The 233,747-nt window shown below is 40.8% G+C and overlaps 2 long non-coding RNA genes and 1 pseudogene across 6 annotated transcripts; 1 reads left to right on the top strand and 2 right to left on the bottom strand.

The window, feature by feature from the left end:
• The first annotated feature begins 9,949 nt into the window (after nt 1-9,949).
• LOC309638849 lies at nt 9,950-103,557 on the top strand. Of its 4 annotated transcripts, XR_014251329.1 has the most exons (5): nt 9,950-11,415; nt 12,502-12,546; nt 17,679-18,242; nt 97,457-97,612; nt 98,792-103,557. It is a non-coding gene; the product is annotated as an uncharacterized lncRNA (long non-coding RNA). The 4 variants fall into 4 exon arrangements; XR_014251330.1 differs by having other exon boundaries at nt 9,954-12,546; XR_014251331.1 differs by having other exon boundaries at nt 9,955-12,550; nt 17,695-18,242; nt 97,457-97,572.
• Nucleotides 27,468-137,302, bottom strand: LOC309638861. The gene is made up of 4 exons (XR_014251363.1): nt 133,456-137,302; nt 86,623-86,750; nt 51,842-52,002; nt 27,468-29,553 (listed from the first exon to the last, which is right to left on the bottom strand). It is a non-coding gene; the product is annotated as an uncharacterized lncRNA (long non-coding RNA).
• Nucleotides 111,314-121,773, bottom strand: LOC309638129 (large ribosomal subunit protein uL18 pseudogene; annotated as a pseudogene). Its single transcript has 2 exons — nt 121,700-121,773; nt 111,314-116,576 (listed from the first exon to the last, which is right to left on the bottom strand). The product of its transcript is annotated as a large ribosomal subunit protein uL18 pseudogene (transcript).
• Nucleotides 137,303-233,747: the final 96,445 nt, after the last annotated feature.

Below are 233,747 nucleotides of genomic sequence, written 5' to 3'. Positions count from 1 at the left end.
TAGGAGAATGGAAGAAAAAAATGAATCTAACATGCAAAATTCAGTAGAGTTAAAGTCTTACCCCTGAGTCTAAAAGAATCAACTGTATACAGATAGAATGGGAAAATGTTTCTTAACAGCACCCTATAAAAACTCTATTAATTTAAATTTACCACAAGTAGTAACAGCAATCAAAATAATATTTTACATTTCTTGAATGTTTACTATTAGTTATCTCATTTAATTCTCATAGTAATCCTCTGAGGTAGATTTATTATTATTACAATCCCTATTTTATTCTTGAGAAAACAGAGAATTACAAGGAACTTGACTAAAGTCCTATAGCTAGTAAGTGGCTAAGCCAGGATTTGAACCTAAGGCCAGGGCTCTTATGAATTACCTCTATAGTATACTGTTTCGTAAGGAAAAGTGATCTACTGTCTAAAGTTAATTCGGTTGTGGACTACAGTCATAGTTTCACAATATCTATGTCTAGGAAGTTAATAGTCTGTCTTTTCTGATCAGAACGTGTTTGCAGTGTTGCTCGTAATTCTGGAAACCACAGTCAGACAGACAGTAGCTCCCTCGTATACCCATACCATCTTCGCTTCGGTGTCAGAGGATAAGAAGGATGCTGAAGGCCAGCTTCTCCTCCAAGGATGTACTCGGCCTCATCCTGTGTCTCTCTGGAACTCCATCATTTAACCCTTCTATCTTCCATATCTCCAATTTACCACTTTTTACTAATTATTTTTCCTCAGCCAATAACTTTATTTTTAAAGTTTCTATCCTAAATAAATACCCCCCCAAATCTCATGTGTAGAAATATGTACCTTTTTTTTTTTTTAATTAATTAATTAATTTATGGCTGTGTTGGGTCTTTGTTTCTGTGCGAGGGCTTTCTCTAGTTGCGGCAAGCGGGGGCCACTCTTCATCGCGGTGCGCGGGCCTTTCACTGTCGCAGCCTCTCTTGTTGCGGAGCACAGGCTCCAGACGCGCAGGCTCAGTGATTGTGGCTCACGGGCATAGTTGCTCTGCGGCATGTGGGATCTTCCCAGACCAGGGCTCAAACCAGTGTCCCCTGCATTAGCAGGCAGATTCTCAACCACTGCGCCACCAGGGAAGCCCAAATACGTACCTTTTTAACTACTCCTTCTAATGAGTCTTTGTTAACCATAGTTCTTAAAAGAATATTTCACATATGCTGTCTCTACCTCTTTGCCTCCCATTCACACCTTCCTCAATTTCCAGCTACGTTGAACGTCACCAGCCATTGCACATACAACTGGCAGCCGTCTTTATAAGTCAAAGGAGTTGAAAAACCGGATGCTTGTTGGATGCTTGTGCGTTAAGGGCTGCTCATGTATCTGATTTGCATCCAGAAAGCATTCATAAATCTGTTACGAAGTCTAGTTTTCACAAATGTGTTCTCCTACTAAATCAGGATGACTTTTAATTCACTTTGAAACTGAACCTAAACACTGCATGATTTTATTGGCTCATTATTGGTTTTCTTATTATATTATTCTTAACATAACAAGGCTGACTACTTCAGCTCTTTCATACCTAGGAAATAATTTTTATGGCTGTAACACTAACGTATTATGGAAATGGTGGTATGTTGAGTGATACAGTAAATGAAAACTGGCTGGTTCCATTTTGAATTATCAGTGCAATAAGCATTAGTGACATGAAGGATCTGAGAAAAGAAAATGTTCTCTCTGCATCTACCCTGGGATTGGCACTGCCCAGCACCACGTCCTCTGAGAAGGGAAGAGACATGAGTCCCTTTGGCAAAATGCTTTGTAAGCAGATAATTTCACGATGGCATAGAAAACCTTAGGTTTTAATTGCAAGCATAATAGAATCATATTTCTAAACTTCCACCATCTAGAATATATCAGGAATACTGGTGGTGTTCAGAAGTTCTACTTCTTACCAATTTTAACTCTTAGACTCTTTCTGTATTCAGTGGATTGTAGCAAGCAATATCCTTCAAGGGAAAATCCTAAAATTTCCTAAAGGTAGAAGGAAAATAGTAATTAACTTAATATCCTGCTAAGATACAAAGAACAAGTTTTCTACAAGATTTGGCTTTTTGCAGCTTTTTGTTTTTGACCATTTGCAAAGCATGATTAGAACAAGAAATTGCCAAAGACAGGATGGAATGAGAGGCAGGGTCTAGGAGCAGTGCGGGGGTGGGGGTGGGGGGGCGTGGAGAGTGAGCAGTGGTATACAACCAGATCAGATTACTAGAATTTACTCAAAAATTTAAAGAATACTGTTACATTAGTGCCTGTATTTTAAAGTAGCACTTCCAACTTTTTAAAGCACATTCACGTGCGTTATGCATTTGTGTGCATTACTCACAAAGTGTATTCATTCTCAGCTTAAAATTAATAAGCCTGAGATGGAGAAGGTAAGTGATTTGCCCAATGTCTTCTATCTCCTAGCTCAAAAACCTCTCTCCCCCATGCCACAGGCAAGCACTTATTTACTTTTATCTCATCTCTTTTAGCTTCCATTCCCGAAATGAGAAAGGAGACAGAGGGAGAAAGAAATACAGCCAGACTTGTTATTAGAATAAAATGGAATAAGAAGGCAGTGATACTTGGGGAGCATTCTGCAAGCACATCTAGATGCTAGAAAGACCCCTACATTAATAAACAAACAAGAAGCTTGCACAGCTATGTATTTTTCCAAAATAGACTGCATTTACGATCAACTTTTAAAAGCTAATAACCTTTACTCTACATAATGCAGGAAAAAGAAATCATTTCGTATTGAGTTCTAACCTATACTTAGAGCCTACACTCTAGTATATTTTACCAGACAACATTGTTCAAAAGGGTTATGGCTTAGCATTAAACAGAACCAAGGCAAAAAAAGAATAACTTTAAAGTGTTCCACAGGTACAAGAAACAGTTTAGGGGAATCTTCTATTAAACCTGTTTTCATCTTCTATTAAACCATGTTTTCAAATAGCATGCAGTTATTTAGTAACTACCTGTCAGCCCCTTGCTGTAGCCCCTTGCTCATTTGCTTATATGTGCTTTACAAATTAGTGCCCCCAAAGATCTAAAAAAATATTACACAGAACATGGTGATTATCCTTAGAGTTACTTGGTTTCTCAAAGGGTAATTGCAATTTAATTTGCTAGGTCTGAATTCCTATCATGACCTCATGGTATTCATGTACTTACAGAGTGACTTTGCGTGGCTGTTGGAGCCTCAAAGTATTGTGCACTGGCTAAAGTATGGGAAAGCGCTTGGGAACAGGTGCGAATCCAAAATGGTGAGTGCAGTGTGTTTGTACATGCTCCTGGCTCTACAGGGCTTGCAATAAATATTATTGAATGCACGTGTGAGGGGGAGCAAGTGCAAACATACACCTGCAGGCTCCTTTGTTCTTGCAAAGGCTGACCAATTCCTGGAGTGAGCAACCTTTTACCCAGTCAAGGGTCACTCCCACTTAATAAGCTACATGCATTTGTTACGTTTATTAGATAGTCAAGGGAAGAGAAATACAAATGTCTCACCTTCCTTTAAAATCAAGAATAACAAAAGTAAAAACATCTTTCATTAAATACAAGAAGTACAGGCACACAGTTTGGGAGGGAGAACAAGAAAGATACAGGAGACTATCTAAGACCTTGAAGCAGCAGAGAGCTGGAGTTTAATCAGAGAGGTGAAGACTGTCCTAAAGTAGAGGCATTATAAAATGATATGGCTTTTGGAGGCTTCAAGGGAACCCGCTGCTTGAGCCCAAACTGTGGTGCGCTGAGGGCTACTCCTATAAGCTTGCTAGCACCAACTGTTAAATATTCAGGAATCTTGGGAACAGGTTGTTACTGTTGGAATCTTGAAACTGGCCACAGTGGGAGTATTTACACCATGAAAATTGGCAAACACTGCAAGCCAGGGCTCCCAGCCCCAACCCAAGCCAATTTATCAGCATGCCACTGAGTTCAAGTATCGTTAAAGGAACACTATAATGAGAAGCCCAGTTTTCTAATAATTTGTGTGGGACAGGGTCTCCCTACTCATCAACTCTCAGACTTTAAGCCTTCCCCTGAGTGACTCCAAGTCTCGCTTCCCTTCCTTCCTTCTCTCTCTAGCTCTTCCAACCCTCAAGAGACTATCACCACTGAACACTAATTTGTAAGAAGCCTGTATCTGAATATGAACAGGTAAGAGCATAGATTTGAATTTGAACCCAGGTCCGATAACCTGGGTTGGAATCCACAAGCCTGTATTTACCAGATGTGTGATTTGAATAACACCTCGTCAAGCTTTGGGTTGTAAAAGGGGCATAATAGCTCCCCACCTAATGGAGTGGTTGTACGAATACTAATATCTTCCTTAAAGTGCTGCTGGAGGTATTAAATGAGTTGTTATATGTAAAACATTTGGAACTCTGGCCATAGCAGGCCCCACATGTGTCTCTATTATTGTACTTACGATTGGGAAGACGATCATGTGCACAGGGGACACTGTAGACACTCACTAAATGGGAATTGCTTTTCTTCTTCTTTTTGCAGTTCCATTATTAGACAGAATTGGCATTTGGGTTAAAACACCTTTTTCTTTAGCAGCTGGCAGGCTGATGTCTCTTGGGCCACAGCCTGGCTATTTGGACAGTCTCTGTTGTCACACCGGATGCCGTTTTCTGGGAGTGGACCTTCAGCTTTAAAAATGAACAAGCACCAAGTGGGTGGGCTAAGAGACCCACAACCCGTGGAAGCAGGCAGAGCAGGGAGAGCCTGGTGACCGTCCTTTCTTTGAATTGACAGAACTTACTACCTGTAATAGTCTGTAAGAACTGCACGCATTTGTTCTGTATTCCCTTGGGATTTTATTAGCGCTTAGGGTACCATGGTGATAACTTTATCCCCTTTTTGCTCTTTTGTGGTTGGGCTGGGATGGGTGGAGGTAAGCAGGGTTCTGCCCCCACCTCTTCTCAACTGCCTCTCCATCCTCTCCCTATAATAGTGGTCCTGTGTTCAGTGACACTGACTGCAGAGAGGCCCAAGGATGGGACAGACCTGTGAGACCCATTCCAAGGACATGCCAGTGCCAACAGAAAATGGGGAGAGGAGTGTCTCCCTGGCTTGTAACGCTCTGAATAGAGCTGACTTGATGTTCCAACTCCTGGGCCTCTGAGAACTAAGTCTTCCCTGGCCTCCAGGCAAAGGGTCTTCCCTCAAAGCTCAATCTCGTTAACAGAGGAGTTCTTAATTCTGAAAAATACGGTATGTTTCAGCAGGTGTGCAAATTGGCCATTAGACTCTACAAGTGAAAACGCATTCATGAGGCTGTAGGACTATAGGTGCAAGAGGCCTGATTGATTGCATGTGTTGTGTACAGTGATCCCTAATACAGTGTATAGTTTTAATTAGGCTTCCCTAAAATCTCTAAATCATGCTGAAACTACATCCATCAATAATTTCTCTGTTGAATTGTGGTACTTTCTTAGCTTCTACAATTTATGCAAAAATAACACCAGCCCTTCAAATCTCTATTATCCACAAGAGTCAGGAACCTCAGGGGAACCCTCCATTCTCCAGAATCCTAAATTGGTTGTATATGGTTTTTTTGGTTTTGTTTTCTGCCTGTAATCCCTTAAAAATATCGTCAGTTATTTCAGGGCAAACAATGTCAATCTGCCATGATAATCAATTGAATAAGAAAAAGAAGGAGGAGGAAGAAGGGGAAAATAATCATGGCTAACAGCCACTGGGAGCTTAGCCTGTGTGAGAATCCATGCTAAGCAGCTTATATGCACCACTCTATGAATATACAAAACAACCTGTGAGGCACACAATATTATGAGCCCTGTTTTATAGAAGAGGAAGTTGAGTCTCAGGGGAGTGAACTTACCCAAGGTCCCACAGATAATAAGTGGTACAGGATTCAAAGGTAGGCCCTCTAACCTGAGAGTTTCATGCTTAACCATTGTGGTTTATATCCTTAAGCATTTTGGATTCTGGGGTTGAAATAAAGGAACATATGATTACAAGTTGGCATTATTAAATATATTGCAGCATGTCAACCAGCTCTCCAGAAAAAAGCAACAACCCTAAATTTTTAGTATTTGTCCGTTTCCATGGTGTAAATATTCCCAGTGTGGCTAAGTTCAAGTACCCAGTTTTTAAAATCCCTGCACATCACTGACTAAATATCAGTACGAAATGGGAGAGGGTTTGCTGTAGGTTTAGGAGAGTTGGGTCCTGGGCTGTCTTCCCTCTTTACTTACATGCTGCTGTAGCAAGACTCAATCTTTTTTGAACTTCAGTGCCCTCCCTCATCTATAAAACAAAAAATAGAATCCACTGCCTTTGGGGCTTCCCTGGTGGCACAGTGGTTGAGAATCTGCCTGCTAATGCAGGGGACACGGGTTCGAGCCCTGGTCTGGGAAGATCCCACATGCCGCGGAGCAACTAGGCCCGTGAGCCACAACTACTGAGCCTGCGCGTCTGGAGCCTGTGCTCCGCAACAAGAGAGGCCGCGACGGTGAAAGGCCCGCACCGCGATGAAGAGTGGCCCCGCTTGCCGCAACTAGAGAAAGCCCTCGCGCAGAAACGAAGACCCAACACAGCCATAAATAAATAAATAAATAAAATGCTGGCTTAACTCCTAGAGAGTTTCATTATTAAGAAAAAAAAAAAAAGAATCCACTACCTTCACTTTTTTTTAAGCCTCAGGAAGGGTCTCTATAATGTGACTTGACAGTTTGGAAAGTATAGTTTTTTTAATGTGAAAATGAGGAATCTGCTAGGCACTAAAAAGGTCACTTTTGAGAAGAAACATTAAGTTTCAAGTTTAATGAAGTTCAATAAATACAGTCATCTATTTCCCTCCCTCCACCTTTATCTTGTCTAGGCTCTTTTTTTTTTGGCTGCACTGAACAGCTTGAGGGATCTTAGTTCCCCGACCAGGGATCAAACCCGTGCCCCCTGCAAAGGAAGCACAGAGTACTAACCACTGGACCACTAAGGAATTCCCATTGTCTAGGCTCTTCTTGAACTTTGCTTTCTCATTGGGTGATTGTTGGAGGAAAGACAATCAAAGTCACTTTGCAATTTTGCCTTGGAAGTATTTTGATTTTCTAAGGCACAAGTTCTTCAGCTAGGATATTTAGGACAATTAGTTTTCTTTGTAATCCCATTTATTATATTGTATATGCATATAAAAGCATCCTTGGGAAATGATCCATAAACTTTACAAGACTACCGGAGAGTGCATGGCAAAAAAAAAAAAAAAAAAAGCACATATCCAAATGGAGAGTTCCAGAGGGCTTAGGAACAGAATTTTTTTTTCCTCATCTGTGCTGGAAGAGGGCAGATTTCTAGCAAAGGCATGAGGAGCCACCATTTCATTGGCCTCACTCTCCAAAATGAAAAGGAAAATAAAACATGTGCCTTACTTTTCTGAATATCTAAATTTAACTGAAATTTATTAGCCATTAAATACTAATGGGATTTTGATTGACTTTCATAAAGCATGTCGTCCATTTTTCCACCACCACCCCCCTTTTTTAATCTTTCCTCAAAGCCAACTATAAATACTGGCTTTGAGTCAATATTTATAGTTGAGAATGAACATTCTTTCAGTCATTGGGAAGCATGTTCTTTCAGGATAATCTACAGTGAAGGAAAAGCTTGATCTTCTTGTGTTGGAAACTTGGGTATCGCTGAACTGTCTTCTCTAACAGGAAGACATCCTTTAGCATTCCCTCATTCCTTTCACAAATACTGAGGACATACCACTTGCCAGGCAGAGTGAAGGCACTGGGGCCATTCAGACAAATGTCCCCTGCCCCTGCCCTTGAAGAGCTAAGTCCACGGAGGAAGACACTAGGTGAGCAAAAAGTCATAATGCAAGGTGCTGAAATAGAAGAAGGAACAAGTTGCTGTGGGAGGGTGTGACCTCCACAGGTGGCCAGACAATTACAGAGGACATATGGGTATATTGCAGCTGCGTAGATGTCCTCGATTGAAGTTAGTTTTTATTGATTTGTACAGAATTTTAACAGTAAAGATAGACACATTTAGGGACTCATTTTTATTGCTTAATTCTCATATTCAACTAAAATATATATTGTGTATTTGAATTTCCAAACAAAATTCACATGTGCATAAAGGAACACATTGCATTATTTAATCAGTAGTTCTCCATGTTGGATACACCGTAGAATTAATGACCTGATGGCAGGGGTGGCGGGGAGCTTTTTAAAAATACAAGTGCGTGGGCCACTTTTCCTTGGCGGGCAAGGACCTGAGAGAAATCACGAGGAAAGATGGGATGCCCTTGAGGGGGGCGAGATGTTGCCAGAGTGTCTCCTACCCCCATGACCCACACTGACCATACATATTGAGGGCACATGCTGGCTTTAGTGGGCTCCAGACCAAGCCTTACCTGCTCCACTGGCAGGTTAGCACCACGGGCACAGACCTGCCATATGATGGAGATGCAGACTCCCTGGCAGGCCTCCTTGCCCCACAGAAATGATTTCCCACCTGGAGCGTTGGTGCTTGAAATCCCCCCATTAGATAGCCGTGGCTTTTCTGGAAGTCTCGTGTTCTTCAAAGACATAAGTGCCTCTGAGGAATTACACGAAAACTTATTGGTTATTTGTACCATCCGGGGGCTCATTTCCTGAGAGCAGGTTTTGAAAGAAGGCAGCAAGGTGAATTTATGAGATTTGGATTCTTGACTGAGAGCTGAAAAAGGGTACAGGAAGAGAAAGTGTCTGTTTGGTTCTCTCCAGGTGGCATCCCTCAGCATGGACCTGCACCCATTGACCACCTCAAAGTAGAATCACTGCTTTGTTTAAATGTCACTTACGACTCTTCGTAGTTCCCTAATGACAGGAAGATGCTCTTCCATCCAGTTTTGACCTCTCTGTTTGCTATGGAAAAACTTCCTCTTTCAAGTGGGATTCATGTCAAGAGAACCAAATAAGAAGCAAATAGAAAAATAAAATTCATAAGGCACAAATGGGGAGAAAAATCACTGAATCCTTACAAAACAACTGGCATTGGTCAAGGTGGTGCTCCTCTATATGCTACCTGCATGATATCTCGATATGTGTGTCCTTCTGGCTCAGAACAATAAGCGCCTCTCCTCAGAGAGGCTGGGCGTGGATTGCTCTGTAGAGCACTTAGCACATTCTGAGTGCTCTGTAAATGTCGGGGATATGAGATCATCTTCAGGGGATGGCGCCTCAGAGGAAGGTGCCATGCGGATACTAGTATTGTTATTCTTTTAGCACAAATTTATAATTGACTTTCTGTTAAACATTGCAACAAAAATTAATTCTGTATGATTACAGTCATTAAACAAATGCCTGGTAATGAATGCTTTCTTATTAGCATTCCTCAAATCACTGGGGTAATACCATATAAGACTGTTGCTCCATTGTCAGATTAATTGGGATGCACAACCTGCCTTTTGCAGTAGAGCCTGCACACAGCTTTATAGCAGCCGGACCATGATTTAAGGCTACTGCTGCACTAATTTATCTTCGAGTTTTTTCCTATTGCTCTTGCCATTCCGTTAGGTACAATTTACAAGTTAATTACAGCATACAAGTAGCTTAAGGCAATTTCTACCTGCTAAAAAAAAGCAGTGTGTTTTTTAAAACCAAAATGCAGGCGAGAGCTCTCCCACCATTCTTCTTTTGATGCCGAAACTAACCCAAATAATAAGGACTGTGAAGGTTTTCACCTGTTTTTGCACTGGGACGGTCACCCCAAGAATCACCTGCCTTCTTAGCAAGCAGGACAGAAATAGTTAAGTCCTGAAGGCTGTGAGTTAAAAACTCTGCCTGAGAGACACTCAATGTGAGGTGTGCCTGCCAGGTGTGGGGTAGCACTGCCAGGTGTGGACGGAGAAAGGCTGCCCTCCTGCAACTCTGCTTCACAGTCAAGGTCGTCTGACTGGTGCCACCTTAGAAACTGGCCCGGTTCTGTAGAGGACATTGAACGATCACACCCTGCAAGTCAGCTGACTGCCGTGTCATCGCTGCTGCTTTCTGCATCATCGCACTGCCCCAGCCCTGGTTCCTGCCGTTTCCTCATCACAAAGCATACAACTAGGCAAAAAGCGACAGTTGGAAAGTGTTCTTTTCCTGCTGCTACCTAGCATTTCTTCCGTGAGGAGTATTTACCTTTGTTTAGCCAGGAGCAGAGAAGCAGTCTGAATGCACACAATGGCTTCACACTTGGCAGCGTGCATTTCCAGCAGAGCAGGTACTGCTTGGAGCCTGGTGGTCAGACTGCCCCTGGTGGAGCGCGGCTGGGTCCCCAGCACTTGTGGGAATAGTGTGCGGGCTTCTCACGCCGCGCCGCTCTACCTGCAGGAATAAAGGCTAGGACAAAGGAGATGCTGATGCCGTTTGTCTGGCTGGGGCCTGGCCAGGCAGACTCCACCGAACTGATGCTGTGTGACTCTCCCAGCTCCCAGTTCGGGCTGGTCACGGGGGCTGGAGCAGATCCCCGCTCCTCAGTTAGAACACGGTTTAAAGGAGAAACCAGACTCACTGACCTAAATGCATCCCAGTCCTCTCTGGATGCGGGGACAGCTGTCGACTAGCAGTGACACAGCCAGCCATCAAGTGGAGAATCGTGGCGACTGCAGTCTGGGTGCAGGTGGAGCCTGGGAGATTGACAGTTTAATTGCGGTCCTCCGATGGCTTCTCATTTTCCTAAATAATTGTGCTCGCTAAGTGTACAGTTGCCTGGATTAGTCTGCCTTCCACACAGTCTTCATCTGCGCTGGTGGGAAATCAGGGTGCCAGGCAACACTGTTTAGTGCTGGCTCCTTCCTGCGTGATGTGATTCAACTAGGATGGGTCACACTGACAACAAAGAAGGAAGCAGAAAGCATCACTTTATCTTCTCTTGTGATGTTAGCGGAACATAACTGTTCTTCTTCGCAATGATGCCCTCCTCTGTGTGTGTGTGCGTGTGTTTGTGTGTTTGTGTGTGTGTTTTAATTCATCTAATCGAAGAGCCTAACAGATATCATCATGGATGTGTGCCTTTTTAAAAATGATTTGGAAAAAAAGGCAGCCTGTGGAGACAGCGATTTGAGACAGCTGCACATTTAGGTTATTGCCAATTTGAAATACTTTGGTTTGTGAAGCCGAGCCCTGAGAGACAAGCTGGGTAACTGAGAAAGAGATCGTAGATAAAGAAATAAAAATGACAAGCGTAATGGAGGCTCTGTGGAAGGACTGTCAGAGCATCAGTTCCTGGATGGCAATTTCGCCAGGCTGAGATTGAATAATTCATAGATTGAAATTACCCTGCTTTCACCTTTCCATTTAAACCGGCATGATCTGAATCTCTAATAAATTTTCCAGATAAAGTAAAATGCCAGTTTGAATCTGAAGAGCTTTTAAAACCAGATGCTGCATCCCTGAATCTTTCGGTATCTTTCACAATTATCCTCTGAGGACTGCACTTCGTCACGAAGCAGCGTTACCAGTGAAAATTACTGTCATTACAATAGCAACAGTAGAATACCGTCAAATGATCGCTAATTTACCTAATTTGCTAAGACTGTGTGCTTTTAACGCCCATTGTATGTCACCCTGCCGGGCACCGGGATCTCTCTTGCACCGAAACAAAAGTGAGGCAGTGTGTGTGATACCTTAACTCCCAAAGCAAAGAACATTCTCCTAGGTTACAACGTCTCTTTCGTTGGGTTTGCATTTGTGTGTGTGTGTGTGTGTGTGTGTGTGTTTCCATTGCCTATACCCCAAATGTCCATTTGGGGAATTGGTGAACGTGTTGTGTATTTGGGGTTGATTCTTGGATACAGGAGAGCACAGACTTCTTAATTTATACACCCTTTTAATTTTAATGTATACAAGCATGTGTTTACCAGAAGGGAGGGAAGATTCTGTTCTAGGAGGAGTTTAAAAATGCAGCCAAGATGAAGTGTTCATCTTTGTTTCTTTTTTGAAACCCCTCTCTGCTTTCAGGTTAGAGAGCCTTTCAGGGAATTATAATCCTGGTGTGATGTGTTTAAAAAAAAACAAAAACAAAAACGTTTCAGATTGAGAAGAAGCTCAAGAGATATCCAGTAATAACTCTGTGCAGCCCTTATTGAGAGCATGTGTGCCTGAGTGAGTACAGGAAGCTTTGGTCCTAGACTTTGGTTGTGTTTGTGTCTGCTCGCTCTCCAAGTAGAAGTCTTACCCAAATAAGTGCTGCAGGTTTTGTCTCAGGGGTCACTGTGCCACCTGAGAGAGTGGCATGGTTCTTCAAGCCTCCGTGGAGAACAGACTGTGATCATTTGATAGGCACAGGCACTTGTGGAATTTCACCCTCAGTAGCAGACAGTATGTGGGCTTCTGCTAGTCAAGTGATTTAAGTTTGACTCTCTAGGTAGGGTTTCCGAGGGATGACAATCTCTGCGGAAGAAGGTAGGGTTGAAACATACCTGTCTAATATTGCGAGTTGTTTGCTGAAGACCCTGAGCTCTGGTATATTTCTTAATCCATTATCCCAGCTTTACCTCTTCCTGCACCCCTGCAAACACCTTTGGCAGAAGGAGGTAAGTTGTATTTCTCATCATTTCTATAGTCGATGATGTTCCTTGTTGTCTGGTTTCAGTGGGTATATGTTTTTTATGTTATACTTTCTTTCCACTTATTGTTATTCTCACTAACCTTGGGATAATAAACAACTTTTTTTCCTGTGTTTTTTCTAAATACAAATGAAACATGGTACTTTTAAAAAGTGATTTAAATATAGTTTTTTTTTTCCCCTTTGTCTGAATACATACAAAGTTTTAAGGCTTTCCAAAGGAAAGGGGGAAACAGTTTTACATTGTAAATAATTTGTTTAAAAATAGCAGCAATTCACTAGAGATCAGTTCTGTTACCATATTGTTTTGTGAGATAGCTCACATTTCTAATACTGAACCTATTATTCTTATCTTTGGAGGAAGAAGCTTGGCTCTTAGTGACAAAGGGCTTTTCACAAACCCACACTGCCTAGGTGCCAAAGTGTTTTCTTTTGTAGCGGGGTGTGGGGGGGAAGAAAGAAACATAGTCTTGATATTCTGCACAAGGTTTTAAATTCCTGGCATTTTAAAGCTCGCCAATAGTCAAAATTGGAGCAGGGTAATTAATCATTGATTGAGCAAACTGGTTTACTAGTCTGATATTTAAGTAGTAACAGGTATCATAAAATTCTCTAAGAATAATTGGAAATCAGATTTTTGTTACTTTTTTGGGAATGAGAAACTAATTGTATTCACTTGATAAAATAGCAAATTTGAAACTGATAGTTTTATGATTCAAGTATTTGTAGTTCATATTCTTGGAAAATGAGAGGTTTGTTTTATTTTGTTAGGATGCAGGTGCCACTAGTGCTATCGTGTGTTAGTGCTTGATGATATTGATGATATTGAAATTCCCTTGTTTTGCCACAAAAAAGAAAAGATTCAACATTTAGAGCTGCTAACTTAAAAATCTTGAACTCCAGTATTTCTCTAAAATTAAATTTTCTTTTCAAACTATATTTAAGTCATTGAATGTAAATGATCATGGTATTATAAAATAAGTTCTTTAGATAATTTCTAATCCATTGTTGACAACTTTTTTCACTATGGATATGTCTTACTTATAATGCTCTAGATAAGCATAACAGTTGAAAAAGACTACCAGGATAACTTTACAATTGCAAGTAATTTGAAAAAATTAAAGAATCAACTGTAAAGTAGGGATTAATTTGGGTGAATCTCAGATACTGTCATGGCTTAACACTATTTTGTACCTTTTTTTTTCTTTGATGGGCATGAGAAAGATAGGTATGGGCATGAGAAAGATAGGTAAAAAGTTATCCCCTCCCTCCTAACTCCTAACCCCCAATCACTACAGAGCATCAGCTACAGTTAGCAGGAATGATTTAAAATGTAAACACCAGAACCACACTTATAGAATCCACAAGAATGCCTCATATTTTAAGATAGGATGTGCAAACTTTATCACTTAGTAATTGCAGTCTTTTCTGCAATACAGATACTTTGGTGAACAGATGCATTTCACATATAGTCAAATAGAATATTCCTAGTTGATATGAGATGTCTCTAATTAACATATGCTACAAGGACAATGGCAGAGTATAGTTTTCCCTAAGTTTTAGGAGTGTAGTAATGAAACATGCTTTTACCAAGTACAAATATTTGTGCTATCCTAGGCTGCCAAAGAGAAAAAGGCAGGTGAGACAAAAGAAACAGGTGAAGATCAAAGAAAAGCACTCACATTATTCAGTGAGGCTTTTTTTTTTAAAAAAATAGCATGATCAAAAAGATTGAAAATCTTGTGTCTGTGTACTGTGTCTGTCTTTTTAAAGAACCTCTTCTCTCTAGTAAGAGAATCTTTCCAATATTTTACTATGAAAAATTTCAAACATACAGAAAAGCTGAAAAGTTGTAAACAGCCAGATACCAACCCTCTAGACTCTGTAAATACCATTTTCCTGTACTGGCTTCATCACAAGTATATCCAACTATCTACCCTTCTGTTTATCCATCAATCCATCTTATTGTTTTGATGCATTTCAAAGTAAGTTGCAGGCATCAGTATACTTTACCCCTAAGGAGATGCCTGCTGAAGTGTTTAACTAGAATTCAACATTTGTTTATAGTGTTTTCCTAAGTAAAATTTATATATGATGAAGATAGAATTTTGAAAACAACATACTGTTTTTTCTTACGTGGCATTAATTATTTCTTTAATGTGATGAGTGACTGCCTGCAAACCCTTATGATCCGATGTTTTAAAGGTACAAATCCCCCATTAATGGTGGAGCAAAAGAAGCCCTTCCCAATCTCAATCCCCATCGCCCAGGTGAGCCTTCATCCGCTGAGCCCAGGGACCACTAGTAACTCAGCATCAGTATTGGGATGGAGCAGGTTTCAGGGCATACATAATTAATTCCCAGGGTCTATCCCCATTCTTGGACCAGCTTTCCCTTCTTTTATCTGCAGGCCCTTGAAAAGTAACCCCTTTGCCTCTTGAACAATTACTAGCTGTTCTTTTACTTGGGTTCTTCTCTGCCTCTTCCCTTTCCTCCCCTACTTTTCCCAATTGGTTTTTCCCTTTTCCACTTCCTTCTGACTCCCAATTTTTCTTTTTCTCAGAACAAAAAATGAAATCTCTTCATTTTTCAAGTCATTCTTCTGCATGCAATTTCAGGGAAATGATTATGGGAAGCAAAGGTAGGGAGTTAAAGAATCACAAGAACGCTTAAAGGGATTGGTCATTTATGTTATAAAAACATAAATGAGTTAAGGATTGCCCTCTCAAGACCTCTTCATGAATCCATCTCTTGAATACAGTCTTGTGGGTGAGATTTATCCAATCCTTTCTTAACTGAACCCTAGACCAAGCTTCTTTATAATCTGTACTGGTGTAGTTCCTAAGAATAAGGACATTCTCTCTGCTTCCCAAATCTGCTAAGTTTCATAGACTCAGCTTCTGGTCACCAGCTCTGGTCCATAACATTTCCATCAGTAGCAGCACAAGGCCTGCCTCTTAAATTATGCTTGGCCTTGACCCCCCAGGATGAGGAAATTCTCAAATCTTTGGTCCATGTACACATGGCACTTTCTAGGTGGCTTCTCCCTCGGGCCATCTTTCTTCATTCAGTTCAGCATGCCTAAAGCTTTCATTAGATATTAGATAAAAAGATCATTAGATCGTTGTGGCTGGGTCTATCTTTGGCTGGATTGCCACCAATTCGCCTATTTTTATAAAGTACTAGTTGGTTATAACAGACCAGTTAAAAGTTTAGGTTTTGTAATTAGAGAAACCTGGATTGTAATCTGTATTGCCACTTAACTAGCAACATTACTCTAAGCCAAGTTACTCAACCATTTTGAGCTTCACTTCTTCAAAGGTTGCTGTGAATATTAAATTACATTTATATATTATATAACATATACATATTATCTATATATAAATAATATATAAATTATAATTTATATGTTTATAAATTTTTATTTATATTATAATTATATATTATTTATATATAAATGAAATGTATATATTATATAATATATATAATTATATGACATTTTATTAAGTATATATAATGTATTCAGCACAATGCTTGGCACCCACTTGGTACTCAGTATATATTAATGTCCTTATCATCATCATCACCATCACCACCATCATCATCACCATCACCACCATCATCATCATATTAACCGAAGGTGCCATCCTCCTAGAACTCAACTGGCCCTCCATCAATCTGGGTTCTCTAATACAGCAGTCCCTAACCTTTTTGGCACCAGGGACTGGTTTCGTGGAAGACAGTTTTTCCACGGACTGGGGTGGGGTGGGGGGATGGTTTCTGGATGATTCAAGCACATTACATTTATTGTGCACTTTATTTCTATTATTATTACATTGTAATATATAAGGAAATAATTATACAAAGCAATTGATTTATTATGGTCTCTGTGCAGTCAGATCTGTCTGCTGATGACAATCTGTATTTGCAGTCGTTCCCCAGCACTAGCATCACCGCCTCAGCTCCACCTCAGATCACCAGGCATTAGATTCTCATAAGGAGCGTGCAACGTAGATCCCTCACACGGTCAGTTCACAGTAGGGTTTGTGCTCCTATGAGAATCTCATGCCGCCTCTGATCTGACAGGAGGCGGAGCTCAGGCAGTAATGAGAGCGATGGGGAGCAGCTGTAAATACAGATGAAGCTTCTCTCGCTTGCCCGCCACTCCCCTCCTGCTGTGCGGCCCGGTTCCTAACAGGCAACAGACTGGTACTGGTCCGTGGCCCGGGGGTTGGGGACCCCTGCTCTAATAGATCCTAGCAGACTGCCCTCTCTCACCAGGTCCAAATTTGCTTATTTTAATGGACCTCACATTAAATTTCCCCCTTTTTTTAAGGTCTAAGAAGGCCCCTCCCCCCAGCTTTCAGTTTGGTGTGGAGCAAAAACAACCAATAGAACTCGCTGAATGATCAAGCTCTTCCAGGTGAGGGCTCCAGGTTTTCCTCAGCTGTTCCCCATGAGACTGCCCTCCTTCTTTCAGAATTCTACATTACAAAGTCGAATTGTGGAATATGTGCAAGCATAGGTTTAATTTAATTTTAACAAAAGGGGGAGACACAGGGTCTTTCCGTCTAGGAGGGTCAAAGGTAGAATTGTGGAAGATTAATTTCCTACCACATCACTGCAAAACATAGCAGATGACTGAGGACGTACCAGAGAAACACAGCCTTTAGGCTCAGCAAGAGGGGCCTCTGCCCTGGGCACCATGCTTTTGAGAGCTGCACTTCAGAGGGCCCTGCTCTGCCCCTCTGCTGTCATACCCTGTCACAGCACCCCCTACAGGGCAAAGTCAGTGGGTCAAGGGGACTCGTCCATCCAGAGCCTGCGCTTCCCCTCCCTCCTAGAGCACGCTTCCTGGAATCCTGAATTCCTGCATAAGCATCCCTGTGTAAACATCCGCGGCTGAGGATGAAGGATGCTGCCACTGTCTGTACTCCTAGGCCTGAGAGGCGGGCAGAGGAGGCCGCTGGGGAGCAGCCTCAGGTTGTAACCGAGCAGGACCCTGTGGGGCCTTCCCGGGAGAGACCCCTCCCCCATATCCTCTGCTGAAGCTCCTCTCTCAAGTGCCCAGGTAACAGTATCTGATGCACGTTTCTTGAGTTGTTTTACAGATGAGAAAAACCCCCACCACGTGGAAGACATTAACTGCTTGATGACCATCAGCACGTAGCCCTCACGCCTACTGGGGCCTAAGGATTGATCACGTTAACCCCTGTGACACCTGTTACCTCACCATCAACCAATCAGAGAATTGTGCACGAGCTGATCACGTACCCTGGGACGCCTCTCCCTCACCTGGCCTTTAAAGATACTTTGCTGAAACTCTTGGAGGAGTTGCGTGTTTTGAGCACTAGCTGTCTTGGACTCCTTGCTTGGTGTCCTGCAGTAAACGCTGCACATTCCTTCACCGCAACCAGGCGTCAGTAACTTGGTTTTACTGCGCGTGGGTGAGAGGACCCAAGTTTGGTTGGGTAACAAGGTGGGCTGAAGCGTCCACACATGTGGGAGACGCCTTTCCTAACGCAAGAAAGCACTGGGAGTGAGCAGAGGTGCTGGTCAGGCCAGAGGCTGCTGCCTGTACCGCCGCCACATTCTGGCCTAGAAACCCGGAGCAGGGAAGACCCCCACGTTCCGTTCTGGTCTTGGGAAGGAGGATTTGTCAAGGTAAGAGAGTCGAATTTATTTTCTTTAACAACATGTTGGCTTTATTTGTACCTTTTAAGTATTTAGAGATGGTGTGGAGGCCTCTGTCTGTACTCTTGCCCAGACCCTGCTCATGGTGGTCAAGCCTGAACCTGAGCTCGCTTTTGGAGGCTCAGTCCCCCCGAAACCTGATTGGTTGGCCGTTATTGTGTTCATGGACAAGTCAGTCTTTATTGTTAGTACAAAGGGAAAAAGGCTGTTTGCTCACTCAAATCTAGGAAGCTCATTCTCTAATTGAGGTTTTTAATCCCCAAGTTTTTGAAAGTTAGTAAATTCAGAAAGTATGAAAGTTCCATTTTGTATTTATGTATAGAACATTCTGTGGGTAAAAAAAAAAAAAAGTGAAAATGATTCATGATTCTCTCTACTGACATATTAAAGAGGTAAACGGGTTTTTTGTACTTGACCTAGCCAGAAAGCCAGCAGCTAACTGAATTAGATAGGGGGCTGGGCAGGATTGGTACATTAGAGGCTATGGACCCAAAGTCGCCATTTTATTGAGCTACTTAAAGACATGATCTCTCTTTCACTGCACTGACTACGATATTCGGTACTGAAGATGTGAGTTGAAAACAGATAAGTTAAAAATTAATACCTGGCAGTAGGAGAGTCCCTGTTTCATAAAATAAATCCTACAGTATGTATGATTTTTTAAAAATTGGACTTCCAAAAGAAAATTCAGGGGTCAAAAAGAGATTTGGGAAGCATGGAGAGGGAATATGCCCAGGGCTGTGGGTGTTTTACACACAGTAAATGATAGACGTGTTAAACGTCATTTAGTCCAGCATAAAACACAGGGGCTAACATAGCCGAATCTGGAGCCAGTCAGCCGGGATTTGAATCCTGATTTTGTTGCTTTACCATCTGTGTGAACTTTGAGTTTTTAACCCCTCTGGTTTTCAGTTTCCTCATATGTAAAGTAGGGATAATAGTGCCCTCCTTGGGCTTCCCTGGTGGCGCGGTGGTTAAGAATCCACCTGCCAATGCAGGGAACACGGGTTCGAGCCCTGGTCCAGGAAGATCCCACATGCCGCAGAGCAACTAAGCCCATGAGCCACAACTACTGAGCCCGTGCACCTAGAGCCTGTGCTCTGCAACAAGAGAAGCCACCGCAATGAGAAGCCCGTGCACCGCAACAAAGAGTAGCCCCCGCTGACCACAGCTAGAGAAAGCCCGCACACAGCAACAAAGACCTAACGCAGCCAAAAATAAATAAAATAAAATAAATAATTTTTTAAAAAGTGCCCTCCTTGGAAGGTAGGAACGAGGATTAACTTAGTTAATATTTGCAGAACTCTTAGGAGAGTGCTGGCACAGAGTAGATGCTGTAGAAGCATTTGTTAAATAACAGAGTAAAAATGGAAGATGAAGAAATTCAAGTCAAGAGAAGTTATTAACTTGTTCCCCATCACACAGTGAATTAATAAAAGATCCACCGTCCAACACAGATATTCAAATATCAGGCCTGATTCTGAGAGTGGCACATTGCCCAAGAGCTGATTTTGGCCAAAATAAAAATATCTATTTGTGTCACTTATTAGATGTCTAAAGGAGAAGGAAAAGGAACTTTAAAAAATACTGTAGTACATTATCCTGATATATTTTTAAAGTTTTTGTCCTACCCTTTCTGTATTTAAACGTTGTTTTTTAAATTGTTATTCCCTTTTCAAGTTAACTCTTATTCCTAGCCAATAATCTATCAAGAGAGCTTACTACCTCACTCCAGTGCGTTAAGTACTCCAGAAAAAGGGCCGTTGCCACACACACATACACATCCCATCATTGTATGGTGCAGTGAGTCTCGTTACAAAAATAATGCAAATATATGAAAGAAATTGGGAAAATGCACAGAAGCGTAAGAAGCAAAATAAACCTCAACAATAATCCCACTCCTCTTAAGACAAGCATTGATTGTCTATATGATACAATTGTGTGTGTGTAAATAAATTATAAAGATTGGACTTAAATTGCATATCCTGCTTTGTAACCTTTTAAAAAATGAGTATATCAAGAACAGACCCCTTTAATTGCTGTATATTATTCCAATATACAATCCTTTTAGTGGGACATTTAAATTTTTCCAGATTTCTACTATTATAGATGTAATTGGAAACATTAAAAGTTTAACGTGGCAGAATACATTCAGAAGCAACCAAGGTCTTTCTTTCCTCCTCTTCCCAAGGACCTGCATAGGCCTTTGAGTCGTGGTTATCTATACTTTCCTTGGTCCCTAGGGGCAAGTCAGTAGGCCCTTGTGTTTTCAAAAGTGTGTGTTCAGGGAGATGAGTCAACTGAGAGTCCTACATAGGAAAGCGTTGGAGGCTTTGTACTTCTAGAGTCAAGAGGGAAAAGGGCCAGACCGGAAGCAAAAGGTGGACTATTCCAAGATTCACAATGAGGGGTGGGTTCCTCAGGAGGAGGCAACCGTCAGGAGGCTGTGGTGGCATCAAGCTGGTGGTGGCATCCTGGAGGTGCAGAACTTTGAATGGGGGACTGTGGGATTGCCTGGGGAATACTCTACATTCCTGTGGCTGAGGTGGGTCCAGAGGGTTGTGGTGTCATTAGCAGAGGCTCTGGCCATGACAAAATGCATGCAAGCCTAGAGAGTAAAACTTCTTGGAACTGCCTTCCCTAGATTCTTCAACTGCTTAAGCCCAAGGATTCTCCACAACCCCAAGGGCTGCAAGAGGAAAACTAGAACTCGGAAAATAATTAAGCATCCCACCAACTCTAGCTGGTGGTGATATACTAGCCTTAATATTGTTTGGAAAGATGATATGGTACCCAAGTCTCAGGGGTACACTTCTTGTATGTATAACTTAGTATGCCTGATGATCTGCTTAGTATAAATTCCTAGAAATGCAATGACTAAAAAAAAGGGTCCAGTTGAAGGCTTTTTGTATATCCTGTGTCTTATAAGTTTCTGTATTTTTCAAGTCCACTGATTCTTCTATTTATCTCTCACAAAGGGTTGTTAGGGAAAGGGGGACAAGCAAAATTAGCCAAGCTAATTGATCATTAAGTATAAATTTCCATTTATAATCTTCCCCATCTCAGAAGACTTCAATTACTGGATTACTTTATTGATAAGCCCAAGTGATAGTTAATCATTAAGTATTTAAGCAAACAACATAAATTCCCACATGAGCAAGTGACATGCACTTTATCAGTTATGCAGACTGTCAAGAAATTAAAAAACCCAACTCCTTGGCACCCTTGCCAGTTGTATGACCTTGAGCAAGTTACTTAACTTCTCCGAGCTTCAATTTCCTCTTCTCTAAGCAATGGGTAATAATAGGACTGACTTCTTGGGGTGATTGGGAGAATTAAAAGTGGTGGTACATGAGATACACTAGAAGAGTACCTGGCACCTGGTGAGTACTCTATAATGTCATCATCAGAGCATGCAGCATGCCCTCCAAGGCGGACCTCCTTCCTGAATCCCCAGTGTCACCTCTCCTGCTCCCCTCACCTCAGGCGCCAGCTCTACTGAAATACTTGCTATACTCTAACCTTGCCCTGCTCTCATTTGTCTTGCCTACAATTGTACATGCTGCTTTTCCGCCTGGAATGACCTTGACTCCCTTCTTTTCCTAGCGAATTCTCTTATCATCCTTCGAGATTTAGCTCCTGTGTTATCCCTCTCCCTGCAAAGCCCTTCAGCTTGAGCTGGGCACCCCTCTGCTGTCCACTTATGAGATGTGGCAGAGTGTATTTTAATTGCTTGTTTACGCTGCTGTACCCCACCCCCAGGTAAGCTCCCCAAGGTCAGGGAACATGCTAGATTTTCTGTTGTATCTCCAGGGCCCAGCCCAGTGTGGCCCATCATAAATCCTCAATAATCATGTGCTGAATGACGCATTTGTCACAAGATCACCAGGGGAAGAACGGGACCATTTATATTCGTAGTGTTTTCGAGCATTTCCACAAACATCTCATTTGATTTCTATGGACCAAACAAGCAGGGATAATTCCCCCTCTTATAGATGTGGAAACGGAGACTCAGGGAAGTTAAAGCTCTTACCCAAGGAGACCTAGCCTGCAAGAACCGAAGCCCAGTGCCTCTTCTTCTGGCCAGGTTTTGTTTTGTTTTGTTTTGTTTTTGCATTACACAGCTCCATCTTTCTAGAGCAGTCTCTATAAGACACTGTCTGTGCTTTTGACTAAGGGCTGATCTCTCCAAGTAGGAGTTAAAAGAAGGTTAGAAACAGCAACGTAAATCCTGGAGACAGGTGAGCTGGTTGGAAAACTGGAGTAGCTGATGAAGGAACGGAAGACAGAAGAGGCGGGTTTTTTGTTTTTTTTTTCTCTTTATTGGAGTATAATTGCTTTACAATGTTGTGTTAGTTTCTGCTGTATAACAAAGTGAATCAGCTATATGCATACATATATCCCCATATCTCCTCCCTCTTGAGCCTCCCTGCCACCCTCCCTATCCCACCCCTCTAGGGGGTCACGAAGCACGGAGCTGATCTCCCTGTGCTATGCAGCAGCTCCCCACTAGCTGTCTATTTTACATTTGGTAGTGTATGTATGTCAATGCTACTCTCTCACTTCGTCCCAGCTTCCCCTTCCCGCTCCGTGTCTTCAAGTCCATTCTCTACATCTGTGTCTTTATTCCTGCCCTGCCACTAGGTTCATCAGTACTGTTTTTTTTGTTTTTTTTTTAGATTCCATATATGTACGTTAGCACACGGTATTTGTTTTTCTCTTTCTGACTTACTTCACTCTGTATGACAGACTCTAGGTCCATCCACCTTGTTACAAATAACTCAATTTCGTTCCTTTGTATGGGTGAGTAATATTCCATTGTATATATGTGCCACATCTTCTTTATCCATTCATCTGTCGACAGGAGGACCCGGGTTCTGTGGAGGTGCTTTGGGAAGGTGGGAGAATGGACCCCAGGGTGATGTGCCCACCTCTGAGTTTGAAAAGTGGATCAGAATACTTACCATCCACTTTTCCAGAGGGCTTTAGGCCAACACAAATCATTTTGATTCTCTTTCCTTCTTGAGGCCTCAGGACATTTTAAATTTATTTATTTATTTAGGCTGTGTTGGGTCTTCGTTTCTGTGCGAGGGCTTTCTCCAGTTGTGGCGAGCGGGGGCCACTCTTCATCGCGGTGCTCAGGACATTTTAAAACCTGCCTCTGTGATTCTCACCCATGGGCACGTGGAGCTGATTCGGGGTCCATCAACCAAATGGAAATCAGCTGCCTGCTTTCCTCTGCTATACTCTGAACTTTCCATTCAGAAGCTGTAATTGATACCCCACTAGTTACCTTTCTTGGTTTTTAGAAGATTGGTGAGGCAGGAAGGAGCCACTCTTGACCACCGTTGCATTTATGTTCAAGAAGAACGAATGCTCTTCAGAATTTCATGCCCCAGATACCAGTAACAAAGGAGCTGTGATGGACAACGTTTAATTTCATTATCCCTCCTTGGAGGCTGATAATTAAATGATGCTTTATTAGAAGCGTTGTAGAGTTAAGCTGATGTGCTCTTCCGTGCTGCCTTTAATTTTCAGTCCCTTCTGCTTTGTGAGTTAGGATAATGGCCATTCTTTATATATTACTTTCCAATTTTCAAACCACTCTCAGCTGTGTTATCTCATTTGTTTCTTATGACCCTGAACTTGGAGCATAGAGAATTGAAACAACTTAAAGTCATCCAGATGGTGAGCAAGCAGATCCAAAACTCAACTCCTGACTGCAGACTCGGGCTCTCTGCTCACCTCTCTGAGGATATCCTGACCAGGATTCACCTGATGCCCAGTCTAAGGCTAGCCTGCCAGGACAATTCCTGGAAGCGTGAATTAGCATTCCATACAACTTCAAGGCTTCTGAAATCAAATTTTGAAGATGAGTGGTTTGGGGAGGAAAGAACTGAGTGAAAACTTTCAGACCCAATTCAAAGGCAGAGTCCCCCTTTCCATTCTCATACCATGAACGTTAACTCTTTTGGCAGAATAATTGTAGATGTTCAGGAATTGTAGTCGCAAAAAAGATTTCATGCATTTCTAATGACGGGTCTTTTATGATAAGGCCAGTTGATAGCAGGAAGGCAGCAAGATACTGGGTGAAAAGCATGGAATAGGGAGTGAAACGGACTCGCCTTTCAAGCCAGCTTTGCCATGGACTGGCTGTGTGACCTTGAGAAGTTATTTACTCTCTCTGGGCCCTTAGTTTCTTAATTTTTACAATGTAAATAATAACTACCTTGTAATGTTGTGAGGGTTCACGGAGTAGCATGTCCCTCCAACACTTAGAACACCAGTTCATTAGTAGATGCTTGATAAAAAATCTGTTGAATTGGGTGAAATGAATTTGAGATACATATGGTGCACCTACGTGGAGTCTGGAGCCTGGTGAAAACAACAAGGGCTTTCAGCTATCGAAGCTCTACAGAAGCACCAGAGGCGAATAAGTTACCTTAAATTAATCTAGCAATGGCATAAAAATAAATGTGTATGAAAGAGATGATTTGTTTGGTTATTGTGAAATCAATACCAACTCTCGTTCTGGTCGTTTAAGAGACTGGAGGGGAAGAAAGTGCTTTTATTTTTTTATTTTTTATTTTTTTTTAACATCTTTATTGGAGTATAATTGCTTTACAATATTGTGTTAGTTTCTGCTGTATAACAAAGTGAATCAGCTATATGTATACAACTGACAAAGGATTAATCTCCAAAATGTACAAGCAGCTCATGCAGCTCAATATCAGAAAGTGTCTTTTAGATCATCTTGAAACATGGTTAAGAAAAGGGACTTTGCCCCAGTCTTCTTCATGCTTTCCGGCTGACAAGTATAGACTTGCTGGAATCTTCAGTGGGTTTGTGAACTTCAGGCCACTGGTACACCAAAATTGCACCATATTTGCAAATCTTGTGTAAGTTCACAATGGGGCATTGTCTTCTCTGCTCCAGGGTATGAGGATTGTCTGGAAAAAAAGGTTAGTTGTTGCCATGACCGAACTTGGTATAGCCAAGACTACAGTGTAGTATTGAAGCAGAAATAAACCATGGGCTCTTGACATGTTTGCCAAGCGATTTACAAATGTGTTTACTTAAAAAGTAAGCATAACACATAATCTTATATGATATTATGTCGAGGGAAGTTTTATGACTCTAAAGTGCCCACATCATATTCAAGTAATGGCTTCACATCTCTCTAATACGATCTCAGATCAATTTTTAGTTTTATCCAAATATCTTGATTTCCTGATCTTTTACTTATGCCTCATTTATCCAGTTCTCTGGATAAATATGTCAGTTCCTTGACATATCTGAAACTAGTTTTGAATAAGAGGAACTGTATTAACCTTAGAACCTCTAAAAGCAAAGTGTTGTTGGAAGTTTTCCAGTGAAGTAGATGGAGGGGGAGAAGGGTGTCCTTGTATTTTTTTTTGGTATTTCACAGCGCTTTGAGAGGTAGGGAATGTACAGCTTTGAAATAGTGAATCAAATCATCATAGACCTAATGAGATCACCTGATCCAATCTCCAGGCTTCAGGCAACAGAATGTCTAAATCTTCTAAGATAAGTAGTAATGAATATCTCTCAACTTCAAGATCTTGAAGGATAGAGACATTGCTGTCTGCCTTAATAACCTGACTAAGGGCTAAAAACTTTTTTCTGCATCCAACTGAAACTTCTTTTGTCATCTAAATGATAAAAATAACTGATCAGACTTCTTGTGGAAGACACATAGATTGATAGACCCAACACCCATTCCTATCACTTTTTCCCTTTCTGTCTCCACTGTAGAATCTTGGAAAGTTAACCAGTCACTTTCCCAACTTCCTTTGTAGATAGAAATAATGCTGCAAAATTTCAGGTTAATATTCAGCAAATGAATATCTGCTGCGGGTGGTGATGAAGCAAGGCTCTGGATAAACTTTTGTTGTCCTGATAAAACATGACAAATATGTCTTGTGATACCCTTTTCCTTTCTTCCTGTCTTAAATGCAGATGTGATGCCTGGTGCTACAGTAGCCATCTTGAAACCATGAGGGAAAGGCCAAGAGAATCACACAGACATTGGTCCTACCTTTTTGAGCAATTGAACCACTTCCAGCTACCACTAACCTCCAAACTTCTGATAAGAAAAATCCACCCCTATTCCTTTAAGCCACTATTGCTGGGTTTTCTACTATTTGCAGTTGACCTCAATGCTATCTGAAATTCATTATCTAAAAGATTTCATGTGGCCAAAGAGTCAAATCCATTCAGCTTCTCAAGGCAGACTCTGTTCTCCCACTGCACTTTTATAAGTTCCTTCCTTCCCCAATCAATGCACGCTCATGAAGGCACTGGTTCCTTGGTTACTTTTCTGTGTTTATTCTTTTTTAAAAAAGTTTTATTGGAGTGTAGTTGCTTTACAATGTTGTGTTAGTTTCTGCTGTACAGCAAAGTGAATCAGCTATATGTATACGTATATCACCTCCTTTTTGGGTTTCCTTCCCATTTAGGTCACCACAGAGCACTGAGTAGAGTTTCCTCTGCTATACAGTAGGTTCTCATTAGTTATCTATCTTATACATAGTAGTGTATATATGTCAATCCCAATCTCCCAATTCATTCCACCCCCCCCCTTTTCCCCCCTTGGTGTCCGTATGTTTGTTCTCTATGTCTGTGTCTCTATTTCTGCTTTGCAGATAGGTTCATCTGTACCATTTTTCTAGATTCCACGTGTATGTGTTAATATATGACATTTTTCTCTTTCTGACTTATTTCATTCTGTATGACCATCTCTAGGTCCATCCATGTCTCTGCAAATGGCACAATTTCGTTCCTTCTTATAGCTGAGTAATATTCCATTGTATACATGTTCCACATCTTCTTTATCCATTCCTCTGTTGATGGACATTTAGGTTGCTTCCATGTCCTGGCTATTGTAAATAGTGCTGCAGTGAACATTGGGGTGCATGTATCTTTTGGAATTACGGTTTTCTCTGGGTATAAGCCCAGGAGTGGGATTGCTGGATCATATGGTAGTTCTATTTTTAGTTTTTTAAGGACCCTCCTTACTGTTCTCCATAGTGGCTGTATCCATTTACATTCCCACCAACAGTGCAAGAGGGTTCCCTTTTCTCCATACCCTCTCCAGCATTTATTTTTTGCAGATTTTTTGATGATGGCCATTCTGCCTGGTGGGAGGTGATACCTCATAGTGGTTTGGATTTGCATTTCTATAATAATTAGTGATGTTGAGCATCTTTTCATGTGCCTCTTGGCTATCTGTATGTCTTCTTTGGATAAATGTCTATTTAGGTCTTCTGCCCTTTTCTTTCTTTTTTTTGGCTGCATTGGGTCTTAGTTGCAGTACGCAGGATCCTTGTTGGGACATGCGGGATCTTTCGTTGTGGTGCGCAGGTTTCTCTCTAGTTGTGGCTTGTGGGTTTTCTCTCTCTAGTTGTGGCGCGTGGACTTCAGGGCGTGTGGGCTCCAGAGCATGTAGGCTCTGTAGTTTGCAGCACTTGGGCTCTCTAGTTGAGGTGCAGAAGCTCAGGAGTTGTGGCTCATGGGCATAGTTGCCCCACAGCATGTGGGATCTTAGTTCCCTGACCAGGAATCGAACCCGCATCTCCTGCATTGGAATGCGGATTCTTTACCACTGGACCACCAGGGAAGTCCCTTCTGCCCATTTTTTGATTGGGTTGGTTGTTTTTTTGTTATTGAGCTGCATGCGTTGCTTGTATATTTTGGAGATTAATCCCTTGTTAGTTGCTTCGCTCGCAAATATTTTCTCCCATTCTGAGGGTTGTCTTTTGGTCTTGCTTATGGTTTCCTTTGCTGTGCAAAAGCTTTTAAGTTTAATTAGTTCCCATTTGTTTATTTTTATTTTTATTTTCATTACGAGGCGGGTCAAAAAAGATCTTGCTGCAATTTATGTCAAAGAGTGTTCTGCCTATGTTTTCCTCCAAGAGTTTTACATTGTCTGGCCTTACATTTAGGTCTTTAATCCATTTTGAGTTTATTTTTTGTGTATGGTGTTAGGGAGTGTTCTAATTTCATTCTTTTACATGTAGCTCTCCAGTTTTCCCAGCACCATTTATCGAAGAGACTTTCTTTTCTCCATTGTATATTCTTGCCTCTTTTGTCATAGATTTATTGACCAAAGGTGCATGGGTTTATCTCTGGGCTTTCTATCCTGTTCCATTGACCTATATTTCTGTTTTTGTGCCAGTACCATACTGTCTTGATTATCTCTATTTACTCTTGGTTTACTTCCCACTCTGCCCTCATCCCTAAATCAGCTCCGTTTTTAAAGGCACATAATTGTCTGTAATCTCTGTTATAGACTGAGCCCTACATAATTCCCCAGTAAAACACTTATGTGTGATCACTGTGTTACCTAGACTTTCCTGCTAAGTCTCAATTGTTCATCTGCTTCTCCAAGTCCCTCTACTGGAAATGCAAAGGAGAGGCAGGATAAATACTTTGAATGACATGAAGAAATGACATTAATAGCCATGGATTACTTCGAAAATGTTATATAGCATTAGTTCTTCCATCATTCCGGGTAACCATGGAGCTTCTATAAATAAAAAGGAGGTTCTTTAAAGCAGTGGTTTTGACACCAGAAGCATTTTTATAATCATAGTTTCATTAATGCAAAAGTTTTCCTTTATAAGACTTAATTTCTCATTAGTCAGAATAAGAAAAATTATCCCTAGAAATTAGTTACTAAATGAAATCAGGTGGTTGAGTTAGATTATCTTTACGTTTCCTTCTAGCTTCGAATTTATGATTATAATGAACTTTTCAGACTTGTGCTTGATAAAAACACATCTCTCCAAATAATCAAGTGAGATCTTGGGGAACTAAACAAAATCATTTCCTTCTCTTCCTGTGTAACTCAGTCCCAAAGCCATTAGATGAAGTAGAGGAAAGTTAGAAGTTCATGGTGTGGGGAGAGAGGGAGACAGGATGGCCCAGAATGGGAAATTGGAGCCCAAGTGGGGTGTCCCCATAGAGGAAAGGGTAGCCAAGTGTGGAAAGTCGGATCCCAAATGAAGGAGATTGATCAAATAAGTGTATTAAGAGTGACGGAAACCACGTGTATTAGTCTGCTCAGGCGGCCATAACAAAATATGTTAGACTGAGTGGCTTACACAACAGAACTTTATTTTCTTATGGTTCTGGAGGCTGAACATCTGAGGTCAGGATGCTAGAATGGTCCAGTTCTGGTGCAGGTTTCTTCCTGGCTCTCATATAGCTGGCTTCTGTGTCCTCACATGGCAGAGGGCTCTGGCGTCTCTTCCTCTTCCTATAAAAGGAAGAAATCCATCACAAGGGTCCTGCCTTCATGAACTCATCTAAGCCAATTACCTCCCAAAGGCATTATCTTCAAATACCATCATATTTGGGATTAGAGCTTCAATGTATAAATTTGGGGGGGATATAGTTCCATCCATAGTATCATGTTCCTCACTACCAGAGAAGGGAAGTATAATGGGAGGAAACTAGAATTAACCTGTGGGGTTGGATTGGGAGTGGAGAAATTAGCATGAACTCAGGATTTCCAATATATAGATAGATATAGAAATATAGACTTAAATGTATGTGTAAACACGTATCTGTATATATATTCCCTAGCTCTGTCCACTGAGAGTGTCTGGGAAATAAACACAATTAGGGTCCAGATCTTGGCCTCTCCACTAAATGGAACCAGAGCTCCTTGGAGAAATGGTCAATTCCATGGTCAGGTCAGATGAAGTACAACATGAGCCTGAAACACATTTTTTGTGCCAGAAACTAAGGAAGTGCTCAAAAAATGATGATGTCATGTAAAAAAGCACAGAAGTCAGCTTGAACAGACTCCTATTGCGGCCGGCCAAATGTGGGATAAGTTGAGCATTAAGTTAAATAATTATGTAAATAGATTTAACAGATCAACTAAAATAGGAAATAATGAATCCTTACATTATTAATAAATAAAGTAAAACTCAAATGAGGAATGGTATATTTACATGGTTACAAAATATCACCCCACAAAATACTTACTAAGAAGGGAAAAAAGAGTAACTGCAGTGGAAAAGCTTGGCAAACATCACCTTAAGCAATCAAACTGAGCAATGCCTGTAAGGGGACAAGGTGTAATCATACACCATCATACCAGGATGCAAAGAGAACAGAGTGCTGCCTCTGTGTTATTCCTGCCAAAGTTGCATAACCTGAATCTAATCATGAGACAGTAGCTGATAAATCCACGTGGAGGGATATTCTGCAAAGTAAACTGTCCTGTACACTTCAGAAGCCCGTCAGGCTCATGAAAACCAGAGAAAGATTGAGGAACTGTTTCTGACAGAAGAAAAGTGAAGATGGGTGGTCACTAAAGGCACCGTGTGACTCTAGATCTTTTAGCTATAAAGTTGGACATTGATAAGACGATGGAAGAACCTTGAATAGGCTCTGAGGATTAGAGGGAAGCCGTGTATCAATGTTAATTTCCTGACTTTGATGGTTGTATTGTGTCAGGTAGGGGAATGTCCAAAATAGTATGAAAAAATCCACACTAGAATATTCAGGGTGATGGGGCATCTGAGCAGCATTTACCCTCAAATGGTTCATAAAAGAAAAGTTCTTTGTACTGTTGCTCTAATTCTTCTGTAAATTTATGATTATTTTGAAATTTAAAAAATTCTAATGGGACTTTTAAAATCAATTTTTTTTTTAATTACACTATACTAGGTGTGCTTTATTTATTTATTAATGGCTGTGTTGGATCTTCGTTTCTGTGCGAGGGCTCTCGCCAGTTGCGGCAAGCGGGGGCCACTCCTCATCACGGTGCGCGGGCCTCTCACTATCGCGGTCTCTCCTGTTGCAGAGCACAGGCTCCAGAGACGCGCAGGCTCAGTAGTTGTGGCTCACGGGCCCATCTGCTCCGCGGCGTGTGGGATCCTCCCAGACCAGGGCTCGAAACCGTGTCTCCTGCATTGGCAGGCGGATTCTCAACCACTGCGCCACCAGGGAAGCCCAGGACTTTTAAAATGAGTCTAAAACCAAACTAAATTAATCTTAAATGAAAACTTTTGATTTTGCTTTTATGAAAAAGTTGACAGCCCGAACCCATAGAGTGTACAACACCGAGAGTGAACCCTAAAGTAAACTATGGACCTTGAGGGGTTATGATGTATCAATGTAGGTTCATCAGTTGGAACAAATGAACCTCTCTGGCAGGGGATGTTGATAATGGGGGAGGCTATGCACCTGTGGAGGTATACGGAAAATTGCTGTACTCTTCTCTCAGTTTTGCTGTGAACCTAACACTGCTCTAAAAAAAAAAATGAAGTCTTTAATAAGAATAATAAAGTGTGAACAGCAACTTATGTGTTGTGGAGTTTGCACAAATATAAACTTAGCCTTATTACGGGATACAAGTACAGATGGTCCGCAACTTACAATGGTTAGACTGATGATTTACAACTTTATGGTGGTATGAATGTTACTGAGTCCAAGCCCATACTGCTCACTGTACTACAGGCCAACAAATTGAGAGACGAGTTATTGGGGCAAGGAATAGTGACTTTATTCGGAAAGCCAGCAGACTGAGAAGATGGCAGACTAGTGTCCCAAAGAACCATCTAACCAAGTTAGATTTAAGGCTGCTTTTATACCAAAAGGGAAGAGGGTGTGGCTGATCGTTGCAAACTTCTGGATATAAGAATCCTTTGTTCTTGCATCTATCCCCACTAGGTCAGGTCATGAAGTTCCTGTAAACCTCCAACAAGACAAATGTTATTCTCTGTTCTGCCACTTTTTATCTTTATATGAACAGAAAAGTTTTATACCTTTAAAGGTCAGAGACTTGAGAATGAGCTCTCTTGTATATTTCAGGTTATAGGGAACATTCTTAACTTGTAGCAAAAGCAACAGAATACAAAAGTGAAAGTAAAAGAAACAGATCCAATATGGAGTCAGATTTGTTCTTGCCTACTACATGAAAGTGGTATGCATTCAGTAGCACTGTACTTTGAATTTTGATCATTTCCCCAGGCTGGCAGCATGTGGCACAATACTCTCGTGACGGTGGGCAGCAGCAGCAAGCCACAGCTCGTGGTCAGCCTCACGATCATGAAGGTGAACAACTGATAAGACATACAATTATTCTGTACCCAGACAACTGTTCTGTTTACCACCTTCAATACAGTATTCCATACATTACATGAGCTATTCAACACTAGCATAAAATAGGCTTTGTGTTAGATGACTTTGTCCAGCTGTAGGCTAATGGGTTCTGAGCACATTTAAGGATAAGCTATGATGTTCTGTAGGTTAGGAGTATTCAATACATTTTTGACATATGATGTTTTCAACTTACAACTGATTTATCTGGATGTAACCTCATAATAATCTGAGGAAGATCTGTATATACTGGGCTTGCTTGACAGACATTTGCTAGACACCAATGTAATGCCAGGCCAAGTGCTGTAAGGATTTTTTAAAACTACAGTTGACCCTTGAACAACATGGGTTTGAACTGTGTGGGTCCACTTATAAGCTGATTTGTTTTTTCAATAAATAGAGCACCTGTATGTTCATTTTACAGATTTTTAAATGAACTAAGTGTGGGGAAAAGTTTGTGTTTGATGAGAGATCCCAGTATGTGGCATCAAAAGAACTGGGGTTTGAGTCCTGATTCTATCCAAACAGTTTCAGCTTCTTGCCCGTGGGTGAATCATTTTATCAATTCCTTTGTTTTGAGGCAGAGATAGCAGTATGTGGATTTTTGACTGGTGGGTAGTGGGGTATGGGGGGTCAACACTTCTAACGCACCACATTGTTCAAGGGTCAAGTGTAGTCATATGTGGACTCTGCCTGCAAGGAACTCATGAGCTGGTTACACATGCGTGTCGCTTAACCACAATCCCATTCTGTATGATTCTAGTGGACAAAGCATTTATTTAAACCTCTCCTTAAAACTACGTGTTAATGAATAACTGCAGAGAGGAAAGGAAATTGAGCTATGGGTTCAGAGTTGACTTAACGCAAAAGAAAGCCAGCATATTCACAGCAAGCTGTAGATTCCTGGAGCTGGATGCTCATGGCATGCATTTGTATGTGTATGCTCTATCTTGTATCTTTGTAATATCTACTACATGGGTCTATTTATACTTGGCAAAAATCTCTCTGGAGACTTTTATCTTTTACCTTCACTATGGAATGATGACACCTACACTGAAATTAGACTTACCAAATAAGGAACTGTTTGTTTTTTTAAAGCCATGGATACTTCTAACAGTCCAGTGGCCCAGTGGGTTATGTTGAGCCAGCAGATGATTACACTTAAAAGAGGAATGTGCACTTCTTCAAACAGCCTCTTGCTACTTTGGCACCTTGCTTTGCAGGGTATGTCCACTAATTACTCAATTGAGCATTTGTTTCCACTTGTAAAAGCCAAGTCTAGATGCTAGCACATCCCCAATCAAACTTCTCAAAAGCCCCCACTTCTTAAAAAAACTTTTAGTTTTCATTGGAGTATAGTTGATTAACAATATTGAGTTAGTTTCAGGTGTACAGCAAAGGGATTCAGTTATGCATATACATGTATCTATTCTTTTTCAAATTCTTTTCCCATTTAGGTTATTACAGAATATTGAGCAGAGTTCCTTGTGCTATACGGTAGGTCCTTGTTGGTTATCTATTTTAAATATAGCATTGTGTACATGTCCCAAACTCCCAGTCTACCCCTCCCTCCCACCCTTCTCCACCTGGTAACCATAACTTCATTCACTAAGTCTGTGAGTGTGTTTCTGTTTTGTAAATAAGTCCATTTGTATCATTTTTTTAGATAGTGCATATAAGCAAAATCACATGATATTTGTCTTCTCTGTCTGACTTATTTCACTTGGTATGATAATCTCCAGGTCCATCTATGTTGCCAGAAACGACATTATTTCATTCTTTTTAATGGCTGAATAATATTCCATTGTATATATACCACATCTTCTTTATCCTTTCATCTGTTGATGGACATTTAGGTGGCTTCCATGTCTTGGCTATTGTAAACAGCACTGCAATGAACATTGGGGTGCATGTATCCTTTTGAACCATGTTTTTCTCCAGATATATGCCCAGCAGTAGGATTGCTGGATCATATGGTAGCTCTACTTTTAGTTTTTTAAGGAACCTCAGTACTGTTGTCCATAGTGGCTGTACCAATTTACATTCCCACCAACAGTGCAGGAGGGTTCCCTTTCCTCCACACCCTCTCCAGCATTTACTGCTTGTAGACTTTTTGATGATGGCCATTCTGACTGGTATGAGGTGATAACCTCATTGTAGGTTGATTTGCATTTCTCTAATAATCATCGGTGTTGAGCATCTTTTCACGTGCCTCTTGGCCATCGGTATGTCTTCTTTGAAGAAATGTCTATTAGATTTTTGCCCGTTTTTTTATTGGGTAGTTTGTTTTTTTGATATTGAGCTGCATGAACTGTTTGTAAATTTTGGAGATTAATCCCTTGCAGGTCACATCGTTTGCAAATATTTTTTCCCATTATGTGGGTTATCTTTTCATTTTATTTATGGCTACCTTTGCTATGCAAAAATTTTGAGTTTAATTAGGTTCCACTTATTTATTTTTGTTTTTATTTCTATTACTCTAGGAGACAGATCAAAAAAGATATTGCTGTGACTTATGTCAAAGAGTGTTCTGCCTATGTTTTCCTCTAAGAGTTTTATAGTATCCAGTCTTACATTTAGGTCTTTAATCCATTTTGAGTTTATTTTTGTGTATGGTGTTAAAGAGTGTTCTAATTTCATTTTTTTACATGTAGCTGTCCAGTTTTCCCAGCACCATTTATTGAAGAGACTGTCTTTTCTGCATTGTATATTCTTGCCTCTTTTGTCATAGATTTATTGACCGTAGGTGCATGGGTTTATTTCTGGGCTTTCTATCCTGTTCCATTGATCTATGTGTCTGTTTTTGTGCCAGTAGCATACTGTTTTGATGACTGTAGCTTTGTAGTATAGTCTGAAGTCAGGGAGCCTGATTGCTCCAGCTCCATTTTTCTTTCTCAACATTGCTTTGTCTATTCGGGGTCTTTTGTGTCTCCCTACAAATTTTAAGATTTTAAAATTCTAGTTCTGTGAAAAATGCCATTGGTATTTTGACAGGGATTGCATTGAATCTGTAGATTGCCTCGGGTAATATAGTCATTTTAACAGTATTGATTCTTCCAATCCAAGAACGTGGTATATCTTTCCATCTGTTTGTGTCATCTTTGATTTCTTTCATCAGTGTCTTATAGTTTTCAGAGTACAGGTCTTTTGCCTCCTTAGGTAGGTTCATTCCTAGGTATTTTATTCTTTTTGATGCGATGGTAAATGAGGTTGTTTCTTTAATTTCTCCTTCTCATCTTTCATTGTTAGTGTATACAAATGCAACAGATTTCTGTGTATTAAGTTTGTATACTGTCACTTTACCAAATTCATTGATGAGCTCCAGTAGTTTTCTGGTAGCATCTTTAGGATTTTCCATGTATAGTATCATGTTGTCTGCAAACAATGACAGTTTTACTTCTTTTCCAATTTGGATTCCTTTTGTTTCTTTTTCTTCTCTGCCATGGCTAGGACTTTCAAAACTATGTTGAATAAAAGTGGTGAGAGTGGACATCCTTGTCTTGTTCCTGATCTTAGAGGAAATGCTTTCAGCTTTGCATCTGTGAGTATGATGTTAGCTGTAGGTTTTTCATATATGGCCTTTATTATGTTGAGCTATGTTCTTTCTATGGCAACTTTCTGGAGAGTTTTTTTTTTTTTTTAAACATCTTTATTGGAGTATAATTGCTTTACAATGGTGTGTTAGTTTCTGCTTTATAACAAAGTGAATCAGTTTTGCATATACATATGTTCCCATATCTCTTCCCTCTTGCATCTCCCTCCCTCCCAACCTCCCTATCCCACCCCTCTAGGTGGTCACAAAGCACCGAGCTGATCTCCCTGTGCTATGCGGCTGCTTCCCACTAGCTATCTATTTTACATTTGTTAGTGTATATATGTCCATGACACTCTCTCACCCTGTCACATCTCACCCTTCCCCCTCCCCATATCCTCAAGTCCATTCTCTAGTAGGTCTGTGTCTTTCTTCCCGTCTTGCCACTAGGTTCTTCATGACCTTTTTTTTTTTTCCTTAGATTCCATATATATGTGTTAGCATACTGTATTTGTTTTTCTCTTTCTGACTTACTTCACTCTGTATGACAGGCTCTAACTCCATCCACCTCATTACAAATACCTCCATTTCATTTCTTTTTATGGCTGAGTAATATTCCATTGTATATATGTGCCACATCTTCTTTATCCATTCATCCGATGATGGACACTTAGGTTGCTTCCATGTCCTGGATACTGTAAACAGAGCTGCAATGAACATTTTGGTACATGACTCTTTTTGACCTATGGTTTTCTCAGGGTATATGCCCAGTAGTGGGATTGCTGGGTTGTATGGTAGTTCTATTTTTAGTTTTTTAAGGAACCTCCATACTGTTCTCCATAGTGGCTGTATCAATTTACATTCCCACCAACAGTGCAAGAGGGTTCCCTTTTCTCCACACCCTCTCCAGCATTTATTGTTTCTAGATTTTTTGATGATGGCCATTCTGACTGGTGTGAGATGATACCTCATTGTAGTTTTGATTTGCATTTCTCTAATGATTAATGATGTTGAGCATTCTTTCAGGTGTCTGTTGGCCATCGGTATATCTTCTTTGGAGAAATGTCTATTTAGGTCTTCTGCCCATTTTTGGATTGGGTTGTTCGTTTTTTTGTTATTGAGCTGCATGAGCTGCTTGTAAATCTTGGAGATTAATCCTTTGTCAGTTGCTTCATTTGCAAATATTTTCTCCCATTCTGAGGGTTGTCTTTTGGTCTTGTTTATGGTTTCCTTTGCTGTGCAAAAGCTTTTAAGTTTCATTAGGTCCCATTTGTTTATTCGTATTTTTATTTCCATTTCTCTAGGGGCTGGGTCAAAAAGGATCTTGCTGTGATTTATGTCATAGAGTGTTCTGCCTATGTTTTCCTCTAAGAGTTTGATAGTGTCTGGCCTTACACTTAGGTCTTTAATCCATTTTGAGTTTATTTTTGTGTATGGTGTCAGGGAGTGTTCTAATTTCATACTTTTACATGTAGCTGTCCAGTTTTGCCAGCACCACTTATTGAAGAGGCTGTCTTTTCTCCACTGTATATGCTTGCCTCCTTTATCGAAGATAAGGTGACCATATGTGCGTGGGTTTATCTCTGGGCTTTCTATCCTGTTCCATTGATCTATATTTCTGTTTTTGTGCCAGTACCATACTGTCTTGATTACTGTAGCTTTGTAATATAGTCTGAAGTCAGGGAGCCTGATTCCTCCAGCTCCATTTTTTGTTCTCAAGATTGCTTTGGCTATTCGGGGTCTTTTGTGTCTCCACACAAATTGTGAAATTTTTTGTTCTAGTTCTGTGAAAAATGTCAGTGGTAGTTTGATAGGGATTGCATTGAATCTGTAGATTGCTTTGGGTAGTAGAGTCATTTTCACAATGTTGATTCTTCCAATCCAAGAACATGGTATATCTCTCCATCTGTTTGTATCATCTTTAATTTCTTTCATCAGTGTCCTATAATTTTCTGCATACAGGTCTTTTGTCTCCTTAGGTAGATTTATTCGTAGATATTTTATTTTTTTGTTGCAATGGTAAATGGGAGTGTTTTCTTAATTTCACTTTCAGATTTTTCATCATTAGTATATAGGAATGCAACAGATTTCTGTGCATTAATTTTGTATCCTGCTACTTTACCAAATTCATTGGTTAGCTCTAGTAGTTTTCTGGTAGCATCTTTAGGATTCTCTATGTATAGTATCATGTCATCTGCAAACAGTGACAACTTTACTTCTTCTTTTCCGATTTGGATTCCTTTTATTTCTTTGTCTTCTCTGATTGCTGTGGCTAACACTTCCAAAACTATGTTGAATAATAGTGGTGAGAGTGGGCAACCTTGTCTTTTTCTTGATCTTAGTGGAAATGGTTTCAGTTTTTCACCATTGAGGACAATGTTGGCTGTGGGTTTGTCATATATGGCCTTTATTATGTTGAGGAAAGTTCCCTCTATGCCTACTTTCTGCAGGGCTTTTATCATAAATGGGTGTTGAATTTTGTCGAAAGCTTTCTCTGCATCTATTGAGATGATCATATGGTTTTTCTCCTTCAAGTTGTTAATATGATGTATCATGTTGATTGATTTGCGTATATTGAAGAATCCTTGCATTCCTGGAATAAACCCCACTTGATAATGGTGTATGATCCTTTTAATGTGCTGTTGGATTCTGTTTGCTAGTATTTTGTTGAGGATTTTTGCATCTATGTTCATCAGTGATATTGGCCTGTAGTTTTCTTTCTTTGTGACATCTTTGTCTGGTTTTGGTATCAGGGTGATGGTGGCCTCGTAGAATGAGTTGGGGAGTGGTCCTCCCTCTGCAATATTTTGGAAGAGTTTGAGAAGGATAGGTGTTAGCTCTTCTCTAAATGTTTGATAGAATTCGCCTGTGAAGCCATCTGGTCCTGGACTTTTGTTTGTTGGAAGATTTTTAATCACAGTTTCAATTTCAGTGCTTGTGATTGGTCTGTTCATATTTTCTATTTCTTCCTGGTTCAGTCTCGGCAGGTTGTGCATTTCTAAGAATCTGTCCATTTCTTCCAGGTTGTCCACTTTATTGGCATAGAGTTGCCTGTAGTAATCTCTCACGATTGTTTGTATTTCTGCAGTGTCAGTGGTTACTTCTCCTTTTTCATTTCTAATTCTATTGATTTGAGTCGTCTCCCTTTTTCTCTTGATGAGTCTGGCTAATGGTTTATCAATTTTGTTTATCTTCTCAAAGAACCAGATTTTAGTTGTATTGATTTTTGCTATTGTTTCCTTCATTTCTTTTTCATTTATTTCTGATCTGATCTTTATGATTTCTTTCCTTCTGCTAGCTTTGGGGTTTTTTTGCTCCTCTTTCTCTAATTGCTTTAGGTGCAAGGTTAGGTTGTTTATTTGAGATGTTTCCTGTTTCTTGATGTAGGCTTGTATTGCTATAAACTTCCCTCTTAGAACTGCTTTTGCTGCATCCCATAGGTTTTGGGTCGTCATGTCTCCATTGTCATTTGTTTTTAGGTATTTTTTTATTTCCCCTTTGATTTCTTCAGTGATCACTTCGTTATTAAGTAGTGTATTGTGTAGCCTCCATGTGTTTGTATTTTTTACAGATCTTTTCCTGTAATTGATATCTAGTCTCATAGCGTTGTGGTCAGAAAAGATACTTGATACGATTTCAATTTTCTTAAATTTACCAAGGCATGATTTGTGACCCAAGATATGATCTATCCTGGAGAATGTTCCATGAGCACTTGAGAAAAATGTGTATTCTGTTGTTTTTGGGTGGAATGTCCTATAAATATCAATTAAGTCCATCTTGTTTAATGTATCATTTAAAGCTTGTGTTTCCTTATTTATTTTCATTTTGGATGATCTGTCCATTGATGAAAGTGGGGTGTTAAAGTCCTCTACTATGATTGTGTTACTGTTGATTTCCCCTTTTATGGCTGTTAGTATTTGCCTTATGTATTGAGGTGCTCCTATGTTGGGTGCATAAATATTTACAATTGTTATACCTTCCTCTTGGATCTATCCCTTGATCATTATATAGTGTCCTTCTTTGTCTCTTGTAATAGTCTTTATTTTAAAGTCTATTTTGTCTGATATGAGAATTGCTACTCCAGCTTTCTTTTGATTTCCATTTGCATGGAACATCTTTTTCCATCCCCTCACTTTCAGTCTGTATGTGTCTCTAGGTCTGAAGTGGGTCTCTTGTAGACAGCATATATATGGGTCTTGTTTTTGTATCCATTCAGCCAGTCTGTGTCTTTTGGTGGGAGCATTTAATCCATTTACATTTAAGGTAATTATCGATATGTATGTTCCTATTCCCATTTTCTTAAATATTTTGGGTTTGTTATTGTAGGTGTTTTCCTTCTCTTGTGTTTCTTGCTTAGAGAAGTTCCTTTAGCATTTGTTGTAAAGCTGGTTTGGTGGTGCTGAACTCTCTCAGCTTTTGCTTGTCTGTAAAGGTTTTAATTTCTCCATCAAATCTGAATGAGATCCTTGCTGGGTAGAGTAACCTTGGTTGTAGGTTTTTCTCCTTCATCACTTTAAGTATATCCTGCCACTCCCTTCTGGCTTGCAGAGTTTCTGCTGAAAGATCAGCTGTTAACCTTATGGGGATTCCCTTGTGTGTTATTTGTTGTTTTTCCCTTGCTGCTTTTAATATGTTTTCTTTATATTTAATTTTTGATAGTTTGATTAATATGTGTCTTGGCATGTTTCTCCTTGGATTTATCCTGTATGGGACTCTGTGCTTCCAGGACTTGATTAACTATTTCCTTTCCCGTATTAGGGAAGTTTTCAACTATAATCTCTTCAACTATTTTCTCAGTCCCTTTCTTTTTCTCTTCTTCTTCTGGGACCCCTATAATTCGAATGTTGGTGCGTTTAATGTTGTCCAAGAGGTCTCTGAGACTGTCCTCAGTTCTTTTCATTCTTTTTTCTTTATTCTGCTCTGCAGTAGTTATTTCCACTATTTTATCTTCCAGGTCACTTATCCGTTCTTCTGCCTCAGTTATTCTGCTATTGATCCCGTCTAGAGTATTTTTAATTTCATTTATTGTGTTTTTCATCATTGCTTGGTTCCTCTTTAGTTCTTCTACGTCCTTGTTAAATGTTTCTTGCATTTTGTCTATTCTATTTCCAAGATTTTGGATCATCCTTACTATCATTATTCTGAATTCTTTTTCAGGTAGACTACCTATTTCCTCTTCATTTGTTAGGTCTGGTGTGTTTTGACCCTGCTCCTTCACCTGCTGTGTGTTTTTTGTCTTCCCATTTTGCTTATCTTACTGTGGTTGGGGTCTCCTTTTCACAGCCTGCAGGTTCGTAGTTCCCGTTGTTTTTGGTATCTGTCCCCAGTGGCTAAGGTTCGTTCAGTGCGTTGTGTAGGCTTCCTGGTGGAGGGGAGTAGTGCCTGTGTTCTGCTGGATGAGGTTGGATCTTGTCTTTCTGGTGGGCACGTCCACGTCTGGTGGTGTGTTTTGGGGTGTCTGTGGCCTTATTATGATTTTAGGCAGCCTCTCTGCTAATGGATGGGGCTGTGTTCCTGTCTTGCTAGTTGTTTGGCATAGGGTGTCCAGCGCTGTAGCTTGCTGGTCATTGAATGAAGCTGGGTCTTGATGTTGAGATGGAGATCTCTGAGAGATTTTCGCCATTTGGTATTACGTGGAGCTGGGAGGTCTCTTGTGGACCGGTGTCCTGAAGTTGGCTCTCCCACCTCAGAGGCACAGCCCTGATGCCTGGCTGGAGCACCAAGAGCCTTTCCTCCACACGGCTCTGAATAAAAGGGAGAAAAAAATAGAAAGAAAGAAAGAAAGAGGATAAAATAAAATAAAATAAAGCTATTATAATAAAAAATAAGAAAAAAATTATTAAGAATAAATTTATTAAGAAAAAAAATTTTTAATTTTTAAAAATAGATTTATTAATTTTTTATAATAAAAAATAAGAAAAAAATTAAGAAAAAATTTATTAAGAAAAAAAATTTTAATTTTTTTAAAATAAAAAATATGAAAAAACTTATTAAAAATTTTTTTAATTTCTAAAAATAGAAAATAAGGAAAAAATTATTAAGAATGCATTTATTAGGGAAAAAAAATTTTTTTCAAGTGAAAAAAAAAAAAAAGGACGGATCTAACCCTAGGACTAATGGTGAAAACAAAGCTGTACAGACAAAATCTCACCCAGAAGCATACACATATACACTCACAAAAAAAGGAAAAGGGGAAAAATTAATATATCCTGCTCCCAAAGTGCACCTCCTGAATTTGGGATGATTCTTTGTCTATTCAGGTATTCAACAGATGCAGGCACATCAAGTTGTTTGTGGAGCTTTAATCCGCTGCTTCTGAGGCTGCTGGGAGAGATTTCCCTTTCTCTTCTTTGTTCATACAGCTCCCAGGGTTCAGCTTTGGATTTGGACCCGCCTCTGCATGTAGGTCACCTGAGGGCATCTGTTCCCCACCCAGACAGAACAGGGTTAAAGGAGCAGCTGCTTCGGGGGCTCTGGCTCACTCAGGCCAGGTGGAGGGAGGGGCACGGATGCTGGGCGAGCCTGCGGCGGCAGAGGCCGGCGTGACGTTGCACCAGCCTGAGGCGCGCCGTGCGTTCTCCCGGGGAAGTTGTCCCCGGATCACGGGAGCCTGGCAGTGGTGGGCTGCACCGGCTCCCGGGAGGGGCAGTGTGGAGAGTGACCTGTGCTCGCACACAGGCTTCTTGGTGGCGGCAGCAGCCTTAGCATCTCCTGCCCGTCTCTGGGGTCTGCGCTGATAGCCGTGGCTCACGCCAGTCTCTGGAGCTCGTTTAGGCGGCGCTCTGAATTCCCTCTCCTTGCGCGACATGAAACAAAGAGGCAAGAAAAAGTCTCTTGCCTCTTCGGCAGCTGCAGACTTTTTCCCAGACTCCCTCCCAGCTAGCACTGAAGCCCGAGCCTCAGCTCCCAGCCCCCGCCCGCCCCGGCGGCTGAGCAGACAAGCCTCTCGGGCTGGTGAGCACTGCTCGGCGCTGAGCCTCTGTGTGGGAATCTCTCCGTTTTTCCCTCTGCGCCCCTGTGACTGCGCTCTCCTCCGTGGCCCTGAAGCTTCCCCCCTCTGCCACCCGCAGTCTCTGCCCACGAAGGGGCTCCTAGTGTGTGGACACCTTTCCTCCTTCACGGCTCCCTCCCACTGGTGCAGGTCCCGTCCCTATTCTTTTGTCTCTGTTATTTATTTTTTCTTTTGCCCTACCCAAGTACGTGGGGATTTTCTTGCCTTTTGGGAGGTCTGACGTCTTCTGCCAGCGTTCAGTGGGTGTTCTGTAGGAGCAGTTCCACGTGTAGATGTATTTCTACTGTATCTGTGGGAAGGAAGGTGATCTCCGTGTCTTATTCTTCCGCCATCTTGCCCAGACCCCCCTGGAGAGTTTTTATTATAAATGGGTGTTGAATTTTATCAAAGGCTTTTTCTGCATCTACTGAGATGATCATATGGTTTTTACTCTTCAATTTGTTGATGTGGTGTATCACACCACATCAGCAAATTGATATGTGGATATTGAAAAATCCTTGCATCCCTGGTATAAATCCCACTTGATGCTGCTGTATGATCCTTTTAATGTATTGTTGAATTCAGATTGCTAGTATTCTGTTGAGGATTTTGGGGTCTGTGTTCATCAATGATATTGGCCTGTAATTTTCTATTTTTGTGCTATTTTTTGTCTGGCTTTGGTATCAGGGTGATGGTGGCCTTATAGACTGAGTTTGGGAGTATTCCTTCCTCTGCAATTTTTTGGAATAGTTTCAGAAGGATAGGTATTAACTCTTCTCTAAATGTTTGATAGAATTCACCTATGAAGCCATCTAGTCCTGGACTTTCATTTGCAGGAAGATTTTTAATCACAGTTTCAATTTCAGTACTGGTGATTGGTCTGTCCATATTTTCTATTTCTTCCTGGTTTGGTCTTGGGAGATTGCACCTTTGTAAGAATTTGTCCATTTCTTCCAGATTGTCCATTTTATTGCCATATAGTTGCCAGTATTAGTCTCTTATGATTCTTTGTATTTCTGTGAAGTCCACTGTAACTTCTCCTTTTTTGTTTCTAATTTTATTGATTTGAGCGCTTTCCCTTTGTTTCTTGATGAGTCTGGCTGAAGGTTTATCAAATTTGTTTATCTTTTCAGAGAACCAGCTTTCAGTTTCATTGATCTTTTCTATTGTTTTCTTTGTTTCTATTTCATTTATTTCTGCTCTGATCTTTATGATTTCTTTCCTTCTGCCAACTTTGGGTTTTGTTTGTTCTTCTTTCTATAGTTGCTTTATGTGTAAGGTTAGGTTGTTTATTTTTGAGTTTTCTTGTTTCCTCATGTAAGATTGTATTGCTGTACACTTCCCTCTTAGAACTGCTTTTGCCACTTCCCATATGTTTTAGACCATTGTGCTCTCGTTTTCATTTGTCTCTAGGTATTTTTTTATCTCCTCTTTGATTTCTTCAGTGATCAATTGGTTATTTAGTAGCATATTGTTTAGCCTCCACCTGTTTGTGTTTTTTAGAGTTTTTTTTCTTGCATTTGATTTCTAATCTCATAGCATTGTGGTTGGAAAAGATGCTTGATATGATTTCAATTTTCTTAAATTTACCGAGGCTTGTTTTGTGGCCCAATATGTGGTCAATCCTGGAGAATGTTCCATGTGCACATGAAAAGAATGTGTATCCTGCTGCCTTTGTATGGGAATGCTTTATAAATATCAGTTAAGTCCATCTGGTGTAATGTGTCATTTAAGCCCTGTGTTTCCTTACAGATTTTCCATCTGGATGATATATACATTGATGAAAGTGGGGTGTTAAAGTCCCCCACTATTATTGTGTTACTGTTGATTTCTCCCTTTCTGGCTATTAGTGTTTGCCTTATATATTGAGTTGCTCCTATGTTGGGTGCATATATAGTTTCAATGGTTATATCTTCTTCTTTGATTGATCACTTGATCATTATATAGTGTCCTTCTTTGTTTCTTGTAACAGTCTTTATTTTAAAGTCTATTTTGTCTGATATGAGTATTGGTACTCCAGCTTTCTTTTGATTTCCATTTGCATGGAATACCTTTTGCCATCCTCTCACTTTCAGTCTGTATGTGTCCCTAGGTCTGAACTGGGTCAGCATATACATGGGTCTTGTCTTTGTATCCATTCAGCCAGTCTTTGTCTTCTGGTTGGAGCATTTAATCTGTTTATGTTTAAGGTAATTATTGAAATGTATGTTCTTATTGCCATTTAAAAAAAATTGTTTTGAATTTGTTTTTGTAGGTACTTTTTCTTCCCTTACTCTTTTGTTCTCTTTTCTGATTTGATGACTAAATTTAGTGTTGTGTTTGGATCCCTTTTTGTTTTTTGTGTGTATCTATTGTAGATTTTCAACTTGTGGTTAACATGAGGTTTTGGTACAGCAGTCTGTATATAAAAAAGTTTGTTTTAAGTTGCTGGCCTTTTAATTTCAAATGCATTTCCAATATCCTGCATTTATGCCCTCCTCACAGTTGCTGGTTTTGATATCATATTTGTGTGAGGATGATTTCCAACCTTTACTGTATGTTTGCCTTTACCACTGAGCTTTTCCATTTGTAATTTTCTTCTTTCTAGTTGTGGCCTTTTCTTTTCCATCTAGAGAATTTCCTTTAGCATTTGTTGTAACACTGGTCTGGTGGTGCTGAATTCTCTTAGCTTTTGCTTGTCTGTAAAGCTTTTGAGTTCTCCATCAAATCTGAATGAGAGCCTTGCTATGTAGAGTATTCTTGGTTGCAGATTTTTCCCTTTCACTGCTTAAATATATCGTGCCACTCCCTTCTGGCTTGCAGAGTTTCTGCTGCAAAATCAGCTGATAACCTTTTGGGAATTCCCTTATTTGTTATCTGTTGCTTTTCCCTTGTGGCTTTTAATGTTTTTTCTTTGCCTTTAATTTTTGTCAGTTTGATTACTGTGTGTTTCGGCACGTTCCTCCTTGGGTTTATCCTGACTGGGACTCTCTGTACTTCCTGGACTTGGCTGAGTATTTCCTTTCCCATGTTAGGGAAGTTTTCAGCTATTATCTCTTCAAATATTTTCTCAGGTCCTTTCTTTCTCTCTTCTCCTCCTGGGACCTCTATAATGCAAATGTTGGTACATTTAGAGTTGTCCCAGAGGTCTCTTAGACTGTCCTCATTTCTTTTCATTCTTTATTCTGTTCCGCACCAGTGATTTCCACCATTCTGTCTTCCACCTCACTTATCCGTTCCGCCTCAATCTGCTATTGATTCCTTCTAGTGTATTTTTCATTTCAGTTATTGTATTGTTCATCTCTGTTGGTTTGTTCTTTTGTTCTTTTAGGTCTTTGTTAAACATTTTTTGTATCTTCTCGATCTGTGCCTCCACTGTTTTTCTGAGATCTTGGGTCATCTTTACTGTCATTACTCTGAATTCTTTTTTGGGTAGATTGCCTATCTCCACTCCATTTAGTTGTTCTTCTGGGGTTTTATCTTGTTCTTTCATCTGGGAAATATTCCTCTGCCGTCTCATTTTGTCTAACTTTCTGTGATTGCTATTTCCGTTCCGCAGGCTGCAGGGTTGTAGTTCTTCTGGCTTCTGCTGTCTGCCCCCTGGTGAATGAGGCTGTCTAAGGGGCTTGTGAAGGCTTCCTGGTAGGAGGGACTAGTTCCTGCCCACTGGTGAGTGGAGCTGTGTCTTGCCCCTCTGGTTGGCGGGGCCGTGTCAAGCAGTGTGTTTAGTGGGCAGCTGTGTGTTCAGAAAGACTTTAAGCATCCTGTCTGCTGATGGGTGGGGCTGTGTTCCCACTCTTTTGGTTGTTTGGCCTGACGTGTCCCAGCACTGGAGCCTGCAGGCTGTAGGGTGGGGCCAGGTCTTGGGGATAAAATGGTGGCCTCCAAGAGGGCTTATGCCAGTGAGTACTCCCCAGAGCTACCACCGCCAGTGACTTTGTCCCTGCAGTGGGCAAAAGCTGCCCCCACCCCCACCTCCACAGGAGACACTCCAAAACTAGCAGGTAGGTCTGGCCCAGGCTCTTACGAGGCCACTGCTTCTGCCCTGGGTTCTGGTGCGCACGAGACCTTGTGTGTGCCCTCCTGGAGTGGAGTTACTTTTTCCCCCAGACCTGTGGAATTCCTGCAATCAAACCCCACGGGCCGTCAAAGCCAGACTCTCTGGGGGTCTCCTCCTCCCATTGCCACACCCCCAGGCTGGGTAGCCCGATGTGGGGCTCAGAATTTTCACTCCTGTGGGAGAACTTCTGTGATATAATTATTTTCCAGTTTGTGGGTTGCCCACCCAGCGGGTATGGGATTTGAGTTTATTGCAGTTGCAGCCCTCCTGCTGTCTCATTGTGGTTTCTTTTTTGTCTTTGGATGTAGGGTATCTTTTTTGGTAGGTTCCAGCATCTTTTTGTTGATGGTTGTTCAGCAGTTAGTTGTGATTCTGTTGTTTTTGTAAGAAGAGGTGAGGCCACGTCCTTCTACTCCACCATCTTGTCTCCGTCTCCCAAGATTGGATTTTTCCCAGGATCTTTTATATACACTGAAAGCTCATGGAAAAGTGTCCTTATGAAACAAATTATGATGGCTTTATCCCAGCTGAAGAAGAGAAAATTGTGGAATGAGCACTTGCTTTATCTGCAGCCAGGCATCCACTTCTCACCGCTTCTGCACGGTCCACCCCACGGCCCCTCGCAGATTCTGCTGACTCCTTCTTGTCTGTCAGACCTGCACACTGGCTGCTCTGGGGTCACCAGAAGTGCACCCCAAGAACTCAAAAGCCCCCAGTTTAAATTTCATCCTTTACCAAAGGAATATGTTCAGAATAGTAATAGAATTCTTATTAATATTAAATTAATATGCATGAAATAGAAAAATCTGAGGTTTTCAGCTTAAATGTACAGGGAGGTATCATTTTCCATTTCTGAATTTAGACCTCAAATAAACCCATGCAACTTAGTTATGGTCGCACAAGCAGATCTTAGGCGACAGTCTTTCATGTCACTGGCTAAAGCAAAACTTTCTTTCATTTTGGTAAAACCACATTCTAATTTCTGTATTTATTTTGTCATCTTCGTCAGTGGTCATGGGTTGTTTAACTTCATCTATTTGTTTACCCAATGTCTCTAATGGCTTACTGCCTGCTGGGTATCAAACTAGGCACTGAGATCTACCAGTTAATGGGTTCATCTTGGTCCCTGCCCTCATAGAGCCTCACTCTGTCCTGTGTACAACCCGATGCTGGACTGCAAGCCATATGGAAATATGGGGAAACTGGGGAGCTTACCCATAGTCAGGGGTATTAGCAAAACAAATTACTACACGAAATTGTGAAAACTTTATTGGAGATCACTGACAGTGGAGGAGTGTTTACACATGCCTTGGTTGGGTTATGGTCACCTTTTCTGGAAAAACAGAGTGGACAACCTTTTTAGAGCTTTAAAATTTTTGTTTGTTTCATCTGTGTATTACATAAAAATCTGTCTTGTTTTCAAACATAATAATGACTTCATTGGCCAATTGTCTGGTTTGCTTTTTTCCAGAAGTTGGGATAGATTACTCCATTCTGTCCACATTCTCCTCTCTGGTTTCTTTGACAACTGACATCATCAGACACTTGATTCAGAATTCAAGAGAGATTTAGGGTAGAGACCATTAAAAAGAGGGAAGCTAATCACCTGGTCCATGTGGACTTCAGATTTATGTGAATATGGATAAAATAATACAATCAGGAGGGAATGATCTAGATAAGCAACCTGAGAGGTGGCAAGGATAAAGGAAAGAACTTGGGCATCACATTGACCACTTTTATGTGATCTTGGCTAAGTTACTTGAACTCTGTGATTCTTGGTCCTCTCACCTGTGCAATGTGGGTAGTAATATCTATCACATAGTGCTATTGTAAGGATTAAAGTGAGATCATTTATGTGATGTGCTGCAGGTCTGTATATAAACGGTCTTAACATACAGAGAAATACCTTGAGGTGACTCCTGTGTGTCAATCCTACCTAGGGTGTGTGTGGTCTAATCTGCTCCAATCTCTTACATGTTAACACAGTTAATAATAGTTAATCATTGTCTCATAAGTTAGGAGAGGCTAGGTTATGCTGCAAATACCAAGCCATCCCTAAGTCTCAGTGGCTTTCAAAAAGAAACTACATTTTTTTTTTCCACTTAAGCAAAGGCCACTGCAGGTCTCTGTGACTCTTCAGGGAAGCTATCCTCCTTTGATGGCTCAGCAAGATGCCTCCTTATGGAAGTAGGTTTCCATGACACTGAGGAAGGAGAAGAGGGTCCTGTAACTGAGGACTGGTGGTTAGATGATTTGACTCAGATATGAAATGCCATGTCCGCTCACTTTCCATTGGTAAAACCAAGATATATGGCCATGCCTACACTCAAGGAGCTAAAGAAATGCAACCTTCTGTGTTCCCAAAAAGAGGACCAGCTGATGCCTGTCAGTCTACCGTGGTGAATGATCTCTAACCGAGGGAGCACTGGGGTGGCGGCTAAAAGTTACTAGAAAACTTAGTAGAATTCTAAACCTCGCAAACTATATAAAACCTTTAGTGGCCACTACAGTGGTTTCTGAGAATGATGTTCTGTTTCAGAATAGCAAGGCTGTTTCTTTACTTATATTGCCACTAGCATGCTTTCTCTTCCCCATTTTTCATCTTTTCTGCACTTTTGTGACTAAGAGAAGTGGCAATGAATAGTACCAAGCACATAGTGAGTGCTTACAACTCATCTGTTGATTAATTCAAACCATCGTAAAGAAATCACATTTGTAAGGGCAATGAATTGATATGTTTCCTGCCCAAAGTCACGAGGCAGTGAGGGAGCCAGAAAGAGACGTTCATGCTGACTTGTCATTGGCCACAAGGGTACATTTATTACTTCCTCGAGAAAAGCTGGCCCCAGAAAAGTTATTCATGTTTGTTGGCAGTTTCCAAAGGTGAGTGCCACTTTTAGCCTTGGACTGTAGTCATGCCCAGAACGTTAGGAGCAATAATGGTATGAAACAATGTCAGACACAATTAAAAGATCCTGACGGTAGGTCACTCCCCAGTGTCTACGCGAAGAAAGTACAAAACTACCACCCATCTTTCAAAAGTCAGCTCAAATGTCACTTCCTCTGTAAAGCCATTGCCTGTCCCCAGTCGGAATTGATAGTTTCTATAGCTTCTAACACTTCTAGTGCTAGATAGTCACATTTATATTTATAGCATTTCCATACCCTTTACTGGATTTTGACCTCCACGAGGACACAGATCTGAGATTATACAGATTTATTGCCCCCAGCACCCAAGAGACTTCTTAGACAAAAGAAAGACAAAATGACTCTTTGCTGAATTGAAGCCCTGCATCCACTTCAACAACCCAAACTGTAGTACTTGCCTCACCCCTTGCTGTGTTTTAAAATTGCAAACCAACATCTATAGGCAAAGAAGGAAGATGGGGACAGTGTGTTGTTTGTAATCTTGGTCCAAAACACACATCATGCCAAAGAGAGAATTTGATTCCATTTTAGAGCCGAGGTCTCAGGTCCAATTTAATTAGATCCCCAAATGACCAAGCTGATTAACTGTCAGCTCCGGCCTTTCTTCACTGTAAACCTTAATCCCTCCTAATTTGCCATGAAATTAGTGGGAGCTGACTGTTCTAGGCATGAAAAACCTAGGTCTTGTTCAGACCTCCCCAGGCCTTACTGAGGCAAGGAGGGGATGGGTCTCGAAGCCCTGGAGAGGAGCAGGTGTCGTGAGGATTAGGTCACATGGGGGAAAGGGGGCTGCAGTAGGTAGGCAGCTGGTGCGGTCCCAGGTGTGTGCGAGTTGGCAGGGATACAAAGAGAGGAGAGCTGCAAACAGCTCAAAGTCCCTGGGCTGTGCAGCTGCTCGTTTGGCACTTGCACGGGACCCACCTGTAGTGTTGATGGGCACAACCCACTCACAGGAGCAGGGAAACATGAAAGGTCCCCAGTGAGCTGTGGCAGCCCTGCCCGTCCCAGGCAGAAGGCTGGAGGAAGCAAGCCTGCCTGAGGACTTCTGGGTAAAGCATCTCTCTTGCACTTTGCAGTCTCCCCCAGGCTTAAGAAGAGGCAGCTCTGGCTTTCCTTTTTCAAACGATGGCCCTGAGAGGACTAAAATAAAGATAATAATTTTTTTTTTTTCCAATCAGGGGGCTTGTTCCCAAGTACACCTAGAAAGTAAGTGAAAAACTCCCCAAGCTGGAGAGTAAGTCAACAGGCAGAGATACTCAAGGAAAAAAACAGGCTCAAGGCCGAGAAGCAAAAATAAGTGATCATCCCCTCTCCTGGGCTGCAGGGAGCTCATGTAAACAAACTCATCATAACAAGCCTTTCTTAATCTGTTTCTGTCCCGCTGCTAATCGCTTGTGTAGTTTTTGCAGGACAGAATGCATTCTTGGTGCTGAGGCTAGGGTTTCAGATTTAGTTACTGTGAATTATGGAACGTCTCTTGATCTCTGAGGACAAGAGGGGACTGATGGCCACAAACCCAAATGACTGTTGTTCATTCAAGGTGAAATAGCAATCTCTCTCCAGTGTACCAGCTTGTAGAGGGTGGTGACCTCTTCTCCCATATTAAGCCAGCCTCCAGAACGATTATGACACAGGTTAAGGCCATCTTGACCACTTACTGCTCTACTTTGGTGTCTCCCATCTCTGCTTTTAAGTGCCAATAGCAGAACCTGCCAGTTTCCCTGCACACAGCATCCATCCCCCCTGTTCCTCTTATTAACAGAATCCCAGCTTCGGGGCAAGGGGACAACGGCAGTGTACACAGTTAACACACACTTACAGCAAGACTCTGTAGCATCCGGGCATGGCTGTGTGTCATTTATTGTCAAGGAGATACCAGCAGAGGATGTCTGGGAAAGATAGAGGCCCCACCCATTCTGGATTCACCCATTTTTCCCTACCTGGCATGCAGATGTGGCATTTAGAGTACATCTTGCTCCCAGGAAGATGGAAGTCACATGCTGAAGATGCTGAAGATGTCAGAGCAGGGGGAGAGAAGTAGTCGGCCTCCTCTGCATTGCTGAGCCAGGGTACCAGCCCCACCTGCTCAACCCCGGGCTTCCTGTAAGAGAGGATAACGCCTGTGGTTCCCATACTCCAGTGGGCATCTTAATCATCTGGAGGGCTCAATAAAACGCAGGTTTCTGGGCCCCTCCCCCAGAGTATCTGATTCAGAAGGTCTGGGATGGGGCCTGAAACAAGTTCCCAGGTGCTGCTGATTCCACGGGTCAAGAGACCAGCCTTTGAGAACCACTTGGATAACTGAACTCCTATCTGTTGAGGCCACTGTCTTTATATATTCACAGCTGAATACAGTCCCAACTGATACACTGCCCTCTAACCCCTCAAGAGCCAAACAGCTACCTAGTCCTTTACCTCTGAAAAGGGGCTGAAAACTTAGTGAATCACAAGGCCTAAATAACCAATGAGGTTTACAATCTATTAAGATTCTCATCAGAGACATATCATTAGGTCAAAGAAAGGAATCTCTGCTTTTAACTTTGAGGCATCATTGGAGCTAATTGGAAGAGAGATTTTGGAGCAGAAAGGCTTACCTGGAATCTCTGAAATTACACCAGACACTTACCTTTTATACTTACAAGTGGATTTTCTCTGGCACTCTTTCTAGAGACCATTAGCCTAAGGCTGTAGGGTACATTAGCTATGGGACTTGGGGCAATTATTTTTTAATTAAAAATTTTTTCATTCTTTTTTCATATTCTTTTCCACTATGGTTTATTACAGGATATTGAATATAGTTCCATGTGCTATACCAGCAGGACCTTGTTGTTTATCCATCCTATATTTAATAGTTTACATCTGCTAACCCCAAACTCCCACTGATCCCTCCTACACCCTCCCTCCCGCTTGGCAACCACAAGTCTGTTCTCTATGTCTGTGAGTCTGTTTCTGTTTTGTAGGTAAGTTCATTTGTGTCATATTTTAGATTCCACATATAAGTGATATCATACAGTGTTTGTCTCTTTCTGACTTACTTCACTTAGTATGATAATCTCTAGGTCCATCCATGTTGCTGCAAATAGGAAAATTTTGTTCTTTTTTATGGCTGAGTGGTATTCCATTATGTGTGTGTATGTGTGTATACATACATATACATACAGAAACCACACTCTCTTTATCCATTCATCTGTCGATGGACATTTAGGTTGTTTCCATGTTTTGGCTATTGTAACTAGTGCTGCTATGAACATAGAGGTGCATGTATCTTTTCAAATTATAGTTTTGTCTGGATATATGCCCAGGAGTGGGATTGCTGGATCATATGGCAACTCTATTTTTAGTTTTTTGAGGAACCTACATACTGTTCTCCATAGTGGCTGCACCAGTTTACATTCCTACCAACAGTGTGGGAGGGTTCCCTTTTCTCCACACCCTCTCCAGCATTTGTTATTTGTAGACTTCTTAATGATGGCCATCCTGACCGGTGTGAGGTGGTACCTCATTGTAGTTTTGATTTGCATTTCTCTAATAATTAGTGATGTTGAGCATCTTTTCATGTGCCTATTGGCCATCTGTATGTCTTCTTTGGAGAAATGTCTATTTGGGTCTTCTGCCCATTTTTTGATTTTTTTTTTTTTTTTTTTTATATTGAGCTGTATGAACTGTTTGTATATTTTGGAAGTTAAGTTCTTGTTGGCTGCATCATTTGCAAATATTTTCCCCCAGTCCATAGGCTGTCTTTTCATTTTGCTTATGGTTTCCTTGGCTGTGCAAAAGCTTGTAAGTTTGATTGGGTCCCGTTTGTTTATTTTTGCTCTTATTTCTATTGCCTTGGGAGACTTACCTAAGAAAACATTGGTACGATTTATGTCAGAGAATGTTTTGCCTATGTTCTTTTCTAGGAGTTTTATGGTGTCATGTCTTATATTTAAGTGCTTAAGCCATTTTGAGTTTATTTTTGTGTAGGGTGTGAGGGAGTGTTCTAACTTCACTGGTTTACATGCGGCTGTCCAACTTTCCCAACACCACTTGCTGAAGACACTCTCTTTTCCTCATTGTATATTCTTGCCTGCTTTGTCAAAGATTAATTGACCATAGGTGTGTGGGTTTATTTCTAGGCTCTCTATTCTGTTCCATTGATCTATATGACAGTTTTTGTGGACTTGGGGCAAATCTTTTTTTAAACTGAGGAGAAAACTTTATTTTTTTGGGGGGGAGGGTTAAGAACATTTTAATTTGGAAACATTTTCAAACTTACAAAAATGTTGGGAAAATAGTAGAAAGAACTCTTATGTACTCTTTACCCAGATTCTCCAATTATTAACGTTTTGCCTCATTTGCTTTATCATTCTCTCTCTCTATGCATATTTTTCTGAGTCACTTCAGGTTAAGCTGTTGGCATTATGCCCCCTTACACCTAAATCTTTCAATGTATATTTCCTAAGTATACAAACATCTCTTATATTATCCCAATACAATGATCAGCTTCAGGAAAATTAACCTAACATATAAGACTTTAATCTACCACTCATAATTTTGGGGGCAAATTTTTTTAACTTCCTTGAACCTCAGTTTTCTCATCTGTAAAACTGGAATGATAATACTCGTCACACAGGCTTGCTGTGAGGCATAAGTGATGTTGGGGAATTAGAGACAACCTGAGTGTCCATCAATGAGAGGATGGACGAGTAAGATGTGTGGGTGAAAATCACAGAATATCATGTAGCAGTCCGAGCAATAGAATAGCTGCACACATAGCAAGACCTTGAAAACACAGTGCTTAGTGGAAAAAGGCATATAATGCAAACATTTTATGAACTAAAGAATTAAAAGTAGATACATACCAAATGCTACCCATCCTGCAGAATATGAACAGATATATATTAAATATATTAGATCGGTTGTCTGGGAGGGGGAGGGAATGGCAGTATGATATGGGTATAAAAGTTTTTTTTAAAATAAACGAGTACCTATCAGATTAACAAAAATCAGTGTCTGACAATACCAAATTTTAATGAAAACATGTAAGAAAAGGAACTCTCATACCCTGATGATAGGTGTGTAAATTGGTACAAGACATTGGTATAGTCTACTAGTTATCCCAATATCCATTTCCCCTTCTTCTGTTACCGACCAGGGTTCCTGGCCTCCTTAATCAATAGAAATTGATCAGAGGCCAGACAAGAAATTCAGGCAAGGCTTTACTGGGGACCCTGCTGCAGCAGGGGGTAGTGAGAACAAACCACAGGTTCCCTTGCTTGCTCGCTTGCTGAGGGGGGTGGCGAGCTGGTTCCTTATATGGGGTGAGGGTAGGGGTGTGTCCAGGGGTCAGGCTGGAGCCGTGGCTTAGGTGGTTTGCCCACCCCTTTGGTGGTGGTGTGTGCAGGGCACATGCACAGTACCCTGCTTTTGCTCCCAACCCTCTGCTTTTGTTGCCAGCTTTTCAGAAGTGGCAGTTGGGCTTTTGGGGTTTTTTTGTATCTTGTTGTCCAGAATTTGCCCCAACTGCACATGTATACAGTTATTTTTAGTACTCAAGGAGACATCTGTCCAGGTGCAAGCATTGCAGCACTGCAGCAAAGGGTCCCAGGTCCCAGCCTGTTTCACTTCTACAGAGTTGAACCCTGATTCTTTAACTTGGCCCATGGCCACTCAGAATAACTCTCCATTTCCCAGACTCCTTTGAAGCTAAGTGTGGACATGTGAATAAGTTCTGGCCAATGGTATGTGATTGGAAGCATCATTTGACATTTCTGGGAAGTGTCATTAAATGAAAGGGGGGGGGTCTCAATATATGACTTGGGACAAAAGAGGCGGGCAGAGAGACATGGAAATAATCTGTAATGGCTAAAGTCTCCCCCTTAGCTGACCCAGCCCCAAACTGAGCAGCAAGTAATCCAGAATGCTCATTTTATTCTTAAAGGAAGAGGGAAATAGGCCTGCAATACACAAAATGATCATACAGTATGTAACTTAGCACTGGTATTGCAACGCCCTAAGAGGATGAAACTGTTAGAAAGGGGCAGCTATAAACAAATTTAGATTGAAGTGATCTGAAGCACAGTGGTAAAGGAATCTTTATAATTACTTTCTAAACCGCTGCCTCAGCCTGGAGATATGTTAACAAAAACAGTCCTCCCATTTGTTGTACACTGTTCAACATATGCATAAATAAATATCTTAGAGTTTGTTTTTGATGGTTAGGTGACCCCTTGAAGAAAAAGATGATGAATTCAATTTGTTAATATTTCTCTGTCCTAAAAAAGAAGATATTATGGTTCTTAGCTGCTTGTTTCAATAACAGTTTGTCTACCACTCAAAACCATAGCCCTACATCTGTTCCTAATAAAAATCTATAATCAGCAATGCCCATTGCCTTTCAAAACTTATTTTCATCATCCCCAAACTATGCACAGACCTGGCCAAAGCTTATTTCTGTTGTCACCAAGACATAATGGCATTGCATTTATTCCAGGATAAATAGATCAACAGTGATTCCAAGTAGAATCAGTGTCAGCCACTTAGGCGATTGAAAATTTGAGCCTTAATTACAAATTGACATTTTCACTTATTAAAATGCTGGCGTAGGCAGGTTTTTTTGTTTTTAAGTTTATGACATTCAAACCTTTGTGATACTTTGTTTCAGGTCACAGGGCTAAAAGACATTTGATAATAAAAACAGTTCACATTTTCTGGAAAAACAGACTCTCAAAGCAGCAACCTTAAAACACCCTTTCCACAAGAAACCTTTATTTATAAGAATTGTGGACTTTTGAATTGAGCCCGAAAGACAGGAGACCAGGCCGCTATCTAGCAAAGAACTTCACCTGGAACTGGCCTGAGGCCTGCAGGTTCCTGGAGAAGAGATTGAGAAGCTGCCCACGACCCCATTTGGGCGGACTGTCTTGTTGCTATGTGAGAACCAGCCGGGGTGTTTAAAAACAGCCTTTGGGAAAGGATAGTATATAATTCCGGGTGAAAGTTTAGTGCCGCTTTTCCTGGCAGTGACACACCCTCCATATTTTCTTCTTCCTCGGAGAACGGTTGTTCCTCAGTGTTTTTTTCAGCTTTGAGCCATTTTTAAAGACAAGCATGAGCTGGGAGCTTAAGCAAACTCCTGTTTGTCCTAAAGTGATAGCAAAGTAGGGTGAGTGTGCAAAGCCACGGTGCAGAGTAACAGGAGACTCAGCAAGACCAAGGCACGGAGACAGTGGCAGAGTGAGGTGGGGTCTGGGAGCGGCCTTAAGGCCTCATGGTCTCGGGAGCAGCCATGCGAAGCTCACGTGAGGATTTCTTTATAACTCTAGGACCATCGTCCTTCATGATTCAGAGGTGGGCACCAAACTTTGGTTACTTTAGACAATAGTATTTTCCACTGGTGACATCTAACAGGCGTCTTTTAGCTACAACCAGATCATTAAAAGATGCTGAAAACAGCATATTCCCTTTTGAAGGATGTACATTAGTTTGTTAAAAATCCATATTTTTCAAACCCAAAGTCTGTAGTGTCACAAATTGATCAAGGCTTTGTGTGGAGCAAGGGAGAGGTTTAAAAGCATGGAAAAGATATGAAAAGGGCATAATTTTGAATTATGAGGATGACTTCAGGATGATATTTTTTCTCTACCAGGGAACTCTTACTTGTGATGTGCAAGAATACTAATTTTTGAATTTAGGGCAAGCGGCCCTAAATCCATTAGGGCTGTGCTGGTTTGTGCTTCGTTCAACGAGCAGCATGTGTATAAAGAAAGAAAGATGTGGTTTGTGCACAGAAACCTGCAGCAGATTTTCCCAGAAACCCTCAAGATAACTGGGATTGTGTTCCCAGCAGGGGAGAGTAAGAACTGTCTCCTGAGCCACAGCATGTGAACTTGAGTCAGAAACAGAGGGTGGGCTGGCACCCTAGGGGACCCTCTAAATAGAATGAGGATGAGCTACAGGGGGTCCTGTTAGGACAGAGGCTGGAAACTTCTGGCCCGTGGGTGACGACTCCAGCTGCCCAATCCCTAGAATCCGTTTGCAGAGACATCTGTGTTGGGTGCGGGAGTCGAGGGGTGTTGATTTTACGTGAGCACCTGGAAGGAGAAGAAAAGGGAGCAAGTTCCCAACTCTCCGACCAGCCTGGAAGTTGCCCATAAAACCCGCAGACCCAGACCCCAAACCAGCTGTCGTCACTGAAGACTCGAGACAGACGCAGAGTTGCTTGCCCTCCTCCCCTCACTCCCCCAGAGCCCACAGAGCAGCTCCAGGCCTGAGGAGAGGAGACCCCCAAGTGGTTCAGGTGGTTGGCATCCTGAGGACCTTTCTCAAGAGGGCACCGGCAGCAGAGATGGTGTGCAGGTGCCTTGGCCAAGTTGGTGTGGAAGAACATGGCAGAAATAGAGGGAGGTGTGTCGAGGGCCTGCAATTACAGGGGGTGGGAGCTGAGAGCGCTTAGATATATATTTCAATGTAAATATAATCTCCTTTGTCTCCACAGAAGGATGAGGCTTGAGATACTCATTTTACGCCTACAAAGAGCCCCCTCACTATTCACCCTTTACCAGGTCATTGACCAATGAAAAAGGGGATCCATCAGATTTCAGGCTTTCAGGGGCACAACCAGAGTCTGTGGGGCACCTGTGATCAACTGTAGAGGTGCCATCACTGAGAACCATGTGGCCCCTGAGAAAGGATGAGCTGGGTTTCCTTGGCTGGGGGTAGTCAGGATGGCAGTAAATGGCCCTGGGTCTGCCCTCAGTCTGTTCCTTCTTCACATTTACTCAACAAATGTCCACCGAGCAAAAAGTATGTACCATGCACTATTCTAGGTGCCAGAGATACAGGAACGAACAAAAAGGATGGAAGATTTGACATCATGGGGTTTATGTTTTAAAAAGCAGACAGATAATAAGATATATTTTCCAACTACATAGTACATCAGGCAGTCATGAGTGTGCTAAGGTTAAAAATAAAGCAGAGAAGGAGGATGGGAAGAGCGTACGAAATTACATGAAACCATGGAAAGGTATGAAGCAGAAGCCTGAAAGATCTGATCTCAGGAGGCCTTTCTTCTTGGGAGGAAGAGAACTTGCAGTTCAAGTCAGAGCTATTCTCTCCCTTGGCATGTTTGCGAGGAGAGGCTCTTTAGGGAAAAAGTCATGGGGTGACAAAAGCTTTGGAGTTTGGGGTACTTGAATTTTTAGAGCATCAAAGCACTTATCTCACCTTCACCCTCAGTAGAAAACCATCTGAAATGAAAGTTCCTCAAGATAGAGCAGTTTCCAAATTGTGTTGAAAATGGAGGCCTGGACACAGAGAGGAGTGAGGCTGAGCCAGTGCAACAAAGCCCAGAGAGAAGCAGTGGGGACTTGGAGTCACCAAGCCACCCTGCGGCTCTTCTCTCCAACCCTCAAACGTGAGCTGCACAGAGGGTCCCCCAGGAGGAAAGAGGTAATGACTCCTGCTGAGAATCTGACCAATGGCTGGAGGCCAAGAGCTGCCATCTGAGGAGACTATCATGAGAATGATCAAGAGGGCATTTGAGCCAGCGCTGTCCTGGCTCCGACTCTGAAGGTGCACTGAGCCTGTTTCCTTTAAAGGTGGGGTGATATCTCTGGACTTACTCTTTTTTCCCCACTTTAAAAAATAGTGGTAAAATACACATAACATAAAATTTACCACCTTAAGTAATTTTAAGGATACGCTCAGTGGTATTAAACATATTCATAATGTTGTGCAACCATCTTCACCATCCAGAACTCTTTTCACCTTATAACACTGAAACTCTGTACCCATTAAACAATGACTCCCCATTCTCTCTCCCCCCACTCCCTGGCAATCACTGTTCTACTTTCTCTCTGGACCTATTCTTAATCGCCCTATATAAGGTCAGGGAAAACCTCTCATAAATCAACGGATTCATTGGAGAATGGGCCCAAATCAGGGTTCTCCTGTGGAGTTCTGCAGGGCCTATGCCTTGACCTAAGGCTGCCTGTTCCACTGCAGCAGGAAAGCAGGGAAGAGGCCGAGAGTCCTCCCACTCTGCTTTTCCTCCATGGAGGCTGGCTGAGGCCCAGCAAACTACAAGGGACCCTCTGTAAAGACCTCTGGACTCTGGCCACAAAATAAGAGCTCATTACCATATGGGATGTTTCCTTTTTTTTTTTTTTAATTGCTTTTGACTAGAAAAGCAAACAATTTGGGGAATTTGTATGGCTGATAAAAAGGCAAAAGGAGATTGGACTGTTAGAATTGAACAAATATCTACTACCAAGCAGGACGCAACTCGTCTTTATTGAAGAAGTGGAAGGTTAAAAGGTACTGTTTGCTACAGGTTGAGATTTGCACACAGAATTTGCAGAGTGCTGAATTTCAGCAGGATGCCTGTGGAGAAGTTGGGACGCATCTCCTGCGAACTTCTCAGGTGAAGGGGGACTTGACAACTGAGACTTCACTAACAAGTGACAAAAATTATGTGGGTAATAATTGGACATTTTTAGTGTGAAAGTCTCTATTGAAGTAGAATGCGTAAATTAATACTCTTAGGAGACCTGCTTACAGGAAAAACAGAATGGAGATCGTGAACCCGATTAACTCACGTCTCAAGCCTCTAATGAAAAATTCCTGAGGGAATGGGAATGAGTAGGATGCTCTGGGTATGTAAGAACTTTAAGACACAAGCATGTGGTTTGTTTTGTTTGCTTGCTTTTGGTTTTTTAATTGATTAATTAATTTATTATTTATTTATTTATTTGGCTTCGCAGGGTCTTAGTTGTGGCACGCGGGATCTCCATTGTGGCATGCGGGACCTTTTTTAGTTGCGGCATGCAGACTACTTAGTTGTGGCCTGTGGATTCTTAGTTGCGGCGTGTGGACTCTTAGTTGTGGCATGCAAGTGGGATCTAGTTCCCCGACCAGGGATCGAACCCGGGTCCCCTGTATTGGGAGTGCAGAGTTTTACCCACTGGACCACCAGGGAAGTCCTGTCACAAGCATGTGTTTTATAAAGTTGCACAGCAGAGTCCTCAACTGATTTTATAACTGAGATTTATGTCTCTAGCAAAATAAGATACATAGCAAGAGAATCACTCTGCTAGCCTTTTCTGGAGAGGGAATGATAAGTTCTCTAAAGATATTGTTTACTCTGCCGAGTTATCTATTTTTTCTGTAAATTTTCCACATTGCCCCAGGTTGGAACTCCAAATCTGTTGTTCCCATCAAATCAATTTCCCCAGAGAGTGAAGAGTGCGGTAAACACCATGCTTAAAATTCATTGTTATCTGTTAAGAACCCAACTCAACAAGAATCACTGAGATTAAGAGGGTCTATGTAGTGCAGGTGGAGAGAATGTAGGAAAAAAGAGATCCACACGCTGATTATTTTCTAATAAAACTTGTCATTCTATCAGTAAGTGGAGAGAATTAAATATAAACAGATTTGTTTAAACCCAATTTCACTACTATTCTGTAGGCTGCCTTAACCGTATTCTGACATGTTATTAAATAAATGGTGATATTTTCACAGATAGGAAACAACTGAGCTGAAGCTACCCAGGATTAGTGTGTATTTAAATTTAATGTACACAGGTTGAAAAAATTACATGGCTGTAGAACATATTCGCAGATTTCACGAGCTTGGAATTCCATCCAACAAAATGACTATTTGTCAGGAAGTATAACAGTTTTTAAAAATTAAAATAGAAAATAACAGTAATAGCAACAACTTACTCAGTGCCTACTATTTGACAGAGACTTTATATATATACATAGTTTATACCTCTCATCCTTCCAACAACCCTGCAAAATAGTATTAATATTCTGATGTCACGGAGGAGAACACTGAAACTTACAGAAATTATCTAAGGTTAAAAAAAGTCTAATCCATGGTTAACTAAAGCATAGAACCAAGATTTTACCTGAATTTGTCTAACTCGTAAGTCCTGTGTACTTTCCGTCACTGTGCTCTGTCCAATACTACAATTAGGTAGTTGTCAACTGGAAATTTAAAAACCCTAGTTTTCATAAATAAAATTCCAAATCCACAGTTAAGGGACGTAAATCGATTGCAAATGTATTTGTGTGCATGCTTCCCTAATCAACTTCCTTGATTGAAATAAAATTTAATGGACTTTAAAATGAAAATAGAAAACCTGGTTTTATTTCCTTCTTATTTATTAGGTACCTGCTAGGGCCCAGGCACTATGTCAGACATTGGGGATATAGAGGTACAGAGGTTTCAGTCTCCGTCATTCATACTTTAATGACTGCCGTTGTGAGCGCTACAGCAAGTTTTCAAACATATTGACTTGAAAGGACTGATATTATAAAAGGAGAAAAGGGCTGTACAGTCTTATTAGGTGTTTCAACTTACCTCTACTAAACCCACATGACAAGCAATAAAGCAGAAAAGCGTTTCATACTGCATTTTTCTTTTTTTTTAATTGGACTATAGTTGATTTACAATGTTAGTTTCTGCTGTACAGCAAAGTGAGTCAGTTATACATACACATATGTCCACTCTTTTTTAGATTCTGTTCCCATATAGGTCATTACGGAGTACTGAAGAGAGCTCCGTGTGCTATTCAGTAGGTTCTTAGTTGTTATCCTATATATAGTAGTGTGTATATGTCAATCCCAATCTCTCCATTTATCCCTCCCCCCTTCTCCCTTGGTAACCACAAGTCTGTTTTCTACATCTGTGACTCAACTTCTGTTTTGTAAATAGGTTCATTTGTACCATTTCTTTAGATTCCACATATAAGCAATATCATATGATATTTGTCTTTCTCGGTCTGACTTACTTCACTCATATGACCATCTCTAGGTCCATCCATGTCACTGCAAATGGCATTATTTTGTTCTTTTCTATGGCTGAGTAATATTCCAATATATATATGTACCACATCTTTATCCATTCCTCTGTTGATGGACATTTAGGTTGCTTCCATGTCCTGGCTATTGTAAATAGTGCTGCAATGAACATTGGGGTGCATGTATCCTTTCGAATTACAGTTTTCTCCAGATATATGCCCAGGAGTGGGATTGCTGGATCATATGGTAGCTCTGTTTTTAGTTTTTTTAGGAATCTCCATGCTGTTCTCCATAGTGGCTGTACCAATTTACATTCCCACAAACAGTGTAGGAGGGTTCCCTTTTCTCCATACCCTGTCTAGCATTTATTGTTTGTAGATTTTTTTTTTTAAACAATTTCTTTTTTTTTTTTTTTTAAGAACTTCACGTTCTTTTATTTATTTACTTATTTATTTATGGCTGTGTTGGATCTTCGTTTCTGTGCGAGGGCTTTCTCTAGTTGTGGCAAGTGGGGACCACTCTTCATCGCAGTGCGCGGGCCTCTCACCATCGCGGCCTCTCTTGTTGCGGAGCATAGGCTCCAGACGCGCAGGCTCAGTAATTGTGGCTCACGGGCCCAGTTGCTCCGTGGCATGTGGGATCTTCCCAGACCAGGGCTCAAACCCGTGTCCCCTGCATTGGCAGGCAGATTCTCAACCACTGCGCCACCAGGGAAGCCCTGTTTGTAGATTTTTTGATGGTGGCCATTCTAACTGGTGTGAGGTGACACCTCATTGTAGTTTTGATTTGCATTTCTCTAATAATTAGTGATGTTGAGCATCTTTTCATGTGCCACTTGGTCATTTGTATGTCTTCTTTGGATAAATGTCTATTTAGATCTTCCACCCATTTTTTGATTGGGTGGTTTGTTTTTTTGATATTGAGCTGCATGAGCTGTTTGTATATTTTGGAGATTAATCCCTCGTCGGTTGCTTTGTTTGCAAATATTTTCTCCCATTCTGTGGGTTTTCTTTTCATTTTGTTTATGGTTTCCTTTGCTGTGCAAAAGCTTTTAAGTTTAATTAGTTCTCATTTGTTTATTTTTGTTTTTATTTTCATGAATCTAGGAGGTGGTGCATTTTTCTTTTTATATGGCTAAGAGTTATAAATGAAAAGTGAAAAGAACGTTAGCTTGGAAGCCAGTTCTGGTCTATACCAACCTTGTGACCAGGCTTCTCTGAGTATAAAAATGGGGATGGTAATATGGTTTTACAGGGCTTTTTGCTCAGACTCAGCACAGTTTCCAAGAACTGTTAATAGTCTCCTTTCCAGGCCAGTCTACAGCTCTTTCTATCACTCTGAGTACCCTGAGATCCTGTCTCTTTGAATGACTGGCTTTCTGTGACAGACCAAATACTTTCTGCACTTCCACGGCTCTGCTTGGTTCCTCATCTATGACTGCCTGGCACTTCCTTGCCTATGGAAATCTCTCCCCCTTGGAAACCGTCTTCCCAGTATCCCCAATCTGAACTAAGAGCTCCCTCCTTACTTCTCCTTGAATGATAGATTATCATCTGGACCATGTCTTAATCCTTTGTGTTCCCTTCACTGTGCCCAGGATGGTGCTCTCCAAAGAGTGGCTCTCAAGACATGCTGAACGAGTGAATGAATCTGTTCTCCATTAGCACAGCAAAGGGGTTGGGAAAGAAGGTCCTCTTCCTTTGACTCCATTCAGTAATTAGTTCAGTTGTTAAAAGACATACATAAAATTTTTAAACAGTGTATTTTCCATTGAGGATATATATGATTCTCCAGCACTTAAAATCTCAGACTCCAATAAAGAAGTGATTTTGAAGGATGATAAATGGTGATCTCTAAATGTTTTAATTGTGTACTCCTATCACAAAAATATTTTGTATTTTATATTTTTTGTGTAAATATACACAAATTTTAGTTAACCCCAATATACATATACATACTAATTTATAAAGTATGCATATATCCTACTGTATTAATATATATGATATATACAGAAAATATAAATTTTTTAAATGAAGAAATAAAAATAAAGTTTTAATATTTTCTTTTCCCACCCCAATAACTGGTTTGCACAAGCAAAGACTAATTTGGCTGAGCAGCTACATTTTCTGGTAGAAAGGAGAGCATGTTTTTCTTTTCCTAGGATATTCCCTGATGTTGTCTATTTCCTCTCTCTATCCAGGTTTCCCTTATGAGACCACCAACATTCTTCAGATATTAGCGAAATAGAACAGGAGGAGGGTTTAGAGCTCTGGATTCTCAGTCTGGAAATGTCACAATTTGATCTCAAAGGTTTGCTGTGAAGTCATAAGCATGACAGTGTGAAACTCCACATATTATTCTTTTTTTTTTTTAAATGTTTTTCTTTCTTTCTTTTTTTTTAGGCTGTGTTGGGTCTTTGTTTCTGTGCGAGGGTTTTCTCTAGTTGCGGCGAGTGGGGGCCACTCTTCATCGCGGTGCGTGGGCCTCTCACTATCGCGGCCTCTCTTGTTGCGGAGCGCAGGCTCAGTAGTTGTGGCTCACGGGCCCAGTTGCTCCGCGGCATGTGGGTTCTTCCCAGACCAGGGCTCGAACCCGTGTCCCCTGCATTGGCAGGCAGATTCTCAACAACTGCGCCACCAGGGAAGCCCCACATATTATTCTTGAATTCCTTGTTTGTTTTCATTGTGACCTGACTCTCATAAAATTTTATTTTATTTTTTTCTTCAAAACTCCCAGGATGTGTGATCATATGATTTAAATGGAGAAAAACACTGTCAAAATAGTATCAAGGAATTATCACTTTTACAACGTGTTTATTATATGAAAAGCCCTAATATTCAGATAATCTAATACTGTAGTTTTTGTCTATATCTTCAAGAAAAAAAAATCAATAAAGATTTAAACAAAGAGTTTGTTTTCAAAGTGTATAAAATGCCCACAGTGTTAAAACTATTTTAATTGTGTGCACACACACACAGAGACAGGGGAAAAAATGTCATATGGATATTCTCCAAAAGTTAACAAGGTATATCCCAAGATGGTGAGATTGAAGTTAATTTTCTTTCCTTCTTTGTGCATTTCTGTAATTTTCCAGACATCCTATAATGGCCAAGTACTTCTTTTAAAATTGAAGTATAGTTGATTTTACAATGTTGTGTTTCAGGTGTACAGCAAAGTGAGTCACTATATATATATATATATATATATATATATATACACATATATTTATATATACACACACACACATATATATGTGTGTGTGTATATATATATAAAATTCTTTTTTAGATTATTTTCCCTTATAGGTTATTACAAAATATGGAGTATAGTTCCCTCTGCTATACAGTAGTTTCTTGTTGGTTATCTGTTACATATAGGAGTGTGTATATGTTAATCCCAAACTCCTAATTTATCCTCCCCCCTCCACTTTGATAACCATAAATTTGTTTTCTATGTCTGTGAGTCTATTTCTGTTTTGTACATAAGTTCATTTGTATCAGTTTTTATATTCCACATATAAGTGATATCATATGATATTTGTCTTTCTCCGGCTTATTTCATTTAGTATGATAATCTCTAGGTCCATCCATGTTGCTGCAAATGGCATTATTTCAGTCTTTTTTATGGCTGAGTAATATTCTATTGTGTATATATACCACATCTTCTTTATGCATTCATCTGTTGATGGACATTTAGGTTGCTTCCATGTCTTTATTGTAAATAGTGCTGCAATGAACATTTGGGTGCATGTATCTTTTCGAATTATGGTTTTCTCCAGATATATACCCAGGAGTGGTATTGCCAGATCATATAGTAGCTATATTTTTAGTTTTTTAAGGAATCTCCATGCTGTTCTTCATAGTGGCTATACCAGTTTACATTCCTACCAACAGTGTAGGAGTGGTCTCTTTTCTCCACACTCTCTCAAGAATTTATTTGTAGACCTTTTGATGATAGCCATTCTGACGTGTGTGAGGTGATACCTCATTGTAGTATTGATTTGCATTTCTCTAATAACTGGCGGTGTTGAGCATCTTTTCATGTGCCTTTTGGCCATCTGTATGTCTTTTTTGGAGAAATGTCTTTATATCTTCTGGCCATATTTTGATTGATTTTTTTTTCTTGATATTGAGCTGTATGAGCTGTTTGGAGATTAATCTGTTGTCTGTCCTAGTTTGCAAATATCTTCTCCCATTCCATAGGTTTTCTTTTCATTTTGTTTATGGCTTCCTTTGCTGTGCAAAAGTTTTTAAGTTTAATTAGATCTCATTTGTTTATTTTTGCTTTTGTTTCCATTACTCTAGGAGACGGATCCAAAGAAATATTGCTGTGACTTATGTCAAAGAGTGTTCTGCCTGTGTTTTCCTTTAGGAGTTATATAGTATCTGGTCTTACACTTAGGTCTTTAATTCATTTTGAGGGGTATTTTTGAGTATGTATGGTGTTAGAGAATGTTCTAATTTCATTCTTTTACATGTAGCTGTCCAGTTTTCCCAGCACCACTTATTGAAGAGACTGTCTTTTCTCCGTTGTATATCCTTGCCTTCTTTATCATAGATTAACCATAGGTGCGTGGGTTTATGTCTGGACTTTCTATCCTGCTCCATTGATCTATATTTCTGTTTTTGTGCCAGTACCATACTGTCTTGATTACTGTAGCTTTGTAGTCTGAAGTCATGGAGCCTGATTCCTCCAGCTCTGTATTTCTTTCTCAAGATTGTTTTGGCTTTTTGGGGTCTTCTGTGTTTCCATACAAATTAAAAAATTTTTTGTTCCAGTTCTGCAGAAAATACCATTGGTAATTGGATCGTGATTGCATTGAACATGTAGGTTGCCTTGGGGAGTATGGTCATATAGTTTTGACAATATTGATTCTTCCTATCCAAAAACACAGTATATCTTTCCAACTGTGTCGTCTTTAATTTCTTTCATCAGTGTCTTATAGTTTTCGGAGTAGGTCTTTTGCCTCCTTGGGTAGGTTTATTCCTATGTATCTTATTCTTTTTGATGTAATGGTGAATAAGATTGTTTCCTTAATTTCTCTTTCTGATCTTTTGTTAGTGTATAGCAATGTAAGAGATTTCTGTGTGTTAATTTTGTATCCTGCAACTTTACTGAATTCATTGATAAGCTCCAACTTTACTGAATTCATTGATAAGCTCTAGTAGTTTTCCTGTAGCATCTTTAGCATTTTCTATGTATAGTATCATGTCATCTGCAAACAGTGACAGTTTTACTTCTTTTCCAATTTGGATTCTTTTTATTTCTTTCTGTTGTCTGATCGCTGGGGCTAGGACTTGCAAGACCATGTTGAATAAAAGTAGGAAGAATGGGTATCCTTGTCTTATTCCTGATCTTAAAGGAAATGCTTTCAGCTTTTCATCTGTATAATGTTGGCTGTAGGTTTGTGATTTATGGCCTTTATTATGTTGAGGTATGTCCCCTCTATGCCCGATTTCTGTAAACTTTTTATCATAATCGGTGTTGAATTTTATCAAAAGCTTTTTCTGCATCTATTGAGATGATCATATGGTTTTTATTCTTCAATTTGTTGATGTGTATTGCACTGATTTGCAGATATTGAAAAATCCTTGCATCCCTGGGATAAATCCCACTTGATCCTGGTGTATGATCCTTTTAATGTGTTGTTGAATTCGGTTTGCTAGTATTTTGTTGAGAATTTTTGCGTCTGTGTTCATCAGTGATATTGGCCTGTAATTTTCTTTTTTGTGCTATCTTTGTCTGGTTTTGGTATCAGGGTGGTGGCGGCCTCATAGAATGAGTTTGGGAGCGTTCCTTCCTTTGTAATTTTTTGGAATAGTTTCAGAAAGGTGTTAACTCTTCTCTAAATATTTGATAGAATTCACCTATGAAGCCATCTAGTCCTGGACTTTTGTTTGTTGGAAGTTTTTAAATCACAGTTTCAATTTCAGTACTGGTGATTGGTCTGTTCATATTTTCTATTTCTTCTTGGTTCAGTCTTGGGAGACTGTACCTTTTTAAGAATCTGTCCATTTTTTTCTAGGTTGTCCATTTTATTGGCATATAGTTGCTTGTAGTAGTCTCCTATGGCCCTTTGTATTTCTGTGGTGTTAGTTGTAACTTCTTTTTCATTTCTAATTTTATTGATTTCAGCACTCTGTTGTTTTTTTTTTTTTTTGATGAGTCTGGCTAAAGGTTTATCAATTTTATTTATCTTTTCAAAGAACCAACTTTTATTTTCATTGATCTGTTCTATTGTTTTCCTCATCTCTATTTCATGTATTTCTGCTCTGAGCTTTATGATTTCTTTCCTTCTAGTAACTTTGGGTTTTGTTTGTTCTTCTTTCTCTAGTTGCTTTATGTGTAAGGTTAGGTTGTTTATTTGATATTCTTCTTGTTTCCTGAGGTAAGCTTGTATTGCTATAAGCTTCCCTCATTGAACTGCTTTTGCTGCATCCCGTACATTTTGGATTGTCGTGTTTTCGTTTTTATTTGTCTCTAGGTAATTTTTAAATTTCCTCTTTGATTTCTTCAGTGACCCATTGGTTGTTTACTAGCATATTTTAAAACATAGTATCCTCCATGTGTCTGTGTTTTTGTAGTTTCTTTTCTTGTAGTTGATTTCTAATCTCATAGTGTTGTGGTCAGAAAAGATGCTTGATATGATTTTAATTTTCCTGAATTTACTGAGGCTTGCTTTGTGTGTTAGCATGTGATCTATCCTGGGAGAATGTTCTGTGTGCACTTGAAAAGAATGTGTATTCTGCTGCTTTCAGATGGAATGCTCTATAAATATCAATTAAGTCCATCTGGTGAAATGTGTCATTTAAGGTCTGTGTTTCCTTATTGATTTTCTATCTGGATGATATGTCCATTGATGTAAGTGGGGTGTTAAAGTCCCCCACTATTACTGTGTTACTGTCAATTTCTTATTTTATGTCTGTTAATATTTGCCTCATATATTGAGTTGCTCCTATGTTGGGTGCATATATATTTACAATTGTTTATCTTCTTGGATTGATCCCTTGATCATTATCAAGGGATAATATGTCCTTCTTTGTTTCTTGTAACAGTCTTTATTTTAGAGTCTATTTCGTCTGATATGAGTATTGCTACTCCATTTTCTTTTGATTTCCATTTGCACGGAATACCTTTTTCCATCCTCTCACTTTCAATCTTTATGTGTCTCTAGATCTGAAGTGGGGTCTCTTGTAAACAGCATACATATGGGTCTTGTTTTTGTATCCATTCAGCCAGTCTGTGTCTTTTGGTAGGAGCATTTAATCTGTTTACATTTAAGGTGATTATTGATATGTCTGGTCTTATTGCCATTTTGTTAATTGTTTTGGATTTGTTTTTGTAGGTCTATTTTCTTCCCTTCCTCTTTTGTTCTCTTGTGATTTGATGATATCTTTAGTGTTGTTTTTGGATTCCTTTTTCTTTTTTCTGTGTATATCTATTATAGATTTTTGTTTTGCGGTTCCCATGAGGTTTCGATATAGCAGCATATATATATATATATATATACACACACACACACACATATACATACACACACATATATATATGTGTATATATATATATGTATATACATATGCATATGTATATACACATGATTGTTTTAAGTTGCTGGTCTCTTAATTTCAAATGCATTTTAAATATCCTGTATTTTTACTCTCCTCCTCTAATGATTACTGGTTTTGATATCATATTTGTGTGTGGATGATTTCCTACATTTACTGTATGTTTGCCATTTCTGGTGAGCTTTCCCATTTTTCAATTTTCTTTTTTCTAGTTGTGGCCTTTTCTTTCCACCTAGAAAAGTTCCTTTACCGTTTGTTGTAAAGCCAGTTTGGTGGTGCTGAATTCTCTTAGCTTTTGCTTGTCTGTAAAGCTTTTGATTTCTCCATCAAATCTACCTTGCTGGGTAGAGTATTCTTGATTGTAGGTTTTTCCCTTTCATCACGTTAAATGTATCATGCCACTCCCTTCTGGCTTGCAGAGTTTCTTTTGAACAATCAGCTGATAACCTTATTGGGATTTCCTTGTATGATATTTGTTGCTTTCCCCTTGTTGCTTTTAATATTTTCTCTTTAATTTTTGGCAGTTTGATTACTTTGTGTCTTGGCGTGTTCCTCCTTGGGTTAATCCTGTATGGGACACCCGGCACTTCCTGGACTTGGGTGGCTGTTTACTTTCCTATGTTAGGGAAGTTTTCAGCTATTATATCTTCCAATATTATCTCAGGCCCTCTGCCTCCAACAAGAGTTCAGTAGATGAACACTCCCTGATATGTCTGCCACCAGCTTTTATGACCCCAGAGAGAGCCACAGCTGCCCCCTGCCTCCCCAGGAGGTCCTCTAAGACCAGCAGGTAGGTCTGGCCCAGGCTCCTATGAAATCACTGCTTTTTCCCTGGGTCCTGGTGCACACGAGACCTTGTGTGCACCCTCCAAGAGTGGAGTCTCTGTTTCCCCCAGTCCTGTGGAGCTCCTGTAATGAAGCCCTGCTGGCCTTCAAAGCCAAATGCTCTGGGGGCTCCTTCTCCCAATGCCAGACGCCCCCAGGCTGGGGAGCCTGATGTGGGGCTCAGAAAGCTCACTCCTGTGGGAGAACTTTTGCAATATAATTATTCTCCAGTCTGTGGGTCGCCCATCTGGGGGATATGGGATTATATCACAAGTGCGCCTCTCCCACTGTCTTGCTGTGGTTTCTTCTTTATGTCTTTGGATATAGGATATCTTTTTTGGTAGGTTCCAGTCTTGTTCAGCGGTTAGTTGTGACTTTGGGATGCTCATGAGAGGAGGTGAGCTCAAGTTCCTTCTACTCCACCATCTTGTCCAGGAAACGAACTACTTTTTAAAAACAAAAGTATACATATAACCAATTGTAAATAATTTATATAGGTTTCTATAATATAAACTTCCCATAGAAATTTTTAAAATAGGTTTTGGAGTTGTTATTGGTATTGAGGAGGAAATTATTATTTTCATGTTTTGTGATGCATTATAACACAATTTTTAATGTTATTTTGGTTTCACATATGAAACTTGCATTTTAAATCAAATGAGTCATAATGGAGCCTCCCTTATCTAGATTTTAGCCACATTTTATATTTGGGATACAAAGAGAGGCAGAGCACCAGTCCAGAGGAGCTTGTAAACTAATAGAATCAAAGCAGAGAAGAAGCTCCTATATCAGAAGGTGGGTTTATCTGGAGAAGATTAAGATTGTGGAGAGCCCCATATAATCCCAACATGTGATAGTCCTTGTAAGGAAAGCCATCATCATATAAATAGACAGTCTGGAATCCTAGTTCCCCTCATTTTTTCTGACAGAGTCTCAATTTGGCTTAGATGTCCCATGTGCCCAAGTTGGTCTAAACTATATATGATGGTCTCTTCCCCTTGTCACTGACTCACTTAGGAAATCCCTGCCATTGGGACTCAAGAGGTATTCTGTTGAGGGTATTCTGGTTAGACTTTCCCCTCCTTATGAAGGCTGAACAAAATATTTAAACCATCCATTGAAAGCCATAAAAGAACAGTGAAGGCAAATAGGACTTGCTTGGCCAAATTTCTGGAGAGAGAGGAGACAAACTGAAAGAAGCCCTGCATTTTTTTTTCTCCATCAGGATGCTCTAATTCTACCCATTAATGGTGTGGGGAGTGAAGGTGGAGCAGAAAGTGACAGCCAGCACAGAGATGATCTCTCTGGCCTGGAAAAAGTTCAGGTTTGGCATTTCCAAAGAGGATGAGAAAACAGAGGTTGAAGTTTGAGGCCCAACATGATTGAAGGCCCCTAATGTTGTTGAGAACCCAGATGACCCTACTGTGAGAGTCAGAACAAACCATGAAAAGATCAAGCCTAACAAAGCCTAGGATCCACCCTTAGGATATTTTCAGGTCAACTTGTGTTGGCTCTCTGCCTTCCAGAAAAGAATTAAATCCTCTGACCATTTAAGATTTGTGTATGTATGTTATACTTTTTAAGAAGCTAAGTAATAAATTCTAAGAGAAAGAGAAAGAAAATATCTAACTCATCTTCGCTGGACATCATCATACCTGTGATTCTTCAAATTAATGAACTTCTCTCAACCATGAAGGAAGACACTGTCAATGTGATAAAGATGACAAAGTAGAAAGCTGGAAATTACCTAGGTCCAGGGGTGATATAGCAAATAGTTAAAACCAGTACACTACAGGCACCAACCAATCAGAATGTACACCAACTGTAAATCAAGTGGTATACTTGAATTTGTGTTTTCTATCATTTATGAAATTATAGAACCAATGAATTAACTATTTGAGAAGAGTCCTATTAGAATAGTTAAACGAGTAGGATCTGGAGCTGGACAGCTTGGGTTTAAATTCTGGATCTTACACCTAATATTTGTGTAAACTTTAATAATAATTAAACTTTCCATGCCTCAGTTGCCTCATCTCAAGGTGGGGACACATCATGAGCTTTATATAAGGGAATAAATGAGTTAATACATGTTAAGAGCATAGCATAATACCTGAGACTTAGTCCTTAATGTTATTTCTTGAATAAATTATTATTAATATTATTCCTTATGGATTTTTGTTATGTGAAATAATAAACCCCTTCCTGTTTAGGCTTTTATTTGGATCTTCTGTTACTTACCAAAATCATCCCAGTGCATTCATGTGGCATCCAGTAAAGACAAAAGTATAAGGAAATTGCTCATTAGCCTTAAGTGTTCATCCAGAAAGAACTCTTACCTTATGTAAGAATTCTCTCAACCTAGTTCTTTCCCTTTTCCCTCCCATGAATCAACCTGAACACAGGTGTACTGCTGCTATGATACAGATTTCTCCACATAGCTGCCACATTTCAACAATGATTCAAGGATGCTTTTCACATTATCTTATTTAAAACATTCCAAAGCCTTTGTTACCATTGTAGAGCAGTATGTATACTTGAGAAGTGTAGCAGCAGAGCTGTGAAACACACTTCCCTAGCCCAATACCTCTCATCTCTGGGATTCATGCCACCTTGTTTGGAGTTGCTTTCAGTTGCTGTCCATGGTTACCAATACCCATCCAAAAATTTCCTTTTCTAAGACTTGGTTCTAAGTTGTCATAGTCTTTTTCTAAGTAATTTTACTTCTGAGACTCCTAAAGATAAAATCCCAAGTCAATCAATCAAGCAAGCAAAAGCTGTGTTCAGGAAGGTGTTTATGGCAGGGTTATTATAATAGTAAAAAATTGAAAATAATCTAAAGTTTCAATAATAAGAAAATATTTAAGTAAATGATTATATAGCTACTCAGTGGAATAATCTGTTGTCATTAAAAGGATAACCATGAAGATATATATATATATATATATATATATATATATATATATATATATAGCAACAAGGAAAATAGTTACGAGATAGTACATTTTAAAAACAGGATGTAGAAATACGAAGGATCATAAGAGACTACTATGATCAGCTCTATGCCAATAAAATGGACAACCTAGAAGAAATGGACAAATTCTTAGAAAGGTACAATCTCCCAAGACTGAACCAGGAAGAAATAGAAAATATGAACAGACCAGTCACCAGTACTGAAATTTCATCAGTAATTTAAAAACTCCCAACAAACAAAAATCTAAGACCAGATAGCTTCACAGGTGAATTCTACCAAATATTTTAAAAAGAGTTAACACCTGTTTCTGAAATTATTTTTAAAAATTGCAGGCAGAGGTACAGTTCTGAACTCATTCTATGAGGCCACCATCACCCTGATACCAAAACCAGACAGAAATACCACAAAAAAAGAAAATCACAGGCCAATATATCACTGATGAACACAGATGCAAAAGTCCTCAACAAAATACTAACAAACTGAATCCAACAATCAATTAAAAGGCTCATCCAGGAAAGGGAACCCACTTACACTGCTGGGAATGTAAATTGGTGCAGCCAGTAGGGAAAACAGTACGGAGGTTCCTCAAAAAACTAGAAATAGAATAACCATATGATCCAGCAATCCCACTCCTGGGCATATATCCAGACAAAACCGTAATTCAAAAAGATAACATGCACCCCCTATATTTATAACAGCACTATTTACAGTAGCCAAGACATAGAAACAACTTAAATGTCCATCAACAGATGAATGGATAAAAAAAGAGATGTACATATATACAATGGAATATTACTCTCAGCATTAAAAAGAAATAATGCCATTTGCAGCAACATGGATGGACCTAGAGATTATCATACTAAGCGAAGTAAGAGAAATAGACAAATACCATATGATATCACTTATATGTGGAATCTAAAATATGGCACAAATGAACCTATCTACAAAACAGAAACAGACAGACATAGAGAACAGACTTGTGGCTGCCAGCTGGTTGGGCGGGGGGGAGAGGGATGGAGTGGGAGTTTGGGGTTGGTAGATGCAAGCTATTACACTTAAAATGGATAAACAACAAGGTCCTACTGTGTAGCACAGGGAACTATATTCAATATCCTGTGATAAACCATAGTGGAAAAGAATATGAAAAAGAATGTAAATATAACTGAATCACTTTGCTGTATAACAGAAATTAATACAAAATTGTAAATCAACTATATTTGAATAAAATAAAATTTTTTTAAAAGGCTCATACACTACAAAATTTAGATTTATCCCAGGGATGCAAGGATTTTTCAATATCTGCAAATCAAACAATATGATATACCACATTAACAAATTGAAGAATAAAAATCATATGATCATCTCAATTGATGCAGAAAAGGCTTTTTGATAAAATTCAACACCCATTTATGATAAAAACTCTCCAGAGAGTGGGTATAGACAGAACCTACCTACCTCAACATAATAAAGACCATATATGACAAACCCACAGCTAATATCATAATGGTGAAAAGCTGAAAGCATTTCCTCTAAGAGCAGGAACAAGACAAGGATGTCTACTCTCATCACTTTTATTTAACATAGTTTTGGAAGTCCTAGCCACAGCAATCAGAAAAAAAATAAATAAAAGGAATCCAAATTGGAAAGGAAGAAGTAAAACTGTCATTGTTTGCAGATGACATGATGCTATACATAGAAAAATCCTAAAGACTCCACCAGAAAACTACTGGAGCTCATTAGTGAATTCGGTAAAGCTGCAGGATACTAAATTAATATACACAAATCTGTTGCATTTCTATACACTAAGAACAAAAGATCAGAAAGAGAAAGAAACAATCCCATTTACCACTGCATCAAAAAGAATAAAATTACCTAGGAATAAACCTACCAAAGGAGGCAAAAGACCTGTACTCCAAAAACCATAAGATGCTGATGAAAGAAATCAAAGATGACACAGATGGAAAGACATACAGTGTTCTTGCATTGGAAGAATCAGTATTGTCAGAATGACTATACTACTTAAGTCAATCTACAGATTCAATGCAATCCCTATCAAATTATCAATGGAACTAGAACAAAAAATTTTAAATTTGTACAGAAACACAAAAGACCCTGAATAACCAAAACTATCTTGCAAAAGAAGAGTGGAGCTGGAGGAATCAGGCTCCCTGACCTCAGACTATACTACGAGGCTACAGTCATCAAAACAGTATGGTACTGGCACAAAAACAGACACATAGATCAATGGAACAGGATAGAAAGCCCAGAAATAAACCCACGCACCTATGGTCAATTAACCTATGACAAAGGAGGCAAGAATATACAACGGAGAAAAGACAGTCTCTTCAATAAGTGGTGCTGGGAAAACTGAACAGCTACATGTAAAAGATGAAACTAGAACATTCTTTAATACCATCTACAAAAATAAACTCAAAATGGATTAAAGACCTAAATGTAAGACTGGATACTATACTCCTAGAGGAAAACACAGAACACTCTTTGACATAAATCACAGCAATATTTCTTTGGATCCCTCTCCTAGAGTAATGGAAACAAAAGTAAAAATAAACAAATGGGCCTAATTAAACTTAAAAGCTTTTGCACAGCAAAGGAGACCATAAACAAAACTAAAAGAAAACCTATAGAATGCAAGAAAATATTTGCAAACAATGTGACTGACAAGGGCTTCATTTCCAAAGTATACAAACAGCTTATACAGCTCAATATCAAAAAAACAAAACAACCCAATCAAAGAATGGGTAGAAAACCTAAGGAGACATTTCTCCAAGAAAGACATACAGATGGCCAACAGGCACATGAAAAGATGCTTAACATCACTAATTATCAGAGAAATACAAATCAAAACTACAATGAGGTATCACCTCACACCACTCAGAATGGCCGCCATCAAAAAGTCTACAAGCAATAAATGCTGGAGAGGGTGTGGAGAAAAGGGAACTCTCCTACACTGTTGGTGGGAATGTAAATTGGTGCAGCCACTATGGAGAACAGTATAGAGAGTCCTTAAAAAACTAAAAATAGAGTTTAGCATACAATCCAGCAATCCCACTCCTGGGCATATATCTGGAAAAGATGAAAACTCTAATTTGAAAAGATGCACACATCTTTTGTAAATAGTTCATAGCACTATTTACAAGAGCCAAGACATGGAAGCAACCTAAATGTCCATTGACAGATGAATGGATAAAAAAGATATATATACATCTATAGATATGTAATGGAATATTACTCAACCATAAAAAAGAATGTAGCAACATGGATGGACCTAGAGATTATCATACTAAGTGAAGTCAGAGAAGGACAAAATATCATATGGTATCACCTATATGTGGAATCTAAAAAAAAAAAAATGGTACAAATAAACTTATTTACAAAACAGAAATACCAAAGGGAAAGGGGCAAGGGATAAATTGGGAATCCTGGATTAACAGATACAAACTACTATACATAAAATAGACAACAAGGACCTACTGTATATCAGAGGGAACTATATTCACTATCTTGTAATAACCTATAATGGAAAAGAATCTGAAAAAGAATAAGTACATATGTGCATGTATAACTGAATCACTTTGCTGTACACCTGAATCATTGTAAATCAACTATACTTCAATAAATTAAAAAAAAAACTAGGATGTAAACTTGTACAGCAAATGTCAGTATAAGTATGTTTGCAAAAGCATGCATAGGAAAAGCATGCATATCAAAAGAAGTACACCAAAGTGCAAAGCATGGTAGTGTTAGGGTGATAGGAACTACAGGTTTTGGGGTTGTTGTTTATTTTCTCTGTATAACAAATTCTCTGTAATAGAATTATATTCATCCTATTAGTGGAAATTTTACAAATTAAAATAATTAAAAATAAATAGGATGTTAACATATTGTATCATCCTGAAAATATGAAATTAAAAGCCAGAAAATTGAACAAAAGTCATGTGTAATCTGGGTATCTCATATAAATCTCTATCAGATGCCTAAATTCTATGCTATAATTAGCACCTTTTATTAATTTCAGTGGTACCCCATTTATACAGTCAGCTCAAATCTTTGGAATGTGGTCAGGAGGCAGATAAAAGTAAAAAGGATTCTAGTAAGCAGTGAATGTCACTTAACTCACAGGCTCCTACTAAAAGCCAGTTAGATTCATTCCTGCCACAATTCTAACAAGTTAGAGTTTTAGGCCATAGCATGTGAGAAGCAGGAAATTGAAAAGTGGATGGTGACATCTGCCAGCCTGACAGTAAAGTCCAGAGGTAGAGCAAACCACCCCAAAGTGGACTAAAACATTTTGAAAATGATTTAATATTAGGTGCCAAGCATAACTATATTCCAGCATTTTCTATGGCAGTTGGCTCTAATAATGACATTGGAGCCCTCAGTTGCAGGACACTTACCCTCTTTGGGATGCTGTCTAGTCAGAGAAGCATGTGGAATACACATTTCAGAAAGAATTCCACTGAGTATGGTTTCTTATTAAAAAATATTTTTGGTACTTGTTTTGCCTTAAAACACACACAGATACACACAACTGCAAGGAATTGCTCAGTCTTCCATTACAGGCAATAAATGAGGAGTTAAACTTGAGCTTTTCTGGAAAAAAAAAAAAAGTGGCAACTTTTTATAGAAGCAGTTCCCTCCTCAAATTTCTGTGGTTTTGCTCTGTTACTAATGAAACAGGATGAGAACATGTTTCAATTTCAAGGCTTGCAGGGTGTCCTTTGTCTCCCGTTCCATACCCTCCTCTACCCATGTCTGTTTTTTTTCCTCTATACTCCATCCCCCCACTTGCTTATCACAGGCTTGAGCTGCACTAGTCTGCAGGGAATTAAAATTGAGATATGTAAATGTCAGATTCTATTATAGCTAAAAAGAAACTCTTTCCCCAGGATCTCTGCAAGCATTGTAACCCCTGGGAGCTGGGTTCCCCAGGATCGGGGCCACCTGTGGATTGCAGCAGTGGGGTCTGTTGGGAAAGTTTTAAGGTTGTTTGCTTTAATGGATTTGTTCCAAGTGAGGCGCATGTTTTTCAAAAACGAATGCCAAAGATAACAAAGACTGCAAAGGAGAGGGGAAAGGGAGACTTATCCAGAATATATGAGTGAACCCGGATAAGACTTTACTAAACAGCAGAATGTTCAAGGGCACTTGGCTCTCCACCTCATTTAGAATGACCCAGAAAGACTGAGGTTAAAAACAATGTACATAAGCACTTGGAAAACAGTGATTTGGGACCCGGAATGTGTTTAACATCTTCTTCATGTCAGTTGGGGCCTAGGCCACTGCAATATTCTGTTATTTAAGCTGTTTACAGCTACATTTGAGTGGTCTTTGTTGACAATTTTGTTTCCAAGTAATTTTCTAAAAACATTCTAATTACCGTTCCCTGTCATTAGCTACTGTAATTTGTTTTCAGGGCTGATGGTCAGCACTATAATTGCCTTTAGGAAGCTGAATGGGTTTGCATGATCATTTGGTGCACCTCCCTGTTAAACTAACTGCTGTTTCTTGAACCCACTTTAGATTTAAGAGTATGTCACTGACATCTTTAAAGAAGATAATGGAAGATGATTGTTTTCTATTATCATTTAGCATTTGCATAGCACTTCCATTTCCAAAGGCATTACAGTCATTTATTAATTACCCAGCCCTATACCCTTGAGCGCTAAGTCATGTGGAGTCTCTCTGATTTCTAGATAAGCCACTGAGGCTGGCAAAGGGCAGTTGCCTGGTGAGATGTTCCTCCCTTCCTGTTAGGATTCCCACCCTTTTTCCAGGCCACCCCACCCAACTGGGATCTGTACAGGCTGGCTTCATTTCTGTGTTTGAAGTTTTGTGTTTGATGTTCTCTGAATGTGTGTATAAAATACATTCCAAAGTCATATATAGATTACTTTGGGATTATTTGATGTTTGGGATTTTCCCTGTTACTATTCACTCCCATCCCTTCATTTCTCCCTCCATTAAAACCTGTATCGAGTTGCCCCTCTATGTCAGGCAGTGAGCTAGGCTCTGGGGAGTGGGGACCTTCAGTCTCACCATGCAAATCATTCAGCATAAGACTGAAAATACTGTTAGATGAGGTGTGGGATGGCATCTGAAGGAAATACCATGCAAGAACCAGTGGAATTATTTCTTCTTGGGAGGGCAGGGGTGGTGTTTTCTGAGCTGGAAGTCGGAGGCTCCAGTTTTGTGTGTGTGCGCATTGGGTGGGAAGTGGGGAGGAAAGGGTGAAGAAGAGATGGAAAGAAATAGGAGTATTCCAGGGAGAAAAAAACAACAGCATGGAAAATGGGAACTCGGGGGGGAACAGTAAGTCACTTATTTGCCCTGATTAAAGGGTTTGATGTAAGGAATGATGGTAAATGAGGCTGGAAAAATGGTTTAGAGGAACATTCTGGGTGGTCTTGAATTGTCTGCTGATCAGGGTAAACTTCACCATTAAGCAATATCTCCCCAGTTGGACTAAAAGTGATTGAAAGCAGCCAGAAATATAGGGAAAGTAATAGGTATAGTTGCATACACTGTATGGGAGAAAGTTACACAGGGAGACTAATTATATGGATGAAAACCCAAACAACCAAGAGAACCAAAGAAAGCCAAGAGAATGGAAGGAAAACTGATAATTGAGGGGTTAATTATACTAGAGAATATTGAAAGCAACAAGACTGAGGAGAGTTTTCTCATTTTCTATCAATAGATACATCTTATCGTAAACAACATGGGCTTCACTCAATCATTTATTTATTTGTAGGGGATTAAAGGGTTGAATACTCTGAATTTCAGCTCTTATTTACTCATGGATTCCTCTTTTTCTCCTCCCTTCTGACTTTTTGTCTCAACCCTGTACTCTAATACCAGATTGGTGCCAACCACCATTTCATGCTAACTTCCACAGGAAGTCCAGTCATATCAGTGATACTGTGATGTGTGCAGTTTATAGAGACGTGCAGGATGTTGGGAGTGCGGGTCACATCACAACCTTTTATCATTTCCCTCTCCTCAGCATCACCCAGCTTATAAAGTACCCCCTCCGACTCAGGAAGCTCCCCTTCATGATCGGTGGCCCTCCCCACCTGCTCTCAGCCTGTCGACACTGAAGACCTGGCCTCTGATCCACAATCTTGGTTTATAAAGATACAAACTATAATAAAGTTGGAGCAGCTACGATTTATTGAGCATCTACTATGTGCCAGGTCCCAAACTAAGAGCTTACCTGCCATTATCTCATCTGACTCTTCAACTCTATTACTAAACTATGTTACAGACAAGGAAAGAGAAGCACAGAGAGATTAAGTCACCTGTCCAAAGTAATCCCGATTTTAAGAGGCAGGTATATCAGTCTTAACAAAAGTGTCATTAAAATTGTCTTCATTACTCCATGCTAAAGACACATTGTCCTAGGCATCCTCTGGATAAGAATGAAATAGGCTACAGCAAAATTTTAAATACAGGAACCTCAGTTATTCAGAATGAAAAATCAGTGAGTGAGGTATGAACATATAAGTTAAAGTCACTGATAATTAAAACGATGTTCCTTCAAATACCGAGTCTTTTAATGGTTTATATACCTTGTGGTGAAAATCTTTCCAAAAGGTCCTGGGCACTTCTGTGTATTGGTTAATAGAACACAGTGAACTTAATCTGACTGCTTCTAGGAGGTTTGTTTTTGAGACACTGAAAGCATTTGTTTTTGCACTGAGCGTATCAGTGAGGCTACCAGAAACCAGCAGTTGGTGCTCCTTACACAGGTTTTCACTGATGCCACACTTCCCCCACATTATGGGCTGAATTTCATCCCCCTCCCAGCCAAATTCGTATGTTGATGTTCTAACACCTAATACCTTAAAATGTGAACTTATTTGGAGATAGGGTCTTTACAGAGGTAAGCAAGTTCAAATGAGGTCATTAGGATGGGCCCTAATCCAATATGGTCTGTGTCTTTATAAAGGGAGAAATTTGGACACAGAACACTTACAGAAGGAAGATGTAGGGAGAAGACGGCCATCTATGAGCCAAGGAGAGGCTGGGAATAGATCCTTCCCTCACAGCCCTCAGAAGGAACCAACCCTGCTGACACCTTGATTTTAGACTTCCCAGCCTCCAAACATGTGAGACAATACATTTCTGTTATTTAAGCCACCCTGTCTATGTACTCTGTTACAGCAGCCCTAAAAAACTAAAATACCTACCCCACACCCTTAATACTATAATAGTTGGAATTCCCTCTCCTTTCCTCATGTTCATCCCATTGACTAAGAACCAACAGAACTGACAGCACTTTGATGAGCTTTCACTTTCTGAACAAAGTACCGGACAGTGAGCTTGTCCTAAAAGAGTTTCCTTTGAGTTGATCTGCTCAAATGATTGAGTATGTAAGAACAAGTATTTGAATATTACTTTTCCTGAATTAAAAAGAAAAAGGAATGAGTTATCTAGGGTCTGTAACAACTTTTGAGTCTGACCCGCACTGTAGCAGGGGCTGATTCTAACACAGACGGGACTCTTCTATGAGATAACTGGAGAGTGCCAGTAGGATTCCAAATGGATCTTAAAACAAGTATATGCAGCTTCTTGCTTAAGACGTGTAAATAAAGTGGCAGCCAAGTCAACAGCCCCTTGTCTATTCCTTTTTTTAAGTAATTTTCAAGACAAGCTCAAACATAACTCTCACAGTTGGTAACTAGAGGAGTTAATGACTCCAAGCTCAAAAGGAATGACTTTTTTGAATTATCCATTTGACAAAAGTCTCCCTAAGGCAACACTTTTACCCCATGCCTGTGTCCCTTGTCGAAGGCAGCAATCGTGTATTAATTTACTTGAAGCCAAATCCCAGGAAGCACTAACCCTTGCCTTGTCTTTTTAAGAATACTGAGTTCACATTAGAAGACAAGTAACTCTAAATTACCTAGAAGCTTCTTGTTATGTGAACTGAAAGTTTCCTGGTAAATATTTTCTACAAACTACCAAATTAAGGACCTTTCATCTCAGTAGGACTGATGTGCTCTGAAGGCAGTTTGTTCCCTACTTGAAAAGATTAGAGAGTTAGCAAAACGTGTTCCTCTCCAGTGCACTGCCTTCACTGGCTTGTTGCAAATATCACAACAAATACATCAGTTTTAGAGTTAATCGTTGCCTTTGCTTCTGCATCAAAATGTACCACGCCTAGAAGAAGTAACTTCTGGTTCTTACTGGAACCCACTCACGTGGAGGGGGGCCCAGCAGAGACAGGTCAGAAGGTCCCCCCCCCCCCAAGGCCCTGCAGCATAAAGCTTAGTTTTGCAGGGATCAATGGGACAAATGGTAGCAGAAGACATGCTCCTGGCAGGGTACTGAAGGTCAAATCAGGGCTGGCAGCCTTTTTTGTAAATAAGTTGGGCTTTCAGATCTTCCTCCTGTTGGGAGTCAAATAGTTCATAGTTTGGTGGTACTACCTGGGTAAGAAATCCATTATTGGATCGACACGTAACATTTTAAGTTGCTTGCATGTTGGCAGGAATTAGGCTTTTTCTGTGTGATCAAATTGATGCTAGCCAGATGAGAGGACTGGCCCCCCAGGGGGGGCTGTGGTGGGCAGGGCCACCAAAAAGGATAAAAGAGGAAACTGGAGACAAATGTCCAGCCTCCAGAACCGTGAAAAAATAAATTTCTGTTGTTTAAACCATCCATTTGTAGTACTTGGTTACAGCAGCCCTAGCAAACTAGTACATTTGCCTTGCTTTAGTCTTCTTTATTTGTGTGAAGCTCTGTAAGAGATTGGAAATGCCTTTCTCCAAATACTTTGCTTCTTATTGTGGTGAGCTACAACTATAAATTCAGCCCACATCCAACCCTGTTGGATCATTTGAGGTATATTAAAATCTATCTAAGTCCTGTTCTTGATGAGACACTTATCAAGTCTGCCATTGAAAACGTATACCTAGAGGAGATGCTGAGCTAATCCTAAATGTAAAGAGAGTTCATGGAGCCAGAGATGATGATAACTTATTATCTGTCAGTGCTTACCATCCATCAGCACCTTAAATGCACAGACTCAATTCTTATGACAATTCTATGATTTGAATTTTAATGCAGACTAATGAATAGTTACTACTCTATCCCTCTTTACATGAGAAAGATGAAGCATAGAGAAAATAGGGTGCTTTCTTAAGATCATACAACTAGTAACTGAATAAAAGGAATTTAAATCTCAGCAGTTAGATGCTAGAGCCTGAGCTTGTAATCACTCTGCTATTCTGCCAAGACATTTCATTTTAGCAATGGAAAAACAAACTGAAGTTGGAACCCTACCTCACGCCACATATAAAACTAGATTAAAGACCTAAATGTAAGAGCAAACTATAAAATTCCAAGAAGAAAACAAAGATATGTCTTTTTGATCTGTCATTAGACAATGATTTCTTAGACATGATACCAAATGCACAAACAAAAAATAATTAATTTTAAACTTTTGCACTTTAAAGGACAGTATCAAGAAAGTTCAAAGACAATCCACAGAACAGGAAAAAATATTTGTAAATCATATATCTGATAAAGGTCTAGTATCCAGAATATATAAAGAACTCTTAAAACTCAACAACAAAAAGACAAACAGCCCAATTAAAAAATAGGCAAAGAACCTGAATAGATATTTTCCCAGAGAAGATATACAATGGCCAACAGGTAAAGATGCTCAATATCATTAGTTATTAGGGAAATGCAAATCAAAACCATGAAGAGATACCACCTCACACCTTCTAGAATAGCTATAATTAAAAAAATTTTAAAGACAATAACAAGTATTAGGTATAATGCGGAGAAATTAGAACCTCTTACCTTACTGATAGGAAAGTAAAATGGTGCAGTTGCTATAGGAAACGGTATGGCAGTTCTTCAAAAAGTTAAACTTAATTACCATACAACCCAGCCGTTTTACTCTTGTATATATGCAAGAGAACTGAAAACATACTTCCACACAAAAACATTTTCATGAGTGTTCACAGAAGTATTATCATAATAGTCTAAAAGTGGAAACAAACCAAATGTTTATCAACTGACGAATGTATAAACAAAATGTGGTATACCCATACAATAGAATATTATGCAGCCATAAAAAGGAATTAATTACTGATACATCTACACCACAGATGAACCTTGAAAACATTACACTACATGAAAAAAGTCAAACACAAAAGATCACGTATTGTATGATTCCATTTATATGAAATGTCCAGAACAGGCAAATCTATAGAGACAGAAAATAGATTTGTGGTACCCCACTGTTCATTGCAGCACTGTTTACAATAGCCAAGACATGGAAGCTACCTAAATGTCCATCGACAGAGGAATGGATAAAGAAGAGGTGGTACATATATACAAGGGAATATTAGCCATAAAAAAGAATGAAATAATGCTATTTGCAGCAACGTGGATGGACCTAGGAATTATAATACTAAGTGAAGTAAGTCAGACAGAGAAAGACAAATATCATGTGATATCACTCATATGTGGAATCTAATTTAAAAAAAAATGATACTAATGAACTTATTTATAAAACAGAAACAGACTCACAGATTGCAAAAACAAACTTAGTTACCAAAAGGGAAACATGGCGGGGAGGGATAAATTAGGAGTTTGGGATTAGCATACACACACTACTATATATAAAATAGATAATCAACAAGGACTGACTGTAAAGCACATGGAACTCAATATTATGTGATAAACTATACGGGTAAAGAATCTGAAAAAGAATGAATAGATGTATAACTGAATTACTTTGCTGTACACCTGAAACTAACACAACATTGTAAATCAACTATACTCCAATAAAATTAAAAGTTAAAAAAAAGAGAAAATAGATTAGTGGTTGCCAGAGACTGAGTGAAGGCAGAATGGGGAGTGACCATTAATAGCCTAGGGTTTCTTTCTGGAACAGTGAGAATGTGGTGGTCGCACATCTTTGTGAGTATATTCAAAACCACTGAATTGTATGCTTTAAAAGAGTGAATTTAAGGGTATGTGAATTAAATGTCCCTAAAAAAATGTAGGTCCCTTAAATAAACTTTAGCCAAGATAAAAGCAAAATAATTTCAGATGTGCTGTATTTGTTTATTAGGGAACGTCTTCGGGGGAACAAAAGGTCTGTCCCTTTCCTTTAATATGTATGTACATTAAAAATAATCTTAAAGCTCCAAAGGGGACTTTCAAAACGACTTAAATAGCTGTCGCACATACTGATAATATAGTTATGTGGAAATAGTTGGAAAACTAAGCTGTTTTGTGGAAAAAGGAAATTTCAACTTTGCTTTGAACTAAAACTTCCTCCAGATAATCGAGAACTAAAACTAACCAGATTTAACATACATTTAAAAAAATTCAGTACATTCAAATAAGATTTATAGATATTGAAAATGTAGAATTTTGGATTTGGACTCTGCCACTGATAAAAGACCTTGGGCAAGTTTTCTAATCTCTTTGAACATGAGTTTTCCTATTTGTGAAATAGGCAAAATAATATCTCCTGTGCAGGGGATTTGCCAACATTCAACGAAATAACAAATTCACAGTACCTGATGCGTATTTCATTTCACGGTGGCTGTGTTGATGATGAGGAGGAGGAGGGACGCAAGGATCCCAAATGAGCTAAGTTCCTGCAGACCCAACAATCCCCGGCACAGGGCTAGACATGAAGTAGGTCCTAAACAAACACATGTGAGTTGATCAGTTATTTCCTACTGGAAACCACACAAATTGAAAACATTTGTCTTCTGATTTGTCATCTCTTTTCAAGGGACCTCCTACCCCTAGGCTTTAGCATATACTCTTTAACTAGCAAATGCACCCTCCCCACTCATTAATACTGGCTCAGGGCAAGCTACTCTACGATATTATTTTCTTTTGATTATATTTTCCCCATCTAAGAATGTTTACTCATTCTGTATTATGCCAAACCGCATAATCTGGAAGAAGGTACTACAAGTCCAGTTGGAAAGACCTAATTGGGCTTCAGCCATTGCTGGGAAAGTTGTAGTCCTTACTTAAAATCATTACTATTTTAACTGGCCAAGTGCCCTTTTGTTCCCAGATTAATAATCTCTGCATCATGCCTGAAGCCATGACGTTATTTTCACTTTTACGCTAAATTTCACCAGATTCTTTTTGAAAGAAAAGCACACCCTCATTTTCAGAGGTCAAAACTCCTGTGAGTTTTTCTAGTTGTCTATTTCAGAGGCCTAAGCTTTTGAAAAGAAATCTCACCGCATTGCTTTTAGCTCTCTTTGGCCCATCCATTGAGCCAGCTATTTTCACTGGCAAAAGGAAACAATATTTGGTTACTGTTCATTTATTTGTTTCAGAGAAACTTTGTCATACCCCAGTTTAAACCATACATATTAACATTAGTCTAGAAACAATGCAATATTTGGGGACCAAATCGGTTTCAGACCATTGCATTGGAATATTACGATAGACTGAATTATATACAATACGTTCAAGCTAATATGGCCCCCTCACCAAATTACTAAAAAGTCTAAAAGTAAAAACAAGCTGATGTCAAAGCATAAAAGAGAAATGTTGTTTCTTCAATAGGGTGTTTAATCAAATGTAAAATTTTGAAACTATTCAGCTAATTCTCAAGTGTTCCATGGTAATTAACCGGGCTACTGAAAACCTAAAATAATCCAAAACCTTTGCTTTTGCCTCCTCCAAGATAAAATTTGAATCCATTCTTGGTAACAAGGAAAATAATGTATTGGTTTCCATGCCTTTCTTTTCCCCTGTCACCCTCTCACCTCCAAGTTCTGAAATAGCCCAAAGTCAGAGATATGTTAATGTCCAACCCAAGGGCCAGTTAACTGATGGTTTGTGAAATTTGCCTCTGAAAATCTGAAGCCGACTGCAATTCCAGGAAGATTTCTGAGGAAGAGACAGTCTACTCGATCAGTTCAGGAGGCTCCAGTTAACCCTGTCACCATGGGGCCCACCCGGGGCCCATCAGCCCAGTCCTGCCCCCGTGAGGGGGCATTTGTGGGAGGGAATGAAATTGCCCTTGGATGTGAACTCCTCTCCCCAGCTTCCTCTCAACAGCCTATTATTGATTTATTGTCTGTATATTTGTCTAAACCCTAAAGCTATTTATCTTTTCACCGGGATAACAAGTTCTGTATGTATTCAATCTACTACATAAGATAGAACTTCTTTTCTATTTTTCCCTTAAACTAGCTCCTTTAAGCTTCAAAAAGATTCTGAGATTTGGGGAACAAGTTCTTACACAGATTTTCTCTACCTTTCATGATTTTGTGGACTTTCATCAGTTCCCCTCAGCTTTAGCCTTTTACCGCCAATACTTTCATCCCAGCAGGCATCAAGAAAGAGGTGGGAGAGAAGACAGTAAACTATGGGGGTGGGGGGAGAATGGAATAAAAGACACAGGATGCGGGAGCCGGAGAAAGATGAAGGCTTGAAGGGTTGGCCATTGCACTAGAAAAGGCTTCTGGTAAAATAACAGTGATAACCTTGGAAGAAACTGTTTCACATTCATTTATTTAGCCATTTCAAGTGGTATGTACTTGAAAGGAAGAAAGAGATACAGGTTAGACCTATTGCTACATGTGCCAATAGGATTAAAAACAGTCTTGCTTTACTAAAGACTTTAAGTCACATATATTGAAACCTCACTGACAAAAACAAATCCCATATTGTAGGGTTCCATTTATGTGAAATATCCAGAATAGGTAAATCCATAGAGACAGAAAGAAGATGAGTAGTTGCCAGGGGCTGGCGTGAGGGAGGGAGTCGAGGGGGAGGTGGTGGTGGACTGCTTAATGGGGGTGGGGTTTCCTCTTGGGGTGATGAAAATGCTTAGAAACTGGAGAGAGGTGATGACTGCACAACATGGTGAATGTATGAAACACCACTGAACTGTATACTTTAAAACAGTTAATTCTATATTATGTGAGTTTTCACTTAAATTATAATCCAGTCTCATTACGTATACTATATATGCATATAAATATATATAAGTTGCATTCAATTTAACAAATATGATATGAGTGTCAATGATATGCTAACCACTTTGCAACTATTGGGGATTCATCAGTGAAAAAGATACAGCTCTTACGGGAGTTTTTAATAAATTAACCATGAAAAATCACCCTGCAGTGTGAGAAGTAGTGTAACAGGGAAAGCACAGACAGCTGTGGGAAGGATGGACGGTTCACAGAGACTTAGAGGATCATGGAAGGCTTCCTACAAAAGTAACATTTAAATGGAATTAAAAGGTGCCATTCATTCCACAAACGTGTACTAGAAGGTATTAGTCACTGGTACAGGCCCTAGGGACACAGCCGTGAACAAAATGAAGTCCCGCCCTCATAGACCTTACATCCTCGTAGGAGAGACAAAGGATACAAGTAAGTATACAAGTATAAGTGATAAATGCCATGGAGAAAAATAAAATAGGTAAGGGGGTAGAGAGGTGTACGTGGGGAGCAAAGGTCCAAGTGCAGCTTCAGACAGTCGGGTCAAGGACTCCCCCACTAGTAGGCTGATATTTGAGCAGAAACCCAAAGTTAGTGAGGGTGGAAGTCGGGTTGCTGTCTAGGGAAACAGCAGTCCAGGCCAGTCATAGCAAGTGCAGAGACTCAGATGCAGAAGAATTCTTGGTGGGCTTAAGGAAAAACAAGGGGGACGGTAGGTGTGGAACACAGTGGGTAAGAGGAAGAGGGGCAGGAAATGCGACCGGGAGCATCAGTGTGGCCTCTCGTCCGTAAGACACAGGCTTGACTCTAAGACGGGAGGACTCTGGACGATCCTAAGCAGAGCAGCAAATTTAAACAGCGCTCCTCTAGCTGCTGTGCTGAGAAAGCAGATGAAAGGGCACAAGAGGGGAAGCAGGAAGATGAGTTAGGAAGCTGTTGTGTTTAACCAGGCGAGAGACAAGGCGGGGCTTGGGCCAGATACAGACGTACGGGCGGCAGGAAATGACTTGATCCTGGATTGATGTTCTCTGAAGGTGGAACCAACAGTTTTGTGATGGATTAGATGTGGGTAATGAGGGATGGGATGATACCAAGGTTTTGGCCTGATCGTGGGGAAGAGTGGAGTTGACATTTGCTGAGATGCGGAAGACTGCAGGAAGAACAGGTTTGCTGGATGGGAATCAGGGGTCAAGGTTCTGAACATGTGAGGTTTGAGATGCCCAAGAGACATCCCAGTTGTGATCCTGAAATAAGAAGCAGGAGTTCAGGTGAAATTCTGGATTAGAGGACAAAGCAAGTTGGGAGACATCAGCAAACAGATGGTATTTAAACCCTGAAACTGAATGAGATCACCTAGGAGTGAGTTACCCAATGTTTGAAAGTCAAGTAAGAAACAGACAGCCCTGAGTCTTATGCTGAGCAGATCATTTATGTGGGGAGGGAAGCAGTTGTTACAGAGCTTGGAAACTCAGCAAGCATTTACATGCCAGATCCAGTTTTCACCAGACATCTCAAAATGGTTCAGGAAAGAGTCAACACATGTGTACAGACAGGAAAGGTGGCATATCTCCAAAGACAGATAGGAGCTGATTTAAGCAGGAGAGACTGGACAGTCATGGATCACAGCTTGCTGCTGCCCTGCCTGCTCTGCTCTACAGATTTCAGGGACGTTGTGTTCTTAACAGGAACTGTATCCCAGTTCAAGAAAGCTAGAAGCACAGGATGGATTGCCTCTGAGTTTATCCCATCTTGTTTTGTTCCATTTTATTATTTTGAATGAACACTTGTGTTTCCAGTAATTGGAGAAACATTTCAAAATATATACCATGAGATTTTTTTTTTTTTTTTTAGCATGAGATTTTTTAACCAGCAAGATCATTTCTTTTTCACTCTCTTCAGCTAGCAGAAAGGTAAGGAATAGACCAACTTTTGCTGTCAGAGGGACTGGTTGTTATTCAGGGCTCCATCTTCAGACAGACCATGTATCAGTGGCCCCAAATGCCCACTCCCCCCTCCAGCTGGCCTAAGTGCTAGAAGACCCTTAGGACAGGAATCCCCCCCGTAACATGTACCTGGTGATCAAACATCATTTGCAACACTACGCTAGTGCACATGTTACCGAACCAAATTCATTTGCCCAACTTGCAGCAAGCCAGACACTGAGCACTGAGGTTTGCAGCAGAGAAAGGGTTTACTCATGAGGCAGCCGAACTAGGAGACAGGAGAACAAGTCTCGAATCTGCCTCACCAAGGCGAGGGGCTTGGGGTATTTGTGGCTGGAGAGTATAAGGTGTTTGGAGGTACAGAAAAAGGTGAGGTAATCGCTGCTCTACACAGGCCTGTCTGAATTACACGCTTTTTCATGGGATGCATGTTCAGGAAATGGAGGCGTTAGCATGTCTGAGGGTGGAGTTTGTGACCCTCTGACGTCAAAAGGTTACTGAGCGGACACTTGCGCATGCCCAGTTGGCGGGTTGGTGGTCCCAGCCAGTTTTAATTGGCTCAGGTTCGAATCGGACAGCAGCTGACTCCAAGTTCCTGAAAAACAACTTAATCAACCATTACCACAGCGATCCATACGTCAGAAGTGTTATCTATAGGGGGCAGTTAAAGGAGTCGTGTGATATATATTGCCTAAGCTATGTGAAGCTAGGAGGGTATGCAATTTGCAAGAACATTAGTCAGTGAAGGCAGGTTACAGGATATTCTTTCTTAATTAATTAAGCTATAGTTTAAGGGATCTAACTGATGATTGCCCTCAGTTTCACAGATAGAAATTATACTGCCTGTTCTCATTTAGCTTTCAAGTGAAGAGTTCTTTATGGTAACCCTGCAGGTTGTTGTTGGTTGGTCTGTCTTACTGATTTTTCTTTGGCTCTCACTCACCCAGAATTCCCCATTATTGACCCAGAACTCCCACATTTACTGGTTACCTTATTAAAGTTAGATTCTGCATTTCATAATCTACAGTGGTAACACTTTTGTTCAATTTGCTGACACACTGAACCTGACCAAAACTGCTTGGACCAGGATCCCTGTAAGAACTGTTGATTGCATTTATTCCTTTCCTGGGGCAAAAAGCTTCCATTTCCTTTAAGACAATATCCTTCACAGCAAAACCAGATCTGTTTCCTAGCAAAGCTACCAAAACCCCTGGCTACTATTGCCAGTTGTCAGTGGACACTCATAACATAATCTGCCCTGGCAGAGCTAACCGTACAAAGAGAGGGGCTGGGGGGCTGCTGCCTGGTAGGATTTAAGGACAGGGGAGAGGCTCCCATGCAGAACTCCCTCCCAGGCCACCTGAGCCCTGCTGCCTGGAACTCCACCGCGAGTGAATCATTTGTTTACAGTCCACATTGCCTTTTGGAAAACATTCTTCAAAGAGGTATCGTATTTAAGTCAGTTGGTGGTTAAGAGGGTGGTGGTGGGGAATTACAAAGAGAGGCAAAGAGGAAGAGAGTTGAAATGAAGGTGGTAACGTACAACTTTGTGTGCGGAGAGCCTTATTAAGGATTGTATTGCAACACTGGTGTAAACAGGGTAGGTAACGATTATGAGAGAATGATTTCCAGCATGGCTCAAACCCACAGGCTCATGCCTAATGTGGTCTTATTATTTATTACGTATTTGTAGGAAAGCTTAATAAATTAGTGAAGATTCAACCTGATTTGTAATTGGCCTACTAATTCAATATAGATTATAGGTTTTGATTAAGACAGCGATTCTCAGCTGTGGGCAGTTTTGCCCTATCCTCCCAGGGGTTACTGGCAATATCTGGAGACATTTTTGTTTGTCACAAGTAGGGGATGGGAGCGGGTGTTACTGGCATTGAAGGGGTAGAGGCCAGGGATGCTGCTAGACATCCTTCAAGGCACATGGAAGCCTCTTCCAGAAAAGGACGATCTAACCTGAAATATCAATTGTGCTGCAGTTGAAAATCCCTGCTTTAGGGTTATAGGTGAGTAGCCAGGATTGTAGAAATGACAGAACTGTCATGTAGTAATTTCTAGTTACATCTTGCACAGGAACAGGAATGCATGGATATAGAGCACGAAGGCAAAAAGAGGCGCTGAATGTTGTTCATCTTCAGAAATTCATCGTTACATCCAGCCCCACAGTCTGCTATTTGGAGCGTTGGTTTTTGGCCTCTACATTTAATCTCTTCATCACCATCTCAGAAGCCAGAAGGAGAAGGTTAGGAATCTTAGCCAATTCGTTTTAAGAAGCTCTGGGCCCCTGTTTCAGTGATACCTCTTATCAGTAAGTTCTATGGGAGGCAATTTCCTATAAATAAATCACTCAATTGATGGATCTTGATGAGGGCAAGAATGTCTTAGTTCCCAGCTTCTAACTGTTCCAGCCAAATTCATGGCAGACAGATGCCATGAGAAGCCATCTTCTTCTCTAGCCTCTTCCGTATTTCCTTCCCTCTGATGAGAGTAGTTCCCTCCCACCGCCCCTCCAGCACAGTGTGCACTCTTTAGCCCTCACCCCCCCCCTTTCCCAAGAGCACGAGCAGGTGACTAAGAGCTGGCATGGAAGGAGCTGCCGTCACTTACTTCCTGTTACCGATCAATGCACTTTAATAGCAACTCATCCACAGCAACCACGACTTCATAGGGTACTTGGGGAATAAAAGGATTTCTCCATTCCACCTTCCACTTTGGCAAAGCCACTCTAGACTTTAAAAGCAGCAGAGAAATCTTGAGAGACGGCAAACCAAATTTGAAAATTTCACTAAGCCTACTGCTTTGTCTGAAGGTAAGTCTGATTTGGTCTTGAAAACTCATCTGGGAAAGAGGAGAGGTGTCATGATCAGTGCATGCTCAGAAGGGACCAGCAGTGAACCTCTGTTACCTGACACCCCCTGACTTAGGGAAGACCTACCAACTTGGCCAACCTGGGAGTAGAAGTTTTTTTCAATCCTTCCTGAACAATCCATACCCTTAAAAGAACAGCCTCTGCTAGCTATCTGCTCCCTGCAAGCTTTCTTCTGGTGTTGGACAATCAGTCAATCAACCTTAACACCAAGGTTTCTGAAACACATTTTTAATATCTTCTTGCACATATTACTGGAACCTACATTACTATCGGATGACTCTTTTTCTTTTAATGCCAGAAGTGCCCTGACGTAGCCCCGTGGAGCCCTCCTTTAACCCTCCTATATTCTGACTCTGATTGTTTAGTTTCTGATAATACGTGTCCCTGGAATGCCCCTCTTGGCTAATGGAGGCATCACTGTACTGCAGTCACAATCCCTCTTTAGGAGACTCTGGTTTTAACCCGATTGGAACCTGACTGGTATCTGCAGGATAAAAGAGAAATGTTGCTGAGTAGTCAAGAGAATTTGTCCAGACCTCCGGCCACAGGGAGAAAAGGAAGGAGGGTGGGAAGGAACCAAACTAATCTTCATTCTTCCAGCAGAGATACAGAGGCTGGGAAACATCTCATCTATAACAACCAAATCACGGCTCACTCCCTTTTATGCTCCTTTCTGTAAGGCACTTCAAGAGGAAGAAAAAATTAAGTCCCTCTTTTCCCCTTGCCTTTATTCTTTCAGCCAAGTTGTGACAAGCCACTGATTTCTACCCTATAAATTATTTAAAATTCCACCTTCACATTGGGATTGGAAAATCAATCTCCCTGATTAAAAAGTGACCAGCTTCACATTTCTAAATGTCTCTTTAATCTTTTAATTATGTCTGGTTACAGACAGCATGAGTCTCAAAGAAGCAGAGAAATGCACTCTGTGCTAACTGAACTCAAAAGATCTAGAAGTCCATCAGCCTTTTTACTTAACCATGTGGCAGTGTTACCGTCACATAGGACTGCTTGTAGAAACAGTGCCTGAAGACGAGTATCTTCATATACTCTGATTTCAATGTCATGTGTGAAGTTCTGTTGTTTCTAATTTCCCCAACTAAATTAAATATTATTGCATCTAACTGGAGACTTTGTAGACGCAAACGCTAGTTTTAATACAAAGCACTGAGGCATATGAATTCATGCACAGGCCTGAGAATTCACCCCAAATCCACCATCGTAAATAGGGCAAGCCAAAGCAACCCAGCTAAATGTATACATTTTTAAATTGACTCCGGTGCCAAGATTGTTGGAAGAAGAATTACAACCACTTCAACAACCCAATTCTTCATGAAAAACTACTCCTCTCTAGTGAGCTAGATGAAAAACAGTCTCCAGCAGGCTTTGAAATGTAAGCAACAGACGATGGAGTGCAAAACAAGGGGAGAGGGATCCAGGTAAGCTGTACAGTGATTCTTGGAGACGTCATTTATTATGTGTGTTGTTTGAAAATGCGGTGAAGTCTGCGATAATGTGGCCCAAGAAACCAAAGCATTTCAAAGCCCAAAACACAGACATGCAGCCAGCTATTCTTAACTCGATATCCCAGGGGCCATCAGCAGAAATCCCTGCTGACTAATAAGCTTGCTTAAACACCGTAAACCACTGTTTTAAAATATTCTTGCCGTGATATGAATTGCACTGTAAATTTCACAGCTCCTTTTCCAAGTGTCTAGCGGAGAAAAAGCACATTTAGCGTTTTGAGGTCCAGTCTAAACAGAGACCAGAATGGAGGCTCCAGGGAGACACTTCAGAATGGAAATGGACGATTCCAATTCCCTCACTTGTAAGTCTGTGCCTGGTTGGGATGTTTGTTTGGGCATATGAAACACAGGGGAATCTGAAGCACCACAAGAGATGGTTGCAGGCAAGAGGAGAGATTCACTGGGAAGGTTCTACGGCCGTGAACCACTCTGATGGTCTAACCTGCCTTCGGCCTAGCAAGTTCAGTGGGCTTTTTCCATCTCATCTAGGCGGGGAAGTGACAGCATCCACTGGAGATGATGTGTTCTGTGGTCTTACCACCATGTGCTTGTGATAAGATGAGTCTGTATAACTCTTGAACTTAAAGGACAACCTCCCTATCTATCCTTGTGTTTCAAGGACCACACCTGAAATCTCTTGGAAATAAAGAAAACTTGTATTCTCCAAGACTATTCTGAAAAAGACAATTTAAGTCATGTCTCCTATAATATTGCACAAAATTCTTCTAATCTCAAGTCCCAGATGCCTCAAAAATCCAACCTTGAGCTAATTTACACACTCCTGTTGAGTTGACATGGCACTGTCATGGCCTAATGATTTCCTTTATAAAATCAACTTTTTAAAAATGTTGTGTATTTATGTCCTTATGACTTAATTTTTAATTTTCCTGGTCTGAAGCCCTATAATCATCTCTGGAGAACACACTGGATCTGTTCCTTCCCATGGGATTGGAAGGATCTTCAGCTCAAAGCACTGCCCTTCTGACCTAACCTGAGTTAAATATAAAGGCCAGAACAGTGAAGCAAGACAAACCATCGAACACTCATTAGGCATCTACAGAGGCCAAGTGATAGAGGGCTATAGAGATAAATATACATAGAGATATCCATATAGACATACATTTAAATCTACAGGTATAGCCGGAGAGAGAGAGAGAGAGAGAGTTTAAAATCAAGTGAAACATACTAAAATAACTAAATAAACACAAAGTAGAATAAAATAAATTTCAAAAGAGAGGAATACTGATTTGTGCAAAAAGGTAATAAATTTCCTTTTAGGTGTATTGATTGTGAATTTCCTAAGAGGTGGGGATGAGTGTGTAGGTTAGCTGTCATTATCATAAAAGTCATAATTAGAGCCCTGGAAGTAAATGAGATTCCCCTGGGGAAAGAAATGAAAGAGACATGATCAGCAATAATATTGGTGAATCAAAAAGCGTAAGCTCAAAGAAGTCCTTGTAAAAGAGTTTAATCTAAAAAGGTGTTTCACGGAGTCAGATGTTGCAGAGTTCAAGGAAACACTAACACAAGAGGCCTCTGGCTGGTAGATCCCTTCGGAGCAAGGCGTGTGCCAAGCACAGTGGGAAAGAAATGGGGAAGGCATGGTTTCGGCACACAAAGGACTTCTAACAATAACTGGGAGGACAGAGCTGACCCAAAGAGTGGAACTAAAACTCAGAGCTAAATTGCGTGATGCCAATTATAGAAGGTGGGAGGTTCTACAATGGTCCAAGATGCCGGGCTGCCAAGGAGCCCTAGACCCCACAAAGAGCAAAAGCAGATGCTGCCCAGATTGCTGCAGTAAGGATGACCCTGAGGCTAGAACTTTTTAAAAATAAATTGCCCTAATATAATGTAATTGCCCAAGCTAGAAAATGATGAAGGCTGTTTAGCCAAACATTGCTCCTGCATTCATGAATGGAAGAGTGAATGGAAGATTTGACAGGAAATGCCCCACTCCAGCTCTGTGGATGAAAGCTACCAGTGTATGAAAAGACACATGATAAAATTTAAAAAAAAAAGACACATGAACTCTTCATCACACCATCTCCTCTCGCCCTTTATTCTCATTGCAGATTCTCACAGCCAAAGACTCTTATCTGCAGACCTGCCAAAGGAAGTGATTGCCAAAGGGTCTTTTAAATGAACAATGGAGACAATCTGTTGCCTCTTTTCATTCCGAACCACCACGGTATTGGATTTGAAGTGCTATTTGGGCATTTAAAAATAATGTTAGTGTTCCTTAGCTCTATTTGCAGCTCTTAGCACTTAGCTCTTAGCACTTAGCAGCACTTAGCACTTAGCTTTATTTGCAGCACTAGAGAACCAGTAATCCAGGAGCTCAGAAAAGAATAGTGGTTTATTAGGATCAGCAAATAGTCAAGAAAATACATTCTAAAGGAAGAAAATAGCAAAGGATGACGATTCATATGTCAGGAAAATAACCTCAACTCGTATAATCCAAACATTGTTTGATTTATTCATTCATTCATTAAATATGCATTAAGTGCCAACTTCATGCCCAGCATTGCATGAAGGGTGGGGCTACATGTAAGAAGAGCATATGGTCTCTCCATTTGAGAGGTTCACTCCCTGATGGCGAAGGAAGAAAAAATAATATCTACCATTTATTCTGCACCTACTTCCCATCAAGAAATGCCCATAACCCTTTATCTGGCTTTGTTCATTTAATACAACCAGTCTGGGAGTTAGGTATTATTATCTCAATCTGATATAGCAGTAAATTTAGGTGTATAGCAAGAAAGACTGAGTAATTGACCAAAGTCACACAGCCAATATGTGGAATTCAAACCCAGCTCCCCTGCAAAAGACCATATTCTTTGCACTGCACCACAGGGCCTCCTGAAATGAAGAAGACCTTCAACCTGCCCTCAAAGATTAATCACAGACATGTTTAGAAATAATAACAATGATATGATTATTGTAATAATACCATCACTTCCAAGGCCTACCTAGGATTCTTGTCAGCACTGAGGAGCATTTTTGAACCCATACACACCACTGGATCAACTCTGAAGGGCATAGCCTGGGGAGTCTCTCCATGATGAGGAGAAGATGTATTTAGAGCTTCTATCCATATCTGGTGATGCTCCTCTAGGGTACAGGGCCTGCTAAAATATAGCGTCTAGCTATCTGTTTATCTATCTATTTATCTGATCTATCATCTATCACATATAGCTATATATCTAGGATAGAGCATATAGCTATATGGACTCATTTCCAACCTTCACACTAGCCAGAGCCTTGGATCCTACATAAAGAGTATCAAGAAAAACTGACCTAGGCATTTTTATCACCTTTAGGGGGAAATGGTACTCCCATTGCACTGGGTGCATATTTCTAAACTAAGATGAATTACATTGCCTAATATTTATCTGTTTTCTTGACAGTCTCTCTCGCTAGACTGTGAAGCTCTCCAGGCTAAGGACTCTTTTTCCTTCATCATGATATTTCCAGCTCATACAGAAGTTTATTGCACTTACTTGATCATTAAAATGTTTAGTGAAGAAAAGAAGAAAACTGCAGCTGTATTAGTTCATTGTTGTTGTTGTTGTTGTTTTTAAGTTTATTCGTTAAAGATCTGTGGGCTGGGCTTCCCTGGTGGTGCAGTGGTTAAGAATCTACCTGCCAATGCAGGGGACACGGGTTCGATCCCTGGTCTGGGAAGATCCCACATGCTGCAGAGCAACTAAGCCTGTGTGCCACAACTACTGAGCCTGTGCTCTAGAGCCCGGGAGCCACAACTACTGAGCCCACGTGCCACAACTACTGAAGCCTGTGCACCTAGAGCCCATGCTCCGCAAAAAGAGAAGCCACTGCAATGAGAAGCCCATGCACCATAACGAAGAGTAGCCCCCGCTCGCCAAAACTGGAGAAAGCCTGAGCGCAGCAACAAAGACCCAATGCAGCCAAAAATAAATAAAATAAAAATAAATAAATTAAAAAAAAAAGTCTGTGGGCTAACTCCTAGGAGAATGGTTGATACAAAACCGAATAAAACAAACCCTGGTCCTGGTCTAACCTAGTTAGTACATCCAACTTTCACATATTGTTTAATTTATAAGGGAAGACTGGGTCTGCATGTATTAACCTTGAAATAAATGCTATGTTAATATGATATTTAAATTCCCACTCTGATTTCATTTATCAATATAATGTCTGACATCCCTTAAAAATAAGGTATAACTCAGAAGTAATCATCAATCAAGTTACAAAATTCATATCCAACTAAATGTGAGACACTGAATACATACATATATATCTATCTCCACTTCCTCCTGGAAACCCACTCACACATCAGTAAAAGAATACAAAAGTATAAACCCACAAGAAATACAACAGCAAAGAGGACATCAGTGGATGAGGATGGCAACGAATATCTGCTATAATGAAAACTACTAGAGGAGTGATAACAGTTTAAGCAGAACAGAAAAGGCTGGATTCTGTGTAACCCAATGGGGAACAAGCTAACCATCCTTCAGAACTCTGGGAAGGCTCAGGAACTGCAGGTGTGGGGCATGCAGAAGATACAGGCATGAGGTCAAGGGTGACTGAAAGTCAACATAAGGCAGCTAGCTCCTTAGGTCTCATCATCACCTACCTCCCACCTCCAGAGACAGGTGACTTATTCTCTCAAAAAACTGAACCAAACAGGCTCAGAAACAGGGACCCAAGGCACAGAAGACAGAGAAACAGGGGCCATTAGCAAAAGTCTGATCACCAAACTCTTCTAGCCTCCTCCCACCTACCACCCAGAAGGCCACAGCCAGGTTTATAATCCCCAGAAAGAGCTTTGGAAAGTCCTACTGTTGAGAAATTAAAGGGCTTAAGGAAAAGACCTGTAGAATTCAGGGATACACTAATAAAAATGTTGGCTTACTGCCCCATCATTCTATAGTGAATCCCTCAGTTGGTGAGCCTTACATACACACAGAGCATTCAGTTCACATGTGATTCCCTTGTAGCCAAGAATCACAAGATTTGAGGAACAACCTCCAACATGAGAGACAAAACCAGCAAACAGAAAACAAGAAAATCAGAGGGAAGAGAGACAATGCAGGGATTAGAAGAACACTTCAAATAAAGTATGATGAACATCCACAGAGAGGTTAAAAAAACATTGCATCTATAAAATAGCACAGGTGCTATAAAAAATGGAACAATCCTAGAACACGAAAAATTCCCTAGAAATTAAAAATATGGGCCCTGATATTTTTAAAATATCAGTAGAAAGTTTGGGAGACAAAGTAGGTGAAGTCTTCTAGAACGCAAAACAAAAAGATAAAGCAGGCATTTGTGAGCGAAAAGATAAGAAAACGTGAGATTAATCCAGAAGGGTCAATAACTGACCAATAAGAGTTCCACAGGAGAAATCAGGGGGGTTGGGGAATAGGGAGAAACAAACTATTGAAGAAACACTACAAGAAAACTTCATAGACCTGAAGGATATGGATCTTTAGATTAAAAGATCCAAAAGGATGTGGAATTTGAGATTAAAAGGATCACTTAATGACCAACACAATAAGACACAACCAAGTCATATCATTTTGAAATTTCAGAACTACAGAACTACACAACACTCACATAGAAATCATGGGGGATCAGAATGACATTAGACTTGTGAATGGAAACATTGGAAGCTAGAAGATAATGGTGCAATGCCTTTAAATTCAGAGTGAGAATTATTTTTAACCTAGAATTCAAATTTCAGCCAAACTATCAAACAAATGCAAGGGTAGAATAAAGATATTTTCAGGCAGGAAAGCTCTCAGTAAATTTACCTCACATGCACCCTTTCTCAGGAAGGGTGTGCCACCAAAATGAGGGAGTAAAGCAAGAAAGAGGAAAACCAGGAAGGAACCAAGAAGGAGAGGCTCCAGCACAGGAAGGAGGTGAAGAGAATCAACAAGATGACAGCAGCGGAAGTCCTGGGAGAACAGTGGTAGAGGAACCCAAGAGAAAAACCAGTCTAGGTTGGAAAAAAGACATCAAGGGTCCCAGAAAGGAGGTATTTAGACTCTGATAGATTCCCTGTTCTATATTACTATGTGGAAAGTTTGGGGGATACTGTTGAAAGTTGGGGATAGTTAAATACAAAGCCAGGCTGATGGAAAAAACAAGGCAATTATTAACTCCAAGAAAAACAAAACGTTGTACAAGAAAGGAAAGGTAATTATAGTGTAATGTTAGCTCAGTAGTGAATATTATTTATACAGTTATAATAATATAAATCCTGAATATTGATTTAACCGAAAAAGGGAACAAGAGGAAGCAGTGTTGTGGGATAGGAGACTTAAGTCCTCCCCAACTGTAACAGTCACTAAATAATGATCTAGTCAGACACATATATGACTTAGAAATATGGAAGTAAATACCAGAAGAAACTGCTAAAATTAATTTAAAGTAGCTACCTGCAGGGACCAGTGGTAAAGGGGGTGGGGCAGGAGAATAACTGTGGGTTTTGTCTTTATTTTTTAAAGCGCTTTAGTAATATTTGACTCTTAAAATATATACATTTATTTGGATACATCTGAAGTTATTTTTAAGCTGCCGTAACTCTGGTTCTAAGGAGGTTTATGATCAACAAATCGGATACACTTCTGCCCTTAAGGATCGTACAATTTAAACACAAATCTGAGAAAAATCATACAGACCATTTTCTAATCTAACAAAGCCTAGGAGATTTCAGAACCAATCTGAATGCATTTGCCCCTTCTCCTCTCCAATCTGTAGATATCTTTAAAATGTGAGAAGCTCCATAAGCAGATACTCCCACATTTTCCCAAGATGTTTAAGAGATTACATAATTACAAAACTTTACTGCTGTCTGAGTGAATCTGTACATGGTAGCACTTGCTCACCAAGGCAGGGAAACCAACTGATGTTAGGAGAATTTGTAGAGTCTTTATCTGAGTATAGATTCAGAGAAGGCACCAAGGATAGGGGGGTTTGAGCCAAATCTTCAACTACAATAGATGTGCAATTTGATGGATAGGAGGTAGTTCCATCCCTGATTGGCAGAGAACAGCTTGGAAAGGAGGAAAGCTGTTGGTTAAATTGAGAGTCAGAATGGCCTTGGGGGTTCTCAGAAACCCACAAGGTTTGGGGAAATCAGACACTCAAGAGTCACAGAGAATGTAACCTGCTAATTCATCCCCAAACTGTAATTTCTTCATCACAGCAGAAATCTCTGGTAGAGCAATAAAGACTCTTCTCCTAAAGTGGCATCTCCATGGACCAAGCAATAGCTAGCCTGCTCACAACAATAATAATGTGTTAATGACTTTGATAAGGGGGATACATATCATTATCACCTCTTAATTACCTTTTGAGCAATGGGAAAGCAGCTGTGGAATACACAAATAAAGGAACCAGGGGAGGAACTTCCCCTTAAAGTGGTCTCTGTGATTGTTAATTTTGTATTATTCTGCCTCTAGTAATTATCTTTTTTTTTTCCTAAGGTTACCTGCCATTAGTCAAGAAGCAAAGTACAGGCTTGTAGTTGATTTGGTTCCAATTACAAACATGGTGTTTATCTATGGGAAGACCATTTCCTTTGGGCATGTGGCTTAGAATTTAGGTCCCTTGTTGATTTCCCTCCCCATCTTCACATTCACAGGATACAGTTCTACACATTTACTTGGCAAACCAAGAACCAGAAGGCACTTTGGGGGCACTATGATTCCTTAAGAAGAAGGCAAGCTCTAGTGTTTATCCACCATGGCACCTAGCACAATACAGATGTGTATGGAATCCCCAAAACTCCAGTCCCGAGGTGTCCTGTCCCCAAAAACTCTGCCCAGTGGCCGACCAAGGAATGAGTGAACTTTGTGCAGTAAATCAATCCCTTTTCCCTTTCTCTCCACATAAAAGGCAGTCATCAACTTCAGACTTTCCTTGCAAGCCGCTCTCTGAGATTCAAGGTTACCTGAACACAATTCCCATTATCACTTCAGGATTCCTCTGTCCTCATATTATCTAGCCCTCCATGGAATTATTTTTCAGCTGTATGAAATTCTGGCCCAACTCCCTGTTCATAGTTCACTGTTATCAGTTATAATATTTAATGCTCCTGAGACAACTCGTTTCTCTACAGGTTGGCAAAATCATTGCTGGAGAGAGATGGGGGGGAGGGGGATAGAGAAAGAAGGAAGGAAGGGAGGGGAGGGAGGGAGGGAGGGAGGGGGAAGGGAAAGAAAGTAAGAAACTGGGCTGTGAACACATTCAATTGAAAAAACTAAAACGCTGGTTCTGAAAGTTTGTCTTGCCTTGTTATTATTTTGATAGATTTTATTCTACTTTCTGTTTCTAGCCTGGACTAGGGGTAAAGGAGTTACTTTAGTCCTTTATATTCATGAACCCAGGGCGATCTAAATCTAAGATTATGGGACTTCCCTGGTGGCGCAGTGGTTAAGAATCCTCCTGCCAATGTGGGGGACATGGGTTCGAGCCCTGGTCCGGGAAAATCCCACATGCCACAGAGCAACTAAGCCCGTGCACCACAACGACTGAGCCTGCTCTCTAGAGCCCGCGAGCCCCAACTACCGAGCCCGCGTGCCACAACTGCTGAGCCCACGAGCCCCAACTACTGAGCTGGCATGCCACAATTACTGAAGCCCGTGCGCCTAGAGCTCGTGCTCAGCAACGAAGAGAAGCCACCACAATGAGAAGCCCGCGCACCGCAACGAAGAGTAGCCCCCGCTCACCGCAACTAGAGAAAGCCCGCATGCAGCAACAAAGACCCAACGCAGCCAATGAATGAATGAATGAACGAATAAATTTATTGTAAAAATAAATAAATAAATAAATCTAAGATTATCCCTCAAATCTGAAGTTAGCATAAAACCACAAATGATGAGTGGGCAGCTGAGATGACCACAGATTCCACTATTTGGATGTAACAAAAAGAGATCAGAAAAAGTGCTGTCTAGATTAACAGTCATCCTGATTTTTCTACAGTGATTCTGCATTGTATGTCTAATTTCTAAACGTTAAAATGGGGCATTTGAATTTTGTTAAAAAAAAGAAAAATGCAGGCCAGTGCAATTCACTGGGCCAGTTAGTTTTTATCTGTCCCTTGCACATAAGCAGACCTAGAGCAGCCGCCCGGCCCCTTGCCCTCACCAGCCTCTGGCTGCGACTGTCAGGCATGACCCCTTATCTCACCCAGCTGGGCAAGGGCAGCATCTATGACATCAGAATAGATAAAAGTAAGGGGCGAAGGGAGGAGAGTGAGAGAGAAACCAGACGCTCCTTTCTCTTCCACCCCACCTGCAATGGCCTCCTCATCTTCACCTAAGGCCCACCCCACAGCTCCACTTTCCAGAAGCCCCCGAAGCTTCTTCACCTCTGTTCTGGCAGCCAGTCCTCAGCGGTACCCTGAAGCTGGGGTTTTACTAAAATAAAAGAGTATGGTAGCCCCTTCATATCCGTGGGTTCCACATCCCAAGATTCAACTAGACTTGGATGGAAAATATGCAAAATAAAAAATTCCAGAAAGTTCCAAAAGAGCAAAACTTGAATTTGCCATGTGCTAAAAATTATATGCATTGTATTTACAATTGTTTACATAGCATTTACATTGTATTTGGTATTATAAGTAATCTAGAGATGATTTAAAGTATTAAGGGAAGATGTGTGTAAGTTATATGCAAATACTACACCATTCTATACAAAGGACTTGAGCATCCTTGGATTTGGGTATCTGCATGGGTGCTGGAACAAGTCCCCTGTGGATACCAAGGGACAACTGTAATTTTTACTTTAAACAATGGTGTTTGGGAATAACATGCTGTTAGCTTTTATTATCTAATGAATCTATTGCTGGTCCTGGTTGAAATTGAAGATGAAAGGGTGGAGGGGGAAGACAGAATTCCCAAACTGCTGTGTGTTTGCTGTAAAGATGGCAGAATTAGAAAACAAGAAAGGAACGCTGGTTTCTAAAAGCCAGGCAAGCGAAATCTGGAAGTTTGATAGCAGACCAGCAGGGTGGAAGAGAAATGGCGTTGCCTAGGAGCTCAAGTAGGCCCCAGGAGTTTGTGTGTGAGTTGGTGGCCATGGGTGAGCAAGGGCAAGAGGGCTGGAGTTCATGACAGACGGTGCTAGCCCAATAGCTGTCCTCTTAATCCCCACTTCGCCCCTCTTACACGTTCACACGTGATCCTCTGTCCCTTCTGCTTAGCCCACCCACTGGAAACTACCAAGAGCATGTGTACCGAATTTCCTGACAGTTTCTATTTTAAATGTCTGTTCTACTGGCCCTACAGACAATAGTAGCAAAAGCCAGAGTGCTGGGCTCTGGCACCAGACTGCTCAGTTTTGAATCCCAGCTTTGCCACGTAGTAAGTGAGTGACTTTCCTTAACCTTCTAAATCTCAGTTTCTCACTTATAAATCAGCCGTAATAGTAGTACATTGGGATTTTGTGAGAATTAAAAGTGCTGATATGATAAATAGCTTAAAATAGCATCTATCTCTGCGAATATCTAATAGTATCCAATAGTAATAGTAAGCCCTCAATAATACTAAATTTATTTTACTCATAATTGTCATTACTGCAGCAGTAGATACTTTACATACATTACCTCTACTCTTTATGATAACCCAGGAAGGAATAAAGTATCTTAGAAATTGCAGAAGTTGGTGACAAAACAACATCTCCCAGATTGCCGCTTCTATCAAGAAAATGATGCAAAAACAACTGGTACATAATTTGCAAACTTCCTTGTATGATTTTAAGTCAGCCTTAGCCATTTCCCTGCTAAGAATCTGTAGTAGGTCTTCACAATTGAATCAATGCTGGTTAAGCCTTAGTAATGATCTGTTTTGACCTTGCAAGACTGCAAAGCTGTGACCTCAGAGGGGGAGGTAGGTGCTGTCTCAGCAACTTTAAACCTCCCTCCAGCATAATTCTTTTCACATTGCCCTGTGTTCACTGGTTTGCCTTTCCCAGGAGACTGAGCCAGGTCATAGTCACCTTTATATCCCCAGAGCCTGGCAAGGTCCACCTCCCAGTAGGTGCTCGAGAATCTTGGTTGAATGAATAAATTAATAAAAGTTAAAAGTGGAGAGATTTCAACTCAGCATAAACGTGGAAGCAAGGGAAGGAGGGAGGGAGGAAGGAAAAAAGAAAGGAAAGACTGGAGGAGGGAGGGAAGGAAGGAAGGGAGGAAGGAAGAGGGCAAAGCATTATGGAAGTGGTTATTTCTCTAATACAGCAGAGTTTATTTGCCCATCTATTATCTGGATTTAAAAGTCCCAACTCTAAGATGCTATGAATTATTGAACACCTATTAAGGACTTAGAACTCCGATGGTTACCAGAAGAAAGGGAAAGTGAGAGTTTAGCAAATAGACATTAGACACAAAAGTTATCCTCTGGAGCTTACAATTTAATTGGGGAACTAAAATTAACACATGAAACAGTCAAAAGACAATACATCCTAGCATGTAATTAGGTTCTAATTTACTTGTTACAGACAAAATTGTAAGGTCAGAAGGGAGGAACTGTAGTGTGAGCTGGAGGAATCAGGGGAGACTTGTCGGAGATTTGAGATTTGGGCTGCCCCCTGGAAGGATAACAGGGAAGAGCAGCAATCTCAGTAAGGACAGAGGCAGACAGGAGTCTGTTCAGAGATCACTGAGACCAATTTGGCAATGGAGAGAAGCGGGCAGGGTGGAGCCAAATCACTGGTGGCCTTGGAAGTCAGCCTAAGGCCTTTTTACAGGATGTGGTAGCACATAGAAGCAGCCAGGAGGATGTCTTGGGCAGGACTCACTTCCTAGTCTTTCTTTCTCTTCCCCGTGGATGAGAGTGACTTGCGTTGGCTAGAATCACCCTATGGGTGATGAATTTCCGAGAATGTGGCAGATGAAAGCGGTGGTGGCAGCAGCACCAGGCAGCTCATTCTAGTTCCCAGATGGTGCTAAATCTAGGCCAGGAAGCGTCACTATTTCCCCAAATTCTGTGACTTCACAAGTTGCAGGAAATGGGGTGGGGATGGGAATAAAGAGCTTTTCTCCACTGCCTCAGAGGGTGGTATTTTACAAGAGGCATATGTGCTGGCTTCGATCTGAGATGGCTTCCACGTGTGCGCCTCTTCTCATGAGTGATAAACCAATCAGAGGAGTATCCTCTTGGCAAGACAGCCCAATGCTGGCTGATACTACCTTCCATCTTTCTAGATCATTCTGATTTTACATAGATACGTAAGTATGTGTTTTTTCTATCTATCTTCTCTGAAGATAGATCCTAAACACACTTGATGGAGTATATAATACTGGCTTTCCACGAAAATGAATTCACCACAAAATCTGAGCTATCACTATAACACTCTGTTATATCAGAACAATAACTGCTTGGAGCCATTGCGATATTTATAAAGTATCAGAACTTTAACAAAATGAAAACATGACATAAAAGAAATGCCCTTCAATTTTTATGCAAATTTCTTGATTTGAATAAAATAAAGTTTACATATGCAAATTAATTCTAACTAGCCATGTTTTCATACTTAGTTATTAACCACAGTTTTCTTTTATGTCTCATTGAAATTAGCCCTACCATTTAAAAAATATTAACAAAAGAATGCTTTAAATGCTTTAAATTTTTATGCATTAATTATGAAATATTATCCAAATAAGAAAAAAACACATATATTTGAAAATAAACTATAAAACAATAAAGAAATAATTTTTTGGAACTAATTTTGTGTTAATTTGAGATTTTACTAGAGATCAGAGAAACCATGTGTATTTGTGCCTATTTCTGTTATGTATCTGTGATCCTGCTGTGTTTGTCTATGCCTCCATCCTTAGACTAAGTCTTAGGATGATTTCTCATGAGAACATTAAAAAGGATCTTCCACCAATGAATAAAGTAGCAAGAAAATGTTTGGGGGGAAATACTGAGAAGCAAGTCTGATCTTTTGTTTTATATACCAATGAGTAATTATTGATATAACAGTTTTAATTAAGGTAACTTCCACAGCCTAAATACATTTCAAATCGCATTTTCAACAAACATAAAGTAAGGGCCATTGCTTGGAAAATCCATTTTGCAGGTAGAAAAACTGATCGCAAGAATAAATGACTTGTTTAAAGACAGGTTGTCAGTAACAAAATCAAACCTAGCTGTCTTCACTTTTAGCTCAAAGTATTTCTCATTAACCCTCATTTATGTCCAGGACCCACTACTGGACAAGACCTCACTTTGCCCAGAGAAGGTCTCACAAGAGAAAAACAACGGATTTTAGGATATATCTCCCTATTATATACCCCCTCTTTTAATTTATATAGGAAATTAAACCACTGCTTCTTAACTATGGTTGATCATCAAAATCACCCATGAGACTTTAAAACATGCAATGATCAGGACCCACACCAGAGCCAATGAAATATAGTCTCTGGAGGTGAAGTCCTTTAAGACTTCTTTTTCAAGAAAAATAACATATGTTTGCTAATCAACTGCCTGACACACTTCCATATTGCTTTTTATTTCCTGTTTGGAAATGTCCCGAATCTCATACTCCTTTTTATTTATTATATTTTTTGTCATTTCCATTGTCTACATTTTCTGTCCCTTTAATCTTTTTAAAAAGCTCCCCACCCCAAAGAAGTTCGATGATCTTGAAGACTGGGAAAGGAGATGATATCAAAAAATTTCTAACACTCTCTGTTTTAGAATGAAAGAATTAAAGGAAAATCATTTGCTGTGGAGGTGTCTTATCATTTCATCAGCATTTTTGGAGATGGTTGTTGGGAAAGAAGATTCACAGATGAAACAACACAAAGGAAAACACATACAAAGAAGAGATCATTCGTACCGAGGAAGAAATAGACCCAGCTATGCTAGCTCATATTCAAGTGTTACCCTGCGACCTGTTTTAATTCTCTAAATGGTACTCTTAAGTGAAAAAAAAAAAAAAAAGGTCTTTACAGGGAAGAATGGCCATCACTGAGGTTTCTTTTACCCTCTTTGTTGCACACAGTTCTATTAACCAGGGTTAGAATAGGATTCATCCAAAAACCTAATATGATGGAACAAAACAGCAAAATTACAAATTCACCATTCCTCCAGAATGCTTGGTAGAGAATCTGAATTAACCCAACATTGTGATAAATTGGCAATAACGATGTTTACTGTTTCATACAATGTATTTAACAGTAAACATATTCTGAATATAATTTTTAAATTTATTTTTTTATTCAGGTAACACTGGTTTATAACATTATATAAGTTTCACGTGTACAACATTATATTTCTACTTCTATATACACTACAGCTGGCTCACCACCCAGAATTTAGTTTCCATCCATCATCATACAGCTGATTCCCTTTACCTATTTCACCCTCCCCCCGAATATAATTTTTTTTGAAAAATCAAAGAAGTCATATCTTTAGTTCTCATTGGGCAATTCTTTAGGTACAAATGTACCCACACAAAACTGGCATGAAGTGACTAAGCAGAAATGCCTGTGTTCCATCTGCCCTTTCCATCACCACAGCAAGCAGAGGACACAGTTGACAGAGAGTGCATACATGTACTCATATTCATTTAAGAATAGGTGCTGATTTTGCGTCAGGCACTGTGCTAGGCAATGGATTTACGGCTGTGAGCATAAGTTTTGGTCCCTGCCTTTCTAATACTTACATTCTAACTACAGAGACAGAGAACCATGGCATTCAAACTGATAGTGGAAAAAAGCAAAGCCACTGACTTAGTCTGCTCAGGCTGCTATCACAGAATACCATGACTGGGGGAGCTTAAACAACATTTATTTCTCTCAGTTCTGGAGGCTGAAGTCCAAGATTAAGGCTTTGGCAAAACTGGTGTCTGGTGGGGCCCTCTTCCTGGTTTGCAAACAGCTGTCTTCCCCTTGTATCCTCACATGGCCGAGAGAACAAGCTCTAGTCTCTTCCTATAAGGACACTAACCCAGCACGGCAGGGTGAGGGCCGAGGAACTCCATCCTCATGACCTTATCTAAACATAATTACATCCCAAATCCACCTCCTGATACCGTCCATTGGGGGTTAGGTTTCAACACATAAATTTTGGAGGGACAAACACAAAGTCCTTAACAGCCATCTAGACCTGTGTTATCCAACAAGATAGCCACTAGCCACGTGTAGCTACTGAGCTCTTGAAGGGAGGTTCATCCATATTGAGATGTCCTGTAGTGTAAATTATACACCAGATTTCAAAGATTTAGCAGGGAAAAAAAAAAACACTACGGAAAATACCTCATGAATAATTTCTTATATTGTTACCTGTTGAAATGATAACATTTTGGATATATTGGGTTAAATACAAAATATTACAATTTATTTTGCTAGTTTATTTTTACCTTTCTTTAATGTAGCTATTAGAAAAATTAAAATTACTTCTGAGGCCCACACTTACGTCCTGCATCATATTTCTGTAAGACAGCAGTGGTCTAGCCCCATGGTTCTCAAATGGAGGCGATTTTAGCAGACCAGCTCAGATCACTCCTTCAGATCCCTGGTTGTCACATGTCACCAGCATGTTCATGAGTAAGAACTAGAGGGTTCTCTCAGAACCCTGAATAGATGGTTTGAAGTTTAAGGCACATACTTATGGGTCTGAGTATCGACAACAAACATTCACAACAGATCCCCTTAGGTCTCATGTTAAAGAACTGATTGCTTATAATTCTGACTAGATGGAACCTTCCATAATAAAGATTTTAGAGTTCAAAATGAACCACATGTGGTAAATGGTTCATCTCAGCGAAGTTTATTTCTGCCTGAAGGTGCCATATGTTTTAGAGAAGTTAAGAGATTTGGCTGAAATCAGTCCCAACCCTGTAACATTCTGATAATTGCTTTTCTTTTGAAGGTGTGCCTGATTTCAACTGATTTACTTGCCATGTGTTTTTTTCTTACTGCCAGGCAATAAAGAGTTCTGATTATTTCAGCTTTCTGGATGTTTGGATTTTAGCAAGGAAGTGTAACCATACTTGGATGCGACGCATGACATATTTGAAGCTGTAGGATCAAAGGGTTTTGGGACTTGGGCTAAATATTTAGAACCCCTACTTCTCTATTTCCATCCTGATGCAAGAGAGAAGCCCAGTGCTTATCCCTGAAGTTCTTCAAAAATAACAGTAGGGGGCTTCCCTGGTGGCGCAGTGGTTGACAATTTGCCTGCCAATGCAGAGGACACGGGTTCGAGCCCTGGTCTGGGAAGATCCCACATGCCGCGGAGCAACTAGGCCCGTGAGCCACAATTACTGAGCCTGCGCGTCTGGAGCCTGTGCTCCGCAACAAGAGAGGCCGCGATAGTGAGAGGCCCGCGCACCGTGATGAAGAGTGGCCCCCGCTTGCCGCAACTAGAGAGAGCCCTCGCACAGAAACGAAGACCCAACACAGCCATAAATAAATAAATAAAATAAAATAAAAAAAATAACAGTAGGAAAATAAGTTTCCTTCCTTTGTCCCCAGGGATGGAAACCTACTCCCCACCTTCCCCACTCCAGTGTCTCATCTGAAAACTCTACTTTGTTCCTCCAGATCCACAGGCCCTGCTCACCTGAACCTCTCCTTCTCAAAGTGCAACTGTTGCTTTGAGATTTAAATAAATAAAGTTTTCTCATGCATGCATTAGCATTTTTACATCCAGGCCACCTCGGATTATTTCTTTTTTAAAAAATTAATTCATTAATTTTTTTGTTTGTTTGTGTTGGGTCTTCGTTGCTGCGTGGGGGCTACCTTTGTTGTGTGGGTTTCTCATTGCGGTGGCTTTTCTTGCTGCAGAACACAGGCTCTAGGTGCACAGCCTTCAGTAGTTGTGGCCCACGGGCTCGGGAGTTTTGGCTCGTGGGCTCTAGAGCGCAGGCTCAGTAGTTGTGGTGCACGGGCTTAGTTGTTCTGCAGCACATGGGATCTTCCCAAACCAGGGCTTGAACCCGTGTCCCCTGCATTGGCAGGCGGATTCTTAACCACTGCGCCACCAGGGAAGTCCCCCGATTATTTCTTAAACAGGCACAAAGTGGTGTGCCCTTATAGTCACAGTCTTCAAAATTTAGGCAAAAATAAGGCTCTACTTGGAAGCAAAAGCAAATTGGTTAGTGATCGGGTGAAAGAAAATTATCTTGTCATAGAAACCACTTGAGGAAGACCAGGATTGGTCTACAAATACTGTGCTGCATCATTAAACCGCAGGAAGAAAAAAAAAAGGAAACCACATTACTTTACATAACTTTCAAACCTCATGTAACCTCCCAGGCCCTCCCCCTTAGTCAGATGCATCATCTGCCTCTAAAGCACAATAATTTGCCAGAGTAAAACACATCGAGGAAAAGTTCCTATACTTTGGATTAAAAATACACATAACTCATTTATATTCTCGGTGACGTATGACTATGTTGAACAGCAGGGAGAATAGCATATTGAGTTGGCATATGTCACAAATACTCCAGTTCTCCTTCTGGGTACTTGGTAGAACTGCATTTTCCCACCCATTTGAATTTAGACACAGCCATGTGAAGATGGCTAAAAAAATACGAGCAGAAGTGATGAGTGTCACTTCCGGTCAGCTTTGAGAGGAAGTGCTCACGGCAGGGTGTATCAGCTCGGATCTTGAGTGAATTAGATAACCAGAGTTCTTCTGAAGACCTAACTTTGAAGATGTAGCCTGTGATGTTAAGTCCTAGAGACTTGGGGTTTTTCATTACTACAGCATCTATCTATTCTGACTAATAAACACATCACTTAGAATCTAGTATCTTATTTTTACCTTCTGTGTCTTCTCAAAATATCACTTACTTTCTCCCAACGTAACAGAGGAAAGAGAATTCTATAAACAGACTTAAAAAGAATCATTACGAAGAAAAAAGTATATTTAAAGCACAGAAAGTATACTATGAGGGAAGAAGAGGGTGATTGTCTGACAATAGATATTGTTGCTGCAGTTGTGTGTGTTTTGATTTCATAGTGCCACTTCGCTGTGTTGAGCACGGTGATTTGCTCCATCTTTTCCCCAGGCCAATTCAACAATGTTACCACAGAATGATTTTTAGTGGGTAGTTCTTCCATGCCCTGCTTTTGGTTGCAGCTAGTTTTCCATTATGTTTTGATGTTTGTGGTCCTTATTTGACTCTGTTAGGATGGAGACTACCAATGTGAAGAACACCTGCAGTGTCTGAGGCTCGGCGTCTAACTTTTCATGTGCTTTTTTTTCAATTCTCCCACTGTGTACTAACCACAAGTATGCAAGCGAGAAGACTGAATACTAATCAAAAGGGAAAACTGGGTTGGTTGTGGCTTAAGGTGTTAGTAGGAAATTCCTCCAGCTGCTGGGGCATTTGTTGAACACATGACTACTGCTGGCAATGGCCGATGAGCTACACCAGCTGACTACCAATAACTGGGAAGTTTAGTTATTTTTCTTTTTTATTTCCACTTAATTTGCAGTTTTATCAAAATGAAATGTGTACTTAATTTTTAAAAATCAAACAGTTCTACACAGCCTGTAATGAAAACCTCTATCCGTCCCGACCCCAGATTTACACTCCTTGGATATCCATTTTAAAATCCATTCACTGCTTTTGTCGTCATGTTTCTAAACAACCTGCTTCTCTTGTGTTGCTTGCTTTTTCAGATTTACATAGATGTAATGATTTCCCACTATAGAACACAAAAACTTCACTTTACTGCATTAACATCCTCCTGTAGACATACAGGCACATATACTCATAGTATCAATTCGTTTTTGCTGTGTAACAAATCATCCCAAAATGTACTGGCTTAAACCAGCCATTTACGTACTCACAATTCTGTGGATCAGCCGTTTGAACTGGACTGGGCTGGGCAATTCTGGTCTTGGCTGAGCTCATGGTCAGCTGTGGTCAGTTACTGGGGTGGCTGGGGGCGGGCTGGCTCACCAGAGTGGCCTCAGCTAGGGTGGCTCTTCCATTCTCCATGTGGTCTTCCATCCTCTAGCAGGTGAGGCCAGGCATGTTCACACAGAAGATGGGCAGGGTCCTGAGGGTCCAAGTGGAAGCACATGCAGCTTCCTGAGGCCCAGGCTCAGAACTGGCTTTCTGGTACTCCCACTTCATTCTCTCACAAGGCCAGCTGGATTTGAATAGAAGAGGAATAGACTCCACCTCTTGATGGGAGATGCTATAAAGTCTCATTGTGAAGGATACAGGGAGAAGAAAATTGTGGCCATTTTTGCAATCTGCTACACACAAGTAGTATATGTACACATAGGTACTTTCCCTCGCCACCATTCTCTTTACATAGACATATCGTATGTCACCAGTCAGAGTTAAATGAGTATTTAATATTGACCCTATTATAATGATGGACGTTTACTTATAACTATATCTCATAGTGAACTAGGATTATATTTTCTTTCTTACATGAGGATTTTGCTCTGATCCTCAGAGTAAATAATTGTCTTGTTTTGAGTTGTTTGCCAAAGCTTTTCTATGTGCTTGCCAGTTATTCAGCTCCAAACTCTGCAGTAAGTATACATTTCCTAAGAACAACAGATGAATGATCAATTTCTTCCCCCACCCCCTTGGAGTCATCCCTCTGGAGCCCTCCATCCTTCTATTCGATCTGGACTTGGTCTTCTCTGGCCCTGTTGCATGGTAATCACTCTGAGGTTCCCTTGGCTACTTTCTTCTATAGAACGCCCTGTTTCTTGTCTACTGGTGTCCTCTTTCTTTCTCCTTATTTTGGAGGGTATTCTCTAGTAGGTTCCTGGAAAAGGGTGCATAGGCAGCAACTTTTTGAGACTTTGAATGTTTGAAATGCTACCCCACCTGCAGACCTAACAGCGTGGATGGAAATTCTAAGGTGGAAATTATTTTCTTCAGAATTGTTAAGGCACTGCTTTTCTACTTCCAATATTATTTTTAAGACCTCTGAGACCTTCTGATGCCTGATCCTTTGTCCATAATCAGGTTTTCTTCTCTAGAATTTTTTAGAATCATCTCTGTTACTGGACTTCTGGGAAAAAAAAGACAATGATATATCTCAGTGGGGCTCCTTTTTCATTCATCTAATTGCATGTTGACTCAATCTAATAACTTTTCTACTTATTGTGGGACTTCTATTGGATATTCTTTACAGATTATTTTTTTTAATCTTATTTTCTCTTATTTTAAAAACTGTTTTCATTTGTTTTACTTTTACGAAGGTTTTTGTTGGTGGTGGTGGTGGTGGTTTTTAGCTTCTTTGTCATTAAGTTTACTGTCTTTATCTGAAAAATCTTCATAGACAATTGTGGTTTGATTTACCTCTCAGTGGTCCACTCCTGAGCTCTGAGGCAGCTTGCCTTCTGAGCTACTTGATCTTTCTTCTGAGCAAGAGACATTCTGGAACAGTTCCAACTCTTTTTTTTTTAACTTCTTTCTTAGGCTTCTTCTGATAGGCCGGATTCTCTCATACAGTAGTATAGTTTTTGTGTACATCTCCTCCATGATGTCTGAAGCTATGTTGTTCTTTATGTATTGAGAGAATTGTTTCTTGTTAGCATCTTCATCATCTTCCAAAAGGTAACTCATATCATCTGCAACGTTCTGAGCCACAATGTGCTTCTGAGGTACTTCTGCTTTGAATTCCCTGCTTTCTGAATCGTAACCAGGGAACAATTTGGTACTGTGAGGCATTGATAAGCCTCCATCCACAACTCCCCTCAGAGCCCCAAAAACTTTACTTCCAGTGGTAGTTCTGGCAAAATTTTAGTTCAAATAGCAGGTGAAGGTACCAAGCTGACCATCAAAGCTTTCCTCATTGTATTTATATCTTGTCCCTGCAAAACCAACTGAGAAGCCTGCGGGCCAGCAGGAGGCCAGGACAATATGCCGCAGCATATCTGTCAGGCCAACCGTCAGACCATGCTTTGGGAGCTCATGATCATTATCTTCGCAGACTATCATATGCCCTTCTATTCAGGCGTAAGAGATTTGACAAATGATAATCTCTGTTGGTTACATGGATGATCATTCTTTATTTGGTTGTGTTGTACTTAACTTTTGTCCTGGATTACCAAGTGTTTCTGAGCATAGCAATCCATTTTACCCTCTTGTTTTCTTTTAAATTTTACTTGGTATCTCTTAAAGTAAGACCTATTCTTGATATCTTTAACAGAGATCCATGTCGATGGGTTGCCATTGACCTCCTTTTTGGAGTCTTTAAAACTTTATTTCTCTACCATTCTATTTAATATTTATTTATTCTATTATATTTTTAAATTCTAAGAGTGCTTTAAGTCTTGTGAATGTTCCTTTTCAAGAGCACTCTGTTCTTGTTTCATGGATGCAATATCTTCTCTTATTTCTCTGAGAGTTTTGTTTGTTTTTTACATTTTCTTCTGCTCCCTGAATGGTCTCTTCCCTCTGTGGTGTTTATTAATTTTGAACTTTGCCTTTATGTTAGATATTTCCTTCAAATATCTGTTACTCCTTGGCTGTCCATTTTCAAGAGAAGTCCTAAAAAGTTCCTGTCTGAGGAATGAAAGTGTATGTGTGGGATTTGCAACAAATGAGATTCACTGTAGGGTGATCAGGTATTTTGTTGGGCTCCCCCAACAGTCTGTGTCTGCACTAGTTTTCTATTGCAATGGTAACAAATTACCACAAACTTGGCTGCTTAAAGCAACACAAATTTACTATCTTACAGTTCTGGAGGTCAGATGTCTGATTCTGTCTTGCTGGGCTAAAATTAGGTTGTCGGCAGGGCTGCATTCCTTTCTGGAGCCTCCAGGGAAGAGTCCATTTCCTTCCCTTTTCCAGGTTCTAGAAGCCACTTGTATTCCTTGACCTTTGGCCCTCTTCTTCCCTCTTCAAAGCCAGCAACAGTGGGTCAAGTCTTTTTCATATCACATCACTCTGACCTCTTCTGCTTCTCTCTTCCACTTCTAAAGACCCTGGTGATGACACTGGCCCGCCTGGATAACCCAGGATACTCTCCCTATTGTGGCTGGCTGATTCGCAACCTTAATGCCATCTGCTACCGTAACTCCCCTTTGCCATGTAACCTAACATAGTCACAGGCTTCAGGGATTAGGATGTGGACATCACCCTTACCACAGTTACCCCAGTACCTGTAGCCACTGTCTCCTGGGCTGATCCATTTACCCAAAGAGGAAGGCTCCTTTCTCCTGCCAGTGCACATGCAGCATTCTGGGGCTCAAATGTTGCTGGCGGTGCCACTAGTTGGTCTGCAGATGCCCCTCTTAGCCTCCCTGGTTTCTATTTGTCACGAGTGCCCGCAGCTGTGTCCAGTATTCCCTTATCCAGAGCAGTCTCACTCAACCTCTTTTGAGAAGAAACCTTCAGTCTTGTACTGAGTTGAGAAGGTATAGTCACTGGCAGTGCAGGATACCATGGGGAATCCAGGTCCAAGTATTCCTTAAACAGATTTTTAATCACTCCTCCTGGTGTCAGTCTTGCCCACACCCCTTTGGGGGCAGCTGGTGCCTCTACTGCGGAGACTCTTGGGGCCTCGGTGGCTCCATCAAACCTGATTTTTGGCTTTGCTTCTTACAGGCTCTTGCCATTCAGCTTTCTCCTGTCTAGTAAGTCAGTTAGTGCCCATCCATCTGCTTTCTGGCTTTCAAAATAGTGCTATTTCCTCTTTTGTTCCCATGGTCCTTATTGATGTGTGCTTTTTCATTCTCTGTCATCTTAGTGGGGCTTCGAGAGGGAATGGAGATTCGGTCATGTTTTGTTTTGTTTTGTTTTATCTGCCGTGTTTAGCTAGAAGTCCCTATGGTTTGTTTTTTGGGAGCACTAAGTAATTGTGAAACCAATTATACCCTTTGTGTTCTGTATGACAATCAGTTTCTATTAGTTTTCACTAAACACCAGTGACAAGAGTTCTGAAATTTTTGTGTTCCCTATGAAGGAAAAGAAAGGAAGTAAAGATGGCAATTACCAAGTGGCCATCTCAAAATAGTAATGTCAAAACAGGTTTCTTTGCCTCATCTAGAATAGATGCTCAATAGGGCATTTGTATGAATTACATGCTGCCTAAAACGTACTCCAAGAATCAGGCAGGTCCAAGCTTTAATCCCAATATCTCTGAGCACAGGCCTGTGCAAACTGAGTTGTTGTTGAATAAATACTGATGAATTCATTAGCTGTTTTTCTTAAGTTGAAGCTAGAAAAGCAGCTCCTTCTCATTCTAAATGTCTGAAATGAAAAGTGAAAAGTACCACACCCTAATCAATTTCAATGAAGGCAAAATATTGAATTCCCTGGAATGCATCAAACAGAACTTTGATATTTTATATACTAGTGATACTGCCTGTAGTAAATCAGATAAATCATGTATAGAAGATGTAGATTTTATCACCTCCTAGTTATGTTATATTAATATGTCATTCTCTCTCCTCCTTCCCCCAAAGCATGCTATTTCATTAATTGTTTTACTTTTTCCTGATAACTTCTCTCTGAGGACTGAAAGCTTGGCCAACTACTGTTTTGACAATGCAGGCAAATGGGATGGAAACATCATCCAGTTAGAGGCAGAGTGGTGGTTACAATCTCAGTCTCCTTCTCTTAGCACTACGGCTCTTTTCACAAGTATTTGCTGCCCCTTTGGGGGGCCTGTAGTTTGTTCCATGTAAATATAAGAGGTGCTGGGAGCTAGCAGGGGGTTACTAGGGGCCTCCGGGCAGCTAGCAGTTTGCTCAGACCAACAGCCAACACAGCTACGTGGCAGGCTCCAAATGAGGACTTTGGCTGCTCTCAGAAGGCTTCTTCTAGCCCTAGGCTAACGTCTCCACTGTGTTGGGCTTTCTTTGTTGACACCTAAGAGCAGCAGCTGCATCCAGCACCACCGTGACACAGAAACTTGGTTGTGTTAGCGAGGCCGACCTCTGCTCTGAAATGCTCCTAATTAGCTGTTAATACATGACATCTTCACACACACACCTCAGTGCAAAGAATAGCCAGTTCAACCCATGCATAGAAAGCTGACGACAAAGGTGAGAAAGAATGAATGGTTATGATACATTTTGTTCTTTCAGGGTAAAAGAAAAATATTTGATGAATTGTATATTGTAGTACTTTGTTGTCCCATATTTATGATTCCAAACCTGAGATCTCATCTGGACTGCTGGGTGGCTTGGAAAACAGAAGAAAAGATATTTGTTTTTTTTTTTTTTTTAAGTGTTTTTTTTTTTTAATAAACTTTTTTTTTTGGTTGCATTGGGTCTTCGTTGCTGTGCACGGGCTTTCTATAGTTGCGGTGAGCAGGGACTACTCTTCGTTGCAGTGCGCGGGCTTCTCATTGCGGTGGCTTCTCTTGTTGCAGAGCACAGGCTCTAGGCACGCGGGCTTCAGTAGTTGTGGCACACGGGCTCAGTAGTTGTGGCTCGCAGGCTGTAGAGCGCAGGCTCAGTAGTTGTAGTGCATGGGCTTAGTTGCTCCACAGCATGTGGGATCTTCCCGGACCAGGGCTTGAACCCGTGTCCCCTGCATTGGCAGGTGTATTCTTAACTACTGCACCGCCAAGGAAGTCCTATATATCTTTTTAATCAGTTCTGCAAAGATTTAAAAGCAGTTGAAGAGATACTTATTAAAACTTCAACTAGCTCTGTGACCTAGAGCTAGTTGAGCTAGTCTGTAGCACAATCTTTCTTCTCTTAGGACCTCAATGTTTCTCATTTATAAATGAAGGGATTGGATTCTTTATATATTGAACTAAGAGGTTTCTGTCAGTGTTAAAAACCTGAGATTCTAAGATAGGCAACTTTCCTGAAACGACAGGGAGGAAAGCCTTTGAAAAAGCACAACTCCCATTATATGAGGATTTGTTATATCCAACTCGGATTTAGCACCTTTATACACAGACAGGTGTTAGAAATTTGCAATGAATAAGAAATATGCGGAAAGATTTAGTAGAAAGAAACAGCATATTGTTGTTTTTTTTTTTTTAAATAGCAATATTGTTTTCTGAAGAGCTCTATGCACTGGGAAATTGTCATCTAGTACCAAAGAAAATGTTTGTCGTATTTATGTTTCCATTTCATGATCTCAAGCACAACTTTGTAACTGTAACTGTGACTGGTCCACCTGTCAACTCCTGGGACCCAGAGATTTCTAACTCCACGGGGAAGACAGGAGAGTATTGGCTTCCACTGCACCTCTCAGCCCCACACAAAGTGTTTTATCATGTATCAACTCATGCAGGACTCATTTCCTACAGTCAGAAAGACACAACTTGAAAGAACTTTTTTTGCAGACATCTTGAAAGCTAAACTTCTCTTTTGTGGGTGGTAGATGAAAGTTCAGTGTTTGATTACCCATGGCCTTATAGCTAAGATGAATATTCCACTCCGCTTCAGCCCAGTTTCAGAGGGTATAACCAATTTTCCCGATGGAGAGTGGATTAAATTTGCAGATAAAACGTGCTGAGGCAAGAGAACTGGCCTAGGAGTCTCAAGGAAGGAGAGTTCAGAACCTAACTAATGAGGTGGGTGGTCTAGGGAGAGTCACTTTCCTTCCTGGAGCTCAGTTTCTCTACTGTATGTAATGCCCACGTCACTGCATTCTCAACAAGAACCTTCTCGGGTAGGTTGTTTTGTGCAATCATGCCAGCCTGGAATTTTTTTGCTCCTTTCTTTCAAATTCCTGGGAATGTCTTAAATAAGGAGAGGTACTATCACTCCAAAGTGATTTTAATATGTCAATCTTGTTTGAGGCCTGTTGTTAATTCTCCAGATCTTGCTCTTTTTTATGACTATATTCAGTTAGGATTAGGTTTGGCCGTGAATAATGGAACCCTAAATAATGAAGACCTGCATAAGGCAAATGTCTTACTTCTCTTTCATGTAAAAGAAGCCTGGGGACTTCCTGGTGGTCCAGTGGCTAAGACTCCACGCTCCCAATGCCGGGGGCCTGGGTTTGATCCCTGGTCAGGGAACTAGATCCCACATGCCACAACTAAGAGTTCGCATGCCGCAACTGAAGATCCTGCACGTGGCAACAAAGATCCCATGTGCTGCAACTAAGACCTGGTGCAGCCAAATAAATCAATCAATAATTTTTAAATAAATAAATAAAAGAAGACTGGGGGCAGGTATCTAGAAATGCATCAGCAGAAAATCATCACAGACGCAGGCTCTATCTTGCTATACTGCCAGTTTTAGCATAGGGATCACACCTCATAGTCTAAGATGGTCCCTCAAGCTTCATCCATTATTTTGACATCCCTCCCCACTGGAAAGGAGAGAGGGCTTAAAAGGGAGCACCTTCTTGCTTTAAAAATCACTTCTGGAAGTTACATGTGGCACCTCTACTTACATCTCACTGACCAGAACTTAGTCACGTGGCCACAGCTAGCTGCAAGGGAGGCTGGAACAATGTAGTCTTCAATCCAGGCAGCCATGGGCACAGCTAAATGAGAGGGTTATGGAGATGAGCACTAGGGTCTGACCCAGATCAAATATCCTCCAGAATTCTTTCACTCTCAAATAGTCGTGAGCTATTCCTCTGGAAAGGCTATAAGATTAAATTAGGAAGTACTATCTCAGGAAGGACAAAGTGGCTATAAGATGGATAAAAGATAGCCTCAAGATACACTAGACTGTTTCAATAATGTCTTAACACATCCATGCAGAATGTGTTAACCTATCAGAGAGATGCAAGGGGTGTGGTGGTTATGGGTTAACTAGAAAAGTTTCCATGGATAAATTTTATCCAAAATCAAAGAGATGGGAAAGATATAATTTGGCAGGACAAAGAGGTGGGCTGTTTCAGGAAAGAGTGCAGTTGCTCTTTGGCAAAACCATAAAGTGAAGAATGTTCTCTTCAGTTCCCCTCTATTCTCACCTCTATATACTTTCCTCTCTTTCAACACTATTCCCTTTCCATAAGCATGCAATGGTGTGGGCATTTGTGTGTGTGCACACACATAAACATACACACACATGCCCACACACAAAGGTATACACTAATATTTTACTGAACCATAATTTAAGAGGAAAAAACCAAATCTGCTAAACTAATTAACTCTTACCTAACTTGCTACCATCCCAGGAGTACTGTACAAATTAAATTAAAATTAAAGTTCCTGGCAGTGACCGTTGCTTCAATTCTGGGCAATAAATGCCCTAGGGACTGTTACTTACAGACCCTATGAGGATGAAAAAATATACCCTCACAGAGGTTATACTCCAGTAGAGAGCCATGAACATTCCTTCCAAGAAAAACATGCAGTATGATCTTTTATTCAAACTGTTATGAGGGCACCGGGAAAGCAGAGTTTAATCCCAGCTTGAGAGGAGGATGATGAGAAATGGGTAATACTTTGTAGGTAGAATTAGACCTGGTTGAAAGGAGGACATGTCAGATGGAAGGACCAGCCTGAGAAGAGGATGGAGATGGGCGACAGTGAGTAGCCTACGTGATGGAAGGAAAGGTACCAGGGAGGGCACAATGAGACTTGCAGCTGAAAGTACAGTTTGGGATTTTATCATGAAGGGACTTGGAACTTCAACAATAAAAGAAATGGACAATACAAGAAAGTTAGAAAGTACCCTGATGAAAGCTCTTCTATAAGAAATGTCATCTGGAGGCAGCACATAGACTGAAGGGTGAAAAGAAGTGATCCAGGCAGAGCAACTTGGAGACCAGCTTAAGTCCAGATAAGAAGTAACAGAGAGCTGAATAAAGTTAGTGGGAATTGAAAAGACAATGTATCACTAATGGTGAAATTTCACATGAAAATCAGGTGGGATATATGCGGGAGGGAGCCCTTCTAGGCACTTCTCAGGTAACACCATGTGAGTTCCCACATTTCCCAATGGTATGTGTGACCCCTGAGCCCAAGTGCAGAGAGGCAGAGGGATGGGGAGGCGGGGGGGTTGGCAGAGGAGAGGGGAAGGCAGGGGAACCTTAATAAACCAAAAGGTAAGAAGAGAAAATGGAATCATAGACTTTCAGAGGTGAAGGGGCCCTACAACAAGGTTCACATTTTTTACAGATGAAGAAACAGATTCAGGGACATAGTGGTAGCCCAAGACCTGTGGGACTTGCCCTCCCTGGTGTCTTAGCAGGAGAGAGATATTATCTATCTGAAAACACAATATGGAAAGTCATAAGACAAATGACAAACTGGGGAAAATATCTGCAACATACATCACAGGTAAATGGTTAATATCAACTAATAAAAAGCACCTAGATAACAGGAATGAAAAGATTAAGCGCCCAACAGAAAATGGGCAAAGAGACATGAACAGTCAGTTCATACACACAAAAACTATAAATGGCCCTTAAGCACATGAAAAGATACTCAACCTTACTCAAAATAAGACAGAGGCACATTAAAACTGCCCTGAGTACAATTTCTTACCTCCCAATCAAAAGTTGGACAACACGACTGGTGAAGCGGTGGAGAAATGGACACTCATGTTTTGCTGATGAAGGTGGGAAGTGGTACAACCCACAGGAAGGGTAATGTGGTGATTTCTATCAAAATTACTGATGCATTTATCCTTTGACCCAGCAATCCTATTTGTGGGTATTTACATAGAACTTGCACATGTGGAAAAGACAGAGACATGCACATGTGGTTACTAATTGCAGCATTATCTGTAATAGTAAAAGACCGAAAACAAGCCAACTGCCAGCATAAGGAACTGGTTCCAGAAACAGTGCAAGAGTTTCACAGTAGAATTCTACGCAGCTGTAAAAAGGAGAGAGATTCTTTATGTCTTGATATAGAATAAGCTCCAGAGTACATTGTTAGGGAAGAAAAAGTATGTTGTAGAACACACGTAAAGTATGTTATTTTTTGTGTCAAAAAGGGGAGAAACAAGATACATATTTGTACTTGTCCCTGCAAAAAAGAAATACTGGAAAGATATATAAGAAACTAATAAAAAAACTGTTTGTCTATAAAAGGAGAGGTTGTGGGGTAAATGAGAACAGAAATCAAAGCTAGATAGCTCAGTATATATCTTTTTATTTCATTTTGATTTTTTTTTACCATGTAAACATGTTTACAGTAGAAAAAAACACACTATAAAACTTAAAAAATGGCAATTGTGACAAACATGTAATTGAGCCATTCATGGTATTATCACAGCCAGGAAAGATCTAACCTAATCACAAAAGTCAGGGAAGCCTTCCTGGAGGAAGTAGCTCTTCAGTTGTGATCTGAAGAATGAATAGAAGTTAATGGGTTCAGAGAGCAGGGAACATAATAATCAGATAGGGAAACCTGTGCAAAGGCCCTGTGATGGGAAGGGGAAAAGTGCTTATGAAGAACTGAAAGCAAGCAGAATAGCAAAGCCAGCTTTGAGATGAGGCTAGACCAATAAGTGCAGGCTAGACCATGTGGGGTTGTGGGCCACGCTGAGAAATGTTTTTTTCTCCTAAGAGCAATGAGATGCTGTTGAAAGGTTTTAAGCAGGTGGGCAGGAGGAGGTCCAGGGGAGTTTGTGCTTTCTTCAGGGGAATATTCATAGTCACTGAAGATTACAGAGGAAAAAGTGTGGTGTGATCACTACACTTGTTCTTAGAAAGAACTGTTGGCCCATCCATCTCCCCAATTCACCAGTAAAATCACACGTAATGCTTTGCTAACAACAGTCTACATATTTCAATTATGATCCATCAGTTGCTATTTGCCAAAAACATTACACAAATTGCACAAAGGATAAAGTTATTATAGTCTAATTTACATTGGAACATATCTTCGTTTCTAGGCAACATCATTGCACTGGATAATGATGGTTCTGACCCTCAGAATCTCTCACAATCTGGTAAGTGAAATGAATGAGGGAACCAATTTCTATGTGTTCAGGCCAGTATCTCACCCTATTAGATCCAGCCTGGGAATAAAACCCATTTTTAATGCAACATTTGATAAGAACGCTTAACCTCAGTATGTGTTGTAATCAGAGAGATAATTAGAACTTCACTAGAACCTCTTAAATCTAGAAATACATTTGAAATTCACCTAGAATGAAAATTGCACTACCTAAGACTAATCCAAGATATTTTTCCTTCCAATTCTACCTTGCTTTCCCCGCCATCCCAAAGCTTTTGCAGTCTAAGAAGTGTGAAAAAAGAATTTTATAGATAGTCCATATCACAGAAGGCTAATGGATTCAGTTGAAAATTGCTTTATATGTTTATGGCAAAGATGCTTATGGGGAAGATACTGGAGGTGGCCTATCAGGGCAGACAGGCCCTACATGTCTGTGATCCAGATGAGTAACCACAGGGGAATGGAATCTCGGCTGTAACTTGGATTTTCAGAGTCCACATCATTCAAGGTGTACCTGAAAGAGCCGTGTGGCGGACGGGTCTTGGTGCTCCGCCTGCTGTCAGACCTGTGCCTCTGAGGTGGGAGAGCCGAGTTCAGGACACTGGTCCACCAGAGACCTCCCGGCTCCATGTAATATCAAATGGCAAAAGCTCTCCCAGAGATCTGCATCTCAACGCTAAGACCCAGCTCCACTCAACGACCAGCAAGCTACACTGTCGGACACGCTATGCCAAATAACTATCAAGACAGGAACACAACCCCACCCATTAGCAGAGAGGCTGCTTAAAATCATAATAATGTCACAGACACCCCAAAACACACCACCAGACATGGTCCTGCCCACCAGAAAGACAAGATCCAGCCTCATCCATAGGTACCAGTCCCCTCCACCAGGAAGCCTACACAACCCACTGAACCAACCTTAGCCACTGGGGGCAGATACCAAAAACAATGGGAGCTACGAACTTGCAGCCTGCGAAAAGGAGACCCCAAACACAGTAAGATAAGCAAAATGAGAAGACAGAGAAACACACAGCAGATGAAGGAGCAAGGTAAAAACCCAACAGACCAAACAAATGAAGAGGAAATAGGCAGTCTACCTGAAAACAAACTCAGAATAATGACAGTAAAGATGATCCAAAATTTTGGAAATACAATGGAGAAAATACAAAAAACGTTTAACAAGGACCTAGAAGAACAAAAGAGCAAACAAACAGTGATGAACAACACAATAAATGAAATCAAAAATTCTCTAGAAGGAATCAATAGCAGAATAACTGAGGCAGAAGAACAGATAAATAACCTGGAAGATAAAATAGAGGAAATAACTGCTGCTGAGCAGAATAAAGAAAAAAGAATGAAAAGAATTGAGGACAGTCTCAGAGACCTCTGGGACAACATTAAACACACCAACATTTGAATTATAGGGGTCCCAGAAGGAGAAGAGAAAAAGAAAGGGTCTGAGAAAATATTTGAAGAGATTAGAGTTGAAAACTTCCCTAACATGGGAAAGGAAATAGTCAATCAAATCCAGAGAGCGCAGACAGTCCCATACAGGATAAATCCAAGGAGAAACATGCCAAGACACATATTAATCAAACTATCAAAAATTAAATTCAAAGAAAAAATATTAAAAGCAGCAAGGGAAAAGCAACAAATAACACACAAGGGAATCCCCATAACTTTAACAGCTGATCTTTCAGCAGAAACTATGCAAGCCACAAGGGAGTGGCAGGACATATTTAAAGTGATGAAGGGGAAAAACCTACAACCAAGATTACTCTACCCAGCAAGGATCTCATTCAGATTTGACGGAGAAATTAAAACCTTTACAGACATGCAAAAGCTGAGAGAATTCAGCACCACCAAACCAGCTCTACAACAAATGCTAAAGGAACTTCTCTAGGCAGGAAACACAAGAGAAGGAAAAGACCTACAATAACAAACCCAAAACAATTAAGAAAATGGTAATAGGAACATACATATCAATAATTATCTTAAATGTAAATGGATTAAATGCTCCAACCAAAAGGCATAGACTGGTTGAATGGATACAAAAACAAGACCCATATATATACTGTCTACAAGAGACCCACTTCAGACCTAGGGACACATACAGACTGAAAGTGAGGGGATGGAAAAAGGTATTCCATGCAAATGGAAATCAAAAGAAAGCTGGAGTAGCAATTCTCATATCAGACAAAATAGACTTTAAAATAAAGACTATTACAAGAGACAAAGAAGGACACTATATAATGATCAAGGGATCAATCCAAGAGGAAGGTATAACAATTGTAAATATTTATGCACCCAACATAGGAGCACCTCAATACATAAGGCAAATAATAACAGCCATTAAAGGGAAATCGACAGTAACACAATCATAGTAGGGGATTTTAACACCCCTCTTTCACCAATGGACAGATCATCCAAAATGAAAATAAATAAGGAAACACAAGCTTTAAATGATACATTAAACAAGATGAACTTAATTGATATTTATAGGACATTCCATCCAAAAACAACAGAATACACTTTCTTGTCAAGTGCCCATGGAACATTCTCCAGGAGAGAACATATCTTGGGTCAAAAATCAAGCCTTCATAAATTTAAGAAAATTGAAATTGTATCAAGTATCTTTTCCGACCACAATGCTATATGAGAGTAGATATCAATTATAGGAAAAACACTGTAAAAAATACAAACACATGGAGGCTAGACAATACACTACTTAATAACCAAGAGATCACTGAAGGAATCAAAGAGGAAATCAAAAGTTACCTAGAAACAAATGACAATGAAAACACGATGACCCAAAAACTATGGGATGCAGTTCTAAGAGGGAAGTTAATAGCAATACAATCCTACCTCAAGAAACAAGGAAAATCTCAAATAAACAACCTAACCTTACACCTGAAGCAATTAGAGAAAGAAGAACAAAAATCCCCAAAGTTAGGAGAAGGAAAGAAATCATAAATATCAGATCAGAAATAAATGAAAAAGTAATGAAGGAAACAATAGCAAAGCTCAATAAGAACAAAAGCTAGTTCTTTGAGAAGATAAACAAAATTAATAAACAATTAGCCAGACTCATCAAGAAAAAAGGGAGAAGACTCAAATCAATAGAATTAGAAATGAAAAAGAAGTAACTGACACTACAGAAATACAAAGGATCATGAGAGATTACTACAAGCAACTCTATGCCAATAAAATGGACAACCTGGAAGAAATGGACAAATTCTTAGAAAAGCACAATCTTCCGAGACTGAACCAGGAAGAAATAGAAAATATAAACAGACCAATCACAAGCACTGAAACTGAGACTGTGATTAAAAATCTTCCAAAAAAACAAAAGCCCAGGACCAGATGGCTTCACAGGCAAATTCTATCAAACATTTAGAGAAAAGCTAACACCTATCCTTCTCAAACTCTTCCAAAATATAGCAGAGGGAGGAACACTCCCAAACTCATTCTACAAGGCCACCATCACCCTGATACCAAAACCAGACAAAGATGTCACAAAGAAAGAGTACTACAAGCCAATATCACTGATGAACATAGATGCAAAAATCCTGAACAAAATACTAGCAAACAGAATCCAACAGCACATTAAAAGGATCATACACCATGATCAAGTGGGGTTTTTCCCAGGAATGCAAGGATTCTTCAATATATGCAAATCAATCAATGTGATGCACCATATTAACAAACTGAAGAATAAAAACCATATGATCATCTCAATAGATGCAGAAAATGCTTTCGACAAAATGCAATACCCATTTATGATAAAAACCCTCCAGAAAGTAGGCATAGAGGGAGACTACCTCAACACAATAAAGGTCATATATGAAAAACCCACAGCCAACATTGTTCTCAATGGTGAAAAACTGAAACCATTTCCACTAAGATCAGGAACAAGACAAGGTTGCCCACTCTCACCAGTATTATTCAACATAGTTTTGGAAGTTTTAGCCACAGCAATCAGAAGAAAAAAAAATAAAAGGAATCCAAAACAGAAAAGAAGAAGTAAAGCTGCCACTGTTTGCAGATGACATGATACTATACATAGAGAATCCTAAAGGTGCTACCAGAAAACTACTAGAGCTAATCAATGAATTTGGTAAAGTAGCAGGATACAAAATTAATGCACAGAAATCTCTGTCATTCCTATATACTAATGATGAAAAATCTGAAAGAGAAATTAAGGAAACACTCCCATTTACCACTGCAATAAAAAGAATAAAATACGTAGGAATAAACGTACCTAAGGAGACAAAAGACCTGTATGCAGAAAACTATAAGACACTGATGAAAGAAATTAAGGATGATACAAATATATGGAGAGATAGACCATGTTCTTGGATTGGAAGAATCAACATTGTGAAAATGAGTATACTACCCAATGCAATCTACAGATTCAGTGCAATCCTTATCAAACTACCAATGTCATTTTTCACAGAACTGGAACAAAAAATCTCACAATTTGTATGGAAACACAAAAGACCCCGAATAGCCAAAGCAATCTTGAGAAAGAAAAACGGAGCTGGAGGAATCAGGCTCCCTGACTTCACACTATACTACAAAGCTACAGTAATCAAGACAGTATGGTACTGGCACAGAAACACAAATATAGATCAATGAAACAGGATAGAAAGCCCAGAGATAAACCCACGCACATATGGTCACCTTATCTTTGATAAAGGAGGCAAGAATATACAGTGGAGAAAAGACAGCCTCTTCAATAAGTGGTGCTGGGAAAACTGGACAGCTACATGTAAAAGAATGAAATTAGAACACTCTCTAACACTATACACAAAAATAATCTCAAAATGGATTAAAGACCTAAATGTAAGGCTAGACACTATAAAAGTCTTAGAGGAAAACTTAGGCAGAACACTCTATGACATAAATCACAGCAAGATCCTTTTTGACCCACCTCCTAGAGAAATGGAAATAAAAACAAAAATAAACAAATGGGACCTAATGAAACTAAAAGCTTTTGCACAGCAAACCATAAACAAGACGAAAAGACAACCCTCAGAATGGGAGAAAATATTTGCAAATGAAGCAACTGACAAAGGATTAATCTCCAAAATTGGCTCATGCAGCTCAATATCAAAAAAAAAAACAACCCAATCCAAAAATGGGCAGAGGACCTAAATAGACATTTCTCCAAAGAATATATACAGATTGCCAACAAACACAGGAAAGAATGTTCAACACCACTAATCAATAGAGAAATGCAAATCAAAACTACAATGAGGTATCACCTCACACCGGTCAGAATGGCCATCATCAAAAAATCTACGAACAATAAAATGCTGGAGAGGGTGTGGAGAAAAGGGAACCCTCTTGCACTGTTGGTGGGAATTGATACAGCCACTATGGAGAACAGTATGGAGGTTCCGTAAAAAACTAAAACTAGAACTACCATATGACCCAGCAATCCCACTACTGGGCATATACCCCGAGAAAACCATAATTCAAAAAGAGTCATGTACCCCAATGTTCACTGGAGCACTATTTACAATAGCCAGGACATGGAAGCAACCTAAGTGTCCATCGACAGATGAATGGATAAAGAAGATGTGGCATATATATACAATGGAATATTACTCAGCCATAAAAAGAAACAAAATTGAACTATTTGTAGTGAGGTGGATGGCCCTAGAGTCTGTCATACAGAGTGAAGTAAGTCAGAAAGAGAAAAACAAATACTGTATGCTAACACATATATATGGAATCTTAAAAAAAAAAAAAAAAAAAGAAAAAGCTTCTGAAGAACCTAGGGGCAGGACAGGAATAAAGACGCAGACGTAGAGAATGGACTTGAGGACACAGGGAGGGGGTACGGTAAGCTGGGACAAAGTGAGAGAGTGGCACGGACATATATACACTACCGAATGTAAAATAGATAGCTAGTGGGAAGCAGCCACATAGCACAGGGAGATCAGCTCGGTGCTTTGTGTCCGCCTAGAGGGGTGGGTTAGGGAGGGTGGGAGGGAGATGCAAGAGGGAGGCGATATGGAGATATAGGTACATTTATAGCTGATTCACTTTGTTATACAGCAGAAACTAACACACCATTGTAAAGCAATTATACTCCAATAAAGATGTTAAAAAAATAAAATTTCTGTGTATACTTACACATTCATCATCAAAAAAGGAAAATTGCTTTATAGTTCTTTGAAAAGGAGAAAAGAAAACCACCTTAATTTTGAAAATGAGTTTCAGAGGCTAAGTATGAAGAAGACAGAGTGTGAGTCATGTATGCAGAGAGAAAAAACTGCTCTTGCAAGAACCCACTCGTAAAATGTTAATATATGCATAAGAAAATTGTGTTCCTTAATCTCTGAAGAAACACTTATCACTAAGAACCCTTTAATTCTTTTCCTGTGCTTGATTTATTAGCTTATGAAATTATGTTAATAACCTTCATGTTAATGGTTTGGGGACTCAAATGACCTGATTTTAATAATGAAGTAATTTATGCAATAAAAGCAATCAGCATCTATGAATCTCACTTAACACAACGGTATTGGTGATTAGCCAATGTTAAAACCAGTGACTGTCAGCGTGGGGCAATGCATGTGCTTCTGCAGAGAAAATAGATCTCGCTGATGGGTGATAGGCGCAGAGGTAGGGGCAACTCAGGGCACGTGATGTGAGCTGCAGCTCTTAGCTGCATAAGCTTTGGTAGCGAGGTTGAGCATGAATCCAAACTTAGTTTATGAACTGTAAAATGAGTCTGGTACTTCACTAACTATAGAGTAAATCTACATAGGACGTGCATCCATGACAAGGAAGATTTGTATGTTTGCTGGAGTGGAGTGATCTGCTGGAAGGAAACTGGGGAGCCCAGAAAAGAGCAGATGAAGTAATAGCCAACAGCTTCCTGGGAGAGAGCAGAGTGGCAGTGGGCGGAAGGCCTCCCGGGAGGTCGAGGGGACACCTAGGAGGAACGGAGGGTTCCCAGTCCTGTCATCAGAAAATCCACGTCTTAGAATAACCTGGGTGCTAGTGTTAGTCAACTTTGGCTTTTGAGAGTATTATGGTGAATTATCCTTTTTCCTTTGCTTTGTTTTGTTTTTTGACTTTTTTCCATTCCCTTCAGATCTAAGGCATAGAAACAACTAATTTACACCCTGATACACTCATCTAAGTGCAAAGGGCCACTTTAACCATGCTGGATAGATGGGATTTTTCTCCTTTCTTTCTTCAGCGATTCCCCAAGAAACAAGTTTCCATTTCTTTCTCTTATGATTTAAATATTCCTCTTAAATGTTCTTTCTCCCTCCCAAGTAAAATCTACTAAGCCATTGTCTGACTTCCTAGAAATAAAGACAGCTGTGGTCATCGCCTCCTCCTACTGACTCTGCAAAACCCCAACCAGGTGTGAGGAAGGCAAGGCTGTTGTGTAAGCCTGTGTTTCCAGCCGGGTGCGGACACACAGTGCGAACCTTCCAGCACCCTTGATCTTCACCCAGAATACTGACATTCGCAAGATATTTTAAAAAATGTTCAAAAACACTGTTGGGGTACTTGATAGAATGTTATACCTCCCCCTAAGAAAGTTTTACATCAAATATGCTTTTGGCACAATGTTAAGTGAAAACAAAAAGCAAAATATTAAATTAGCTAAACTCTAAACTGTGACGTTGCAAAGATAGCATTGGCTTGGAAATCAGACTCCCTGGGTTCCTAACTCGGCTTCCATTCCCACTACTTGTGAAATTGGTCAAGGTACTTGACTCTTTAAGAGAGATATATTTATTTCTATTTTTCTATATTTGAATGAATGGGCATTAATTTTATGACAAAATCATAAAGCACATAATTTTGGAAAATATATACAGACTACACCTCGTAAGAAGGTAAATCTTCAGTAGAATTTTAATTCTTCATCTCAGTTGTAAACGGCATTTTATTGACTATATTGAAAATGAGGGTCATCCAAACTCTCGTGTCTCATATGAAATCTAACCCAAACTCTACTCTTTGTTTTGGATCTGCATAAAGTTGATCACAATTTTACCACCCCAGAAAGCATGAAGTAAAATGCCTTTCAGAGGCTTCACGTGCAATCTGCAGTCGGAGCCACTCTGCATAATTCCATAATTTAGAAAATTACAAGTGATAATAATACCGTGCTCATTGCAGCACCTAAGTCCTCAAATCTCTACTCACAGGTTGTCAAGCCCAGTACCATGCACTGCATTAATTCTCACCACTGAAAAGCAAACAGAAGTGTTGTCCCATTTCACAAATAAAAATATCTGCTGAGAGAACTTGTACCTGCTTTGCCCGTGTCTTCAAGCACAAAATCTGGAATCTTGGTCCACTGTAATAATCGCCATACGGTCATGGTTTCATCGATCAGCATTCTCATTAAATACGGGCTTAACCTATGATATCATAAATAAATTAATTAATAAAATTGCAAGAACACCTTCTCTTTGGAAAAGAGATAACTCTTAAAGTTATTTAATCCATCTCTCTGCACGCAAAATTTTGAGGAATTTTTTTTTCTGTAGCCAGGAAACACTGTAAAAAGAAAGAAACCATACCTTTTTCCTAATATCAATGTAGAAAATAGAGATCTAAGCTAAGCCTTCCTTTGACTCCAAGGAGTGGGCTCCAAGATGTATACTTTTGATGGAATTCCATCCTACTGAGTTTTGATGTAATTCCACGGCTTTTAATATTGTTTCTAAACTCTTACCACTGTTACTTTAGGTGCCTTTCCCCCTCACCTGTTTGAGCTCTCAAACTCACAAAGACACTTTCTTGCACTTTGGTAGCAACATTGTACCTTGCAAGGCAGGAAGAAAATAGTGATGGGTGTAGTAGTGGATGGGTTGGAAGTGGGGCTCGTCTCTCCCACTCTGCTTCCAATCTCTTCTCTGTTTTGCTCCACGGGTACTCTCCACACTTTAAGGAACATTGACCAGATTATAGCCACTTCAACCATCTTGAGAGACTATTTAAAATGATCCCTTGGGTGGAAAAAAACAAAGGCTCTTTCCAACGCTGTGGTATTGAGAGCTCCATCATGTTGGGAGACACTGCGCTTCCTGTTGCGCTGAGGGGTGCAGTAACCAACTCATCCCATTCTTCTGAGAGTAGCTCTGCACCTGGTAACCCGGGAGTCTCTCACCTTCTGACTCCATGGTTTAAAACATGTTCTTTCTTCCCTGCTCTGAGCTGAAGCATTTCTTTTATCACTCGCAGCTGCTGTGTAATTTAAACAGGCCATAATGTCAAAAGAAATAAAATGAATTAAAACAAGAAAAATCAGTTCTTTAAATTTTAGCTCCATCTTTTTTAAAAAGGCAAATATCAACCTTGATCCCATTCAGGCCAGGAAGGTAACACAAAGTCCCTCTGAACACGTGCTTCTCTGGCTTTCTCCACATCTTACTGTACTCTTTTTTGGCAGTGCAAAACTCTGACTCGTTTTGTATTTAAACTGACTTAAAATGAATGGGTAACAAAAAAGAGACTTCCTCTTGCTAACAAAACTGTTCCTGGGATACATGAATATATTTTTACACCCATGGCCAGAAATAGATTATTTTAAAAATCCCAGTGTCTTTAAATAACTTAGAACCACAGTATTGTGGTTGAAACGGTGGATTGTGGAGCCAGGATAACTTGGATACGAATCCTGCCTCTTTTGTAAGAGCTGGATGACCTGGGCAATGATCTAACTCTGCAGCTCGCTCTTCTCATCTTTAAAATGGGGACACTAATCATACCTACCACTTTTTTTTTTTGGCGGTGCCTCACGGCATGTGGGATCTTAGTTCCCTGACCAGGGATTGAACCCGTGCCCCCAGCATTGGAAGTGCAGAGTCTTAACCACTGGACCACCAGGGAAGTCCCATACCTACCACTTTTGAATGTAGTGCAGACCAACTGAATTTATACATATAAAGCACTTAGAACTATGTCTGGCATAGAGTAGAGGTTCAACAACTGTTATCTATTATTTGCGTAATAATTACGCACCACACCCAGTCCCATTAATAAAAAAGGCCATTCAGCCACTGTGACTCTAGAACAATTTCTGGGAATCTCCAAGTAGGATCAGGAACAAAGAAAACGTTTTGCCTCTCACATCCTCTCTAAAATACTTTTCTCTTTACTATTCAAAAATTCTTTTGATTCAGCACAATCTTGAAAAGATACTTATCAAGATAATAGTTCAAGGGAGTATGTGACTTAAATATGATAATTGGAGTTAGCCAGATAAGCATTTGACTCATAATGTTTAGTACCCTTAACAACTTTGGTTTAAGCCCTACATAATCATAAACAATCAAAGCCAGTAGCTCTGTCAGCTTCTCCACAGAAACAAAACGTCATCAGAGGCCAAAGGAAGTTAAGATATTTATCTTTTCCCTGTAAGAATTTCTCATCTCACATATAAACTACAGATTTCTGTCATGGCATCAAGCTTTAGCAAAATTAAGATATGGCTTGTGGAAGGAATTAAAAATTATTCACCCAAAGCAGTTTTGCAATGTTTTATGTTGGGGGGGGTGGTAAGGGGGGGGAACAGTCATTGTTTCTCCTACTTCTACCCCATCAAGATTATCCTCCAATCTGACATTTCTTAATCTGAGTTTATTTTCCAGGTCATTAATTTGATTTCTCAACGCTTTGCAGCCTTTAAATTTCTCAGTTAAAACAGCAACATCAACATCAACATCAATCATCATTTTCACTTCTTATTTTTTTTCCTTTTCTCCCGCCATCTTGATTTGCTTGATTTGTTTAATCCTTTTTCCACCATTATTTTTGAATCCTTTTTCCATCATAATTTTTGACTTTTCTTTGCATCAACCCAAGCTAATTCAACTTAATAAATCAATTTTGAGTCTCCAAAGGGAGATAAATGAAATAGTGGGCAGGCCTATGTCCTGGATTGTGGAAACCAGAAGAATAGCAACATGGAAGCATATGTTTATCTCTGCAGAATTTTTCCTGAAAAACAACAAACTGGCTACCAACCAAACAGATAACATTACAAATGGAAAGCAGAAGATCTTCTAAGTGCATCATTCTATCAACAGATAGCTGCCTACCAACCCAAATTCTCTTTTAGCTGTCTTCAGGGCTATAGAGTTGAACCATGGGGATGTTTCTCTCACCACTGACCATGCTCTGGTCTGGTTATAAATATAGAGGGCTTCTCTTTACATCTATTTTAGACAAATCAGATTTCCCAGAATACTGAAATCTCTTAGGTGAACTAGGATTTAAATTCAGAAGAAAGAAAAATAAGAGGAGCGAAATTCCAGGAACTTAACTGACTCATTATCTGAAACATAAGTTAAATTAGTTCAAGTGAATATACTTGAGTCCTAATATTGCAATTTAATAGTTTTACTGCCCAGAGTCACAAGCTGAGGGTATATGTGCACATTTGTTTAATATGTTTTGGTACATGTAAAACTTTGGCCACCTAGCCAAGGGTAGCCTTATTGGGATTTTCTCTGCACACTCTCAACTCTGAAATTGTCCACAACTCTCCATTATTCTTATTGTCTGGGGTCAGGGCAGCCCTGAGTATCTGACACTCACCTGGAGGTTTGGTGACTGTTCCTCGAAAACCATTCCAAAGCATTTCCATGGCTCCAAAACAGAGCAGCTGCTTTCCTCTGCTATACATTCCTGATGTCTGATCACCATTCTTTAGCCATTCAATAGAACCCTTCACAAGCCTTGCTGTCATGTCTTTAGGCATTTCGAGCTTGAGCTGATGAGGCGTATATGAAACATCTGGGTAGAGACAGAAAGGTGAATTAAGTTACAAAACATCTTTGCAAGGTTTTTGTTTGTATGCTTGTTTAATATACAATGCATTAAAAAAAATTCTTTAGATGGTTAGGTTTCCAAGCCTGCCTCTAAAAATTTATTTAAATGTTAAGGTAGTTGAATTGGAGTATTAAAATCATTTCCCATTCTTTCTTTAGGAAAAACAATGAAATTGTCCTAACAGGGATATTGGAAGCAGGGTGAGAACTCTGCTTTTGCTACAGTCCTAGTCTTCAGAAGTGAATTTCCTTTAAATTTCTTTCCTCCTTTTCCTCTCAGGGACAGATGAATTTTCTCTTCCCTTTTCCTTTTTTCCTTCTTTTTCAGGAAGTGAGAGTGGACTTCTTCTTCCATTTTATGCCTCTCCAAACAATAACAGGACCCACGGGGGTCCTGCCCAGCGGCCAGGACAGGAAATCCAATAGTGGACAGTGAAAGCAAGGCTCAAGAGAGAACCTTCCTGCCGCCCTTTCCTTAACAAGCAATGTCCCTTGTCAGCTGTGTAGTCATTGGGGACCACAGGTAATAAAGAACAGTCACGGCGGGGACTTCCCTGGTGGTCCAATGGCTAAGAGTCCATCTTGCAATGCAGGGGACGCCGGTTCGATCCCTGGTCTGGGAACTAGGATCCCACATGCTGCGGGGCAACTTAGCCCATGTGCCACACCTAGAGAGCCCACATGCTGTAACTACAGAGCCCACATGCTCTGGACAGTGCACGCTACAACTAGAGAAGCTCTGGCACTGCAATGAAGAGCCCGCGCACTGCAACGAAAGATCCCGCTTGCCGCAACCAAGACCCAACGCAGCCAATAATTAATTAATTAATTAATTAATTAATTAATTAATTAAAAAAAAAAACTCCATGGCAAAACTGCAGAGACAATAAAAGAACAGTGGTTATCAGGGGTTTGGAGAGAGAAAGATGAATAGAGCACAGAAGAGTTTCAGAGCAGTGAAAATACTCTGTATGATACTATAATGGTGGATACATGTCATTATACTTTTGTTCAAACCCACAGAATGTACAACACCAAGAGTGAACCCTAAGGTAAACGATGGACTCTGGGTGATTATGATGTATCAATGTAGGTTCATCATTTGTAACAACTGCATCACTCTGGTGGGGGATGTTGATAATGGGGAGGCTATGCATGTGTGAGGACAGGAAGTATATGGGAAATTTCTGTACCTCCATCTCAATTTTGCTGTGAACTTCAAATTGCTTTTAAAAAGACACGGAAGTCTTAATGTTTTAAAAGAGGGGAAAAAGGAGGGAAAAGAAATAGAGTAGAGCAATTCTGAAAAGAAAAAAAAAAGCCACCAACAATAGCTTAGCACTTACAAAACACACCCCCACCCATCATCACACTTAATGCTCACGTTAACCTTGCAGGGTAGGTGTGATTTCCACCCCCATCTTACAGAGAAGGTAACAAGCTCTGAGAGGATAAGTTAAACAAGGTCACTTTGTTCGTAAGTGGTAGAGCTAGGATTCTAAATTCTTTTCACAATATCAAAGACGATTGTCTTTAATGTGCAGTTGTCATCAATTATACCTCAAGAAAGCTGAATGTAATTGTCTTAGTAGCACAAGTAGAGAGACACAGTATAAATTTCTTTTAACTGTTAATAATCAACTTGCCTTTGTATGTTTAAGGCAAAGTGACTGAAATTTAAGAAGTATTTATCCTTTTTTTTTTAAGCACCCTGTATTTTAAAGCTTATTATTCTGTTTTATTCATTTAAATGTTAAAGGCTTGAAAAATTGAAAAGCATACCTATCAGTGTATAAAATAAGCATTTATTTCGGAAACCTAAGAATGAGCATTAGGAATTTTATCAACATAATTTATTCCATTAATAAATTAAGGGGAAAATATAGGACTATACCAATATATGATAAAAGAGTAATTGATATAATTCAGTAAGCATTCATGATGAAATCTCTAAGTAAAATAAAAATAGAAGATTTTAAAACAAGATAGAATATTTACTGGAAGCTAACAATGAAATACCAAAGAAATTTCTGTTAAAATCAGAAATAAGATAGAGCTGTCCATATTGCCACTCTTCTTCAGAATGTGTTTTGGAGGCAGCTAAAATTCGTGGGGGCACGGCCAGAGAAGGGGGTAGCTACACAGAGCTGGGGCCCAAGAGAACTGAATGGCCACTCCCTCAGATCCTGGGCAAGAACTGAGAAGCACATGTACAAAGCCTGACTCTGTGAGTTCTGCTGCTGGGAAGCTGAGAGCTGAACAGAGATATTAGCGAGCACACAGAGTTTGGAGAATCTGGGATTGTGGCCCAGCCAGAGTGGACACTCCTCACTGAAAACATCAGGCATTCAACTGAGACCCTAGAAAAGCCATATCTTAGTAAAATTTATGTCCTAGAATAAAAGCCATTCCCTAGGACTTAGGGCAAAAATAGTAATAGACTATTCTAAGAAACCTTAAAACAAAGTCTGACTAGATCAAGATCTACCAATTATGTCACTATTCAATACCACCAAAACAAAACTTATCACCCTTTAAAAGGAGACAACATAATCACTTCTCCCTATAATGTATCATCTACAATGTCTAGCACGCAATAAAAAATTATTAAACCTGCAAAGAATCAAGGAGAAAAAATGGAAACAGACCTTGAAAGACCCAGATGTTAGGATTAGTATACGAGGATTTTAAAACACCTATTATAAATATCCTTAAGGATGTGAAATAAAGCATGAATAACTACGATGTAAGAGATGGGGAATCTTAGTCAATATATAAAAGCAATAAAAAAGAGCCAATGGATATTAAGCTGAAAAATATAAAATCTTAGATAAACGATCACCTGGATAAGCAATTTACTATTAAGTAAATTGGACACTACAGAAGAAAGCATCAGTGACCTTGAAGACAGCTCAATAGAAATTTTCCAAATTGCTGAACATGAAAAAAAATTTTTTGAAATAAAAACAAAGCCTCAGTGACTTGTGAGACAATATAAAGTGATCTAACACAGTGTAAGTGGAGATGAAGAAGGAGACGAGAGAGAATAGAAAAAAATATTTAAGCAATAGTATCTGAGAATTTTCCAAATTTGATGAAAGACATTAAGAAAACCATACCTCAGCATATCACAAAGTACTAAAAATCAAAGATAAATTATAAAGCATTCAGAGGAAAAGAAAGAGACACTGTGTGTCAGGGGACAAAGATAAGAATTATGAATGACTACTACTCACAGAAAACAATGAAGGTCAGAAAACAATCTAATGGTATGTATAAAACACAGAGAGAGGGCTTCCCTGGTGGTGCAGTGGTTGGGAGTCTGCCTGCCAGTGCAGGGGACACGGGTTCGAGCCCTGGTCTGGGAGGATCCCACATGCCGCGGAGCGACTGGGCCCGTGAGCCACAATTACTGAGCCTGTGCGTCTGCAGCCTGTGCTCCGCAACAGGAGAGCCTGCGATAGTGAGATGCCCGCGCACCACGATGAAGAGTGGCCCCCACTTGCCACAACTGGAGAAGGCCCTCGCGCAGAAACGAAGACCCAACACAGCCATAAATAAATAAATAAATAAATAAAAATTAAAAAAAAAAAAAAGAGTTCTCATCAAAAAAAAAAAAACACAGAGAGAAAACTGTCAACCTAGAATTCAACAGCCAGTGAAAATATCCTTCAATAAATGAGGTTTAAAAAAATTTTTTTGGATAAAAGGAAGCTAAGAGAATTCATAACCAGCAGATCCTCACTTCAAGAAATTCTTAAAGGAAGTTCTTCAGACCGAAGAGAAATGACAACAGATGGAAACTCAGTTATACAGAGAGAGGTCACTACCACCGCTCTTAGTAAATACGTGGGTACATTTTGAAAAACCTGCTTTCTTATGTTTTAAATTTCTTTAAAACAAAATTGATCATTTAAATTAACTATAATAACATTTTGTTGTGGATTTTTATAACATAAGTAGAAGCAAAATATATGACAATTCATGAAGAATGGAGTGGGAGCGTATGGAATTATACTACTGCAAGATTCTCATATTCCACGTGAAGTGGTAGTGGACTATGACAAATTAAGAATGCATAATAAAATCCCTAGAGCAACAGTTTAAAAAAAAAATACGAAGAGGAATACCTAAAAAGTCAATAGACGTTCAACAAATGTTGCGTCACAATTGGATATACATATGCAAAAGTTAACTTCTGTCAATACAAAAATTCACTCAAAGTGGGTCACAGATCTAAATATAAAACCAAAACTCTAAAATTTATAGAAGAATACATAGGAGAAAACCTCTGTGACCCTGGGTAAGGCAAAGATTTCTTAGATACAACAACAAAAGCAAGATCCCTAAAAAGACAAATTGCTAAGTTAGACATAATCAGAAATAGAAACTTCTGCCATTTATGAGAAGAAAATGAAGAAGATGAAAAGACCAGCTACAAACTGGGAGAAATATTTGCAAACGATGTCCGATAAAAGATTTGTATCCAGAAAATATAAAGAACTCTCAAAATTCAATAATAAGAAAACAACCCAATTTTTAAAAATGGTCAAAAGATTTGAACACATCCTTCGCCAAAGAAAATAAGCAAATTTAAAAAAAATGTTCAACCTTCATCATTAGGGAAATGCACATTAAAACCACAATGAGATGCCACAAATGTCCATTAGAATGGCTAAAATTATAATGACCATATCAGTGTTGGTGAAGATATAGAGTACCTGAAACATTCCTACACTGATGATGGCAATATAAAATGATGCAACCACGGGAAAAAAGTTTGACAGTTTCTTAAACATATACCTATTGTAGGATTCAGCCATTCTACTACCAGATATTAACCCAAGAACAAAGAAAGTGTGTGTCAATACAAAGACTTGCACACAAATGTTCATAGAAATTGTATTTGTAATGGCCCAAAACAACACAATCTGAATGTTCATCAGTAGATGAATGGATAAACAAATGGAATATTTCTCAGTAATAGAAAGTAATGAACTATTGATATACTCAGGTATAAGGATGAACCAAAATTCATCATGCTGATGAAAGAAGACAGACAAAAAAGAGCATATAGAGTATGATTCCATTTGTATACAATTCTAAAAAATGCAAACTAATCTACAGTGACAGAAAGCATATCTGTAGTTACTGCATGGGGTTAAAAGAAAACAGGGAGGAGAAGAGACGGGGAGAAAGATTATAAAAGGAGCACTGAGGAAATTTCGGGAGTGATGGACACGTTTATCATCTTGGTTATGGTAATGGTTTTGCAGGTGTATACATATGACAAAACATAAAATTGTACACTTTAAATATGTATAGTTTATTGTATGTCAAATATGCCTTAATAAAGCTGTCTTTTAAAACGTCAATAGAGGAAATAGAATACTAAAAAATATTTTATTAACTCCAAAGAAAGTAGGAAAGGAGAAATAAAAATTAAACATTTCTACTAATCAGAATGTACCATTAAGAAAATACAAAGGGAAGTCACAAGAGAAAAATTATGTATATATAAATAGATAAGTAGATATACATATCTGAAGGGGCTTGAATGCAAAATACATAAAATCCACTACAAATTAACATTTTAAAAAAGAAAAACTTATTTTCAAATGGGCAAAATGCTTAGACACTTCACCAAAGTAGATTAAAATGATAAAAGAAAAACATATGAAGGAGTGTTCAATTTTCCTAGTCAACAAAGAAATGCAAATTAAAACCACAATGAGAAGCCACTCCTTCCGCTAAAAAAATAATAATTAAAAAGACTAACAAGGGCTTCCCTGGTGGCGCACTGGTTGAGAATCCGCCTGCCAATGCAGGGGACACGGGTTCGAGCCCTGGTCTGGGAAGATCCCACATGCCGCGGAGCGGCTGGGCCCGTGAGCCACAACTACTGAGCCTGCGCATCTGGAGCCTGTGCTCCGCAACAAGAGAGGCCGCGATAGTGAGGCCCGCGCACGGCGATGAAGAGTGTCCCCTGTTGCCGCAACTAGAGAAAGCCCTCACACAGAAACGAAGACCCAACTCAGCCATAAATAAATAAATAAATTAAAATGGAGATTTCTTAAAAAAAAAAAAAAAGACTAACAACCATCAAATACTAGCAAGAATGTGCAGTGATTGGCACGCTCATACCATTGCTGGGTATATAAATTGTACAACTCCTATGGAAAAAAATTTGTTGGCTTCTTATAAAGTTAAAAATGTACCTCCCTATGACTCAGCAATTCCATTCTCAGTATTTAACTCAAGAAAATAAAAACACACATCCACAAAAGGCAAGCACAAGAATGTTCATTGCAACTTTATTCATAATCCAAAACTTACCCTAAAGTCCATCAACAGGAGAATGGACAAAGAAATTGTGGTATATTCATACAATTGAAGACTACTAAACAACCTAAAGAGGAAAACTACTAAAACATGTGACAACATGGATAAATCTTAAACCCATTTTGTCATGCTGAAGAAGTCAGACAAAGAAGAGAATATACCATATGACTTCGTTTAAATGACATTTAAGAACAGACAAAAATAATCTGCTGTGATAGAACAGGATGTGCTTCTTGAGAGGGATTGACTGCAACATGGCACGAGCAAACTTTTTAGAGTGATGAAAATGTACATCTTTATTGGGATGTTTATTTACACACAGGTGTGTAGGTCTGTCAGAGGTCATTGGACTTACATTTATTTACTGTGCATTTTACTCTATATAAATTTTGCCTAAATTAAAAATAAAACTCAAGAAAATCATAATGAATTAGTGAATTCAAAATCTGAGTAGAACTTTATTCTGAGTATCACACAAAAGGATGAGATCTAAAATATAAAATAAATATTACAAATGTAGCCAAATATTATCATGTTAAATCAGGATGCTGGGTATATGGGGTGTCTGAAATGTTAGCGTCTGTGTTTTTCTGCATGTATAAAATATTTCAAATTAATTAAAATCAATAAAATATGATGAAGTTAAAATGTCTCTCCAATCTTAATTGTATCCTCACAGTCAGACTTGGATCAGAGATCAACAAATAATGTCATTGTTTTAAAAGATCCCATAAAAGAGAAATGCAAGTTTATTGACCCATGATTTCTGATTTAAGAGTCATTATTCTATTGCTACTTAACAGTACAATATATTGCCTTCCTCTCAAACCAAGATGTCAGTTTCCTAATTCGTTAGGTTTGTCACAGTACTGTAAATCCGACGAGCCAATATTTCATCAGAGGAGTTGGGAGCACAATTTCTGCACTGTCTTTTGTTTCCGTTTTGCTTTTGAAATTTGGGCATCTGACTGTTCCACTCAACTGAAAAAACCATAGCCAAGCTCCTTAGGCGATTTACTCTTGCATTTTAAATGCAAAGAGCTTTCTAAGTGAACTGATACTATTGTTTACAATGTCATTCAATTGTCATCATTAAATTTCACTCAATCACCCTACTAGAGGGACCAGATTCTTTAAAAATTTCATTTTGTACATTTCTCACACGGAGGCGACATTTTAAAGAATCAACTGCGTAATTAGTGTTCTTACTTTATTACTACGCCAATTAGTGTCCACGGAGTTCTCAGAGGGTGGGTGGTAAATCAGTCTAGTAATATCTGATTCCTTCAACAAATTTCAAGTGCTTTATATAAAACACAGACTCTATTCTAGATGGGAGGTGACTACAAAACTATAAATGATACAGCCCAGGACTTTCCAATTAGAAAAAGACATGACGTTCACACGAATAACTATGATGCCCGCATAGGAAAAATGACTGAAGAGGTGTAAGGAAAGGGCTTTTGGAATTCAAAGAAGGGAAAACTTTCTGGCAGCTGGGAGGAGAGTGGGTTATCAGGAAAGAGTTCTTAGTGGTAATGATGTTTTAATAAGGTTTTTAATGGTGAGGATTTCAGTAGATGGGTAGAGGGAGGGAGGGAGTTTGAGGAGCATTTATAGAGTAGCGCAGATGCATTTGGCTGGAGACCCTGAAGTGGTAAAGATCCAGATTGCAATTAGGTTGCAATAGAAAATAAAAATGGAACAAGATTGTGTACAATGCTTTTGGCTGCAAGTAGCTGAAAGGCTGACTCTGATTTAAAATAGAAAATTGTATCATATTAATATAACAGGGTCTCCAGAGGCAGGGAAGACTTGAGAGTTAGTAGCTGCTTCAGCAGCTTGGGGATGCCGTTAATGACCTAGGTTCTTTATATCTCTCTGTTCTTCTTGGGGTTGGCTTACTTCCAGGAAACCCAGTCAAACAGAAAGCATCCAAAGACAGACTTCGCTTCTCCCTAAGACTCTCTCAAAAGCAAGGAAACTTCCAGAGGCCTCTGACACACTTCTCCTCCCATCTCATTGGCCAGAACTGTGTTATAAGCACATTCCTAAACCAGTCACTAGCAAGGAGATTTGGATTATTCTTAGACCAACCAGAGCCTCCCTTTTCCCCTGAGACATATTTCCAAGTGTTGGATGAAGGGAGATCTAAGAAAAATAAGGGTTATCTTAGGATAAAGGAAGGAGGAAAAGAAATAGATGCCAGATGGAAACAACTAACATCCACTAAGGGGACCAACACTTGTCACATGCCTTCTATGTATGGGCATAGGTCTGCTATATATTTTAGTTTAACACGTGTGATCTGGATAATTAAGAGCTTTTACAAGGGCCAGGCTGAGATAGCTGGACTTTGTTCCACAGACATGAAAAGACTTACGGATTTTGAGCAGAGAAACGATATAATCAGAGAATGATATTTAGAGACTTAGAAGAAAGAGGTTGTGAAAATGGAGAAAATGCACATGTACCTGAAAGCAGTATGACTACTTGTCAAATAAAAACAATGTCAAATGTTCACTAGCTTCCCTTATTTTCCATTTTTAGTGGCACCCCTTCCTCCATCCTTCTGCCTGGCATTTGGTCAAAATAACTGTACAAGTTAAGCTTTACCATCATATGAAGCAAATCTGAGGTGCAAACAGGATGGAATGGAGATAGATAACCAATAAAGTCCCATGCTACTTCAACTGTCATCCTTTAAAAGCAATAAAGAGTCCCTGTCTGTGTCTCTGGCATAGATCCTAGTTTTGAGATTCTGCTTTTATCTACTTTGTGGTGTATTTAGCTCCTCGAGTTGAGCTTCCATCTCCTTCTATACTTTCTGAGCTCAGTTCTTCCAACTCTATTCATTCCAATTCCTATTGTCCATTTCACTCTTGCTATTAAGACCTTCCCAGGGATGTCCTGTGGTCCTTCCATGTAACTTATAAGGTCTCTCTCCTTCTCGTTTTCATTTGGGTTTTTCAATACGCCATCTAGCCACTTCGCCCAAATACACAATATCCGTGCTTCTACAAACCAGAGTGAGTGAGATTATTTAAGTGTATTTTAATTTCTCAATCAAATCTCTGAACTCACTTTTGGCAGTCAATATTTGTATCTTTTACCACCAGACTTTTAAAGGGTCCAGAATATCACAGGATTAAATTGAGAGCTTAAGTCACTAAAGGTGCTCAAATATGGACAGATAGAAAAGGCCTTGAGAAATGATGTTGTTAACTCAGCTCTGAGGTGGTGAGTAACTGTGTCAAAATAACATGTTGAGTGCATCTGACCTCACTTGCAGTCAGAGGTTTGTCAGTTACATCTCCTTTATATCCTAGAGCCTCCTGAGAGAGGTCCCTTCTCTCTCGCTTTCTCTTTTCCGTGGCGCCTCCTGCCCGGGGCCCGTCCCAGCCGGGGCCTGGGGACTCACCGGTGGTGTCCTCCCTAAGGGAGAGAGGGGTCAGGGAGCAAGAGCCAGTGCCAGGCCTAGGAGGAACCCTTTTACTCCCTTCTACCCCTTTTCCATGTCCCCTAAAGCAATCCCATAAGCACTTGTGAACTTGCCGGTAGCATGAGGAAACAGTCTGCGGTGTTTCCAAGGGGATAAATTCTGGGGGGGTTGGGAATGACTAATGGCCATGGAAAGAGAAACAGGACAGCCAACCCCAAGGTCAATGAAATAAAAGCCTAACTAGGGAACTGGGAGATTTTTCCTGATCAAGGTCTGACTTCAGGGTTTGCAAACATAGGACAACCTGCAATGTGGCCTCATCTCAAACTCCTCATCGGTCTTTGCCCAGCCCCCCAGCAGCAGATGGAGTGATTCCATCCTGCAGAAGGATGGTCCCACTCAGTGCCACTGCCCTGAGGGCAATGCATTCCTACCATCCCATACGGGAGTTGTGAACAGATTTCCCCCAATGGAAAATGCTACACGGGAAAGGTGGGTTTTCTGTGCTCCTGAGACTGGACTGTATTGAAGGTACACACAGTCTAGAAGTCGAAATGCAGGGTCAAACCCACTGTCCCAAACCACGTAACACATTAGCTTCAGATCCCGGACTAGAACCCAGTCTCCCAACTCCCAAACTAGCCCTATTTCACGACGACTCCATTATGAGTGAACTGGGTTTTTCAGAGTGAATCTGAGGCCTTCAACACTTCCACTTACATAATTTATATGAGAGGAAAAAGCACGTGGAATTTCAAACGATCAGTTCTGTTAACATTATTAATAGGGTAGGGGACATCCTGTACTGGACTTTCAGCTTTCTGTGTCGGCCTTTTCCTCTAAATGCCTCTAGCATGTCTTCCTAGTATTGAACAAACATCAGTTCTGCCTAGGTCATGGATTTTGTCAATATGAATTGAAAATGTGCTGGCTTTTTTTTTTTTTTTTTTTTTATCATCCCTAACAGCTTTCTTAATTAACCTGCTGATAGAATCAACAGCACAGTTCACTGTTCGCTGTTTGCCCTCCAGCCACTGTGGAGTCAAGATGCTCTTTGAGAAGTACAGAACACTTGCCTGAGGTTGTTTTGTATTCCAGAAAGAAAGGGGGACAAAAAACCCAAACCCTCACAACCACAGTGAATTGGACTTAATTGCTAAAACTTCCTTCTGATTGTTTTGCCCCAAGTAATAGCCCTTCCCTAACTAATAACTTTAATCACAGCAACCACTAGTTATAAAAGTGTACCTTTTCTCTTGACTTGGTTTGTTCCTGCAAAACTTCTAATTATGAAACCAAGGATCAGCAAGTCACCTTCCTGGGGTTTTCATTAGGTAGGATGCTGGGTTCAGGAGTTACACATATTGCATATTTCACGCTCTGTACATCAGTCTGTTGTGGCTGAAGTCAATCTGTGACTTTGTCTTTAATGTTTTCCTTGACACATGCGATGACTACAAAGCAAAAATAGGATCCTAATTCTCAAAGAACTCATCTTCAGAGAATAACAAAGTTGAGGATACTGTGTACCCTCTTTAAGATGAATGTAGATTTCCCAGTGAAACCTAAATTCTTCATTTCATCTCAAGAAGTTTACTAGGATGGTACAGTTACTGTAAAAAAAAAAAAAAATTAAAGAGCTGTTTTAAATTTAAGGCACCCCAAAATTCCAATATGAGCCTGTTCTCTGGCTCTGTACCCACAACACTTTCATCTGATTATGAAGAAAATAAACTTTTTCTGTACTTCAGGCTACTGTGTCAGTATTCTTGTTACGGGATGGTTAAAGGCCATGTTGGGCTCAGTCACAATGAAAAATTACTTAAATGATCTATTTCAGCTGTGTTATTGCCAGGTAAGGATGTTCTCGTGTTTGATGACACACATTCAGTGGTTGATTGTGCAAGAAATGGTGATGTTTTTCTAGAATGTTTTGCTCCTTACTCATCAATCCAGCTTGCTTTCCCCACGCTGTTTGCAAAGCTGCCCTTTCTCTTTGAAAAATCACTCATCAGTCTCAGAGGCACTCCCACTTGCTGGCTCTTCTGTGATGCTGTGGGGTGGACATTCTCACTCCCAGCCTCACCCCCACCCCCAGGCAGTCTGTGGTTGGCCCTCACTTTCATATCCAAGCTGGGAGAAGCAGGAAGGGCAGTTCTGGGCATGTGGCCGCCATATGCGGAGAGCTGATCGCTGGGTGGGTGGCTGTGCTCTATCTATCCCTTCTGTCGTGATGACGGACACCCTCTTACCCACACACCACAGGAATTTCCCACAGCCTCAGCTGAAAAATTGGATCCTGACAAAATGATTTCTAACCAGGGACTGTATCTGCTTAATGGGACGCTGACTACAAAAGTTTCACTTCTCAGAGTTCTTTCCCACTCCCTCCTTTTGGGTCCCTCCCTTCTCTTACTGTTGTTCACTGTTTACGGAGACATGTAATGTTAGATGGGTGCCTGGTTAATCAGAATTGTTAACTTTTATTTTTTAACAAAAGTAGGTAGCTATTGAAAATTTGCAATCTCATCTCTATCCTAGAGATGGCGAGTCCTCTTGGAGGTTTCCATGGCTCTGGGAAGAATAACTTTAAAGTAAAGTAAGTAGGTATCCACAAACTAGTCTCTGGTGGATTGGAGTAGACTGACTGAGGTCTGCTGGCAGGAAAAGACACCAAGGGCCTCCAAAGGGGGTCTCAGCATGATGGCAAAGGGAGAGCCTAGAAATGTAACCCCAACTCCACAAGAGCAGAGTGATGGAGAGGTGGTTCTGGTGTAGGTGGATAACGTGGGTGTACTGGGGTGGTGGGAACAGCCAAGCAAGGAAATGTACACCAAGAGCTGTGGACCGTGAGAGCGTGATCATCATCCTGTCCTAAAGAGCCACTCGGCACAAAGATCTGGACCAGCAATGGCATCGTCACAGGAGAGGACGGGAGCCCTGAGCTGTGACCACGTGGGTCTACAGGAAGGCAGTGATGGAGCAAGAGCGGCCACAAGAGGGCTACCTCATGGACTGGTCACATATGGCAGTTCTCTCTCCAAGACGTGTCTATTACCAGAAATAAGTGATCTGGATAACTTAGAGAGACTGGGTATCCTGTCAATCTCTGGAGGCCCAAGCTAGATTTAACTTAAAAATCAAAAGGCTTCATATGTATCCAAAGTGGGACTCCAGTCATTCAGGCTAATTTAGTACCAAAAAGGACTACAGAGATCAATTGGTTCTCATTTTGCAGAGAAGAACTAATCAAGTCCAGAGTAATTCACCCCCATTACAAAGTAAGTAATGGGTAGAGTTTCCATAGAAGACACAGACGTGACTGCGAACCCAGTGTCTTTTCCATTGTCATAAATGCAACTCCCAATAATTACGGTATTATTTGCTTTAAATACTCTGAGATTTAGGAAGGTGCAAACTTTAGCTCCAACTTTGGAATTCTGAGACTAAGCCTGAATTTTCCAGTTTCACGCTTTGGGAATATATGTTATCAGGTTTCCTCTAGTAACTAGGAGAGCCTAGAGATTTCTTAGTAAGGTAACTACAGAGATGGAACTCTTATTTTTGACCCTAATTCCAGATCTCTCTCCTGAGCTCTCGTCCTTTATATGCAGCCACCAACACGACATCTCCATCTAGATGATCAACATGGTTAAAGCATAGAGAGTCATCTCAGTCTCCACCCAACCAGCCCTCTCGCCCCCAAACAAAATCCTGTTCCTCCTCCTGAGTTCTCTGTTAAAGGAAGGGCACCACCAGGCTTCTCCTCAGCCACACACAGTCCTACAGATTCCAGCTCCTACAAAATTAGTTTGTATCCTCTTTTCCGTTCCCACTGCTATGACAGTACTATAGGATCTTATACCATCTTCCACCTGGACTGTGCTAATTTCCTAATTGGCCCCTTGGTTTTTCATCCCATTCCAGATCTCTTTCCTCACTGCCACTAGAGTGATCTTTTGAAAATATAAATTGGATCATGTTATTCCTTCAGTGGCTCTGTGGTCCATCAAGATAAGCTCCAAACCCCTTTGCATGCAAGGAGTGCCTTTCATTTTATTTCATTCAGGTCTTATTTCACACAGTCCACCAGCCATCTCCCCAAACACTATGTCCCAGCGATTCCAAGCTCTCAGAGTTGCTGACTAGTCAGCAATTTTTCATGCCCTCTTCGCTCATCATGAGTCCCCCCACCCCACCACCTGGGAATGTCCCTTTTCTCCAGGTGACCACTTACATCTTTGAAGATTCAATTCAAGTACCACCTTGTCTATGAAGATTTTTCTAACCTCTCAATTCCACAGGGTAAAGATGAACATACAACCTTTCACGTCCCGACTGAACCCTTTTTAGATGATGTCTATCCTAGCCCTTCTAACATTGCGGGGTAATTATTTTGTCCATGTCCGTCTCTCCTCCATGATGTTAGGGACAACTTGATGGTAAAAGGTACGTCTTATTTATCTTTGATTTTCTAGTACAAGCACAGTGCCTCGTATATAGTAGACACCTGATAAGTGTTTTCAGAAGGAAGGAAGGAAGGAAGGGAGGAAGGGAGGAAGGGAGGAAGGGAGGAAGGGAGGAAGGGAAGGAGGAAAATAGATATTGTCACAAAATATTATTGTTCCATTTTTTATTATTTCCAGAAAGAAAGGCACGTGGTAAAACTTTGACCACTATTTCTGTAAAACACTGATGCTAATTACCAAAGGCAGTTCAGGAATTCAATTAGTAGTGTTAACAAAGATAAATATTTATTTGTTTTCATATTGTATGATGTGGCCATTGGTGAGATACCTCAATCCTAAGATTTAAAATTAGTGACTATAGTGGACACTGTTTTTCTGCCTAGATGCCCTTCCTATGTTGGAGAATTCTCCTATGCATAAGTCTTTTGGGGAGGCATAGCCCCTGATCCTCTATAGGTGCTGCAGAGGTGGGGTACCCACATTCCCAGCATCCTTTCCAGCCAAGGTACAGACTTAACTGTGCACAGGGCTTACCAAGTATATGTACACATGAGGAAGAGAAGTTGATGATAATGAGATGTGGGGACATAGGATAATTCTTTTCTAGTGGTGGTAATGGTACCAGCGGCATCAGAATTCAGCACCAGCAGCCATGCGGACCACAGTGACTGGCAGGTGGCAGCAGTGTCCCCACTGGCCCATTCTGCAGAGGGATGTTAGCCAAAAATCTGATGCATTGCCTCCCTCTGATTCTGCCCAGTTCCTGAGCCTGGTCCTTCAGCTGTCCTAGTGGTTCTCGGAGCCAACTAATCTTTTCAATAAATTCCTTGGCTGCTTAGAGTCCTTTCTGTGCCAACTAACAAACCCAAAAAGATCCAGAAGTCCTGGGTGAGTCATAAGTGCTCCTGGCTTCAGTGACTTGGGTCTACTAGTGTGCATGATTTTTATGAGTCTGGTTGGTACAATAGCTCAACCACTGGTGAGTCAATGGTTAGTTCATTCCACACTATTACAGGGATTTTTCTAGACAGATTATTTTCCAGAAAAGTCTCATTGGGGCAGGTTTCTTCCCCTAAATCACACCCCCATGTGTTAGTACAGTGCCTGGCATATAAAAGATACTTGATAAATACTTGCCGAAGGAACTAATGAATGAATATTTAAATCCAGGAGACTGTTACCTAATTTTACTATATCAAATTGGTATTAAGATAAAATCCTACCAGAAGAAACTAGAAGGTCTTTAAAGATTCTCTTCCTACGTGTGATTTGATGATGAACCCCCTCAACAATAATGCTGGCAGATATTCTAGCAACCAGTTCGATTCAACGAATATTTATTGATCCTTATTGATCATTTCTTGGAGCTGTTCTAGGTGTTCATGCTCAGGTTATGGCTCCCCCAATTGCTGTCTGTGACCTTTGGCCAAACTTAATCTCTGTGACCCTCAGTTTCATCATCAATAAAATGGAGATAATAATCCTTCCTTAAAGGGTTGTCACCAAAATCAAAATGTTACTGATGCCCATTTCTTTTTGCCTTTATTATTCCTGTTTCTACTCTCAGCATCCTCTCTTAAATTTCGGTCAAGACCCCTCACGAGCACCTTCTCTGCTCCACTGAGTAAGTCACAAAGGTAAACAGGGCCTGCTCCCACTCTCCAGGAGTTCACCGCGTAGTCAAGGAGATGAATGGGCTAAAAGAAATCAGTAAATACGGGGAGGGCAGAGATGGAGGCAAACACAGGTACTGCTAAGGAAGGGAAGTTAATGAAGGAAGAGATGGCAAATGCGGAAGGATTCCTGGAGATGTCCTTGAGGGGAGTCTCCGAAAGGGAGAGAGGAAGGAATGAACCTCCAAGAAAAATAAACTACACGTGCAAAGGCAAACATGGAACATGACATTTCAGTATTTCTGGAAAGTGAAGTTCCAGATAGGTTTGGAAGGAAGCCAAATCTGCAGACGGAGGTGGGTCAGGTCATGGACGACTGTATCTGTTAATAAAGGGCCATGGGACTCTGGCTAGTAGGGAGCCCCTACAGGATTGTAAACAAGTGGGTATCTTCAAAACCTCAGTCTGGCAATAGTATGGAGGATGAATATGGGAAGGCACAAGCTTGCGCAAGGGGAGGCACGGTAGGAAGTCATCACCTGGTCCAGGTGAATGAATGCGTGGGTGCAAACTGGGGAAGTGGTGTGAGAGAGAGGGATGAAGGAAGGGAGTCAGCAATGTTTAAGAAGACATTAAACATGTTGTGCGAGGGCCTGTTAGTCTCCTTGGGGTTCACCTTTGTTCTATTTCTATTTCTTAAGTGTCGTCATGGCGCAAAGGGGTTGGACTGATGATGATGGATGGTCGCTTGGCACACACATTCCCCACGCCTCCATCTTCAAATAGGATGGCGTTAGAGCCCATCAGACTCTGTGCCCAGCACCAGGCTGTGACAGCTTGGTTCCAAACCATCTTTCATCAATACTCAAAGATCACACAAATAGCGGAAAGGCTTCTAATATTTTCCATGTCAGAAGATATTTTCGACGTGGTATAAATTATTCATCTTTCTGCAATTCCTTGTAAAATACTTTACATTTTTTAGACAAGCCTATTCGGAAGTTCAAATGGATCTTTAGCTAGGATTTCTTTTCTTATTTTCACTGGACAGCCTGTATACATTAAAATCAAATAAGACAACAAGGTCCTACTGTATAGTACAGGGAATTATAGTCAATATCCTGTAATAAACCATAATGGAAAATAATATGAAAAAGAAGATATATATATATATAACTGAATCACTTTGCTGGGCAGCAGAAATTAACACAGCATTGTATATCAACTATACTTCAATAAAATAAATTTGAAAAAATCACCTACGGGGAAAAGAAGGCAAAAAGGATATTAGGGTAAACACATGATAACACTGGCCAAAAACGTCTAGAATAGCTGCCCCATTCTGTCAAATAGAAATGAAGCCAGACAGTTATTTCACTGGGATTTACATTCCTCCCCAGCCGCCCCACCCGCAGCAAATCTAATCTCATCCTGGTGTTCACAGTCTAGGCCAGCAGGAAGACAGTCTAAATGTGGAGTGCAGAGATGCAGATAGACTGGCTCCATTCCCAGGAGGCCAGGTCAGGATGAGAATCAATATTTCAATAGCTCGGGATTAGGAAACACACATATCAAATCTTGTCCATTAAGGACGCAAACGTTAAAACCACAGACATCCTGTATCTTGCACAGACTGATAGGGATGAAGTGTTTGACTCATCGGCAGAAATGTACCCATTATTCTTGTACTTTCCTGACTCGTACAAGTTGTGTAAAAACTTCTCAGAATGAGACCGAGGCTGCTCAGAGGATTGCCATAAATAAGATCTTAAGGGCCCTGACAAGCGGCTTTTCGGGGTAAAGGGAAGACACAGCAGGGCTCTTAAATGTGGTTGTGTAGTCCTATGTTATCTAGAAAATAAAAGTCACAGAAATCAGAAGAGGTAGAATATGGCTTGGATATACAGCAGCCTTTGCTCAGATGTGACAGACATCCCCCGGGTTCCCCCGCCTCCTGCCTCCCCCCGACCCCGGCCCCGCCACTCCAAACATTTGGAAAATCCAGGCAACTCAAAGTGAGTCCCAGCCAATTGGTACCTTTCCTGTTTGTATCAAAGGAAACACACTGAAACCACAGTATGATTCATATCAGCTCACACACTGGGACATGCATCTGCAGGTATAACTGGGGGATTTCACATTTACCTTTTCTCCCCTCAAAAATGATGAATGAAAGCAACTGTATTTAGAAAAGGGGTTTTGCTCGAGGAGAGGTTATGTCTCCTGTGTCCTAGAGCACACTCAGCCACACGGCTTTCTCCAGGGCACGCCTGGGTCTAGCACTTCCAGGTGTCCAGGAAAAGAGAAGAAATAAGAAGAAAGGGTGGGGAGGAGGCAGGGGCCAAATGCAGAGTCTCAAAGATCTAACTGCAACTTTGACAAGCCCCAGATCAAAGGAGTCTCTCCTTGGTCTTTGATCTCTTGATAACCACATTTAGCACCCTCCTCTGGCTCCGCCTGGGGCAGGCAGCCCTCCTTCCTAACTCCCTTGGCTCTTCCTAGTTTAAATAATTCAACTGCTAAGCACGTTCAAAGGGGTGGAAATAAGCAAAAGCTTTAAGATCCAACTCGCTTGTTAGATTTAATAGAGTCCCATTACCATACTAATACCAGATTGGAAAATAAGAATGAACACCATCGAATCCTAACAAGGATGGCTATGGCTTTTAATCCCTCATCTGACTTAAAGTTGTGCAGCACGTGCACAGAAATGGGGCAACGACCACAACTCCACCTCCGGAGGGGCCTGGAGTGGGAGGGAGGGCAAGAGGTGGCTTCCAGTTCTTCTCCTAGCAGAGGCAAGAATCCTCAGCAGTAGCCCTTCCCTCCTCCCAAATTCCCAAGACAGTTGGCTGGGCCTCCCCTTCGGGTCCACATCACCCAGTATCTCCCAGTGCTGAGTTTCCTTATTAGGTTGTACCCAGAATGTTCTGCTCAGGGATGACCTTTATTAAAACATTAGGGAACGGGGCAGAAAGCCTTGCCATGGAACTTGCTTCTACCCTAAGGAGAGTCGGAGTTGCCAGATATATCAAATAAAAATACAAGCCAGCCAGTTCAATGTGAACTTCAGATAAATGAAGAATAATTGTTTAGTGTACATCCCAGATGTTGCAGGGGACACACAAGTACTACCTAAAAAGTTACTCGTTGTTTATCTGAAATTCACAATTAACTGGGTGTCCTGTATTTCACCTGGCAACCTACCAGGGTTTCTCTGTCACCCAACCTTGCTGGAATGCCATGGGGTAGCCCAGCCTCAGATTGCAGCACTGATTGATTCAGCCCTACCCTTTAGTTCCCTTGTGAATCTGGCCCAGGACAGGCCTTTTACCAGGTGGTAGGGGACGGAAGGGGCAAGCATCTGTTGAGCACCTGAATATGTCGTGTCCCGTTTGATGCTCATAATTCCCCTAGAGGATAGGGACTGTAATTCCCCTTTCACATTTGATGGAGTTACGGCCCGCGAAGGTCAAGGAGCTGGTCAGCTTCTGAGCGTTGGAGGTACGATCCTCATCCAGGTATCCCTGACTTCAAAGCCATGGTCCGTCCACTAGGTACCACTGTGTCCTTCCCTCTCCCCAATGGGTACGGCAGACCCTGATGCCAGTGCATTGCTCCAACACAAACAGGCCTTTTTCGTTCCTGATATATCTTTTCCTGTTAACCAAATGTTCTAGATCTTATTTTCTAGAACTCTCTGTTTTGCCATTAGAAACTGAGGGATGTAGGAAACCCAGGCTAAGAAAGGAAAGTAGATCTGAAGGGGGTGTCTTATATACCTAGGTAAATTGAACAGAGTCGCTAGTGGTTTTCCTCACACCGGTGAGCCTGTGTAAACTCACTCGTCTGCACTGAATTCAAGCTAGGAAACCAGCATATTGCTCAGTCCTGACTTCCTTATTCCCTGGGGCAGTGGTTCTCAAATTTAAGTGTGTTTCAGAATCACCTGGAGGGCTTGTTAAAATACAGATTGCTGGGTCCTGCCCAGGTCTGGGATGGGGCCCGAGAATCTGCATTGCCAACAAGGTGTCAGGTAACTCTGATGATGCTGATCTGGGGATCCCACTTCGAGAACCAATGCTCTAGGACTAGAAAGAAGGCTTCCCTAAAACTAATATACAGTATTTGGAACTTAAATCCACATAGACTTGGAATTCAAGGACATTCTACACCTTTCATCCCCACCATTTGAAAATCTCCCACAACCCTACCTCTTCAACAAAGTCTACAAATACTCTTTCACTCAGTCATTCCCACAGATATGAATCAGGCAAATGCAACATGTCAGATAATGTGTGAATCCTTATGTCAGAGATGAACTCGACCCAGTTCCTGCCAGTGCACAGGAAACAATCACCACATGCACAAAATAACACCAATGGACAAAGAGATGTTACAAGAGAAGCAGATAAACTCAGTCACGAAGGAAGGGAGGGCTCTCAAGGGACTTATCTGTTGAGCCCAGTTTAGAAGCTGAAGATGGGATTATAGGAAGACAAAGGGCAGAGGGACAGTCCATGCAGAGCGAACAGCATGTGCAAAAAGCACGGAGATGTGAAAGAACATGGTGAGTTCAAGGGCTGCAAGAAATTTACAATAACTAACATATATGGTCCATTTGGTGGTAGATGGGGGTGAGTGAGGAGGAGCCCAGCAGCAGGGCATGCTGAGATGCTTGGCTTTCTTTTAAGATGATGAGGAGGCACCGGGTGTTTTTTAAAGGAGAAATGACATATTCAGGCCCATGATTTGGAAAGGTTATCTGAACGGAGGGGCCAGGGATATCAACCTCGGAGGCTGTCGCAGTAGGACCCACTAGAGATGGTGAGGGTGTGAGGGAAGGTGGAACTTCTGTGAATTGAATGGAGAAGTAAATACTGGTGGGCAGAAAATGAAACCTTCATTTCCACTCTTGCTATTCTCTACTGCCAAAAGGACCCTAACTAAATCTGGGGGGAATAAGATGCAAATATTTCCATGTGTTTTTACACTGCTATCTTAACGCAACTGTGCCTTAGTTAAACCGTGCGCTTCTGTTCCAGTAATTGCCGCCTTTTAAAGGATTGCTTTAACTCATTATTAGTTGTTTAATTTGACTCTCCTTCCCATTCCCAGCCATTTATATATTCATCCAAAATCATTTTGGTAGCTTACTGGCTGGCAGAGGAGACAAGCAAGTAAACGGAGAGCTGGAATTCCATGTGGCACTTGATACAATGGAGGGATCTACAAAGATCCATGAGATTAACCTAAAAATAGTCAATTGTGTGACAGGTAATTTTCACATCATTTTGAAATTAATTTTACGGACTTGAATAGAAAATATCAATTCATTCCTTAGAATGAAAACTACTTCTCAGAAGAGCCTGTATTTTTTCCTTTATACACTGTCTAACAGAGCACCTATAAATATGTTTTGGTAATTAAGAAGATGAATTAAACTCTTTTAACACGGTAATCTCACTAGAATGTCAAAAATCTAAAATAAGTAGAACTGTCTTCATTATGTGACTTTCTCCAAATAAAAATATTTAAAAATTTGACTTAATTTTTTTTTAAATTGTAGTTTAAAAGGGATGAGAGTGTAATATCAAATTATCTGGTACAGAAACCTAGCCTGGAATGGAGAGCTTGACTTTCAAAGGGGGGATGGGTGGTCCAGGCAATCAGGGCTCATTATGGAGTGAAATCATTGAGGACATAGGAGAAAAATATACCAATATTCAATAATTACAATTTTAGAAGATAAAAACATTTTCATAAATCACTCTTATGCATATGTTAGGAATCTGAAGTAGCAGCAATATCATGATAAATCAATAGAATCTCTTTAAATAGGGCAAATTTTAAAAACCATCTTCCAGCAGTTCAGTGCCAAATGCTTGAACTGGAAATAACAGAAGTTACACTAAAAGGGCAAACCTTTCTCTGGGTTTCCTGTGGGCCACAAGTTCAAATGGGAGGCCCGAGGATGGTGGCTTCTCCCCATCTCCGTAGACGACCTTTGGCAAGTCACCCACTGCGGTGTCCACAAAGAGTCACTGTCTGCCTTTGAGAGCTGCCAGCAGCTCCATCCATTGGGAGACCAAGAATGTAAATGATCCTCCCCAAGTCCAGTGCCCTGACCTCACTGCAGGGAAAACCCACGCCTCTGCAGCCAAAGGAACTTCCAAGATGAAACTGAACTAAAATTAACTGGGAAAAAAAATGAGAGAAAAGAAATTAAAGGCAATGATTCAGGATCTCCCCCTCCTTTTGGCTCTTCCTGTTGAGCTAATTCATGATTGGCCTTGTTCTTGATAAACTAAGTAAGAGTCTGCAGCTGAGTGAAGGAGCTTCATCCTGGCCTCGTACCCCTGAGGCCATGCAGCTTGGTGATGACCAGGCTAAGTCCCAGAGGCAAGTGACCTGAAGCCAGGAAGGCCTGCTCCTTCGGCCCCTCCGCCTGCAGCCCTAGCTGTACTGTAGGCTGAAGGTCACTAGCATCTTTCTTAATGGCCTGCAAAGGGTCCTGGGTGTGGCTTATTGACAGCAGGCATCTGTGAAGTTTAGTTTGCATGGCAATAAAAACAAAAACAAACAAAACCAAATAAACAGGCATTGGAGAAGTTGTTTAGCAACTGGGACACCAGAAAAGTTGCCCATCCTGGGAAAATTATAATTATAAATTGGGTTCATCACTGCTGCCATCACATCTTGCTTTCATCACCCCATCCCATCACTCGGCCCTTGGGCCCCTCAATTGCCTGGCTGCTTTCTATTTATACAACGATCTGCACTTGGAACTCCTCAGAAACCTGTGTTCTTAAAGCACACGGTACACGAAACTATCCTTCCCTTTCCTCACCTTAGATCTATTTCTGTCTTACATACCTGCCAAGATTCCTTTCCTATAGCATAACAGCTTTCAGGTAAAAAAGCCAACTGATAAGTTATTTACACAAAGGTGTGAACAGCAATAGCAGCAGCAGATACGTTGCTCGCTCACCCAGTCTCTCCTTCCTTGTAGCTATAACCCCAGCTGGTTTACTGGTTCTCCTAGCCTTCCTGGCCTGGGGTAGCCACGAGTCAGTCTGGCCAATGGGACACAAGCACGGCGCTGCTGGGGACGTCCTTGACAGCGTTTTCCCGACAGAAGGGGGCAGACACCTCTCTTTATCCTCCTCCTACTAGGAAGCAGGCATGTCAGCTTCCCAGGCACAGAAGCTATGCTACAACCAGAAGGCTGCCAGCAGGAGGGAAAGGCCAGGGAAATGGTGAGAAGACAAGTGGCTGCCTTTGTCTCCTCATCTGCCTGTGTGGAACCCTGGAGCCCTCCAGCACATCCTCTCTTGTCAGGACCCTCCATGCCCTTGTGTCCTCTTCTGATCCTTTGCCTCTCTAATCCACCACTCAAGCGCCATCTAATCATTGACTTTCTGCCTGCCCCCTAACCCCCATCCTATTGCTGGAAAAGGTTGCTTGGCTCCATTATGCATTTGAGGTTGTTTGGTCGTGGTGTTTTTATGGTGGTAAGAACAGTTAGCATGAGATCTACCCTCATCTTACCCCATAAGATTTTTAATGTACAATACAGTATTATTAACTGTAGGCTCAACGTCCCACAGCAGATCTGCAGAACTTCCTCATCTTGCAAGACTGAGATTTTATAGCCGTTAAACAGCAACTCCCCATTCCCTCCTTCCCCCAGTCCCCAGCAACCACCATTCTACTCTCTGTTTCTATGACTTTGGGTATTTTAGGTTCCTCATATAAGTGGAATCATGCAGTATTAGTCCTTGTGTGACTGGCTTACTTCATTTAGCATAATGTCCTCCAGGTTCATCCACGTGGTTGCGTAAGGCAGGATCTCCTTTTTTAAGGCTGAATAATATTCCATTGTATGCACACATTTGATATTTAAACCTCAGTTGTAACATTTTCTCAGGCCTTGTTGACAGTAGAAACCACACTCACCCTGCCCCATGGCTGAAGGAGAATGGAAAATACTGGAACTTAATGATTTTCCCTGGCACTTCCAACTTCTGGATCTTGTATAACTCTACTCTCAAGATCACAAACAGATCTCTGCCTCCCTGTTCTCCTGGTTCTTGCCCTATTATTATTAGATAGAGAGCAATGGGTAATGTTTTGGTCAGAAAGACACAGGTTCCTTTCCCAACTCTGCCAGGAGAGCTGAGTAACTTGTGAAGTGACTTAACTTCTTTCCCCCTCAAATTCCTCCCTTGTAAAATGAAACCATTTTACCTGTCGTTATGGACTGTTATAAAATACAAACGAGTTCTCATACACGCACACAATAAGAGTTTAGTAAGTATTAGCCATTATTCTTAATGGGGTCTGTACCAGTAGGCCACTGCCACTCTGGGGCCACCTTACTCGACACCACCAGCAATTTACTCACTGGCTAAAGCATCTCCTCAACTCCAAAGTCCCTTTTATTCTTGAGAGTGAAAAATGCATTGTCACAAAGACATCAGATTAAATCTGTTTTTTAAGTTTCATTATTTTAGTGGCCGAAGCTGGGGTTGAATCAGAACATGAGAGCTTCACCGAGGCAGACAAGATCGAGAAGGCTGAGAGGGATGGGATGGGGATGGAGAAAAGGGTGGGAAAAGTAGAAGAAACTGGGACCAATGGACATTTGCCCCAGAGACAGTCCTAATTGGGTTCTTTTCTTTCCTGTTGCTGTTTTTGCTTCCTTTGGTTTAAAAATAAAGTGTCCTGTGTTAGCTCTAATTGTGCCTTTTATTTTCATATTTATAAGATTAAAATTGCACAACCTGCCCAGGACAAACTATGATCCTAAGCATTTGATGTGTGTTGGAGAAGGAAGGGGAAAAAAGGCCTCAAGCCCAATCCGAGGAGGCAAAATGCTTATGCAGCATGAGAACATTATGACTTGAGTTTCGGGACTGTTCTCCCAGGCAAGGGAAACCATCTCACAAAACAAACAAGCTTGTATTCTGGGGTATTTCCCAGAAAAGACGCAGGTATGGTTTAGTAAGATGGGATTTGGTTTTGTTTTTCAAGCTTCAGCCGGGTGGTAAAAGGTCAGCTCTGTGTTGTAATCCACTCTGGTGCCTTTCTCCCGTAATCCTCACCACAGCCCTCTAAGAGCTATGCAGCATGGCAATTAGCAAAATGCAATTTCGTTTTCTAAACATTTTCTCCTCGATACCTTCAGAAGTTACTGCTGCATTTTAGAATGTTCTGGAAAACCTCTGGTGGTCGAAATTTCAGAATAATTTCCCTTGGAGAAAGCTGTTAAAACTATTTTCTCTAAAATAAGTTAGTGAGATGGAGTGATGGGGCAAAGTAGCATGTCTAACATGACTGAGGTCTTGAGAATGGGTTAGAAGGAAAATGAGGTGGTGAGACGTGGGAAGAAAAAGGTTTTTTTGGTTATTTTTTTGTTTTTTTAAAAAATAAGAGCTATATCACCTTTTGACCTGCAAACAAGCATGTCTGTTGGTATGAAGCCCACCAGTCTGCCCCAGTCTGTTCAACGAAACACGACCTATTTCCAGCCCTGTCCTGGGTCCTGGACCTCCAGGCAGGGATGCTCCAGCCCCACCCCGTGGAGTGTGGGCTCCCCAAGGTCAGCCTAGAATAGAACCTGCCACCTATACACACTTGACGAAGGTGTCAAACAAGTAAATCACATGGCAGTGAGCACTGTTGCCAGAAGAGATATCAATATTATGGCTCCCGACTTTAAGTTGGATTGCAATCCTTACTTCATCATTGTCATTATAATTAGGTCTGGTATCTTATCCATAATTCAGCCACCACTCCCTTATCTATCATTGTGATGGGAAGCTGCTTATACATACCATGAACTAAAAGCCTTGTTTTGACCCCATCCTGTTACCAAAGCTTCATGCCACAAAGTGAGACACATTGGCTTGAACTTTATTTTTTCCCTCTTTACCTAACTTTTATTATAAGAAATTGGGCAGCAAAAAAAAAAAAAAAAAAAAAAGTAAAAGGGGAAATCAAGAGCCTATATATCTTATAAACTAATTAATAAGCTCCTAATTCAAGAGACTAACTCTTTTGTTATGGATTGAATTGTGTTTTCCCCAGACTCATATGTTGAAGTCCTAACCCACAGGACCTCAAAACATGACCTCATTTGCAGATAGGGTCCTAATTAGTTAATGAGATCATACTGGAGTTGGGTGAAGCTTAATCAAGTATGACCACCATTCTTATAAAAAGGATACATTTGGATGCAGACACATGCACACAAAGAGAACACCATGTGAAGATAAACACTATGTGAAGCGATCAAGGAGATGCTTCTACAAGCCAAGGAACACCAAAGATGGCCAGCAACCACCAGAAGCTAAGAGAGAGAGGCCTGGGACAGATTCTCCCTCATGGCTCTCAGTAGGAACCAACTGTGCAGACACCTGGATCTTGGTGATCTTCTAGCTTCCAGAACTGTGAGACAATGCATTTCTGTTGTTTAAGCCACCCAGTTTGTGGTACTTTGTTACAGCAGCCCTGGAAAACCAATACCTCTTTATATTTAAAATCCCCATGATTTGGAAACAGGGCCCCCTCTATGTGAATAGAAGAGTGTGGGTACCCATTTAAACTTTAGACTGCTTCCCACAGGTTTCATGATCAGCTCTGTTTACAGAGTGACGTGTGAGAGTCTCATAGGAATGAATAGAAATCTCCATTGTTTGGGAATACAGTCAAAACGTATTGTTTCTCAGGCATTCCCCCCTCGGTTTGTCTTGTCCACCTCAGGTTATTAATGGGTTAATATATTTCCCACACAGCTGTGGTCTGATGAAGATGAGAGTGATCTTTAGAGCAGTTTTCAACCTATGGTTCCTACAAAACCGCCTCACTGTGTTCTTTACATTACTTTTACCCGAACGTGTGGTGCCATCACACCAAGAGCAGTACAGAGGTCGATGGAAATAAGGAGAAATAATTCACGGAGCCATGACATCAGCACTTCCTCTGCCTTGCAGCAGTGATTCTACGTTGAACCCTTAAGTATGTTAATATCTACTACTGATAAGACCATTTGTATACTATGGGCTCAGAGAAAAGGAGGCAGGGGTCTCTCCCAGCACCAATTGATTTCTTACGGCCTCACGATCATTACTGCCAAAGCTCAAAACCATTCTAGCAGATCCCGAAGGGAACTGTCTCTCCATTACCCAGAGGAGGCTGGTGCTGGGAAGGCTTCCTGCCTGGGGTTCGCACCTTCCATGTGGCTTCTGAGCACTTGCTCTTGCTGGAAAATACTGACGTCAACAGGAAAGCAAAGCAGGTTGAATGAATATTATCAAGCAGATTTTCTGAACTCACTTTTGCCAAAATAATCCATTCCGTTGACTATTTACATGTGAACTGGTCATGAAAATACAGTTCTCCTTGGAAATCTGCTGTCAGATGGACTGGCATTTCACCATCCTCTCCAGGCCGTTTCCCTAATATTTACATTTCCTCATGTTACTCCACTTTGATCTTATTTTTCCTTCCAAGCTCCCAAGCTGAAATTTCAACAAAACTCCACCCCAAAAGCTGCTCCTATACTACTGGTGCTAATAATTTTTATAAACAGAAAATGAAAATTGCGTATAGCACTAAGTGGGGCAGAAAATTATGGCTTTCACTCTGTGCCCCTGAAGGCAAACCTTCTGTCCAATCTGCAAAGTGCCAAAGACAGCATTTGGTGCTTAAAAGAAGGAGGAAGAATGACTGCCAGTGGGACTCAAGATGTGGCGTTTCCATAGAGGCTTTCCAATCAAGTAATCACTGAAGGGTGTGCTCTGGACAAAGTATTTTTAAACAATACTTCACAAAAGAAAAGATGTTAGGCCCCAGGGCAAGTGATTTGGTTATTAAATGTTGTGCGGGGGATCAACTCTTTGTCTCACATAAGCACCTAGAAGATATGCCTTCTGTAAACCTTCTGAGGGTTTTACCTTCACGTTCAATCCTCCTGCGATTGCTTTGAAGTTACCATCTCCTTGATAGTAGTGACTGTGAATATGGAACCCCATACACTTGGTAACAATCTAAGAGCAGTTAAACCCCAGTGTCCACAGACAGAGAGGCCTGAGTTGAATGGGGACTCTGCTATCTTGCTCACTGTCTGATCTTCAGAAAAGTACTCACCACGGAGGGTTGTTGTGAGGATTAAACAAGCTAATATGCAAAGTGCAAGCACTGTTTTGGAGCAAGTGCCCAAGAGTAGCTTTCACTACTGTGGGTGTTTCAGGCCATCTCGGCACTCGGTAAATCTGGGTATGAATCTAATGTGTCTGTTGGCCCGATCACGCTCAGTTTGCTATGCAGAGCACAAATATGCAATAAACCTGTGCATCTGCATCTCTTCCTTGTTTGGGTACGTTCATCTCAATCAGTCTATTCAAGGTCCTAGTGGGCTCATACATCTGTTTCTCTTGAATCTGGTAAGTTCCGCCTGCCCCCAACTTCTCACACATGTTCCCCAAAGTCATTCCTAGTCCTATGTAATCACCACTCTCTGTTTTCTTTTCTCTTGTGCCCAGACTGCTGGGCACTGTTGCAAAATGTCAAGAGATTGATCTATTCATTCGTTCATTCATTCAACAAATATTTACCGAGCAAATCTCTGCTATGTGTGGAGAGCACTTTGTTGGGAAGAGACAGGACAGATATCACACTCACAGACTAGTGGGGGGACAGAGAATGAACAAGTTGACACATGAATACATACATCGCTCCCCAGTGTGACAAGTGCTGTGAAGGAAGTGACCAGGTGCTGTGATCGGGGATGATGCAGGAAGAGGGAGGTCACTTCCCCAGGAGGGGGCGTCCAGGCTGAAACCCGCAGGATGAGGGGGGCCATTCACGGGTAGCAGCACGCGTAAAGGCCCTGAGGAGGAAGTGTGCCCGGCACGTCCATCCAGGAACCTGAGAAGGCCTGTGTGGCTGCAGGGAGGAGTCTGAGGGGAATGGTGGGGGGCAGGGTTAGGGAGGTGGGCAGAGTTCAGCTCATGCCAGGCCTGGGAGGTCCTGGTAGAGTTAGAATTTTATCCTCAGAGAAATGGGAAACCATTGACAAATATTAGGCAAAGGATGGACATGACAGGATTAAGATTTACCAAGAAGGGCTTCCCTGGTGGCGCGGTGGTTGAGAGTCCGCTTGCCAATGCAGGGGACGCGGGTTCGAGCCCTGGTCTGGGAAGATCCCACATGCCGCGGAGCAGCTGGGCCTGTGAGCCACAATTACTGAGCCTGCGCGTCTGGAGCCTGTGCTCCGCAACAAGAGAGGCCGCGATAGTGAGAGGCCCGCGCACCGCGATGAAGAGTGCCCCCCGCTTGCCGCAACTAGAGAAAGCCCTTGCGCAGAAATGAAGACCCAACACAGCTAAAAATAAATAAATAATAAAAATAAAGGAATTCCTTAAAAAAAAAAAAAAAAAAAGATCTACCAAGAAAAGGAGAACGTCCCACATCACCCCTGAACCTGGGCCATTCTGGTGCCCAGCTCCTGTGCTGCCTGGTACGGGTCCTCACAGCTCTTCTCCCTCCATCCCCGCCCTCGGGGGCTCGCAGCTCTCACCCGCCCTACCTACCTGACTGCAAGACTGAGCTCACCCTTTCTCTCTCTCCCTCTGATCAAATACAGCTAACATAACATTTACCATTTTCACCACTTGTAAGTGTACGATTCAGTGGCATTAAGTACATTCATCATCCATTCCCAGAGCTTTCTCATCATCCCAAACTGAAACTCTGTACCCACTAAACAACACCCTTTCTCTTTTAACTCCTCTGTACCTTCACCAGCAACTTCCGTCCTGTCTCTGAAGAAGAAGTGGGCCCCTCCTGTGCCAAGGCCTGTGCTCGACGTTGTTCTTCATTCCATCCTCTCTGACCCTCTCTGAGCCATTTCCCCAGACACGGCCTGTTTATATCTTCAACCTTTGCACTCTCTCCTTAGACCTCCCTGACAAACAGACCTCTGTCTTTCTGACAGTAATATGAGTGAATGAATGAATGAGTGAATGAATGAATATTTTAAAAATCCTTCCTTCAGTTACGCTACCCCCTTGGTGTAAGCATAAACTGCTCTTCTGCTTCGACCCTAGATTACGAGTTATTCCGTACTTTGCCTGCATCGCTAACACCAACCGTAGCCCCGATCCCAGGGATCATCAGCCCTGGCCTTGCTGCAGCAGGTGACACTGTTTGCTGCCACTTCTTCCTTGAGGTTCTTTGATTCCCTGTGTCCCATCACACTGCGCCACAGCAGTCCCTCACACGGGGAACGCCTCCTTTCCTGTCTCCTCCCCGCTCCTCCTGTCTCTAACCATAGGCAGCTCCCAAGGCTCTGTTCCCTAACCCAGTGCTCCTACCATCAGGCCCACTTTTCCAGATGCCAGCTGGACATTTCCACGGGGACAGCCTGCCGGCATCTCCAGTGCAACGGGTCCAAAACCAAACTGGTAATTTTCCCTAACCAGGTCCAGCTCCACTGCCAGTGCAAGTGTCCCAAAGGCCCTAAATGCCACTGCCCTAGTTCAGGCCTCCTTAACACTTCCCTTTACTGTGGCAAGAATCTCCTTTATGTCTCTGACTCCGTTGTTGCCCTGCATGAGTCCATCTTATCTGCTGCTTCCTGATCGATCGTCCTAAAACCTGGGCTTGATCACAGTACTCACCTGTTCCATCACATCACTGACACACACCGACACACCTTTAGCCTGACATACAGCTGTTCCCAGCCGGCCTTTCAGCCTTATCTATGACAACGGACTGGACCACAGGAGTCCAAGCATCCTTCAGCATCCAAGCTCTCGCCCCTTCCCTGGCTCCCCCATCTGACATCTATATCCCTTTCTTCCTTCAAGGTCCTTCTAGCTGATGCTATTCCTTCCTAAAACCTTCTACCCAAAGTGGTCCCTCCCTACTGTACTTTGCTACAACTTTCTTATTGACGTGAATCACGATCAGTCAGCTTCAGGTCTTCCTGGGTATCACCACCTTGGCCGGGGAGGCCGGTCCCTCTGACCCAGGACCGTCCCCATTTCCGTGCACTCAGTTTTTCCGAGGCCCTTGCTGCTCCCCGTAAGTTCAACCTCGTGGCCAGCCGTCTCCCCAGCTGACTCCCTTGACTCCGGGTCACAGATCCAATCAGTCTTCCTCACAGTGAAGTGTCTGTGTCGTCAGAAGTGCAAGTGTACGTGGAGGAGAGATGGAGAATGGACGAGAGAGGGTGTGTGTCCCCAGCTATCCCGGGACGGCGTCCAGAGGAACATCCTCTAGCTCATTCTCCATGCCCCGTCTGCTCTGCAGAACAAACGTCGCTGATATTTATTCACTGAGTTCCAAACTTAAAGGCTTGGAACCCTCCTCCCCCGGTAAAAAATGGTCCCATCATATGATCTTACTCATAATGGTCTTAAGAAGGTGAAGAGCTCTTTCTAGTCTTTTTCATCTGTTTCTATATTTTAAACACCTGTCTTGTATGGATGATTATCAAGGGCTACTCCTGAGAAAGCATGGAGGCGGCGTTGCTGTGCCCGAGCTTGTATATTCCCTGCACTTGCCATGAAGTGCGGACCCAGGGCTCCCTCTGCTCTGGAGAAGGAATCCACCATCAGCCGTGCACGCTGTGACGTGGGCTGGCTCAAGCTGTAGTCCAAGTACCCGTCCCCTCAGAAAGCCCTTGGGTGCTTGTTAAAACGCAAATTCCTGTCCTCATCCAGACCCACTGCATAAGAATATCGGGGAGTAAGGGTTGAGGTCTGTTTCTTGTGCTTTGCTTGCACTGCAGTCTATGTGCTAATGTATTTCAGGGATATTTTTTAGCGGAAGGCACTGTCCTCAATTATGGGAACTTGGGAACTGATGAGCAATCAGCAGGGGTGTGGGAAGCTGGAGATGGATGGGGGGGGGTGGATTTTGAAAACCAGGGATCTTATTTATAAGGTTAAAGTCATACCTCTGGATCTTACCACCTGAGTCTATTAATATATTCTGTCTTCTCTAACTAGCTGGCACCTCAAAACTATGTCAGTTTAGAAATTCTGAAAATAGGACTGCTGCGGAGCTTTTGAAAAGAGCTGTCGGTATCAAGAATGTGACACCACTCTTTCAGGAGTTTTAACCTCCACCCACGTTCAGTTATAACAATTGTACTTCATGCAGTTGGAGGAGCAAATGGCCAAATTCAACCTGTACAGATGTCTGCTCCTTCCCCTCTCCCTTATATACATGTATATATTATATATAATATGTACGGTTTATATACGTTCCTCACATGCATACAACCTCCTTATATACATACAACACAGAGGCTTTCTGCCACAGAAAGCCTTCACAACAAATCCAGCCAAAGGAGTTTGCAAAACAGCCCCTGCTGGATTTTTTTTACCAAAAATAATTCTCATGTGGTACAAAAATAATGATCCTTACTAAGGAGCATTAGTATTTTCCAGCCTTAAATAAAACCTGTGTCTATATGTACCTTAATTATATATATTTTATGTGTATATATAATAAAAATATTAAAAGTAAGGTACATAAAACTAAATATATTTAGTATATAAGTATAAAGAATATATCTATTTAGTATTATATATATGCATATATTTATACATATATATAAATATCCATTAATCCTCAAGACTATCTTTCAGTGCATGGTTTCGGAACTAATCTTTTTAGCTGGAGCCCTTTTCTCCTGCCTAACATTTTTTAAAAACAGATGAAGCCTGGTATAAATGAGGACAGCTTTGATTGGTTGCATCTAGAAACTGTGGGTGCCCCCTGAAAATGCAGATTCCTGGGCCTCGTATTTTACTGACTAGTTCAGAATCTCAGGGGATGAAGTGCATTTTTAACAACTCCTCGGGAGACCGTGATCATCGTGATGTCATATCCTAGAGCATAAATATCACCAACTACTCGGTTGGAAGGTAGATGCGTCCTTGCCAGGCTCTGAGTTCATGTGAAAGTGGCTTAGCTCTCTAGCAAGGCCAGGTGAGAACACAGTCTTTCCCTTTTGAAATATCTCACAGCATATAATAGAAGCTCAATACAGATATTTGTTTCATTGTTTCTCCTGCTTCTGATGGAGGGAAGAGGGGTCATGAAATACCAATGAGAAAGTACGTGCACTAAGGGACTCACGCTAATAGTGTCTCACCTGTTGACCCTTATTTTCTCAGCCAGCTAATAGTGATATCTATTCCACGTTCTAGAACCCCTCAGACCTTGGATCTGGAAGGATGGTCCCATTCTGTTCTTCCACGGGATAGTCCCGCTGTCCCTGTACCAGTAGCAGACAACTCTACCCAGAGGCTGAATTTAACTACTGCAGACTTCTGTTTCACCTTTCATCTTGGCTAATGACTCTTTGATCTCAGACTAATAGTAAATTCTTTCTGGAAATCAAATAACACTTAGGCAAGTAAGTGTAATTGTATGGCTTGTTACCACTCCCTCCCCACAAAGAGAATACTTTTTCTACAGTACTGGGAATCACACCCATTTTACTAAACCCTCCATAGCCCATGGAATTAAAAGTTGGGAAAAGCAATATCACAATGTATTTAGTGACTAAACACGCCCTTCAGAACTGGGAAGGGAAATGGGAAGATATGGAAGAGAAAGACTAAGTAATTGATTAAGTAGCTTTTCATATTTGTAATATTAAGAACTGTAGTCATTATGCTAAAATTTGAAGATTTGAACTTAGGATCCGTACACTATGAGAAAACATTGAGTTTGTTATTATTTTATTTTTTCTGAGTTTGCTATTATTTTACTAATTTTTTTTTACAGCCTACTTCCAGGCACCATCTGAAGTTACATATTTTAAAACAATAAAGCTGGAGTCAATTATTTTAAAAAGAAACTCTTTAAAATGCTCACTTTGAATAAACCATTTGATAGTGCCTATTCCAATAAAAATCTCACTTCAGCTTCCTTTCACTGCAAGATTCTAGGCCTGGCTGGAGCTAAAGTTTTCCTTTCCTGAGATGGTGGAATTTCCATGAAGGTCAGAGTTTATCCTTGCAGCAAAGGTTAGACAGGTCAGCGATTTGGCAGTAGAATAAAGGGCTTGCAAGGAAATGAGAACCAAGATTACAGAGAATATTAAAATACAGTCTATTCCCCCAAATGTAAAACAACTTAGCATAACATTCACATACATGATGCAGATGAACAGAAATGCTTAGAAACCAAGGAAAGGCAAATTGTTTTCTTTTGCTGCTTTTTTCCCCAAAGGTCTTTGAATCTGCACAGACACACCCCAAAACACTTGGCTTGTTCCCAAAACTCCAGACTCTCAAGCTGCTGTAAAAATAGCTGTGAGCTAGAAGGAATGAAGGGTGGCAAAGGAGAGGGGCCTTGTTTGGCTTCAGCCCCAAAGATTTTTACGTGTACAAACTCATTTGTCCACGTGGATAAATGCAGTCACTACGATAATCACATTTACAGGGCAAATAGTCACATGAAGTAAAAATCTCTGACAGTGTTCACGCTGTGAGGGAAAAGAGAGAGAGAGTCATTCCAGATGTCGCTAGATAATTCTGAGCTGTTTCCATGAAAAGCTGGAGGAATGGCATTAGCTCACATGGAAATAATGTTTTAACTAGCTAGGAGTGGTTCCTGGGGCTTGCCCCCATCCTGCCCAGATCTAACCCACCCTGGGCCATTGCAGAAACTATACCCAGCTACTGAGCTGTTAGAATTGAGCAGAACTCTGGCAGAAATAACCTCTGGTCGAAAAAGACATGGCATTTATCACTGCCAGCCTGGGCAGCGGTAAACATGCCTCAGAGGACCAAACCAGAACTCTTAGGGCTCTAGGTCACAAGAAATGCTGAGATAACCCCACAGAGGTAACCAGGTAGAGCAGTTTCAGGGTACTCTGTGGAACTGAGAGGCAAAGAGAGGCATCTTCTCTCTATAACCACTGGGTGAAATCTGCCACTATGTGGTTATATATATATTTTTATTCCTCCTCTGTGATAAACAATCCTGGTGACATGAATTGATTTTACTTGATTTCGGTGCTAATGAAATGTGGAGATTGTCAGCTCAAATTAAAATCTTTTTATTTCAGGGTGAATAAATATGAAAGGGCTCTTTGGAATGAGGCTTTGAGTTGGAGTCTGGAGCTCCTAAGAAAACTGTGCAATGCCCTTCCCCCAAAATCCTAGTATTATAAAATAAAATATTGTAAAAATACTCTCAGATGTGCTTCTGCCTTAACCACGTGATTGCTGAGAACTGGCCCCTCACTCCCCCAGGGCCTGGAGAGCAGCCTTCACTGTGGAAACCTTGCAGAACTCAAGAGACAGGGCTCTGTAAGAGGGACTTCTCATCTTGGCCACTGTGAGCCAAATGAAATTCTAGGCTTGAATAGTTAGGGAGGATCTATCAGATCTGTTGGTCTTGCTAACTGGGGTAAGTAGGGTGCAGTGCGCCATCTTGGCCACAACCCCCCAAATCAGCTCCCACTTGGAAGTGGGCAAGGCTGGCTCCCAGTGTGAGGCAGAGGACATCTACAGATGAGGGGAGGGTCATCTTGGAAAGCAAGAGACCATCTGAAAAGCCAGGTGGTGGGGCAGTGGCTAGAGGAAGAGAAAAAACTAGGAGAAAAGGGTCAACAAGAGAAAAACCGCATGAAGGATCCAGCAGGTTCAGGAGGCAAGAATCTGGAGTGTTTCCTTAAGCCACTGGTACACAAGGGAATGAAAATTTTATAGAGAAATTGGAGAAACAGCATGTGGTGGAGCTACTGAGGACAGAGGACAACAGCGAAGCCCAGAAGGCTTTTCACTGGGATCCTTATGAGGAAAACAGGAGGTGTTGTTGAGAATGTTGAATATGACACTCTAATGAGAACTAGATTCAGTTTAGGGTTATCCTATAAAATCCAGAACGGATACTGCACGGGACAGATATACACTAGAACAATCATTCATTGTTTACCTGAAATTCAAATTTAACTAGGCGTCCCATATTTTTATTTGCTAAATCTGGCAACCCAGATTCAGTTTACAATGCACACTGTGACTACTTAAACAAAATGGACTGTAAAGTTTACAAAGGGGGTTTTATCGCGTGCCTTCAATTCTTTCTTCTCTAAGGAACTGGGCGGCGGGGGGGTCGGGGGGGTCGGGGGGTTGGGCAGGGAGGGAATAACCTTTAACCCAAATGTGGCTTCAGAAGAAGTCTCTCCTCATCTCAAGTCTTGATCCCAATGCATTTACCACATGTGGCTTGTGAGCAACAAATCACACCAACCACGCCATGGCAGCCTCTTATTGTTTCCAGGCCATTAGTGCTAAGTCTTCTTCTCCCTTATGCAGTTACTGTAAGAACAGTAGTTCAGCAACGAGTCTATAAATCTTTAGAAATTAACTTCTACAGAAGGCTTTATTTGCTTCCAAAATACTCTTCAAAAGGCTTAATAACCTGTATTTGTCATTAACTTAGAAAAGATGCATAAAACTGCATCACATCCTTTTTCTATGCCATGAGCATTCTCTACATGGTATGGCTTTCTAGTTGCTACACTTGTCTCTCCTTTTTTTTTTTCTCTCCTTCACCTTCAGAGGACCAGGCCCCATGGAGCTCATCCACACCTTCTAAAGGATTCAGGGTGCTATGGAATTTTGTTTCCATTTTCCATCTCCTTGACTGAGAATCTTACCTTAGTGTTTATGTCAATGAATAGTTCCATGTGGGGATGATCAAACCCCAGGGCTCCAGCTGTGATCTCTCTCCTACTTTCCAGACCTACATATTCTGCTGCCTGCTCGGCCTGGCACCAGGGTGCCTTATCAAAAGAGCCAGAAAGACATCCTGGTCCCACTGATTGTCGGCCACTCCTAAAAAGGCATGATGGGAGGTGAAGCACCTGTAATCACAGGAAGTAGTTTTACATTGGAAAGAAGAGTACTCTGCAGGTGGCCTCTTCTGGGGACCTTTGAAGGATAAAGGGCCATGAGATCAAGGAAGGAAGTTCCACTTTGAAGAGTTGATACAGGGCAAATAACCCCAGTTTCTGAGACAGAGGGGCCAAGTGAGATTCTTTGTGGTTCAAGGAAAGTAAGAAAAGCTCCCCAAGGCTTGATGGAGGACGGAGGGGGGAAAGTGGAGCTGTTCCGTGGAGGGGTGGATGCCTACATTAAACTGGAGTGGAGTTTGGTTGAGAAGGAGCTTTTCTTTCTTTTTTTATATGAGCTCAGATCAAGTTGGTTTTTTTTTTTCCCAAACAGTCTTATGGAGGTTAACATTTTAGGGGTGGTTACTATAAGTTCGATAGCACCCCTGTTAAGGATGAAGAGTGGTAGCATTGAGCCAGTAGTGAAATATGCAGAAAATACTGCAGGAACAGGCAGTAAACCTGAGAAGGATGGTCACCTCCCATGAGCATCTGAAGAGGCAGATTTGGTCAGTGCCGGGATGGTTCTCACAGCTTAAGGCTTCAAATGAGATTACTGACTAGATTAATTTTCTGTGGGATGTTGGGTTTGGTTTGCAATTCAAAATCAGAGTTCATTAAATTTGCATTGCAGTTGATTATCTTCCATTAAGGAGCGCATCTTGAAGTTTCATTACTGGGAAATGTATGTGTGTTGACACCTCCTTAGTTCCAATGCTCAGAATGCAAACATAGGAGCTTCCTATTGATTTCATTGAATTTCACCAGGCAGCCTAAACCCATACCTTAAATCCCCATTCCAGTTTCTTGAAAAATTAGCACCACTACCCATAACTACAAAGGAGTGGAAGTCTAGAAAACTATTGTTAAAATTGTATAGGTCCTTTGCATAATGAACAGAGAGTAATTGAACGAATAAAGCTGCTTTAAACAATATTTCTAACTTAGCAAATATATGATTCAATACCTTCTGAGGACAACTTCACTTATAAGTCTATTTTGGAGTTGGGTTTTTGTTTTTTGTTTTTCCGAATACCACCATATCTATGCAGGTTTTTAAAGCTATATTTCAGATTGATAACCTAGGGGTGGTACGTCAGATCTCAGAAACTGAGCTCAGGAAAACCAAGCATTCTGCATCCCGAAAAGACTTAAGAAAGAAGATATAATCCTACGAAACACCAAGTTAGCTTTGCAGAACTGAAAATCTCTCCCAGTCAGCCTGAGCTGTGGGTAATATAGGTGACTCTCCTATATTACGACAAAGAGTATGTATATTCAAAGGCAAATGAGAATTTCAAAGGAAGAGTTCACAACTCCTAAGCATTTTTTTTAACCTCTCACTTGCAAGAGACCAGAACTCTTGGAGATTTTAACCAAAGTTGTTGAGATGTGGGAAGTTCTCACTCTTTTTTCTAAACTGTCACCCTGGCAAGCCTGTGCCTGAGGATAACAGACACAAAGTAGGGAAGGGATTTGTGAGGCCTAATAAAGGTTTATGAGAGTTTCACCTTGGTCTAAATTCTGGAAGCCACCCACTGTCCTTTCTGTGTCCTCAACAGTGAAATGAAGTTTAAACAACACACAAGAGTCCCATAGTAGAGGCTGGGCATTTCAGAAACAAAAATTTGCCCCATTTGGGAGGACATTTTACTACGGCAAAGTGTGAACTTTGATCACCCTGTTTTTCCACCCATTCTGAGATGTATAAAATTCGATAATCGGAGCGCTGGCTCTGAGTTGGAGAACCTTGGAAGCCACACACACACTTTCCAGTTCTTGGGTCTTGAACTCAGGGAGCCATGAAGACAGCAAGACCCCTAAAGCCACATTGTTATAGCCTTGGGGTTGTGATACCAGGGCCCCCCTTGGCCACATGTTCTCTGTTTTAATGTCTCACAGCCAGAGACTGCAGATGGAACCAGAAGATCATGTCCTGGTCTCTAGAAGCAAAGGTTCTACTAATATGCCTCTTGATATGATTGGGTTTTTCTGCAGGAAAAGCCATATTCAAGAAGATCGCGTAGGAGAATGCAAGTTTCAGAGGCCAAGGAGGCAATAGGTTGGGAGACATGACAAAAAATTATCAAAGGTCAGAACCTAGGCAGACTGGAGAATCAATACAAGGTCAACTCAATAGAAGTCAATACAACAAAAGCATCAGATAAACCCTACCCAGAACCCAGATGTAGATTCAGCTAAGCAATGGTTCTCAGCCCCGGCTATACATTAGAATCACCTGGGCTATGCTTTAATCTAAATTCAATAATCAATTTCTCTCCATAACAACTGAGTCCAAATTTGGAGCATGAGTACAGTTAGGTTTAAAACTGGTGACTCTAGTTTGCAGTCACAGTTGAGATACACTGAGCTAAAGATTTCTGAAATAGTCCAGCTGGAGCAGGTAGTGGTCTCATGTCATGGACAATAAGAGCTTAACCCTAGGGAAGGATGGGAATGGATCACACCTGGCTGGAAACAGATATGGAAGGAGGCAGATGAAGGTAGATTTTGATATAGATGCTTAGGCAGCTGTAACTAGCCTGGTTATAAAACATGTCTTTGGGCCTGGGAAAATGGAAGAGGGTCTGATCCTCAGCCTGTGGGAGTCATATTGCTACTATTTCCCCAGGTCTACGTAATCCCTTCAAGGTCAAGTGGCCGCATTTTTGGCTCCACTCCCTCGGTGCCAAGCTTATCAATAGGGATCGCAGCACTGTAATCGCCTACTGAACCCCACCCCTACCCCACAATGGCCCTGCCACCTCAGACGCCCTGAATGTGTGTGGGATCAATTATCCATCCCTTGAAATACCTGCATTCCCCCATCATCCTTCCCAGTCTCCATGGACCCAACCCAAAAATATTTCAGATCTGCTCCACATCTAGCAGAAGAGAAAGGTAATACATATATAATATGTTTCTCCCACAAGTATCTTTGAGCATCATACTAAAATCCTGCCACCTTCTTTCTTGTCTGATTATGAATAAGTTGAAAAGCAGTGAGTCCTATCATCTTGGAGAAGTGAGTCACCAAGAAGAGATATGTGGTTTTCTGGCCAAGTTCAAAGTACTTAGCAGATGTCATGACCTCCTCCCAGTGTGGTTCAATTTATCACCTAACAATAAACAGTCAATCCCCAGGTGATTTCTCTGTTTCTATAATAATCTTCCAAGATTAATGGATCATGAGTACTTTCCCATATGACTGGAGCTACCCCCTCTGTCACTATTATACCTTCTGAGCATCATTTCAGATTAAACTGGTTTAGTAGTTGAAATTCTTCTGTGTGATAACTCTGGATTCTATTATTAAACCAGTTTAGAAACTACCATCTGGTTTTGGTGTTGATGTCAGCAGTTTCTAGGTTTGGGGTATAGTATATCCACTGGAGGGATCCTTCTGGCTGTAACAATATTCCTCAAACTGACCATTACCATAGTTAAGAAAACCAGCACTAATCAAATTATTTTTCCTTTGATACTCATATTCTCTTTCATGCTTCTCTCTTGCCTTCACTCTCCTAAACCCTCGGGAGCTGTCCCTACTACACCCTAAGACACCCAGAACACAAGACTTAGCCTGTTCTCTGCTTACTTTGAGGCAGGCATTTTAGGGCTGTTTTCTTTACAGATTTCACTGGAGATTTGTGGATTTGCAGGAAGGAGTCACACTGCAGATCTCTTGGACTTTGACTGTCTCCCTTGCTCTACCTTTATTCCCCTCTCTATTGTACCACGCTGAAAAGAATAAATTAAATCTTCTGAAAACAGTGTACTCAAAGGAAACATACTGAAAATGCAGCATCTCCCTCTCTCTCTCTCTCATTACATTAACTGAAAGCTTTTACAAATCAATGGTTGGTGGGTTTACTGGAAACAGTCTTTCAAATGAGCTCCCTTCCTCCCTTCCTTTTTTCCTTCCTTCCTTTTTTCCTTGCTTCCTCCCTCCCTTCCTCCTTTTCTTTCTTTCCTTTTTAAAATCTCATTTCTAATGACTCAGGGTCCAAAGCACCCTTGAACACATACTCAGAGTCTGGCTTTCATGTGACCACCAGAAGTGTCATAGCTCTGGCAGTTGACTCTTCCTACCCTTTGAATATGGAAGCTTTTTAAAAAGCTTTTCTTTTTATTTTTTAGAGCAGTTCACAGCAAAATTGAGCAGAGAGTACAGAGGGTTCCCATGTATTCCCTGCCCCACATACACACGGCCTCCCCCTCTACCAACATTCCACAGCAGAGGGGTACATTTGTTGCAACTGATGATCCTACATTGAAACGTCATTATTATCCAGAGTCCATAGTTTACGTTAGGTTCACTCTTGGTGAGTGGAAGCTTTTTTATCAATGGCTTTTAGGGCACCTGCTCTGTGATCTGGGTTCTGCTGGGCCTTATAAATTGATGCTTGCCCTATATCCCCCATTAGAGGGCAGACAACACGAGGTCAGGGACCCCAATTCCAAGTTCTGTATAATTCCAACAGCCTTCAATCTTCTGCCCAGCTTTTGCTATGGACCCATCTTAAAGTTCTGGAATAGAAAAATTATCTTCCAGGTCTGGAAGAGTCACAAGCATGACTTTAAACAAGCCATCAAGGGTGAGCTCACATGGGTGCATTTTCAGGACGGGGATAATGGTGGTGCCCTATAATGTTAGGGGGTCGGATGTCCTCATGTGACTTAATCAGTGCAGTTCAAATCAACTGCAGTGTGACAGCATCAGAACGTGGGGTAACAAGTTGCAAGTGTTGTTTAAAAAGAAGAGAGAGTCTTGTCCCTGCTACTTTTATTACATTTGGATCCTTAATTTATTTCTAAAATAGTCTTGGTGCCAAAGCAAACACATCTCAGCTAATGTGCTCTGTTGTGCGCTTCTGAACCCGGCCAGGCCCTGATGACTGCACTTTGTGGGTCCCTGAATTCACCACAGTTACTTCCGACTTTCTCATTGTGCAATCAGAAGGGGCTTCGTTTTTCAATGATTCCAAAGACTGAACTCCTTGCTGAGGACAGTTTCTCAGGGAGCTCAGATGCAGCAAACTGTGAGAATTCGGAGGACAGTTTATCTTATTATTTCACAACCCCTAAAACTCCAGCAAACACGCTGAAGTATCTTAACTTTTTGAACACTGAAATCCAAGACAAAGGGAGGGCCAACTTCAAACTTGTTTTAAGTTTGTGGAAAAGCAGGTTTTCTTTTTGGAATCGTGACTCATTTAAGTGATCATGAAAGACTGAAAATTAACCTTTCCAACAGGCCTTCCACGATGAATAAGGGTTATTTCAACAAAATCAAGAAGAGGGCTTCCCTTCTTTTTGGTTTTCTTTCTTAAAAGTAAAGCTTGGTCAAGCGACTTAACTTTGTAAATATCTATGTTTAAAAATTATTATCTTTGGGTGGTAGAACTAAGGGTGATAATTTCCAGCTTTTTTACTTCTTTGTATTGTCTTACTATTTCATAAAAAGTGTGTCGCTTTTAACATTTTTAAACCTGGTTTGTAAATACATATATATTTAAAAACCCTAGGATTCTTATAAGACAAATTAAAACCTTTTTCGAGCATCATTATGGATTAACAATAGAGGTAAGCAGGTTGATTTATTTTAGTGATGTTGCAAATTCTCCTAAACCAATTTGGACATTCTCAATTAGCCTCCAGAGACTACAGGCAGTGGTGTTCGGGAAATGTTTAATGACCAGCTTTCCCAGGGAAAAAAAAGCCCTGATTGGTAGTATTTGCTCATTTTCGTGGTGGATTTTAAGCTAGTTTGTGATGTCTCTGGACATAGGGTTGAGAAGCGATGTGCACAGACCTCTTTCCAGCCCACACGGGCCCGTGCGTGCAACTCCAGCCCACCAGTGAAATAACAGGTGTGCACACACACACACACACACTCACCACTGGGGACACGTCACAATGAAAGTAAATCCCAGACTGGTTCGGCAAACACTTCCCAGCCAACAGGCACCCAGCACCCGTGCAGTCACAGCACGTGTTCTTGGAAGGTGAGTAAAATCCCAGGCCTCTGCCTATTTGTACATCCCAACAAGCACTTTCTGAAAAACTCTCATTTGAGGCATGTATTCCTCAACCCTAAAAGCAAGATTCAGTTTACTTTCCAGTGGGTATCTGGTGACTGTATCAGGGCCACACAAAATGCCATTCTGAGGAGTACCTGTGACCAGGCTGACTGTAGCCTTCAACCCCATCTGGGCAAGGGCAGAGGGGCCTGGAGACTGCTCTAGCCAGTCCCTGCGTCTTCAACACCACTTGTCCTGACAAGGAAAAATGTTTCCCAACATCTCCTGCGCTAAATCACAAAGCCTCTGCTGCTGATGGAGATGGCCAAGAAGCAAAGCCTTGAAGGAGTCACACACATCTGGACTGTGGAGCAGAAAGGGCTGCGAATCTAACAGACCACCCTGGGGGTGGGTGTTCCTGACCAGAGTATATACTAACCACTCAAGAACAGAGATTAAAATGAGCATCTCTAATCAACAAGGACATACTGTGTAGGTCAGAGAACTTTACTCAGTACTCTGTAATAACCTATACGGGAAAAGAATCTAAAAAAGAACAGATACATGTATATGTATAACTGAATCACTTTGCTGTACACCTGAAACTAACACAACACTGTTAATCAACCATACTCCAATATAAAATAAAAATTAAAAAAAAACAACAAAGAACATCTGTATATCTCACAGGCTGTCCTTTTGGAACACGTAAAGCCCTAGGGCTAAGTGAAGCCAGGTACCAGTCTGGTCGCACATACTCCCCAGGGTCTGCCAGCTGAGGCAGCATCACTTCGTCCCCCTTCGGCCTGCCTCTGCACGGGAAGGGAAAGCCAGGAACCGTGAAGGCCTCTGAGTGACTGGAGCATTGATTGGTCCATCAGCCACGCTGACATAATCTCCTGGTCTCCGGATTTGCCCGTAGGACAAGGCTATATTTGTTCTGAGTATCTGGGCTTGGGTAACTAGCTAAGGCCTTGGAAGCCCAGGAGGTACATAGGGCCCAGTGCAAGAGCAAGTTTCTTGGGGAAGGGGAGAGTAAAGATGCCAGAATATAGTGAGCAGCCCACAGAACATCAATATCCAAGATCTATGATATTTCCATCAGCTCATTGCATGCTATTTTGGCCATTCTCCAATGGCCACTAGTCATGTGACCCTAGGCAACTCATCTGGTCTTTGGAGCCACTGTCTTTTCATCTATAAAACAGGGGGTGTTCCACCTTCCTCAGGGAGCTGGTGTGATTGAGTAATTAATGAAAAAGGGCATCTGCCAGGCTGCCACACATATTACAGGCCACTCAAATTGTCAGTATTATTATTAATCTTGACTAACTGATATTAGCCTAAAAAAATCACAGCCAATTTCATGTGACAAGAAACTCTAAGAACATGAAAGTGTGCTTTGTATCCCTAAAGTTTTTTCCTTCCTTCTCCCTCATTCCTATCATTTATTCTGAACCCAATTTGTTGAATCAATTTCTCTATCTATCAATTAATGACGAGTGTTTGCTTTCTTTTCTTTCTTTTTTTTTTTTTTTTAAACATTATATTGATTCCAGACTTGAGGAAGATGGGGAAGCTCTGGGCAGGAACTGGGAGAAAAGGTAATGTTACCATCATTTTTACACATGAAAAAATTAAGAGCTAAAAATAGTGGAGTGATTATTCAGGAAAAGAAGATTTGACAATCTCTGACTGCCATTTTAATTTCTGCTAGACTATCATGCCTCCTACTGTTTTAACCTAGTTTTTAAAATTTATTTTCTGCACTCCAGCAGCATTCTGCCTGTCATGAGTAGTTTTTATTGCTATGATATCTCATGCCAAGAGATTTGTTGCCGCTGAGAACATCTTTAGGGGATAACATGATTTAATGATTAAGCCTCTGTAAGTAAATATGTAAGCACAAACATATGCAAGAACATATCAGCAACAGACACTCTCATGTTAGCAAAGATTTTTTCAATTCCTAAATATTGGCCCAAATCTCAGGACTTTGCTTCATCCTTTTTGTTTGTCGAGTTCCCTCTAATGCCCTGATTATACACCCAGCAAAAGAATCAAGTGGGGTCTGGCTGGCGGGCTTGTGACCACAGTGTCCTGCTACCCTGTCAGTGCCGGCCTGCCGAGGGCCCGGGTGACAGGGAGGTGAGCAAGGGCACAGCTCAGAGCTGAATGGCCAGGGAGGGGAAGGGTGAGCTCATCTCTTCCCCACCCCCTCTGCCCCTTAGGAGGGGCTCTGACACCAGCAGCAGCTAGCATTGCCAGTCACAAGATCCCCAGAGGCCTGGCTCTGCAGGGCATGCCAGGGCTGCGGTTGCTACAGATGCAGCCTGGCTTCTGCCACCTTCCTTGGGATCACCCCCAGGGCAGACGCCCCAGGACCGGCGGGTCCACGTCAACAGGGGCAGCTTTCCACCTCAGGTTCTTCCCCCAGGCACCCAATGAGGGCCTCAAGACTGAGAGGCCGGTATTAGCCTAATTCCTATTTTATGTCGGAAGAGAGGATGCCCATGACCAAATAAAGAGGCTGAGAGAGCTCACTGGGGACGTGTAAAAGGCAGCTCAGCCAACAACAGGTACATACAGCTCTGACCCACACAGTTCTGGGCAGGGGTTCAGAGATGTTACAGCCAGAGGGCATCTGTGCCACCTGGAAGCATCTGGTCATCTCCACCTTCTACCCATTATCAGAGAGGGAAACCAGAGGGCGGGAGGGGCTTCACACTTTCTAGAAATTGGCACCAGGCAATGAGATAGGTTCCCAAGTACAAGCAATGGTTGTTCATTGGTAAAGGCAAAGGTACTCTCCTTGAAAGCTGCGCAGTTAAAAACAGAGTCAGTAGAACCATAAAGACATAGATGACACTCCCTACAGGAGAAAATCATTTCTTTTTTTTCCTTTAAATAAAATGGATTGATAGGCTCTTGGAACAAGGAAGAAAGGGTATCAGTGAAGCCCAGAGAGCATGGGACTGTAAGAACTGGAGAAACAAGGAAGACAGCCCACAGAAGAAATCTGGAGGTGGGAGGGGAGCTTAGAAGCAGGCGGAAAAGGAGGGAAGAGTGTTGCTCATAGTCTCCGGTGAGGTCCGACTCCCTCCCAGCACGCACTTGGGGACAGTCCTCTCGGCCTCTTCCTCCTTCTGCAACCTCTGCTTCTACTGCTTTCCCACCCCTGGTGTAGGCTGGGCTCCTCTGCTCAGACCCGGCTGCCCTTTTAGTTTCCACCAAGTGCCAGTCTCAAGGGGAGAAGATGCTCGTAACCTCACTAGTATGTCACTTAACCCCAAGACAGTCAGCCCTGGTGTCCAAGGGGGTTGCTTCCAGGAACCCCAAGGTCCCCAAATCCACAGATGCTCAAGTCCCTTATATGAAATGGTATAGTATTTGTATATAACCTATGCACACCCTCCTGTATACTTTAAATCATCTCTAGATTACTTACAACACTTAACACAATGTAACTGCTATGTAAATAGTTGCCAGCACATGGCAAATTCAAGTTTTGCTTTTTGGAACTTTCTGGAACTTTTTTTTACAAATACTTTTGATCTGTGGTTGGTTGAATGTGCAGATGTGGAACCTGCAGATACTGAAGGCTGACTGTATATAAGAATATAAATTCAATGTTTTATAAAGATTTGCTTTTACTGACTTCTCAAAGACTTTAAAGAAAGGAATAGTAATATTAAAGAATAACACACAACTCTCCATTAAAGATGTCTCTTGTTATAGGCTGAATTACATCCCCCAAAATGATGTGTTGAAGTCCTAACCCCCAGAACCTGTGAAGGTGAATTTATTTGGAAATAGGGTCTTTGCAGATGCAGTCAAATTAAGATGAGGTCGTTAGGGTGGGCTCTTAATCTATATGCCCAGTGCCTTTAAAACACAGAGAACCCCATGTGAAGACAGACACCCAGAGGGAAGATGGCCATGTGAAGACAGGCAGAGACTGGAGTGATGCAGCCACAAGCCAAGGAATGCTTAGGCCACCAGAAGCCAGAAGCAGCAAGGAAGGATCTTCCCGAAGAGGATTTGGACCTGCCAACATCTTGATTTTGGACTTCTACCCTCCAGAACTGTGACAGAACAAATTTCTGTTGTTTAACACCACTCGATTTGTGGTACTTTGTTATGGCAGCCCCAGGAAACTAATAAACCCCTTCTGTCCCTCACTGGCCTACAGGCCTTGTCCAAATATCATGACCCTTTACTCTCTCTTCCCCAAGGGTGAGTCCCTTCCTAAGAAACTCCTTGGATCACATGCAGATAGATCTTGGCGGCCTACCCTTGGCCTTCCAGGTGCATCTGAGTCCTAGAATGAACATGGCTAACACTCTGAAGCTGGCACTGCTGCTATATCTCTCTGAAACCTGTCATGTTTTTTTTTCTAAATGTAGTAATCAGAGAGACCCCTAAACCTATCTTCAAAATTCTCATTTTCAACAGCATTTACTGACAAACTGTTATATGCTAACCACTATTTTAGACTGGTGGGGAGGGAGGGTCAGAGGAAATAAATGGTCTCTGCCTTTAAGAAGCAGATGTTTCTTTCTGGAGAGAGGAGAGTAAAAATACATACATACTTAAAGTGGGCTCTAAATCACAAGATCTAATTAAATGTTAAACTGCAATATAGAGCTTACGTTCCAAGGGAGTTCAGATAAAAGGGCTTAGAGATGTCAGGAAAGGCTTCCTGAAGATGGGGCTTGAGGGGCGGGGAGAAGACAAGAGCCTGAGTGAGGTGAGCAGAAGGGAGAGGGTGGAATATTGGGGACAGAAACACTCTGGCCTGCAGGGGGAGGCCCGAGAGTCCTGGGGAATGAGACCGTCCCCAGATTGTAGAGGGCCGTGAGCCCCCAGCAGAAGGAAGGTCCATTTGCCTCCAAACTGCTAAGGGAAGTTGACCACTCTACTAGAGGAGAACAGGCAGAATGATAATCAGCTAGTCAGCCCCCACGCTGTGATTGTCACTCTGTTTCTTAGAGTTTCTAAAATCGTCAGGGATTAGAGGTAAGTACGCACCCTCAAGAGCAATTCCCAAAAGATGAACGGAGCGCTGAAATGTCACGGTGACTCTCCGGCCCGTTTCATCCCGCCCCGTCATGCACAGATCCACGGCACACGCCCCACGTGAGCCGGGGAGGAAGGCTGGAGATGTATGAGGTGTCTTAAGTGTGCTCTCAGAGACAGGCTCCACAAATAGCCCTGCCAGCATTCCACAACCAGGAGTTACGGACGCCAGATGCTGTTAGCAGCTCATGACTGCGGAGACCAGAAACAGGGGTCTTAGCGATACGATCACCATCCAGCTCCTGGCCTTAAAGCTCTTATCATGTTACTCACCCGCCGACTAAGTGGAGAGCATTCTTCCTTCCAGGAATGTCTCTGTGCTTCACTGTTTGCATTCTTGGTCTGTGAATGTAAAGCAGCTGAGTTCAGGATGCCGAGTTCCAGAAAAATCACTGAGACGGATTTTCAGAATGCTGATCTCTCTTGAGTGTTTCCAACAGTCTGAGAGGTAGGGACCTGGGGTTCCTAAAACACCAGCTCACACACCAGGCGGGACCTGAGGATAAAATGTTAAGCAGCGTCACCGTGACATTTCAGCGCTCTGCTAATCCTTTGAGAAGTGCACTCTCAAGTGAACACCTGTCTCTGGTTCCTAAGGAATTTAGACACTCACAGAAACACTCTGTCCTCGGTTGCAATTTGCAATAATGCATTTGTGACAAACTGTCACTCTGCCCCTTCCAGAGGCCTGGAGCGACAGGACCTTTGGCTCCTCTTTCTACTGGGCAACCTCTTTCTCCTCAGTCTACTGGGGTAGACTGGGCAACCTTCCACAATCTATTTTAAGTGTCCAGGCATGTACATCGCCCAAGTTATTATCTAGAGAAAGTCTGTGTGCAGTTATTCCACCACCTTCCTGCTAGTCCTGGAGGCCTTAGCACCTGATCTACCTGGTGAGGGGGTCAGAGCCACCTGGGTGCCCTGAGACAAGAATCCAGGCTGGGGCTTTGCCTTACTCTCTTCCCACACACACAGAACAAGTCCTTGAATATAAATGACTTCTTTTATTATAGATCAGGGGTCAGTGAACTTTTTCTATAAAGGGTCAAATAATAAACATTTGGGGCTTCGTAAGCCACGTGGCCTCTGTCTCAGCGGCTCAGTTCTGCCCCCGTTGGTGTAGCAGCAGCCGCAGACTATGTGTGAGCAAACGAACATGGCTGTGTGCCAATAAAACTTTACTTACAAAATCAGGAAGGGGGACAGATTTAGTGTGCTGGTCTAGATCTACATATACATAACTATTTTTGAACAGCCATTATAATTTTAAAAGTGCTTTCACAGACATCTTTGCTTCTCACCACCCTGGTAGGCGTAAGGTAAGACAGTGCTATATACACTTATTTTATATTCAATGCAATTGAGGTCACTAGTGACTTATCTGATGCCAACAGTTAGGAAATCACAGAGGAGACTCAGACACAGGCCTTTTGTTTCAAAATCCAAAATATCTTCTACCAGGCCAGTATTTTCCAGAATGTGTCTCTTGCTCTTAATAGGTATTTTGTGAAAGTGGACTTCTGGAGTCAACTAAGCTTGGGAAACTCCACAGTAACCAAGGTTAAGGAGGCTTTTAATGTTTGTTATGAATCTCCAAGAGGGGATTATAGCATGCTGAGTTTTCCAAACATATTAGATGCCAGATCCCCTTTCATTCTTCTTGTCAAAACACCTCTCAGGACTCATGCTTCTTGGATCAGAGTCTAGGAAATCCTTGACTAAGAATAAATACAAGCTATAGAGAAGAAGACATTTCAGAGAAGAAATGTCAGACTGAGCTATCAGACAGGTTAAGGCCCCATGGTAGCCCACCTAAGACAGACAGTGGATTTTTTTTTTTAACAGCTTTACTGGAGTATAATTGCTTTACAATGGTGTGTTAGTCTCTGCTTTATAACAAAGTGAATCAGCTATACATATACATATATCCCCATATCTCCTCCCTCAGGCCTCCCTCCCACCCTACCTACCCCACCCCTCTAGGTGGTCACAAAGCACTGAGCTGATCTCCCTGTGCTATGCGGTTGCTTCCCACTAGCTATCTGTTTTACATTTGGTAGTGTATATATGTCAGTGCCACTCTCTCACTTCGTCCCAGCTTACCCTTCCCCGTTCCTGTGTCCTCAAGTCCATTCTCTAGGTCCGCGTCTTTATTCCTGTCCTGCCCCTAGGTTCATCAGAACCATTTTTTTTTTTTAGATTCCATATATATGTGTTAGCATACGGTATTTGTTTTTCTCTTTCTCACTTCACTCTGTATGACAGACTCTAGGTCCATCCAACTCACAACAAAAAACTCAGTTTTGTTTCATTTTATGGCTGAGTAATATTCCATTGTATATATGTACCATATCTACTTTATCCATTCATCTGTTGATGGACACCTAGGTTGCTTCCGTGTCCTGGCTCTTGTAAAAGGGTGCTGCAATGAACATTGTGGTACATGATTCTTTTTGAATTATGGTTTTCCCAGCATATAGGCCCAGTAGTGGGATTGCTGGGTCGTATGGTAGTTCTATTTTTAGTTTTTTAAGGAACCTCCATACTGTTCTCCATAGTGGCTGTATCAATTTACATTCCGACCAACAGTGAAAGAGGGTTCCCTTTTCTCCACACCCTCTCCAGCATTTATTGTTTGTAGATTTTTTTGATGATGGCCATTCTGACCAGTGTGAGGTGATACCTCACTGTAGTTTTGATTTGCATTTCTCTACTGATTAGTGACGTTGAGCATCCTTTCATGTGTTTGTTGGCAATCTGTATATCTTCTTGGGAGAAATGTCTATTTAGGTCTTCTGCCCATTTTTGGATTGGGTTGTTTGTTTTTTTGATATTGAGCTGCATGAGCTGCTTGTATATTTTGGAGGTTAATCCTTTGTCAGTTGCTTCATTTGCAAATATTTTCTCCCATTCTGAGGGTTGTCTTTTGGTCTTGTTTATGGTTTCCTTTGCTGTGCAAAAGCTTTTAAGTTTCATTAGGTCCCATTTGCTTATTTTTGTCTTTATTTCCATTTCTCTAGGAGGTGGGTCAAAAAGGATCTTGCTGTGATTTTTCTCAAAGAGTGTTCTTCCTATGTTTTCCTCTAAGAGTTTGATAGTGTCTGGCCTGACATTTAGGTCTTTAATCCATTTTGAGTTTATTTTTGTGTATGGTGTTAGGGAGTGTTCTAATTTCATTCTTTTACACGTAGCTGTCCAGTTTCCCCAGCACCACTTATTGAAGAGGCTGTCTTTTCTCCACTGTATATTCTTGCCTCCTTTATCAAAAATAAGGTGACCATATATGCATGGGTTTATCTCTGAGCTTTCTATCCTGTTCCATTGATCTATATTTCTGTTTTTGTGCCAGTACCATACTGTCTTGATTACTGTAGCTTTGTAGTAGAGTCTGAAGTCAGGGAGCCTGATTCCTCCAGCTCCGTTTTTCTTTCTCAAGATTGCTTTGGCTATTCGGGGTCTTTTGTGTTTCCATACAAATTGTGAAATATTTTGTTCTAGTTCTGTGTAAAATACCACTGGTAGTTTGATAGGGATTGCACTGAATCTGTAGATTGCTTTGGGTAGTATAGTCATTTTCATAAAGTTGATTCTTCCAATCCAAGAACATGGTATATCTCTCCATCTGTTTGTATCATCTTTGATTTCTTTCATCAGTGTCTTATAGTTTTCTGCATACAGGTCTCTTGTCTCCTTAGGCAGTTTTATTCCTAGGTATTTTATTCCTTTTGTTGCAATGGTAAATGGGAGTGTTTCCTTAATTTCTCTTTCAGATTTTTCATCATTAGTGTATAGGAACGCAAGAGATTTCTGTGCATTAATTTTGTATCCTGCTACTTTACCAGATTCTTGACTAGCTCTAGTAGTTTTCTGGTAGCCTCTTTAGGATTCTCTATGTATAGTATCATGTCATCTGCAAACAGTGACAGCTTTATTGCTTCTTTTCTGTTTTGGATTCCTTTTATTTCTTTTTCTTCTCTGATTGTTGTGGCTAAAACTTCCAAAATGATGTTGAATAACAGTGGTGAGAGTGGGCATCCTTGTCTTGTTCCTGATTTTGGAGGAAATGGTTTCACTTTTTCACCACAGAGAACAATATTGGCTGTGGGTTTGTCATATTTGGCCTTTATTAAGTCGAGGTAAGTTCCCTCTATGCCTACTTTCTGGAGGGTTTTTATCATAAATGGGTGTTGAATTTTTTTGAAAGCTTTTTCTGCATCTATTGAGATGATCATATGGTTTTTATCCTTCAGTTTGTTAATACGATCTATCACATTGATTGATTTGTCTATATTGAAGAATCCTTGCATTCCTGAGATAAACCCCACTTGATCATGGTCTATGATCCTTTTAATGTGCTGTTGGATTCTGTTTGCTAGCATTTTGTTGAGGATTTTTGCATCTATGCTCATCAGTGATATTGGCCTGTAGTTTTCTTTCTTTGTGACATCTTTGTCTGGTTTTGGTATCAGGGTGATGGTGGCCTCGTAGAATGAGTTTGGGAGTGCTCCTCCCTCTGTTATATTTGGAAGAGTTTGAGAAGGATAATTGTTAGCTCTTCTCTAAATGTTTGATGGACTTCGCATGTGAAGCCATCTGGTCCTGGGCTTTTGTTTCTTGGAAGATTTTTAATCACAGTTTCAATTTCAGTGCTTGTGATTGGTCTGTTTATATTTTCTATTTCTTCCTGGTTCAGTCTCGGAAGGTTGTACTTTTGTAAGAATTTGTCCATTTCTTCCAGGTTGTCCACTTTATCGGCATATGACTGCCTGTAGTAATCCCTCATGATTCTTTGTATTTCTGCAGTGTCAGTTGTTACTTCTCCTTTTTCATTTCTATTTCTGTTGATTTGAGTCTTCTCCCTTTTTTTCTTGATGAGTCTGGCTAGTGGTTTATGAATTTTGTTTACCTTCTCAAAGAACCAGCTTTTAGTTTTAATGATCTTTCTGTTGTTTCCTTCATTACTTTTTCATTTATTTCTGATCTGATCTTTATGATTTCTTTCCTTCTGCTAACTTTGGGGTTTTTTTGTTCTTCTTTCTCTAATTGCTTTAGGTGTAAGGTTAGGTTGTTTATTTGAGATTTTTCTTGTTTCTTGAGGTAGGATTGTATTGCTATTAACTTCCCTCTTAGAACTGCTTTTGCTGCATCCTATAGGTTTTGGGCCATCGTGTTTTAATTGTCATTTGTTTCTAGATATTTTTTGATTTCCTCTTTGATTTCTTCAGTGATCTCTTGGTTATTAAGTAGTGTATTGTTTATTTCCATGTGTTTGTATTTTTTACAGTGTTTTTCCTGTAATTGATATATACTCTCATAGCATTGTGGTCAGAAAAGATACTTGATACGATTTCAATTTTCTTAAATTTACCAAGGCTTGATTTGTGACCCAAGATATGATCTATCCTGGAGAATGTTCCATGAGCACTTGAGAAGAAAGTGTATTCTGTAGTTTTTGGATGGATATCCTATAAACACCAATTAACTCCATGTTGTATAATGTGTCATTTAAAGATTGTGTTTCCTTATTTATTTTCACTTTGGATGACCTGTCCATTGGTGAAAGTGGAGTGTTAAAGTACCCTACTATTATTGTGTTACCTTTGATTTCCCTTTTATTGCTGTTAGTATTTGCCTTATGTATTGAGGTGCTCCTATGTTGGGTGCATAAATATTTAGTTGTTATACCTTCTTCTTGGATTGATCCCTTGATCAGCATGTAGTGTCGTTCTTTGTCTCTTGTAATAGTCTTTATTTTAAAGTGTATTTTGTCTGATATGAGAATTGTTACTCCAGCTTTATTTTGATTTCCATTTGCATGGAATATCTTTTTCCATCCCCTCACTTTCAGTCTGTATGTGTCCCTAGGTCTGAAGCGGGTCTCTTGTAGACAGCATATATACGGGTCTTGTTTTTGTATCCATTCAGCCAGTCTATGCCTTTTGGTTGAAGCATTTAATCCATTTACATTTAAGGTAATTATTGATATGTATGTTCCTATTACCATTTTCTCAATTGTTTTGGGTTTGTTTTTTGTAGGTCTTTCCTTCTCTTGTGTTTCCTGCCTAGAGAAGTTCCTTTAGCGTTTGTTGTAAACCTGGTTTGGTGGTGTTGATTTCTCCTAACTTTTGCTTGTCTGTAAAGGCTTTAATTTCTCCGTCGAATCCAAATGAGATCCTTGCTGGGTAGAGTAATCTTGGTTGTAGGTCTTTCCCTTTCATCACTTTAAATATGTCCTGCCCCTCCCTTCTAGCTGGCAGAGTTTCTGCTGAAGGTCAGCTGTTAACTTATGGGGATTCCCTTGTATGTTATTTGTTGCTTTTCCCTTGCTGCTTTTAATATTTTTTCTTTGTATTTAATTTTTTGATAGTTTGATTAATATGTGTCTTGGTGTGTTTCTCCTTGGATTTACCCTGTATGGGACTCTGTGCTTCCTGGACTTGATTGACTATTTCCTTTCCCATGTTAGGGAAGTTTTCAACTATAATCTCTTCAAATATTTTCTCAGACTCTTTCTTTTTCTCCTCTTCTTCTGGGACCCCTATAATTTGAACATTGGTGCGTTCAATATTGTCCCAGAGGTCTCTGAGACTGTCCTCAATTCTTTTCATTCTTTTTTCTTTATTCTGCTCTGCAGTAGTTATTTCCACTATTTTATCTTCCAGGTCAGTTATCCATTCTTCTGCCTCAGTTATTCTGCTATTGATTCCTTCTAGAAAATTTTAAATTTCATTTATTGTGTTGTTCATCATTGTTTGTTTGCTCTTTCGTTCTTCTAGGTCCTTGTTAAACGTTTCTTGTATTTTCTCCATTCTATTTCCAAGATTTTGGATCATCTTTACTATCATTACTCTGAATTCTTTTTCAGGTAGACTCTCTATTTCCTCTTCATTTGTTTGGTCTGGTGGGTTTTCACCTTGCTCCTTCATCTGCTGCATATTCCTCTGTCTTCCCATTTTGCTTAACTTACTGTGTTTGGGGTCTCCGTTTCACAGGCTGCAGGTTCGTAGTTCCCGTTGTTTTTGGTGTCTGCCTCCAGTGGGTAAGGTTTGTTCAGTGGGTTGTATAGGCTTCCTGGTGCAGGGGACTGATGCCTGTGTTCTGGTGGATGACGCTGGATCTTGTCTTTCTGGTGGGCAGGACCGCATCTGGTGGTGTGTTTTGGGGTGTCTGTGACCTTACTATGCTTTTAGGCAGCCTCTCTGCTAATGGGTGGGCTTGTGTTCCTGTCTTGCTAGTTGTCTGGCATAGGGTGTCCAGCATTGTAGCTTGCTGGCTGTTGAGTGGAGCTGGGTCTTAGATTTGAGACAGAGATCTCTGGGAGAGCTCTCGCCAAATGATATTATGTGGGGCTGGAGTTCTCTGGTGGTCCAATGTCCTGAACTCGGCTCTCCCACCTCAGAGGCTCAGGCGTGACACCTGGCCGGAGCACCAAGACCCTGCCAGCCACACAGCTCAGAAGAAAAGGGAGAAAAAAAGTTTTTTAAAATAATAATTAAAATTAAAAAGTTTTAAAATTATATTTAAAAATGAAATAAAAAAAAGAAGAGAGCAATGAAACCAATAAGCAAATCCACAATGATAACAAGCTCTAAAAACTACACTAAGATAAACATAAAAATCATAAACAAATCAGTCGCAGACAGCAAACCCAAGTCTACAGTTGCTCCCAAAGTCCACCGCTTCAATTTTGGGTTGCTTCATTGTCTATTCAGGTATTCCACAGATGCAGGGTACATCAGGTTGATTGTGGAGATTTAATCCGCTGCTCCTGAGGCTGCTGGGAGAGATTTTCCTTTCTCTTCTTTGTTCGCACAGCTCCCGGGGTTCAGCTTTGGATTTGGACCCGCCTCTGCGTGTAGGTCACCCTCAGGCAACTGTTCTTCGCTCAGACAGGCGGGGTTAGAGCAGCGGCTGATTAGGGGGCTCTCTGGCTCACTCCGGCCGGGGGGCAAGGAGGGGTATGGAATGCAGGGTGAGCCTGCAGCGGCAGAGGCCAGTGTGACATTGCAGCAGCCTGAGGCACGCCGTGCGTTCTCCTGGGGAAGTTGTCCCCGGATCACGGGACCCTGGCAGTGGTGGGCTGCACAGGCTCCTGGGAGGGGAGGTGCGGATAGTGACCTGTGCTTGCACACAGGCTTCTTGGTGGCGGCGGCAGCAGCCTTAGCGTCTCATGCCCGTCTCTGGGGTCCGCGCTGATAGCCATGGCTTGTGCCCATCTCTGGAGTTCATTTAGGTGGTGCTGTGAATCCCCTCTCCTCGCGCACCCCGAAACAATGGTCTCTTGCCTCTTAAGCAGGTCCAGACTTTTTCCCGGACTCCCTACCAGCTAGCTGTGGTGCACTAGCCTCTTCAGGCTGTATTCATGCAGCCAACTCCAGTCCTCTTCCTGGGATCTGACCTCCGAAGCCTGAGCCTCAGCTCCCAGCCCCAACTCGTCCCTGCGGGTGAGCAGGGCTGGTGAGTGCTGGGCGGCACTGATCCTCTGTGCAGGAATCTCTCTGCTTTGCCTCTGCACCCCTGTTGCTGTGCTCTCCTCTGTGGCTCTGAAGCTTCCCCCTGCCCACACCCCCATCTCCACCAGTGAAGGGGCTTCCTGGTGTGTGGAAACTTTTCCTCCTTCACAGCTCCCTTCCCGAGGTGCAAGTCCTGTCCCTATTCTTTTGTCTCTGTTATTTCTTTTCTCTTTTGCCCTACGCAGGTACCTGGGGAGTTTTTTGCCTTTTGGGAAGTCTGAGGTCTTCTGCCAGTGTTCAGTAGGTGTTCTGTAGGAGCTGTTCCACATGTAGATGTATTTTTGATGTATTTGTGGGGAAGAAGGAGATCTCTACATCTTACTCCTCCGCCATCTTGAAGGTCCCCGCAAGACTGTGGATTTTGATCAAACCTTGACCCAGCAGAGTGGTAACAGAATGAAATAGGGACCATCATACCCTAGACCCAAGTTCAATACAAACAAGGTAACTGAAAGAAGTGGGGACGGAAATGTATTTTGCTCTGCCCAATACCATATCTGCTTCTGCTTTTTCTCCTTCTCAGGAGGAATCGCTGATCTGATTGGTCACAATCCAAGTTGATGGTTGGGCCTCTTTTCCTTCACGATCTCTTGGGTAGAGGGCATAGGCCCTAGCCAAGATGCTGTACGGGGTTTGGTTATAGCCCATAGTTTCTGAAGAAATACTCCTTTTTAATGTGCCAGATGTCAATTATAATCAGTATAATATTTCATTGAGCCAATCAAAGAAGTGAGTGTCCTCTGCAAGAGGGTTTGATGATACTTTGAAGGCATTGTGACTGGAAATCCAAGAATGTCTGAATCCTGACTGTAAATACCCCTTCTCCCTCCAGGATTCTGGAATGGACAATACTCAAGGCAAAATCACAGGACAAGAATCAAAATGCATAGTCTTAATAATGGCACAAATGCTCCTAAATCCCCAGTGCTGGCTTCTCTTATAAAACCAGGACTGGAGTCCACAGCTGAGGCTCAAGTCTAAATGAGGGCTTCACTCACCATTTATCACTAAATGATAGAGGTAGAGTTTAAAATATGATGGGCCCCTAAGAGGGATCCTGACTTACTGTTCTAAGAGTGCTACACTTTGTGGGAGAAGATGTGCAGAGAGGAATGGCTTGTGAGCTTCAGGGAATAGCGGCAAGAAGCACATGGAAGAAGGGAGAATGGTTTTCATCTTACAGCCTGGTCACCACGTCTCACTTGAGTTTGGTGGCTGCATGGCATGTTGCAGGCCAAAGTAATGTATGCTAGTCAGTTGAGGTCCTCTGTCTTTTCATCTTTGGCCAACTCGCCAGGGAGTATTCTGGGATGCTGAGGACATTTCTCTCCTCATCTCTTTTAAGGAGTATGAGTCAACAAACAGCAAATGAGGGTCTACAGTTGAACGAAGGTAGAGAATCATTGCCTTTGAAAGAGCTTGCGCGAGAAGCTTACCAGATTTGGGAAAATGGGGATGACAAGGTTCTTGGTAGAACATGGGCAAGACAGTAGCAGAAATATCCTCTTTCTCCTTTTGTGAATGAGCGCTCCTTGTGCCCGGAGGGGCCTGAGAAGGGCATGCAAATCCCACGGACCATAGCTTGTATCTGCAAGAATAATACAAATCTAGAATAAAAACTATTTCTCTTCATAAACAATGTATGATCTTATGCATCTACCTTAAAACCTTTTGGAACAAGTTAAGGCATATAAAAGAAAGAAATACATTTATGCAAATCAATCAACCAATCTATAATATTGCACCTGCTTCCAAACATTTTCCTATGAGCAAATGATCAGTTTGGGGGACTACAGTGGGCTAGATGGTAGACCCCAAAAGATATGCCCACTTTCTAATCCCCAGAATCTGTGAATATGATCTTATTGGAAAAAAGGTCTTTGCAGATGTAATTAAGAGTCTTGAGATGAGGAGATCATTATGGCCCTAAATCCACTGACAAGTATCCTTCATAGAGACACAGAGGAAAAGGTGATGTGAAGATGGAGGCAGAGATTAGAGTGATGCGGCTACAAGCCAAGGAATGCCAACAGTCACGAGAGGCTGAAGCGGCAAAGAACAGATCCTCTCCTACAGCATTCAGAGAGAGCACAGCCCTGCTGACCGCTTGCTTTTGGACTTCTAGCCTCGGAAGTGTAAGAGAATAAATTTCTGTTGTTTTAAGCCACTCAGTGCATGACAATTTGTTACAGCAGCCCCAGGAAATGAATACAGGTACTTAATCTTTTAATGTACTTTTAGTTAAATTTCAAATGCACACGTGCACACATACAGATATATATTCCTGTTGAGCTTCCATAATTCTCTATCTCCTCATACAAGTATAAGACCTCCTACAAGCCCTGCCACACAGACCTGATCTCAGCTCCTGCCCTGAATGGAGAAGAGGCAAGAAGCATCTGCCTTGGTTTCATGGCGGAGATTACTTGGGGAGAAGGAGGGATTGCAGGTAGAGAGGAAGAGGAAAGGCATCTTCTCACAGGACCAACCAGCCTGCCAAATCAAACGGAGTTGGAAGTGGTCACCAGCTTTCACCTGGGACTTGACTTGTGTTTCACAGAGAAAGAATGGAGACGATGCTACTAAACTCGGTTCCCTCCTCTCACTCTGCTCAAACAGTGAGACCACGTCTTTTGTAGTTAGAGCTTTGGACACGGGATTCTATCTGGCTAACCTCCTGGGTCTGGAATCTACAGTGCAAACCCTCCCTACTCCTGCTCCCATTCAATCTAATACAATATTCTAATTCTGTCTCATTTTCACCATCTTCAAAAAAGTGCTGGTTTACCCAAAGTTGATTTCTATGTCCCTTGAGAAACTACAAGGAAAAGGTGGACTCCAGGGGAGGACTGAGAAGGATGATTTGGTTGAGAAAATTATCTGGGTTCCCAACTCATACTTGTTTTAATCAATTTGGTCAAAAGGTATGGCAAATTTTGAAGGAATGAAATGACCAAAAGGCACTTTTCCCCCAGGATTCGAATAAGTCCAGTTCAATTAAGTTTCTGACAGGAAGGTGCTTAACTTTTTTAATAAACAGGTATCCAGCAAGAAGGCAGCAGAAAACAAATTCTACTAAAAGAGCAATAGGCAGTGTTCTCAGTAATCACTTCTCAACTTTCAGGGCCTTGTGCTGTACTTTTCCATTAAAAAAAAAAGAGAGAGAGAGAGACTATGCAAAGGAAAAAAAAAAAAAAAAAGGAAGCTGGAAGTTACTGCCAAAACAGATCAGTTCCACCAAAAATGCACCAGAGTCCTCTTTTCCCTGCCCTGGAAATTATGCAGCTCTCTCCACCCTTCTAAATTACACTGTCCTGATAGATTTTATTTGCCCACTAAAAATACAGCATGGAGATATTAGCTGATAACATGGTTCAGGCTACTTTTGGTCAAGCATGTTTTTTTTTTTTTTCCAAGAACAGAACCAAGTTCTGGATCACAAGACCTTTAGAAATAAAGCCAGCATTTCTTTGTCCTTTGCAAAAATGTGGTGGTTGTCTCTTATCTCATACCACAGAGGGGACCTAGCGGCTGCAGCAATAGCGCATATGAAATAATTCTGTAGAAATCACAACTGAAGAAGGAGTACATTAATATTGCATTTGGATTCTGCACAGTATGTGTATTACCCTTCCTCTAAACCTCCTTAAGTATTTCAGAGCCTTAGACAGAGAAAAGAGGGACAGTGGAATCAGTTTCCAAGTTAAAAGCAATCACAGCCTTGATGTAAAAACAGTAGCCAATAGTCTCAACATTGGTCCTGATTTGGGTCTAGATTAGCCTGCTAAGGAATCCGCCAACACGAGAACCCTAGCTGGTCCCCTCACTTACTTCCCACTGGAATGAATGCATCCGACTTCCAAATGGTAGTTCCGAATAAAGGCAATAATTTGTTACCAGCTGGTACAATTGTTTAATAAAATGCCTGCTGGCTCTCCAGAAGTAATATTTTCCTCTCCTCAGCAACAGTGAAAATTACCCTGTCTTGGGGACCACTAACTCAATCCGTACAAAGTGTTCTCAACTTGAAGTATAAGATTTTCAATGATAGTAATTTGCCATATGGAGGAAAGAAAAAAAAAAGTTTCAGAGATACATAGTAAACTGGAGGAGAGAGAAAAAATTCTTAACAGAAGGCTGAAGCCATTTCACTATTGTAATAATTATTATTCTAATGTTTTCATCAAAGGAAGCAGCCGGTCTCTCTCCCCTCATCTATATTCAAGCCATCACACTTTGTAGGTGTTAATCTCCACGCCTTCAGGCTGTTAGGAGGGAGCGGAAATTGGCAGCCTCTGCACTGCAGAAGCCTGTAGGATAATAGTACCTGGCACTGCCCTTAATTATCTCAATTATGTTAATATGTGTTGTTTGTCAACAGCTAGAAAGAAATGAGGTTTTTACGCAGTTGGGGAGATAGGTTTTTAGAGGCAGGTTTGGGCAACGAGGGTTTCCTTTCTGTTATAATTTTTAAAAATTGTTCAAGGGATTTTCTTATTTATGAGGGTGAAAGAAGAATCTAAAAAGTCACCGCATAATCTCAGCTAGTGTGTATTTTCTGAAACTCATTTGTCCAATGTGGTTTCAGTAAGTTTTTATTCTTCTTCTCCATAAGTGATCAAAAAATATGTAAATGTATAAAACATATAAATAAGTAAATACAAACGTTATACATACAGAATGTAAGGGATTGTGAGTGATTTATTTTCCAGGAGCTCAATTAGCTAATTAATTAATTAATATATAAAATCAGTAGCATGTAATACTTTCAAATACAACAGGAAAACATTTTAGACTATGCCATTACTATTCAAAACCCTAACACTAGCAGATCTTTTTCGGAGCAGCATGGCGAAGCTTATTTGAGAGTTCTGGTCAACTTTCTAGTTTCCTGGCATAAACAACGCCTGGAACCCAGCCTAGTCTGTCCATCCCGAGACCGCAGAAGTGAATTGGACCAATGGCAATTGAGTTATTACTAAGTCACCAAACACACACAGGGTGTGTTCCCATATCAGCAACAGAAAGGAGAAGCAGGTGTCCTTTTTCTTAAGCCATTTCTACTCGGAACGTGAGCTTTTCTGAGTATTTCCCGAGCTGCCCGGGCTGAGCAGGGCCTGATCACTGGAGGGAAAGGGGGCGCGCAGTGGCTTGCCTGCTCTGATTTCAACAATCTGAGCCACAGTTTCCTCATCTGTTGAAATAATGCTAATTGGGCTAGCTGGTTTTGATCAGCCAGTTCTTGGAGCCTCTGTCCTGGCTTGCTGGACTGGCCCAGAAGAATGGGGCCTGAGCAGGGACTGACATGTTAGCATTCTGCCAAAAGCATTGAAAAGCACTGAAACTTTCTTTCTAAACCCACAGGGACGCTAGAAATATGTGACTTCCACAAAAAGAGTTCGTACACGGCACGGCAGCAGAGTGGAGAGAGGTAACTATGGTTGAGGACCTGGGATTGGGCTTGGAGCCCCATCTTCCATTGACTTGCTGGGTGATTTGGGGGAAGAAATGTAATATTTCTAAGCCAAATTCCTTACCCGTAAAAAGAACTAACACAATACTCCTTTCATTGGGTTATTTGTAAAAATTAATTCAAACAATGTAAGAAAAAAATGTATAAGCTATCAAACGCTACATAGATGTAAATCTCATCTTTCTTTTCTTCTGATGGCAAATCCTACTTCTAGATTCAGAGCACTTTTATTTTCACCGAGGTGCTGGGCATATCACCCTCACAAAGTGACTTTTATTCCAATGCATACAATGTCCAAGATTTTCTGTCGAGGAGGACCTACCTCCTTGGCTATGTGCTAGAACTTAATTCCATGGAGAAAGAAAAAAGAAAATGTCTCCTTATACTGAAAAGGAGTTGTTATCATGTTTTGTTTTGTTAATGCTGATTGGAAATGTGGCCAAATTAAATATAAGTTTGAGCTTTTCTGCCTAAAAAGATCTGGAGAGGATTTAGTTTGCTGTGTCCCTGACGAGAAAAGTTGAGCGGGTCAGCGGGGCCTTCTCCTGCTCTGCGGCCGGGGTGAGCCAGTGGGACGGGGTGGCAGGGAGCCCGTTCTCGCCGGCACCTTCCACCGGCCCCGCCTTCTGCCCAGGCAAGGAGCAGAACCAGGGTCAGCTGCTCTCCTCCCAACGAAAAGGTAACCGCGGCAGTGTTGCCAGATACAGTACAGCACACCCAGTTCAGTCTGAATTTCCGATAAACAGCAAACGATTTTTGAGAGTAAGTATGTCCCAAATATTGTTCAATCTGGTGATCCCAAACTGTTGCCTGAGGCAGAAGAATCGTGGAATCATAGAATTTTTTTTTGAAAGAAGACGAACCATAGCAATCTCCTAATTCAGCCTCCTCGTTTTACGTACGAGAAAAACGAAAGCTACTTGCCCTCATAAACTCCAGCAGAATCAAGCCTAGAATCCCCCCAAAGAGCTGACTTTCTACCGATAGCAGTTTTGTGACTGATTTTTTTTTTTTTTTTGGAAAAGCTATTGAATACACAGTACCTTCCATTTTCCTGAATATTTGTTTACACAAACCCAGGAAACTATTGAGTTGCCATTTTTATTCCAAAGCCTTTGCGTGTTTGGGGCCAGCAGAAACAGCCAGCGCTAAAAGGTTAATTAATGACTATCTATGGTTACCTCCGCTGACCACAGGATGCGAAGACAGGAGGGGATTTTGTGTGAGGTCAGTTATTTCACAGGGTTTCCACCACGACTCAACTTGAGAAAATGCGGTCATCAGGCCAGGAAGGCACAGAGCAGAGAGCGGTAAGAAAGGAGGCCAACCAGGAAAAGGCTTTTACCTCAGAACTCAAAAGCAAAGTACACATGTTTCAGTCACAGTCTCATCCGTTGACCTCTATGCTCTGACCATGACCTACCTGCAGACCCAGGGCTGCCCTTGCCTCCTTCCCCTTCCATAGCTGGGGCACATGTGGGTTCCCATCCATCACACTAGCTCCCTTTCTTCTCTCAGAAGAACTGGGCCTGGGAATTGTTCTGCAGTAGATTTCTACCTCAAGTCAAAGCATACAGCAAAAACAGCGTGTGGCACGATTAAAGCTGGATTTGAAAGAAGCCTGGGAGGGCTACCGTGTTTTAGGTGGATACAGGGGGAAAAGATGATATTCAAAGGCTTCAGTTTCATGAATATGAAACCAGTACTTTTCCCCTTTCCTTGTCTTTTCAGATATTTTCACCTCGTGCTATGAGACACTTGGTACACACAGAACATTAGAAAAAGAATGCTAGGGGACAAGCTTTGTCTCGTCACTTTTATCCCCACCCTTCGGAGCTGGCTAGCACGTTCTGTCTCTGCGACCGGCCAAGCCTCGACTGGCTCTCAGCAGCACACACGGCCCACGAGGGACTTGCCCCTCCGCACTCCACAGTGAGCACTGAATCTCCTTGGCAAGGCTCCCAGTGACTGCACAATCTCACACCTGCCAGCGCTGAAAAGTTCTGGAAATAAGGACTCTGTGCCAGACATTCCTCTGAAGCACTTCACCTCATCCAGTTCCTCATTCTCCAGGCCGTTAGCCGAGTCACCAATTTCTTGAACTTGGTTCAACTTTGTGCAGTGCAAGTACGCAAAGAGCATATCTGAGAACCAGAGCGGCTGCCCAGGCCCTCGGGCTCTAGCGCTGGCTTTCTGGCTCCCTTGGGTAGTATGCCTCACACTTTCCAAAGCATCCTCACATCTGTTCCTCCCAGGGTCTTCAGGACGGCTCTGCGAGATGGAGGGGGCAGGTTCAGATCAAGTAACACGTCGTGAGGATTTACCTTGTGACAGGTTTGTGCTGGGCAATTTCATCTATTTTATCTCATGGGATCCTGCTGACAATCCTACAAGGAGGGTAAAGAGAAGGTACCCATCGTACAGAGGAAACGCTTAGGAACCAGAGAGTGGAATGCCCCAGAGTTGAAAGCTGACTGTTCTTCTGCATTACAGATAACTTATTTTAAATTCTGCACCTCAAAACAGACATAGGGATCAATGGAACAGAATAGAGAACCCAGAAATAAACCCACACACCTATGGTCAATTAATCTTCGACAAAGGAGGCAAGAATATAAAATGGGAAAAAGATAGTCTCTTCAGCAAGTGGTGCTGGGAAAGTTGGACAGCCACATGTAATCAATGAAGTTAAAACACACCCTCACACCCTACACTAAAATAAACTCAAAATGGCTTAAAAACGTAAACATAAGACATGACACCACAAAACTCCTAGAAGAGAACATAGGCAAAACATTCTCTGACATAAATCGTACCAATGTTTTCTTAGGTCAGTCTCCTAGGGCAATAGAAATAAAAACAAAAATAAACAAATGGGACCTAATCAAACTTACAAGCTTTTGCACAGCAAAGGAGACCATAAACAAATGAGAAGACAACCTACAGAATGGGAGAAAATACTTGCAAACGATGTGACCGACAAGGGCTTAATTTCCAAAATATACAAACAGCTAATACAACTCAACAATATAAAAAACCAAACAATCCAATTGAAAAATGAGCAGAAGACCTAAAGAGACATTTCTCCAAAGAAGAAATACAGATGGCCAAGAGGTGCATGAAAAGATGTTCAACATCACTAATTATTAAAGAAATGCAAATCAAAACTACAATGAGGTACCACCTCACACCGGTCAGAATGGTCATCATTAAAAAGTCTACAAATAACAGATTCTGGAGAGGGTGTGGAGAAAAGGAAACCCTCTTACACTGTTGGTGGGAATGTTAACTGGTGCAGCCACTATGGAAGACAGTATGGAGGTTCCTTAGAAAACTAAAAATAGAATTACCATATGATCCAGCAATCCCACTTCTGGGCATATATCCAGACGAAACTATAATTCAAAAAGGTACATGCATCCCTATGTTCATAGCAGCACTATTCACAATAGCCAGGTCATGGAAACAACCTAAATGTCCATCAACAGATGAATGGGTAAAGAAGATGTGGTACACATATACAATGGAATACTACTCAGCCATAAAAAAGAACGAAAGAATGCCATCTGCAGCAACATGGATACAACTAGAGATTATAATACCAAATGAAGTAAGTCAGAAAGAGAAAGACAAATACCATATGATATCACTTTTATGTGGAATCTAAAATATGACACAAATGAACCTATCTATGAAACAGAAACAGAATCACGGACATAGAGAACAGACTGATGGCTGCCAAGGGGGAGGGGGCCGGGAGAGGGATGGAATGGGAGGTTGGGGTGAGCAGATGTAAGCTTTTATATATAGAATGGATAAGCAACAAGGTCCTATTGTATGTCACAGAGAACTATATTCAATATCTTATGATAAACTGTAATGGAAAAAATATATAAAAAAAGAATGTATATATATGTATAACTGAATCACTTTGCTGTACAGCAGAACATTGTAAATCAACTACGCTTCAATAAAAAAATTGATGAAATAATAAATAAATAAATTTTATTAAAATTCTTTCATTAGCTACAGTGAGCTCAAGAAATGCAGCCAGGCAGGTGGATAACATCACACAGTCTAAAAACAATAACTGGTAATTGTGGCCACAACTTGTTACTTACACCCATCATGGGCTCTTTATTCCTGGACAAGTATCTGGCCTATATCCAGCCCTTCAGACAGATGGTACATATCGAAGCTGGAGGAGGAGTGCTAGGTGCTTCTGCTATTAGTTCCTGGAACACTCTCAATCTTCTCTGTAGTATTTTATTAGTAATAAAACTGTTCATTGTTAAAATTCTCTTTATTTGATACTTTACAGAAGTAATACAGGATAAGGTGTGAAAGGAAAAAGCTAATCATCTACCCAATCCCATCCCCCCACGGTAACCAATATTAATACCATGCCAGGTATCTGTAAACACATTTCTCCTTGATCATATAAATAGACAAGCTTATACATATATTCGAGTTTGGTGGCTTATTTTTCACTGAAAGTGAATCATACCTGTTTCTTACTCTGAAACTTTTTTTTCCTCCTTTTTAATTTTTGTTTAATAAGATATTATGGATATCCCTAAATCTAATTTTTCCTAATTTTTTATGCATATATATATATATATAATATATATATAATATCACACATATGGGATAATATCATGCAAGAAATAACAAATGCATAAAAACCCCCATGGAGTGGCTATATCATGATTCCTCTTTTGATCTCTTTGTTTCCAGTTTTTTGCCACTATGAACAAAGATGCAATAAACACTGTTGAATGTTTAGGGGAGGGGGAAAAAAAACTCCTTTCCTCTAACCTCTTATGTTAGTTCCTGGGGCCTGTGAATGAAACTGACAAAGACAGATTAACAGGAGAAAAGTTTATTACACAGTAAAGAAGTGAAACCTGAAGAAGTGGTTAGGTCTGAGGGCTTATATACCATTTTAACAAAAGGTGATAAAGTGTGGAGAAGTGACAAGACAAAGGTAAAGGAGTTTGGGCTAACAGGGGTGGTAAATTGTAGGAAGGTAAATACACGGAGAAAACTAATGGAAGATAAAGGTTATTTTTGTAAGGTTTGTTTACGCAGACTCAAGTCAGTGCTGTCCCCAGTGCTAACAGTCATCTTTTCTTTCTGCTATGAGAGAGGGGAGGGGGGGGTATCTTTACAAAGGGAAATTTGTACCCTGCTTTAGGCAGAAAGGGGCAGGGCAGAGAGTTCTTCCTGTGACTCCTCCAGCTCAAAATAATCCTTTTTCCAAAGTGGCACATTTTGGGGTGGCACATTGTGATCCTCTTCAGATGTATGTTCTTAAATACTATTTCCATGGGAGTGCTACGCATTTTATTTTTTATAGATGTGGCCAGATTACCTTCTTAAAAGGCTGAGCACCCAACTCTTCCACATTCTGGCTGCCTTTAGGTGTTTGTTGGTTAGTTCTGTCACTCTAACGGGTGTAAACTGACACCTCATTAATATTTTACTTGGCATTTCCCTCTCTACTGGAGAGGCTGAATATCTTTTTATGTTTGTTGACAATCTGAATTTGTTCTTCATAAAATTCTCTGCAATTGTTTAATTATTTTTCCTTTCTCCCTGGAGTATAAGCTCCACCAGAGCAGATACCAAGTATGTCTTGTTATTCTGGTTGTTATTTCTGGTTCCTAAGACAGTTGCTGGCAAATAGTAAACACTCAATAAAGAGTTGCTTAATGGATAAGTGAATTTCCTTCAACCCAGCCATTCTCCTCTAAGGAACGATATTAAAGAAATAATAACAGCTGTGTGTAACGATCTGTCCATGAAATTTTCATTATAGGATTGTTTATAACTAGAAACAAAATAGGTAACGATATTTGATACAGAAAGAAAATAATAATGACTATAACAGCTAACTTTTATTTAGTGGATACTATTAAGTAGTGTGTTAAAACTTTTTAATAATTTATCCTGTTTAATCCTCACAACATATTAAGATTTAAAAAGTAATTATAACATTGTATGCACAATATAATCCTCATTGTTTAAAGAAATGTTTCTGTATGCATCAACAAATAACTGGAAAGATGTATACCAAATTGTTAATAGTGGTATATTTGTGTGATTTTAAAAATATAGATTATTTTTAGTTTCTTTTTTGCTTAAACTTACTTTTTCTTTGAATTGTAAGAAACAGATTTTTATTATATTTATTTATTTTAACATCTTTATTGGAGTATAATTGCTTTACAATGGTGTGTTAGTTTCTGCTTTATAACAAAGTGAATCAGCTATACATATACATATATCCCCATATCTCCTCCCTCTTGCGTCTCCCTCCCACCCTCCCTATCCCACCCCTCTAGGTGGTCACAAAGCACTGAGCTGATCTCCCTGTGCTATGTGGCTGCTTCCCACTAGCTATCTATTTTACATTTGGTAGTATATATAAGTCCATGTCACTCTCTCACTTTGTCCCAGCTTACCGTTCCCCCTCCCTGTGTCCTCAAGTCCATTCTCTACGTCTGCATCTTTATTCCCGTCCTGCCCCTAGGTTTTTCAGAACCTTTTTTTTTTTTTTTTAGATTCCATATATATGTGTTAGCATATGGTATTTGTTTTTCTCTTTCTGACTTACTTCACTTTGTATGACTGTCTCTAAGTCCATCCACCTCACTAAAAATAACTCAATTTTGTTTCTTTTTATGGCTGAGTAATATTCCATTGTATATATGTGCCACATCTTCTTTATCCATTCATCTCGCTTAGGTGGCTTCCATGTCCTGGCTATTGTAAAGGGTGCTGCAGTGAACATTGTGGTACATGACTCTTTTTGAATTATGGTTTTCCCAGGGTATATGCCCAGTAGTGGGATTGCTGGGTCGTACGGTAGTTCTATTTTTAGTTTTTTAAGGAACCTCCATACTGTTCTCCATAGTGGCTGTATCAATTTACATTCCCACCAACAGTGCAAGAGGGTTCCCTTTTCTCCACACCCTCTCCAGCATTTATTGTTTGTAGATTTTTTGATGATGGCCATTCTCACTGGTGTGAAGTGATACCTCATTGTAGTTTTGATTTGCATTTCTCTAATGATTAGTGATGGTGAGCATTCTTTCATGTGTTTGCTGGTAATCTGTACATCTTCTTTGGAGAAATGTCTATTTAGGTCTTCTGCCCATTTTTGGATTGGGTTGTTTGTTTTTTTAATACTGAGCTACATGAGCAGCTTGTAAATTTTGGAGATTAATCCTTTGTCAGTTGCTTCATTTGCAAATATTTTCTCCCATTCTGACGGTTGTCTTTTCGTCTTGTTTATGGTTTCCTTTGCTGTGCAAAATATATTAAGTTTCATTAGGTCCCATTTGTTTATTTTCGTTTTTATTTCCATTTCTCTAGGAGGTGGGTCAAAAAGGATCTTGCTGTGATTTATGTCATAGAGTGTTCTGCCTATGTTTTCCTCTAAGAGATTGATAGTGTCTGGCCTGACACTTAGGTCTTTAATCCATTTTGAGTTTACTTTTGTGTATGGTGTTAGGGAGTGTTCTAATTTCATTCTTTTACATGTAGCTGTCCAGTTTTCCCAGCACCACTTATTGAAGAGGCTGTCTTTTCTCCATTGTATATTCTTGCCTCCTTTATCAAAGATAAGGTGACCATATGTACGTGGGTTTATCTCTGGGCTCTGTATCCTGTTCCACTGATCTATATTTCTGTTTTTGTGCCAGTACCATACTGTCTTGATTACTGAAGCTTTGTAGTATAGTCTGAAGTCAGGGAGCCTGATTCCTCCAGCTCTGTTTTTCTTTCTCAAGATTCCTTTGGCTATTTGGGGTCTTTTGTGTTTCCATACAAATTGTGAAATTTTTTGTTCCAGTTCTGTGAAAAATGCCATTGGTAGTTTGCTAGGGATTGCATTGAATCTGTAGATTGTTTTGGGTAGTATAGTCATTTTCACAAAGTTGATTCTTCCAATCCAAGAACATGGTATATCTCTCCATCTGTTTGTATCTTCTTTAATTTCTTTCATCGGTGTCTTATAGTTTTCTGCATGTAGGTCTTTTTTCTCCTTAGGTAGGTTTATTCCTAGGTATTTTACTCTTTTTGTTGCAATGGTGAATGGGAGTGTTTCCTTAATTTCTCTTTCAGATTTTTCATCATTAGTGTATAGGAATGCCAGAGATTTCTGTGCATTAATTTTGTATCCTGCTACTTTATCCAATTCATTGATTAGCTCTAGTAGTTTTCTGGTAGAGTCTTTAGGATTCTCTATGTATAGTATCATGTCATCTGCAAACAGTGACAGTTTTACTTCTTCTTTTCCGATTTGGATTCCTTTTATTTCTTTCTCTTCTCTGAATGTTGTGGCTAAAACTTCCAAAACTATGTTGAATAATAGTGGTGAGAGTGGGCAACCTTGTCTTGTTCCTGATATTAGTGGAAATGGTTTCAGTTTTTCACCATTGAGAACAATGTTGGCTGTGGTTTTGTCATATATGGCCTTTATTATGTTGAGGTAAGTTCCCTCTATGCCTACTTTCTGGAGGGTTTTTTCATAAATGGGTGTTGAATTTTGTCTAAAGCTTTTTCTGCATCTATTGAGATGATCGTATGTTTTTTATCCTTCAATTTGTTAATATGGTGTATCACATTGATTGATTTGCGTATATTGAAGAATCCTTGCATTCCTGGGATAAACCCCACTTGATCATGGTGTATGATCCTTTTAATGTGCTGTTGGATTCTGTTAAACCTACTTTTATCTAAGTCTTCTCCACCTTTTGAAATAAGAAAAGCAATTCATGAATAATATTCTAGTATGTAGTGCTTTCTTATTTTTAATAAAGTATATACATATACATCTATATATATTTTAAAATATACATACATATAAATATGTATATAGAAACCAAATAAAGTCCTACAATAAACACTAAAGCTGATAAATACCTAATGAAATAGCTCATTGGCCACCTCATTTTTCCTAGATAATGTATGTCCTGGGGCTTGTTTCCCCATGAATGAGGTATATTTGTCTCCTCTGTCTTTTAGGGTTGACCCAAAGGGCCATTAATCATTCTGTCTGGAGCTCAGAGAGAACTCTCTGGAAACAGGGAGAGGTGTAACGAGCCCGTCCAGCTTCAGCAGGAATGATGAAGGTGCCCGGCCACTGGGCTGGAACCAAGCATAGGCAGGAACGGAATGATGAAGAGTGTCATTTCCTGCCTCAGTGGCCTGCGCTGCAGGTGAGGCCCACACCCATCCCACTCACACCCTCAGAGCAGTTCTTCCCCCTAATGTCATATGAAATCGAATGAGGTTTTTCTCTCAGTGGAAATCAAGACTGGAATCCAGAGAGCAGAGTTGAAATGTGGCCCTTTAAGTGGTATAACGTGAACACAAAGAAGCCACTGACAACAGATCACAAGGAAGATTTCTCCTTAGCAGCAAAAACATCTCCCCAAAAGACCAAACAAATAAATTAACAACTAAAATTTTACAAAAGCCTACTCTGTTTCTCTTGTGTGTTTCACCCCAAATTCCTTTTCCATGTTGAGCAAACTCAACAGAAGCCACACAAACAAATCTCCCCATTCCCTGCCCTCAGAAAACTCACGGGCTGATTCCATTTGTGTGGATTTAAGCTATTTCTAAGGACCTTGTGGACATCGAGCAAAGCCCAGGCCCAATCTGGGGGCTCAAGGAAAGCGGTGTTGAGACGCAATGTGAATGCCACAGGGTCGGTCCCCAAAGACTCAAAGTAAGAGCCTTAACCTAAGTGTGGAAAGCGGTCAAACCACATCGTCCTCTGTGGACCCTTGGTCACCAAGGCCCACCATCCCTTCCTGCTGTGTGTCTCTGACAGCTCGATGCCAGTGTACCCCCGCCCCTTCTGTAAACTAAGATCAGATGACAATGAAAGTCAGCCTGGGGGAGAGGTATTCACACACATCCCTGTTAATATTCTTAAAATAAATTTCCTTTTCTCAAGAGACCTGGATCTGCCGTAAACCAACTACAGCTCCCTTAGGACAGGCAGCTATCCCCACGGGGCCAGGCCCTCACCTAGAGAAGGAGGACGGAACCCTGATGGGCGTGTGTCAGCTCCCCGTCAGCTCTGTATGGCCCTCGCCTCTTCTCATTAGCCACTTAGCCCTTCTCTCCTCACTCTTCCTCCAAAAAGGCGCCATTCGCTTTCCCGTGTGTCGCCTAAGCAAGCTGCCACCCGTCCTGCACCTGACCTGAGCGGGGGCCCCGCTGGCCTGGCCCTGACTTCCAGGCACAGTGCTGCCCAGTCTGTGGGCAGAGGCAAGTCGCAAGTCAGGAGTGGGCTGGGGACACAGGCGCAGAGGCAGCCGGCTCTCCCTGAAAAGCCACCCTAGACGGCCAGTCTCAGGGATGTGTGTCAAGGCGGCCGCACCCAGCACACAGACGGTCCTTCCCTTGTTGCTGAAGAACACACAGAGGTGTGCCCTGGAGCCACCTCAGGCTGGCTCCCGACAGCCGATGATTCCATCTTCAGGAAGTTTGGGAGCCAGCTGAGTTCCCACTGGCAGCTTGAAATGGGCCCCAGAGAGGACTGAGCCATGGAAATCAGCAGAGGCTGTTAACAACAAGGACTTTTTTTTTTGTCTGAGAACTCGTTGTTAAACCTTCCCCAGCACATCACCGGGGGGCGGGGGAGCGCCCATCCCCAGCGAGTCCAACGCAATGGACCAGGGCGCGGCCTGGGTCCCTGGCCCAGCTCTTTCACTCACTGCCTAGAAAACACAGGGGCAGCTCCTTAAGTTCCCTGTGCCTGTTTACTTCTCTGCAAGAAACGATAGAACCTATAGCAGGACTAAGTGAGTTAATTTATTTAAAATGCTAAGAATTGTGCCTGGCACAATGTAAGTATTTTCCATTATTCTCTGCTTTTAATACCCTACGGCATAGAAAGGATTGAGAAACAGATTAAAAAAAACACCCACCCCCCCATATCCTGAACGCTTAACAAACTCGCTTCAGGGTTCAAAGGAGGCTGGCTATTCGAAGACATCCAAGGGCTAGGACTTTCAAAAAGTGAGCCACAAAAACAAGGATTCACCAAATAAGTGTAAAGGAGAGAAGATGTAAATGTAAAAGTACATGATGAATATAGTGGCTTCATCCGTTGATTTCCCCTCAATACACATAAGTAGGAATGGAAAAATGGAAGATTTTGGTAAGCTAACAGACTTTTAAAGTCCATCTGAGAAGCTGAATACCTTCACAGCAATTATTCAGGGGATGTTTTTGCTTAGATGTTTCGTGTTTAGAAAAAAAACTCCAAGAGCATTTAGCTCCCAGATGCAGAAACCTCGGTAACTTCTCATGCTTTGCAAAGCTGCTGTTGGAACCAAGCATCACTGTGAAGTAAGAGGGTAGCAATAAATACCTTGTGTTTTTGTGGGGTTTTTTTCCCCACATGAAGAAAGTTCTATTTTGTCCAAGGCTTCACTCATCCAGGCAATCACAGTCAAATATTCAAATTTGGATTTCTGTTTCCCGCTTTGGTTTCTAGCACACTGGGCCCCCTGCCTTCTTTTGGACTCCGTGACTTAAGATATTTGTCATTTCAGGGACAGACTTTGCCAAGAGCATTTTGGTTTCAGGCAGAAAATAAAATAGATGCACTTCAAAAATGATCCAAGTGTTGTTATATTTCTAATTTTGTTTTATCCCTTCAACCACTAAAAAAATAATAATAATAATCCTGCCGTTTGAAATAATCACCTGAATCCCCTGAGAAGCTTTAAAGCACGTTATACAATTAAACAGATTCCCGGCATCACTAGGGCCAGCTGTGTGTGTGGGTAGCACGCAAGCAACACGGTGCAGCTAGAGGTAATAATTGGAGGACACACGGCGGGTGTAAGCTGCATCTTTTTTCCCTGGAAGCGACCACATCTCAAAGTTTCTTTGATAATATCCCCATGACTTCTTGTCAGCATGATGCTTCCAGCAGTTTTGTTGAGAAACGCCTTTTGTGCTGAGGACACCACGTGGGCTTTGACCCCGACCTTGTTTTTTCGCATTTAATAAATTAGAAGAAAACAGAGCTAGAGGACATTACTCCAAAGACATTACTCCCAAACTTTCTTTTCCATGATTATCCACAGCATAGCGTGTGCCTGAGAACACGGACAGGGGGTGCTACTGTAATGTGATAATCCTGGCACCAAGGAGCAAAAAGAAGGCTTCATGCCCTGAGCATCTACCTCTGTCTGGACAGGGTTACTTTGCGGCACTGAAAGGTCAACAAAGAAGAAGCGTTGTCAGGCAAGTAAGAAGAACGCTTCCGCCTTAAATGTGTACAGGCTGCTTTCCGTATCCATGGGTTTTGCATCCACGGATGGAGGGCCAACTACACTATGCCATTTTACATAAGGGACTTGAGCGTCCTCCAATTTTGGTAGCGTGGGGACTTCTGGCACCAAGCTCCTGTGGATGCCGAGGGAGGACTGTGCTGTAATTGTGGCTCTGCGTCCCTAAAAAACACTTATGGGTGTAGAAGCAAAGGTGGGTGTTGTATGCCAATATCAGAAGGACAGAATGAAACGGTGGAAATACAGACATCTTATATATTCATTTGCAGACACCTTGTTCCTAAAAGGACTGGGACAGCTTGCAAAAATATATAAAATTTAAGATAAGGTGTTTGGGCATTTTCTTTTAATCATGGTAAAGCACACACAACATAAATTTACCATCTTAACCATTTTTAAGTATATAGTTAAGTATATTCACATTATGGTGCAACCGATCTCCAGAACTTTCTCATCTTGCAAAGTTGAAACTCTCTACCCAGTAAACAAATTCCCATTAACAAGTTGTTTTTTTATGACAAGTTTGTGTATTACTTAATGAAAATAAAACACACTTTAAAAATTAAGCAAATTGTAATGATTTTGCTATTCATGAGAGAAGGCTTTTGGCTTGGAAACGTTTTGCCTACCAACCTAACAATTCCTTCTGACAGAATAAAAAAGGCTAGTAAGGAAAACAGAGCAGACTTACAGGAGGGTAGGCAACAGTAGAATGAAATCTGTAATTTTAGTATGTAAAACACACCCGGTAAGGTCCAGAACATTGCAAAAGCTGGGCTGCAAATGTCATGGGAGGCCCTCCAGCAGACCATGTGAAGAGAGAAAGACAGCAGTTACAGGAAGGAAGAGCAAATCCACTACTGCTCTCTCGAGACCTGCCAGGAAATGAGTTTCAGGAAAGGCAGGGCCTGAGGCGTGTTGACAAGAAATGTACATGAGACTAAGACAAAAAAGGCGGGAGGTGAATGGAAATGGGACAGAAATGGAGAGAATCTAAATGAAACTAGAGGATCCTTCTAGAGTTCCCAGTTGGAAGGATAATCTGCAATTTGCTTGACCCAGGCTGGGAGTGAGAGATCAAGACAGTTCAAAAGATCACAATTATAGATTCCAGAGCAGCAAATAGTAAACTAACTCAGCTGCTGGCTGCATCCACATTGGAAAGTTCCTCTCCAGAAAGGACCTTCTTTATACCCAAGCCAGTGGATAGAAGAAGAAAACCCACCTTAAAATCTATTTCTAAGCTAAGCCTAAAATTTATTTCCAAATGGATAAGGTAGATTTCCATATTCCTCCTTCCATAATACACAATGCACTTTAAAGAGTTCCAAGATTATATACTACCGAGGAAAATCCTTTAGATGCTGGCACTAGAATCTACTAGAAGAAAACAGAGAGGATTTCTGCTAAATTTCAGGCATAAACAGAGATGAAAATCTGTCTCATGGGACTGATGGCATGGATGGTATGGAAAAAAAGTTTTCTCAGATTCTCAAAAGATGCTTTTAGCTCCATGGAAGAGAAACAGTCAAATGTGGATGTTCCTGACAGCATCTGACAGCTTTACTTGGAAGAATTTTAGCAGTGTTTTTGAAACTTGGAGAGTTTTCAAGCATATTGTATGGCTTTTTAAATAACTCTATATCCTATAGAATTACATTACTCTCATACCTTATAGAAACGCTACCACTACACTTAGGTTGTAGTAGGTGCCAAAGTGGAGGGAAAGTGCACTGGTGTTAGGTTTCAGAACAAGTTCCACAATTCATTAGCTGTGTAACACTGGGAAAATCACTTAAACTCTCTGATCTTAGTTTTCCATCTGTAACCTGCGGGTGATGATACTGTCTTATGAAAATCATTGGGAGGAGTGTGAATTGAATTAGATGCAAGAAAGTGTTAAATGGATTTCATAACATAATATTGAACGTCCAGCAACATGGCAGATGAACCTGATGTGGCCTTGATTCCTCCAGTTACAAAAATACCCAAATGTTGGATAAGATATAACATTTACAAATATAGAGGGAGAGTTGAACTCGAAGGAAAATAGGGGAAACGGCGAAGATCACCAGTGAGAAATAAATAAAAGCCCAAACTTGTAATATGTACAGGTGTGGGCTTTGAACCTATCCTCCCTGCATGTTGTGGGAACTGGAAACTAAGAAACTGACATAAAGTGAAATTTCTCAAACCCTACCAGAAACTTAAAAAAAAAAGACTAATCAGAGCAAACATCTTACAACCCAAGATATGACACAGATATTTTTGAATCCTGCTACAAATTAACTCCAAAAAAAGAAAGTTACAAAAGCTCCAATGAGAGTCATCAAATGCAAAAGACCAATGGTTCTCAAAGTGTGTTCCCTGGGCCAGCGGCATCAGTATCACCTGAGAACTTGTTAGAAATGCAAATCATTGGGCCCCATCTAGACCACCTGAGTCAGAAACTCTGGGAGTGGGGCTGAGAAATCTGTGTTTTAACAAGGCCTCCAGGGGATTCTGATGAAGTGTGGGAAGCCCTGCAATAGAGGAGTGAGCATCTCACCAACTGTGGGGTATGACGCTTCCAAACAATAGCCCCCTTCTCCCTAGACGCTACCAGCTTAGATGCTCATGCCACCAAATGCGCTCTCCACTGCCCTTCCCTGTTGGTGTGATGTTCAAAGCCCCAGGTTACACCTCTTCATTCCTAAATGCCTTTCCCCCTCGCTCACTAGCCCTCCCTGCTCTGCCCCCACCCCTGGGGCTTAGCACATAGTTGGTGCTCAGTACATTTTTAGTGGAAAGAATAAACAAGAGCTGCATGTGTTGTTGGGCTATGTTCTTTAAAAAGCAGCTAACCTTACCACATTTGATATTTAAAATGGGAGTGGTGGGCTGCTACCTCCAACATGGCTAAACTTAGAAAGCATACCTCTGAGACAAAGACAGTAACTTTGCAGAAGCAGACTGTATCAGTCAGGTAAGGCTGCTGTAACAAAGCCACAGACCGGGTGGCTTACACAACAGAAATGTATTTGCCCATAGTTTTGGAGGCTAGGAGTCCGAGATCAAGAGGTTAAAGAAGAAGATGAACTTGAATCCAGAGACCAAGATGATGAGGCTGACAAAGATGAAGATGATGGCAAGGAACAGGGTCACATCTAACTTTACAATCTCTAGGAATGACAGAAGTTATCTTGTAACTTTGAAGATGGAATCTTTAGACAACGCTTTGGTTTGCCCCACAGAAAATACAGATTTGGAAACCAAGTGGAGAACGTTCACTAATACAACTACTGATGTATTTTTGTAAATGATGCCATCCCTGTTGATAATCCTATTACTCTCACTTTATGCAGAACACACATCTTTCACTAAAATTCATCTGAACTGTCCCAAAATACAATTTGCAGGGAGCTACAGACACCAAAAATATAATATTTTAAGGCATGTGGTGGTAATGCTATTTGCCTTAGTTCATTGGTTGCTTATATAAGTTCTGTATTTGTCTGCTACTTTTACTTTTCAGAATTTGTGACTTTAAGTACTAACACATTTGATTTAATGTGTGTTGGAACCATTGTTTCTGAATTCAATATGGAGTTCTTAGTTAATGATTTCCTTTCAAAGAAATGGATTTACTTAAAGGCAAGATAGCATGGTCTGGGGGATAATATAGCATCAGCCCTTCATCCAATGCGACTCCTAAGATGAGCAGGATAGGACAGTTTAGAATGAGTGCCTTGACACTTGATCTGTCTGCATTCTGTACCTCAGTGAAGAAACAGAAGGATGCTGGCACACAGTGAAGAGGAGGGCATTTCTGAGAAACTTCTGCAGCAGTGTATTAGCATGTGTTTGGTGAGGGTTTTATTTTATGCTAAACATTAAAATGAATTACAAGTTAACAGTTCATACAACTCAGATTAGTATTACTGTTTATTATAAAACATATCATGTTCCTAGTTTTAAAAAGAACCAAACTATAGTTTATATAATTTATTGGCATTTTTGCTGAGTAGGTTTAAGTCAGATAACAGGTTTTTAAAAAGCAATGAAACAACGTGCCAAAATTTAATGTTTTCATAATGAAAATAGATATTATGTTCACTTAAAAAAAAAAAAAAAGAGGTAGGCAGGATTCCTTCTGAGCGCTGCGAGGGAATATTTGCTCCTGGTACCTTGGGTGTTCCTTGACTTATTGAAAGTGTTCGCCTGTGTCTACACCTCATCTTCCCCCTGTAAGTGTTTCTGTCTCTTCCCAGGATGTTCTGTTATAAGGACACCAGTCACAGGGACTCACGCTACTCCAGTACGACCACACCGTAACTCGACTAATCACATCTGCAAGGGTACTTCTTCCAAATAAGGCCGCATTCTGAGGTCCTGCGTGTTAGGACTTCAACAGAGGAATTTATGGAGATAAAATTCAACCCGTAACAGATACAATCAGCATACTACGTAAAATTTTAAATTATATAAAACCGTAAACCAAAAACAACGTAGGATATTATTTATGGACACATAAATGCATAGTGAAAGTATAAAAGCACGTACGGGAGGGAAGAGACCAACTTCAGCATAGTGATTCCCTCCAAGGAGGGAGAAAGGGAAGGAAATGGTACCAAGAAGGGATCTGGAAAGGGGATTTGACTGTATCTGCACCATTCAGTTTTTTAAAATATGAAGCAAATACAGCTCAGTGTTAACATTTGTTATATGTTGATGGTGGGTTATTATTTTATCTCTGCATTTTTTCTTTCTCTTTTTATTTTTGGCATGTCTGAAAAACTTCAAAATATTTTGTTTGTTTATTTGAGAAAGTAGCATTAGGGAAGAAATGTTTCTGCCTAAAATGAACATGACATTAGGACAAGCCCCAATACAAGGCAATATGAACTTTGTGCAGGTGAAGACATCAGGGAATGCCAAGTGGCAGGAGGCTGTATGAAAGGACAAGGACAAGAGCCAGGCCAGACTGTAGGGGGATGGATGTGTCCCATGTCAGGCCACAAGTCACAGGAGATGGGGGATCAGGCAGGTTAACACAGGCAAAATCCAGAGGACGCTGCCCAGGTCAGCAGGGAAGGTGAGGCAGTGGCATAGATGTAGGTGAGATCTAGGTGAGCCAGGTCCAGAAATGCAGTCCAAAGAGACAAGCATCCAAGACTCAAACTTGCTGCAGGCAGTAAGCTAAGATGGGCGGCTGGAATAGGCACCAGTCAAGCAGGACTGGATTAGGAATTTTGCCTTAGAATTCTAGGGAGGGGGTTAGAGTCCTACAATTTTACAAGAGATGCTTGGAAAGGGAATGGCAGAGATTTAGCAGAAGCCCCAAACCAACTGGCACCTGGATGTTTAGTTTGCCCCGTACCCTGGGGGCAACTGCCAGGTGACAGACCTAAGGAGGGAGGGCGGGGTATTAACCCTGACCCATCTCTGCCTCACTCAGAAGACTGAAATGTGTGCCAGGCCCAGAGCTAAGCACTTTACAAGCATTATCTCACTTAATCCTCACAACAACCCCATGGAGCTGGTACTACTATCCCCATTTTACAGATGAAGACGCCAAGGCTTAGAAAGATGACATAACTTGCCAGTGGACACAAGATGGCACAAAATCAGTAGATGGCAAAACTGGGATCTAATCCCAGTCTGGATTCCAGAGCTCAGTCTCGGGCCCTGTGTTTCACGGCCTCCTTTCATTCACATCAGAAATACTTGCCTGGGGACTTCCCTGGTGGCACAGTGGTTAAGAATCCACCTGCCAATGCAGGGGACACAGGTTCAAGCCCTGGTCAGGGAAGATCCCACATGCCACAGAGCAACTAAGCCGGTGCACCACAACTACTGAGCCTGAGCTCTAGAGCCCGCAAGCCACAACTACTGAGCCTGTGCGCCACAACTACTGAAGCCCGCACACCTAGAGCCCATGCTCCACAACAAGAGAAGCCACCGCAATGAGAAGCCACCACAATGAGAAGCCCACGCACTGCAATGAAGAGTAACCCCTGTTCGCCGCAACTAGAGAAAGCCCGCGTGCAGCAATGAAGACCCAACGCAGCCAAAAATTAATCAATTAATTAATTAATTAATTAAAAAATTTGCCTGACCCCGGTTCAGGTGCTGGAGACACAGCACTGAATAAGTCAGAGAAGAGCTCCATCTTCCTGACGCTTATGTTCTAGGAAGAAGCTCATCACCCCCGTCTTAAATAGCAAGTGTAGCATTAGAGGTTTTTTTAGAACATGCCCCAATAACCTTAGCTTGACATTTTTTTTTAAAGTGGAGAAGGGTGGGGTTCGGGGCAAGGAATATAGGGAGGAGGCCCTGCTACACGGAAAGGCCAGGATTTCTTTTTTTTTTTTTTTAATATTTATTTATTTATTTATTTATTTTTGGCTGTGTTGGGTCTTCGTTTCTGTGCGAGGGCCTTCTCTAGTTGCGGCAAGCGGGGGCCACTCTTCATCGCGGTGCGCGGGCCTCTCACTATCGCGGCCTCTCTTGTTGCGGAGCACAGGCTCCAGACGCGCAGGCTCAATAGTTGTGGCTCACGGGCCTAGTTGCTCCGCGGAAAGGCCAGGATTTCTAAAAGACACCTCTAATCATTTCTGATGTGACAAAACTGTAATGATGACCTTTGAGCTAAAAGGAAAAGGAGGCTCATCCAGATGGAATGCCCACCGACAGGGAGACCCTGGTCTGGCCGAGGTGCACCGTGCTTATTATTCTAGCCTGGGGAGAAAAGAAGTCAATTCAAAAATTGCTTGTTCATGTCATGGTAAATCCTTAATGCTTTTAATGAAAATTCTCCTTCATGAAATATTTTCTATTTTAAAGAAGAACGGCAAATTAATACAGCGTTTCCAATAGCCTTTAAGTCAGGTTTAATTGGGGCAATTCCCTCCAGTGAATCGAAAGATGACATTCGTCTTCATTGCCTGAGTGGAATGTTAAACTAGAAGCAGGGAGGAAATGTCAACGTAAAATAATGCTAATAATTATTCTGAATGTTACATTCTCCTTGACCTTGGAATTTAAAGGGCCAAGATGAAGGCTTTTTGTCAAAAGTCAAGAAGTCATCTAGAGACGCTGCTGACATTTATGATGAATGTAATCTGGGATTATTAGGAGAGAAGTGCAGAATATGATTAGCTTCTAGGATCTCAGTAATTCATTTTTATATCATTATAGAAACCATATAGTATATGGACATAAAAAGAGCTGACATGCTGTGGATAATCCTAATCTCTAGAAATTTAAAAAGGAAACCTCTAAAGATAAGTACGACGTTTTAATTAAAGCCACAGTGACCAAATAATTAAATTTATAGGTCTGTAGTAAAAGAGGGAAGAGAATGACCCCAGTCTATGGAAAGATAATGATTTCTTATGCATAACACACATGCGCACACAAAAGAAATCAAGCCTCTATCTGCCGGGTCCTGTCGCTTCAGAGAATTTTCTGGTTCATTCGCGGTCACAAGAGAAACTGTGGCTGGGAGAAGGCTTCCCCGGCACTGAGCTCTGAGCAGGCAAGTCAAGCGCTCCCTGAAAAAATGCCACTGGGTAAGAGCAAAGCACCTCTGTAACGGGAAAGATGGCTTTCTGTTTTTGTTGAGGAAAACGAAGCTCCCATTTCAAAGAAAGCTTTTGGTCCAAAGCTCTAGCTGGGCCAAGTGCAAAGGGGAAAGGGCACCCACTCTTTGGGGCCTGGTTTCCCTGCCCCTCAGCTCCCCCCCGCCCATCACATTTCATCTCATGACTCTCCTTCTTTCTTGCTCAGCCTGAAGCAGGAATGAGGGAGGGGGTGGGGTGGGCAGGGAAACTGATTCTTAGAAAGAAAAATAAATTAATAAGAAAGACTCACATGCACATTAAAAACAAAGAAAAAAGGTTTTGGAGAGAGGAAAAAAATATAAAATATTTAACTTACCCATTTTAAAATTAAAAATTGGAAATGAGAAGGTTTGCATCATACATTCAAGCAACATATGTAATTCTGCTATATGTACAGACAACATATATGTATAGGATGTGTGATATATGCACAGTAATTCTTCATCGATTTTTCCCCAATAGGGACAGATGAGAGGGAGCAAGCGAGAAGACAGAGAAAAAAGAGGTGGGAAACGGTGAGGGGGCACGTGCAGGAGAAAAATGTGGAAGGGAGAGGGAGACGGAAGGAGAAAGCACAAAGAAGAGAGACCCACACGGAGAGGCTTTCCCTATAGCCTAGTGCCCATCAGAGGTGTTTCTGATAGCTTTGATTACTCCCCGGTAACTGAGAGCAGGGTCTCTGGTTCAAAGTCTCACTCTCATAATCCTGCCAGTTCGGCCCTGAGTGCTGGTAGATTTCCACGTTGGTGCGCATATCAGTGTATCCCACGTACAAAATCTGTGTAGGCCAAGAGAAGGGCTCGCTCATCCGTGGGTCTGTACTGCCTGTATTACACTGCAGGCATTTGGCAGTGTAAGAAATAATAATTCAGGGGAAGTTAAGGGAGGCACTATTTGTAAAGGAATCATATGAGCATTTCTTATGTTGTACTGAAGGTGCCTGTGAAAACAAATGAAGGGAACGTACTTGCAAAATCCCAATAAGGTTGAGAAAACTGTGCTCAAAAATCTCTCTAAATCGGGACTTCCCTGGTAGTCCAGTGGTTAAGAATCTGCCTTCCAATGCAGGGGATGCGGGTTCGATCCCTGGTCAGGGAACTAAAATCCCATATGCCGCGGGGCAACAAAGCCTGCACGCCGCAACTACTGAGCCTGCGCACTCTGGAGAGCCCGTGCGCCACAACTAGAGAGAAGCCCGCATGCCTCAACTGGAGAAGCCTGAGCACTGCAATGAAAGATCCCGCATGCCGCAACGATGATCCCGTGTGCCGCAACTAAGACCCGATGCAGTCAAATAAATAAATATTAAAAAAAAAAAAAAAGAAAATTGCTGACTTTAAGAAAAAAAAGAAAAGAAAATCTCTCTAAATCAATACAGCCGATGAAGGACTTGAGAAGACTTTAAAGCACCTGGGATCTGAGATGGAGCAATAATCACAGTGTGTTCTACTCATTCCAAGCCTCTCCCCCACTCCCCTCTGCTCCAGATGTTGCCATCTCAAATAAACGCACATTTAAATGGACATCATCAGCACCTTAAAGGGCACAGCCGCAGTCAATGTTGAAAGATATACATGGAAAAATTCTCTAAATGTCAAAACTTGCCACTGCCAAGTGGCAGCTGGGAGGTATAAGGGTGACCACTAAAACCAAGCAAGTAGCTTCATTTTATGTCAACATTCTTTGTGGACCATGGGCAGACACTGCTCTAGGCCCTGAAAGACAGCACAGGGTTTGCTGTCCTCATGGTCTAAGGGAGGGGACAGACAAGCAAACCAGCCATGAGGAGACACTGGTGTGAGTGCACAGGCGTGACTACTGAGGGCCAAGGAAGGGGAGGGGAGAGGCACTCACCCAGCATAGCTCTGCGGGGGGAGAAAGGGTGATAAGGCTTATCTGAGCAAGTTACTCTCAAGCTGAAGTTTTAAAGAAAAGGAAGGAGTTAGCCAGAACAAGACGGAAGAGTAGGGTGCCTAGGAATTGGGGTGGGTGCCCATGAAAGGGGATTCCTGCCACAGGAAACTCTCTGCAGGAAGGTATGGCACCGCTGTCCATCCAGTGGCTCTAGCTAGAACCTAGGAGTCACTCTTGAGCCCCTTCTTTCCCTCACTGCTCACATCTAATCATTAATTCCTGTTGACTTTACCCCAAAATACATCCCCAATCCATCTAGTTCTAACTTCATGCTACCTCCCAGTACACGCTCTGTCCTCTCTCCTCCAGACTCTGCAGTACACGCCTAACTTGCTGTTATGGGCTGAATTGTGTCTTCTGCCCCAACCTCACCTCCCCACACCCCCGCCCCCCACCAAATTCATATGTTGAAGCCCTAACCCCAGCCACTAAGTACATCAGAATGTGACTGTACTTGAAGATGGGGCCTTTAAAGAGGTGATTAGGTTAAAATGAGGCTATTAGGGTGAGCCCTGATCCAATCTGACTGGTGTCTTTATGAAAAGACATTAGGACACAGAAAGACACCAGGGATGCATGGGGAGAGGAAAGACCACGTGAGGACACAGCAAGCGGGCATCCATCTGCAAGCTCATGAGAGAGGCCACAGGAGAAACTGACCCTGCTAACACTTTGACCTTGGGCTTCTTAGCCTCCAGAACTCTGAGAGGTACATTTCTGTTCTTTAAGCCACCCAGTCTGTGGAATTTTGTTACAATAGCCTTAGCAAACCAGTATCCTTCCCCTACATTTGTATTTTATACAAGACGTGCTCAAGGGGAACGGAAGTCCTTCCGATTTCAGATTGACTGTCACTTCCTCAGAGAGGCCTTCCCTGGTCCCCAGTGTGAGGAGCTCACCAGACCCTCTCTGGTATGTCAGTGTGCTTTATTTTCTTCACAGTATCCAATACTGTATGGTATTTTCTTCCTTAGGTGATTGTTTATTTCTACGCCTTCCCCACTATTAATGTAAGCTCTTCCGTTCTACCTCTAGAACCTGCATCTGTCACATTCCGTCTCTTGATCACAGAGCACAGCAGGTGCTCAAGCGTCTTTCTGGATAAATGAACAAGAGCAGCGTGCATGAGCTATTAGAGAACTGCTCGTAGTTCAGGATGGCCGGAGGATGGACGGGGAGGAGCCTGGGGAGGTAGAGGGGAGTCAGAACAATTCTGACGTGAGGGATGCAAACGATCCTGAGTCTGTGAAGAGCTGATACTCACCTACCCACACCGGGCGCTATGCATTCTGGCCAGTGTCTCCTTAATTACTACAGAGTATTTAGGGATGACCGAACCGTTATCCAGTCACAGACTCTGCGTTCTAAGGGGGCTCAGGAGCCCCATGAGAAGGAACACTCACACCCCCTGTCCACAGTTGCGGATGAACACCCACTAACATGACTGATGGGCTCTGGGAATGGGGCAGGTCAAGGACGGAGCCCGCAGATGACAGACGAACAACTATGCTGACAGAAACTCACCAAGTCAAGGATGAACCTGGAGGAACGGGCTGGAGCAAGTGACGGAGCCTGAGTGACACCAGTGCAAAGGGGGTCAGGATACAGTATGAGGTTCAAATCCGCACCCCATCCCTGCCTCTCCCAGAGTAACTGCGTGCCATGGAGGAGGAGGGGCTTTGGGGGAAAGTGGCAAAAATGTCTCACTTAAGAGCCTGGTCCCTCCGCAGCGGGCCTTTCCTCTCAAAGACATGGGCACTTCCAGCTGGAGAAAGGGAGTGAGGGCCAGAGATGGGTGAACAAATGGTATTTGCAGGAGAAAATCCTCCAGCAACAGGGAGAGAAGGTGGACCTCCTGGGCACCACAGCCGAGGCCCGGCAGCCCCTCTCAGAACCCTGAAGATGTCAACAGAGACAGGGCTGACTGAGAGAGCCACAGCCGGAAGGAAGGAAGGCACAGGAGCCATGCTGAGTTCATATGAAGCCATCCCCCACCCCTCCCTAATGGGGCTTTGTAGACACTTGAGAATGGCCCGACTTAAGACTCAAGTTAGTAAGGCCAGTAGTTATAAAATTCTAGATTTGGGGGAACCAATGAAAATTTCAAAGTGAGAAGACACTAATTTACCATTTTAAAAGATTACTCTTGATACCCAATAGAAGATGGACTGGGGAAGGGGTGGGGGAAGGGAAGCAGGAGTTTCAGCCCCATGTGACCCTCTCCAGCTGTGGGGAGAGGGGAGCTGTGACCCTCTCCAGCTCTCCAAGGATTCTGAAAATATCATCACAGTATCTAACTTTCAACTCAGTTTGACAACATGATTTTTATGATTCCCAGGAATTATACGGTAACTGCTGGATGAAAAGGTTTCCTCCATTCCACATAACTAGAAAACTCATCTCCGCAAAATAAAGCAATGCTCTGATATCCATAGATACTTCCATTCCTTAAAATAGTTTGTAAATCACAGAAGTAAACACCTCAGTACTTAATCCAAATATACCGTTTCCAATTAAAAATTATAATCTCCAACCTGATAAACCATCTTAATCATCAAATTTGGCCCTAAAAGAATCCCAATTGTTTTCAAACAAACAAGCCACCCTCCTAGGGCAAAGATTTGTCAGTTTTACTATTTTAAAAAATCTGAGACAAGTTCTGACTGTATTGGATTGGCCAAAAATTTCGTTCGGGTTTTTCGTAAGATGTTATGGACAAACCCGAAAGAACTTTTTGGCCAACCCAATATTTATTTTAAAAAGTCAAAACTGGTTTGAGCAACAGAAACATTTAACCAACATTGTTTTAATAAGCTTTTAGTCTCAGAGTGATTAGGTGGTAGACGCCATTGGGATAGAATTTCTAGCATGTGTATTTTTTAGAAATCAGATACAATTTTATGCTAAATGATATGTTTGTATGCATTGGGGTGATGGAGGGGCAAGGCAGAGAATATATGTATATATTTCATGCATTGGAAGCATCGTCAAGATTCTAATGGAATAATCCTAGAATCTCATTATTCTTGAGTTTATGGGCTACACAAATTGTAATTACAATACAAGCAAACTAGCCACATTATAATCAACCTTCAGTTCGGTTTCCCTTCTATAAAACAAAGGAAGTTACAGCAATCTCTTGGTTCAGTTTCTAAACTTGTACTGCTTTAAAAAATGACACTAATTTGGATACATTAATACATATTAATGTAAGATCCCATTAAGCAGTCACAGAGAAAGGCCAATTACTTCTGTTTCTGACAACACATCTTTTCCTGGCTAGCCCACAACGGCTTCAACCAATTCAGAGAAGGACGAGATAGCAGTTACAGCCTACAGAGCTAATTCTCCTCTTGCCCACTAAATATATTCGCCTACAAAATTGCAAAAGGTTATTTCTAAAAACCACAGTGAAATTCATAAAATATTGGAAGTAGGTGATAAATATTCTGTACAAGAATTTTGGAATTAAATATATGTCATCAGCATAGGTACCAATTACCCAATTATACAATATATTTTGAAACTTAGTTGGCGAACTATACCACTTACTGTAGTATAAGGGTTGACGCCAGAACAAACTTCAGATATGTCAAGTGTTTTAAAAACCAACTAAGAGATAAAGGAGATTTGAAATTTTTTTCCAGGTGTACTGAGACATAACTGACGATACAGCATTGTGTAAGTTTAAGGTATACAATGTGTTGATTTGATATACTTACTACAGCATTAGCTAACACCTCCATCATATCACATATATGTAATTACAGTATTTTTGTGTGTGGTGGGAACATTTAAGATTTACTCTCTTGGCGACTTTCAAGTATATAGTACAGTATTATTAAGTATAATCATCATGCTGTACGTTAGATCCTCAGAACTTATTCATCTTATAATGGGAAGTTCATACCCATTATAAGGTCAAACATCTCCCTATTTCCCACATCCCCCAGCTCCTGGTAACCACCATTCTACTCTCTGGGTTCAGCTATTTTAGATTCCACATATAAGTAATATCATATGGTCTTTGTCTTTCTCTATCTGACTTATTTCGCTTAGCATAATGCCCTCAAGGTCCATGAATGTTTTCGCTAACAGCAGGATTTCCTTCTTTCTCATGGCTGAATAATATTCCATTGTATGTATGTACCACATCTTCTTATCCATTCATCTGTTGACAGGTACTTAGATTGTTTCTATATCTTAGCTATTGTGAATAATGCTGCAGTGAACATCTGAGTGCAGTTATCTATTCAAGATACTGTTTTCACTTCCCTTGGATGTATACCCAGAAGCAGGTTTTCTGGCTCATATGGTAGTTCTACTTTTAATATTTTGAAGAACCTCCATACTGTTTTCCACAGAGGATGCACCAATTTGCATTCTCACCAACAGTACACAAGGGTTACATTTTCTCCACGTCCTCATTAGCACTTGTTATCTCTCAGGTTTTTTTGTTTGCTTTTGGAGGGGTTGTTTTTGATAACACCGATTTTAACAGATGTGAGGTATAATATCTCATTGTGGTTTTGATTTGCATTTCCCTGATGACTAGTGATGTCCAGCACTTTTTCACGTACCTCTTGACCATTTGTATATCTTCTTTGGAAAAATATCTATTCAGTTTCTCTGTCCATTTTTAAATTAGGTTTTGTTTTTGTTTTTTGCTATTGAGTTGCATGAGTTCTTGAATTAATATTTTGGATATTAATCCCTTATCAAATATATGATTTGAAAAATATTTTCTTCCATTCTGTAGGTTCTCTAGAAAATTTCTTGATAGTTCTACTGAGCAACCTCTTCCATGAATATCTAATCTTAAGGTGTTTTTTAAAACAGCTCTACTGAGTTATAATTTACATAAAATTCACTCACTGTAAATGTAAAATTTGATAATTTTGGCACATTTGTGTCATTGGGTAATTATCACACCACCACCATGATCCAGTTCTAGAACATCTCTGTAAAGTTCCTTGTGCCTGACTTCTGACAATCCTCATCCCCAATCCCAGTCGCAGGCAACCACTCATCTGTTTTTTGTTCTATACATGTGCTTTTTTTTTTTTTATTTCATATAAGTTAAATCATGTAGTCTTTCCTGCTTGGCTTTTTTCACTTAGTGTAATGTTTTGAAAGTCCATCCATGTTGTACTGTGTATCAATAGTTCATTATTTTTTACTGCTGAATATGATTTCATTGTATGAATATACCACATTTTGTCTACCTATTCACCAGCTGATGGACATTTGGATTGTTTCCAGTTTGGGGCTATTATAATGATGTTAGGAGTATTCATATTCAAGTTTTTGTACGAAAATATGTTTTCATTTATCCTGGGTAAATACCTAAGGGTGTTACTACTGATGTATGTTAGGTCTATGTTTAAGCTTTTAAGAAAATGTCAAATTGTTTTCTCAAGTGGCTCTATACCATTTTACCTATCTTCCAACAATGTATATATTACGGTCCCAGTTTCTCCACATCCTCATCAATACCTCATTGGTATTGTTAGACTTTGATTATAGCCATGCAAGTGGATAACTAGTGGTATCTTACTGTGGTTTTAATTATAATTTTCCCAATAACTAGTGATGTTGAGCACCTATTCAAGTACTTATTAGCCATTTCTATATCTTTTTGGTGAAATGACTATTTAAATGTTCTGCCAATTTTTAACTGGGATACTGCCTTATTATTATTTAGTAGTAAGAGTTTAAAACAATACACTCCATATACAAGCCCTCTGTCATATACACAAATATATGATGTACAGTAAGATATATATATCTTATAAGATATAAGATACTTAAGATATATATAAGATTATTTTCTAAGATATAAGATAACTATCTTATAAGACATATGTCGTGTGTGTGTGTTCTAGGTAGAGGTCTTCTATCAGATTTGTAAGCATTTTCTCTTAGTCTGCGACACGCCTTTTTATTTTCTTAATTGTGTCTTTAGAGGGCAAAAGTTTTAAATCTTGATGAAGTCCAATTTATCAACAGTTTTAAATTGAAGGTAACTTTGGTGTTTATCTAAGAAACAATTGGCTAACCCAAGATCACAAAGATTTTTCTCCTATGTTTTCCTCTAGAGCATTAGCTCTTACATCTGAGTCTGTGATCTACTTTAAGTTCATTTTTTGTGTACGGTGTAAGGTCTAGGTGGAAGCTTCTTTTTTTCCTATGGAAAAAATTGCCAATTGTTCTAAAACCATTTGTTGAAAAGACTGTTCTTTCTCCCACTGATCTGTCTTTGCACTCTTGTCAAAAAAAGACCGTAAATGTAAAAGTTTATTTCTAGATGCTAAATTTTGTTCCATTGATTTGTATGTTTATCCTATGCCAATGCTATAGTCTTAGTTACTATACCTCCATAATGAGTTTTAAAATTGGATCGTGTAAGTCATCCAACTTTGTTCTTCTTTTTCAAAATTGTTTTGGTTATCCTAGGTCTTTTGCATTTTTATATACATTTAGGATCAGTTCGCCAATTCCTACCCAAAAAAAGAAAAGCCTGATGGGATTTTGATATAGATAGTGTTGAATCTATAGATAAATTTGGGGAGAGCTGTCATCTTAACAATACTGAGTGTTCCAATTCATGACCATGGAATGTCTCTCCACTTATTTAGATCTTCTTAAATTTCTGACAGTAATGTTTTTCCATTTTAAGTTTAAGAGACTTGTTCTTTTGCTAATTTTTCCCCAAAGTATTTTATTCTTTTGGAAGCAACCATCAATGGAATTGTTTCCTAATTTCATTTTTTGATTGTTTATTGCAAATACATAGAAAAACAATTGATTTGTGTACTATGATCTTTTATCTTGGAATCCTGCTAAACTCTCTTGATTAGTTTTGGTAGCTTTTGTGTAATTTCTTTAGGATTTTTTAATACGGGATCATGTTGTCTGCAAACAAAGACAATTTTACTTCTTTCTTCCCAATTTAGATGCCAGTGATTTCTTTTTATTGCTTTATTTCACTAGCTAGAACCTCTGGTATGCTGTTGAACGGGCATGGTGAAAGCATTCAGTTCACTTTAAGTATTATGTTAACTGTAGATTTTTCATACCTGCCCCTTATCAAGTTAAGGAAGTTCCCTTTTATTTCTTGTTTAATATGAGTTTTCATAATGAATGGGAGATGGATTTGCCAAATGCTTTTTCTGCATTTAATGATTATCATTTATCATGCGGCAGAGTTGGTCCTTTACTGAATTAATATGGTATGTTAATTGCTCTTTGGATGTTAAACCAACCTTGCACTTCAGAGATGAATCTCACTTGGCAATGGATGTATCATCATTTTTTTTAGATGTTGCTAGATTCAGTTTGCTAATATGTTTAAAAAGATTTTTGCATCTATGTTCATGAGGAATATTGGCCTGAAGTTTTCTTTTCTTGTGATGTCTTTGTTTGGCTTTGGTATCAGGGTGATACTGGCTTCAAAGAATGAGTCGGGAAATGTTCCTTCCTCTTCTATTTTCTGAAAGAATTTGTCTAGAATTGGTATTATTTCATCTTTAAATAATTGATAGAATTCACCACTTGGAACTAGGGGGATTTTATTTGTAGGAAGATTTTTAATGTCTACTTCAGACACTTTACTTCTTATCCTTCTGTTCAGATTCTCTATTTTCTTGAGTTAACTTTGGTAATTAATGCCTGTCTGGGAATTTGTCCATCTTTTCTAAGTTGTCTAATTTATTGGCATAAAGTTATATAATATCCCATTTATAATTATTTCCATTTCTGTAGGGTCAATGATGTCCCTTCTTTCATTCCTGGTTTTAATGGCCTGTGTCTTCCCTCTTTTATTCCTGGTCAGTGTAGGTAAAGGTTTATCCATTTTTTTCATCTCTTCAAAGAAGCAACTTTGATTTCATTGGGTTTCTTTATTGTGTTTTTGCTTTCTATTTCATTGAGTTTATATTTCTTTCCTTTTGCTTGCTTTGGGTTTAATTTGCTCTTCTTTTGCTGGTTTACAGTAGAAGCTTAGAGGATTATTTTGAGAACCTCTTTTTCTCATATAGGTATTTAAATCTATAAATTTCCTCCTAAGTACTATTCTAGCTGCAACCATAACTTTTTGTATGTTGTGTTTTAATTTTCATTCAGTTCGAAATATTTCCTAGTGTCCCTTTTGATGTCTTCTTAGATTCATGTGTTATTTATAATTGTGTTAATTCCCAAATAATAGGAAATTGCTAAATTTCTTCCTGTGAAAGATTTCTACTTTAATTCTGTTAGGGTTGAATGGTTCTAATCCTTTTAAATTTATTCTTATGACATAGTATATGGTCTATCCAGAAAAGTATTCCTTTTGTACTTGAAAATAATATATATTATACTGTTGCTGGGTGGAGTGTTCTATAAATGTCATTAGGCCATTTAAGTTTGATAGTGTTAATCAAGTCTTCTATATCTTTGCTGATTCTCTGTTTAGTTATTCTATTAATTATTGAAAAAGGAGTATTGAAATCTCTGTTCAATTTGACATTTCTTTTCTTCTGTCAGTTTTTGGTTCCTATATCTTGGGGCACTGTGGTTACATATGTATAGATTTATAATTGTCATATCTTTTTCATCTATTGATTCTTTTATCATTATAAAATGTCCCTCTTTGTCTCTAGTAATAATTTTTGACTAAGGGCTGTTTTGTCTTATAGTAATATAGCCACTCAAGCTCTCTTACAGTTATTATTTGCATAGTATATTTTTTTCTACCTTTTTACATTCAATCTATTTGTGCATTTGACTCTAAAGTGTATTTGTTGCAGACAGAATATTGTTAGTTCTTGCTTTTTAATCCATTCTGGCAAACTCTGCCTTTTAATTGGAATGTTTAGTCCACTCAAATTTAATGTAATCATTGATTTGGAATGTTTAGTCCACTCAAATTTAATGTAATTATTGATTTGGCTGGGTTTATATTTGTCATTTTTCTGTTTTCCATAACTCATCTTTTTTCTTTTGAATTTTATTTTATTGTTTTATACAGCAGGTTCTTATTAGTTATCCATTTTATACATATCAGTGTATACATGTCAATCCCAATCACACAATTCATCACACCACCACCATCACCCCCTGCCGCTTTCTCCCCTTGGTGTCCATACGTTTGTTCTCTACATATGTGTCTCTATTTCTTACCTGCAAACTGGTTTATCTTTTTTGTTCCTTTATTTCTCTTTTACTACTTTATTTTGTAGTAAATAGATATTTTCTAATGTGCCATCTTAATTCCTCTTTATATTTTTTTAAGTTCTTTTCTTAAAAGCTATTTTTGTAGTGGTTGCTCTAGGGATAACAATATGTATCTCAAATTATACTGATATACTTTAGTTTGAGTCTGACTTAATTCTGGTAAAATATAGAAATTTTGCTTCAGTATAGCTCCATTTACTTCATCTTTCTATGTGTTATTATTGCCACATATATCACATGTATATATGTCATAAACCCCAAAATACAGGGCTATAATTATTGCTTTATACAATTTTAAATGTCTTTTGAAGAACAGAAGAAAAAATATATTTATACAGTCTTTTACATTTACACAGTCTTTTACATTTACCCATATAGTTGCTATTTCTAACCCTTAGTTTTATTGATATTTTCTTCCCATATGTTCTCTACCTCAACCTTCTCTTCTACTTCTCTCAAAGTGGCCCAGCCACAGGAAAACATGTTAGTTACCACAGAAAACATCCTGAAACTAAAAGCTGTCCAGAAGTCTAATTTCTGATATAAATCAGAAAGGCAGAAACTTTTTCAAAAATGATTCAAATGCCATCTTCCTAAATAGCCTCTTCCTAGAACCAATCTCTCTGTGTAAAATGAAAGAGCATTGTAGCCTATTGTTTCACATTCTTCTGTTTTGAGGGTAACTTGCAACAACTTATGAACCTCATCCTTGAAAAGCTGCTGATTTATTCCTTCCCACAGATATTCTTGGCAATCTCATTTGCTGCGTTTGCTGTTCATTTCTGACATCCAGGTGTTTCCCTTTACCTCTCAATAAGCTGATTCATTTCCTAGGTGTGATTACTTGGACTATTCTTCCTAGGTGTATTTGAATGACAGGGTTAGCAAGAGGATATCTTTCTGGCCTGCAGAAACTGTACCCAGACTTAAACCTATATTAAACAACACTCTTGAAGAAAATCCTTCTACTTTCAAACTCTTTCAACTGTGGGATAATTAATTGAACTCTTAGACTTCTAAGTTTGCATTCCAAACAGAACAGTAAAATAATTATTCTTGGACCTGTTAAAACTTGACTGTTTCATTAAGATTATAATTATAGTTTCAGGACATCACTAAGAAAATATTCCAACATGTCATATCTGTTTAATTGTATGTATAAACCTATGTATGCAATTGATTCATAAACAAACACATATTTGCTTTCTATGGTTTTTTTGTTGTTGTTCTTGCTGTTACTCCCAGTGGTTTGGGGTCCCTTAAAATACTGCCCATATATCTTTTTACCATTTTATAATAGGGATATAATGTTTATAGGTATGAGATTCCTGACAGTAGGGTCTGCTTAATTCACAGTTGAAGGAAAAAGAAAGAAGAAAGAAATTGGGGGTGGGGGGAAGAGAGGAAGGGGGAGGCAAGGGAAGGGGAGGGAAGAAAGGAAGGAAGAAGAAATAGAAAAAGGAAATATAAGCTAAGAAATGTGTGAGAATTGGGAAGAAATAACCTGTGTCTGAGTCCTTTCCTTAATCTAATTATCACCTGAGAGAGTAAAACCTTGGAGCCCTGAAGAGAAGGAAGTAGAGAATTGGGGTCAGAGTAAAGTCTCAAGAAATTGTATATTAGTCACCAAGGTGCTTTAATTAAAAAAGGTAAAAAGGACATTCTTCTCCCTCTAAACAAAAGGCCTATTGAAATGGAAACTAATGATATCTTCAGGAAAATAGAAGGGGTCTGATGCGGAAAATAACTAACATCCTACACAGTAATATTTTGTTATTGGCAAACAGAAAGCAATAGTTCAAAATTTATCAAGCTTATCAGTTCCACCTAATTAAGGATATAGCCAGAGGGTATAGTAAACAAAACTCTAATAACTCACTTCTGAGCTCCTGGCTCCAGTGAAATCTAATATCCTCCTTGAAATGTGCTTGGTGGTCTCTGCTCATCTTGACCTTCCTGCGAAAGGCGACCACACAGAAACACTCTGCTTCTGTTGAGGCCAAGGATGAAATTATTTAGAGATTACATTTTTGTCATCTATGACAGACACTTGTCTCCAGCCATAATTTTGCCAGAGGATGCGTGAAATCCGTATGTGATTCTTCGAAGAAAAAGAAGTTCTATAGAACCTGGAGGAGGATAGTTTAATTTCTATTTCAATTACCGCCACCATTTGTTTCAAAATGAAGCCCAACATTATCCCAGAAAACCTCTCCTCTCAACTGAAAAGATGTTTCAGTGTGAAAGTTACATGTTCATCAGAGTGCTTGGATGAGGGTCATAAAACTGTCTCTAAAGCTAAAATTACAAACACTGGAAATAATAGGTGAATGCAAATTCGAAGACCCTCAGGCTCCTTACTTCTAATCCTCTTCTACCTCTGCCCCAAATTCTCTCTTTTTTTTTAAAGACAAAATGGACTTTATTATTTTTTCCTTATTTATTTATTTATTTATTTATTTTTGGCTGTGTTGGGTCTTCGTTGCTGTGCGAGGGCTTTTTCTAGTTGTGGCGAGCGGGGGCTACTCTTTGTTGCGGTGCACGGGCTTCTCATTGCAGTGGCTTGTCTTCGTTGCGGAGCACAGGCTCTAGGCGCTCGGGCTTCAGTAGTTGTGGAACGCTGGCTCAGTAGTTGTGGCTTGCGGGCTCTAGAGTGCAGGCTCAGTAGTTGTGGCACACTGGCTTAGTTGCTCCACGGCATGTGGGATCTTCCTGGACTAGGGCTTGAGCTGTGTCCCCTGCATTGGCTGGCAAATTCTTAACCACTGTGCCACCAGGGAAGCCCTATTATTTCTTTCTTAGTTAAAGAATTTTATTATATTGAAGTATAGTTGATTTACAATGTTTCAGGTGTACTCTTCTTTGGAAGTCACTTCTTATCCTCTTTCAGTCTACAGTCAGAGAGGAGAATGTTGCAGACTAAATGTTTGTGTCCCTCCCCCAATTCCTCGGTTGAAGCCCTAACCCCCAGTGTGATGGTGTTTGGAGATGGGGCCTTTGGGAAGTCATGAGTATGGGACCCCCATGATAGGACTAGTATCCTTATGAGAAAAGGGAGAGAACAGAGCCCCCTTTCTCTCCACCATGTGAGCACACGGTGAGGAGGTACCCATCTGCCAGCCAAGAAGAGAGCTCTCACCAGAAACCAACCCTGATGGCACTCCACTCTCAGACTTCCAGCCTCCAAACCATGAGAAATAAACGTCTGTTGTTTAAGCCACCCAGTCTATGGTATTTTGTAATGGCAGCCCAAGCAGACTAAGGAAGCGAGATGCCCTTAAGAAGGGCTGGTCGTTCCGTTCTCCGGCCATATCACTGTCACACTGAGATACGGGCAGCCACAGGAGCCAGCAGCAGAGGGGGGCAGGGCGACTGACCAGGCGGGCAAGATATCTCTGCCCAGAGTGGATGTGATGACTGGAAGGGCCAGGTAGATAAATGCATCAGAGGTAGAAAACCCACTTCTCAGAGGAATCAAAAGCAGCAGGGAGTCCACAGACACTGGGTCTACCCAGCGATAAATCAGTGGGTACTCTTTGGCCAAGAGCTCAAAGAACCCAGAAAAAGGGACACCAGAAAAGGGGAGAATTGGAGGCAGACACAGACTTGGGGCAGAAGCTGATCTGTACTCAGATACATCCTGGACCTGCCTCCCTACAAGGTGGTCAGGGTCCTATGCTCTCTGGCTTAGAACCTCTATAACGCCCTCATATTGTAAGCAGCCTGATAAACAATTCCTGGGAGGGGGACCGGCCCCTCATGAGGTGGCGATAACCGGGAATCATAAAGTCTAAAAGCTCAGAGGTATGAGAAAAGAGA

The sequence above is a fragment of the Balaenoptera physalus genome (assembly GCF_965194825.1).
Source record: "Balaenoptera physalus genome assembly, chromosome: 11".
Lineage (NCBI taxonomy): Eukaryota > Metazoa > Chordata > Mammalia > Artiodactyla > Balaenopteridae > Balaenoptera > Balaenoptera physalus.
Note: the sequence above shows the minus strand (reverse complement) of the source record. Positions and strands in the feature narration are given on the sequence as shown.